At 39.1% G+C, this 268,382-nt stretch overlaps 6 protein-coding genes and 1 non-coding gene across 18 annotated transcripts; 5 read left to right on the top strand and 2 right to left on the bottom strand.

Moving 5' to 3' along the window:
* The first annotated feature begins 1,874 nt into the window (after window positions 1-1,874).
* On the top strand, window positions 1,875-33,596 carry LOC119744933 (GA-binding protein subunit beta-1-like). Of its 3 annotated transcripts, none has more exons than XM_038221148.1 (10): window positions 1,875-2,080; window positions 9,283-9,415; window positions 12,301-12,498; window positions 13,387-13,485; window positions 13,989-14,063; window positions 14,693-14,852; window positions 16,268-16,360; window positions 16,802-16,932; window positions 26,474-26,611; window positions 31,385-33,596. In XM_038221148.1, the coding sequence occupies exons 2-10, from the start codon at window positions 9,305-9,307 to the stop codon at window positions 31,553-31,555; spliced, it is 1,176 nt and encodes a 391-aa protein (XP_038077076.1). In that variant the 5' UTR covers window positions 1,875-2,080; window positions 9,283-9,304; the 3' UTR covers window positions 31,556-33,596. The 3 variants fall into 3 exon arrangements, with proteins under 3 accessions (XP_038077076.1, XP_038077078.1, XP_038077077.1); XM_038221150.1 differs by lacking the exon at window positions 31,385-33,596 and adding an exon at window positions 26,772-28,838; XM_038221149.1 differs by lacking the exon at window positions 1,875-2,080 and adding an exon at window positions 2,560-2,579.
* A 5,819-nt stretch (window positions 33,597-39,415) lies between these two features.
* LOC119745831 (carbohydrate sulfotransferase 1-like) lies at window positions 39,416-43,083 on the top strand. Its single transcript, XM_038222461.1, has 3 exons — window positions 39,416-39,730; window positions 41,047-41,269; window positions 41,958-43,083. The coding sequence occupies exons 2-3, from the start codon at window positions 41,107-41,109 to the stop codon at window positions 43,070-43,072; spliced, it is 1,278 nt and encodes a 425-aa protein (XP_038078389.1). The 5' UTR covers window positions 39,416-39,730; window positions 41,047-41,106; the 3' UTR covers window positions 43,073-43,083.
* Window positions 43,084-43,862: 779 nt separating this feature from the next.
* Window positions 43,863-82,945, bottom strand: LOC119745830 (histidine decarboxylase-like). The gene is made up of 13 exons (XM_038222460.1): window positions 82,596-82,945; window positions 74,321-74,493; window positions 68,273-68,386; window positions 66,914-66,965; window positions 65,859-65,929; window positions 61,764-61,907; window positions 59,393-59,536; window positions 55,872-55,938; window positions 54,366-54,528; window positions 52,239-52,329; window positions 47,305-47,403; window positions 46,990-47,091; window positions 43,863-46,854 (listed from the first exon to the last, which is right to left on the bottom strand). Exons 1-13 carry the CDS (start codon window positions 82,621-82,623, stop codon window positions 46,033-46,035), a joined length of 2,070 nt encoding a protein of 689 aa, XP_038078388.1. The 5' UTR covers window positions 82,624-82,945; the 3' UTR covers window positions 43,863-46,032.
* Window positions 82,946-85,528: 2,583 nt separating this feature from the next.
* Window positions 85,529-117,618, top strand: LOC119745341 (centrosomal protein POC5-like). 4 transcript variants are annotated; one of them, XM_038221633.1, is made up of 12 exons: window positions 85,529-85,633; window positions 94,346-94,435; window positions 96,148-96,289; window positions 99,088-99,207; window positions 100,844-101,037; window positions 105,109-105,179; window positions 107,957-108,155; window positions 109,274-109,453; window positions 109,961-110,108; window positions 114,139-114,329; window positions 114,735-114,896; window positions 115,894-117,618. In XM_038221633.1, exons 1-12 carry the CDS (start codon window positions 85,541-85,543, stop codon window positions 116,128-116,130), a joined length of 1,827 nt encoding a protein of 608 aa, XP_038077561.1. In that variant the 5' UTR covers window positions 85,529-85,540; the 3' UTR covers window positions 116,131-117,618. The 4 variants fall into 4 exon arrangements, with proteins under 4 accessions (XP_038077561.1, XP_038077562.1, XP_038077565.1 ...); XM_038221634.1 differs by having other exon boundaries at window positions 100,847-101,037; XM_038221637.1 differs by lacking the exon at window positions 85,529-85,633 and adding an exon at window positions 88,800-88,990 and having other exon boundaries at window positions 100,847-101,037.
* A 5,354-nt stretch (window positions 117,619-122,972) lies between these two features.
* LOC119746541 (echinoidin-like) lies at window positions 122,973-123,946 on the top strand. The gene has a single exon (XM_038223521.1). It carries the CDS (start codon window positions 123,085-123,087, stop codon window positions 123,592-123,594), a length of 510 nt encoding a protein of 169 aa, XP_038079449.1. The 5' UTR covers window positions 122,973-123,084; the 3' UTR covers window positions 123,595-123,946.
* Window positions 123,947-133,688: 9,742 nt separating this feature from the next.
* On the top strand, window positions 133,689-133,761 carry Trnai-gau. The gene has a single exon. It is a non-coding gene; the product is annotated as a tRNA-Ile (tRNA).
* A 785-nt stretch (window positions 133,762-134,546) lies between these two features.
* On the bottom strand, window positions 134,547-230,016 carry LOC119744406 (nuclear hormone receptor E75-like). Of its 7 annotated transcripts, none has more exons than XM_038220324.1 (8): window positions 229,962-230,016; window positions 198,923-199,122; window positions 181,951-182,504; window positions 167,089-167,228; window positions 139,500-139,632; window positions 138,859-138,969; window positions 137,402-137,524; window positions 134,547-136,934 (listed from the first exon to the last, which is right to left on the bottom strand). In XM_038220324.1, the coding sequence occupies exons 3-8, from the start codon at window positions 182,474-182,476 to the stop codon at window positions 136,711-136,713; spliced, it is 1,257 nt and encodes a 418-aa protein (XP_038076252.1). In that variant the 5' UTR covers window positions 182,477-182,504; window positions 198,923-199,122; window positions 229,962-230,016; the 3' UTR covers window positions 134,547-136,710. The 7 variants fall into 7 exon arrangements, with proteins under 7 accessions (XP_038076252.1, XP_038076253.1, XP_038076254.1 ...); XM_038220325.1 differs by lacking the exon at window positions 229,962-230,016 and adding an exon at window positions 206,949-206,967; XM_038220326.1 differs by lacking the exon at window positions 229,962-230,016 and having other exon boundaries at window positions 181,951-182,501; window positions 198,923-199,341.
* Window positions 230,017-268,382: the final 38,366 nt, after the last annotated feature.

Consider the following 268,382-nt stretch of genomic DNA (forward strand, 5'->3'; position numbering starts at 1 on the left):
TAGCTATCTCGATCGTCACAACTATGGTCGGACGATCTCTGCTCCAGATGAGCATCAGCTATTCAGCCAGCCACGTTCGGCGAACTTCCCGGCTGATGAGTGTCACTCGTCAGTCGGCCTGGACGTCTGTGTGGTGCGCTCGGCACCCCGACTATGTAGGTTTTATGGACCTGTCTTGTCTCATAAGCTAGTCGCTGGCCTCACATCAGCTCCGGTTTAAGTGCCGTCTACAAATAAATATTACACAATGCAACTTGCAACAATCTATCTCAAATTATCATAAATAAAACATGTCTTTTCAAGAAGACAAACGCTATATCAAAGCGATCACTCTCGATCTCATTCGTGAAGCAAATCCTCATAAAATCAATCTAGCATCACAAAATGCCTCAGAATAAATCACATCTTCTCCTGATTATCATTTTAAGAATTAAGGAGCAAACATTAAATTACAATCACACTTCTAATCTCTAGTGAAACGGATATCTCATCGTGATAAGCACAAATCAACTTAGTCACCAGACTATTCTTTTGTTCAAACCAGGTTTCCGACAATACATTTCAAAATAAATGCAATTTTTTCATAAAAATCAAAATACACCAAAATAATGAAATCAACCATACTTACAGTCAGATAGGGTCTTGGTGCCTTGGACATCTGGCCCTTCACGACCGATCCTGGTCTCAAATCAGCGAAAAAGCTGCTCAAATGTGCATCGCAATTGCGAACCAACCTCTCATTCTTTTTTCTTTCGCGGGGGTAACTCTCTCTTTCATCACATGACTACAACACTTATTTACATTACAAATAATTACAAAGACACGCACGCAAAAAACAAAAGTTTCCACGGCTTTATTCCATCAACTTATAAATATTCATATACATCGCGTACAGGCTATGGACAGTTGTGTGCGCACGTAGGTATTGTTCTTTACGTACGCCATTATACACAGACACTGAAAGTGAAAACACCAGAAAAATCAACGTAGCCGATAGCTATACTTACCTGAGGAAAGGAAAGTAAAAGAAAGAAAAGGAATTACTTGAAAATAAGGGGGAAAAGACAGAATTTGGCATCAACTGTGACACACTCTTTATCACTGACGCATTGGGCCAAGACTAGAAAAGTTGAAGCACGACGTTTATTGAAGTACGACGTTTGAAAAGTTGAAGCAATACGTTTGCTTGTCCGTTTTAGAACACCATTAGTTTATTTCGTATTACTAGCCCTGTACCAATTGTTTACTTCTTTAATAAATCCGGTTGAACAGTAAGTCATAAATAATTATACATGCACACATGACCAAATAATTTTAGTTTATTTCGTATTACTAGCCCTGTACCAATTGTTTTTGTTATTTTAACTCCTATCGTTGTACTTGTAATTGTAACTGTGTAATTGTTCTTTATTACAGTGGGGTCTCCACTCGAAAAGCTTATGCTTTTTAGAGACCTCCATCCATCCATACACAATAATTCAAATGTTAAGTAATATTATATGTACATGTGTTGGGAAAAATTAAAGATTTGATTGATTGATTGATTGATTGGATGAAAAGATTGATTGATTGGAGGAAATATTACCATCCACCCCGTGATCTCTCAATGCAGCATTTTGCAGACAGTTGGCTCAGCATATTTACAGTAATCTGTTTTGTTATGACATATTGGCATTTCTCCATGAAGCACATGAGCGGTGATATTAATTAGAGAATAAAAATGCTACATATCTGCATGATTTACCAAAAATAGTGGCTTTGACACTGACAAAGTGACCGGGTCAAAATTACTTTTTACCTATCCAACGCGTAGGGGCGCCTTTGCCCATGATCAACAATTTCTTGTTTCACTCTTTCATCGGACTGTCCGATCTTCCCATATATATCTTTGGTGTTTTATTTCTCCATGGAGTAAGCACAAAGAAAAGCTTCCGCTTGCCAGCTGCTATTGAAACAGTTTGTTGTGGTTTTTTTCGTACAAATTGAAAAGTTTAACATTTTCGTAATAATGCATATATATGAGTTGTATTGTTACTGACAGATTTATGACATGAGGCAACACCTTTCGAGTAGATAGGGGGTGAGTACCATTGTGAACTACCTAGCCGGCCCCATGCATCTTAAAGGGAATATACATCATTTGCTTTTGCTGTAATTTTCAGAAATGGATGGAATTGGGGGGTTGGAAATATAAAGCAAATATAGTTACACTGACTTTTTGGAGGTTTTGGGTTCGAAAATGCTATAAAAACCAAGAAAAACGATCATTTTCCTGTGGTCTGGTTCCCTGACTCCATATAAGAAGAAACAGAGCAGTTTACATACATTGGGGAATTGTCAGGTCAGGGAACCAGTCTAGCTGGCTCGTACCCGTTCATAGGTTTGTAATCAATTGCAGACAAGTGCAATGGTCAATTGGGGCCAGTATTTGAAAAAAAAGCTAGTTGTTTCCAACGCTGATCGGCCGATCAGCGTTGGAAATTGATACAAAAATACCACTTTTCTTGAAAATGACAGTATACCAGGTGCCATAATTTTACAGGATGCTTTAGACTGTCATTTACCAACATCCTATTAAGGTATTTCGCAAAAACTTGGTAGTTTTATTTTCCGATGTTTGCAAATGTTGTATATTCCCTTTAATTATCGATGTCTACTTGTACCTCAGGTGGCATATCTAGTAATTTGGAAGCCGTTTTGAAGGTGAAATCTGATGTTTTTTGTTGCAAAATGTTGGTTTTTGGGACAGTGACAGGATGATGTTGTCCAGGTCGCGGTATTAGCTTGGACCCCACTATCGCCAGACCATGTCCAAATGTTAAAAAAGGCGATAAGTTGGGTCCAAGTTACTTGGACTATGCATTACCCTAGTCCTAGCCCTGGTGGACTCCCTTTCCTCCCTACGTTACGGAGGGAGTCCTGGGTAAAAAGTGCTCAAAACCGAACGAAAACATTTCTGACCGATAATTTCAATATTTTTACCTTGTTGGAGAAGCTAATTTTTACGGCGTAGTATTCTATGTGTCCTTATCTGTTGGGCTGCTGGGTTCAGGAATTCCATATGCGATGCTGACCGACCTTAATCTGGAAAATAAACTCGAAAGCAACGTTAAACTTGTACGTGTTTTTAGACTCTTTTCATCAGTTTCTCACCGCCGAGTCTATTCTAGTCGTACATGATGTACGTCTGTGCAGCGTGTAGTCTGGTTCCCTAGACCGGACAATTATTCTCGACGCTCATATCACGTCTGGTCCGGGGGCCAGACTATGCAGCATGAATATGCAGTGCGCACGCACGATTTGCTTAGTAACCACCCTCATACGCACACGCACTTACTTGAAGGCGCGGTCGCTAATCCAATGACCGAGCGTGTTTTCGCGCCAGTTACCAGAAACACGTTTCGGCTTTGGTCATTGGTTGAGCGTTTTCGCGACATCGGTTGACTGGAGTGACGTCACGGTTCCAACCAAAACTAAACAAATGAGGGCGCTAGCGTGCGTACGCGCTTTCGTACGCACGTACATTGTACATGACGTACGACTCTGGGAATAAACTGATGAAAAGAGACTACAAACACGTACAAGTTTAACGCTGCTTTAGAGTTTATTTTCCTGATTAACGTCAGTCAGCATCGCATATGGAATTCCTGAACCCATCAGCCCAACAGATAAGGACACATAGAGTATGTAGGCGTGAAATAAGCTTCTATAACGAGGTAAAATATAACAAAACTCTGGTAAAAATGTTGGGTGGTTTCATGTAGAGAATTCTTGCCCTGGACGTTAGTCGTATTGCAATGAAGACTTCGTCCAACCTGGGCTACCCTAGTCCGAGCATGCCGAGTAAGTTGGACCCAACTTACATGACCTATCACCTTTTTAAAATTCGGACATGGTCTGGCGGCTATCGCCAGACCATGTCCAAATGTTAAAAAGGCGATAAGTTGGGTCCAAGTTACTCGGACTAGCATTACCCCTAGAACTATGGGTATTATGTTACTTGTAATATTACAAGTAACATAATACCCATAGTTCTAGGGGTACCCTAGCCCAGGTTGGACGAAGTCTTCATTGCATTACGACTAACGTCCAGGGTGAGAGTTCTCTACACAAGACCACTCAAAATTTGGACCAGATTTTTGTTACGTTTTACCTCGTTACAGAAGCTTATTTCACGCCTACATTTTCTCTGTGTCCTTACCTATTGGGCCGCTGGGTTCAGGAATTCCATATGTGATGCTGACCGACATTAATCAGGAAAATAAACTCTAAAGCAGCGTTAAACTTGTGCGTGTTTGTAGTCTCTTTTCATCAGTTTATTCCCAGAGTCGTACGTCATGTACAATGTACGTGCGTACGAAAGCGCGCACGCACACTAGCGCCCTCATTTGTTTAGTTTTGGTTGGAACCGTGACGTCACTCCAGCCAACCGATGTCACGAAAACGCTCAACCAATGACCAAAGCCGAAACGTGTTTCTGGTAACTGGCGCGAAAACACGCTCGGTCATTGGATTAGCGACCGCGCCTTCAAGTAAGTGCGCGTGCGTATGAGGGTGGTTACTAACAAAACCGCGCGTGCGCACTGCATATTCATGCTGCATAGTCTGGCCCCCGGACCAGACGTGATATGAGCGTCGAGAATAATTGTCAGGTCTAGGGAACCAGACTACATGCTGCACAGACGTACATCATGTACGACTAGAATAGACTCGGCGGTGAGAAACTGATGAAAAGAGTCTACAAACACATTCAAGTTTAACGTTGCTTTCGAGTTTATTTTCCAGATTAAGGTCGGTGAACATCGCATATGGAATTTCTGAACCCAGCAGCCCAATAGATAAGACTACATAGAATACTACGACGTAAAAATTAGCTTCTCCAACAAGGTAAAAATATTGAAAATACTGGTCATAAATTTTTTCGCCCGGTTTTGAGCACTTTATACCCTGGACTCCCTCTGTTACGTAGGGAGGAAAGGGAGTCCACCTTGGCTAGGGGTACCCATGCATGTGGCCTAGGGTAATGGTCTTACTAATTATCGCCTTTTTAACATTCGGACTAGGCCTATCGCCAGACCATGTCCGAATGTTAAAAAGGCAATAAGTTGGGTCCAAGTTTCTCGGACTATGGACTACCTCCGTAAAAAAAGGCCACACTTGGAACATGTATCCGAAAATGTAGAACTTTGTCAAATTTTTATTTTCACATTTAGGAAAGAATGTTGCAATCGGACGCAGCCTTTTTTTCCATATCATCTCAATGAAGGTCAGTCATTGCAAAAATAATTAAGACATGAATCTGGGACTATTTCCATTATTATGTTAGGAAATAGGCTAGCCCAGGTTGGACTCTGTTGCGTAACACGCAACGGAGTCCAGGGTATGAACGTGTGCTGCCATAGCGAAAAAAATTATAACACATTTTTTTCATATTTTTGCCTGATGGAGGAAGCTGAAATTTCGTTTACACATTCCTTGTGTCCAGAATTGTGCATGCGCTGGGTTTAGAAAAGGCAAATAAGTCCGCGGGCGACGTGTTTACTGAAAAATGAACCGCAGATCCACGCTTTCGTTGAAAACATTTTCAGTACAAACTCCCCGTGTGAAGACTTACGCGTGCGCTTGCATGCACACCCTGTCCGCAGCTGCATACGGCACGTGCGTGTACGCGTAAGTCTTCACGTGGGGAGTTCGTAATAAAAATGTTTTCAACAAAACCGTGGATCTGCGGTTTATTTTCGGTAAACACGTCGCCCGCGGACATATTTGCCTTTTCTAAACCCAGGGCATGCACAATTCTGGACACAAGGAATATGTAAATGAAATTTCAGCTTCCTCGTTCAGGTAAAAATATGTAAGAATATTTTTCGCTATGGTGGTAGAATTAATACCCTGGACGTCAGTCGTAATGTAATGAAGACGTCGTCCAACCTTGGCTTGGAAATTCTTGACTCTCCGTAGACTTTGCAGGTTGCAACATTCTTTCCCAGATGGGTCATTCCATGCCAATTCAACAGGACATGGCACCATATGTCACAGATTTTGTTCCAACTTGGTGGAAAGATTGTTCTATGGCCTAAAGCAATTTGAAGTTTTGCTTTCGACCTCGTCTTTCGAATAGCCCTAGTCTATGGCCCGCACTAGAGTAGACTCTGCAGTTTTGCTTTCGACCTCGTCTTTCGAATAGCCCTAGTCTATGGCCTGCACTGGAGTAGACTCTGCATGCAGAGTCTACTCCAGTGCGGGCCATAGACTAGGGCTATTCGAAAGACGAGGTCGAAAGCAAAACTTCAAATTGATTTCTGTTGAGGTGTTATGGTAGCATAAAGTTCAATGAACTTTGCCAAAAAAAAGGGGAAACTGACTGGCCCATAGAATGAATCGCTGTAAAGACCCATATCTGGAGAGTGAAATTGATTTGGAAGCTGAATTTGGATACATGGGTACAACTAATGTACATGTAGTAGAGCAGAAATATAGGAAAATAATACCCATCATGCCTCACACCTTAATATTATGATGCGTCACATGCATTTTTTTTCAAATTTTGAAGGCCCCTTTTCTTGGAACTTTGCATAAACTTTTTTTTAATTTCAATTTTAATGTTATCTCTGACTACTATTATTGATATTTTTGTGAAAGAAAGAGCAATTGTAAATGTCTTCCCTGATTTGGGTGACCCCCAATATGGCCCGAGCCAGAAATCCGCCTTAAAATTGGCCAAAAACAAGGGGGGAAATCCCCTGTGGCTCAGGTGATATAATTTTCTAGGTTTTTTTTTTAACTTATAGTCCATCATTTGTAATTTGTGCATTTTGTTCGTTTGAAGCAACACAAGTGCTCAAAATCTAAGGAAGGGTGCTGAACAGTTAACCTGATGAAGTTTCAGCTCAGCTTCAGCTGTATGTTTCGAGAAAAACAACATTCTAGGATCTCGATTTCAAATCAAAAGTTGCTGAATCATGTTTTGAATTGGGCCTGAATTCAGCGCCCGAGACACGTTCTCACTGAGCTGATTGCAGCTACGCAATGTCGCGCACCGATCCGACGAATTATAGCAACCGCGCATGCGTGTGCATCGTGCCAACGCTTGCGCGCGCTTCGCCGATTGAAAAAAACAACTACTAACGGAAATTTCCAACGGTGCTTCTTAAGACGCACCGTTGGAAAGGCCGCCTTTCATTGATTTCTTCATAATGACAGCTTGCCAGAAAGAATAATTTCACAGGGAGTTTAGTCCCCTTACTACATGTATCTTTCAACCAAGTATGTTTATCAACAATAAATACGCTAGTCACTTTTTGGATAGCTGCAAATGATGGACTCTGGCTTTAAGGAAAGAATGCATCTTTAAGATATATAAAAAAATTCATGTGCATCTGGCATTTTCATGAAAAATCAAATCTGCAAAAACAACCCCAAATTGGGCGACAATGTGTGTGTTAGACACACATTGTTCATGTGCAGGCAATTTTGACAGACCCCAATTCAGCTCAGAAGCATAAATGGAACTCTTTTTTTGGCTTATGTGTATCTCAGTATGCCTCTCTACCTAATGTTGGTCCAAAAACTACATGGACATCCACACAATATGTCCAAATTGTAGCCTTTATACATCCCCTTGTGTTACAAATATGTTATTTGTCAGCTTCTCAAGCCAAATTCAGCTTCCAACTCAATTTCAATCTCAAGATATGGGTCCTTAAAGTTAGCGATTTATTCTATGGGCCAGTCAGTTTCTCCTTTTTTGCACGGGTCTAATGCTGGCCTAGCCTATTTTTATGTTAGGCCAAAAAAGAAATGAAAATTCTGCTTCGGGATTCCCTACCTACCCTACATGTATTCTGACACTAGTGACAGTCCGTACTCTATTTTTTTTATTGGAAAACGAGGAAAAAAAATACCCAAAACCATCAAATTGTACCTTTTACCCTTGATTGCACGCAGATGCCTCCATATGATCGTACACAAAAAAAGTGGCCCAAAAAAAAAAAAGCATACACAAAAAAAAGTGGCCCAAAAAAACCCCTACCTACCGGTCCCTACCCTATTTTCAAATGACATGTAATTGGAAGCAGTTTTTTTCTTGGCCTTATCCTGGTTACACCCTAACTCGTACACAGTATTTAGGTCCCAAATTTACGAGCTAACCCCAACTGTGCCACTGCGCCAACTACATGTATGGCTCATCCACAGTTGGGTACTAGTCCTGACAATAGTTTGACCATACAGTTGGGCATGTTTAACAATAGCTACCCCCATGAAGTGAACGTGGCATTGCTCCATCCTCGCGTAAATACTCTAGAAATTGTCATGTGGCACATCATTTCACAAGTATAATAAGTACTTGCATACAAAGCTTTCTGTAAATTCACGCTAGTGTCGAATCTTGCATTGCCAAGAAATTTGAGGGGAAAAAATGACCTTAACAAATTAAGAAATGTATGAGCTTAACTTTTGATTTTCTGAGGTCATGCAGTGTACGTTGGTACTCCAAGTCATGCACGGCGAAATGGTAGGAGCCGTGCAGGTCCGGGTACTCGTACAATCTTGTGCGTTGCAGTGTTCTATGCAACAAATAAGTTTTGGATGCTGAAAAAAAAAAAAGACAAAAAAAGTGTTTTTGTAGTTTGGTTCCCTGACCCTAGCTACATGTACTTCAGATGAAACAGAGCAAATTTTAACCTAAGATGTCAGGGAATTGTCAGGTCAGCAAACCAGAATAGCTGGATTGCATCTGTTCACAGATGTGTAATCGATTGCAAACGAAACTATATTTGGTGAAAGGGGGTAGTACATGTATTTGAACAAAAGTCAAGTTTTTTTCCGATAGTCGACTGACCATGTGTCTGTTGTAGTTACAAGATTGTCATGTGTAATTAACTTGCTGGTGTATAAAAAACAAAAACAAAAAGGGGCATCTGACGCAGTGCAGCAGCTTTACAATTCAGAGTTGTAATGACTCGACAATGACTCGACTCGAGTCTGACTCGAGTCACAATCTCGACTCGAGTCCCTAAGAAATGACTCGACTCGAGTCACTGCGAGCAAATGACTCAACTCGACTCCAGTCTCTTATCAGAATGACTCGACTTGACTCGAGGAAGGCTAATAAGACTCTAGCAAACAAAAAGTATTCAATCAGTGTCACATTACCTTACTAAGATCTTAAAGTGATAACAGATTGTTTTCTTTTACATACCAGTACGTGTGTGAAAGCCACTAATTGAAGTGTCATGTGCTGCCTTTTTAAATAGCCATCCTGTTTTGAAATATTTGTAGTTGCCGGCCTGTAATCATACTCATGATGTCACTTGTTGATCTGGGAAAGAAGTTATTAGAGGCTTCTCGGCAGGGCCTGCAAGATGAAGTCAAGATTCTCATGGCCAATGGAGCACCATTTACAACTGATTGGGTAAGTCTTTGCCAACTTGCATTTTCCATTTAGATATTTTTAAATGCATTTTTTACAAGTACTATCAATTCATAAAATTCATACTGCAACAGTTTACATATTCCTATAGGTCAAGAGCTCTCAGCCTCTCAACTGGGTGGTCTTAAACTACCATTTAATACTGATCAGCAAAATTTAAGACTGGCTGAGAGTGCCTGCATACTGCGCTGCATACGCCAGCTACAATCAAGTGCTTGAGAACCACTGACATGATTCCATCAAAAATGTTGTGATGCATACTGCATGAAGTGTGCAACACGCACCATAGAAATGGTCTGAACATGGAGTGAAATGGTAGAACAAAATCATTGGAAGTTTAACTTTCCCACTTGGTATGGTTCCAACTTTTCCAACTTTATTTATCAAAAAAGTATTTATGAAAGGGGATAATAATGTACTGGAGTAGTTATAAAGGTGATGCTTAAATCCAATCAGGGGCCTGGCTACCGATGATACCCCCTTGTCTTTTGCTCGAGCCATTATCTGCAACCAGGCCCCACACTGCTCTTAAGCATCACGTTTATAACTACGCCATCCTACTATTATCCCCTTATAAATGCAAACCTAAGACAGTTTACCCATTCCTATTAGATGAGAGCCTGTCATGTAGGTGGTTTTAAAAGGTTGATAAAACACCAACTGGTTTTAAACACTTTTTCCCGGTGTCACATGAATTTGGACTACTATGAAATCTAGTCCATTTTAGCCTTTTATTAGTTGAATGTTCACAATCTTTAATTAAGCATGCGCAATACTACCAATGAATCTGTTAGTCCTAAATTTACACTACACCAGCACTACTGCTCTTAGCACCACATCGCACAGTACGCGTGCATGCACTTATCTCCATATAAAGAGATTTTTAGGACTAGTCACGAGTGGCACATGGAACAAACAGAGCTAGAGGGGTGTTTCACATAATGTGCAGTAAAATTTTTGAGCAAAAAGGTTCGAAAGTTATAATTTTTGACTTATTTTAACTTTTTGACTGAAATGTGTGGGAAAGAAACATTGCTGGCCGGTATTAAGCAGGTTTGTTTAAAACCGGCTGGGGGCCTGGTCGCTGATAATGGCGCATCCATTATTCTCTTTTAGGCCTCATTGTTTGAAACCAGCCAATAATAAAACAAATCACACGATGATACCGTCATCTCAATTAGAACGGATATAAAAACAAATCTCTGTCTATGTACATACAAAGTTTCAACCCAATCAAACTTGTAGTTCTCTAGATATAGGACTTTGAAAAATGTGATTGTCGATAGTTGATATCCAATCACAGCATATTATCATGGTCTAATTGTTTCATAAAATCAGCCTACACATACTTTTCCATGAGCTGATAGATACATGTACCGGTAGTTCTTTGGTTGCTGACTTCTTGTGACTGGTAATTTCTCTCTTGGTTTGGGTCGCAGGTGCATGGACTTTCATTGCGGTCATTCAATGCCAAATCAACCAATGGGTTGTCGTTAGTTGGTTCAGATGTTGTTAGAAATCAAGAATGTCATACTTCTAGGAGTCAAAAGAACAAAGTTCAAACCACAGCCCCCAGCTCCTTGCCATTTCTGAGAAATGGCCCCTTGAAGATTGGACCTTACCCCTCGGTTTTCCCCCTAGCAGGTTTATTTGTTTCGATTTGTAGTGCATTTTGTGTGTTCAAATCTTGATAAAAATGTGATACAGGGCTGCATAAGGCTACATTGGGTAAATTCAGCCCAAATCTTCAATGTCTGGCTTCAAAATCAGTGTAACCAATATCTGAAGATATGGGTCTCTCTAAATGCATGTTCATGCTGAAAGGTATGACTTTCAGATTTGTTGCTGCTATCCCCTCTGGTTCATACTACACATGCATGGATGTCAGAGATTTCATATGGACTCTGTGCACAAACGGTACATGGCCTTTATTTTTACCACATTCAAAAGCTTTACGGACACACCACATGCGTGCACTGGTTCATGTGCATACGGCGCACAGTACACAAGTTGTGAGTGTGCACAAACCTGTGTCGTCTTCGCGTGAGCATCATCATGCACTGATGGTTTTTGGAATGTTACTCACACTGGTCTCCTACAACTCTTCATTTGTAACAATTCACGGGGTACTTTTGCACAGAGCCCATATGGCACTTTGGATAATATTGATGTTTACCCCCAAAATATGGGTAAATCCCTGACAACCTCAATATAGGCCTAAATGTTAGAGTGGTCCAAATTGGTCATTGTTGGTGGCACCACGGGTTAAAAACCACCAAAGAGGTCCCCATGTCACCAGTATGGCAATCAAAATCACACTTTTAGTTTAAAGAAAATAAAAATAAGGGAATAAATGTGTGCTCCGGAGGTTTTTATCACTCTGTTTAAGACCGTTTAGGGCGAGGGTAATTATCAGTAATAAGTAGTTAAGTCTGTCACGAGCCAATATGGCCATCACGCCGGCATTTATCTCTGGTTTCAGTGGCATGAAACGACTGAGAATATTTCTAATGGATGGGATACTAGTCCATCGCAGGTTTCTCCCCAGCTAATGCCGGTACCCGTTTATACTCCTGGGTGGAGAGAGGCAAGTGGACGTGAAGAGGCTTGCCCAAGGACACAACATATGACCAGCAGCTGGAATTGAATCCCACCTCAGATTGTGGGTCACAGACCCTAAACCACTAGGCCACACTCCCCAAATGAGTGGTGTTTTGCCTAATTTCACTGAAAATGCATCAGCCATCAGCAGAATATAATGCAGAATTTATATGTAGTACTACATATGAAACTCATTTGTCTGGACTTTTTTGCCCATTGGTTACCACAGAGCTGTTGAAGGTTATGTTTTTTTTCATTTGCTACAGCTTGGCACATCCCCCCTTCACCTTGCTGCACATGCTGGTCATGTACCCACTGCTGAAGTCCTTCTTAAAGCTGGAGTTAGTCGTGATGCCAGGACAAAGGTTGACCGGACACCTCTACACTTGGCTTCCCAAGAAGGTCATAAAGAAATTGTTCAGTTACTGATTGAACATGGTGCTGATATCAATGCTAAAGACATGGTAAGTGTTTTCATTTTCATGAGATTAGGTACAGGTTAATACAAATCGGCAATTACGGACCATTAGAATTACAAATGTATGTAGACATTTAGAAGACACGTATCCTTATCTAACTTTGCATGGACAAAGACTATGAGCATACTAAATTTTGCATCTAAAATTGAAGTCGTGATGATGCCAAAAGTTAAAGGTGAAATCTAGAAAACAAGTTAAAACTTTTTATTATAGAAATTAATATAGAAAATAACTTTTAACATGAATATATAGACATTAAAGCGATAAAGAAATCATAAGTATTTTTTTAAGAGTTTGTTTGTATTGTTGAACTGTTGACAATCTTTCTATAAATCTTGTGGGAAAAAAATGCACAATTCTCAATGCCTGTTGGATGGCCCGGCTCCTCACCATTTTGAAATTGTTGGAATGATTTGCAAAGAATGATTACCCCTCCTCACCCTTATACTTACATGTACACTTATTAGTAGGTTCACCTATCTTAGCTTTATCTGAAGCCCATTTCAAATTGTCCCCTCCGTGATTATCATGGTCATGATTGATATGGCTGCTTCCATCAAACAGTCACAAATCAGCATTCTTGAGAACATTGAGATTTTCAGTTGACAAGTTTCAGGGTCCATGGTGTTAAACAGGCACATGCTACAGGTGTCCATAATCAAATGAGAGAACATGCATCTTCACATGTACCTTATGTTGTAATGGGTTGGATATCACTTTTACCTTGAAACCAATGCATTCAAATTTGCAGTTCTTTTTGTTTTGTGTGCATAATAAACTTTCGTTTGTCATATGCATGGAGCAAAGTTCTCTGTATGGATTTTTTTTAGTGAACTTAACAGGTGTGATGTTTTGAACTCTTCTCACATTTAGCTTAAAATGACACCACTGCACTGGGCAGTTGAGCGACTGCATGCTCCTGTCATCAAATTATTACTGGAAAATGGCGCAGGTTTGGACATTGTAAACAAGGTAAGTAGTGTTGACAAAGTGCTGGTTTTCAACTGACTCGATGCTTGAAAAAAGTTTTTCTTAAAATGAATTTACCGATGACTAACCGATCCAGTGACTGGTGAATCCAGGTTTTCCAGAGGGAGATGGTGTGTTGAAGTCCAAGAATGTTCAAAGGGGTAGATGAGGCCTTGCAGTCAACCTATCAAAAGTCAAAGGTCCAAAGGAATGAATCTACATTTTCAATGTTGAGTGATTATTCAGGAAAATTTGGATTTTTTTTCTGTAAATACATGTAATTAACATTGGTCAGTTGAAAGAAGAGATCCCACCCCCTCGTTAAAATAAAAGATACAGGTTCAAACTTTGTAAGTAGAAAAGAATAATAAGTTTGTTGTAGAGCACGGACAGTAAATCTTCAGTCACTCTTCAGTACAGTTAGTTGACCAACCATGCAAAGGCACAGTTACATAAAAGCATGGCAATTTATTACCTTTGATAGTTATTTTCATTTAATTATCTAGTTTGAGAAGACACCATTGGACATAGCTTCAGATCACCATCATCAAGAGGTCATCGCCTTATTACAATTGGCTCAGGTGAGATTGTTCATGAATTGAGAATATCCAAGTTTGAAATGACAACTGTCGGGTTCACTGTTAAAGGGTCACTACCAACACTTAAGTGTTTGTTAATATGCAAGAGTGTTCCACACCTCAGTACAGGTTTTGTTTGTCATGCATCAAAGAAAATCTGTGTCGAGTTTTAGGTTGAACACTTGGCAGACTAAAATGTATGCACATGATGAGTTGCTTCATTAAAGCATGAAAAACATTTAAAAATATTAAATGTTATATACATAAATAATAAAATTGAGAAGAAAAGTTTCACCAGCAGCCCGTACTGCATCAATCAGGGAGTGTGTCAAATTTTTAAAGTACGGGGCCCCTGCAGGAATGTAAACCCACAGATTTATCATGTTTTTGCACTCCGGTGCATCATTTTATTTTAAGGAGGGTGACTGGCTCTCCTCAGTAATTTTCTGTCAGTATTATACTTTTTATTGATTTTTCCAGCTATTTTCATTACGTGAGAGCCCAGTCACTATTGAACAGAATTTAGATGTGCAATAAAAGGTTTTTTAATTGACTCGTAATACCTTTACCACTAAAAAAATAGCTAATGTCCAGTCATATGAAATGTTTTCTGCAACTTTTTGTGTTGTCAGGGAGTGACTAGTGAGGTGACTATAGAGGAAGCGCCGTGTGTATACATCACAACAGCAGACTGTGATTCATCAATTACTAGCAGTTCCACTCCAGCATCTACTGCACTGCAGAACTTTGTCACGGCAGCAGCAAAGGCCAAGTCTAAGGCTAATTGCAAAGGTAGGAATTAACCTCTCACAAATGTTTTATACGTACATGTATTCTTGTTGCAATTTAAAAGTCGATGCTTTATTAATAATTTGGATCAAGAAGTTTATAGCTAATTAATATTTTATATTATTAGATTCATTTTGTCTGATGAACCAAATAAAACACTAGCGACGGTCTGAGGTAGACTTGTATTTGAGTCACCAAACATCAAGCCGAGTTCAAGTCACCCTTCCCAATGTCCGAGTCCAAGTACCAAGTCATACAGGTACAGTCTAAGTCCGAGTACGTGTCACAAAGGTTGAGTGCAAGTCACGAGTCACCTTAAATATACATGTACATTGGAAAACATTTTTGAGGTACTGTTAAAACCTCACAGTGTAAATGGTTCCATTTTTTCACAGCTTTTCTCTAATTTAATGAACTGGGAATCCATGTAAAACCATTTCTCAATTATTACTCGATTATTTGATATTATTTTGATATCGATATTGCCGATATTAATTTTGTAATCGTATCAAAATATCATAATTTTTGATATTGAGGATTAATATCGAAAATCTTCAAAATAAATCTCCCGTTTGTGTTTTTGCTTTGATTTTAACTCAGACAGAATCCCTGTGCTCGGACAGAAGCTCCGTTGATATCAGCATTTTTGATCTGTTAAACTCTATTTGTATCATTAGAAACACATTGAAATGATGTTCATGCTAGGCACGCAGATGGTGGTGGGCTGAAGTGCTTTGCAAACATCTTCACATGTGTATTCCAATTTTCCTAAAGCTTCAAGTTTTTTTTTAAATGAAAATTTGTAAGATTCTATATTATTGTCAGCAGTACATTTATTATGAAAAGTTATCATGAACATTTACGTACCTAATTCATTAACATGAGTGACGACGTAGACGGTAGAGTCATGTATTATTGCAGATTGAATGATAAAAATCGTTCAAAAATGGGTGAAAAGAGGATAAAAATACATGTTTTAATGAAACGTTGAAAAACGTTTGTTTCTTTTTTATTGAGAAATAAAACATGACATTTACACAGTGAGGTTTGATCACACCACAACATGTACAATCTACAATCATACTCCACCTAGGCCCATACTTGACAAGCTGTGCTTCTTATGGACCCCCTCCATTTCCAAACTTTATTGCCTTTCTAATTATTTTTTCTTTCCCACTGCAATATGTATAATGTTATCCATACTCTCTGTTTTGTTGTTTGGAATTGGAAATGAAGTTAATTTAAGTAAGTACATCATATACATCCTAGAGGCAAATGTTGAGTAAGAAGTACATACATGTATGTCCAATTTCTTTGAGGAAGTCTAATTTTAACCCTGTCAAATCATCTCCCATGATGATCGTTTGTTTGGTTCAGTAGATGATGTTGTATTTTTATTTCTTTTTCTCATTACACAGTGGTCACTAAAGTACCCACAACAGCAAGTTCTACATCAGTGCTAGCAACATTAGCAGCTTTAGCGGAGGCCTCTTCACCCCTCAACAAACCATGTAATTATTGCAATCATTAAAGCTGAATGTCCTATCAAATGCATACAGATGTGTAATAGGCAAGTCCAGTTCCTTTATTTGATGCAAAAATCCCCAAAACCTTTTGACAAAAATTATAGGGCAACAAGAAATGTTTTTGACTGCTACATGGCATGCAAAACAGTCATGTAAACCACAAAAGTTAATTGTCAGACATTAGCAAAATGGTAGCCTAGCTGGCAACATATAGGACGGAAACTGGAAAGCGCCAGTCAGTAGATATTGTGGAGGTTACAAACCAGTTTGAAATCAGATTGCTCCGCTTCAGCAATGTTCAATTAATCACTTTAAAATGGAGCCAGAAACCAACTCAGAAGAAATCAGTTCACATTTGTTTTCCACACAATAATATTGCATCAGAAATATGGCTCATTGTGTAGTTTTCTGGTTAATTATTCACAGCACCCACCAGCAGTAGGAGCAACTCTCTCTATGGTACAAGTAGTGAATCACTTCAGATGTACACACTAACAGAAGCTGGGAAGTTAGCCATGCAGTGGAAGAAATCAAGCAATGATGAGAACCAAAAGCAGGTAAAGAGAAATGAAAGAATAAAGCCAGTGGCGGCGCTACGGGGGGGCATGGGGTATCATTTGTTATACATCATTCTACGGTTGGATACATTACTCATGAGGCCAAAAAAAATAGTTTTGCTTCCGATTACATGGCATTTGCAAATAGGTTAAATAGGTAGGGATTTTTTTTTGCAAATTTGTTTTGTGTATTTTCATATGGAGGCTGCTGCGTGTAGTCAAAAAAGGTAGAAATTGGTGGTTTTGGGTGTTTTTTCTCATTTTACCAATAAAAAAATTAGGGTAGGGGCTGTCAGAATAGGGTAGGTAGGGAAACTGGAAATAGAAATGTTTTTTTTTGGTCTTAATAAAAACGACTGCACTTCTAAGTTTCCAGACCATTAGTGAGGTACCTTAGTAACAAAAATGCCAAGGATCGTTACACGGTGGACAAAAGCACCATTTTTTTCACCAAAGCATCTCCATGTATACCTTTTAAAGAAAAGGTAGGATACAAAAATTGGATGATGGGAAGGGCAATATATGACGTCATAAGTCATCAGCTAATTATTACATGAAAAAAATATGAATTGATATTTTCAGAACTGCAAGCATCACAACAAATATGGTATCAAATGAAAGGGGACAACAAGATCTTTCGTTTGAGTGGTATGTCAGTGGGATGGAATGTAGTGAAGGATGTTTTTTGGTCAAAACAAAACTTTTTCGGTCAAAAAAACTTTTTTTGGGTGCTAAAATCATGGATTTGGGGTAATAATTCTGGCACCTTGTCTTAACATGCAAACCGTAAGTGGTATCGTGGGTTGTTTTTTTTAAGTCTGAGAGAATGGTTCAAATTCTCTGCCCAAAAAAGTTTTTGTAATTTATTATTTATATCTTAAATGTTTAAACTTATTCCAAAGATAGGGGGACAAAAAAAACGTAACATAAGTTACAGTCGGGTGCCCATCCGAGTGTATCTCAGGTACAGATTCATCACGTGGTACGTTGTCGAGCTTGGCGGGGTTGGGCAATCTGCCGAGTGCATCTGAGATCACCATCATAGCACCAGGTTTGTAGACATCGTTGAAGTCGTATCCTTGTAGCTTAAGACGCTGCAAACGGGGTGGTGCACTGGCTAGGATTTTGCGCCAGATCGTAACCAATGGTTTTAATGGTCTGTGACGACAATGAAGTTGCAGCCGAATGAAGTTGCAGCAGTGCCACAGCTTCCTTTCGATATTCGAGAATATGCTCTGGGAAGAGGATCTATAGGCTCTTTGAGGAAAATGCAATGGGTTTAACTTCCTGGGTGATACCCAATCCTCTATGGTTTCTATACCTGTGGGTCGGAAAATCAGAGCCAGGACTGAGTGAAAGGGTTATAAAAGAAGCTTGATGGTCCTTTTGCCAGAGAAATTGTACATCTTTTCAAAGAAGATCTCTGAAGGGAGCAACTTTGTCTGCACAATTTGGAGTGCAGTGTGAGACAATGTTGACTATGCTAAGGAAGCAGTGGTTTCCATCAGGGCGATGAGACGTTCGGCCGCTCGTCATGCTCCCCAAGGGAGACTGAATACTGCAACGTCGTCTCGGTGATTGTTCCAATGCATCAAAGCATCTAGCTTATTTCACCATCAATATTTTGTTGGACTATTTTCCCGGCTTACTGATAAGGGTTGATGCTAAGGGTTGATGCTAAGGGGGTAAATCCAGGGGGTGCATCCCTTAATGTCAGTGTGTAATCGCTAACTCTAACAATTAGAGGCGCTAACATTCTGAAATTTTACGCAATGTTTGTATTAATTAATAATGGCTGTCGGACTTATGAGACGTCGGCCTTATGAGGTGTCATATGGACAGAAATAAAAGTAAATTTAATTGTCGGACCTACGAGGCGTCAGAGCTATGAGGCGTCGGACCTATGAGGTGTCGGACTTATGAGGCGTCGGACCTATGAGGCGTCGGACCTATGAGGCGTCGGACCTATGAGGCGTCGGACTTATGAGGCGTCGGACTTATGAGTCGTCGGACCTATGAGGCGTCGGAGCTATGAGGCGTCGGACTTATGAGGCGTCGGACTTATGAGGCGTCGGACCTATGAGGCATCGGACTTATGGGCCTTTATTTGTTTGGGGGATGCGATTTTGTCAGACTTATGAGGCGTCGAACCTATGAGGCGTCGAGACTTATGAGCGAACCCTGCTGTGATTGAGCTGCACCCGTCCATGTGATGGGAGACTTTTCGTATGACCCAGTCTTTCTCCATCTTTTTCAGCTTGGTCTGCGGTTTTGGTTTGACATGAACGCTGCACAATGATAGCTGGTCCTGGCACATTGACCACTTCGAACTTCTCACATTTCCAGTCATTCTGCTGGTATACACATAAGGTGTATCGAACCATGGCAGATGATTCTGGAAACGTTATGTATATATATATGCCTTCAGTCTGGTCTGGGTTGGGAGGGTTGGTTTCTCCACTTATCTCCATATATTTGGCGCATCCACTAAGTTCACTATGGTCTTTTGAACTGGTAAGCTATTTGCACTCCAGGCGCGATGTTAGAGCCAATATATGGGGGGGGGGGCTTGCAGGGTGGAACCAGAATTTTTTTCAGGGAGACGTGCTGAAATGTACAGCGGTATTTTATCCGGACACTTAGGCCTCCGAAAATCAATGGGGGGGGGGGAGCCTTGTGTCATATTTTCAATGGGGAGCGCTGATAAAATCCTACAGTCATGCACACTATATTAACTAAAAGTGTACAAAATGCACGTCACATTCTTAAATGTTGCTAGTGCAATTTTTTTTTCGTTGATTTTTTTTGGGGGGGGGGGGGGCTAGACAAACTTTTTGGGGGGCCAAAGCCCCCCCCCCTCTTTTTGTTAAGCTTGATGCAGAGGTGTTGCTAGAGATGATCTGGACAGATCACATCCAGTGTGGTGAGGGCCTCAACTGGTCCTCGGCAGTGCTCAGCTGTTGTGCACATCATGTCCAATGCTGATTATTGCTGATAAGGTAATGGAGTTGAATGTTTTGGATGACTTGGGGACATCCAATCTTCTGCAGTAGCCTGAAGAGGCCTTTTCTACTGACGAAGGTCGAAGGCCTTCATCGGCTAGGTCGGCGGTCAGTACATCAGTCGTCTCTGCTCTCGGCACTTCTCCTGGAGCTGCCGTAAGTCGAAGACAATGGAGAAGTCAATGTGGATCGTTGATCTTCAAGCTCTGAAACCGCCCTGCCTCTCAGGGGATATGCATTCAGCTAGCAGCTGCAATCTGTTCAGCACTACAAGGGCACTACAGGGCCTTCCTAGTTGTTGCACAAATCTCATTTAGCTTCCCAATGCCAAAGTGAGGGATGCAGCTGGGCCAGGAGTTGTGGTCAGATCCCACTCAGGCATTGAATTCGCCAAGTACCAGTAGGTACAGTTGTTTTATAACAGGGATACCTCTGATGGTGGTGTTGAGCAGTGTTGTAGGTCTCGAGACCGGTCTCGGTCTCGAGACCGGTCTCGAGACCACTTTTTGCTGGTCTCGGTCTCGGTCTCGGTCTCGGAAGCTGTGGTCTCGGTCTTGGTCTCGGTCTCGGTCCCCTTTGGTCTCGATATTTTGGCTGGTCTCGGGTCGAGACCGGCAATATGTAGCTTTTACAGCTCGATCGATTACTTTGTGTTCACTTCGTTCAGTGCCGTTGTTATTTAAAACATTTGCTAGCCCGTAGATCAAGCTTGTTATATATCGCGGTCGGTTTGGACTCGACTGCACGTTGGAAAGTCCCCAAAGTACATGTAAAACTGCAGCAGTACCAGTCACTGAACGATTTGGAACAAGTTCGGCATTTATCTGTTGAGTCGGCCACATAAAGCAAAGTATAAACTTGTAACAATTTATGCAATAAGGGTCAACCATTTTCGGGGACTGTGTAGTTTAGCCCACCCCTGTGGGCGTAATCACTTGCATTTTGTATTCTGATAATAAATGAGGTGCTTCAAATTAGTTATATTTTCGACCCCACACAATGTTTTCTTTAATTTGGGACAGTATTTTGAAGAAAAAGTAAATTTTTCTACCTGATTTTCCAGCTTTGAACTCACACACTCTTACCAGTTACCACTCACTGTTGCCATGAGAGTGTATGATGAGACCCAATTTTCTGGCTGCTCATTTTAAAGTACCCCATTATTCCTCAAAAATTAAAAATCCCGTTCAGAAAAAAATTAAAAATCAATATCTGGCACATTCTGGCTACCACCTCGCAACTTGTGGGTCTACATGTACAAGTCCACATTCTATGACAAAAATTTAAAAATTAATTCAACATTTTCTAGCTCCCATTTTTTAAAATCAAGTACACAAGTCCTGTTAGAAGTTAAGTCCTAAATTTATTTTAGGAAAAATAAGGCAATGTAAAATTAAAATTGCATCTTTAAATATCCGTTAGAAGTCATAGCTGAAACCAAGGGGGTGACTGTGGAGTTTAGGATCCGAGTTCCTATAACAGATGAAACATCTACCTTTAACTTTTTACTTTTGTCGCGATTGGGTGCAGACAACATGTCAAAGCCCATATTTCTTAAGTGTAACTACTTTTTGCTCAAGTAAGGTGTCATGTATCAATTTGTCAACATTGCCACTGGTCAAAATTTTGGTCTGTATTCTTTGTGAATAGAAAGGTTACATTTTTCAACTATAATAACGTGTCTTGTTTTTTTTATTTAGACTATTGTTATTTATTATCAGCGGTCTCGGTCTCGGTCTCGGTCTCGGACCATATTGGTCTCAGTCTCGGTCCGCCTTGAAGGGGCTGGTCTCGGTCTCGGTCTCGGTCTCGAATCTTCAGGTCTCGGTCTTGGTCTCGGTCTCGGACTATCCGGTCTCGACTACAACACTGGTGTTGAGTTCCTTGTAGAACTGGTCCTTAGAATTTTATTGGAAGAGGCTAATGTTGAGACGCTGTGCTATGCAATGGAGTACCTCAGTGAAGATGGGCTGCTCATTTCTCCATTTCACCCCAGCACATCCTAACCGATTTGACCCCATATGGATTAGGCTTACTCCCAACTAATTCTGATTGTTTATGGGCAATTCCACGACAACTTTTGTTACATTTTCAGGCACTTTGAGACGCAAAAAGGAGTCTCACAACTAATGCATTGGTTTCAACAGTCAAACTTTTCTTTGAACACTGTCACATAGTCAGTTTTATCATAATGAATACAAAGTGGAAAGCTTTTATTTGTGGGGTGAATTGCACAACAGTTTAAACTTTTTAAATTTTTGTTATATAAAAAGAACATGCATAATTTATTGGAGGTCTTGATTCAAAAGTCTCCTCAAACTGGACATGCATTGAAAAAGGTAATGTATACCATCTATTTGCTGATAACTAAAGTATGTATTATCAGGGTAATACAGGAAATCTTGGCCCATACCCTAAAGTGGTGGTAACTTTCCTTATGGTAACTTATGTCACTTATCTTTGGAACAAGTTTAAATATTTTAGATACTAATAATCAATTATAAATACTCTTTTGGCATAGAATTTGAACCTTTCTCTCTGACTTAAAACAAAATCTCACAATAACACATACGGTTTGCATGTTAAGCAAGGTGCCAAAATGACTACCAAAAATCCATGATTTTAGCCCCCATAAAAAAAGGTCTTTTGACCCAAAAAAATGTCTTTTTTGCCAAAAAAAACACCCTTTACTACATTCCATCACACTGACATACCACTCAAATGAAAGATCTTGTTGTCCCATTTAATTTGATACCACATTTATTGTTGTGATGTTTGTAGTTCTAAAGATATTATCAATTTATATTTATTTCTTGTAATAAATAGCTGATGACGTCATAATGACGTCATATATTGCCCTTCCCATAATCTAATTTGTTTGCATCCTACTTTTTTTTCGAAAAGGTATACTATGGAGATGCTTTGAAAAAATGGTGCTTTTGTCCACCATGTCATGATTTTTTCACTAAGGTACATGTACCTCACTACATTGACAATGGGCACGCATGCGCGTTCACAGGCTTTTAGTTGTTATTTAGTTATTGAGCTCTGTCTTACTTTCCCCTTAGATTTTTGATATCATATGATTATATTTTGACTACCCCCCCCCCCATAAAAAAAAATATTTTCTTGCCTTCCAAATGTCCCCCTCCCGTCCCCCTAAAAATTTGGAGTCTGGCGCCGCCACTGAATAAAGCCAAGATATTTATAGGACATTCTAAGATGCCATCCGGAGAGATACATGTACAAAATCTAAAATGAAGGCTGGTAAAAGATTCATGCCCATCAAATTTCCAGTACATGACTCCATGTGGAATAGTGTTGTTTGAGGGAATATACAACATTTGTTTTTGCTGTAATTTTCAGAAAAGGATGGATTTGGGGGTTAGTATTTTATATAAAAAATGTTGTTACACTGACTTGTTTGAAGTTTTGTGTCTGTAGATGGTGGAAAAACCAAGAAAAACAATCATATTGTTGTAGTCTGGTTCCCTGACCCCACCTAAGGAGCAGTATTGCAAACAAAATGCAGATTAACTTAAAGGCCAAAAAAAAAAGTTCTTGTGCTTCCGGTTTGCCTACCTACCCTATTCTGATAGCCCCTACCCTGATTTTTTTTATGGGAAAAATGAGAGAAAAAAAACACCCAAAACCATAAATTTTTACCTTTTACCGTTGATTACAATGTAGATGCCTCCATATGATCGTACACAAAAAAATTCCCAACCTACCTACCTTATTTTCAAATGCCATGTAATTGGAAGCAGAACTATTTTTTTTTTGGCCTGGATGTGGTAAATTGGGGGCAGTATTTGAAAAAAAAACAGTTTTCCAACGCTTTTCAAGTTTTGTGATCGTCGATGCTGGGAAAAACCAAGAAAAACAATCATGTTCTTGTAGTTTGGTTCCCTGACCCCACTTAAGATGAAACGAAGAAATTTAGAGATGTTTGGGAATTGTAAGGTCAGGTAACCAGTCTAAGTGGCTTGTACCTGTTCTGCTGTGTAATCGATTGCAAACAAAATTTGGACTAATTAAATATGGTAAATTGGGGGCAGTATTTGAAAAAAAAAAACATTTTGATTTCCAACGCTGGTCAGCTGACCAACATTGGAAATTGATACAAATTGTCCGCACACCAGGTGCCATGAGTTTACAGGATGCTTTACACTGTCATTCACTAACAGGCCAGTAAGGTATTCGTAATAATTTGGTAGTTTTGTTTTTTGATGTTTGCAAATGTTGTATACATTGTATATTCCTTTTAACCATAGTCAAATCCAATCTGTTTCGTAATTAACTGAAGGTACTGTTTGCATGTACATGTATATATTTCACTCACCAGATCTGTGTGTGTGCGTGCACATACACTTATATGTGAAACCTTTCAATGCAGTGTACTTTGGTAGAAACAAGACATGAAGGTCTATCATTTTATCAAGTCTCATTGTCTGTTTGTGTTCTTAAAACAAATTCAATGCTATGATCACACATTTTTGCAGCTGTCTGAATAAGCACAAAGACTGGATCAGACTTGGGAAGAGTCCCAAGTTCATGGACACTGGCCCCTTTCCACCATGTAAGATTGAAAAAAATGTGATGCATCGTTATAAATTCAATTTGACTACGGTACATGTTGGCAATTACTTTGTTTGACTGGTTGGAACTTGTACAATTCCATAGGTGGTAACTGGTTCCTTCAACTGGTGTGAACTGGTACCTGTTTATGACTCAATAAGAACTACCAGTGTGTGACTGGTTTGTTCATCTGGATTCAACTTGTTTCTGTTGATTCCATCAGAATTAAGTTAATTCAAGTTTAAGAAATCTGTTGAAACCAGTTGACATTTTAACTTGTTCCAACTTTAAGTTTCAACTAGGCTGGCATAGGTTCAAATTTTTTTGTTCAAATTATTTAAAATTTTGCAGAAATGATCTCGAGTTATTTCCAATCAGATAAGTTAAAATGCCACACTTTGGGGGGCACTAGACATTATACAGTTTTTACCGGCTGTGACAGGGTCCATGGTGTTTTGGACACCTGAGGGTGCCATTCGCACCTGAGTGTGTACAAAACCCATGGACCCCAATTACGGCAGGTAAAAATTGTTTTGCTATACCATGGTAATAGATTCCAAGCGTCTGAAATTGTGGATTTGCTCCAGTTGCCGTGCAGTATTATTTGGAAAAGATCCGCGATTACTGCACCGTGATATTTTTTCATTGCACAGGAACACAGATTAATTAACCTTTTCCCAGAATAGACCAGTCCATTAATCCCTGCCCCGTTACGTATCAATCACAGCTGCGACCATGGTCTATGTGCGTTCATCAGATAAAATGCGCCTACGTCCATCTGACTTGCGTGCATGCGTGTGCGCACTGTCTGAAGCCTCTTACCCTCAACACTTTCACCAGTGGGGACGATCAAGGTAATGTATCCTGTGGGGTACATCACTCATTTACCATGGGGTATACACCCCTGACACAGTACATGTGTGTTTGTGGCACATCATGCGCTCGGTTCTCGACCAAAAAATAACAATCTATAACCATGGTATATAGCAATGCTATTGGGGCCTTGGGGGCATGTCTCCTATGGCTCCTTTCAGATGAAGCATCAGTGGGCGACAGCTAGTGTCCCCTCCTGATATCTTTGTGCCTGACTTGACATCAGTCTTGTCGGTTTTTGATTGTAAACTTTGTTGCCTCATATATATGTTCTCTCTGCCGTAGCATTTATACAAAGTTCTGGAAGAATTACTGTTATGGCACTCAAGTATCCTTCATTGAAAGTAGTAATGTTTTACATTTTTAGAGCTGAGGGTGTACAACACATGTATTCATCCACAAAGCTTGCCTAACTCTGTTCTATCTACTGACACTTAAATTGGATGGCTCCTTTTGTGACTGCAAATTGATAAATGCAGAGTTAATAGAAAAATATATGTGACACCCCATGTGAAAACCAGGCATTTCCCACCGGAAGACTTAATGTGCTGTCATAAGGTTGAGAAATATGTAAACAGTGATAAAAGAAAATATGACAGTATTTTCCCTAGTCGAATGTCACTTACTTGAAACAGCCTGGTTTTTGTCATGGGCCATTACACATGAGATACATGCAGATGTCACTGATTGTGCATTCAATAGGGCTCGCTCAATGATGGCCATTTCTGTAGGAAAACTGCAATCAGTCAAGCAGTCAAGTTTACAGTTTACAGCAGTTTACGCAGTCAAGCACGCATTGTGAAGTGTGGAAAAATGTTCCAAACACGCCCTTGTTGCCCGAAATATTTCGAAATACGACGCAGCCAATGCGCGTTATGCAATTTGATGCTCAAAATGCCGATGCACGCGGTTGGTCTGTAGGAAATGACGTCATTTGAACGAGACCTATAGGACTGCAGTACCTTAGACAGTTGTCTAATTGCCAGCTTTCTATGTTGCATGTACTATAGGTATATAGTATAGTCAATCAGCTCTAATACCTTTCAAGTGTTTATTATAATACCCTACATGTTATTTTGTTTTTTCAGGACGTACATTCTTCAGAATCAACCCAGAAAGTTATTACTATTGTTCAAAACAGCGAGGAAGAACCAGAAATCATTTTAAATAAAAGCAGTTGTGATTCCACACCGGTGACAATTTCCTTCATCGGTGAAGATTTACAGGTGAGAATTTCAATATTTAGTTTGAGAATAATGGTTTCTACTTTATCTTTTGTGATGAAATACTGAGCGAATAAATTACAGGTCCTAGTCTGTGGCCAGGCATCAGCAGAACAGTGCATCCACACATTCACAGCACATCCTTCTCTTTTCTTTCCCTCAGTGATCCCATTCAATCCATGCATAGTGCAACGCAAGCAACCACTTTGGCTCATATGAAGAAAAACAAGCATTTACTTTTACTACAGTTTTTAAGCATTAATGAGGAGTCATCCCTAATTATCAACATTTTCAAAAGCGAACAAAACATACTCTTTTTGGCAGACCTCCTCCCGCTCTCTGAAAGAGTACTCTCCAAAATGTTGATTTTCAAAGATATCCTGGAATGAACAGTTCATTCATAGCGCCGCAATGAGTTATGGAATATTAGCGTCTTAAAGATATGCTAGTCTCACGAGGCTCTTGCCGTACGCGCGCAATTCATCGCTACAGAAAGTGGCGGATGAAAAGGGCTGCGTTGCGTATGTTTGTCACTAGGGTGTAGCTGAATGACAAATACAGCTGCACCCATGAATCGCGAGCTGGTCTGTAGTTCACTAAGTTGAGGTAATCAGGGTTTTTTTTATGAAAGATCTTCTGAAAGGCCAATACAAAACAATACTGAACCAAAAATATTGATCAACATTTTTACAACGTTTTGAAAGTGTACATTGGTCATTATCCCCCTCCCCAAAGTGTATGTTTGTACACTTTTGAAAATGTTGATAATTATATATGACCCCTTACATCTGAATGAATAGAAATGAAGCAAATGCTTTAACTGGAAAGTATTTGCATTTACTTGAGGGGGTAAATTGATTTATTTATATATAAATGTATATATGGGTCATTTAAAAAAGTTCCTGACTAATAAAAAAGAAAATGTACAGTAGTTTGAAAGTGATGAACGACCAGTTTTAATTTATTTAGACTTACTATACACAAAGATTCAGCTCCTGTGAGCCGAGACGATTTCCACAAACAGCGAGTGCCCTTTGAAAACTGTTACCTTCCAATTAAGTCAGCACAAATAGCAGTAGTCCAAAACGGCGTCCAACATGTAAACCCAAAGATAGTGGGCTCAGCATTACTCGAGATATAATTTGCCAATCCACAATAATGTATGACATTGCTCACTGTTCAGATGTTCACTTGCAAGACTCCTCATAAAGTGGTCATTTGCCCCAATCAAACTTAATTAAAAATCCAAGTTCTGGAATAAACCCTTTGGTCAAATGCAACTTATTTTATCGAAGGGTTCCATAGTCCTTAAAAATTTGTTTCATGTTTAGGTCATGTTGCATGTAAATTAATCAGAGATGTAGTAAAGTCCTCCAACTCAACGACCAAGACCGAGACTGAGATCTTCACTCTGAACCCAATACCTACACCTCTCAGACCAAGACCTTGTAATCCCCAAATCAAGACTGAGACTGACAATGCAAACTTGACATTAATTATCAAATAGAGATTAAGTACGTTTAGTTTTACTTGCTATATTTTACTTTAGTTGTGATGTATGCACAGATGAATTACTCATGCTGGATCCTAGACTAGTTGGTGATCCCTCCAATATTGCTCTGACTTCCGTGTCTAATGGGGCAGGGCAGGAAACAGTCTATGCCAAGTCTGTCATAGGGCCTTTACTACAAATTGGGGCTTCAGCACCAGCTTCACGTTTGTCTCTCTGTCAACCATATGGGCCTTATTCACGAGTCTGCCATATTGAATTGAAAGTGAGGTAAAATTTTAAGTTTTGGAACTTGGGAACAGAAATGAAAGCAAGTTTCAGTCTGCTTCAATGAATAATATTAAATTTGTAATTAAAAATTACCTAATGTTTAAAGCCAGATAAAAAAAAGACAGTAAAATAAGGCCGCATTGTGCCTGCATAAATAGTCTGGTGCCATCCCATTGAACAGTTAACACTTAATGACATACGTTTAGGGAACTCGACAAAAATTGCCAACTCGTGAATGATGCCCATACTATGACACGAGGGTACTGATGAAGAAAAACAACTAACAAAGGTTTTTTTTACTTGGATTGTTTGGTCTTGGGCGGAGACCGAAGTCTGAGACTGAAGTCTGAGTCTGAAACAAGTGTAGAGATGGTCTTTGAGACCAAGACTTGGTCTTGAGACCCTCATCACCATTGGCGGATCCAGGGGGGGTGCTACGGGGGCGTGCGCGCCCCCACCCCCCCCACCCCCCCCACCCCGGCAGTGACCAAAATTTTGTAAAATAAGGCCATTTTTCACTTGAATGAGCCGTTGCGCCCCCCCCCCCCCCCCCCGGCACAAACCTCTCTGGATCCGCCACTGATCACTATATAGTTAATGTTTGAAAATGAAATATAAGACATTAAATATGCATTCATTCCCAAAACTAGTTATTTAGGCATTCAACTATGTCTGTTGTGATGTATTCCATGGTGTTTGTATGTCCGAGGGTTGCACTTGAACCCTTTTCCAAAAGTTTGCTTCCCTCAGCAAGGTCATGTCTCTCTATGTCAGGCACACTGAACATTCTATTAAAAACTACTTCCTTCAACAACTATGAAAGTTTAACATCATAAATGTATAACCTAAGTTTAACAATAGCTTGTAATTCAATAAAGAAAAAGAGTCAGTGTGTGCAATCCTGGCTCATCTTGCTAACTTTGTTGTTCTGTTGAATACTTGCTATCAAAAGTACTTTAAGTAATAGAACTATGTAGAAACTGTCAATAAAAAGATCATCGTTCACACTGTGAGTTCACAAAGCCACATTGATTTGCATAACATCAAGTTGATCAACTGAAAGGCCGTGAGAAATTCACATTTTCTACCGAAAGATACTATTCCAAATTGCAAAAATGGGTTAATCAGAATTAAAGAAGAAAACCTACAACAATGTAAGGTTGCATTCAGGAGTCATTTTAGAATGATAAAAACACTGAAAGAGAAACCCATTACACAGTCGCTTGCTGTACTATACACAATAATGCGACACAGAACCTTTCTCATTTCCGCGCGTATGCTATCATTGTTCTCTGTGGAGTGACACATAACAGGAAGTGTAATTGGTTGCAAATAGTTATACAGCATAATAGTGGCGGTAGTTTTACAGCATGGGGCTGTTCCCATTGGACTTTCCAGCGTCATAGATAACTTACCATGGCTGCGTGGAAATCTTCCGCAACCACTTTCGGCCTGGTAGTTTACATCACGGTTGCGGTAAGTTGACAGGGATGTTAGTTTACCGTCTGTCCTCTTTGCACTAATAACTTTGTCATTCCACAGAAAAGTTGCAGTACGTTAACCAAAAAAGCTCAATGGGAACACGGGTTAAGTTGTAACATTCTGCTCTTATGTGTATTAATTTTGTTTCAACCATCAAACAGGAATGGCGTATAACACATGAATAAATACAAATTCCATTTTCTTTAGAAATCAAAACACTGAACCTGACTTGGACTGCTAGGTCTCATTATTAAATATGTTGAGATGGGTTCCCTCATAACAGACTTTTTTGATTGATCATGACTTTTTGTACATCTTAAGCCACACAAGCCACATTACCTCCATAGATTCATGTAAGTGTAGGACTGATATAGGTCTTGGTACTTGCCTCTTAGGTGTGGATACAGTTGTGTATTAGTGACAGCTCTAAGTGTACCTGTTAGCGCTACAGACTTCCTCCACTAAAGTAGGAGTCTGCTAGTCCATACCTCTTCAAAAATTCAAATGCTGTGTAAGGTTCCTATTACATTTGTAAGGCACCTGGTAAGGCACCTGAGAAAAGAAGAATATATTTCCTCTAGAGATTCTGTGAATGTTTTAACAATTCAGAGTCCATTAAAACAAATAATAAATACATAAATTGAAAACAAAATGGATTTTCAAAAGCACTTATTTTTTTAACAAGAGGAGGTTTGAAGAAACGTGAGGTTTGGGCATTTCTGCCACATGGTGCTGTGCTGTGTGTTTTCCTTCATATGAGTTAACCAGGTCTTTATCTTCTAGTCTCGAATGTCAGGTACACATAAATGTACAGAATGTATTTTAGATATATTCAGCAACTTCATGTTTTCTTTTAGTTTTTGGCCACATTCACAATTGTCACTAGAGGGCAGTGGCACCCCTTGCCCCGGTTTGCCCCCCCCCCCCAAGAAAATCAAACAAGAAAAAAAGGGGGAAATTTAGAGGGACAAAAAAGAAAAAGTAAAGAGAAAAATAGAGACTCAAAGTCAATACTGAACTGTACATTAAATGTATGTTTATGACTGGAAACCCTCAAAAATGGCACTAAAATGCAGCTGTAGGTACATAAATTTGTAGATGAATGATTTCAACAGCTTGCAAAGCATCAGATGACATCCAACCCCCCCCCCCCTCCCTGTTTGTTTTCCCACGGCTCGTGATTTTCTATGCCCCCCATTGTTTCTAAGCCCCTCCCTTGCCCCTTTTTCAAGAAGTATGACGCCGTCACTGGTTAAGGATGCATTTAATGAGTAATTATTTCACCAAAGTCCTTTGAGTGATATTTAAAGTTGAGTTACAATGTAGGCCCTATGCCTGTTATGTTTGCTCAATTTGTCATTTTCCAGGTTCTAGGTAATTTTGGTGAACAATTTCTATCCAGATCCACATATTTATAAAAGAATAAGTTCAAAAATCAGTCAGTTTGGATTGCTTGTCATTTTATTGATTCCATCATTGCCTAACCATGATATTTTTGTCTGTGTTGCTGATAGGATTTGAAGACGGGTAAGACCAATGAAGATTCATTGCATCGACAGTTACAAAAGGCTCAAAAACAAGCTGAAAAATATAAACAACAACTTGCAGCTAAAGAAAGAGAAGCTGAGGACTATCGCAAGAGGTTACAGGAGATATCAGGGAGTGATCAATCGCACAATACATAGTACATGCACATGTATTAGTAAACAACGTATACATTTGTGTCTGATGTTTCAGGTGTATAAATGCAGGTGTAAACAAGCCTGCAACTTTGCTTAATGTCTTAAGTATACTGTATGTTTGAGTGCTGTCAAACTTATAGTTGTAATTGGGCAGGTAACAATGAAGCAAAAATGAGGACAAGTTTTGGCAGAAAGCAAATGGGAATCTGAGTGATGTCTTCATAGTATGACAGTGACACAATTAGCAGACTAGCATTCACTCTCATATGCTCATATTTGCCATGAAATTAATATCATCCTGATGGGTGCAACCCATTAATGTTGAAAACTGTTTGAAGAGCTCAATCACATTTTCTGCAATTTGTTTTGCATCCATGCAGTAAAAGTATTTAAGGACTATGATTATATTTACATGACTTTAACATCCTGGCCAAAATGATCAGTCTTGGCCACGATGGAGGCTTTCCCATTTGTTGATATTGCCAGGACATTGCCATTTTATGCTCCTTTTTCTCATTTTAAGATTTTCCCATTTCTTGAAAATACCTTGTAAAAGGATTTTATACTTTATTTTTTACATATACATGTACCTGCATGAAAGTATCAAAAAGTCTGTCCATCTGTTTAAAAAGCAAGTGTTGTAGACTAAAGCATGCTTTTTTAATATGGAGGGTACATGTACATGCTGCTATATAACATGAGAACAGAATCGAGGATAATGCATAAGGGAAATATTGTATTCAGTTTGTAATTCTTTCAAAATGCTTGTTTTGTTTTGTACCATTTTAGAACTAAATAAGGGATGTGCTGGCAAGACTTATTAATTGTCGTAACTACGGATATTTAAAACAATTTCTGCACCCTCAGTTGTATGTTGCAAGAAAATGAACCCTAGTTATGCCAATTGGCTAATCATTTTTTAGTTCTTAAAATAAATTATTGTGTATTTCTTGCATTGTGAATGACATCGTGTGAAACTAGTAGCACCTTGTTTTTTCTCAGTAACATCAAGTGTCTACTTATCAAAATCCTCTTGACAGTGGTAACATGGGAAACACATTAAGTGTTAGAAATTTGCTTTATGGCTTGTGGAAATGTTTGTTTTAGTTTTGGATAAAGTTAGCTTTATACAATTTCATGGTGTTGATTGATGCCAAACCAGGCATGTTTTTGAATAACCTGTGAACACCCAAGTGCTGTCTTCCAGAGTGAGCACTGAGCAGACCTGAAGAGAAGGTCATGTGTCTGCTAACCAGCTTTGTAAATGGAAGTTCCCTGACAGATTTGCAGAGACATATTTTATGGTTCTGCTTGCTGTAAGTATGAAAAATATATACTAAATATAAGAGATTCGTGAAAAATGGTTAGCCTATTTCAGGGGTTTGAGAGGAAGTTGGCTTGCACATGCATGCATGCCATAACTGAGAATTGTGTGCTTCGTGTTAGTGCAGAATTTCCTTGGCAATGTCAGCACAGAATCATGACTATAAACAAATCATATGGACAGGAGAGTCGTAAAACAGAGCCCTATTTTACTTGTGCAATAAGTGCTGCAAATGTACTTGTTGATATGAGTTTCTACATTTGGACGCCCCCCCCCCCCCCCCCCACACACACACACAATAAGTTCTTTCCTTGATGAATATGGGGGTTACCTGAAAAGAAATTAAAAAAACAGAAACTTGTCCAATATATTTCGCATGTAGAAAAGTTCATATTTTCCATGATTACTAATGGAAATTGGGGCCATAACATGTAGCTTACAAACACATTTGTATTATCACGGACATAAAAATTGTCAGACATTTGTCTGAAATCATATTTGTTAAGTCCGAGAAAATTACATGATCAGTGTAGAAAGAGACGCACCTTTCAGACTCTTCATCCAATTTTCAAACTTTTTGTTAAATTGACGACCTTATCCCTGTCATCACGAATTATGTTAATGTAGAAAGCATTTTTAAAAGTCATCATTGTAAATGTTTATATTTGTAATAAAAAATAAATACTTTCCTTTTCTCTTTGATGATTCTATCAAATCAAATAACGACAAATTTTGTTCATTCGATAAAATATGCCTTCAACAAGTTGCATGTTTATTGAGCGAAGTAAGAAAAGCAACACGGATTTTAGTATTAAAAGGGTGCATACCTATGTTCCCCAGTGCCTATGTTTCCTAACCTCTAACCATAACCCTAAGGATTTTGGGAAAAACAGGTATTGGGAACATTGATATTGGGGAACATCAGGTAGACCCCGTATTTAAATGCTCTAAATCAATCTGTTTATATTCTGACTCGACGTGGGCGCTGTATTATGTTTGTTCTGTCGGTTTGAATTTGTTCACGTAATATTCTGTAAAAATTGCAGTAAAAATTTGCATAAAAGCCTCCTTCACGAGTTATTAATTGATAAATATCACCCTTTTTGCCGGCTTCCATTGGTCGATACCGAGACCCACGCCAAGTCACGCCGAGTGATGCTAATTAATATGCCCGTCTTCTTGTGTTCCCGGGCCGAAATCGGTCAACCGTAGCGCATACGGCGCTTTGCTGAACAATGCAATGCATTGGGTAGCAAAACAATCCTTGACGAAATTTTCTTTAGAGACGGTTCAAGGTGTAACGCAAGCGTTAGCAACAACACATTTAGCTACATTTCGTATCATACTTAGATGATATAAGTGTTCAACTACTCGTGAAATAACAACTTGAGTAGATTCTTAGAAATTGGTATAAATACATAGATTTGGGGTTTCGAACGATTTCTTCTAGATTTGAAGGTCAGCTTTACCAGGAACCAGTATTGACGTTTCGGCATCGATGACGGCGATTTTTTTCACTGACATGAAGTTTAGAATGATTTCTTCCGTTATAATTTAACATTTCATTCATACTGAGCATATTTTCTGAGAAACACAACGTTCAAAAAGGCTGTTTTGGGGGGTTTCACGAATTTCACGTTCTGTTACAGCGTCTAAGAACGTAATCGTATTCGCTTTGCCTGACAACTGGCACGCTTTCAACCATATGGCTGGGACTGCGGAGTATACCAGCTCATATTACAAGAGTATATAACATTGATCGTGGCGCACCCGGGATTTGATTGCGGGGGGGGGGGTCTTAATTTTGTTTTAATTAATAATCTTTTGGGGGGGATTGTAAAGCCGCCGCCGGCCCCCCCCCCCCCCCCCCCCCCCCGGGGAGCGATTTTTTTTTTCTCGGGGTCGTACCGTGTCCTTGAAAATTATGTATGTGTATATACATGTTGGCTATATAATAAAACGTAAATTACAAACGTAAATTACACATGATCTGTAATATTAGGGTTTGCCGATCTTTGTGAGATAGCAGCAGGCTGTGGATCTTCGGTGTGCTGTATAAAAAAAACTCGGATTCCATGCATGTCAGTGGAGGATGCGTTGAAAGTGGGGAGAGTACTACCAAGGGGAGGGTGCAGTGGCGGCGCCAGACTCTAAAGAAAATGTGGGGGGCAATTGGGAGAAATATTAAGGAAATATTTTTTGGGGCCAGTAAAAAAAATCTTAAGCCTGTGTACGCGTGTGCGTGTGTGCCCATTATCAGTGGTCCAGAAATAAGCCACTATAGTCCGTAGGACAAGGCATTTTCTTTCGCTCGCCACGCGGTCTGGTTCGCCGAATTTTATAAAACTTCACAGACATGTAGATTATGGTGTACCATATCGAAACAACTTTGTTCCCCGATCCACAGTTTGTTTGGTAATGAGAAAATCTGGGATAAAAACACCGACAATTCTACATGAGAAAAAAAACATAAGAAACAGCGCCCCCTATTGACAAAGTCAGAAACCTTTTCTCACGCAATGGCTGTCCGACTCCGAGAGTTCGGGCGGTCTGTTCTCAAGTTGACGGAGAATTTATTATTGTTCTCGCGCTCGAACGGCGGGAACACGACCCACGAACACTGCAATCGGAGCAGGATCACACACCATGCACCTATCCGTCGTTGTTTGCAATAATGATATACCTGTGTCAAGAACAAGACCCGCCCATACTCGGCCAATGAGTGCTTGCTAGATGACACTTCTTTCATATTAAGTTCTCATCGGGATACCAAAATATCTTCGTTACAGTTTTGTCCAACATGAAATGATCACGCTTTAAATTTATGATCGAATGTTTACATTGTTATGTATTAGCTGAACATCGATTGGTATGGTTAAACCACAGATCAAAATAAGTTTGTGAACTCTTATCTCAGGGTAACATGTTTTCAAAAATAATATAAGTGTGTGGCATCTGCTAGCTGGATGGAGCATCTGAACTTCTGAAACATCATTTATAAGAAATGCTATTCCTGAAATTTAAAAAAGTAATACAAATTTGATGCAGCTTCAAAAAGGAAGCGGGTGGGCCGTTGGGTTATTTGTGGTTTCACGGAATGGACAGATCAACAACAAAATAAGGAATCGGTTCTTAAAACAATATTCAAAATAACAAAATCGGTAAAACGGTTTCAGCTGAAACAAATTGCAGTGGTAATGCTGCCACTCACAGCTTCCAAATAGGGGAATATACATTAATTTTCTCTTCTTAAAAAAAGTTTACAAACAAAAAAGTGGGTCCTTCAATCATTGATGAGACTTTTGATATGTTATACAACAATTATCTAACCGGCCTGTAATGTGTACGTTTGCTCATAATCTCGTTTGGTTCGCTAAGAATTAACAAGTAAATGCTCATTCAGTACAAAGCTATGTAATCTAAATACCATTCTTCTTGTGTGGGTAACAACTGTGCAGGTTTAAATCCCCCCAAAAAGAATAAATAAATAAATAAATGGATTAAATTAGATTATATAGGTTTTCCAGGCTATTTTATAACGTTTATCATTCGAATTCACCGTTTCTAATATTCATATTCGTCCATCACCATCGATTTAGTGCACTTCCAACGTTTTATTTCCTCTTCGGTGTAACAATATAAAATTCAGTTCAAGCAATTCAAACAAGTACACGTTTTCGTACCGGAGTATCGATTTCGTCTAGTCTACGCCAAACCTTGCTAGTCAAGAAATTAAATTCATCTAATTGATTTATAAACAACGAATTCGATTTCTGAATGCTGCCATTCGGCAACAGCTTAGACGAATATGATCTGTACTGATCTTCAAAGGGAATTTGAAAGAAGTATTATCTGGCAAGCGCTCATTGCGTGCCAAAAGGTTTCTGACTGTGTCAATAGAGGGCGCTGTTTCTTTCTTTTTTTTCATGCAAAATGTTCAGCTTTTTTATCCCAGGTTTTCTCATTCCCAAACAAACTGTTGATATCGGGAAACAATGTTTTTTTTAGATATGGTACATCATAATCTGTATGTCTGGAAAGTTTTATAAATTCAGCGGACCAGATCGCGTATCTCGAAAACTAAAGCGTTTTCGGTCTCTCGTCCCACGGACTACTAGAGCAACTTAGAAGTGTAGGCCATATAGTCATTTTTATGGCGCATTATAGGTTGTCGTAGTGTTTTCCCTTCACTTAAACCCATCCCAACCAACAAATATATTTGATGAAAATGGGCGTGAACCACAGATCTTGCGATCCATAGTTCAACCATTATCCACTAGGCCACTGTGGCAGCTCGACGAAAGCCGTTCTTTGAAATGCTTTAATGTACGATGTACGACTGCATGACTGAGTTATAGAAATGGCGCGACTCATTGTTATTTTCTTATGAATAAACATCGACTAGCTGAATAATCATGACCATTGACGATTGTGCTGCAAAAAAAAACACCGCGTAGCGCCGCTACTGGGGAGGGAAGGGTGGTAGAACTAGTGGCCCTTTTGGCCTGGCTAGTATATACAAGCCAGCTCATATTACCGGAGTATAACATTTGAAAAGTGTTTTGAAGTGACAAAAGCAAAACAGATTTTTTTCAGGTAAAACCTTGTGCCACCTTGTGTTCACATCACATCACATGATGTGATGTAAGCCTAGCTCCTGGGAGAGGTCTTATACTGGTACATTCCAAAGTGCTTACAAGAGGGAATTAAATTTATTACATGTCATGTAGAACACCATTCTTCATTACCAAATTGAAATAGATGTATTCAAAAGGAATTGCAAAGAGTGCGAATCAATACCATATCAACTATTCTAGCTGCAAAATGGACTTACGTTTGTTTTCAGTAATTCCCTTCTAGACTCTATATAAACGGAGTATTTGTGTTAAAAAAAAGAACAATGTCTTGCGGTTTTCCAGTGAATTTTGTCCTTATAATTTATTTAAAGTTGCTTTCCCCGTGGTATTTACAGGTTTTACCTGAAAAAAATCTATTTTGCTTTTAATTTGCTATTTCTCTTGCAATAAAGCTTTTTCCTTTTGAATGAGACATCGGGCAACCAGCGAAGCGTATTTTAAGAGGGTTAAAACGCAGAGTTGTAATGACTCGAGTCAATGACTCGACTCGAGTCCGACTCGAGTCACATTTTTTGGCGACTCGACTCGACTCGAGTTCCGACGGGTAAATGACTCGACTCGACTCGAGTCACTGCGAGCAAATGACTCGACTCGACTCGAGTCCCTCATCAGAATGACTCGACTCGACTCGAGGAAGGCTAATAAGACTCGAGTCCCAAAATAAAAGCAAAACTTACTTTCGAAAAATATTTGCAATGACTTACGCTGCGCCGTTCGCGTTGCCAGTTTTTGTTCACGTCACGTTAATGTTCGCGAATACAGCGGCAGTCTGTTTCCTTCCTCCATAATGAAACAACAAACATACACCGTGTCGCGGACTCCCACCTTGTGGTTCTATAGCATGTAATGCTAAACCCGGAACCAGACTTAAAACGCATTTCTCAATCCGTGGTTTCATCATTGGTTTCGGGCGATTTTGAAGTTCTTGGTGGAACGCTGGCTAAATTCATGTCCCGATTTCACACCAAAAAAATGGATACGGACGGGCCCACCTTTAAATAATCAGAAACAGTTTTGTATAATGCAATTAGGTTTTAACGTTGTCAGCGATCAGCGAACAACAAAATCTAGACCCGAAGCCAAACCAGTTATAAGACCGAAGTTTCACATCTTCTTTTCTGTGACGTGAGCTAGCAATGGAAACTGTTGGTTGGGTACCATACAGCATACTTTATGTCTTTGGATTTCCGTAATAGACTGGTGCCTTGTATTCTTTCTCTCTTGTGTTTGTTGCTTTTTATTGTAATTTAGTGTTCAAATATTTGTGACTCGAATTGACTCGATCTAAATACTTGACTCGACTCGACTCAACTCGACCACACTCTGTGACTCGACTCGACTCGACTCGACCTTGTTGACCTAATGACTCGACTCGACTCGAGTCACTTCTTTAAAATGACTCGACTCGAGTCACAAAAATCAGTGACTCGTTACAACTCTGTTAAAACGTCATATTAATAGAAAAAGTAGATTCGTTTCCCTTCAAATAAAACGTACAAGTTGATAATTCGTCAGGAGAAGAAAAATTCGATGATGACCCCCCCCCCCCCCCGCCCTCACCGCGCTCGATTCCACGGCTGGTGGCATGGGCATCGCCAGGATTTTTTTCTAGAGGGGGGCAACACATTCTCGATTTATCAGTTTTAGAGGGGGGCAGGGACATTTTGCCCCCCCCCCCCCAATCATTAAATTTGCACCACTTTGTCTTCGCGCCTCTTTTTTTCTTCTTTTTTTTTTCTTCCTTTTTTTTTTTTGTGTGGCTTTTCTGGGGGGGGGGGGGGCAAGTGCCCCCCCTTGCCCCCCCCCCCCCCCCCCCCCCCCCCCTCGCGACGCCCATGGCTGGTGGTGCTACGCTACTGAGTGTTTTGCCATATCAACAGCAACAAACCTTGGCGACTCCGAACTCATCGCTCGGTCAAGCCCGACTTTTTTTCGTTGACCATTATTTTATCGCAAAGTCCAAAATAAAATTGCGGTGGTATGGCTGCGTTGTCACGGTTAGTTACTGGTATGCTATATCGATTTTAGGCCTTTTATCGGTTTTTATTACACAACGGTCTTTGTTACCAGAACCTACCCATTCCTCCTGAGAGTTATACCATTTACCATGTAGACATGCCTTCCAATCGATAGGTCGATAGTTGTTGGCATGAATAAGCGCTGCTATGTACAGCGTATTCTTCTGCTAACACTGCACCGACAAAAGACAACGTAAAGGTAAGTCAGAACGACAGATACAAATAATAATTCATCTACTCGAAGAAAATGTCGTACATTATGAAGAAATTATTAATTTATACTACATGTATATAGTCCAAGACAATTGGCCACTTATATGGGAGTGTCGAACGCTAGGTTGTATAATCCTTGGTTGCATCATGTAGGACAGCACAACCTTGTGTCAAAGCTATGAGTACATTACATGGCGAGTCAAAAACACGAAACATAAATGGGAGGACTTTTTAAAAATTAAGTTTTGCCTGTAGCACTTTCAAAATCTGGAATACGAAAGCCCATAATCAATGAGCTTTCTTTGAGAACAAGAATCATCCAAATCACTCATGCACTTTTCAAGTTACGGAATTTTGAATACAAACACAGTTTTAAAGTTCTGTCCACGGATCGCACATAAAGGACTTCTTTCAGCAAAACAAAAACAATTCTCACAGGGATGCATGTGAAGGCAAGACTGCATTCAGTAGTTGGTCCTGCCATTTGGGTTTAGTTTTTGTTTTTTACTCACCCTGTATTTGCCGATTTTTCGTCCGCCAAGTTCCACGCCAAATTTCAGGACACAACCTTTCTAAAGATGGAAAGAAATAGATTATCAGTTGGTTCCAAAGCTCATCAACAGAGACATTTTAGCACTAGATGAAGAAGTCCGACGGGCTAAAACAAGGAAGTGCGCAACGTTAGGGAAGCCACTGTGTATTTTTTTACAGCAAAACAACTCGACTTTCGGTTGCCATTATGCGCCTGACATGCAAAATAAAATTAAAACATTAAAACTTTGAATTTTGATTGGTGGTATAATTTGAAACGAACAAATGCATGAAGAGCAAATTACTGCCTTTAAACAAGCGCCCCATTCAGGTGATCGTTCGTCCGTCGTTGAGGTTGCAGAGTATATAATCTGCCATAGACCCCAGTGATAAATACGCCGACTTCCGAAATTTAGGAAAATACTCAAAGCTCTGCGAGATGCTTGAGACACGCATCGAAATTAAGCTTATTTCGTCATGTTCATGTTGTCATTTTTTTTTTGGGGGGGGGGGGATTAAGAGGCGCCCTTTATGACTTTATTGTGAAACAAATAAATATAGGACAAAACAAATTAATAAAGGACGAAACAAATATTTATAGGACTATACTAGCTTCGTTTCATAAACATGAATATTGCAAACGTCACCAGATGTAATTACTTCCTGATGTAGGGTTAAATGAATTAATTGCTAGTTATACAATACTTTTATATAGGTGGATAATAATGCATCTGTAGTCACTTTAGATTTTTGGAATGCTTGCATTTCCAGTATTATCTATTGGAGTTGATGTGCAATATAGGCCTACATTGAGGATCCTCAGCCTACCGTATGATGCCTAAGATGAACAACATGACGTCATCTGAACTTGTAACTACCGAAGATCAGCACCCTGCATGCCAACAGAAACCAGCTCATTGCGGATGCAAACTGCATCATGTCTACGTGGCCTTTCTTATTATTGGAAATGCGACCTTTTATTACGTTATAGTTAGTGAGTATGAACAAGCCATGTGAAATCCGCTCGCTATACATTGTACATTTCAGCATTGGTGCTGGCAGGCGCGATTCTAGAGCCAGTATTTTTGGGGGCTAGCAGGGTGGATCCAGATTTTTTTCAGGGAGGCGTGCTGAAATGTAGACCGGTTATTTTCTCCGAAATTAATAGGTGGCTGTGGGGGGGGGGGGAGGGGCTCGTGCCATATTTTCAGTGGATAGCGCTGATAAAATCCTACAATCAGGGCCATTATATTAACTAAAAGTGTACAAATGCACCCTTCTCACGACTATTTATTTAGGGGGAGACCGTTTGCATGTACGTCACATTCTTACATTTTGCTCGTGCAATTTTTTGTAATGGATTTTTTTTGGGGGGGGGGGGGCTAGACTAAATTTGGCTACCCCCCCCCCCCAGCCCCCCCCCCCCCCCCCCCCGTAGAAACGCCACTGGGTGCTGTTTTTTTAGGGGGTGGGGTGAGGGGTCCGAGGGCATTGTCTACCTCTGTGACACCCAAGCCTTTACTGTGGGATTTCAAATGTAATGCGGTCAAATTAGTAGGCATTTTAAGAGCTGTGATACATTTCTTGAATAGTTGTATTGACAAGACTTTATACTGTACAATGCTTTACAAATAGAAAATCGTGTATATAATTTTAGACCTGTTTACTTTATTGTACTATAGAGCCAAATATGATTGAACCAGAAACCAAGTTGGAGCCACACTTCGGCCCTTCAGTCGCAGTGATGCATCATAGCCTTCCATCTCAGTTGTCCGCTGCTCGTTCTGTGATTAACACGTCTTTACCATCGCTTGAAAGTCAGCATGTATATTCAGCTACAGAGAGATCACAGCTTGTCCTCATCTCCCAGAAAAGGTCCGGCTCATCTTTCGTTGGAGAAATCTTTAACCAAAACCCAAACGTCTTCTATATGTTAGAGCCACTTAAATCTTTGACCACATTATTTAAAAAAGACAAGAATTTGTTCAACAAAGCTGTACAAGATGTTCTGAATGCAACACTGCATTGTGACTTGCACCATATCCCCGTTGCTGGATGGTTCATTGAGAGATCATCTTCAAGCACATGTAGCAACGGTAGGGAAGATGCCGTAGCTTATAAACTGACATGCAAGAAATCTAAGAATAGATACAGTGATCAACAGTTTTTGAAGGTATCATCAGAATTATGCAGAGGCAGAAAACACGTAGCACTCAAAACTATCCGCGTTAACGATTTAGCCCAATTGAAAACATTCTTGATGTTAAGAACGTTGAACGTGAAGGTGCTTCATCTAGTGCGAGATCCAAGGGGTGTTATGAACTCAAGACACCTTGTGGGGGAAGAAAATGGGGATTTTATACGTCGGAAAGGTATCCATGGTGACGAAACACTGGACCTCTGCCAGCATATGAAACGCAACGTTGCATTTGCTCATCAAGGCCCTGATTGGTTTAAAGACAACTACATGCTCGTGCGCTATGAAGATATTGCGGAACAACCGTACAAAATCACGAATGAAATATATCGGTTTCTGGGTTGGGAAGTGTCCAAAGAAATCACGAACTGGCTGGAAGCAAACACTAACCACAATGCTGGAGATGCATTTTCAAGGACTCGAGATTCAAAAACTACTGCACAGGCTTGGCGAACACGAATGTCTTACTATGATGTTTCCCGAATTCAGAGTAAATGTAAAGACATTATGGAAAAACTTGGGTATATCAAATTTACATCCCTAAAAAAACTAAGAGATTTTTCAGTTTCCAGCACCAGACCAATCGTTTTTGAATCTTAAAACACACAATTTAAGAGTTTTCTTCTTCTTTTATTCAAATTCAGCTTTTACTTTCTGACAGCTGTCTTGAAATCATACATTACAGTGTATCGTCTTTGCAACATTACGTAGCTCGAATTATGGTTGTATATATTCACATTTGTATATAATTATTTGTCGTTAAAATATCCACATTGATAACATCAACCATCATCAAACTACTCTAATTTTAAAATCCTGTAAATAATAAAGCGCACATTCTCACTAAAATTGGTGCTCAAAGCACAACATCATTATTACCCCTGCTCATTATGACCAACATATTCCATTAGCTAAAGTCAATCACAGCAATCTCTGCTCTCCCATTACTCCTGGAAGTGCAATGGCTCCGAGGCCACGGCACTCACCATAGTGATTGCAATGGCTACGAGGCCACGGCACTCACCAGAGTGATTGCAATGGCTACCGTCGAGGCCACGGCACTCACCACAGTGGCTACGAGGCCACGGTACTCACCACAGTGATTGCAATGGCTACGAGGCCTCGGCACTCACCATAGTGATTGCAATGGCTACGAGGCCACGGCACTCACCATAGTGATTGCAATGGCTACGAGGCCACGGCACTCACCATAGTGATTGCAATGGCTACGAGGCCACGGCACTCACCATAGTGATTGCATGTTCTTGATATAAATTAGTGGCTTTTTAGTTACATAAAAAACAAACGACGCCAATATCTTTCTGGAGTTCAAATCACTTTTTTCGACCTGGCATGACTCCAGTTAGAGCAAAACATAAAACAACGGTCGTCAGGAAAAACAGGTCTCCTAATTTATTGCTCCCTCAGTAATAAGGGGTGCCACATTAATCAAATACACAATTCTCTAATAATAAGAAAATATGCTTTATATCATTACATATTTAATAACTCCTGTTTAACTCGCTTATTATGCTGAGGGAAGTGATATCAGATTGTTAATGGATGTTGTGTTTTTTTACCGATGGATACAAAGAGAGGGATTTTCTCGTCTTCTATAGGTTTTCCCAGCTGTTTTAAACAGTTTTCATTTGAATTCACCAACTCTAACATTCAATGTCGTCCGAGAAAACAATCAAACGCTTTTGTCAAACCAATTTAGTCATTTACCATTCAATTTCACAGTTTGACCACCCTTTTTAGTCACCGGGTCGAGAATATTCGTCATTACAGATTAAATTCGTCTAGGCTGTTGCGGAATAGCAGCATTCAGAGATCAAATTCGTCTTTTATCAATCAATTTGAAACTTGCATAAAGTAAATTAGTCCGGTGTTTTCTAAAGCATTTTCCTTGTGTCCCCAAGCACAATTGGGCACATTCGCTCGCATGACTTTTCGAACCAAAGCAGAGTACTGAACTCAATGAAGAGTTATCAAAAAGTAAAGATTAAGATCAACAGTACGATGTTATTTAAAATAAACAAAAGTTATTTTAGGAAGATAAAATCAAAAGAAATGACACATTTATGAAGAAAAAATGAAAGAAAAAAATTAAGACATTCTTATTAGAGGCCTATACAGCGTGTATCCAAAATAATGCAAACAAAATACAACATAATATCATACGTAGAATGTGTAGCCAACATAGATAATATAGGTATGGTTTGAAAGATACGTCTTTTCACTTTAAAATGAGACATCAAATCTGATAATTTTTGACGGAGTCTTCTTGCTATCAGTTTGTAAACATGTTCACATACTAAGCCTGTTTAGCATGAGGTGACAGTAAGAAAGTGTTTAGAATTTTGTTTACTCGCAAAATACATTTTTGTCGGCAAGGCAAATATCCAAACAGAGGCAATTAGGCTACCTTTGTCTAAATGCCTAAAATTGAAAACTATATTACCGCAGTCTAGATTTCTTCGTAATCCTTTACTTCAAGGTATACTGTAATTGTATTATTTAGAGGAAATTAGATGTACGTGCACATGTATGGTCAAAATGTAATTACTCTACTGTAGTAACCCTCGAACTTTATTCACAAAAACGCACGTTTTTGATTTCCACTGCGCATTTCCCCCACCTTTTTATGTTTGACTGTTTTAGTTAACTCTTCCCGTTTCTAATGTTATTAAACCTCGCAATAAAATTTGAGTATATATTTATTTCTATATAGTTAACTAAAATTCTTCAATGACATATTGAAATAGTTCATGTATTGATTATAGTTCATAAACAACACAGAGTAATTTTATCACAGCTCTCTATTGCACATTTTCTTATCTTATAACTTTTTCGCAACAAATTAACTGCAAAAAAAGACAATGGACAATTATTGATGGCGTTGACACGATTCTACAGCTACCATTAACAATGAGTATAAGCATCTTTATTATTCTACATAGTTTTAAAGCCCCTTTAGAACCCTATTAATTACTAATTATTATCCATTTAACAAGACGTGATACTTGGTTTTAATGACAACAAAACAATAAGTTTAATACATTATCATGATTTATTTTTAAAGTATCACTAACATGTTTCGCTTTAATGACCGCAAGTAGGGGCATATCCATCATAAATAAAGTGATCACATTCAGACGATGACTGTAAGCATTAGTACTTCCATCTAAGTCCACAACGAAACACAGCTTTATCATTACTGTATAAGTGAATGAATTTGAATTAATCCTTGATGAAAAATCCCACGACGTCTTTATTGTCGCTCAGTATTATAGGAGTTTCATGCGTCTTCGGTTATTTTAGTTACAATAGATAAGCCCGAATTTCATAATTTGACAAAACTCAAACAACTTTTGGTCATCATACAATTAAGATTAATTAGGATGTGAAAACTTGTAAACCCGGAAAGATAGTCCAAGGTACGAACGGATATACCGTTTAGGTTTATGCTTATGGTTATATAGGTTGTATAGTATTTTTGTCCAATTCCTTAATCATGATGATAAGATTCCTGATTAAATTAGCCTACTCGCTTTGGTCTACTGCTTTTGAGTAGCGGCCATATCTGCCTTGGTTGAGCAGTGACAGATATTCACTACCCCTGTGTATGTGCTTTCCTTAGCGACGCTGAGGGCGCCGAAACGTCCCCTGCTAGCAACAGATACTTCAGCCGGCTTCTCCTCTAAGCCATTCTGAACATCATGGTGACTGCCCTTCGTTACATTATTGTTATGGATGAACATATTTTTCGTAACCTCGACAGATAGCCCATTGAGATGTGGCATAGATCCACCTCGGGATTTTGAACCCTTGGTCATATGATGGCAAAACACGTCATCTTCACTTTTGTCGGCATCATTACAGAGACCATTAGAGTGACCATTTACCATCTCAATGCCCTTTTGACTGCCGTTGTTGAGCCTTTCATCCCCGGACTGCTCATCTGATTCCGGCGACATTTTGTCTGTCGGAATAAATGGCTTACGGGGATACAGATTTGGACTCTTTCGAAAATCTACCCCATCTGTGTCACTTGAGTAGCCATCGAGCTCATCAGGTATTGCTAATGCCGCCATCTTGGACTCGGTATACAGTGCCATGTAGACATCTGGTCGTGCCTCAAATGCTGCTGCTGCAGGCCAGGAGGCGATTCGACGTCTCAGAGGACTGAGACAACGCATGACCGCATTACCCATGCTGCAGATCAATCTCCAATCCTTCACGATATCATCTTCTGTAGTGTTTAGAGATGTTACCGTGAATCTGATAACATAAAGACCGTTGATTGCCGCAGGCACAACGTACAGTTTGCCGGTTGCATTGACTCGACGCAGCAACTCCTCAGTCAAAAAATTCTTTCCCTGAATTTAGAAAGATAATAAGTAATATGATAAAACCGTGAATCAGTCACACAAAAAGTAGTAAATTTTGAAAAACAAAGTTTTGTATCAGGGGAGTCTTACATTAATTAAGATGCCTAAAATCTCCCGACTTACCTTAAGTCGGAAAACAACCAGGCTCAGGTTGCATTCAACTGGAATCTCAAATATCGGTTCTGTCCGAAGCAAGGACTCGAAGTACTTTGCCAAGCGAACACCCTGGTTAAGACAGAAGTAGTTGATGTCATTTATGAATTCCTAAAATAACTTCTCGTTAAAACGAAATGTTCGGGCACCATTATATTTTCTTATGTGGCAAGTGGCAACATTAGGCTTCCGCCTGAGGAATACGTATGCGGCTCCGAAAACGTTTTCGATTACAGGTGAACTAACTGCGGGTTCTTGTATTTAAAAAGAAGAAGGTTGATTTACCTTGCGCACGTGCTCTTGTAGACCCTTGATTCCAAATGACCGGATGACAAACCACAGCTTAATGGCACGGAAGCGACGGCTAAGAGGAATTTGCCAATTCTGAGGATAGAACACCCAAAGGCGAATCGGTGTGTTACAAGTTATTTTTTTAGAACAAAATTAATATCATCTTCTGTAGTGTTTAGAGATGTTACCGTGAATCTGATAACGTAAAGACCGTTGATTGCCGCAGGCACAACGCACAGTTTGCCGGTTGCTACACATTGGTCGTGTAGCAGAACGTTTCCAGCTCACTGTTAAGCCCCTGTCACACCTTTGCGTATCCTAATTCCTTATGAGTTCCTTATCAAAAAATTTCAATACGCAGCCGTACGCTCAATTAACGCCGAAATGTTTTGATCACTTTGACTTATGTGCGACGCACATCTAGCGTACAAGTAACGAATTCAGCGCATCCATTGCGTATGAGATGCGTATGAGTTCCGTATGCAGTGCACAACATTATTTTTCGGGCTGCGAATAGACCGCTTGCAGACGCGTTCGATAATCGACGCGCGAAGGCGCGCGACGCCAACATGGCGTCGCGCACCTTCGCGCGTCAATTATCGAACGCGTCTGCAAGCGATCTATAGGTCAGTATGCAGTGCGCATGCCGAGCGTATTCCGGACGCACCCGACTTATGCCGACCGCATGCTTGACGCACTTCTGAGCGTATTCCCGCCGCATTTCCGCCGCTCGCCGTCCAGCGTGCGTTGCATCTGCGCTGCAAGTACGCTATGTATACGTCCAATACAGGCGGCTCATATGCTGACGGGGTGCGTCACGAACACATAGCGTACTCGAAACGCACTCGACCGATGCGGGACCGAGGCGCTGCGTACCACTGATCTCTATATAAAGACTGGATAGCTAATAAAGAGCCGCACAATGAACGAATTTGACGCCATATTGGTGAGACCGGCTGGTGATCTACAAAGGACAAGTTGCCGTTTTTATAGACAGCATGATTTCTTTTGTAACGTCGCGGTTCACTTGACTTATATTTTGACCACTACCACTGACCAAGGTTAACTACAATTTTTCTAACGTCGTGGTTACTAAAATGCCGCAAATATAACTTTTTCGGCGTTTTGAAATAATAATCACTACGGAAATGTGTCCCTTTTAGAACATCATAATATGTGTACGTGACCAAAATGCGCGTCAACTGTTGATACAACGCGCGTGTATTTACGCGTAGAACGTTCGTATTATACGCGGCCATCTTCGTGAGACCGGGGGCGAATTGGTCAATATGCAAAGTCTACTGTGTGAATGTTGTATGCATATCCGCTATCCAGTCTTTATATAGAGATCAGTGCTTATGACCTGCGTAACAGCGTACGCAGCGTAGTTTTGTGCATGCCCAAAACTATCCTGCGTACTGGGCCGTACCATGCGTATATCTGCGTACATAAAACCTACACAAAACGATAGAGATGCATATGAGGTGCGTATTGTGCGTACGACTGCGTATGAAAAAATTGTCAATGCGCAACTCATAAGGAATTAGGATACGCAGAAGTGTGACAGGGCCATTAGTGTTGGCATATTTTAGCACGGTGCGTACGGTACGGGTACGTGATGTGCATGCAGAGCTGTGAATTCAGTGTTAGCAGAGCCATCAAATTGAACCCAGATCATTCAATTAAACCATGATTACGAACGACTTCATAATGAGTCATTAATATCGCAACAGACTGCCTCAAGATTATAGCTTTTCCCGGCCAATTTCACCAACAATTCGTTCAATTTAACCCGAGGCTCATTCAAATTCCTTAAATGAGCATTCGAACGTCAAAAAGAGTCATACGATTTCGTTATTTTAGCAGTCTTTCGATGAAAAAGTTCATTCAAATAATATAGTTGTTTCGTTCATTCAAATTCGTCAAAGGCCTCAGACAGAGGCTGAAAGAGAATTCGATTTAAGGAACTGGCAAACAGTCTTCACATTATCTGCATTCAAATTCGTTTATGTGGTATATGCGTTTTCTGCTTATTCATATTTGCCTGTAATTATAATGGAAAGAAAAGCAAACTTATTCTGTTTTCGGGTTATAACGTTGACCCTACCCTTGTTTCTACAAACCTTTTTTAACTTTTAATTAGAAATGGTTCACATAATTATCAACAGAAATATAGAAAAATGAATAACACCAATCCTGTATACACAATTACCAGCAACCCCCCCCCCCAAAAAAAAACCACAATAATCCTGTCTGGATTTCATATAACTCAAGAGACAGGCTTAGACCAAGATAACAGAACATGGTTGACGATTTGGGGTTTGTTTAATTTAATTTTTTTTTTAAATCGGATTTTTAAACATTTATATCGGATTTTTTGGATTTAAATCAGATTCTTTTTATTTGTTTAACTTTAAAAATATTGATTTGTCAAAAAAATTGTGTAAATCTTCCCATGCACCCTTATTACACCCATCAGCAAGGAGTTTTCAGGTTCCAATAATACCCATCATCCACAAAACTCAGTATTCAGAAATTTGCAGACAAACATTCCCAATTAACATTCATAAATGCCTTTGAAAATAAGTGATTTTAACAAAAATCACTTGATTTAATCTACATGTAGGCAACCTCATTGGCACAAGGGTATAAATACTGAAGATACTTTAAAGGTACATAGCCTGATTGATTGTGTGTGGATATGAATGAAAACCGTGTTATGGTACATGTTAAACAAAAAAAATATGAGTACAATTCTCCCTGAGCATGTCTTCATGTCTTTCATAAAAATGCTTCTAATTTCAAAACGACAGTACTGATCCTTGTGAAACTTATAGAAAGAATGTTTGATTGACGGTCCTTCGGGAGATCAATCGGGTCTTTAACCTTTAAAGGCATTACATAAATCTAAATCTATTTTTTTTATGGAGAAAAGTTAGGAATATGCCTAAGACTATCAATGGGACTTTAATACACCTTTAGATGGTTTAGGTAACGCTACACCAGCAAAGTTGTTGCATATTCATATGCAAAAGTGAGTGTGCTGACTATCACTGAACAATTCATTAATACTGTACAAACTAGAATTTAAAATTCAACCTTCGAAGAAAAACATTTAGACTCACATCTTGACTTTAATCAAAACAATGATTTTAGGTAATTATGCAAAACCTACATTTACGTTGAGTCGATGCTGATGAAGTAGGGGTGTTTGAATGTGTTAAAATCTTACACTTTGTAATTAAGTGGAATCAGTTGATTTAAATGATTAAAATGGCCATCAATCAATATATTTTGCTAATCACCAAAGGGTGATTTAAATCAGCTATTTAAACCAGTGACCTAAATCAGTCGGATTTAAATCAGCCAACCCTGTAACAGAATAATGACACAAAGGAATTATTCAAATTAAGACAATGATTATGGTACAAAAATATCATTCAGAAAAACTTACAGTTAAAAAACTATATAGCAATACCTACTCCAACAATCCATAGCACATATAAATTGATCACTCAGAATTTGAAATAGATTTGGTCTAAATGAAAATGTAACACAGTGGCGGCGCTACGGGGGGCCCATAAAAAGTTCATGCCCACCCAGTCGTCCCCCCCCCCCCATTGAAAATTTGGCATCCGAAGAAAACCACAGCCATATAAGTAACCATTATTAGCTGGGAGAACATAAAGTCCCTTCTTTCCGCAATTTTGTGCGTATTTTTTACCAAAACTTTTTGTTTTCGCGAGTCACGGCTTTTTATTGTAACGTCGCTTGGAAAGTTAATGTGTAATGTAGCCATGATATACATTTTGAACAGCGCCCCCATGGGAAGATGGTGTCCAGCCCCCCCCCCCCCCCCCCCCCCCCCCCACCCCCACCCCACTAATTGATTTTACGGAGGGCGGGTGTCCGGTGAAAAAACCCTGTCTACCTTTCAGCGCAGATGAAATTTTTGGGCGCCTCATGCCCCACACGCCCCCCCCCCCCCCCCCCCCCCCCCCTAGAATGAGAACCCTGGCTACGCCGCTGATCTGAAAACGTGTTGATGAAAATTCACGTTTTGGGTGCTGAAATTGGCCGGGAAAACCTATAGTATATGGACTCCGTGCATATCATTAACATTAGACGGCCACAGGACACTATAATTATATAGGCCTAGGCCAGTTCCAAACGGCGTACCACTGCCGTGCCGAACTCAGTTGAATTCAGCTCTTTAGTACGGCAGTTGCTCTAAACACCGAGCTGAACACCGAGCTGAATTAGTTGAACTAACGATGTTGAATTATAATTGATCAGTTGCTTATATAGCCAGCAAACTGTCGTTGTAAGACAAACGACGCGACAGTTGTATTGATGCCAGACACTTGTGCTTATAATATAAGCACATGTAAATTTCTATTTTTGTAAAGCTTACTTTAAATTCAAATGTTTCGCTCTTTTCACGCTCCGCCATGTATTGGGCATGCACAGCCTCGATCTGGCAACTTTACACAATAAAAATAGCCGGTTCAGTGATCTGAACCCCAACATGGGAATCACTGAACCGGCTATATGTGTAAAGTTGCCAGATCGAGGCTCTGGGATTGGGAGCGAATGGGATTCACTTAAGGCTACGATGACTCGGTAATTTATACCTTTGCATGACTTTCAATAGTCTTACTAGCCAAAGAGATTTTTGTACGGCAGTTGCGACGACTATTAAAGTGAGCAAGAAAACCCAGTGATAAGCAGCTGCCAGATCGGTTGACCTGCAATAAACTTTCCCTCTAACACAATAAATGCAAAACATGGTCGTTGAATTATTTTTTTCAAATGAATTAACAGAGAGAGATGAATGGTCTGATTACTATCCCAAACCATAGCTCGATTGTATGTCAGATTTCAGTCCAAGGAGTTGGGGATTAAGAAATATATCAATCAAAGCTTACCATGAAATCAACAGCCATCCCTTGCTTCTCATGTTTGAGGTACAGTGGATTTACACAGAAGGTATTCTCCAATACCTCTCGATCTTTCACCCTGAATATAATTGAAATCGCTAATGTAAGGAAGTAAACGAGTTCTTTTCTCTTAATTTATAGCCAGCAAACGACAAACATACATGTAGTTACAATTCAATGCTATCTATATACCACCAGGTATTCCGTGCACATTGTGTATTTAATAGTGCGGTGCAAGTTGACTTTAAAAAGTTGCGAGAGTTTACTTAAATATATACGTGACTTCCAGTTTCGTGTTCCTCGTAGGCCCATAGGAGCTAGAACGCGATGTCCAATTTTATCTACATGAATTTTGTTTAAGTTTTGTTACAAAAACCGACAACATTACAATATATTATGATAAAAGCTTGAAAAATGTGAAACCTGATGACCACAATAATATGGACAATTAATGTGACCTTATAACTTCCGGTCAATCGATCATGCACATTACAGTTGGGAAAGACAAACATGGGAGTCTGCGACAAGACCAGCTCGAGTTTGGTATCAAAGCGTTCAAAAGTGGACATGGCGAGACTGGCACGCTCTATTATTCTAGTAAATGAAAACTCCAGTAGGTGTGGTAATACAGATTTTCCTAGATACTATAGGTTTCCCCGGCTATTTTAAAAGATTTTTCATTCAAATTCACCAACTCTTACATTCAATTTCGTCCACGAAAAATTTCACACGCTTTTACCAAAACCAATTTAGTCATTCACCATTCAATTTTAAAGTTTGGTCACCCTCTTAGTCACTAGGTCGAGAATATTCGCCATTACAGATCAAATTCGTCTAAGCTAAATGGCAGCATTCAGAGATCAAATTTGTCTTATATAAATCAATTGGACGAATTTGATTTCTGAATAACAATATAGCTAGACGAGACGAAATCGAATACTCCGCGATGAAAACGTGTGCTCATCGTTTGAATTTGCTTGAACTGAATTCGAAATTGTCTGACAAAAGACAAAATTTAACATTGGAAGTGCACTTAGCCTAATCGATGTTGATGGACGAATTTGAATATTAGAAACGGTGAATTTAAATGATAAACATTTTATAATAGCCGGGAAATCCTGTATTTTTATTTGATGAAAATATATAATTTAATTTCGTTCCACAACATCGTTTAACTTGATTGCTCAATTCAAATCTGCAACAACAGATTTCATGTTGACTGCAGTGTAATCCAGGAATAAAGCATTAGAATTCGTCCAAGTTCCAGTGAATTTGTCTCATGGGGAGTTTTGCGTTGAAAATTAAAAAGCTATGCACATTCAATCTACTTCTTCGCCATGCAAGCAATGCACGTAGGGCCTACTGAATAAATTAAAATAACCAATAACCCTCTTCACTCTCACACTCTTTTGTCCGTTCCCACTCCCTGTGACCTTTGATCCTTCCCCTTTCTGGTCCCTCCCTGCTTATACCAGACCCCTTGTGGTTTGCCATCTCCCTTTGTTTCTTTGTTCTCTCATCCACCCTCCCCTGCATCTTTCCACACCTTTCCCACCTATTCCTCCTGTTGTGTTTCTTCTCTCAGCCCTGCATGTTTGTGTGCACCCCCATGTTAATGTATGTACCTCTGTCATTTCTGTTTTAGCCTCTGAAGAAGAACTTGCTAAGTTCGCAACGTCAGGCCACATTAATTTTTAGATTTAAAATAACCAAAGCGCTAAAATCAATGACAAAAAACGAGTTATCTTTTCAATACATTGCCAATCTTCAACTTAGAATATAAATACCGGATTTGCAGTATGATGGAACAAATTTTCATTGTTTATAACATTACCCCAAATACGAAAAAATATACTGATGCAAATTTAAAATTTAAATTAGCAAAATCACCCAACGATATCAATATCAATAGCAAAGTGCTAGATTAACTGGGAAACCTATAAATTGATACTCAATATGCGAGCGCTCTCTATCAATAAAGCATCGCAAATGTTTTTTTTTTTAAACGTCTTTAACTTGTTTTTAATCATGTTGACGATACAATAATTGTTAATTTCAATCTAAAATTTGCACCAAAGCACCTATTTGTTACTTTGAAGGCGCTGGTTAGCTTACCACAAGGCGGTACAGTCAAAATGCACCATCATCCATTTACTGGGATTAAAGGCAAACGTGTCTGCTTTGTCAACTCCCTTCAAGTGAGGGCGGTACTCGGGACAAAGGAAAGCAGTGCCGGCATAAGCTGCATCCACGTGTAACCACAGCTTTTTCTCCTCACCTGTCCAAAAATCATAACAGAATGATTTAGTACTGGTATTTTTGAATCCGAAAAAGTTACAAACAAACATCCTGAAGACAAGGGTTTATGTTTTGCTAAACGTCTGTTTTGACAGAAAACGTTTAGACAATAAACCATGTAATGTCTATTTTATATATAGAAAAAGTCGAGTCTGAAAGATCACAGTTTCCGTTTATATGCAATCGGTTTAGCACTTTTTGCATTCAAAATAATTACATGCACATCAATGGACAAAAGGTAACCAAACGTAATGACAACAAAGCTTTCATTAGGACTGCTGGCTGCTGTATTTTTATCTTTAGTTTCTTTGCTATGTTTATTTTCTTCGACATCTATTTTTTCAACATTGTTCTATATTCCTTCTGACCTATACATATCAACTTCTTAAAAATAATTCTTATTTGCTTTATTCATATGCATATTTGGATAATGTATATATCTTCTTGGAATTATAGATATAGGCCTATATATATATTTTTTTAAATTTTCTGTGATTGTTCTCAAAAAAATGCTGTAAGTGCATGGTGTATTTGAACTCCAACGCCAAAATGCTTGTTCACTCATTTGACCACATTATTCATGTTCTTAAATGAACGAATTTGAATGATCTATACTGGTAATTTATATTTGAACGATTGCATACTTTTAAGTCCGCTTGCCGTGTATTTTCAGATCGCGTGCTCGAAAAACTAAACTGAATGTTCTTTTTAGTTAATTGAACGATGACCGTTCACTGAATTCAAACTCGCGCTAAAAGAATGACTCTGAGGATAATTTGAGTGATCATTTGTTTAAATTGAACAGGAAAACCTATAAAACTACGATCTTGAGCCGTATGTAATATACTCTTTTTGCTGAAAAGGATTCATTGCTCGTCGCAGATTGGAGCTAAAAATGTCTGCAATTTAAACACAATTATCTGTCAAGTGAAGTTTAAAATCAGATTTATGATTATTCAATGAACATAATTACAGGACAATTTTATTTTATCATCGTGTCGGACGTAAAGTCTCAAATCTATACAATTCATAATTGAACGATACTGACGAGGGTCATAACTGCTGAATCATAGCTGGTTAACGACAAACGAAGAATTGAAAACTCAGAATTGTAGTATTTGTGTGTGCAGCTACAAGTAATCCTAATCAATTATATTATTAATATAGGCCTAGATGGATTGTCATCCTGCACAATTCTAACCAGCCGGGATGTCTCATGTTGAAAACATTTACTTTACATTTCAAAAGTTGAAGACAGCAAATATAAAGATTTATTGCACTTGATGTTTTGAGTTGTCATATCGAGCATTATTGAATACTTACACACTTCACCGATTTCGTCCAGATTATCAAATGCACAGACTCCTGTGGTACCAAGAGTAGCACACACCTGTCATAGACAAAACAAGATATGCAATCAATTTCTCAAGTCACACACTTGGGTCGTCTTTTGGTTTGTCACATCATTTATTACGTTTACTCCAAAATATTATATCTTGTAAAGGACAGAAATGTTTAAGTATGTCGCATCACTTGCATGGTACATGTATTTGTACTTGAATTTATTTAATTCCATGTTAAATAAACACAATTAATTTAATTCCAAAATGAACAGCCCTGTTCATGTTTATCATTGCTTATCATTTTTAATCAATGCCTAAAAATGTCAAATAAATAAATACTATATATTACAAGTAATATAAATGTTATAACCAAACATTATTTTCCTGGCCAATTTCATGAAAAAAAATCGTTCAATTTAACAAGAGGCAAAGTCAAATTTGTTTTAAAACGAATGCTCCCTTATATGAGCATTCGAACATCAACAAGAGTCGTTCGATTTCGTTATTTGAGCTCTTTCGATAAATGAGCTCTTTCAAATTCAAACAGTCGTTTCGTTCATTCAAATTCGTCGAAGGCCCCAGGAAGAGTTTGATCAAGAATTCGTTTGAATGAATGGCAAAACTAAACTCAAGTGTGCACGAAAACGAAATTAAATGCGATAATAGGGGGAAAGAAACCCCAGTATGAACTAACTTGAAAACTCTGCACGAATTGAATGCGTAAAAAAAGGAACGGTTGTTTTTGCTGGGAATTGGCCGGGAAAGGGTTGCCCGTCCGATTTCACACCTTGCTCATTCGGTTATGCAAACTGTTTATTAAAATTCGCATAAAAATGGGCAAGCTTTTCACGCTTGGCTCAATTGCCAAACTTCAAAATATTTCTGGGTGCCTTCATTCACCTGTGAAAAGTATGCAGCAAATGTAACGTTTGCATTTAATTTCGTGACCTGTGGATTTTAGTCCCGCTTGGGTTTTCAATTCGTTACGTTTACAAAAGTAACACATGTTCAGGCGCGTACGCAGGGGGGGGGGGGGTGTTTTGGCTGTTAAACACCCCCCTTTGCCATGTAAAAATATGGAGGGAAAAGAGAGTTATGTGACCGAGCGCGGAACAATTACAAATTATGTGCATGTTCTCAACTTTAAGCTTTGAATACAGAAGACACTTTATAAGAGCAAGAATACATAGGCCTATATGTATTTGAAACAAATGAAACAAAATATCCCCTCAATTTTAAAAACTTCTGCTAAAAAAATCAGGGGAAAAGTGGCCAGGAAACGCCTCAGATTGCACCACAGAGCATCTACGATCCAAAATTTCCCGGGGCCCTTAACCCTAAAGGGGCCGGGGGCGGAAATCCGCCCGCCCCCCCCCCTCAACATTTTCCGTGATAGCCTCTAAAAAAAAAAATTCGCGACCCGAGCTGTTATGACTTTTTAGCCTCGAGCTTTGCGCATCTTTTGATACCAAATGCATAAAAATCGGACCACGGGTTGCCGCGTAGCGAAAAAATTTCCGGCGCTACGCGCCGTGAAAACTGAATTTTCGCATAAACGTCGTGTACACAGAGCAGAATTGCCATTCGTACATATGAATAATTAATTAGCCATAATTCCAAAACCCTTTGGCCTATAGTCATGAAATTTCTTGGGTATGTTTAGGAAGAGTTGCTCTATGCATGTGCCGAGTTTCAAAAAATTTCGTCACTCGATGGCCGAGATCTTAGGGGGGCGGAATCCGCCCCCCCCCCGGCTGAGAAATGGTCAACATAACCCGGCCCCTTTAGGGTTAAGCGGGCCCCGGACCCCACGCCGTAAGTGCTTCGCGCTCCGCGCTCCGCGCTCGCATTAGTCCTCCGGCCAAATTCCCTCTATGCTAATTTCACCCTAGCGGTGCCTCATATTTGTACCTCATTCAGCGAATGGCTGAGGCTCGGACTACAGGGGCCTAAATCCCTTTCCAAAATAGAAAATTGTGAAAAAATACGGAGATGGAACATGGTTCTCAACTTTGAGTACATAACAAACTTAATGAAGAACAAAAAAAAATAACAAATTTTAATGGAATTTTCGTTGTTTAAAACGTTTTCTAAACGGTGGAAGTGGCCAGGAATCGCCTCAGATTGCACCACAGAGCATCTAAAATCCAATTTTTTTCCGGGGCCCTTGAGCGGGCCCCGGACCCCACGCCGTAGGGGCTTCGCGCTGCGCGCTCGCAGGTCCTGGACCCTTCACTACAATTCTAGGGCCCCCCCCCCGGCAAATGGCAGTCTGAATCCGCCCCTGTGACCAGAGCGCGTTTGTATCCTGTATCTGGAGTTTGGCCTTAGGGGTGGGGCGGTTTACACAAAGAATTAGATTCCCAACGGATGAGAATCATGAGATCCAGGGGACGAAGCTGAGTAAATTTAGCCAATTACAAGAACAGATCCTAGCACTTCCGCAGCCTGTGTCACTTTTTTTCTTGAATTTCTTCTTTTTTTTGTTTAAATGCTGTTTGTTGAGGGAGGGGACTGCCCACATTGACCCCTTTACTCATATGTTCATCATAAGACACAGAACATGTTTTGTTTTTTTCGATTTACTATGTTTGGCGCCAACACAAACTCCCGACTTTTATTTTAGCGTTAAGTTTAGCCCACTGATACTATTTTTATTTCGGGCGCCAACACAATTTACCATCTTCATTTCTAGCGTCATAAATGATGACATCCAATTTTGAAACACCCCCCTTGAAAAAATCCTGCGTACGCCACTGCACATGTTCAATACATTTTGGCAAACTTGTTAGAAAACCTATATTTATTTTCAACGATAGGGCAATGGAATTGGGAGACAATTTGCTAAACGTCAATATTTGAGATAAAAATCTATTTCATTTCTAAATATTTTCATGACCTTCAATATCTTTTCCCTTCTCTGTTGTTTCCAAAAACTTACTTTCCCTTCTCTTACCTACTTTCCCTTCTCTGTTACTTCCATACTTTTGTAAACGTATGCACCGTATATTTTTGTTTATAGATACCGTGAAATATTTCGAACTTTCACTAAAATGATCCGGGTGTGAAAACGCTTGATTACAGTGGGGGGGGGGGGGGGGGGGGCAGTGAGTCGGGGATGCCGCCCGGATCCGCCTTTGACATTCAATTTCGAGCACACATTATTTAGTTCTTAGTTAATTTTGGTCATTAGTTTATTATTCCCATGAAATGTCTAATTACATACATTGTAAATGCGCAAATGCGAATCTTAAAACACATAGGCCTACCACGTCAACGAATTCTAATGCACCAGTGTGACAATTGATGAAACTGAATTCTGGAACATCCTCTTGCTAATTGCTTCGACGAAACTGAATGAACTAAACCGTCTGACTTCCATTGCAATTATTTGTAGAAAGAGTGTCCACCAATACATTCGAGAGACTCCTTTTAACGATTGCAGCTTTCAATTTAAAAAAATGAATGGGCCAGTTCTTCTTTAGAACGCATTTTACTTACAAAGAATGGAATGAGACCATTTTTCTCATCTTCATCAATAGCCTTCCTCAGAGCGTTCCCCCGCATACTGTAACGCTCATCAGATTGGAGACGTCTTAGTTTGACAAGTGCAATCAGAGCGTTTTTTTCGATGGAAGAATGGGCCTGTGTGTATAAAGACAAATAAAGACACGTTACCGTCAAAATCTGACCAGGCAGTTTGAAATATTTCAGTAAATATAGTACGGCAGATAGGTGCGAGGATTGTTTCTTTGATGATACAAGCATAGCACTTGGCACACAAATGTCAGAGTATGTCCTAAGACAGATATTTGGCCATGGACATCGCAGATTTGTCCTTTGAAAAAAATATAGGTAGAATAACAAGGTATTGTGGCCTTTCAAAATCTACCTGCATGCAAGAATGCAACATTTTGTGTTGAAGGTAAATGTAACCCGATACGTAAATGTAGCCGGACCTAACTGTACAGCCGTAACCCTGAACCAGAGTGGTGTATCCAGACCCCGAACTCTGTATTTATAGAGGTTCATGGACATGATGGACTTCATAAGATAAACAAGTGAGTGTTTCGCAACACTTAGTTCCAGGTTATAGTGTTTGGTCTACATTCAGGGCACCTGGTTTTTTTTAAATGACCATAACTCAATAACTATACATGTGTTCTCTCGATTAGAAAGAATTGGTTGTTGTTTTTTCGTTTTTGAAAAGCTAATGAACTAAATGTGTCAAAAACATGTATGCATCAACATTTGCGACGTATTTTTTTTAAGAAGCTGTGAAAAAGAGGGCGCCTTGAGGGTTTGGTTTCGAGGACACCCTGTGTAAACAGGTCAGCCCAACAACATTTAACCTTTAGTGAGCAATTTTTGTAAACTGCGTTCACTTTTAAAGGTCAGTCAACTAAGACCACTCCCACGTCTATTATGGGTGTGGTCCCACCCGCTTACGGGAGTGTTAAAGGCCGTGTATATACATGTATCACGCAGTGTAGTGACAATCTTCTGGTGTCAATGTACTGTTCGCTACACTAGACGTTGGGACAGTCTGAGTCAATATATAATATTTGTTAGTATAGGTTTTCCTGGCCAATTTTCGAATTTTTCTGATCATTTTCAGTATTGGTCATTCCATTTCGCGTGGTTTTGAAATCGGATCAAATTTGGGTTTCTTTTTCATTGTTGGGGCATTCAATTTCGTTTCGGTGCACTCAAGACTTAATTTGCAGCATTCTTACTTTAAGTTTTTGACATCTTTTGACGGTTGACGCATTCAAATTAGCGAACGTCGCTGGGCATATGACGTATGACCACGTTTTTCTATTCTTACTCGTTTATGGGCAGTTATTTTCATCGTTTGGTCATTCAAAATTAATAAGATGTTTTAATTGATATTCTTGCTATTTTCTTCTGAGGTCTATTTTACCAAAATCTCTGTGTCTGTAAGATTTATAATGTAGCAAGTTAACTGATAGGCCTATGAGGGATGATGTAACGAAGTAATGAAACGAAAAGGAATAAGGAATTTCTTTTTTTCACTGTTGATCTTTTCTATACTTGTTTAAAAATTTCAACAAATCTTGTAACTTTGTTTACTGTTCTTTTTCGTTCTGTTTTGTAATTGCTTTTTTTTTTATTTATCGCTGATTCACCATCGATCTCTTAACGTGCAAGAGACTGGCGTAATCAGGGGTTGGGGAGTGCACAGTGGCAGATTGCAACGGGCTAGACTTTGTAAAAGCGTAATCGGGACGCTGCATATAGGAGCAAAATCGTGATGGCTAAATCGGCCGGTCGGAAAAATCGTTCGTCCTTCGGGAAATTTGCAGGGATGAAGAGCGAAAATGTTCATGATTATTCCCTTTTAACAGTGCCCTCTATCTGAAGATGGCACGAACCACTTGCAGGAATTTCTTAAAAGATGCTTGAACAAAATAATGTGGAATTATGTTTGCCCATTAATGAAAATGAATGCCCCGATCAACCCCTTACTGCTGTTTCAGACGAAATTAAATGAAAATTCGACACTTTTAATTTGAATGCAGCTTTTACAGGGACAAGCGAAGCTAAAAGACGATAGATTGTTCGGAAAGTGAAATTTAATGATTCTTTTTTATTGTCGAATGACGATCTGCGTGATCTCAGATCTTTCAATTTCAATCTAAATTGAATGAGCCAGGGGTTAAATTTAATGAAAACTTGGTGAAATTGGCCGGGAAAACCTATCACCGCACATTGGCATTAATATCAGGGTCAGCTCATCAAATCTAGAGTAGGTTTCGTAGTCGGTGAAAAAATAGCACCGATTTATAAACATCGTGTTACGTGAGATATTAATTCAAAGTGACCTGTTAACAAAGGGATTGATACATGCCTGATCTGAACAATAGACAACGAGGCGGGAACAGATAGCACCATCACTGACGTCATCAGATAGGTTCCCTCGTTCTCTCTCCCTGCGAATAGCACGATAGCGGGCAGCAAACATTGCAACTAAGGTTGCTTCACTCAATGTGCCCTGTGATAGAGGAAGATGAAAGAATACGTCAGGATTTTTGATATGGCTAAAAAAGAGGAAAAAAAATCCTTAGCTTTCTACACCGGAAAACTTTTTAAGAAGTTAAAGCTATAGTCCATCATTTGTAATTTGTGCATTTTGTTCGTTTGAAGCAACAAAAGAGTTCAAAATCTAATGAAGGATACTGAACAACTAACCTGATGAAGTTTCAGCTAAGTTTCAGCTGTACATTCCGAGAAAAACAGCATTCTAAGATCTCAATTTCAAATCAAAAGTTACTGAATCATGTTTTGAATTGTTTTGAATTGCAGCTATACGCGACGTAGCGCACTGATCCGACGAATTATAACAACCGCGCGCGCGTGTGCGTCGTTTCAATACTTGTGCGCGCTGCGCTGAATAACAAACGAACTACTAATTTAAATTTTCCTACGGTGCTTCTTAAGAATCACCGTTGGAAATGCCTTCTTTCGTTGATTACTTCAAAATGACAGCTTCCCAGAAAGAATAATTTCACAGGGAGTTTAGTTCCCTTACTATCTTTCAACCAAGTTTGTTTTTCAACAATAATTACGCCAGTTACTTTTCGGATGGCTGCAAATGATGGACTATAGCTTTAATTAAACAATCATGCAGAGAGCCTATAACTTCCCATCAGAGCCTATAACTTTCCATTCACCCTTGATGCCCCCCTCATAACATGCCTATCACCACCACAAAATTATTTCATTAATGTTCATCTTTGTACCAGTACACCGAGTTCCACTAGTCCATATGTATATTAGGTCTATAGGTTTTTGGAAGTGAGAGGTACATTTTTGCCACGAGATTTCACTTTCACGTGAGGCAATTTTTTTCAGTTTCCATATTAAATTGAGATGCAATTTGTAACAATTTTACAAAGGCCTTTTTAATTTTGCTATTTAAGGGTTCCGGAAGCGCGCTACCTGAGGTGGACTTTCAGGCTCTAGGCCTGCTGCCAACCTCGTGCCCCATGGGTACGATCTTGCAGTGTCATGTTGTTTCCCATCATGCCTTGCGCGATCGTAACCCCTGGAATTGTGTAATTCAAATATACCAAAATACGGTACATTATAATTAGGGCTGCAGTTTATCCGTTTTACGTGCCGACGCCATCTTTAAAATGTTAAAAGTTGTGATTTTGAAGAACGTTGTGTTAAGTAGCAAAGATTTGTATTAAATGTACGTGCCTTTACAACCACAGATACAGGGGTTTTTTTTTGCAAAAAACGTGGCTGACATAATCCATATCGTACAGGCTTCGCGACTTTTGAATCATTTTTTTTCGTACGTGACGTTACGTGCAAAGCTAAGCACGCGAGCGCGAGCGCATTATGGGCGCGCCCGGCGTGTAATCTTCGAAATGCCCGCGCAGTACGCTGTGAATAGCCATTCAGTGTCATTTACGTCATCATCACAGCCAGGGGTTAGTGTAAGGAACGAGCACGCGCCCCTGGAGTCGAGGCTGGCCTGCTGCATTCGTAATGACGCCATACTGAATGCCACTACCTGCTGTATTCAAACAAGTTGTCGAATCGAATCCGCGTCACAAAGACGCATGTTAAAGAGAATAACAAAACATTTCTTTGAACTATATCTTATATTTTTTAAGCATACGCAAGAGCTAGACTTAGTTCCGTCAGTTCAGCGTTCTCTTCAACAAATTCGACACTTTTTTCTATTAATACATTTTCTACTTGTATGTTGTATTCCAAACAAAACATTTTTTGGTTTTTTTGTCCTTTTTGTTTTGGGAACAAACAGATCCACTTTGCGAGCAGACTGGCTTCCGGTCTGTACATTATCATTACTGATTGTGGGGCGGGAACCATCCTACCCCAAGGACAGAGTTATTGTCTGGCAGCCTATATAATTCGAAATAAAGTAATAATTCAATTAATGAAAATGGCGCGAAAAAGTGAATTTTTAAAGTTTTGTATTACTAGGAAAAGGAATGTATTTTGGGATGAAACTCGAAAATAGCACGGGAATGCATCTTTAACATGTTTACCGTCAAAATTACATCATACAAACGTGTCCATTGATTTATTTTCTTATTTCCTGCAGCTACATATGCACCTGCCAATTTCCAGTTGTCCATGAAGGATAGATACTTTGCAGCATGCCGTCTGATTGCCAGATATCACTCAAACAGTTTCATTTCCACAACTTGACAAGCTTATTGATCAGTGCGTATTTTTAGATGGCAGTTAATCATCGCTTTAAAAAGGGCGATTGTAAACTAGCCTTGTGGTATTACGTCGACACCTTGAGCACTGTGTTGGGTGGCGCGGCAGCGAAGGCGTAGTCTACGTAGACAGAAAGGAAGGCAGGAGTGTCCGTACAAAACAAGATTATGTTGAATGAAATGTTATTTCCATTCGATTAAGCAGGAAGGAGGACCAGGTGCAAGACGGGATATTAAGCGTGATGAGTTGATTATTTCGGCACGATCGGAGGGCCTACCGTTGGCTGTTGTTATTTCCGTTATGTGGAACAACGCTAAGTGCATGAACACCTCTGAGGGAATTGTTGGGCTATGGTAATACGCCTTTAGCCGAGTGACGTAATTCTGGCTTTTTTATCATCATGAAGATATTTTTTTTCTTTCTTTCAAAACATTCTTTGAAAAACGCAACGAAGAGATCTTGATCTCGAAATAAATTATGACTCCACGTGGGAACAGCAGAGGGCGCTGTGGTTATTATCAACTCGTATTGGCCGCCTCTAGTGAAGGACATAATCTTTGTTCGAACTTTCGATTTTGACCAACACATCCGTGATATTTCAAATTTTGAAAAACATTTTCAAATTTATAAATGCTTAGCGAATAAATTATGTTTTACTCGAAGGTACTATACCGTATATTGCGCTACAGGGTCGCGCCTCTGACAAGAACGTTTTCTAAAAACTTGTACAAAAAAATTTAAAAAGACTATTTGTTCAGATCTGTGACATTTTCCGGCGCCGTTTATCTACGTATACAATTACCAAACTGCAGAGAAAGTAAATGTAAATCAAAAAGCATTACAAAAACATGTATTACAAATATTATTAAAAAGTCATCACTCAATTTTGCCAATCTTAATTTGCCGTTGCTTCAGTTCTTTTTTTATGTACTTAACCATAATGCAACGCCTCATCCATGCATCTTATGAAGTCTTTGCTTCCGCCACTGACTTGATCTATTGAACATGATTTTTTTTTATTAAATCATTCTGATATACCTCAATGACCAATTTCAGTATGTTGACCGAGAACAAAAATTACCTTCAGTGGTTAGTGGTCAGTCGGGCCAATATGGTAACCTACACAATTTTTGAAACTCAGGATCACCTATATTGGTATACCTCAACAAGTTCAAAACCACTTGACGCTATTTTCCTTACGCCATTTTTCATTTCATTGCAACATTTCTCATTTTTAGACTCTTTCTTTGGACATATTCCTCTAGCTTTTTAAAACAAACTCCCCGCCTGTGAAAAAGGTAATATAATTAGACATTCAAATCAAACTCCCCAAAACATTCTTCTGGAATCGGAAAATGGCATCGGGTTGATTTGTGTCCTCTAGTGTTTATTTAATTAGTTTTCAAAGCACGTATCCGAATACCCACATGGGGATGATATTTTCCTATATAGACCATAAGCCCCCTGACTATATAGAGAATAAAACATTACTCATTCAACAACGAGACGTATAGAAATCGTTTCAGTTGCGCCACAATAATTAAAGAAGAAAATTTAACGTAAGAAGAATGCCCATCGGAATTATCAAAATAGACTCCGAATGGGAGAATTTAATAGCAAAATAAGTTATAACAATTTTATAAGATTTTGCGGTTGGATTTTTCTCCCTTTTATTGTGTTATCTGTAGAGGCCTGTTTTCCCAATTTAAAACTCTAGTCTTGCATAAATTTAACAACTGACCTGGAGAACGCCACCTCCCTTGCCATTTTCATTCCGATGCATGAAACTTGCTGGAAGACCAATCATTGCACCTGTAGAGCAAAGTCAACAAAACAGGTTAGTATTGCGTAACCACGTCAGGTAAAGCTGTGACATTTCAAGTGACTCACTAAACCTGTTTCTTTTTCTTTCAATTCCTCCAAGGTAAACATAGCGTCCCTCTTAAATGTTTGCCAGATATCTCCATATACACCCATACCTAACCCAGCGATGCAATACCATTGCCATTGGACTCCGCCTTAACGCATTAGGTCTATCAATGCCAGAGGGCGGTACATTATGCCGATGATGCGCGACGGACAGTTACGGACTTGAATCCAAGTCTTGTACAAAGCCCAAAGCTTTGATTTCAAGATCAACCCGGGCACGTCAATTCTATCATGAAGGCCCCCTTCAATGGCGAAAGCACTATGCTAGCCATTGTTCAGATAATCCGTCACGGGGCAATTGCTTTGGACAATAGTGTGCATTATGCACGCTTCACGCTACCTCCAGCGAACGTATGTGTCTCCATTTGAAAACTTGAATTGAAAAATATATACACATATACTGAAACGTTGAAATGGTATCTCATTTGCCTTTAGTGCCCCTCCCCCATTCCCCCAGAAGTTTGACCTTGTAACAATACCAACTTTATTTATTGACGTTATTCCAGGTCACGTCGAGGATGATTTTCAATGGGCCATCATTAAAAAACATAAGATGAAAAAGTATTTTAAAAATACATTGAGGAAATGACATAATTGTGAAAATAGAATTCATTAAAATAAAAAAAGCCAAAGAACATGTTATAAGCAATGATTTTTTTTAAGACCTAGTTACGCTGCTGCCTCTTCACGGCCTTTTAAAAGATGAAAATGAGAGAAGAAAATGACGACAATTGTGACGAGAACGATTTAACGAAGAGAATTTTAAATGTTAAGCTTTGCATATTAATACGGGCAGGATTTACAGTGCATGTATTAAAGGTCTTTTTTTTAGTAAAGTATAAGCTGCATTACGTTGTATAACCTTACCGAGCCAGTCCATCACAATGATTTCCAGTTCAGTACATGCTGGACTCGATGCCTATGTGGAAAGTACAAATATATGCAATGATGAAAACGAGCAAAACCAAACAAAACCGCTGGTTCGTAATTTTCTTTGCCTTACAAATTTCAAATAACCATTTGTTGTTTTAAATAAATGGAACCATTATTATATAGTCACCGTAACCACGAAGTATATGTTTTCCCGGCCAATTTCCTAAAACGTTCATTCACTTCTGAAAATCGGTCATTCATTTTCGTCTGAATTTGAGAATCGCTCTGAACACGCGTTTCATTTTCGCTACCAGAGCATTCGATTACATTTCAGTTCAATCAATTAAGTGATTGAGCAGCACCTTTCGTTTATGCTCATTCAGATTCGTTTACAAGACTTCCTTTTCGCTTTTAGAGGGCGATTTCAAACATTGGCCATTCTATTTCAATTTTAGTTTAATGTTATGTGATGCGATCTGCTATTTTGAATGACAAAAATGTACTTCTGATTGCACATTCACGAAATTGTATTCCAGAACTCTGCGCGAAAAGGTGTGTTTGCGTAAATGAATGCACAGGTAACGGAATTGGCCGTCTGTTTCTCAAAACCGAATGCACGGACAATGAAAACGATTTAACTTTCGTTGAATTGAAAAAGGATTAAAGAAGTGCATTCATATTCAGACAAAAATGAAAGACTTGTTTTTATAAGTGAATGAACATTTTAGGAAATTGGCCGGGAACCCTATATTAAACACCCAAGTCCACTCCAGAGTTTCTTCATGAAAACTGCTAAATGACAAATGTTGATTTCACGAAGTACCCCTGAAGTGTGCGCGCGCACATCGGACACTGGCGCGAACGATTTTCGTTTTCACAAAGTTACAACACTGTTACGAAAATACGATTTGGATAAAAACGTTTTAAACGTTTGACAGAAATGTGATTAATCCGTATTTTTGTAGGATTACAGAAAATTGTATTATAAAGCTTTCAAACCGGTGAAATAAAGATGAGTGTTACCGGTACTCCATGAAAACGAAATGACCGATTCAGCGCACAGTGTGTAGGCCTACATGAGTATTACTTCTTGAAAATGAAAATCACTCGGTTCTGTGAAAGGCGCGCGTAACGCGAACTCAAGTCCACTTGGTGTTACTTCGTGGTGTCGCTGACGATATGGGACCCAGAGTAATTCTTGTAATTGGAGTTTAAAGTGCTCTGATACGTATATCGTCTTGTTATAAATTTAATTTAAAAAATAGCACGTTCATCCGTGGGAAGCATCAAAGGCTTTAAGATTATCTACACAACGGCTGACGCGAACCAATGACAGTATCAATCCACACTTACCCAGGTGAAGCCCAAACAACTGATTGCATCTGCCACCATATCTCCAAGCAAGGAAGGGAAACTATTCAATGCAGGGAAGTAAGCATGCATGTGAGGGCTTTGCCAATGGGTTACCTGGGGGAAAACAAGAGTTATTTATTGTGTAATTCTTTAATTATACTGCGTAGCACGGCGACTCAGTGGCTTGGATTCAATTGACAGAATTTGGTGTTTTCTTGTCTCTATTTTAAAGTTGGTGTGTTCGTGCTGTTTGGGTGTGGGACCTTGAAAAATCGATTTTCAAATTGAATTGATAATTTTCTAGCATTACATTAGTTATGAGCTTTCCAATAAGATATCGCACGAAAAAAATCTGCTCATGACAAGTAATCAAATAATTTATTTCAACCTTTGAATTAAGAGCGGGACGCTCCTTTTTCGTTCTGAATATTGAGTGTGCGCAATTTCTGAACTGCTTGGAACAGGCCATTTAAAACCAATTTTTAAAACTATAGACAGGCCTGCAAAAATAAAGCAGCAAAATTATTTGTTATAGGACATTACTTTCGTTATAATGTCGTTCGGAAAAGAAAATCGAAATTTTGAAAGCACGCATATATCAACTTTAAGCCTTGTATGATAAATAGCCCTGTTCCCCTACTCCATATTATCTGCCTACACATTATCTGCGCTTATATTGTAAGACGGTTAATTAAACTGAAATCGACAGAAAAGCCTACTCTGTGGAGGTGTGAAACATCTGTCCAGATGCCTCCGTTTAATCAGTTTCACGCAAAATGTCTTGTACCGCATACACACAAATGACATTGTGTGAAATTCATTAGTGAAGCCCATGTTCTCGAAATTTCCGCGTAATTACAGTGCCAAAAGCAAAGTACATGTAATGCAAATCACTGCACTACAGGAGTGCCAAGTCTTTCAGTGTCCAAATAAATATAATACGGGAGATGCTTAAATTAAGGGGTCATGTGATGACTTTTCTTAGGAACACATGTCATGTTGTGCATCTGTCTACTCCTCTTAAGTATATGAAAACTATTTGACATCCCTTCTTATCATTAGGAAGACACCGTTCAGTTTGGGGGTTTTCTGTTCAAATTGTGAACCCAAAATTTGCTCATTGAAAACGTTTGTGAGAAAGGTTTGCTCATTGGCTTACTGCGATATATTGATACAACAACGAATCACCAAAGCAAAGAAAATTTACGACTGCAAAATATTCAAAATTCTAGCAACTTCGTGTTCTGAAATAGCTGTAACATTGAGGTTTATGCCCCGGGAATGACATCACAATTTTGCTTAAGAAGATGGAAATTTGTATCAGCATAAAACCATAATGAGGCACCAAAATATCCTTGAAAATGGCAAACCGAAAATTGAAAATCAGGTTAGGCCCTATGGACACAAAGGCGCATTGTCAAGGATTGCAATACAAAAAAATTACATTGCATGGGACAAGAAGTGCCACGAATAACCTCGTTGGGTACCGCATCGTATTGAGACTTATAAACTTATAAGAAGACCGTAGAGAAGTGTGGGTTTAGCCACGGATCCTAGACACCAGGATAAACGACTGTTCTGAGCTCTAGTACAAAATGCACTCAGTGGACTTGCCTTAAAGAGGTTGTGGAATGCTCGAAGACATTTCCGTCATTTTTCGAGTATAAGTAGCCTAAGGTGTGATGAAATAACAACAACTATTGTGTCTGTCATGAAATGGGTACAAAGGTACTTTTGAGAGCTGTTTTTCATGCAGGTCCTGTTTCGACCCGAACGTGCAATTTGTGTAAAAGTCGTCGTTGGGGCAGCAAACAAAACACAGTAAATCGTGACGTAATAAACAGGACTCCCGATGCAGCTTAGTATAAACGAGTCCTGTTTATTACGTCACGATTTACTATGTTTTGTTTGCTGCCCCCAACGACGAATTTACACAAATTGCACGTTCGGGTCGAAACAGGACCTGAAAACAGCTCTCAAAAGTACCTTTTGTACTCATTTCATGACAGACACAATAGTCGTTTTTATTTCATCACACCTTAGGCTACATATACCCGAAAAAATGACGGAAATGTCTTCGAGCATTCCACAACCTCTTTAATACCCGTTGGCTTGTAATCGCGAATTTTCCAGGTGTACCATTGTGTTGGGTTTTCACATGACATCTAAAACGGAAATATTCATAAAACTGTAAGCAAAACTACTCCTTATTTAAGATGTTTTGCAGGGCGGGGGTACGAGCGAAATCAGAGTATCCCAGCGTCCTGTTTGCAGGGCGGGGGTACGAGCGAACTTGCACTCGTGTCTTTGGCGACTTCAGTATATTAAAACAGAACGTTAAATACGGTACAGACAGTCAGTGAGTGACAGTGAAACTTTTGATCCCTCAACTGTCATGTAAAAGAGATCAGTGGATCCCAAACGCGCGAAAAATCCTTCGGTACCCGACTACTCTCCTATATGCATGTAGTAATGACATGAAGGCTGGAAACCAAACATGACCATTGTGTCAGACCCCGTAGCTTAGTAAAAAAAAATATCCAGGTACAAATAAATAAGTACGGAAGCGTAGAAGGGCCAAAAGAAATTAAGAAAAAAATAGCTCCTATCTCGCCGCGGCGAATTACTATCTCGCCGCGGCGAGTTACTATCTCGCCGCGGCGAGTTACTATGTCGCCGCGGCAAATTACTATTTTGTATAGGTGAGCGTCGGGCACAACTATATGGGGTCCTATGGAACGCCAAAGAGGCATCGGCGTAGCCAGGGTTTTCATCCTAGGGGACTTGGAGGGGGGGGGGGCTTGAGGTTACAATGGAGGGGCGCCCCAAAATTTCATCCGAGCTGAAAGGCCGTGAGACAGGGTTCCTTCACCGGATATCCGCCCAATACCCGCCCTAGTCTAGTGTCCCACATACCACTCGGCCGGGCCACTATAGATGCACTACATTAATCAGTGTTCCACTCGCGCTCGCGGGATAACTAACTACCACTATTCAATTTCCAAGGGACCGTAATAAACAGCCACTCGCGAAAAAAAAACCGCAGAAAATCGCTGGAAAAAAATTGACCTAGGCCTATATTCTTCCAGGTAGCCATGGTAACTCATATTGAGGTGTTTTTCTACGGATGCCAAATTTTCAGTGGGGGGGGGGGGCGACTGGGCGTGCGAACTTTTTATGGGGCGGGGCGTGATAGACTTTTGAAATCGGTGTTGAAATAAGGTAATTCCCCAATCTTTTTTTTTTTTAGGAATCCTCACAAGTTGTTATTTTACGAGTAGTTGAACACTTATAATATTCCGAATTTAAGCTTAATATGTTGCAGACGCTTGTGTTACATCTCCTATCACCGAGGTCCAGCTCGGATTTTGCCGAGCAAAAAAACATGGTCAGTGGCCGATTTTGCCGCTACGTTGACGTGTATATGACATGCGCATTATTAGCATATTAATTAGCGTGACTCTGCGTGACTTCGCGTGGGCCTCTGTATAGACCAATGTAAACCAACCAAAAAAATTTAATATTGTATTGGTAGAGAACTCGTGAAGGAGGGAGTCGTAAACTTTGTAACTGCATTCCATATGGATAGAACCTTATTAATATTCGTGACGCTTAAAAATATTGAAAAATGACGAACTCAAAGCCTATTTTTCTATTGTAATGAAAAACACTGAATAGTAGGATCATGATAGGGAAAGAAACTCCAAAAGTGTCTCTGAGATACGGCCTTCGAAACGGGAGAAATTGATGTTAAAAGATTTTAGCCCGCGAACATCAAAATGTCTGTGTAACGGTAATTTGAGCTTGTTTCATTCAAAATCGGTCGTAACAATCGCAAGGCCGAACATTACAGTAATTACTTTTCTGCCCTCTGAGAGATGCAATTATAATATTGAATAGTTGGCTGGGTCATCCTCATCCCGTACGCTAATGGACCTGGCATTGCAAGTGGATAAATCACCTGTTGCCGCCCACTGAACTTCGTTTTCTTTCTTAATTTATTCTTAACAAACAAGAAAGGACAACTTTATTATTACAATTCATTTATCGGACGTACTAGAGGAGTTATTATAGAATCCAGCCCTGTATGGGTGATTAGGGTGTTAGTTTTGCCAATGTTGATCAAAGATCGCAAAAATCCATCACCACTCGCAAAAATCCTTCACCGATTGTGACAGTCAATCATCGATTGCAAAACCCCACTGCCTATCGATAAAGTGCATCGCCGATTCGTTGATCACATTAAATGCCTCTTTGGCGTTCCATAGAACCCAAGGAGTATCGCTATTCGTCGTGCCTGACGCTTGCCGATGCAAGATAGTAAGTCGCCGCGGCGAGATAGAAAGTCATTGAGCGAGATAGTAACTTGCCGCGGCGAGATAGTAACTCGCCGCGGCGAGATAGTTACTCGCCGCGGCGAGATAGTAACTCGCCGCGGCGAGATAGTAACTCGAGGAGCTAATTTTTTCTTAATTTCTTTTGGCCCTTCTACGCTTCCGTAAATAAGAGCGTGTTAAAGCATGGAGGTAGATTATACCTGCATGGTTAAAGCCCGGTTCATACTTCACTCTAATGCGAATGCGAAACGAATTTGACGTCATGAAGCATTCGCTGCGAAATTCGCCCGAGTTGAAATATATTCAACTTTTACGAATTCGCAGCGCGAATACTTGCCACGACGTCACAAATTCGCGTTCGCTTTCGCTTTCGCGCCGAGTATGAACCGGGCTTAAGGCAAAGAAATGCCACACAATCGGCGCAGAAATATGCGATAAATTAATGTGCGACATCGCAGAAATCTGCGCACGTGCTGAATCATAGACTGGCCCCCAGTCATTTGCTTTTCAAACCGCGCCGAATTTGCTTTTGCCGTGGTGAATTTGCTTTTGCCGCGGCGAATTTTGTTTTGCCGCGGCGAATTTTGTTTTGCCGTGGGGAATTTTGCTTTTGCCGCCAAGAATTTGCTTTTGCCGTGGGGAATTTGTTTTTGCCGCGGAGAATTTGCTTTTGCCGCGAAGAATTTGTTTTTGTCGTGACTGTTGTAAGCCACCGTAGAAGAGAGTATTACATCTACTGCGGAATATTCTAACTTTAATTCCCCCAAACAAACGCATATACAAGCCCAGACCTGTTCAGTATAGTTGTGGGAATCATATACCTAATGAATGATAGTTATTGTGGGGACCAAAGACGTTGTGGGGACAGACGGAAGTCCCCACAACTTGGTCGAAATTTTCTTAGCAACTGAACATTTTCCCACACCTTCCATCGCTGGCACCCATAATGCTTTTAATATGTCACTAGAATGTCTTTCTTTTCTTTTCTTTTTTAGCCAAACGATATTTTAAGTGATAGTAATGGCGTCCGGGAGTTTTTCTTTTTACTTTGTAATATATTTAAACAAAAACAAATAGACGCAATTTTTTGTACTCGCTGTGTAAGATCCAGCCCTCACTTTAAAAACAATTTCGGTAAAACACCGTTCGGTATTGTTATTTGCCCAATATTAGCCTGAAATACCTCAAATGTGGGGTAATTTGTATTATTGACCAAATTAGGGGACGCCATTTGCCAAAAACTGTTGGTCTTTGATATGTTCACCAACACTCGACAAACTATCAAACTATTTGCCCAACTTTTTTAGTGATTTTAATAAAACGTATTTAAGACGTTTAATGGTAAGCACTCAAAAACGTAAAACTTGCAGACAACATCTCATTTCTCATAAACTTCATTTACCTGTCTTTAATAATAGACATATTAACCAGCGCCCTGAGTACCTAATTGTTGGTAGATACGTGCGCTATAAAAGACTTCGATATTATTATTATAGTGCGACTCAGATGCCAATCATAATTACTTAACATCACAACTCCAAGGTAATACAATGCTTACATCAACAAAAAAATTAAAAGAAAAGCCTGGAAATTAAAACTAGTTAATATTTCAGTTCATTAAACAAAGAATAAACACAAGTAAAAACTCCATGTCTCGAAAACAAATTATGTGAATGTTACAGAAACGTTTATTATATGAGTACAAACTCACCCCCGGGAGGATAACTCGCTCCACGTCTTTGAAAATATCCTCCCACTTTTCACCTTCCTCTGGTGCCTCATCTGGTACTAGACTCTTCATGTAGCCTGGTTGGACATCGGGGAATGTACGTCGTGTCCTTATGGTGGTTAAATACTCCACAATGAAATCCACAACTTCTTTACCTGAAAAATTGATATATTAAAGTAATATTTTGACATGGAAACAACGAAAACCGAGGATTTTATCATATCCAAGTGGCCACCCAAACTGTAGCTATACGCACTAGAATGTCAAGTACATTGGATATAGTTTCCACCGCAATGCCCCCATTCACGAGTATATCATCCCTGCACGCATCTTCGATGTTTATAATTATGGCAGATCCTATAGCCTTAGTTTTTGGTACACTGTATCGAGAAATATTGAGGTTCAATAACAATAACCCATATACTAAGGTTCAATAACAATTACCCATATACTACTCGGTCATTTTTCGGTACTTTGGTACTTGGAAGCTTCAAAAGTGAGAAATATATACAAGCCTAATTATATTGTGTCTGTTATAAGATTTGAGGCTTTGCACGGTGGAGTATCGGTATCGTTTCGGTTAGCGCCGTAATGATGTGCAAACCCGACCCGAAACCGAAACCGACTCGAAACCGACTTCGGGTCGGGTCGGGTCGGTTTGTCTATCTTTTAAGTCGGGTCGGGTCGGTTTCGGTTTTGCATTTTCATTCTCAGGTCGGGTCGGGTCGGTTCAGCCATCTATTGAAAAAACCGAAATAAACCAAAATAAACCGAAATAAACCGAAACAGTTGAGAAATTTAGGTGATGCAATATTATTGACAGTCACTGTGACCGCAGCCCTAGTGTGATGTGGCCACCGAGCGCGCTATCAAGTTCCCACGGTATTAATTTCGCCAGTCGGATTGCACTGACAGTGAAATAGATACATTGTAACAGTTTTCATGATACCGCGTGATGATACAATGCGTTTGTTCAATAAGCGGAGTTACTCTCGATCAACCCACTGAGTATAGTGGAGCTGCTTAGGTCCATTTTTGGCCCAAATCGTGCACTTTGTGGTAAAAGCATGAAATTTGGCAGGTGGGGTCAAAATGGGCTAGAAATCATTTTAAGATCAGGACCCATCCTGGATCTTGCCCATTTTGGGGGCGGAGCTTGATTTTTTTTAAAGGGGGTGCAAACAATACAAACTCATGAAAACTGTATTTAACATCCATTTTCCTTGTTTTTCTATGGTTTGAAATAAACTTAAACATAAAATATAACATTCTAGCATTCTAACACCAGTTAATTTCCACCCATTTTGTGGGCGTGGCCTAAATGTACAAAAGAGGCGGTATATATTAGCAATTTGGTTCTAAATGGAAAACATCATTCAGTTTGGTGGTAAAATTCTGAAAATTGGCATGTCCAATTGAAATGGGCTAAACATAATTTTAAGAGGTGAACACATCTTGGATCTTGCACATTTGGGGGGCGGAGCTTGATTTTTCAAAAAGGGGAGTGCAAAAAATAAAAAACTCAGAAAAACTGTATTTTACATCCATTTTCCTTTGTTCTTCATGCTTGAAATAAACTTAGACATGAGAAATAACTTTATAAGAAATAACACGTAAAAATTGTGCAGCAGCAGGATTCCAGTCGAACCAGTGAGTTTGGTGGTTTGAGACATTATCTTATGTTGAAAGACATCATCTTACATTGCCGTCGCGCATGGCTATGGCAACGCGCGCATACCAGAAACCAGAGTCTTTTTTGGCCAATAATCGTTCACTTCGTTTCGTATGAATAAAAAGGAGGAAATGCTTCAGATTTCAAATATGCACTTGTCATTTACAAGGCTGGGTTGGGGCAACCTTGAAATTATAAAGCAAAATAATTCTGCGTACAAATGATACCATATGTTTGTATGAATAAAGCATGGCATTTGCTTTTTCTACCACTTTCGAAGCATTTACTCGCATCTGAATGAATGAAAATTAAGCAAAGGCTTTTACTAAAAACCATTTGCTCTTGAGTAAATGGCCTGCAAAATGTTAAGCTTCACACGTTTATAAGTTTGCAGAAACTATCGTAACCGAAACGGAAAGCGGCACCGGGGAGGGTCACGTGCTGGAGGACAGATACAAAAAAAAAGCGCATCACACGTGACGAACGCAATGCCGTTTACGTGCACAATGCGCAGTGCATCGGCACCCATGGTCTACATGTGGATTGGGTTTTCAGTCCCTACCTGATTCCGTGGGTTTTCCCCAGAATATTCTTCTGGGGTTTTCCTCCCACCTCTAAAACTGTAATTTCTTCTCATTGTCTTCTCTCTACGGTTTGGTCGGGGTTTGCGAGCTACAGTAAAACGTAAGCTTTACCATTTATAGGTTTGCAGAAAATAAAGTTATCGTAACCGAAACGGAAAGCGGCACTGGGGAGGGTCACGTGCTGGAGGACAGATAAAAAAAAGCGCCAAACGTGACGAACGCAATGCCGTTTACGCGCACAATGCGCTGTGCATCGGCACCCATGGTTTACATGTGGATTGGGTTTTCAGTCCCTACCCGATTCCGTGGGTTTTCCCCAGACTATTCTTCTGGGATTTTCCTCCCACCTCTAAAACTGTTATTTCTTCTCATTGTCTTCTCTATACTTTTTTTTCGGGGTTTGCGAGCTACAGTGCCTGGGGCATGCACTTTTGAGGAATCCTTGGTTTCATTACCAGAAAAAAATATTTATCGTTTATACTTCGTTTCGTATGAATAAAAAGTTACAGCATTTATTATATGTTAATCGCGAAAAATTAATATTAACAAAGTTCATAGAGTACAAATGATACCATGTTCGTATGAATAAAACATGGCATTTGCTTTGACTTCCAATTTTAAAGCATTTACTCGCATCTGTATTAATGAAAATTAAGCAAACACTTTTACTAAAAACCATTTGCTGAAATCTGAAAATAATTAGTTTTTACCTTTTAGGTTTGGCTACACTATAAGCGTTTACTAGTATGAATATAATAGAAGTAAATGCTTCAGATTTCAAATATTTACTTGTCATATTTCTGAAGTCCTTTATCTACAGAACTGTTAGTCCGATTGGGTTGAAACTTGGTATGTGGCCAGACCGGGATGTGTTATAGGTAAAAAAAAAATGAAGTGGCGTCATGATGACGACATCCTGAGATTTTATATGAATATTTGAATTTTTGGACCGTTTAGCCATATCTCACGAACGCAACATGCAAAGTTAAAAATTCTTTTTGTATTTGGTTTGTTAGGTAATAGGTATTTGCACAACATTTTTCTAAAAACTTGGGTAGGTAGATAATGGTACTAGTATGCAAAGTCCGAATTGACGTCACGATGACGTAAAATAAAATACAGTTTTCTGAGTTTTCTTTTTTTTTTGCACTCCCCTTTTTGAAAAATCAAGCTCCGTCCGCCAAATGGGCAAGATCCAAGATGCGTTCACCTCTAAAAATTATGTTTAGCCCATTTCAATTGGACATGCCAATTTTCAGAATTTTACCACAAAACTGAATGATGTTTTCCATATTAGAACCAAACTGCTAATATATACCGCCTCTTTTACCATTTAGACCACGCCCACAAAATGGAAGGAAAATAACAGGTGTTAGAATGCTAGAATTCATGTTTAAGTTTATTTCAAAGTGTAAAAAAGCAAGGAAATTTGATGTTAAATACAGTTTTCATGAGTTTGTATTGTTTGCACCCCCTTTTTTGAAAAATCAAGCTCCGCCTCCAAAATGGGCAAGATCCAGGATGGGTCCCGATCTTAACATGATTTTTAGCCCATTTTGACCCCACATGCCAAATTTCATGCTTTTACCACAAAGTGCACGATTTTTCGCTTAGCAGCTCCACTAGTATGACAGAAAGAGAGACGAAGGTTTTGCAAAAGAATCCATCATAAAGTGATCACTTTGTCCAAGCAAGGTATTCGGGGGTTTTTTCGGGTCGGGTCGGTTCGGTTTTACCTTATTTTTTGTCGGGTCGGGTCGGATCGGTTTGAGGGAGTTAAGATCGGTTTCGGTTCGGATTCGGTTTATATCTCTAATGTTTCGGGTCGGTTTGGCCTGGTCAACCCGACCCGATGCACATCATACTGCTTAGAAGATATTTAGTTCTGAAAAGAACTTGTTCTGCTTATTATCAACGTTCGCTAAGTAGTTTTTGTTCTGATAAGAACAGTCCTGCTTTAAGTTCTAAAAGAACTTGTCTTTGGTCTCAACGTTTCGACTAGCCTGCTCTAGTCATCGTCAGGAGACTGTTCTGTTCTACATTGCGTCTGTTCTGCCGTACATCGACAAAGCAGGAGAGTTTAAGAGGCCTTTGAAATTTAAAAACAAAATGCTACCACATTTTTGGCGTGAATGACAATTATTATAGCGATCAAATTGTTGAGGAATTTGCTGTGTAATTGTTTTTTCTTTATTATTATCAGCAGAAAATGAAGCTAGTACAGGGAGGAGTATTATGAAATTCAGGAGTCCAAAACGTTCGATTTTCTATGCGTGACTGAAGTGCCTTAATACCCATATGAATTTGTTACCCCCACTTTTGTTCACTTAATTTTACAGTTTAAATCTGGCGCGCAGAGTACCACACAGAGGTCCAGGGCTACATAATCGGATTAACGCTGGCCCTGTGTGGCTGTGCGTTCAACCCTAAAATGTGGCCCGGCACATTCCATTCATAAAATGGTTAAAACAAACCTATACATGACAATGTACATATAGGATTTGTGCACATATCGATGTGAAGGTATGCCTAATAGTACAACTTCTTGTCCGATTTTGTCAAACTTGATATAAACATCTTATTTCATTTTTTGAATTCTTCAAGAAATCTGACGTATACACTAACGTGTATATGCATATAGATATCCTCCCCACAAACAAAATGGTACAGCCCAATAAACAAGTGCGCGAACTTTCCATCACAAATTTCTATAACTGCCTTGAAGTGAACAGTATTCAGATCCAAAATTACATTATTTTAAAATGAAATTAACTCCTAAAAAGACCACAGTTTAATGCCAGATAACTGATTTACAAATGGATAGTTTTTAAATGTCTTATCTAAAGTAGAATTGGAGAAAACGTGTCTTGAAAAACAGGTGATGAGCAGAGTCCAAGATCACGAAACACGTGGTAAGCAATGGTACATCGATGTAAGTCTCCAACGATGCCTTATCGATCGAAAGTTGTCATTGGCCACTTTTTTTCTTTGTGAAAAGTACGGTGGTTTTTTTCAACCAATCATAACAAGTTTAACATATAAGGAAAGAGGAGGAGCTAAGCTATTCGATTCCGTTTACCCCCACACAATTCGATACTCTAGTCAGGAGTTACAGTCAAAAGAGTCGACGCGAGGGCGCTCAATCGGTGCGTTTACACAGGAATATGATGAAAAGTTCACATTTTCAAAGCCGAAAGTACGGTGGATTTTTTCAAGATAAAAAAAATAACATATACCATGAGAAAGAGAAAGAGTTAAATTGTACAGAACCGTTTACCCCCATTGAAAAAGACCGCATGGTTATCAAACTATGACTCGAAACATCGAAAAAAGGGGCCTTTTTTACCGGGATTCTCGCCCGGAAACGGGCCCGCACAGAGGTTTGAGCTTAAGTGAACACAACAAATTCATATGAATTATGGCTTTGCGTTCATGTTCCAGTTACAAACGTAGAGTGGGTCAGGCGCTGTCATATGCGTTGCCTTGTTGAAATATGAATACGTCATTGTTAGAAAAAAAAACTTAAAACAAAACAGTTTTACTTTTTCCATTACAACATCAGATTAAGTCATTTGGATTGGATAGAGTTTTGGAAAACACACAACTCCCGGTCTGGTAACATCGTTGATTTAGAATTTGCGGAATGAATATATATTTGGAACACTAGGCCTACGCAGAGATAAACGGAAAAACTCAATACAAATACAAAATTCCAATGTGAGGATGTGATTGGATGCTTATTGAACCACGATACTCCAGACAAGAAACATATATGAGCGATATTATTTTTTTTTAGCGGTTTTTTTTTAATCTGACATTGACTCTAAGTGTAACTGGGATTAAAGATCGTATTATAGCTATGATGTATTCTTTGTGAAGGGGGTAGACCTACAGTACAAGCTTCGGCTTCTTGTCTGACCTGCCCACAATTAAATTTCAAGTTCCGTTGTAGTTTTGTCCTTGTATTTTACTGGCCTTATCAAATTAATAGTATGGAAATAATCCTGAAACCTGAATCGTATACTGGTGCTTAAACACCCCGAGAAATTATTATGCGATTTCCAACGATCAGTCAATTGACTGATTTTTGGAGTAGACGAAATCGTGTTTCGTGAACAAAAGGTTGTGCATGGTTTTTCACTGTTATCTTGAAAAGGCTGATCTGACACTTCAACTGGTTAGGTTTTGAACATATTTTTTTGGATTTTGAATGGTTTTATTTTTGGAAACGAACAAAATGCACGAAAAGCAAATGATTTTGTTTGCCTTTAAAAACAGGTTGGAAAGATTCCAATATCTGGCAATCACTTGTCAACCCGTGCACAAACCGTATGAGACTGGTCTGGAAATTTCTCAGTAAATATATCAATATTTTCCATACTAAATTTGACCTTTTTTATGCCTAATTATCCATTTCTGATGGCTGATAGGTCACTGAAGGGAAAAATTAGTTAAGGCCATGCAGATATGGGAATCTTTCCAACAGGTTCACGCCCTGCCTCAAGGAAATTCTATTCACCCCTTTATATCCCATTGTACCATCCCGGCTTCCACATAGACCTACGGTATGCCTGCTGGTTACGCTGAATAACAACTAAACACAGGCACAATGTACCCATACCTAAACCCAAGATGTTCACTAAATACCAACCGGTTCCAAACAGGTAGGCCTATACATTTTCTAAAACGATAGACTGAGTGGAAAATTGGTAGAGATTTTGAGAATCAGCCGCATGGCGTCACACTTGTCCATTGGTCCAATTACACTGTAAATGGTAAGATATGATTCAGGGCGTTGTATCTTTGGAAATGTTCAAAGGAAAATTTAAACGTTCAACCAACAGGCTGCAGGGAACCAAAAAAACTAGAAAACAAACCGCATGACACAACCTCTTTCTAAGACATCAGAAAAGTGTGAAAAGTAGGCATGAAAATAAGTTACTCTATGCAGTGAGCGGTCTGTCCCCGTAAATGTGGCCAATTTACTGGACTACGGTACCTCCGTAAATAAAGGCCACACTTGGACCATGTACCCGAATATGTAGAACGTTGTCAAGTTTTTATTTTCACATTAGACTTTATCTGTAGTTTATTTACGCTTGAGAAGCACACTCACCCTCTTTAAAGCGATAGAAAATTAGTCCCCCTTTTTCAGACGTTTATTTTTCCGAATTTCGTGTTGGAATTTAGATAGGCCATACCAACGTGTGCACACGAACCTGGAAATTACATAGTCTGAAAAAGGGGGGACTAATTTTCTATTGCTTTAAAGAGGGTGTGCTTCTCAAGCGTAATTAAATAAACTACAAATAAAGTCTGAATGTGAAAATAAAAACTTGACAAAGTTCTACATGTTCGAGTACATGGTCCAAGTGTGGCCTTTATATTTACGGAGCCTAGTCTATCCCCATAAATGTGGCCAATTTACTGGACTACCTCCGTAAATAAAGGCCACACTTGGAACATGTACAAAAACAAAGGCTTAGGCTTACTTTGTAGTTTATTTTTGCTTTAGAAGCATACTCACCCTCTTTATAGGCTAATCAGAAGGTGCTGCCTTGTTCAGATGTCTATTTTTCGTGAAATTTCCAGAATTGTTTGCACACGTTTGCGTATCAAAATTTCAACATGAAATTTCACGAGAAATAGACATCTGAAAAAGGCAGCACTTTCTGACATGTTTTTGTACATCAAGTGTGGCCTTTATTTACGGAGGTAGTCCAGTAAACTGTTGGCCACATTTATGAAGCTAAGCCTAGTCCAGTAAATTAGCCACATTTATGGGGCTATGAACGCTCATGCATACTGCACACGACACACCCGCTGGTTTCTTACCTATCTTTTCAATGAATAACGTCACAAAGTGTTCTATCTATGAACCATAATGTCATTTTACCGAGAATCGCATTGTATGTTATTAATGATGAACACACGAAAATAGAAAAAAAGGCCATAGGTACAGATACAACAGTCGAGGCCAACATAAGTTGAATTTGCTTACCCCTTTGTTGATACTCCTGCACATCCATGGCTACAGATAGCTCAGGTTAGCTTTCTGTATTGACAGTGGTCCAGGTTTCCAGTGAAAGACAAACAACGATCCAAAGTTTAACACTGAAGAAAAGGCGTGGTTTGCTGCTTGTTCACAGCCAAACAACAGCACTGTTTGCAGTGGTATTCCCATTCAATTTGGCTGATAAAAACTGACCCATGATATCCAATGTAGCTATAACTACCACATTTACCGCAGGGAGCAAGCAAGCCGTCGTAGCATGTATTCGACCCACAAGGTTTGACTCGTTACACACACCGCCACTGGTTGCAAGCAAATTTAAACGTGATGTCCGTATGTACATCACGTACAGTAGTAATAATAGGCATACATCGCGGCACTAACCACGCCTCTGGAATTTCTGTGACGAATATAATAGAGCTGTCACAGGCGGCGATACCAATGCCATATAAAAGTGACATTCTTGTGTTTAACACAGATACAGTAGTTGCAAATACTCGGATAAGACCTATAGTGAAAAGCTAAAACATATAGGCCTACCTCAACTCTGCAGGTTCATTTTTTGCCGGTTCAGTGGTATTTTTTTTTATATATCAGATCATATTTTATATATCATTACATTTGTAACCAGTGCTAGCAACTATCCCGATGTTATTAAAAAAAGACAATTTTTTTATATTTTTTTGACTAAAGACTGAATTTTTGTGAACTTTTAGATAGATTTGAAGTTCCTAGGCAGGAATTCCATTGTAACATTTGAATGTAGACCTTCTGTGTGGAGGCCATCTTGGATTTAAAAATGGCAGCCATTTTATACCTATTTTGCTCAATAAGTAATCCTTATAATCCTTTTATCTCGCCACTACACTGCAAAAGTCGAAGTAAAGTCCGACTGAAGTCCGAGTCTGAGTCCGAGCCCGACCATTGGAGTACTCGGACCCGTACTCGTACTCGAGTACCAGTGAGTATTTGGCCTGAACTCGATTTTCAGTACTCGAATAAACACACAAGTGTGTATTTGCTTGCAATCGGGGACCCCCTACTGTCCCTCTTTTGTTTGTACTTAAAACTTTTTAGGAAGACCTCCCATATGTTTTGTACACATTGCCAAATTGGGGGACCCTTTGGGAATTGGGGACCCTATTGTCTTCTATTGTTCAACGACCCCTATTGAATGCAGAATCGAACTCACCCGACCCCCCACCCACCAACCATGAACATGATGAAAAGACAATGCAAACTGCTGGGTGATTTAATAATAACAAGTATCACGTATACGCTCATCAATAATTGTCCCTATAGGTGCCTGTGACTATCCTCGCGAAATCTCCTCGGGCTGGGTTGGGCAAGGGTGGGTTTTGGGATAGGTTGGGGTAGGGTACGGGTCGTGTAGGGTTGGTTGAGTTGACTTCATGTGAGTAGGGTTGGGTTGGATTGGCTTGGGGTGGTGGGGTGGGGTGGGTTGGGTGGTTTAGGTTGGATTGGGTTGTGTTGGGTTGGGTGTGGTTCTCTTATGTATTCGAGTGAAAATTCAATACTTGATTGAAATTTATTCACTCAGTTTGATTGAGTTTTCACTCGAATCTCAAGTGAAGTATTTTAATCTGAAATGATTTTCACTCTAGATCGTCTGGTTCCTAGAGGGTTAGGTTAGGTTGGGCTGGGCTGGACTTGGCTGGGCTGGGCTGGGCTGGATTGAGCTAGGCTATAGAGCTATAATTTAATATAGCTCTATGGCTGGGCTGGACTTACTGGGCTGGGAGTTGGTCTGGGCTGGGGGCGGGGCGGGGTTGGCTGGGTTGGTTGGGTTCGGGGCGTTGCTCCGGTCTGCCTAGTCTGAGTATCACCCGTTATCCACGGAGCCAAACCCTGTATAACGTCTGACATCTCCTGACATGCAAATGTATGCAAGCCGCGCGCCAGCCAATCGGAGTCGACTTTACTAAATCGTGACGTCATTTCATTCCCAAATCAGGACTAAATGGTTTGATTGGTCAATTCGAATGCAGTGTTTTGTAATACAACAACAACCAGCCCCCGCCATATCGCGTAACATGATACAGAGCGCGTGACACTTTTTTATCCATTGTCTATGTGACGCGCAACGGTTGAATGACCGAAGACTCGATATATAAAGCGCCCGCTGATTGGTCAAAATCTCGGAGGTCAAGAGGCGGGGTCTTGCCTAATTAATCAGCAAATCTGTTCACGTGTAAGGCCAAAAAAAAAAAATATTCGGTCTCTGGTCAGACCAAAGTTCCGGAATTGACGCGGGGACGCGGCTTTTTTTTTTTTTTTTGGCTTTTTTTTCTTTCTTCAAGCTTGGATTGTACAGACAAGGTGGGGTACTATTTTGCTACTTGGTGTCCTCATGTACATTGGTGTCCTCCATAATTTGCCTTGGTGCTCCCGATCATTTGCCTTGGTGCAATTTCCCATTCCTTGGTGCTCTTTAGTAAACAAAATTGAGGAGGTGCGGCAATAGAGGGCGCTGTTGGAGCTACCGCGGAACATTTTGGAAGAAAAAAAAGATTGACGCGCATGATTAAAATCGACGCGCGCGCTGACCAGAGACCGACTTATTTTTTTTTTGGCCTAATAGACCACGGCATTCGCCGTGGTCTATTGGTCTATTACATAGAGTAGTCCCTAATATAAGGAAACACAAAATTGCCAGTGACATTTAATCAGGCCGATAGGGCTCGTATAGGTATACGAGCCCTATCGTACTTCGGCCGTTGGTCGATCGATCCTTTGCTCGATACAAAGTTCATGAAACAGATTCTCTCTAATTTCCACAGGCTGGAACTAAGGACTAGATGCTTTTGAGTGAAAATCACTCTAAGTTTAGATTTATTCGGTCTAATGGAAACTAGAGTGACAACTCGATCTGCGTCGGTGGAGGGCAAAACTGAATTTACATCGGCCGTACCATGATGCAACTTCCATCTTATGAATTGTTCGTTTCGGTACCCGATGCTACATCAGATTCTAACCAACCCGGCCAACCGACCCATATGCGATTGGTAAGCGTCTGAACCAGACAGCGGGAGGTCGTGGGTTCGTGCCCCACCATATGTAGCGCGATACGGGACGGAGAGAGCCCCCCCCCCCCCCTTCTTTGTATTGGTCATTGTGTTACCAGAATCTCAGGAATTCTTTTGAGATATCTAAGGAGATGTGTTAGGTAACAGTAGTCCAGATTTTCGTATGTATACTAGGGCAAAATCTTATACTGAATTTACATCACCCGACTCAATATCCATCTTTTGAATTGATCTATTCGATTGAATGAATTTCACACTAAAACTTCTAGTTTCAGTCAGGGAGTGAATTTTCACTCGAAAAGAGTTATTTTGTACTCTGTTTCCGACTATGTTGGCAATAACGGAGTATATTATAGGAGTAATATGGGAGGCTGAATAACTTTGAAGCACTTTTGGTATGCAGTACGACCACAATAGGTGGACGTCAGTAAGTCTCCCCCCCCCCCCCCCCCCAAAAAGGCCTCTGGACACATTTCGATAGACCGCAACACCTGCTCATAAGATTGTCATCAATAGAAATCATTGTAGCAGACGGGATATTTTCGCCCGCACAGCTAGCTCGTCATCGAGCAAGCATGAAAATCCCATCGATAAAATACAATGACCACGATGGTATAGACGAAGCGACGTGCAAATAATACCCGTACACGTCCGGAAATTACATGAGGCTGCGGTCTGTAGAAGGGTAGCTCTTCTGCCATGGGTGAAGCTATCAATGAGCATCGAGTAGGCGTTCTTATTATTTGCGGTAATTTCTTAAGATTGGGGAGTTGGGTGGTCAAGATGCACATTAACTACATGTATAAAGTTTGAGAAAAATTAACAAGAAGACGTTTCAGAATTTCATTAAAAGAAACGAAAATGCAACATTCCCGATTAAATTATTATGGAAAAAAGTACGCAAAAACAAAATTCCAGATTCCTCCGCGACCCTTCTATGGGCATTTTACACGGGGTTGCCATTTCTCTTGCTATAATGTTCGACACAATAATTCCAAAAGGTAATCACCCCCATGATATTACATTCACGTTGGAAGGCATTCCACAACCCTCGGAGTTTGGGTCGTGGAAGGTGTTCCTTCGCCAGGAATTGGTTTTCTGCATTTCTAATCAAAGAGAAGTGTTAGAAACAGCCAGCGGCGGCGACTGGGGGGCATCACTTGCTAAGTTTTTTTTTTGCACATCCGTGCTGAAAAGGTCGACACGTATTTTCAACCGGACACTTGGCCCCCGTAAGATCAAATGGGGGGGGGGGGGGATCTTTCAAATAGAGGGCGCTCTTCAAAACCGGCCATTATGCAGCAAACTACGCATTATCTGCCCATTTTTAGGGCACATTGTGACGCTTTTGGGGCTTGGTTTTTCATACTCGTCGTTCATGTCAAAACTTAACTATCTATACCATTTTGGGAAATGGTTACTTCAAACAAATTGTCAGAAACTTTTAGGGCATGTTTTTTTTTCATCTCGAGGGGGCACATCTTATGCTCGAGGGGGCACATTTATGTCCGCAAAAGGGGCACTTGGGTAAATCGGGGGGGGGGGGCGGTTCCGCCGCCCCTGGAAACAGCAGTCGGCATATGCATAATCGAAAAAGAAATGTTCCTCCAATTTGGTTCATTGTGTGAGCCGACTTTTTTTCTGCCGAGTTCCGTATCCCAGGCTAGAATGGTGTCAATCACCAGTGTGAAGCGTGTGAAGTTTTCATTCTTGCCTGGCTACGCTAGAAAATGGTATATTGATTGGACAGAGATTCGGGTAAAAGCTGTGATGACGTAAGGACGGAGGCGGAGTCACTTGGAGCCGTCCTTTTTTTGGTGGGTATAGGCCTAATTGTACTGGAGAGGCTTATATTCGGAAACGTTCAATCTGCTCAGTTTCTGTAGTAGATAAGCAGATGTCCACTTTTGAACCACCGTGACAAAACGTTCAATCTGCTTTTCTGGTAGCAGAAAAGCAGATGTCCCTTTTCGAACCGTCAGTGAAGGGCAAGAAGTAAAACCTCCTTTTCTGGTAGCAGAAAATAAGAAAAGTAGACAAATGCATTTAAGCAAAACGTTCAATCTGCTTCTGGTAGCAGAAAAGCAGAAAAGTAGAAAAATGCATTTGAACAAAACGTTCAATCTGCTTTTCTGCTTATATTCTGTTAGCAGAAAAGCAGATGTCCCCTTTTGAACCTCCATAGATGGGTCAAAACGAATTTTACTTCTAACCTTTCACGTCCGGTTTTTTGTAACATGGTCTTCTTGTTCGATCGCGTTTGTTTTCACATCGCGTACTTGCGTTAGAACGAAACTGATAACGACGCGAATATTTGCCTACCTGCATCCGACTAATTCCAGATTTAGTCGGGCTTGCTTGAATACAGTTCTTATTAACGGTCATTTTAGATTTGTTTGTAAATGAACACTAGTCTTCAAGTTTATTCAAAAACATTGTCTGTCACGTCCCAAAAACATTTTAGAGTTCAAGTTTCATTTTTTACCGAATGACCGCACAAAATTATTTCTTAAATTTTCATCTTAAGCTTTGTACGAGTGTTCCTATTTCCACTAGTCCACATGTAGATTTTTCAATTATTTTAGATTTTCCAATTTTTGGCACGATTTTTTTTTTCACGTCATGCGATTTTTCAGTTTCCATAAATTGCTAGTAAGTTTAAAAACTCCGACTTTTACACACTAATTTTCCTATTCGAGGAATTCCGAAGCGCGCCACCAGGGGTCAACTTTCAGGCTGAATATACATGTATATTGATGAATAAATGAAGGGACGAACGCGCACGATAGCGTATATAGCCAGGGAATCGGGAGTCGAGGCTGCTGAGCTGAGCTGAGATCTCGCCCTGTAAATTGCGCCCTCTGTTGATAAATTATTTGTTAACGTTCATGCGTAACAAGCACCAGATAGTAACGTCTTGGACCAAGACTAATAAAAAGCGGCTGCTGAGCCTTTTTTCGGGTGTTCATTTTTAGATGTTTTGTTATTGTTTCATATTGCTCAAAGCATGTTTATAACACACAACAAAATAAAGAAGCATATGCATTTTTATGTATGTTAACGTTCACTATTCACCTACTTTGTAACAATAATTCTTATTTTTGCAGAAATCATTAATATAAAACGGCTGGAAATCAGTTATGGTGATTAACCAATAATATGAGGGTTTCATAAAATCGTAACCAATCAAAAACGTCGTTTCATTGTACTCCTAACTTGGCAGGTAAAATAAATCGAACGAATGCTGATTTGACGTTGTCAATGTCAGGTCGTGTTTGGTACTCCTTCACTCCTTTGGCGTTGCTAATTCTGTTCACTATTTTCAAGACTTAATGGGTGAGCGTATTGTTTTTGTTTTGTTTTTAAAGATAATTGGGAATTTACTTCAAAATAGGGGATGGGATAGCAAGGAGGAATTTTATAAAGGGGATAGCAACGGTAGGTAGAATTTAGGGAAATTCAACTAGAACTAGGGCTTAGCCTTAGGCCTACCTCCGTAAATTAAAGGCCACACTTTCACCATGTACAAAAACATGTCGAAATCGAATCGAACTTTGTCAAATTTTGATTTTCACATTTAGGCTTAGTTTGTAGGGTTTTTTGGCTTTAGAAGCATACTCACCCTCTTTATAATATCGAAGTGGCTATCGTTACGGCACTCGTTGTTTAGCGCCCTCTACGATATTTTTTTGATACGCACGCAGGTATATAATTATTGTTTCCACACGTTTTATCGAGCAGTGCGCCAGCTCAGCCGATAGAGGGTAGGATTTTGCACCGCGAGGTTGCGGGTTCGAATCTCAGTTTTGCACTCAAATTTTTTTCCTTTTCTAACCTGAGGCTTTGGAGGATTTTTTTTAAAAGGGAAATAAAGTCCGAATTTCATAAAGTTCAAATTCACTTTTTTCCTTCTAATTTTATATTTTCTTGTCATGTTTTTTTATAAAAGTTGCCAGGTTGCAGTCTACCGTAACGATAGAAAATGGGAAATGCGTTACGGCTGCCGTAACAATAGCCACTGCGTTATAATATAGGTTAATCAGAAAGTGCTGCCTTTTTCAGATGTCAAATTTTCGTGAAATTTCATGTTGAAATTTTGATACGCAAACGGCAAAGGTGTGCAAACGAATCTGGAAATTTCACGAAAAATAGACATCTGAAAAAGGCAGCACTTTCTGATTAGCCTATAAAGAGGGTGAGTATGCTTCTAAAGCAAAAATAAACTACAAACTAGGCCTATAGGCCTATGCCTAAATGTGAAAATCAAAATTTGACAAAGTTCGACATGTTTTTGTACATGGTGGACGTGTGGCCTTTATTTACGGCGCAGTGGCTATCGTTACGGCAGCCGTAACGCATTTCCCATTTTCTATCGTTACGGTACTGCAACTTTTATAAAAACATGAGAAGAAAATATAAAATTAGAAGGAAAAAAAGTGAATTTGAACGTTATGAAATTCCGACTTTATTTCCCTTTTAAAAAAAATCCTCCAAAGCCTCAGGTTAGAAAAGGAAAAAAATTTGAGTGCAAAACTGAGATGCGAACCCGCAACCTCGCGGTGCAAAATTCTACCCGCTATCGACTGAGCTGTCGCACTGCTCGCTAAAACGTGGGGAAACAAATAATTATATACCTGCGTGCGTATCAAAAAAGTATCGTAGAGGGCGCTAAACAACGGCTGCCGTAACGATAGCCACTTCGTATTTACGGAGGTAGTCCAGTAAATTGGCCACATTTATGGGGCTACGCTTCAACATATTCAATCGGCATGATCGGGTGGCGGCATAGAGCTATCGTGCGGTGCCCCAAATTCGCGCTGCCCATATTCACGCTGCCCAATATTCGCGCAACCAACTTTCTCGGTACTCCTAGTCGACCTAGAACTATGATGCTTGGCGGAGCAGGGCCTCATATCATAGACAGCTTACCCCGCAAAATTATTTGCTTCTACAAATCACGAACTAAGTATAGTCAGACTCCCTATTATCGCTGCATCCCTATTAATCGCGGCATGAGAAATTTCTCTTTTTGCGTTGCCAAAACTACTTCAAGTGGCGATTTTTATCCAGTTCACCAGTCATTTAAGGACTTTTTGCCGAGTTGTATAAAAAGGACGATTAAAAAATGTTGTGTCTTTCGGGACTTTTAATGATTTTCAATAAATATTAACGTTTTCCAAAACTTGCAAATTTTCCCTCACCGTGTCTGCTAAAAGGTACCGTCTATATTTTAACATAAATCTTTAATGGTGCTCTGTCCATTAAAGTTCCATTGTCTGGTTCCCATTCTTCAGCTGCAAATGTAAAATGAAGTCGAAGGACGATATTTGCACCGCGAAATCGTAAAAACTTTAACGGGATCAAAATAAGCACAAGGCGTTTTAACAAAAATAAAACGGCCCACCGTGTAAAGTGAGAGTTCTTGCGAGAGGGCGTAACACTGACAGCCCGTCTCTGAGTTTAGACTTGTTGACAAAATGGCGGCGCCCAGAAAACGAGCTCGCGTGTTATCTCCAGAGGAAAGCAATGATTCGGACAGCGAAAGGGATTACTTTTCTGATTCAGAATCATCTATGGATATTTCAGAACAGGATGGTGAGTCAGAAGACGAAAATGGGGATACCGATACAAATGATAATGATGGTGCTTACGTTAGTGTCAATAGTGACAATCAAGACGATATTGATGCTAATGAACAGAGTTTGTATGAGGAGGGGTATCAGACGCGACACACGTATATTCTACAAAAAGTGCGGAATTCCCCTGTGTTCAGGAGAGTGTTTCAGGGTATATCACTAGGTGCGTGACTACTATTGACTTTTGAAGGTAACAAGAATATACCAGAGAGCAAGATACAACAAGTTTGGTGATTACAACTTATTTACTCTTTTTTTTACAGAATTTTGAATAATTAGAAAAAAAGCTCGAAGTCGGGCACTTTAGGGTTAAACTTTTGAAATGTCGCGGGCACTGAAAGAGTTAATCAACTCGAACGTTACAGGGAAAATATTACTCCTAGAACTATGAGGCTCGCGGAGCGCTCTTTGAGCCTCATAGTTCTAGGAGTAGGAAAATATCAGACTTTATTCAGGGGATGTTTTGGTCAAACATTAACTATGAATAAAAAAGTTGAGATCATCATAAAAACCACTTTCTGCATACCGCGATAATAGGGAGTCCACCTCCGTTCGCACACTCCGAGCATGTCTATTTTCACAGGCATCGTACACGGAACAAACCACACAATTGTTGGATGTTTGTTGGGTGCACTTAACGTGAGTATGTCAAGAGTTATAGTACGGAGTTTAGGAGCAAACTGTGCAGTGGTTCTGTGGGAAATTGCTTGGTTTGATGGACATTTTTGTACTTAGTTGGTGTTGAAGCAAACAATTTTGCGGGGTAAGCTGTCTATGAGGCTCCGCTCATAGTTCTAGCAGTACTTTCTCGGCTCGTATCTTTTTTTACACAACCATGACAACACGGACCGACGTCAAATCACCGTCGATGATCCATCGTCACTACTTCTTAGAATTAGAAGGCTTCTCTCCGTCAGCTGATGGAGAGAAACCTTCTAATTCTAGAAGTACATCGTCACATCGCCTTTCTTCTTAATGTAGTTATGCGAGAATCAAACGCTTTTCTGAGAAGTACATTGAAAGAAATAAAAGAGAGAGTAAATTATTGCCGTAATGACTAGATACCAAAACGTTAGTCCGAGTAACTTGGACCCAACTTAATCGCCATTTAAACATTCGGACATGGTCTGGCGGTAGTAGGGTCCAAGCTAATCCGTATATATGCCGAGCAACACAATTTTGTCCTTGACCCAAAAACCCAACATTGCCCAACAAAAACATCAGATTTCACCCTCAAAACGGCCTCCAAATTACTAGATACGCCACCTGAGGTACAAGTAGACATCGATAATTAAGATGGTTGTACTGAAGTTTACTTACGATCCGGATGAAAAGTGAAATTTCCCGTTCAATTCCGAGAGCTCCCCTCGCGATTATGAACACGTTAAATTTCCGACTCGTGTTAATGTTTGAACGATGCGATGTGGTCTTCATGCCCAGCGTACATTCGATGGTCCCTGTATCCCGAGTGCGATTCCATTACTGAGCGCGCGCGATGCATCGATTATGATAATGAGTAGACTGGATCACGTTTGTAAACACAAGTACATTTCGAACGATATCAGGGAGTCGGGAACTAGGGCAGCTTTTGTGGGTGGAAACCAGTTCAAGCTAGTTCCCGACTCCCTTTTATTGTTCGAAATGCACTTGTGTTTACAAACGTGACCAGGGAGTTATCATTGGGTCTATTTACACAATTCCACCGTTTTTAAGGCCAAACGGTCTCCGTTTTCAAAAGAAATTGTGGGGGGGGGGGGGGGGGGGAGCACTTTCTATGCTAATGACTCATGTAGAAATTCTCCAGCACTTGAATTAGTTCAGTGCACCCATGTACGTACATACGAACAAGGGGGTGGGCGAAGTGGTAAATTGGCAAAGTGGTAAATGGGTAAACTGGTAATAGCCGCCAGGAAGGCCCGTGGCGTTGTATACAATGCCACGTTCACGGCCACGGGTCTACATGTACGCCTACATGTGGATTCCTGATGAGCACGTCAGCTAGCTGGATGTTACTCAAGCTACGTATGCGAACGTGCAAGGCGTGAATCGCACGGCACCAACAGTAAACCGCATAGGAAAATTGTGATTTCTACCACAAGAAACTGTTCAAAATTACAGAAAAGGTGTCATCTGTATCTTGCCATTAGGTTGAAAAGGTCATTTTTTGAGTATTAAAAAACACTCTTGACATGGTCCGAGTAACTAAGTCTGTACCCAACTTACCGCCTTTTTAAAGGGAATATTTGGTTTCGCTGCAATTTTCTGAAATAAATGGATTTGGAGGATTAGTGTGCTATAGAAAATATTGATAAACTAGCTTGTTTCATGTTTTGGGTTCTAATCTAAGAAACCCCAACAATGTTCTTGTAGTCTGGTACCCTGACCCCACTTAAGATGACGTTGCATTTTATAGACTTTGGGGATTGTAAGGTAAGAAAATCAGTCTAGCAGGCTTGAACCCCTTCAAAGATGTGTAATCAATTGCAAAGAAAATGCTTAATGACTAAATATGAAAAACTAGAAGCAGTTTTTGAAAAAAGCCAGTTTTCTCCAACGATGGTCGGCGGACCAGTGTCAAACTGTAAAGATTGCCAAAACAATCGTCAAGATGGTGGCCATCCGAAACAAATAGGAAGAGACAAACAAATAATCACTGTGCATCACTTCGCACAACTTTCATAGTTTCTAAGTCTAGTTCTTTCATAATCAATTTAATCATTGAAGTACAGAACTTCATAATTTGAAAAACATTCATTTTGGACTAAGAAACTTTTCCAGTTTTGTTGTTCAATGTACATTTCATGACTCTGTTTACATGTAGACTTAGTACACAACCACTAAAGTGGCATTGGGAAACTACATCCTTTCTGAGTATAAAATGAAGATATCATGTCAAAGTGTAGCCTTGCATGAAACATGGTAAATTTCAGATTTGCTTATCGCTCTCACCCCAATAGATTTGTATACTTATGATCCCTGAAGTGTTTATTCTCAGTGTTTTTCAGACCATGTATGTATAATGAATATCTTTAAATACCACCCTTTTCCCACACAGTGTTGTATAATGTCTTCAACTGAAGATGACAGTAGTGTGCCCATTCTGCCATCTGACTCACCAGGGAGTTCTGTCTCAACAACGTTGCAGGTGAGTAAGTGGGTATGTCCATAAATAAGGGGTCCAAAAGTGTGACATTTTTGGTGTTACACCGGACTTGTTAATTTGCCATTCAAGTGTCAATAAAAATGACTTCACACTATTTTTCATTTGTTTACCAGGTAGTTTGCTTTACATAATCACTCTTAGAATCAGAGACATGTGTCCTGAATTACAAAATCTTACACAAGTCAGATGTAACTCGGACACCAAAATTGGACCCTAAATTTATGGAATCACCCAAGTACTACTATACACACACACTGACTGGCAATTGAGGTCACTTGTGCAGTTTAGAAGACACCTCTTGCTGGTTCTTTATTCTAGTTGGCTGAAACACGGTCACGTGGGGTTCACTAATGTAGGCTAGAGCATGAAATTTGCATCAGCGTAAACAAGACGCGCGTCAAGACGTGCATGTGATTTCTGGCATAAAGTGCCTGATCGGGCAGTACTCAACAACAAAAAACAAGTCTCAAAAACTCAACTCTAAAACTGAATCTAGGGAAACTAAGATTGTTCCTGTAGGCCTAATTGTTGAATTGCCTGTAGTTGAATAGCTTATGACTTAATTGTTGAATTAAAACAGTCCATTAAAACCCTGAAAAGTTTCTATTATGATATTGGATATTATTTTGGATAGAGGTGTGTTATTCAACATATGAACTTGCCTGATTTGGTCACTAGTGCACATCTATGCCCCCCTCGGGCCTGTGAGTGACCAGAACAGGGTCCTGTTTCCCGAGGCCAAAAGGACCCTCTTCTGGTCACTCACAGGCCATGCACTAGTGACCTCATTGCCAGTCTGTGTGTGTATACTACGAACATTGAGGGACTCTGGTTAGCCAATGTACATGTAGGACCCTCTTGTAGTCGGTCACAGGCCAAAGGTGGGCATTGACATATGCACTAGTGCCAACATGGACTCAGTATACAAGTACCCCCTCAATGGTTACAAAAGGAGAGTTGGGGAGACAACTGGGAGGATCACTTGAATGCATTGCTGACGACACCTGATGCTCAATCAAATCAATTGTATGTACTTCACATCATAGTCCCCGCTGGAGCTTTAGAAAGTGGTAAAAAGTGCCATGTACTATTCCTGCACAGAGTCAGTAATGCCAGTCATTGTTCAATAACACACCACACAATCCAAGAATCTGCCATGTTCATGTTATGATGAGCCTTAATAACCTCCGCAGGGTGTTGTTACAAGTCGAAAATGGAGTACACATGTCTACACTGTACCTGAGAAATAGCGTGCACGCAATGCAGGCATGATAGTTTTCCTATTTTATAGGAGTTCCCATTTTTTTTCTGCTTTCATTTCCTATTATTTCCTCATTTTCAACATTCTGTACTGTAGACATCACATTTTGGGGATAACCTTGATTACTTTTTCATGGTGTGGATACGCTAAAGGTTGCATGCATGGAAATTCCTAATGTTACTTTACCGATTTGAACAACTTTTTTCTGTGGGGTTAAGCATGCTTTTGCTGTGCTTACTGCTTATGGTTTCAAATTATGGCAGCTCAGCACCGTGAAATTGGGCACAGGTCTTCTTGAATTGACATGGAGTGATCCAAATTCTACCTAACTACTGAACGAACTCGTTGAAATTATGAAATGTACATGTGTGTTTTTCAGTTTTATGGAATACTACATGTACATGTCTGTGTACAAATTTTGTTTTCTTGTCAGGATGAGTACCAGGAGTTGCTGAAATATGCAGTGGTAGCACCAAATTATGACCCCACTAACTTGCCACAGTCTCTGGCTCAAGCTGTCCATGCCTTCTCCAACAGACCTAGGAGGGATGAGCTCATATTTGAAGACTCCTCAGGTTTGTAATAAAAATATAGGTGTAGGCAAGAATGGTAAATGAAGGAAACAATGTTATATAAAGAAAACAACGTTTGGGAAGACTGAATAGATTACACAGTGAAACGAGTGCATTTTCTGTCAAAAACAATATTTCACAATTTACCTTTGGCAAGAAATCATGCAAATGAATATTTCTGCATAATTATACTGTTTGAGCACATATGTGATGCGATCAAGCTAAATGAGTTGTTTGTCAACCCTGGTCAAAACAATTTATTACAGATTTGAAAAGAGCACAATCTCAGTATTATTGCTGTAAGCACCGTTGATATATCGATTTTATCGATATTAGTTTGATATCGATATCGCCGATGTTAGTTATTTGGTAATATCGAAATATCGAAAAAATCGGATTTGGGAGAAATATCGAAAATATCGATATTGAAAAAATATCAAAAATATCGCTACTGAGAACAAACTTTATTAAAAAATACGAAAGTGCATCGGTCACATTACCCTAATTTTCGATAAGCCACGGCTTACGTTGGTTCTCACGCTGAGTGAAAAATGTCCCAGTAGCTTATATTCCGGGCGGCGTATACGGCGACATTTGAAGAATAAATTCAGTCACTTATCTCAAATTGTGAAGTTGTTATACACATGTATTTTTCTGTTTTCTCATGTCAGTAATTTTTGGCTGTTGAAACTAAAAGCGGGTCAAGAAAAATACAGAGACTGGCATGGGAATTGCTTGGCCTAGATAATTTTCGGTGTTTGTCTTAAGCCCTGTCCGCACTGGACTTTTTTTGGTCAAACTAACCGAGACTATGGGTACTTTTCCCATTTTAAGTCCAGTGCGGACAGCCTGGGACGTTTTCCTCTCAGTTACTTTTCCTGAGTCCAGCGGTTACTTTTACTGGCCAACTGCTGCCCAGGAAAACTGACCGGGTGCCCAGGAAAACTGACCAGGTCACTTTTCCCGAGATGATAAGTCCAGTGCGGACAGTGCGAGTCGGTAAAAGCAGCTCAGGAAAGCGTTCATCCGGCCCTAGCGCCCTGTTATGCATACAAAGACCGCACGAACCTGCACGTGCAGTGGCCAAAAATTTTGTAGAAACACGCTGCGGTGTATCATCAAGTCCGAGCGGTAAAATCTCGTTACAAATATATTTCAACGGAGAAATACATACACAAAAAAGAGAGATCACATTGTGGGCATTAATTTGCAGAAATTCTCTTTCTCCACCGATGTTTGTTAGGTATTTTCTACGATCCAAATTCTTCCTGTTAGGCTGTTACGCTACTGTAGTCATGCACGGCGCATCATGGTCCGGTACCATACGTAGGCCGTATTCACTGGTTCCGGTCCTACATCATAGCTTTGATTCTGTTAGCATGCGATGGGAACCAACGAATACCGATGGCACTGCTGCCGCACGGAACATCGTACAGCGGCATGGCTTCGATGTCGTGCATCACAATGCGTCAGAAATACTAGGGTTTTCCGTCAAGATTTAGCGTGTGAAGATGAAATAATATCGTATTAACGATTATGTTGTGCATGCAAATGGCGTGTGGGTATATGAATGTGCGTATCGGCGGCTGAAAATGTGATCGGCAGTTTGTTTTCTGCGTATGGTGAGTCATTATACTGACACAGTGACAGCTCGGTTAAATTCTCCCACGCGGTCTGGGTAAAATTTCCCGTGTCGAAAGTCCAAGTGCGGACAGTGGTCACATTTGACCATTTCTCATTTTACCATCGTCTTGGTAAAACCTTCCAAAAAAAAAAGTCCAGTGCGGACACGGCTTTACTCGCCGCTTTTTCCCAGTGCTGTGATTGGTTGAAATAAAAGAAATCCAAAATTGGAATTAAAGAGTTAGAAAATTAATTGGTTTTCTTTGAGTTGTTTGTTTGACATTTCCCCAACATTCTCATCAGCAACACAAGGTGATAATAGTTGGACAATATGGAAACATGATCCTTTATTGTGAGGTTGGACTTCCCGAAAGACGTGAAATTTGGTTTACTAATATTCACTAATAATTTTATTTTTATTTATTCAATCTTTTTTTTTTTTTTTTTTTTGGAATTGCCGATAAAATGTTTAGGGTCGCAGCCTAAAAATAGGGTCGGTCGGGTAACCGGAAGCAGAACTATTCTTTTTTTTGGCCTTATCCTGGACATTTTGGTGCAATAAATGAATTTCACTTTGTGTTACTGTGATTGGAAATGTGTACTGTATGATATAGATTCCGAAATCACTCTCAGATGCCATGAGATCTGTAAGTTAAGGGTCTGGTGTTGTCATTGACCACATCACCCGTCGTGTTTGGGGTTCACGACTTAATACCTCCCCACGCAGATTCGGTGTCAAGCTATGTTTTTTAAGCGAACGAAAGAGTAGATCCCATGCAATTCACGCCTGTTATAATACCTTGAAACTTAAAATGAATAAAATATCGATATATCGATAATATCGATATAAAAAAACCGATCGGTATCGGCCAAAGTACGATATCGACGGTGCCTATACTGCTGTGGAAACCGCATGCTGGTACCATTTTTAGTTGAAAAATTATGGAAGTCGGAACACCAACAGATGTGATGAAGTGATGTGATGAAGTGGCCCTATTTTGGCTTTGAATCTCCAAATAAATATTCCTGACAAACTACCCATTTAGCTTGATTGCATCACATCAAGTTGTTTGAATGTCATTCTACTTCATGATACCCATCACAAATATGAAGACAGAAGCTCTCATTATACATTGTACACATGTAGATCTATCATTTCTTCCTTTTGATTTACACAGTTACCTCAACACCAGAGAAGAGTGCTAGTGCAGACACATCGAGAGACAAGGAGAGTGAGCAGGCATTACAAGGATCAAACTCAGAGGTTGAGTCAGACTATAGGCTGGAACAGACTGGAGGTGAGACAGCTTTCACAACAACAGGGGTGTGAAATATCTCATTTTTAGCGGATTTCTGCTTTTTTGTTGAGCGTACCAGATTTTGTTTTCCGCTTTTTTTTCTACCGATGGTCCAGATTTTCCCCCTCTTTTTCTACCACGCGTAATAATCAAAGAGCTTTGGTGCAAGTATTTAAGCGAATACAATCACTCATGTACATGTACTGTACATGTGCCGTATACGATATGCATGCAATGTAAACAGCATCCGGGGAACCAACAGTCATTGCGCTGTGATTGGCTGCAGATAAATATCAATATTCACAAATGCGCCATGAAGTGCGTTGGGACTCTTTGCAGCCGTTCCTGTGTCTGTGTAATTAGTGACACACAATGATTTCCACAATAACTTGCTGTAAACCTCGAAAAGATCACTTTGCACACGTCTCATTGCAAATATAAAGCCTTGAAATAAGACTAGTAAATTGTCGCCGCGCCGATAGAGGGCTTCATGATGCGGGGCATCATTCATGCATGCATTGCATCATGCATTCCGCACTATTGCTGCTAACGTTAGTGTGTCGTTTTGTATGTATTTTCAAACTACTTTTGATATTAATTCTGCAAGATGTCAGTGCAACACAAGTGCATAATTGCCCATAGAGATTCATAATTTGATACGGACATTGACAAGACAAATCCGTGGAAATGGACGTGGATGGAACACACCAGTCATGGGCAGAAATTAGGCGACATGATCAGAAAAATCCAAAAGCCTGGACATGCGATGTGCATTCTTTGCAGCAAGGAATTGAAATATGGGACACGTGGTCCAAATTTGCAATGGCTGACTCACACTTCAAACCTCAATTTTAACACAGTTTTCATATACAAGTTGTTTATTTAGGCAGTTTCAAGCCAATATGAAGGGAAAGAACTTAAAAACGTGCATAATTGCAAAATATTTTTGACTTAATAGTTTAACCAGGAGGCTGTAAAATGCACCACAGAGCATCTACATTCCAAAATGACTACCTAAAATCCATACTTTTAGCCCCCAAACCAGTTTTTGACCCCAAAACACCACATTTTACCACATTCCATCTCAGTGGCACTCCACTCAAATAAAAGGTCTTGTTGTCCCGGCCCTTTTCATTTGAGGTTGTGATGCTCGTAGTTCTAAAGATTTCATAAATTTTCTTCTTTTTTCAGCCATGTCCACTTTCATGTAGAAGTGTCCATATGCACACTTACATGTGTAATCAATCAAATCATACCTTAATTAAAACCCTAACCCTGCCAGACGCAACGCAGTGCAGGTGGAAAAGTCTGATGCACTTTGATGCATTCAGCTGTCAACATCAGTGCATATCAACGGCCAGTTCTGAAACAAATTAAACAATGAGAGCTAATCCCATTAAACAATGCCACAGTTGTATCCTGCTGCATTCGGTGATCACAGACTCTGAGGCAGTGTGGCCTAGAGACTTTTTACCTGATGGATCTTGCTACACTGGGCTGGATTGTCATTTTATAGACAAAAGTTGCATGTTGCTGAGTTTGGCAGGGTTTCTTGCCAAAAATACCCTGGAGGGTTAGGGTTAAAAGTCTTTATTTTAATCCACATAAAGTCTATTGTTTTTGTTTTGTTTGAAAGCAGATGAAATTACTCCAGTTCGACCCAGTTTGCTTGCAGCAGCAACTCCTGAGACACCTGAAACGGATGAATCATCAGTATCAGACACATATACGTCTAGGAGCAGTGTCATGTCACCTTCCATTGACCAGGACTTAGCAAAGATGGAGGCAAACCTAGACAATTGGTGCTTGGATATGAAACGCAATATCCTGGTAAGGAACAGTACATACAAAAACCCCTGAATTACAACAGATTTGTTTTTTTATTATTTTTACAACATTTGAGAAGCCAATTTCATGTCAGTTACTCTTTGTGTTGTCTTTGGGACTGGATGGTTAAGATATATTCCACATGCTCCGTTAAACATCACAATTCAGGATAACAAACTCAAAAGCAATGTTGGGTTGTAGACTTTTTTCATCTTAACAAAGATCGTATATAGTGCACACAACCTGTAGTACAATTTGTGCAGTAACCATATCTCTCACTTGGATGGGCACAATCTTGTTGGCTAGGCCGTTGCATGCTGGACATTCATGACATTTACTGGCTAAATTATTTTCGAATATCTTTGCTATTTGTTGGTCTTTCATGCTGCAATTATGTCTATAGCCTGTGCAACTTTTGTCAATTGCCAGAGTACCTCGCTTGAGGAGTCAGGGAGAGGTTATTTATTAAAACTCTGTGAAATTTTGCTGAGCCCAGCACCCGATTTCATGAAACAGACAAACGACTCATTTAGCTTGATCGCATCACAAATATTCAAGTCAGTAATAGGAGTCGACGTACACGCATATTTGGGTCAAGGATGTACAAACCATCCCTTCATGTAAGTGCTATGCTACACTGTAACACATACCATCGGACGGTGTGCGGTATCTGACATATATCGTGGTGCAGTGAGCGGCGAGCAATCAAAACCTAGCCATTTTAAACTCACTATAAAAAGTATTTTCAAAAGGAAAAGAAGTCAACCATCCATCCTTACAGTGAATCCATTTATTATCTTTTTTCCTTCCCTTCTGGGGGAGTGGTCGTGGGTCTTTTAGATTTTTGGACATTTAAAAGGTTCCACATCGTTACAATAATAATGGAAACAGACCCATGCAATGTTATCAGCGGTATGAGAAAATGTGGCGTGTAGAACAAGGCCTATTTTGAAAGCTCTAGGTGGGCAGCCTTGGCCAGTTCTGTTTTTTGTTTTAAGCTGACAGTCAGCCCGTAGCCTTCAGCTGACCTCGCAAAGCTGTCCATCAGAGGCTGGGCATCCTCTTCCACATGGGCCTCTAGAGTGCAGTTGTCTGCAAACAGCAGTTCTCTGCTCAGCATGGGCAATACCTTGGGCTTGGCTTACTGCGACGCTGGTTGAATATTCCGCCCTTGCACCGGAACTTGATGGAAATTCGGCTGTTGCAGTTGTACCTGTCATGGATCATGGCTGTGATGACAATTCCAAACAGCATCGGCACAAAGATACAGCCTGACTTTACTCCATTCTCTGCACAGATGAGTTCCAACTCCCCATAAGCGTCTGTGATAGCCTACATGTAGTAGTAGCTTGCACAAGCCCTTTCGGCTGACAGAGTTGAATGTAGGGCTGAAACGATACACCTGGGTCACGATACGATACGTATCACGATACATGCCAAACAATACGATACATATCACGATATATATTACAACAAAAATCAAAAGATGATTTTCAAAATATGGTTAAATAAAACAATATACCAAGTGAAGTCTTATCCTCTCTGTCAATCGCCTGACAGCATTTATTTACTTTAGTGTCAGTAGGAAACCTGAACTGAAAACCCTCAACTTCAAGACACATGTGCAAACCAGTCCAAAAAAAATAATAGAACATTATTTTTAAAGCAAATTTTTCACCATTTTTTTTCATACCCAGAAGTCATTGGAACCGGGGCCGTGCAAGGAATGAACCCACGTCCCACTTCAATTCATGACGGGCATGTAACGACATGAGTGGGTCATGACAGAATTGTCTCATGATGGACACGTACCACTAAAAATCTCACCGATTTTCGTAGTAAAAGAATTGGTACATAGAACAGTGATCATTTTATAGACAGAAACGAACCTGTAACGTTATTTGCATATAGGCCTAGGCTATTTGTATTACCACGAAGCAGCAATCAGGCATGTCAGGTAAGACCTACGCTTGATGTATTTTATCGATTGTGTTCCGATGTCAGGAAAACGGCCAAGTTCCCTTTACTATTGCATGCAAATATCATTTACCAAAGATCGGTACCCATCGGTGCAGTGAAAATTGACAGACGCCCTCAGTTGGCATCTGGGTATTTACATGAAGCATGCACATTAAAAGTGCAGCGTGATCCCCTTTTTAATTTTTGTTTCTATTGATTGACAATTAAAAAACTAATAGGAATTCACTTATGTATTATTAAAATCCTAATGCGTGTTCCGTTTTGTAATAGACGTACTTGAATAATCAGGGTGCCACACGGCCCGGTATACCAGTCTTTTGGGTTTGGCTACGACGTGCATGGGGGGTGTGGAGGCAGTGAAAACACGATGGGGACTTTGAACATGGGAATAAAAAGTAGCGGCCAGGCCAGCACCAGCAAACATGATGTGTACGACCCGGCTGGGGAATTAAACCATAATGTAGTACAGACTGCATGTACTATGCATAACGTACGTACGTACGTACGTGCACAATGCAGCACTTGGATTGGGACGGTCTGAGTTCGAGTTCGAGTACAATACCAAAAAAGTACAAAAATTAATTTAAAAAATAAATAAATAAAATAAATGAAACAAAAAACTAACACAACATGCATTCCACTCTTCTTTACCAACTGGTTAACACTAAACAACTTTTATTTGTGTAAACAATGTAAAAATGAAACAAACTTCTTCAAGTTGGTGAATGCACTGGCACTTTTCATCATTTCTGAAAACAAAAAAGAAGAGAAATCATGGATAGTTGGGTAGACACCTGAAGTATTGGAAACCCTTTCCAGACAACAAACTCAATTAAGTACACAAGAAAATTTTGTTAATAAAAATTTAACAAAACCAACCAAAAAGCGAGATTTTAATTGCTGGTTGTTTGTATTGAAACATATTGAAAAACCATGAAGCCACGAGCGAACATATGAAGCGTGAGCTTGGCTGGCTCCTGATTCACGAATCCTCAGTGTAAGTAACATTGGGGAGGCGGGAACTGGATTAAGCCGTAATACAGACTGCAATGGCGCCATTATGCGCCAGGTTGAGCAATGGCATCGATTTAAAAGAAATGTACTCGATGTGTACTCCCGAGTACTGGGGTCGAGTACCGAGTACCAAACCGTCGAGTCCATGCAAAATTTGAGTACGAAGAATCGAGTACAGGCCAAGTCCAAACGTTTTTCCAGTACTGATAGTCGAGTACGGGCCGAGTACTTGTGTGTACTCTAGTTGTACAGGAGTACGAGTACTCCAACACTGGTGTTGGAGGTTGTTTCAAACCCCCAAAAACAGAATTTTCCCTCCTGTTTCCTTTTCTTGTCTGTCCTAGTTTTTTCACTAACTTTTCACACAATACATGTATTTCAGACATAGCACAAAAGACGAACATCTGTCCATGATTGGTTAGAGCCATCCATATCAATCACAATCATCAATCACAATATTGCATGCACACAGCAAGGATACTCTGGATACGCACAGTGTATGAAATCTTTGAGTGTATGATAAGCATTCTCAACTCAACATTGTTTTTGAGTTTATTTATTGAATTGTGTTGTCCAAACTGCCATGTGGAATTTCTTCATCCCTCGTTCCCAGATATGGACACAGAAAAAAATTAACTTGAATTTGCTTCTCCAACAAGGTACCGGTACTGAATGAAAACTAAAATATTTTAAGTTTTTTTATGTTATCGCTAAGAGAAGGGGTTTGCCCCGGTGTTTCTGGTATGGTGACTGGGTCTCATATTTCTCATAAAATACATTTACCTGTCTTTAAAAATAGACACAATTACCAGTGCCTTGAGTACCTACTTGTTGGTAGATACGTGCGCTATCTAAGACTCCAGTATTATTATTACACAGAGGTCCAAGAAGGCAGCATCCCACTTTTAATAGCTAACCAGCAGGTATTGAAACCAGGTTTATCATTGCCAGACGGTAGCATTTGTTGCCGTAACGCTGATATTTTTCAACCCACAAACGTATATGCAGCAAAGGAATAGAAGTGATAACAACGTTTCTTGAATTTGCCTTGGCAATAATTTATGACATTTTTACTTATAGGCTGAAATGAGTCAATCAAAGATATCTTTGATTGAACGTCATCGCCAAGAGATCAGGGCAATCAAAGACAGGTAGGGAAATACTTGACGATTATGACTCATTTGATTGCACCATTTGGCATAATCGCATATCCACAGACAAGCAGGTTCTTGCTGGACCAGTGTATTTTCCACTGACTGACTAAGTCATGGACTATAAGTACTGCCCTTAACTAATATTTGTAATATACACCTGCACACAGCAGATTGAGTCTAGAGGTGTGCGTTCAATGGAACGTTCCATGTTTCAAAATTGGGAATAAATACGTTTCTTTTATAAATGCAAGTATGGTTTTATGTTTTAAATTTTTTTTTTTTTTTATTATGTATGCTTCAAAAAGATTTTTTTTTCAATGAATGATGAGTAAGACCCCCTTTACACAGGGCTGCAACCTTTGGGCCTCCCTTGTGCGACCATAAAACTGGCCATGTCGCCGTTGGAGGCTCAAAGGAGGCCGAATGGTTGCTTACATCATTACATGTATGTCGTTCAAAGGTGATACACAGGATGTTCAGACGTCGCCATGGACACCATGGTTGCCGTACATTTTTGAACATGTTCAAAACAATCACACAAAGGTCACCGAGGAGGTTAGTTGCTCAAAGTTGGCTCAAATGAGGCAGAACTTTAAGGGAGGCACAAGCATTGCTGTGGTTGCAGAATGGATGCACAATGGTCGCCACATAATAGATCCGTTCTTTTGCAAATTTTACCGTCAATCTGGGCAATGCTTCTACCTCCCTTGTGCCTCCTTTGGCCGACCAATAGCGTGCATTGAACGATGACTGTGGCGACCGCTGTGCCTCCATTCGGCGACCACGGCAACCCTCAGTTGAGCCACCATGGCCGTAGGTTGCACAGGGGAAGCACAGGGGAGGCAGGCAATTGGCTCAGTGGATGCACAGGTCGCTCGTAGCTCGACATGAAAATGCCCGAAAGGGAGGCCAGGGATCGCTGGAGCAGTTACATAGAAACATGACTTTTCTGGGTTTAGGCAACCATTGAGTGTCCTGGCCATTTTTTGGTCGCTCATAGGTGGTACAAAGGTCGCAGCCCTGTGTAAAGGGGGCCCAACCGAATGTTTAGACATGAAAAGTACATGTCGAGAATAAAATAAAGGTATTTTGACATAGTGATTTGTTGCACAATGTTAGACCTGCTTGGTCCTGAAAAGGGAACTGGTTTGTATCACAATCAGAACTAACCAATGATTGTGGAAGATTTCTACGATTGACATAAAGCCTTGATATTGCTTCCAAAATATGTCCCATGCAGGGATTTTTTGCCTGAATAAGGCCAAATTAAAAAAGGGGGTTTTACAAGAATAAATAAACACTGCAATAGATTTCTCTATTTTGCGTTAATGGTACATGTTGAAGGAACACAAATTAAACCACTATTGGTGACCCTGATTGATATCGTGTCATGAATGCATCGATTAAAGATTTCGTGGAATAGTACTGAATTTTAAACTTAAATGTCCATAATACAAGTTTGGAATGATCTTTTACTATACCTCATACATATTCATGATCGAGAGCCGAACGTTCACTGGTCAATTCACCATCACGTGCCAGATGTTATTCTTGCTGTTTACCAAACGCGCGCGCGAGGATTCACACACATTGTAAATACGCATGCGTAGTAGACTGTCGCATGGGTTACCCGTGCGACAGTCTACTACGCATGCGCTTTACAGAGCAATCGAGGAACTGTCGCACGGGTGCAGTACGCACGCGCGAACATCGCACAGGAGAGATGCATGGTTGCACGGTTCGCGTAAATGTTAATTTACAGAGCTCAATGATGCCGTACTGGAGAAAATGTATAGACCGTGTAAAGATGTCTCCTGTACAAAAGAAAGTTGTACACATTGCAAACAACTGTATTTACAACTGTAGTAACTGTATTATATTGCAAACGAACCGAACTAGTAATTGAAGTTGAATCTTTTGGTGAGCTTTACAAGTTTCCCCAAATTTTGTTTTAGGTGCATAATAATAAAACAAAATTCGGCAACTGAATATGTATGAGGTATAGTAAAACAAATATAACATGGTTTATTTCGGGTGGACAGTCGATATTAGCTCCCCTCGGTAGTGGAAGTTGACAAACTAGTTCCCTCGGCTTCCCCTCGGGAACTAGTTTGTCAACTTCCACTACCTCGGGGAGCGAATATCGACTGTCCACCCTCAAACCATGTTATTTTTGTATATTATGTGCTCAGCTAGTTGGGGAGAGTTGTGCTTAAAACTGTCAATACTAACTGAATAGGGTAAAAATGGTGTCCATGTTACGTGGTTCAATTGTTTTAGTTTGAAATATCATGCTGAATAGCATCCCAAAGCTGAGAAACTGTCTTGAACAACTAGAGGAGTCAAAACAAATGTTATTTGTAACTTTTGTTTTACTTCGAGCGACCCTTTATAATTAATCTACAAATTATATCCGAATGTCACAAACCATTCCCCATGGGCAGATCTACGTAGTATGTACATGTATAAAGCTGTTTACTGTTCATAGAGGTGCATGTACATGTTTGCATAAGTACATAAAAAAATGTGCAAGTGAGCGTGCACAGTTCAAGGTCAATTTGTGGTACCACTTCGCACTCACACAAAAAACAGAGGCAAACCTGTCTGATGTGTGATTGATATATACTAGTTTAGTATTTGGCATATGAGCTGGTCAGATGGCTATGGCATATTGTAGGTAATTAAACAACATTGGTCAAAGCCATCTGAAATCTTGACAAATAAAGTATGAACTAGAATGTTAAAATCTCTCTTAAACATGTTCTTTTTAACAGGCATAACAAAGAAGTCAATCAACTCCAGAATGAGATTGAGAACCTGAAAGAGCTTTTGCACACTTACGAGGTTTCCATTGAGCGTAAGGATGGTGTAGTTTCTAACCTGACAAGGGCACTTCAGAGACAAAAGGAGCGTTTTGAAATGTTGAAGCGATTTCAGGCGTGGAAGCTCCGGCATACAGAGGATCGTAGAGAGGTATAGAAATTAAAACAGGGCTGGCTTAAGAAATTCATCTTATGATCAAAACTGACGAAATCCAAAATCATTACATGAAAAAAAAATGTTCTTCTGAATTTAATTTGGGTTCCCTTTGATTTTATCCCAAGATATGGATTCTTTTTCTAAATTGCTACTTTCTAGCAATTTACAAAAGTTATTCGCTTGTGAATGATACATCTACCAAAACAATTGGCCCATGTTTAGTTATGGAATTATAACTTTACAATTTTGAATTATTGGATGCCAGACAATAATTCCTCGCAAAGCAGATCTGCTCGCAAAGCGGATCCATTTATGCCCAAACAAAAACCTTTTTTCAGAGGGTTGCAGTTGTCCAGAAATGGAAAAAGGAAGGTTTTTTTTGTTGCAATAAAAAAATGCAATTTAAGAATTGATTAATAGAAAGGAAAAAATGAACTTGCATGAAAGGCACAGGAAACACAACTTTAACCTCACCTGTGACATCATGCTGTTGTTCCACTACTCCATTATTTTACATGAATGGAGCAATGGAGACGGCAATTCTCCATTATTTCACCCCATTCCTACTGAATAATTCAGTGGGACACTATAAAAAACAATAGTGTAAACACATGATTAATAAAAAATTCTATCTCTTCTAGACCAGTTATTTACAAAATTCAAGTTGTGAAAAGAATCAACCAATCAACTTGTGTCTCTCTATGTAGTACTATATTTACATGCTTAAAAACGCTTTTTTTTTTTGCTCTACAAACATTTTACACTACAAACAACTAATTTAGATTTAATACAAATATAGATTAAATACCAATTCATGTATTTGCTTTAAATTTTAAACAAAAAAAATCAATTTCAAATCAGATTTTTTTTTTCAAACATTTTTTTATTTAATGAACTAACCAAACAACCCTGCTCTCATCTTTATTTGACCAATTATTGGAGGAATATAGAAAGTTATATGTCTGACAAACAGTTCTTTCTGGCAAGAAAAGATGCATTGTAATCTACTCAATTTAATTGCTAAATGAGGAATAATTCTATCAGATATTTCTCATATTTGTAACAGGAAAAATTGAAACAAATTACTTTTCTCTTGTTATGCTATGTACTAGGCCTTCACCAGCAAGTTAGCAGTAAGACAGCGAGAACGCCATTTAATGACTAAAGTGTGGGGTGCCTGGCACAGTGTAATTGAAGCTAAATGGAAACAGCGTGTGGAGAAAGCCTGCCAGTCCAAAGCACAAGAAGTGTGCATGTCACTCACCAATGACTATGAGACCAGACTTGCCTCGGTTAGTACGCATGCAAAAGCCACATTAGGTATTGCGACCCCTAATGTTATCAACCCGTCATGTATGTGTGATATCCAGCTGAAATGCAATAATTATTCAATAAATATTTAAATAATTTTGAGCTGTTCTGTGATAACTATAAACCAACCAGTTTTGCAATAATGAAGAGGCTCACAATGAAATAGATATGCATTTGCCAGTATTTTATGGAACCCTTGGAAAATTTAAGGTTTTCTCAATATTAGGAAACATAACTTACATGTTCTTGTGTGTTTCAGATGTTCTGGGTCATTTAAACCACCTGCAGTGGAAACGAGAAGTCTGCTCATATTTCCCAAAAGTTATAAACAACACTTAACCTGTATACATGTATTTGTAGCCACAGTTTATCGTGACTTTTTCGTTCATTTCAAACTTGTTGTTATAAGGGTGGGAACAGTCATGGTTGAGGGCCATTTAAGTTTATATAACACAACTTTTCTTGGTTTTTTTTCCTTTTCATATCAGTTGAATGAAGCCTTAGAGTCCTCAAGGGCTGAAGTTACACGTCTACATTCTGAACGTGAAATGTATGAAGAAACAATGAAAAAGGCATTCATGCGAGGAGTTTGTGCCCTCAATCTGGAGGCTATGACCATGTTTCATGAAAATGAAGGTAGGTGTCTACAAAATAAACAGTTCAGCAGGTTTGTGAATGAATTGTGCCTAAAGTTTGATGATAGAAGCAAGAAATTTGGCATGTTGCTAGAATCAGAGATGTCAGCATACATGATTTGGGCTAGGATATGTGAATTTGAACCGTGAATACGACTACACTAAATACTAGTTGCCCCAGTATAAGTCGCCCCAGTATAATTGTATAATTGTTACAAACGAACAATCTTATCTATGAACTCCCGGTATGAAGTGGATATTAAAATGATAAGAAATAAAAAATAAAATTGTATAAATGTAGACCACCGTGGTAGTTAAATGTGATGATAGCAGTGAATTAACACACGTACACTTAAGCGCTTGTTTGGGAATGCACACCCATGCTGCTACAAATGCCTGAAGCTAGCTTCACGCTAGACTTGATTTCAAATCTGAGATCGCGGTTATTTTGTCTGCATCAGCCGCACAAAATTAGCCACACAACATTTTCCAAAACTTCACTTGCTTCTATTTGCTATCACGTCGTAGTACCACAACAGGGCGCTATGTCAGGCTATTCTATGTAGGAAAAAAAATGATCACAGACTTTTATTATTATTTTTTTATTTCATTGTAATCTTTACCGAGGGTTGTCCATTTCAGTTTAAAAAAAGTGCTTTCCAAAGGAGCCCTCACAAAAACTAAGTCTAGTTTCAAGCGTGCGCAGTACAGTGGCGTATGAGTTGGAAACAAGGTTGCCACACAGCTGCTCTGAGCTCACAGCCTGAATCAATGAAGCTAGCTAGCTTGTGGGTACATATGAGCTTAAAGAAGGCCGGAATAATAGAGACTCCTGAGAAAAGCAGGAGACTTTCTGAACAGAATACCTTCCGGAGTTTACAGCTGAGTAGCCTGTTATTGTGTGATCTAAGTTTGACAGTTTCCATGCATTCTGCGTTCTTTGCAAGTTTGACTTCAGCATCAGGCATGCAGGGAGGAACGATGTCGCCAAGCATATAAACACTGCAAAACACAAATCCCTCCACTTAAGTACCAGACATTTACTACACATGGGTGGAGAAAGGCAATCGTAGTAAAGTGCCTTGCCCAAGCGCACAAGCACCATGTTCCCCGTCAGGATATGAACCAATGTACAACGGCACACGAGTGGAACACCGTAACCATTGGACCACAGCACCCCACGCCCTTGATTTGACACGCCAAGCTGTTTAAAAACACAGCGTGGGTTGAATCTCCAGTGTAAATGACCAGTGACACTGTGACCCTTTAGGCTGTCACTCAATCCATGAATGTTGTTTACGATGATTGTGTAAGCAAGTTTGCACCCAGATCTAACTATTGCACTCATCTCTTTCTATGTATTTGCAAACTTCTCTCTCTCTCTATTTTTCCCTCTTTGTATTTGCACACGTTCCCAGCCTCTTTGCACAAGGAACTCTCATTCAGTCATGTGACAAGTCATGTGACCCTTCGACAAGGAGGTTTACTGTTGGTTCATTCCTGAATCAACACTCATATTCTATTAACCCCAAACCTTCAGCTCCCTCGTGTTTGGCAGTGCGGCGAGATAATAAACCAATGTTGTGCGGCAAACTTGAATGTGTGCGGCAAACTTGAATGTGTGCGGCAAACTCGAATGTGAGCGGCAAACTCCAATGTGAGCGGCAAACTCCAATGTGTGCGGCAAACTCCAATGTGTGCGGCAAACTCCAATGTGTGCGGCAAACTCCAATGTGTGCGGCAAACTCCAATGATGTGCAACGAATCCAAATGTGTTACTGAGGACCAATTGTTGTGCGAGTCGACCCCCTAAGTGCATTGCTAATATGACGCTGCACTCCCTCCAAGGAGGTTGTAGGCCCGGGGAAGTAGAATACACTCACTTGGTCTTTCTAATGGTGCGGTGCAGCCTCAATTGACAATTGAATTTCCTGCTTGTCTTAGCCTGAATCTGTAGTGCGGTTGCCTGGTGTGCTAGCCCCGTTCAGAGTTAGTACCCCGCAACGGCCTGCCTGGCACCCGATAACCATAACCCGTATCGGTTCAGCTAAGCTAGCAGCCACAGTCCTGCCACGGTCGCTCACCACGGGGGGCCTGTCGTAAAAATAAAACTACCGAGTGTCCAGACATCGTTTTAAGTATAGGAAGTTCAACTCGAAGCAGTTTATCTCAGTTTCTAAGGTCACGTAGAACAGCCGCCTCCGTAAAAACTGCTCGCTAAAAAGAGCCTTCACTCTTCCATTTTTACAGTTCGCTGCACGTGGTCTGAGCCCCTCTGTGTTGCCATCATGCCGTGTTTGACATCGCAGCCTCGGCCAGTCATGTAGCGTGGCACGCCGGTAAACATGACGACAGTCACTTGTCCACTGCGGCAATTTCCCCATTTTTTGGAAGTATCGTACATCGGCTTTACATATATACCAATTGTGTTTACATTTTAGGGGCTATTTTCAGGCTGTACCTTTCGTGGTGCAAAAAGACATAAAAATGTTCTGAAAAGTTGTTCGAGAAACCAGTGTTCGAAACAAGACGTCATTGAATAGATTTCACTCAAGGTTTATAATACATCAAATTGCCCGCGCAACATGTCAGTCACGTGAAAATACACGTTATATTAACGTTGCAATATTGACCAATCAACGCCAAGATTTTCCTGGTAGTTGAATATATTAGTGTATTATGATAATTATGCTCCGGTTAGCGGTTGTTGCGTTGGCATCTACATGTTTGTCATCACATCGTGTTACTCGGACCATGTGGTCAGAAAACTTGTGGAAATTGGACTTGAAGTTGGATTTTTTTAACGGTAGGAGAATTAGGACATTGTTTGCTTAATACAAAAGTGCACCACGGAGAAGGCGTTACGTAACTCCGGGTCACTGCGCTGGCTAAAACGGGGAGCGTTTTAGCTAAAACCGTTCAGACATCGTACTAGGAGATAAACTCGTTCTGGTTATTCGCTAAACCCTCCCTTCGAGGGGGTTTAAGTTGCCGTTTTATCTTCAAGTTCAACTCGATTCGGTCTAAATAAAAAGCGTTCAGACATCGTTTTAGCAAGAAAGTTACACTGAATCGAGTTCAACCGGTGTTTTAAGGGAATTTAAAACGGTGTCTGAACGACCCCATTTATCCATGGGTGCACAGTGCCCCGGTTGACCTTGGTTACGCGACATGCACACCCTGGCTCGAACTGCAATGTGGTTTGGTACACTCGCTGGCCCCGTCTAGCTGTTGTCTCCCCGTCACCATAGCGGTCTGCTCCTGCTTGGGTCCAGAAATCTCTTCGGGGGCCAAAAAAAAATGTGTGTCTCCCAAAAAGTGGGTCAAAACATTACGGCGTGGGGTTCGGGGTCCCTCTTAAGGACCCCTAAAACTGTTTGGATTCTCGATGCTCTGTGGTGCGATCTGAGGCAATTTCTGACCACTTTAGCCAATGTTTTTGGAGGAAAAGATGGTGGTGTACTCATTGCCTGCCTTTATTGCAACGTCACATAAAAAAAAACCAATTGGTTTCGTTTTTTTGGGGGGGGGGCCATGGCCCCCTTTGGCCCCCCCCCCCTGGATCCGCCCTTGCTGTGAAATGATAGCCCACACTGTCCCCACTAAAGCTAGTGCTATTTGTTGATTTAGTTCCTCCGGTTACTTTAGTGTAGTGACTAGTATAAGACGTTGTGAAACATGACCAACCTGATTAAATTAAGCCCACATGAATACTACAAAAGAAAAGACTCGGGTTGAAAGAACCCCCACAAAGTTGCCGTGAAGCGAAGAAGAGATTAAATAAACCAGTATTGTGACTGTGTGACAGTCACCCCAATTCCTGTTTCCTGCCAACTTAATTAAAAAATAATTGTTAACTCTGATATGAAACATGAAATAAATATTAGGGAACGCAACAATATGTATCTTTTGCTTCAGTCAATTTATAATCAACCTGCACTCTCAATACACTATATATATTGGGAGTCAATGTTGTCCTTTGCATTATCGCCCTTAAAAAAAAAATAATGGAATACTTATCTATTTTTTAGAAAATGACGGTGGTAGGTGTGACTCCGATAATGCTGCTACCCACCAGCCTTCCTCAGCCACCTTGAGCATACCAACACCTACCCAGACAGTGACAAATACCAAGACAACATCCCAGCCACGCACAGTGACAAGTCAAAGTGCAACAACTCCAGGCACACTCACTCAAAGTGTTGGAGGATCAATGAACAGGGTAACAGACTTGATACATAATGGCATCACACTTTATTTACATGTGCCCAATGAGAGCTGATGGCTCTCATCCTAACCTGGCTCCCACAGGAAAGCACAAACCAGAAATTACATGTACGTGTACATAAAAATGTGTACTGAAATTTATCATTACCTTTTTTAAACAAAATAATAATTGGTTATACTGGAAGGCTAAATTTTGTGATCCTTTGTTCTGACGTAAAAATATTTATAACTTAAAAAGTACTGGGCTGTGTTCAGTGACATAGTTGTCTGCCCGACCACTCTGCGTTTGTAACTCAAGAACACGAACCTCAAGTTTTATGATAAAATTGATAAGATTGGATGGTTTGCCAAGTTTGTTTCTTTTTTAAGCGAATTAATTTGTCTGTTGTTTATAATATAGGTTACTACCACAAGGACAACCCATAGGTACAAACCCCCCAAGACCATCACAGCCAGGATCTCAACACGCCCAGACAGTGGTAAGATGGGACAGCAGACTGAAGCTACCTTAGCCCCGCCTATGAGTTCTGTCATGGTAGAACGACATCATCCTATTATACAGGTCAGTCCTTGCTTCCTCCCAATAAGTAATGCAAATGACTATTTTGTACTTGATTCTAATCCCCTTAAATCCCTTAACCCTGCGGCTTTAATACATTTGCCTGCATTTAATATCATAATATTTAATTCACTTGAGTAAACTTGAGGGAGTGCACTGTTAAGGGGAAATCAAAGAGAAAGCTTTGGAAAGAAGAATTTCAGTTTTTGTTTTGCTTTTTTGTTTCACAGTTATTTGGTCACATGTCCTATGAACTCTATGCAACAATGGTAACAAAGGAGAGTCTGGGAAGACGCAACCTCATCCCCAGAGCTTACTTTATTTTCAACCTCGTTTCACATAGTAAGCCCTGGGATGGGAACTTGCTTCTTATCCTGATTCAACACAGCAACTAGCAAGAAATGCAAATATATTGTGTACTCGGTGTTGTTATTTCCAACATGTATTATGTGTTTTCACGTTCATTGTAATTATTACGTCCATGTCACACCTCAAAATTAATCCTTTCCTTTCCAATTTGCTCATATTAATATGAAATGTGATACTGCATATTTACTGCATAAGATTGTAACATTTTAACGTTTTTTTCATAAGTCACACCGGGAAGAATTGATTCCGTTTTACCCCAGATACCACGTACAAAAACAAATGCTGATGTAAAGCACAGGACGGCACCAGGCTATTCCTCATTTGCATACATATCCAAATAGTTTTTGGATAAGCAAATGAGAGCAGGTAGTGTTGGGAGCATATTGCTCGACACCCTGGGAACGAGGTTGGGGAAGATGGCACTGGGAGGGACATTCAAATGGCATGACAGATGGTGCCCGATGCTCACATCAAGATGTTACATGGTTTGTGCACATTCAGTATACAGAGTGTCCCTCCCAATGATGGAACTCTCCAAAGTGGTCACTTTTAAAGCACCATCTACTGTGCATGGTCTCCATTGCACACCAGTTATTTACTTTATTCATTCCATAAATATAATTTTTTACAGCAAACCATTGGCCATGCATTAGCATCCAAGTACCCCCAAGCAACAGGAGAAACATCCCATGGAAGTACTGGTGCTCGTCAGCCCCTCCTAGGTAATTCCCACTCTAATAAGCAGCAGCTTTCTGGACAAATAAGTCAACAATCAGCGGGTGTGGCCAAGAGAAAGATACCAGGGCAAAGTGGACGTGCAATGTTGGCTGAATCACCCAACATCCACACAGTCAAAGTGGTTCACTAGTTGGATGTGAAACAAGAATGACATGTTACATGTAATATCCGTGATGGAAAAGATTACATTTCAGATTGTGGAATTAACGTTAAAAGTTTGTTCCATTGTAGCTGCCTCTATCCTGGATCGTCAGGGATTAATAACCCAGACAACTAGATAGTGCAAATATGCACACATGTATTATTCCTGTCTGACTTTTTGTTGCCTCTGCTTAGCTTGACTGCAGATACTCAGGATTTAAAAGATATTTAGGAATTACATGTACATGTATGAAGCATCATAATTAAACTCCCAGAAGCATTTAGAGTTTCATCAACTATCCAGTTCTTTTCTGAGCTTCCAAATATACTGAGATTTGATGTGTTACATAGGGATGAAGCTTACCAAAACTGCTTTCACACACTGCCCCGAAAGGTAAGCAATAAGATCACTGCAATGTTTCAAGTCCGATTCCTTTTGCAAATACTGGGCTATGTTTTTTTAAATAGTTTTATTTCCATAAACATGTACTTGAATTCCTATCCTTCAGTTCTTATTCCTGGGTAATACCTAAAAGCCCATGTTGTCAGATCAAACCATCTAATTCTGCAGTCACAATTCCCTCTAGTTACGTTATATTCCAGGATACTTGTGGGACTTAAAAACGTATTAGATTGTAACACTGTATAAAGAATGTTAATTCTGAGGACCAAATAAAACGTGAAAAAAAAATTAAGAAGGGTTCGTTTTCCCTTTTAAATTTTATTTTTCGCTTTTGAATTTATTTCTGTGAACTATGGAGTAAGAATCTGGAATATCAATCAAGAGTTTTAATGCTACTTGGCAAACTGATTACACATTTTGAATTCCATGTGATCTAGGAAATGCTATAAATTGAATGCAGTTTTTATAATATTCGCGACATTTCATTTAGCCTCAGCAAAGTGCTTAAAATATCTAAAGAAGAAGAGCAAAGGAACCAATTCCCAAAGGTTATCCACATGAGGCTACCACCTTCTCCCCATTATTTAATACCTCATTTATTCTGACTATGACAAGACTGGGCCAGACTGAATGTTCTGTAGTAAGCTAAGTTGACTCTGGTTTATTAAGTTTTTAAGAACCATAATAATTTAAGAATGATGGGTTTTTTTATTAAATTTCTGTTGTGTTTGTTTGGTATTTTGCTTTTTAAAACTGTTTTTGTTTTGTGTGCGTTAGGCATGTTATATATTTTGACTTTTCGTTAAGCAATGTTTAAATATATACATTTTGTAAAGACAGTTGCGCTCGGTTGTGTGTAATTTAGATTGTAATTAACACCAACGTACTTTGAGTGCTGAAACTGTGAAGTCCGTGTAGAAGTTTGTAAAGTATGGTTTAGGGTTAAATTTATTCGGTTGGATTATTATAATATTTTTTTTGTCATTTTATTTAGAATTTAGAGGTACATGTAAATGAAAGATTAAACTTTCTCGAGGATGACGATTTGAATGCGAAGATCCCGAGACAGTGCTACTCGGTGTTTGTAGTGACTAGCCATGTACATGTACATGTATTGGTCATGTTGGTTTCCGTACGTACGGCGTAGCCGATATCCTTTTTGAATCCTAACAGGAATGATCATCCAAGTTACCGCGTTACTGAGAGAATTTATTGTGGAAACACATAAACGCACATCTGATAACACGGATTTCAAAAATAATTGATTGTTTGAAATATAGAATTCAATGTTACCTGATAGTTATCTCGGAAATATGGGCACACGTGTAATCTCTCCAATTTACTCAATCCGAATGGCACTCTCCTATTCTCCTATTAGATGTTATGTCTGTCAAAAGAACAAGTAAAAAAAATTGTTTCTTGTTATGCCAAAAAAAATAAGTCTCCGGTTTCTGGTATGCGCGCGCGTCGCCGTAGCCATGCGCGTCGGCAAAATGAAAAAGTTTTTTTTTCAATAAAAGATGATGTCTCAAAACTGCCAAACTCACTGGTTTGACTGGAATTCTGCTGCTGCACAATTTTAACGTGTTTTTAGATGGGGTTATGATCGAGAGTAAGCTTTATGTGGCCTCTCTGGACTCCCATATATTTCTACTAAGTTTAGTCGGGCACCAATTGCAGTCCTCAGCCGACATTTGAAGCAAAAAAAAACAGGTAAAAAAAAAAAAAAAAGCCGCGTCGCCGCACCACTTTTTGGGCAAGCTCCATACCAGAAACCGGAGACTTTTTTTTTTTTGGCCTTGGGGCTTTTTTTTTTTTTTTTAATTGAGGCGGTGGCCTTTTTTTCCTTAAGATGGCGAGTTTTGAGTTTTCCCAAGATTACAGTGCGTAGCAGAGTGCAACGGACTAGAGATTTTAAAAGCAAAATCGGGACGAAACATAAACAGGGCAAAACTTACAGGAGTAAATTCTACGGCAAACAAAAACTGTAAACATGGCTTCGCACGCGCCTGCAAGATGGCGGACGGATTCTTCCATTTTTTTTATTCTTGCTGAATTCCTGTTGTGAATCAAGGGAAGGCTGGAGGGTAGTCCCCAACCGCTCCGCGATCAAAGAGTCGACCAGGTTTGGGTTCGCCATTAGTTACCTCAAACGGTGATGCCATGTAATGGTGGTCGATATTTGAAAGCACTGTAGGCTTACTTCCATTTGGTCTTTCATCAGCGCCGCCATAAATGTTTATGCCCCGCGGCGAAGCCGAAGGGGCATACTGTTTCCGCCTTGTCCTTCCGTGGGTGGGTGTGGGGGGGGGGGGGGGGTGGGGGGGGGGGGTCCGGACAAATCTTGTCAGCGCGATAACTTGAGAAATACTTAAGATATGAACTTCAAATTTGGTTTGTGTATTGTTCTTGGTAATCCTAACAACCCTTTTGCATTTGGGGCCGAAAGGTCAAAGGCCAAGGTCACAGTGACTAAAACAAAAGAAATTTTGTCAGCACGATAACTTGAGAAATACTTTACATATGAACTTCAAATTTGGTTTGTGTATTGTTCTTGGTAATCCTAACAACCCTTTTGCATTTGGGGCCGAAAGGTCAAGCGTCAAGGTCACAGTGACTAAAACAAAAGAAATTTTGTCAGCGCGATAACTTGAGAAATACTTTACATATGAACTTCAAATTTGGTTTGTGTATTGTTCTTGGTAATCCTAAGAACCCTTTTGCATTTGGGGCCGAAGGGTCAAGGTCACAGTGACTAAAACAAAAGAAATTTTGTCAGCGCGATAACTTGAGAAATACTTTACATATGAACTTCAAATTTGGTTTGTGTATTGTTCTTGGTAATCCTAAGAAGCCTATTGCATTTGGGGCTGAAAGGTCAAGGGTCAAGGTCACAGTGGCTGAAACAATAGAAATTTTGTCAGCGCGATTAACTTGAGAAATACTTTACATATGAACTTCAAATTTGGTTTGTCCTTGGCAATCCTAAGAAGCCTTTTGCATTTGGGGCCAAAAGGTCAAGGGTCAAGGTCATAGTGGCTAAAACAAAAGAAATTTTGTCGGCGCGATAACTTGAGAAATTCTTCACATGTGAACTTCAGATTTGGTTTGTGGATCGTTCTTGGTAATCCAAATAGGCCTATCGCATTGGGGGTCGAAAGGTCAAGGGTCAAGGTCACAGTGGCTAAAACAATAAAAATCTTGTATTTATTCTGAGATCATAGGGATTAGGGATTAATTCATATAAAACCTACAGAAGACACTAATGCTGTCAATGAACGTTCCATGTGACCAAGGTACGGTACGTGTAAGTTGATGTTAAAAGAGTGGTGTTATGTCATGGGAACAGTCACGGTTGCGGGGCATTTGTGTTTGTAAACACACCTGACTTGTTTTTTATGTTGCCGATTTTTTTTTGTTTTATACAACCAAGAATCATTGTTAGAGTAGCTGATATACGGCCTACTCAGGCCCGTCGCCAGCCGGCCCTGAGCATCAATGGGGCCATAGTATCAACTAGGGCTGCCCACTACCATAAAATATACCACATACATATGTATGGCTTTTGCCGTTTGGGGCCAAGTGCTCGCCAAGGGGGGCCAGAAGGGGAGAAAGAGCGGGGGGGGGGTAGGGGGCTCATGAAAACACCACGTCGCAGTCTCCATGAGCGCCAGCATGTTTGTTTGGCCACCCCACTGGTACAACCCGCGTGTATCAGTTCGTTTAATACATACCGTTAGCGTGTTTCCAACCTTTTTGGAGAGGCGGTCAGCAACGCAAGACGCGACGGAGACGTTGATCCGTCCAAAGCCATCATCGCCGACACGATGAAGTTGCTAGGCAACTCAGCTTACGGAAAAACGGTAACGAATCTAGAAAAACATCTCAAGGTTGAAATATACCACGGCAGCGTAGAAGCAGCAAGCCTCATCAACCACCCTAACTTCCGGGCGTTGCACACTCTCGATGAAGAGCTCGATGAGGCGGAGATGACCAAACGGACTGTCAAGCTCGGCCTTCCTCTAAAGATAGGCTTTTTCGTGCATCAGTATGCAAAAATGTGCAGGCTGCAATTCTGCTACGATTTTTATTGAGATTTATCGACCCATCGGATTTCCAACTATGCAAGATGGATACGTACTCTGCGTACTTGGCCATATCTGCAGGGAGTCTGTACGACCTCGTTAAACCACATGTCTGAGAGGCGTACCAACGAGCAAAGTCGTCCTGGTTCCTGCGCGAAGACACTCCAGCCCCCGCGCCTTCGACAAGCGCACGCCGGCCTCTTCAAGGTTGAGTGCGAGGGGGATGGTATCGTATCCTAGTAGCAAAACGTACAACTGCTTCGGGGCCAAAGACAAGGTTAGCTGCAAGGGACTAAACCAACGGACGAATGAGATAACCAAGAGGCACTACCTCGATACTTCGGAAACGCAGAGAGCCGGAAGTGGGTGTCAACCGTGCCTTCAGAATGCGGGAGTATGGTCATGCCAAACAGAAGGGGGAAGGGGGAAAAGGAAAAGGAAAAAGAATAGGAGAGATTCGAAGTAGATATGTTACTGTTAATTCAATGTATATTTAGCACTAGGAACTGGCGAAAGGACCCTAAAACGCGTTTTTTTCATAAATACGTTTATAAACGTTTATATGAACAGCGCCTCAAATGTCAAATCATGCCCCCCCCCCGCGCTTTTCGATTTTTCCGCAATCGGTGACTTTTTTAACGCCTCTGATGAGTGCTTTGCCGCCTCCAGAAAATAAAATCCTGGCGAAGCCGGTTTCTGAGTGATCATTGACGCGTTGATTGGCGTCATTACTTTCTTTGAAACATTTTATGAGTCGGCTTTATTTTGTCTTTTGATTAAAGAAAGGGTGATCGCAAACAGACTAGCCCTCCAGTCGTTTGTTATTGTTGGGAGCCGATTGGGTTGAAGCATTATAATTATTCTTGGATAAGCAGCACAACATAATAAACGTAATGTACAGCTCTGCTACAAACAAATGTAGTTTGTGTATTTTCATCCTGCTTTTACAGCTAAAAACAACCCCTAAGCGGGACTGGCCTATACATTTATTTGTTTAAAAGTTCGTGTCACAATAGATCTGTATGCATGCAGCATGAAGGTAGGGCTAAGTCCACAGGGTTGGGTTGGCCAGTTGGTTACCTTCAAGTGCCTCGAGCAGGGTGATGACAATAGCGAGACACAAACAGTCTGAAAACGATTGACGTCGTGTTATATTCTACGACACCTTACTTGATTCATGCTTGATTCAACAACCGAGCTCTGAATACTTTAAAAGACTCCTCCACAAGACTGTTATACGAACCACCCCCCCCCCCCCCCCCCCAATCAAGCTATGGGAGAACGAACTGCCCCACAGTATCTGTACGCGTCGTACGAGCTTTGGTATAGCATCAAGGTCTTACATAAATGAACAGCTACATCTGAAACCGTATAGTCACATGATGTAAAATAAGACGAGTGAGTCCTGTAACATGGTTGCATTTAGAAACAGTCTCCTGAACCTGCATGTCCCATGATAAATTACTTTGAAAAATTGCCTACGGTACCGGTATAAACATAATAAAACCGCGGTTACTGGCTCCACGCACGCCCTATATCGCTGCAATGTGCGTAAATTGGTTACCAGACCAAATAATGCTGACTATGATGTTGTTAGATATGTCGCAACCCGGCCGATTGCTGCGTACAAGTCTTAAACCAGCCGCGCCGATGGAGTTCGACTGAAGTTCACGGACAAAATACGAAAATCTAACGACTTGTCATCAAGTCTAAGAGGTTGTTGGCAAAATCTTACACACAATAGAGATCAAGGAAACTGGCCGATTGTTCACTAAGTTCAGTACATTAGTCTTCTGAACAGGCATAACATTAGCGTGTGTTTATCGAAGGGATTGATTAAAACACTTTGGTAGAGGAGGCACACCCCCCCCCCCCCCCATAAAATCGTTCCCCCCTCCAGTCAAGTGACCACAGTTAACGGGTTTACAGAAACTACCCCCCCCCTCCCACTTAAACATCCAACCTCCCCCCAATCTCGCCATATAAGAACCATACGCCGCTGGCAGGGGGATTTGAAGCAAAATATTGTCCATTTTTATTAACAGTGTGAATTTGAAGATATGAATATTTGTAATTTTTGTTCGGCTTGAAATGAAAACGTGGAATGCATGTTTAAGTACTTTTAGTTCCAGTAAACTTCAAAAAGTCGGTCTCTTTGCAGCTCTGAAGAAGCTAGGCTTGAACACTTGAACGTTGCTATTTGCGCTTAGGTTGGGTTGTATAGACGCCATTATTTTGAAAATAGGTCCCCAAAAAAGTCACTATGTACTTGACTCGAATTATATTAGCTTTGCCGCACCCAATAGTGATTCGTTGAAAATGTGCAAACATTGAATAGTTCGACACTGGCGGTACATATCCTATTCATAAGTCGTGAACTTCAAAAAGGATCGCCAGACACACTTTTCGTCTTTCTGAAGTCAGCACTGTATTTTTTGCGGTTCCTGCCTTTAAAATGGGACGTTGGCTGTTGGTGCTGATTCTTTGTTCAGCTGTGAGTCTGTCGCTGATAGAGGCAGCTCCCCCCAGAAAGCCACTGAATCGGTACTGCTGTCCACATTTCTGGACCCTACGAGGTAACCGCTGCTACCGATTCATTGGCAAGACCCTGGATTGGCACGGCGCTCAAAGTTACTGCAATGGTTTGGATCACAAGGCCAACTTGGTGTCACTCAATACAGAAGGAGAGGCAGAGTTCGTTCATCATCTGTTCAAAGAGAAAGGAGGAGGCCTGTACACTCATTACTGGACGGGCCTGAGCGACATCGACTCGGAGGGTAACTACAAATGGGTCGGTATCAACAAACCGATGACCTACAGCAATTGGAATACCAGGCAGCCAGACAACGCCGGGCACAACGAAGATTGCATTGAAGTAGTCACTCACTCTGGCTACTGGAATGACATCCACTGCACCGATAGACAGCCCTTCATCTGTGAGCGACCACAGCCAGTCTCTTACTAGAACAGTAACCATGGTGACGATTTCGATTCCTAAGATGTGCTCACAATTACCCTCGGCGTGGACTTCACCGTTTTGTAAACGTCATCGCTTTCCAACGCCGTAAAACCAGTAACATTTAGCTCCCAAGAAAATAATGAACAGAACAACAACAAGTTCTCCTGACGAGAACTTAAAAACGAAGCCGTTTACCGGTAACTTTTGTGATTTGAGTTTTTGACTCGGAACTAATTAACATGTCAATCATCTCAAGAACATTTTTCCAGGAAGAAAATATTTCCTCTTAAAAAAGGCCTCCGTAGTTTAATCCAATGATTACAGTAGTAAGCGATTTGCTGTTAAAATGTTAATAATGAAGACGTTTCTCTGCCGAATAATTATATCGAGTACAATAGATAAAGCAAGGGATGTTGGCAACCCTTGGTTGACCTTGAAAAACGTTAATTGACCCAAGTATGAACTACACGTTGTACGTGAAATGCACTTTCAGTCTTTGTGTTACAAATCTACTTTCTCACAGATTTTATTCGAATTTCCATATAAATGTTCTAAACTAGTTACTAGATTATTTTTAGTTGGATTTGTAACTCATCATTCTTACATGTTATAGATATTCGTTGAAGTTTATTAAAATGATGCACCATGACGAATGATCGAAGCCCACTTGATCAGGAAAACGAATCAAATCGTGAGATGTACGGTTTTCTGAGGTCCTAGGTGTTTTCCCAGTGTTGATTGTGTCAGGTGTATACAACGAAGACGAAAACATGCAACCAAGACGAATGGTGTTTGGAAAAACAGCATCACCGAACTCCATCGTAACGTACACTTTGTCCGGAGATCGCCCACAGTGTTTCACACCATTAAGCCATAATTATTTCAAAGGTCTGGTCACAGAAAACCCACAAAATGTCATACACTGACCGAGAAAATGTTGAAAAACCCCGTGTGTTTGCTCCTGACGCGGCAGTGATTTTTTCGCCTTGCTGTGAATAAACCCATCGAATTGTGTCAGCATAAAAATTGTCGCCGCATTAATTCGTACCACCTTGGCAACCATTCGCTATATGAAGAATGCAGGTCGCACGCTTGTTTTCAAACTATTACATAATCTGGCGATCCTAGCACACGCGTGTGAAATAATTCACGTTTTGAAAAGCAACAGTATGACTGGAACGACATCTAAAGCTCCAAGGCGGCCCAATTTTTAAGACAAATGTTTTGTTCCTCTTTCTTTTAATGATCATTCCCACTACATTGTATAACAATTCCGTGGAAAACGTGTTAGCCCAAAAATGGGCACATTCCGCACGACCGATCCTTTAAATTCTAAAGATTGGGTTTTTTTTGTCTGTTTTAAAATACTTGTAGTTGCTTTAATGTTGCTAATTTGTAATGTTTGCCAGACTTGATCAGCAAAATCCAAGCAATACCAAAATGATTAGATTGAATGTCCGGCCAACTCCTATACAGAATCCATAGCCGGGTCAAACGAAGGCGAAATTGAAGTTTACACTACCATGCAAAATACATATTTGACTGAACAGTCGATATGTTCAAACATTCAATCTGAAGGAACAATTCAAATGATATTCGTAGGATACTGAGGATTAGGTGATTCACGAAATTCACGATACTGAAGACCTCACAAGGGCCAGCATCCCAAGCATCTACACATCGCTGCAAAGGCTCAGGTCAGATGGGCAGGACACATCGTCCGCATGGATGAAAAACGCCTGCAGAAGCAACTGCTTAATGGTGAGCTATGTGAGGGCAAGCGCAAGCGTTCTGTGTATAGGACAGGAGAAAAACGCTTTTATAGTTCAACCACTCACTAACAGTCACCGTGAAATGCCTCAACATCGATGTAGCCTCGTCGTCATCGTCACGATGGATGAGCATTATTATATTGAGAGAACAGCGCCCACATCCGTCAAACGTGTTCACAAACGTGTAGAAAGCGACAAATTGTGTACGGCATAACAGCCATGTGGTTGCGAAGGGCGATTTATAAAGTTACGATACGTAACACTTCATTTTGAATGAAACTACACGTGCACAGACATGTTCACGTTGGCGGGCGAAATCTTTGAAACTTAATTTCTCCCGTTTGGAAGACCGTATCTTCATGCAACTTTCAGGGTTTACTTCTCTCATAATGATCCAAGTATGTGCTAAAAATCGTTGTGATGTGTTCATTACTTTTCGTTGAAATTGGAAAAAAGGCCTGGCTACGTGAACTTTTGAAAGTTGGAACACCAACTATCTGTCAATCTGTTCAAAACTCACAAATATTAATAAGGTTCCTATTCATTGTGGTATGCAGTATAAATTTGGAGAAACACCTCCTTCACGAGTTATTAATTGATCAAATTAATATCACCCTTTTTGCCGGCTTCCATTGGTCGATACCGAGACCCATGCCAAAACACGCCGAGTGACGCTAATGAATATGAGTCTATATTATACGTTATTGTGTCGCTTGGCCGGAATCGGTCAACCGTAGCGCGGCACAAGCGCCTACGGCGCTTTTTTTTTGCTGAACAATGCACGTCGGTTGTGTCAGCGGAAAATCCTCGTCTAAATTTTCCATGGAGATAGTTCTAGTTGGAACACTAGCGTTTGCAACAACAGATTAGAAATTCGGAATATTCTTAGAAGGTATAAAACTACTCGTGAATTAACAACTTGGAGAGATTCCTAATAATTGAGGTTCAAAAGGCCATGTTTTTTGGGTGCATGGATTTCACTGCTCTATTATAGCGTCAAAGCACGTAATCGGATTAGCTTTGCCTAACAACACCAGACGCTTTGCCTTAGCAACCACTATATTTAGTATTTCCGCGTTCGTCTCGAAACTGGTGTGTACATGTATTCCATACCATAGATATCAGAGGACAATGTTAATTCATTGTTACGGAAGCTAGAGGGCCACATCTTATAAAATATACACCGCGCTGAGTTATAATATAGGTTTTCCCGGCCACGTTAGCAGATTTGGCGGCCAAATTGGCGACCAATAACCCATTTTTGCACGAAATTGAATGCACGTTGAGATCAACATTCAATTACCTGAAAATACCAATCAATTTTACATTAGAAGCAGGCGATTTCACATTGTAATCATGCAATTTTAACAACAAGGCATTCAAATTAAAATTGCACAAACGAGCATCCAAATTCGCCGGAGCTTCCAGCTGTGTAAGTTTGGTCATTCGAATTCACCATCAAGCAGTAAGGTCCATGTCGTCCCGTTGTTTGTTAGAATAAGATGATGTGCTTTTGTTCCAATTTGGGAATATGGATAAAACCTGTCTCCCACAGACTCTGCCACTACTCTGATCACCATGCAAACTGTTAGATTGAAGCACTAGAAATATGACTGCTGCTCATGGGCGTTACATAAGAATTTCAAATGTAGACAGTGGTCGTTTGATCGAAGCTTTCGATGGCAATGCCCAAGTCTATCTTGAACTTGCAGACAGTCTTGGCATAAACAGATCAACTGCCAGGTCATTATTGTGACCATGGGCGTTAATCCTGGGGGGACAGGGGCACATGTCCCCCCCCCCCCCCCCCCTTTTTGAAGGGTGGGGGACAAATATCAAATGTCCCCCCCCCCCCCAGATTTTTGAACTCGTGCCTCATTTACAGGGCCCTATTATGTACTACAATGTATCTTTTGCTAAGAAAATATTGGTTAAAGTGGTCAGATATTGCCTCAGATCGCACCACAGAGCATTTAATATCCAACATTTTTCGGGGCCCTCAGGCCCCGAACCCCACGCCTTTAGCTTAGAATATAATAGCTTATTCAATGATTTCAACCTCGAAAATGATTTTCAACTTATTAGCTTTTGCTGGGAAAATATTGGTTAAAGTGGTCAGAAATTGCCCCAGATCGCACCACAGAGCATGTAGAATCAATTTTTTTCAGGGCCCTTAAGTGGGCCCCGAACCCCACGCCTTTAGCCGAGAATATAATAGCTTTATTTTATATTTAATGACTTCAACCTCGAAAATGATGTTTAAATCATTATCTTTTGCTCAGAAAATATTGGTTAAAGTGGTCCGAAATTGCCTCAGAACACACCACATGAGCATCTAGAAGCGGGCCCCGAACCCCACGCTGTAAGGGCTTCGCTCTTCGCGCTTGCATTATTTCTGATCAAGGTATGCCCCCCCCCCCCACTTTTGAAAAGCGATTGACGCCCCTGATTGTGACAACGTATCTCAGATGACAGACGGAAAAACCTGCCAAGAGGAAGGCCCAGAAACACACACAGAATGGACGACGACAAGAAGCAGAAATTACGAAAAGGTGAAAGAAATGAAAAGACTCGCATCGTATACCTTCGTTTTCTTTTATTTTGAATGCAAAAAGTGCTAAATAGAATGCGCGGAAATGAAAACGAAAACAAGAATCTCATGCAAATAACCCTCAACCAAACCGACTGCTAAATTGAATGATCACTAAAACCGAATGACATAACTTCAATTTAGGATGTGTTTAACATGAAAATGTCCAGTCTTAAAACGAATTTGAACGCCTGAAATCTGATACGAACCGCGGCAATGACACCAGGGCGCTACTTCGCATCAAATTGGCCACTATCAGGATGAATTCGAATGCTATTTTTGCAAAATTGGCCGGGAAAACCTATATTGCCTTTTACTTGCGAACTAGTCTGTAAATACATGTACAGTTTGTACACAGGCCTATACAACCACTAACACCGTGCCGCAGTTTCCGAGAATATAGGTTTTCCCAGTCAATTTCCTGAAATGTTCATTCACTTCTGAAAATCGGTTAGGCCTACTCCTTCTTGTCTGAATGTGAATGCACGTCTTTAATCCCATTTCAATTCAACGGAAGTTCAATAGTTTTCATTGTCTGTGGCCCTGCGCACTCGGTTTTGAGATAGAACAGACGGCCAATTACATGTGCATTTATTTACGCAAGCATACCTTTTCTAAATTAATTTCAGGTACAGCTAATTTGATTGACGGTTAATGAAAAAGAAACCCCTAATTGTATCTGGTGCCTATTGCATTAAACGTATAGTGAAATAGAATGGTGAATGGTTGAAATCGCCCTCTAAAAGCGAAAAAGAAGTCTTGAAAACGAATCTGAATGGACATAAACGAAACTGCTGCTCAATCACTTAATTGAAAATGGGCAAACCTGGTCAAAAATGGGCGTGTAATTATAACCACCCACCGCCTGGGATTTACGCCCATGATATTAATGTTCAAGCAACTACCCTTTTAATCCTCAGAAATCGTGCTTTTTCGGCGCTAGTCGTAGTCAAGGGGCTGGTCGTTGTTTGTTTGATAACCCCCCCCCCCCCCCCACACACCTATTGATTTTACGGAGACCAAGGGTTGTTCAGCGATGTTTTGCTGATGAAATTCCCCTTTGCAAAAATCCCTGGATCCACAACTAATATCGCCCACGAACCCGTAAGCTTTGATAGACAACGTCTAGATTCGCTCGTCCTGTTTGCAGGGCGGGGGGTACGAGCGAAACGTCTAGGCCGATTCGTATGGCTTGTGTAATGCGCGCGCACCTGTTTGGCCTAATATATGCGGCGCGCATTCAAAACATTTCATAGTTATTCTGAACCAAACTAATTTCCTCCAGTAGCACACCAGATGCAGCAAGACTTTTGTGCAACTTCACTGGTCAGCTCTTTTGTGGTGTGAAGTCTGCGTGAGACTGAGAATGGACCGTAATTGTCTGCAGAAGTAGCGCATGCGCATTAGTTTCCCCATTTTTCGGAGGGAAATGCCAAGACGTTGTTTCTCAGGTTCCTGGGCGATATGTTGGTCGTGATAACGCCCTCTCGCGGCGGCGGGTAATCGCGGCCGCGGGTTATCGAGTCTTAATTTCAAACCAACAACGTCCAGCCCCTAGACCACGCTAGTAGCCATTCCTGGCCCACGTTTCTTTTAAACATATACCCCGTGCTTTTAAAAAATATTGATTTTGTTTTTCTCGTAAGGAATTCAAAACTGTATGCTTTGTTGTAACGAAAAAACCTCGAAATCGTTCGATGTCTCATATTCTCAATTCAATTAGACAGTGAATCATTTTTATATTGCTAGGAAAATACCAATTGAAACAAAAAACAAAAGTCAATTTTTTCGAGGTGAAACTCTAAAATAGTGCTGGGAACACATCTATAAAAACAAAATTGCTTTATACAAATGTGCTAGTGCATGGCGAGTCACACAAGTCATTTCTTTGTTCTCGTGATCTGGTACACGGTACCTTGTTTACGTCTTCACATAGCAATTTCTATAGGTGAATACGTCTCCACAAGGAGATAGATATATGGATTTTACTCAAAACTAGGAATTTTAAAGACTTGTTGATCCGTCGCAAATTGATGTATATTTTATGTAAGGGATATTAAGTCCGAATTTCAGCCCAGGAAATTAATTCTGGTTGAAATAGGAGCATTTTCAATTTGAAAGAACACTTTCAAACTCGGAAATTTTGGTACACGAGAAGAAAGGAAATGACTGGTGTGGTCGCCATGTGTGTTGTAAGACTGAAGGAGCATGAAACCTGAAAACAGTGATTTGTAAAATTACATCCGTGATAATGCATTTTATTATGCGACGCCAATCTCGTGACCATATTGACTCAAAAAATCGATGGCTTTATTCACAGACGGAAAACGTATGAACAAGGCAAGAAATCGCTACCGCTCCAGATCTAAACACCTTCAACATTTTCTCGGTAAATGTAAGACTTTAGTGGCTTTATTGTGACCCCAACCTTTGAAATATGACGGGAAAAAGTACACCTTTAAAATTGGCAAAGCGGAAAAGTGAAATAAAGTAAATAGAGGGCAGTTTTCTGAATACTGTTTCTGATTAATGACGGGAGATGGATTCTGACGTGAACTGGCTGAAATTGAACTGGGTATCTAATAGGCTCTACGGTACCCCTTGAGCTTAACATCAAACAACAAGAAAGACAATTCCCCAAACAAACAAAAACAGAATAATCAAACTTGACAATGCTATAACGGAATCTCATACACCAGAATGTGCTCAAAAACAATGCTGATTTCTTCAATATTTATTAAAACTGAAAAGGGATTTTGTTTTCTCTCTAAATATCACGCCCAACAATATCAGCACAATATGTGCTCAGTGACAAGAGCCTCTTTATATGAAGTCACAAAGTAGCCGCTCACCCCTTTAGTTTACCCTGTTTACGCCTTCTATCTCGCACTTTGGATTATTTTTTACTGCCAAGCAACACAATCTTTCACAAGTAAATAAACAAAATACTCAAGTCAAATCAAAGCAAATCATCACCAAAAAAACACCAAAAGCTGATACCTGCCTGTAAATATTTCCCGGCATTGTCATTTGTCGTAATAAATTCATTAAACTAAAAAGACTGTCTCCATTTTAGTATCAAACACCGTATCATTTACGATTCGGGTTTGGTTTGGCAAACCAACAAATCTTATGTGAAACAAAACAAAATCATGGTTTCTCTATTAAAACAATATCTATTTGAATTTAATAGAAGTTGATAAGAAAAACTTGCGCAGAAGTATTAGAATAGAACTGACTGTGGAGAGTGTTTGTCATAAGGTTTCTCGGGAAATATTTGAAAATCATTGCTCTCATTGTCATTAACACTTTTGCGTATACTACTGAAAAAAAGATAGTTGGAAAAAAATCAATGCATAAATTTATGCAGCTTTTGACTTTTCCTTGGTATAAAAGTGCTCTTTACAACTTGTATATAGCTTTGAATTCACATATTTATAGCTACAAAAATTATGCAAAACGTATATGGAGAGTCCTACGAATGGCCCAATTCAGAATTTCATATAATTAGGTTGTCCAATATTGGGTTTTTTTTTTCAATTCATTTTCTAATGATATTGTTTTTTTTCCAACTGATACACTACCCACACTGAAACGAAATATAGAAAATAAAACTGGAATTTTACAGCATACAAAACAGTTCACAATTAACAATGCAACGCACCAGCATATGGCTTACAAGGGTTTCTTGAATGAATTTTCAAATTATTTGGGGCGAAGATAAATCCCATGCATGGGCTTGTCTTTATATTTACTCTGCAACTTTTTTCAACTTAAGGGCAGTCAGCAAACGGTTCTATACTGTATAACAATATTTCCTTACACAACTATTCAGTCCATTTAGAAAGTAAAAATTAAAACCATAATTTGCTTTCCGTTATCACCATGAAACAATCAAATGGTGCTGATTAACAAGAGCTATTGAATAATTCAATGTAATGAATGTAAAATCATAATAGTCACGCGGCCTTTGTTTAAAAAACACATTGCGAAGACAATAGCCTCTAACACAAGATGAACGTAAACTAACAATAACAGCTGTGCAATAGTCCAAGTTGTGGGCTGAATATAATAGCAAACTTTGTCCAATCAGGCAACAGTTTTTTAATCTGAACAATTTGGTTGCTTACTTTTTTTTGGTTATATACATTGTCCGTGCATTTTTATTTAATAAAATATTCTAATGAAATCCATCATGGTATTTATCCAGCAATTGTATTGATGGTTAATTGTTTTTTAATAAATAAAAGGAAAGGCTTTGAACTTAAAGAAAATAAAATTAAAAATAAAGCTGAAAACATAATGGCAACACTTCTTTTTTTCTTCTTCAAAGTTGCTCTACCCGTGCTCTTCAACATAAATCTTTTTTTTTGGTATCTAACGAATGTTCAATTTGTATGTTTTACTGAAGTAAAATGAAACATTAAAACCCCTTTTTAAACCCTCTGAAATAATGTTTTTACTTTGGCTTGGTTTTGTGCTCAATAACACACAAAAGATAAAATATAGGTGTTTTTTTTACATGAAGTCTCCTTAGAAAGTGAATAACTTGCAATTTAAAAACAAAAGTTATTTTTTTGAGGTGAAACTAAGAAATAAAAGCAGGGGGAGAGCAACTGTAACAAAACTTAAAACCAAAAAATCAAAGTCAACAAATAAACCTCGTGTCTATGGCACAATTTGCCACAGGTGGAGACCTTGTATCTTACATCCTTCATCACCTGGATCCTGAAACCATCTTGAAGGTATGTAACTTAACAGACAGTCTACGAGTGATCACCTCTTTAGATGATTGTAGATCATTACAATGAATGTAAGTAAAGCAAACGCAACAAAGATCACATCCAAAACAAAGGTTGACAGGCTGAACAAGGGTAACCGATAAACAATCACTAATAAACAAAAGGAGACACATAAAGAAACGGGCTTTGCCTTCAATGCACAACAAAATTCAGCATATTTATCCCAAATTCTTATCCTAAATGTAGAAGCTAGAATGTATCCATGTCTTCTACTTTCCCATACATTTAGGAAGGCAGAGGCCACAAATCAAACCAGCATATTCTCTGTAACATTTCACAGTGGCATTTAATTAGTCATGAACAGTTGTTTCTAAAAGCAGTCTTTCGAGAGATTTTTGTGAAGTTTTTAGAATCTCTGACAGTCTGATCATAGAGAAAGGAACACAGAGACCTTACAATGTGTACAGTCAAATGACTATTTTCAACACATTCCATAGCAATGCTTTTTGGTAGATTTGGCGAGAAAAATAGTTTCAAATAGGACAACATTTAAGTACCAAAGTGTTAATGATAAAAACAGCATTAACACATATTTCAGATAAGCTGTATCAATGTTATGTGCAGGCCGAGTCTTTTGTCACTAAATTCCAAACTTCTTAACTTGTTTTTGTAATAAAATTAAACATTTCCAATAGATTTATTCAGCTCGATGATCGCTTACTAAGAGTTGTCTTTCCACAGCAAAAGGTACAGGCGTAAAAAAAAATCCCACAAACGAACACAAAATGTCAACATAACCAATTATATATATTAAAAAAAGCTGTATCCTCTCTGACTGATCCCTGTTTGCTATTACCTGGGTTTGCAGCATTGCTAATGTTGCTAGCATTGTGACTTTGGGTGTGATCCCTGGCTACATGGCATATACGGGTTTATGGCTTCTGACTAGAGACACTTGAACAAGGATATTGACAAATTGGGGAACTGCCAACATAGGGCTGGATAGCTCAGTTGGTAGAGCACAGGAATGATAATCCCGAGGTCGGAGGTTCAAGCCCTGCTGCAGTCAATTTCTTTGGTCAACCTTGAAAAAAAAACCTAATTAAGTTAACAAGCTGGCATGTGTAAGTTGGGCTTGTAATAATTGAAAACTTGATGTATTACAGAATTAAGACATGAAACATGGCTGTCTACCAACTTGCATATTAGAATGATCAACATGTGAAGAGCCTATATTTGAGCATATCTCTCGGATCTGTCTTTGCATGTAGCATTTCCATCATGTGATACAACAATAAAAAAAAAAACCAAATCAAAGCATACTATTCGCATCTCCTAAGATAAAAGCCAGCCAAAACTAAAACAGATATGCTTTAACATGCCTTATACTAGTTTTATAATATTTAATGCTTATGTGGTTGACTCTGATAAAGCGGAAGGAATTTAGAGGACAGATCAGACTGCCTCTTTTCTCCGTGCGAAAAATCCTGATTCAGTTTGTCAAAGAATGCAAAAATGTAAGAAATATGAAATTTACATTATCAAAATGGCAAATGCAAGCTTGAGCACTCCACACTGAAAGCCACTAGGTACAACATGAAAACAGGACAAATACTTCTACATTTATCTGATGAAGAAGTTATCTTTGACATTTATGCATTTCTGTATGGTATTGTGTTTTGTTTTTAAAGGTCTGCAAGCTCTTGTGTGTTATGGATGATGTGTTTGTTATATCAGCTACCCAGGCGCGGATCAACCCCCCCCCCAGCTCTGTCCCCCCAAAATATTATCATACAAATTCCAAAAAAATAAGTCGAACCCCCCCCCCCCCCCCCCCCGGGACACCCCCCAAAAAATTATACTGGTATAATGTTCAAAATACGGTACACCATTTAGTAATCTAGTGTTAATAATCGTAGAATTGGAACAGCACCCCCTATTGAAATATAGTTATGAAAGTAGGTCACCCCCTGCCAATCAAAACAGTTCAATTGAAAACATGACAACTTACATACACGCAGGGCAGTCGCTGGAGGGGGGGGGGGGTGTGACGCTCCCCATTCAAAATTTCTGTCGGCAAATCAATAATTGTTGTCGGCAAATCTGTAAAAATTGAGGGTTTTTTTTATATTATTTTACTATGGTTGGCAAATTTTGAAATCTGAGGATCTTTTTTTTTTGCTTGTCCAATATTTTGTTGCAAGGTTGTCGGCAAATTTTACTTTTCACACCTCCCATTAATATTTCTGTCAGCAAATTTGAGGACCTCCTTTTTCCAGATTTTTTCTACGCAAAGTTGTCGGAAAATTTGGTCCAACAACCCCCCCCCCCCCCATTGAAAATGTTCTAGCGACGCTCCTGCATACATGCTGAAGACAAGTGTATACAATATTCCACACTAGAGACCTCTAGGTATCACAGTAATGCATGACGCCGTTCAGCAAGATGGAAACAAAAACCTGCTTTTTTCATGAGAACTTTACAAACAACTCAAAACATGCTTTGGAAATTTATAGAGCTCAAGTTAACATTAACTTCTATTAAATGAATGAATTTTAACATTGTCTTTGGTTGTGTTAGCTTGTAAGTTAAGACCAGGCAGAGCTTCCTGCCTCATTATAAATGAAATTGACATTCTTCAAAGGCAAGAAGTTTATCACAATAAACATACTATTGTTTCTTTTGGTAAGCATAAATTCCCTCTCAATTTCAGCGCATACTCAGAAAATAAAAAAACCACTGTTTTTATTACAATGTACATCATTATTAAACACAAAATCTAGACTTAGCAGTGAATGAGCAAAAACAAATTACCTTTACATATCATTTTTTTGTAAACCTTTGTACAAATGTGAGGAGGGGTAGCGTTTTCTTAATGCAACATTTTTAGCGCATGTGCCAAATACAACAGCTCATGCGACATGCGATCATAATGTTTAAAGTTATCTTTGTTTCATTTTTGCACATTTGTATTTCACAGTATCACACAAGCACTTCACTGGTTGAATGTGCAAACAAGCGACGGCTAAGATTGAAATCATCTTTTGAAAAGTTGTTTGCATATGTTGGCAGCCTCTTTTTTTCATTATGTTTATGCACAGTTTGCGTATTGCTGCATACAGTTGTAACTGGACACATACATACATGTAGTCTCCCGATGTTACTCCATTTTTGCTGGAATTAATTTGAGGAAGTTCAGTCCATACATCGGTCGCACCACAAAGTGACACATCATGGATAGTTGCACCACGAAGTGACGTATTGTAGGCACAAAGTCCATAGATGATCCGTCACTTCTTGGTGCACTCAACGCAGTAATTTACAGGCCACAATGCAGAGTTCAGTGGTCAACTTATTGCCTGGTACATGTATCTGCACTGCACATGGCTTTCCTCTCCTCTCCATATTTTGTGCCTTCTTTCATCTTTCTCAGGTTTCCAATTTCTTGAATTACCTAAGATCTTCCATATGTACAAAGTACAAGATTAAAACTTGCATCTGTTCTCAAAGGGACTGATGACATTGTGAAGGTTTGTGTTAGAGCGTTTTAAGACTGATAGTCAGGAACAATACAGCCTGCTGCATGTGCAGACAAGAGATGACTGTCAACTTTGCACATATACTGTACACTGGATTTGTTTGTAGTGATGAACCATCCTGGATTAACCTAAATGAATTGCCTTTCTGCAAGCTTGAGCCATGTAACAGCCACACTGCCATTACAGGAGTTGACTACATTCAATCATCCACAATCCAGGAAGGCGTATACTACATGCAGCCTTTCCTCAAATGCTCTTCTTTCCCTGTGTGCTGTTTTTCAAACCAATTCCAGAAGTACTGAGCAATTAGCAGGAGCAGCACGCACTGCGTCTATTTGAGTCTCCTCACATATCATGGTAGAGTCTGATGCCAGACATGCTGCTTGAGTAGGATGGGATGGGGAAGTTGACCGAGGAACAGTGGCTGTCATGGCATGATTCACCATTGAATCCATTGAGTCTCGGCCATGAACATCTAGTCACAATTCTACAGGCCAGTTACTCCACTGTTGTGTTGGTGTAGAGACTGATGTCAGTTCCAGATAGCTTGTGCTAATGGTACGTAGTGTGGGCATGCACATTAGCACCTGGGCTAAGAGTCCTGGTTCTTGTAGGTGATTCTGTGCTAGGATGTAAGCAAAGCAGTTTAACACCTTTTCCTGTACCTCTTCAACCTGTCTCTTATGCCTTAAACCTTGGTGATCTGAGGAAGAAAAGTCAACACGTAATTGAAACATAGCATAAATAAGTTTCTAAAATGTTCTGAAAGAGTTAAATCAGTGCTTCCAGTTTAAAATTATGTGGACTTATAAATACAGGCAGAAATTAAAAGACCAACCCTCCAGACACAAATGTAAGACCAATCCTCCACGCATGAACACAACCATTATGCCTTAACTGACTTCTTTCACCTTTTTGGTATTACATCTTTTTAAGTATCACAGTTTTTTTCAAAGTTTCTACCAAATGCAAATCAAAATACTATATCCTTCTGTCTTTAAAGATCAGTCATATTAATGTAGCGAACATTGACTAGTTTTATTTTAAACGAATGTACATAACATTTGGGAGGCAGATGGTAATGTTAAGTATATAGCTAACTATTCTGTACAGTGGTTGTCATTATAGCTGTGTTCTACTGGACTATGCAAACTGTGAAAAGCCTTTTACCAGATGCCAACAGAAGAAGTGCTGAAAACAGTGCCAAGTCATCCTCTCTCAGATGCATGCTTCTCAGACTCTCAGCTAGTCCAAATAACAACTCAAAAAATACAGTCAGGTTGAAGTCAGTTGCTGAAAGCAAAAATAGACAGGAATAAGTTAGTCACGAAATGCACCTTATTATTGTATTGTGCACACCTCAACAACATACATGATGGTTTAAATTAAAATACAGATATATTTATAACTTAATTTGTGAAGTTAGAGGGACATTTAGTTTGATCTGCAGATATCTTCCAGGGAAATGCTTATCAATAAACTCTTCAAATTAATTTGTTATATGTCTTCATTGCTTTACATGTAATTATCAGTAGATTGTGCTGTGAAATGCCCAAAAACTAGGACCCTTGCACACCAATGAAAACAAGTGTTGTACATATTTTTGTCGCTGAATTTTAGTTTTTGAAGTAGTTCTGCCATGACCCAGACAAGGGCCCACACTTGGCACTTAACATTTTAGTCCATATAATGATCAAAGTTACAGTTAAAGGGAAAATACAATATTTGCAAACATCAAAAAACGAAATGATCAAATTATCATGAAATACCTAATTGGATTGTAAGGGAATGACAGTCTAAAGCACCCTGTAAAATCATGTCTCCTGGTGTGCTGACATTGTCAAGAAAATTTGTATTTTTCCAACGCTGGTCGGCCGACCAGCATTGGAGAAAACTGGCTTTTTTCAAAAACCGCTTCGAATTTTTCAAAACAGTTGTTCCGCATTTTCTTTGCAATTGATTAAACACCTGTGAAGGGGTACAAGCCTGCCAGACTGATGCTCTGACCTCACAATTCTCTAAAGGCTATATATTGTTCTGTTTCATCTTAAGTGGGGTCAGGGAACCAGACTACAAGAACATGATTGTTTTTTTTTTGGTCTTTCCAGAATCTACAAGCCCAAAACGTGAAACAAGTCAGTTTAACAATATTTGCTATTACATACTAATCCTCCAAAGTTATTTATTTCTGAAAATTGCAGCAAAAGCAAATGTTGTAAATTCCCTTTAACTTGTGATACCGCTAAGTTGAATGATATTCAATAAATCTGGAAATCCGACCTATTCTTCTGAGCCACCACGTGAAGCTTGGAGGAATATTCGAGATAAAACATAGGTTGGTTTTTTTAACAGTCTGTTAAATAGGATGACACTTAAAGTCTTGAACTACAATTGGTGTACAACTGCAAAATCTGAATAAACGTTGTTGCCCATAGCTTCCCTATGACTTTTCACCTTCGAAATGACTGAACTTCCTTTGTAAACAGAGTCTCAATGTAGGACCCAGGTAGGATCACGGTAACATGATGTAGGATCAATGTAGTGTACATGTGAGGGATAATTTGTGCAGTTACCCCTCTTTGGTTGCCTTGCTAGAATCCAGTGTGAATGTGGTGGTCATATCTTACTTAGTTTACAGGCCTGCTCTGATGATAACCACTCATTCTCCCACATCTGCAATAGGTGTGTCCGATGATCATACATCTGAGCCAACTGCAACAGTATCACCTCCAAACCCCCTGAATCAAATTAAAGATAAGAACAGAAAGAACTTTAGAAATTTGAAATTATGCATGATTACTACACATACGTAGGACAAAACAGTTTGTAAAAAAAAACATTGAATAACGAGTTCTCCAGGTCAAAGGCAGACCAAAGCAAACAGTGTAATTAGCTGCATATAACTTCTTAAACAGATGGTGGCCTAAAACTGGAACTTATTACAAATTAGTGTTAGCTTAAATCTAAATATTAATTATATTTGAAGAAACAAAAGGACTCAATTTGCACTTCAGCAAACATGCAACTCATGATTCTGCCCCCTCAAAAGAAATATAACATAAAAAGACCAAAAAAACCCAAAAGTAAAAAATCAACTTCATCTGATAGCCATGTCATCTATCGCTTTGATTTCAGTTGATGTTGAGTTGATGTATGATGAGAAAATGGCACAGACCCACACGCAAAAACATAAAATATGACATCAATAACAACATCATGTCAAATTTTGTTTTAAAATATGTCTGATTATCAAATTGTGGCCACTTACCCACTTGCAGAAGAATCTCCTGATCTTCTTTGCTGAAGCCAGTAAAGCCTGGGATGCATTCAGCAAACTGAGCTATCTTGTCCCATTGGTCTGCCATATGCTTGGCTAGTCTCTCCTTGATCTCATCCTTAGACTAGTGGGGTGTGGGGCAAAAAAAATAGGCACAGATGGATCAGTCACTTGATAATAATCAAAGTGATACATGTACATAGCAATGGACAATGTCAATCAGCAGATGCTACATGTGTACCACATGTAGTAAGCTTTCTTTTGTTGTTATAAAACAATGCAATTTGCCCCACAAACACTCTAAAAAGTGGATTTCCCTTGAGAAAACAGACTTCTTGTTGAGAACCCTGGTGCAGACACTAGTAATTCTACACATTGTATATTGTGTGGACCTCTTTTTTCCTTCATAGTTTCTATTAAAACAGACATTTGTTCGTAGTACTGGTACATTTTCTTTTGGACGTTTTGATCAGCCTAGACTCATAGATATCTTAATAAACCTAGACCTGATACAAGGCTGAAACTTTCTGACCACATGCTGCTTATGTTACTTAAATAATACATGTAGTGTGACAATCTCATAAAATGGCAGCCACAATTAAGATACAGGGTTTTGGGCAGTGTTGCAGTCGAGTACTTTTTTCCGAGTACTGCCGACTGCCGAGTACTTAGGTTTGCCGAGTACGACTACTTTCGAGTACAAATACAGGTCTCCGAGTACCAGTACTTGTACTCTGAGTAAGAGTACTTCTGAGCACGAGTACGAGTACTTGTATTTCGAGTATGAGTACGAGTACTTATATTTAATAGTGTGACGATCTCACAACATGGCAACCACAAGATACAGGGTTTTGGGCAGTGTTGTAGTCTAGTACTTTTTTCCAAGTACCCAGTATTGGCAAGTACTTAGGTTGCTGTAGTACAAGTACTTGTACATGTACTTTTGAGTACAAGTATAGGTCTCCAAGCACGAGTACTTGTACTTTCGAGTACAAGTATAGGTCTCCGAGTACGAGTACTTGTACTTCCGAGTACAAGTAGGAGTACTTCCGAGTACGATTACTTGTATTCCGAGTACGAGTACGAGCACTTATATTTCCGAATACGGGTACGAGTACAAGTACATTGTGCTTGAAGCCGAAAATTATGTGCACTGTTAATCACTTGGTGAAGACAACATATTTTGTGATTTTCGACATGAACAAATTACAATTTGGGCACGAGTGCCACATATTCTTCACAGGCCAACAATTTTTGACAAGTGAATGTGGCCGGTACAATATGCAGCGTGGCAGATTCGTGGTAACGTACGTGTACTATGCATATAGTCTGCTTCCTGCCTGTGTTTATGTTTGTGCGCCTGACGCAGGAACCAGACTAGGGGCTGTTTTCCAAACCCCGGCATCAGCTCCGTCTCTTTCTCCATTCATGCAGGTTGGCAATGGGGCTGGGCCTGGATAGGGAGCTTAAACCAGGGTTCAGAAAACAGCCTTGCTCCAATCACCCAAGTTAATCGAACGACCATTTTGAGGAACACCTCATTTTGAGGAACACCACATACGGCAAATGGGTCATTGTGCATAATTGGCCCAAGTCCAGTCAGACCAATATGATCATGGCTAGCTGTTAATTGTGTTTGTCCAGACGCTGCGATTAGTCCGCAAGCCAATCAACCATTCCAACTGAAAGTATCGATAAAATAAGGCCATGGTAAGTCAAGCTATAACATTCTCCCCCCCCCCCCCACCAAGTAATGCAATTCGAGTATGAGTACCTCGATGATTGAGTACAATTTTAACATGTTGAGTACGAGTACTTATTATTTCTCATCAGGGTGTCACAAAAGTCAAATACCTCATGGAACTTTGTTTTAAGACGTTTTCCTTTAAAAAAAACCCAACATTTTTATAACAAGGAATTAATGTTTTTGCCTTTCAAAAAGGTCCTGCTTAGGACAGAAATGTTAGGCCGGCTTATTTGGTTGATTTGTATACTTCAGACCAATACAGTCTGTTAGCAGTTTGAAGCAGTTTAAATTATTTTCAAGGAATTCATATCATTAAGCAATTCTGTTTTGAAAATGTGAATGACGAAGATTTTTTTTCTCTCTGGGAGAGAAACATGAAAGTTGATGTTGAAATCATGGTTATGAAAAGAAAAGCACAACATAACACGTTGAGCTCTTTTCACTCTGAGACTGACACTCTGCACAGTCCCACCTTTCCCTTGTTGGATTTCTATGATATGTGGTCTGTTGGAGCAGAGAAAGTAGGCCATATTGCCCATGGCAGGATTAGGAGTACAACATGCCAGCCACAAGGTTAGACATTACCATCAACAACCACTGTTCCAGAAAACACAGTGGATGAATGTATGGACGTGGCTTGATTTCTTTATATACATGTTGCTCAGTCTTGTTTCCTGCTGCACCTCCTATGCGTAATTCACCCTTGGGGCCCTTTTTCTTCTTCAGTTTTTTATTGTGTCAAGCTGTTGCCTGGCTCCCCTAACTCAGGAGACCACTGAATGAAACCAGTCCCAATGCTAAGTGGGCCAATCACAACACATCACAAGACAACGCAACCAAGTCAATGACCTTGCACTCTCCAAAAGAAGGTCGGCTGCCATTTTGTGGGCGGGTCTTGGCATTACAGATTCCGGGATTCTATGCCACTGCTGTTAACACACTTTTGCCAGCGGGATGTGACACATAAATGTGCCTAGTTGAAGTGGAAGCGGGACACCGGTCACATTGAATGTATACGTGGTCCCTAAGGGGCCCTGGGGATTACTACAATCCAATTGATGATGACAGTAGGGAAGGGAGGAGGGAAAAGGGAGGGTTTGGATATTGCCTAAAATGTCAACAAGGACTACTTCTCCTGCTTTGATTTACAGCCTACGTGCCCAAGCTGTAGTTCTCACAAACCAAGTCAACAAAGCTTCGTCGTCTCAAAAGAAACAACGCACACTCTTTACTTTTAATCAATTATATTTCATTTATTTTCCCCCCAGACATTCCTATCGAAAAGAACTTAAATGGTTCACATACGTCTCTGTCTTGACTTTGGAATATACAAATGTATGTTAAAGCAAAATCATCCCATCCTTCTCTTATGACATCTTGTTTCTAATTTATAATTCTGTTCCATATTAATCAATGCTACTTTTTTCAATGTATTCACAAACTTAAACATTTCAATTTACACACGCATACAAACTTGGGTAAGGTGCTTTCAATTGTTACATCCCCCTCCAAAAATTGAACAATGTGCTAGTTGGGACCATTGCTGTAAATCTTTGTCACTGTTTAAACATGCATTCCCTGTGCTATTGTCATTATCAAGTTTCACCTCAAAGAATTGATTTGTTTTTTTCAATTGCTATTTCCCTAGCAATATAAAAGGTACTCACTTTGAATGAGGCCATGAACAAACAAATCCAAAAATCTTAATTTGAATAATTGGCTGCCAGACAATAATTTGAAGAACATGGGGTGTAAATCTTTAAAATGTCATTAATCTTTTTGATCCATGTTGGAACCTACATGTACCTGAGGTGCAGGGTAGCTAGGCCTCAACAATGCAAAACGACCTCTCATCGAAAGATTCATCTAGATGCAACAGGTCTCACCTGCTTGCATCCTTTCAATTTTATGCAAAGGAAACCTGATATACCAGAAAGCCTGACCTATAATCATAGAGGGAAAGATGTAGCCCAAGAAAGGATTGTCTTACATGTACATATAATGTACTCTTATAGCTAAGAAGGAGAGACTTTCTGCCATTCAACAAATTGGCAGTCAAAGTCTCTAGGTGCTTATTAGTCAGCTGCTAATGCGCCCACGGCACTTTGAATTCCGCCTTTCAATGAAGTCAGCGAAAAAGAGAAGCCCAACAAACGTTGCTTGTTCAATGTGCACGTGCAGATTTCTTTCTGACCAAAGTGCAAGGGCCACATTTTCTTATGTAAGAAGCACCTGTTTTGACTTTAAGTTGACAGGTAGCAGTATTCATGTCAACAGAGGTGTCCAAACTCTTCCAGTATGTTATTGTGAGAGACATTATGAAATGAGGGGACTACACCAGACGTGTGTATACTGGCCAGCTCCCATTCATGCACCTGCCCTGAGCAAGGTTGAATGCAAATGATAACATCCTGGGAAATGAACATGAAATGAATGGACTATTATACATTTCTTTCGGACACACTCAATCTAAAAATAATACACACAGACCTCGAGGAACTCTGCTGGTCACAGCACTTTCACAGTCAACCGTAATCAATACATCTATGATTTACAACATTTGGTATATCAATCAAATATTGGTGCAGGCTTGCACCAGAATTGTCTAGGGAACCACTAATTTAGAAGTTGGCTATTAAGAAGTACTAAAGATCATTTAGGGTTCTGAAGTAAAAAAATTCTTAATTTCACTTGCAGATTTGTTTTTGAAACAAAACAAACCAAACCCAAACCAACCCAAACCAAAAAAATCAGCATGATATTTGAGAAATGAACCCTAACCCCCTACACTGTGCCAAAAAGTAGTATTGAAATTGAAGGATTCAAGATCTAGTTTGACAAAATAACAACAGACATTATGTCTTCAAACTGCACACTTATTTAAAGATGCAACCTTCCAAGTTTATATGCCCACATTAATTAAGGACTCTCTATGTGGTTTCCATAATGTGATGCTATGCTGAATTGTTTCAGTGTCTTATGGTTTAGACAGAAAAAAGGGGTAGGGCCTATTTCTCACGTAACTGGATTTGAAAAGGAGCATGTGGTTAGAAAGGCTAAGGGCTTCCTTTAGAACTTCTTCAGATGGCAATTATAGCAACCTAAATACATGCACATGCCAAGGTTCATACCAGGTAAGTCCAGTTCAAACTTCCACCAGCAAATTTCATTGATGAGAATAGAAAATCAGGTCAAGCGTCAACTTGGCACTCAAATTTATGCATGATACCGGTGCATACATGTAAAAGAACCAGCAAAACTAATTAATGTCAAACACAAGCTAATTATCAAACGTATGACATGAATATATGAGATCTATGTACCAGTATATTTCAAAGACTCCCCAATATACTGTATATACAGGCATGATTAAAAAGTGATACATTGTGGGGCCAAAACTATCAATCATTGGTCATTTGAATATTACTATTAGAACAGAGATACAGTGTGGTCAGACAAAAGTTTACACATTTTCAGATGCAGATTTCTCAGAATTGGGGAGCTATGTTAACATTGTTTGTAGAAATTAATAAACTACATAATCTTTGTGGTATAGGGGAAAACAGCACTGAAAATAAAGCCTAAATTAAAGAAATGGCAATGGATTAGAGAAAGTTGAAAATAAAGCTCAAGTAAAAAAATAGTAGCCATTTACAGAAAAAGGATCAAAACCAGTTTGTCCACACGCAAGTCTATGGGATATGGTCAACACAATAGTATCCCATAGACTGCACTGACCAACGTGCAGTGTTGTGGTCGAGTACTTTTTTTCCAAGTACCGCCGAGTACTTAGGTTGCTGAGTACGAATACGAGTACGAGTACTTCTGAGTACGAATGCGAGTACTTGTATTCAGACGTCATATTTCGTGATTTTCGTCACGAACAAGTTACAACATGGGCACAAAAGTGCCACAAATTCTTCACAGGCTGACAGGTTTTGACAAGCGAACACGTGGACGGTACAACGTGCAGTGGCAGATTTGTGGTACGGTAACATACGTGTACTACGCATATAGTCTGCTCCCCTGACATGACAATCCTAGGCCTGTGTTTATGTCTGTGGGCTTGACGCCGGAACCAGACTAGAGGCCGTTTTCCAAACCCTGGCATCAGCTGTGTCTCTTTCTTCATTCACGCAGGTTGGCAATGGGGCTGCACCCAGATAGGGAGCTTAAACCGGGGTTTGGAAAACAGCCTTGCTCAAATCACCCAAGTTAATCAAACGACCATTTTGAGGAATACCTCGGCGTATCACGTACATAATTGACCATTGTGCACACATACGGCAAATGGGTCATTGTGCGTAATTGGCCCAGGCCCAGTCAGACCAATATACAGACCAACTTACAGCTAGCTGTTAATTGTGTTTATCCGGAAGTGCGGAGAGGGAAGTCAGGAAACTTTGATTTCTCTGCAAGCCAATCAACCATTTCAAACTGAAAGTATCGATTCAACCTTTTTCGAGTACTGCTATTCGAGTACAAGTACCTTGCTGCCCGAGTACGAGTACTTTGACATTAGAGTACGAGTATGAGTACTCTAAAAACGTGTACCAATCTATGAAACATGCATGACTGCCATAGATTTACGGTATGTGTGGACAAACTAGTTTCTGACCATGTTTTTCCGTAACTGGCTTCTATTTCTTAACTTCAGCTTTATTGTAAAAGCTATTTTTAAACAGATACCACAAAGAGCTTGTAGTTTAGGACTATTTGAAAACAATTTCAAAATGTCTCCTCAATTTGGAGAAATCTGCCTCTGAAAAAGCAAAAACTTTTTTTGAACCATTTTGTACAGGCAGATTGTTCTCTATAACCTGTACTGATTTCCAATTGCTTTCTTCAAAATGCCAACAAAACTAGAGGTTTGGCCTGTGTTTTCTGTTTCAAGACAAATGCAGGGGGATTGGGTATGAAACTATTTAATTTGGAATTGTCTAGTTCAGTTGTAAATATGTTTATTAAAAAACCGAAAAGGTATGAATTTCAAGATTTTCAATTTAACCCTTCATTTGTTTAAAAAAATGTATCCTTTTGGGGTCAAAACAATTCATAATATTTTATTTACAAGTTACTACTGGTTTGTACAGTAACGTAAAGTTACTGGCTCCATGCACGAAAAAATATCACTGCAATGCACGTAGTCTGGTTCCCAGACCAAATGCTGCTGACTATTTCTGATAAAATTACCGACTTGAAAACTGTCGCCAGATCTGCAAACATGTCCCGGTGTATTGAGAAGAACTCCCCATGTAACGGAATGAACGAGTCCTCATTTGCATAGCGGTGCGCGATTGGATCTCACCGCAAAAAGCACTGCATATGTGTTGCGCTGCTTGCATAAATGAAAAACGGTGCGTGAACGTAATCGTCCAGTTTTTAGATTTGTTGCAACCCGGCCAATTACGTACTAGTCTTATACCAGCCGCGCGGATTTAGTTCAACTGAAGTTCATGGACAAAATGCAACTACATGTATATCTAACAACTTGTCATCAAGTCTAATAAAACAGCTGTTACAAGCCGAGCTAGCTCCACAACAGTGTTTTGGGGGATTGAAAATGAAGAAGGCCCGACAATAAGATCCTGTTCAACCACTTTACATACATTGTAGCTTATACAGGCATAAGATCGCAACATTCAGTACATGTTAAACAGTATGACAGGATGGCGAAATGCACTGGTTTAAAAATACTGAACTCGGGCAAAAATCAAGATACATTTACAGTGGAGCTTACACATGATCTACTGCACTCGGCCAATTATTAGCCGTCTGTGCCTTCAAGACAATTGTTTGTGAATTGCGCACCCACTTTGCATATCGATGTCACATGACAAGTTTCTTATAGTCTGGGATGTCTTAAATCCGATAGGCCAGCTAGCATCCAGTCTTACTCATCTGATTGCGGTGTCCAGTGTGGCAAGAACGTGGCCTGTGGCTGCTCTGCAGGTTGTTGACTTGATTGACGTACACAGAGTGGTAAAAGCCTGAGCTTTCTAACTTCACACCTATCGGTACCGGCTTGCCATTCAACTCTCTCGTTAAGGGAGCTAGGGTGAACGTCCGCAAGATACCTACGGATCCCCGGAACAGCATATACACTAGAGAATGACACACTATATCGGTTGCATTACTGTATTACTCGAGAGCCCTGCACGAAAAACAGGAATGAGCGATAGACTGACATTCTCTCTGTTTCTGTCTGCAGGCTCTAAGGAATGATCAACCAAGCTCTGCTGATGATGAGTGATCAAACGACTACAGTGAGACTCCTTTTGAAGTGGTATCATTCAAAAAATGTTCCAAGGAACAACATCAATTTATGTCTTCAGGTGCACCCTAAACCTAGTTACAAATATTCAAAATGATTCAGTTTGAAATAATTTCCTACATTTCTTGTAACCATGTTAAATTTTGGGGAAAAAATACAACACAATACATTTCTCGCAACCCACTTTAACCAAGACTGAAGGAATTGATTTGAAGGAAAAGGGGAGGCAGATAGTCATGTGGGTGCTTTCCTGAAGCACATTTGTTGTTTAAAAAAGCAAATATGGAGTGGAGGGTCACAGATCAGCTCTGAGTTTCTTTTGTTTTGGCCGGGGAGGGGAGGGGGGCTACTTTGTTTTGTTTAATTTTTTATGTTGTTATATTTCTTTATTTCTTTATTTTTTTATTTTTTATTTTTGTGATCACTCCCATGACCAGCCTCATGATACACAAAGCCAGAGCTAGATATATGGTGTGCATGACAAACATCTCTCAGTGTGATTTACAAGATAACACACATGATGCAATACATATTGCATCTAGTATGTGATAGTGTGCATGAATACATGGAGTCAAAAGTTGGGGACAATAAGTTGCACTTCGGGGCTTGATGGATCCCTGTCTTCAATGTCAAATGAGGGAATGGGCAAGTGTCATGACACAAGATTAAATGCAAGTCCCATTTAGTTTACATCATATGTGCAGTGCTTGCTTGGTAGTGCTCATTGGGAAGGTCACACAGTACAAGGCTTGGCTGACTCCAACATTTTTGGAATCGATTCCAATTTCGTCCAGCAATTGTGATTCCATTTGTTATTGATTCCAACTTTCCCTGGCGAAAAATAACATTTGAAAAACCCCATCTATGTATAAAAGGTCTCATGAACAGTGGTAAGTAGTTAGCGGTAGTTAAGACATGTAATCTCTCTGTAGAACATGATTATCTACATGTACCGTACTTAAACATGATTATCTGCCTAAAAAGAAAGGTTTTGAAATTTAGCACATAATTTGAGACAATCAAAAGTATTTGCAACTGTGAGTTTGACACGATAAACATGAAAAGTGAAAACCTTCCAGATATTCAAGGTGCCGTAAACTTCATTGTTCATTCATTTAAAATCAAACATACATTTCACTCCACAAAGATCCAGCAACTGTTTTCAATGAACATGCATTTGTATTCTTTCAGAAAGGATTTCATCCACCATGTAATCTTTATAAACAACTACTACATGTAATTTGTTCCTCAAAAATATGGAATCTCGATTCTGATTCCTCGTTCAGAATAATGCAATTAAATGTAAGCCTTACAGCCAAGTCACATTTCTCATAAAAGACAAAGTTACCACAGCTTTATGATTTTTTCCCGCATGTACAAATGGACATGGGAATGTTACCAATACACACTGAACTGCCATCTCATTCGGGTGCTTCTGGTAGAAATGCATTAGCCTCCATCAGGAAATTTATGAGTTAACGCCGTGCTTTATTCCTGATAGGAGAACACATAAAAATGATCAAGACCCAAATAGGTGAAATACATGTCACATGTGACATTTGGATTTTCAGTGTAAGGGGACCTTGGTGTTATGGTATTATGATGCTACATACAAAGTCTGACAAGACCAATATGTTATTTCCAGACGAAGAGATTTATAAGCGGATACATTCATTTGAGCATTCAGAGAGAGTGATTAAACAGAATGAATGGCTTGTATTTAAAGTGGAATGTTATGAATGATTCAAAACACCTGCCAAAGTGAAATGATGATGGTGGCCCTAACATTAAATGCAAAAACATGGTATGGAATGGTTACCACTAATTGGGGGGAAAGTCACGAAGTGGCTCTCCCCCCCCCCCCCCCCCCCGCCCTTTCAATGATGTGTCACACACTGCTTGTTATTTCAGTCAACAGAAAATACAAATTGTGAGTGACTTGTTTCTAAAAAAAAAGTCAAAGTCAGACAAATTTGAATAAACAAAAGAAACATGGCAGACTTTTTGTCTTGATAAAGTTTTTGCCTTGGACATACCTGCAGTTTGCCTCAATAGACCTATCTCAATAGATCTATCTAAAGTGAAAATAGAAAGTCTTGACGTTTCTCTGACGGCGGTGAATACTGCCATGTTTATGGGTCTATGTGCAAACTAACACGGAAACTTCAGTTCGGCCACTGGTGTTGGAATGAGACATGACCTACAATGTACATGTACCTAGAATTTAGATGATGTTTCAGGGAAACTTAGCTATCCATCCATTTATAAGATTGTCAATCTGCTGTCACTTTGAGAGAGTCACTTGTTCACTGCACACACTATTTACGCCGCCATGTTTGTTTGCATTACATGCCTCGCTCTGATTTCCAAGATGGCGTCGCATGAGATACTCTGCAATCACGAGTGGGGAGGTGATGGCATGCTTGAAATCTACATAACCAATAAACATACGAATGACCACTGATGCGATGATGCCCTGGGTATGAACTTGCCCCACCACATAAAGGCGTGTACAAACGATTACATTCCTAATAAGTAACAACCCAACATCTGCATTTATCAAAGAGTAGGAGGAATTGAATTTAACAGTGTCTGAAATGTGACAGTATATAACATGAGATGGAGACATAGGCAGCTTTGTTTCCTAACACCTACATGTATTGAAACTATTAAGTTCAACAAAGACAAACTCAGCCACCATACTAGCCAATAGGCAGATCACTCTCATTACATGCAACCTTTTATGCATCCTATAACCATGAACAAAAGACTGGGAACTTCAAACAGGGTATTCTGATGGCCACTGATAAATATCCTAAACTCATTCATTTCAAATCCAGCTGCTAAAGACCGACCGGACTGACATACTGTAGCTAGTGTCAATTCATTAATCTCATGATGTCTCCCCCACAATGAGTGGCATGACTGACAAATCTAGACTAATGCATGTATGCTGAAACCAGTCATGTCTGCCCCTAAGGCGTGAATCTATTACACCCAATAACTTGCAAAGGAGAGTGCCAAAGACGCAAGGCTCTTAATTATACTAGACGCCACTATTTCAGGGTATTAACAAGCAGGGAAAATGGTGCCTGTTAAAAAATTTATCAAATGCTATTATAACTCAATCTCTTAAATTGGCCCATGGGGAGATTTTAAATGGGTCAAGCACTTCTGTTGATGGTGCAGAAATGCTCTAGTGATGCAGATTATTTCCATCTCATCCAATCGCCTGCTTTTGGATGGGTTTAGGAGTCTACTACAGGAGGACTGCAGAGCAAAATCCTTGGGAATATTGCTGGATTAACATGCCTTAAAGGGAATATACAACATTTGCAAACAGAAAAAAAACCAAAATTATTATTTACCTTACTGGACTGTTAGTGAATGACATTCTAAAGCACCCTGTAAAATCGTGGCACCTGGTGTGCTGTCATTTTTTTTCAAGAAAAGTAGTATTTTAGTATCAATATGCAGAAACAAACCTGCGTAGACCACTGAAGCTCATTGCAAAGCAACTTGGAAACGGTGGAGATTTGCAAATACAATATGCTTGATCGAGAAAGACTTGCTCGTTTGTCCTCTTTTTAAAAACATATCGCTTTAAAAATCAATTACTTAATCTGAAAGAAAGTTATGTAGAATAGTAATGTTTCGTTAAAAAAAAAGCAATCTATCACAATTAAAATATCAAGGTCAACATCTGCACCATCAAATTGTCCCAGAAGATTGTACAGAACAAAACGGCATCAATGATTGCAACAAACTCTAATAAAACCTTTTCACAAGGCTTACCATGGCACCAATAAGTCTGGCCAAAATATATACTCCAACACTTGAAAGGCTATGGCATATTTAACACATAGTCAAAGATGCTGGCAGATGTCAGCAAAACATTTAAGTATCATACAAGTACTTCAATTGTAAAAAGCTGGCATTATACATAACATACCAAGTTGAGACAAATACACCTGGTGACGTGTTGTACTTCAAGTTCTATGGCGAGGCCCACACTGCTATGCAACTTCATTACTGGAACCAGACTAAACATGGGGTCTTCAAGGGCAATCTGGAAGTACAGTGAACTTGCTCCATGTAAACTTGGGGCAACAAATATCAGCAGCCAAGGGAATCATCCTGGATCAACACAGCCCGTGGCCCTCTATGGGAATTAGTCTTTCACTACTACCACTGACCAAACCCTAACAGAACACCCCCAATACTATCTGGCCATCACCCCCTGACCAATTACATCCACAGCCTGCAAAACCCATCAAGTAGGGGTTTGGAACAACACAATGTTAGTTGGTGGTGCAATTGCGCTGTGATGACAGGATGGTAATCTCCTAGCCTAGTGGGAAAGGCCTGAGTTCATTCATCTTTTGCAAGATTCTATGACCAATCTTACTTAAGGTGTGGAGGTCAAAAGGATTTACATGAGAAATAAGTAAAATAGACCCAAATATTTCAGCTATGGTCAAGTTAAGCCAAAGCAGTCAGAATATACATGTATGCAAGCCGCAATGGGTAGGGTGAACCTTATTCCACCATGGGTGAACTAGGATCACTACATGTATACTCCAACCATACAAATTAAAGGTGAAGATGTGTTCTGACCCTAGAGCTGTTTCCCCCACCACTGGTCACTGAATTGCAGAGAGCCTCCTAAAATGTATGTCCCTTGTACAAATCCAGATTCCAGGCCTTAACATCTCCTCAGTATTGTACCCATCCATCTCCATCTAAATGTACAGAGTAATAAGAAGATGAAATTTTAACAAGTATTTGTCCTACAGGAAGGGCTAGATTATAAACCTGAGAAGCTAAGTATGGTTCCATTTTAAAGGCAAACACTTGTTTGCACACGCTACCCAGAGCTTACAGGCACGTAGGAACATTTGCAACTGTCCAGAAATGTACCTACCGATTTAATGGGTAAAAAAATGCTTTCTCAAAGTGAAGATAGGACTGGTACCAAATATCCTGTGAATTTATTCTGCCTGAAATGGTATCATTTGGAAGAAAACAATAATTGAAGGTGGTTTAAGAAAGTGTGCCTGCTGGCACATTAAAAAAAATTTTTTTTACATGCGTTAGCAAGATAATCCAGTTATGAGACCCTAAAAATTTTGCATATGTTTTCTCTGTTTTCTCAAAATGTATAGTATCCACTGAGCAGAAACTTCAACAAGTTATTTGTTCTTAGGCCTAAACACTTTTTAACAGTTTGAGCAATTTTGTGCTTCAACGAAAAAAATGTATTTAGTTTTATATCCTATTCTGGACACTACTTCAGGATGATAGTGTTAACTCTTGAAGACTGAACATGTACATGTAAACTTAGATTATTACTGAACTTGTCACTATTTATGTACATGTACACGTAGATGACCAGGAACATTCATGAGCTTTGGATGTCAACAATTCTAACCCATTCATGTTTAAAACATGATGTATCATGCGTGGTATTCAATAGAAGAAATACAATTTAATTCATTCAGATTAAAGAAGTCAAAACATGTTTTCAATGTTGACATCACCAAATATTTGTTTTACATGTAAATGATTGTGAAGTATGCACAATTCCTTTTCATCTGTGTGTGTGTGTACAAAGCTGTAAGCTTGTTGCCTGAGTACCAGGCATACAGCAGCAATATTCTAGAGTCTCACATAACTCTCTGTTTGTAACTGTTGAGGGGGTACTTGAGAATAGCCAATGGAAACTTCAAATGTAAGTCTTAATGCCCATGTATAATTTGTGGTGCATTGTTCGATTAAACACACCAATTAACACAATAAAGGGGCAGACAATTTTATTAGGCTGAATAGATGTACATCCGGCAGAGATGTTCTTTCAGGATTTCATTAGTGGAGTATCTTAATTCAATTCTGTACTGAAAACAAGGTCACGAACATTCAAGACCTGTGTCGTGTAATGAGGCATTAAAACTCAAACACTGTGGAATTCATATTGACTTTACATATCAAAATGAAAAATGCTTAGATTAATTTAACGTTCGTTGTTCATTTGATAAAACATGAGGGGTCACAGTTTCTGAAAACATTTGCTCCTATACAGGTTTAGCGGTAGTCTTGAAAGAAACAACTAGAAAAATCATTTTGCCTGAAATTTGAGTTATAAAGGAAAAGAACACACATGTGTATGATGCAAATGGCAATTCCATCGTTATGGACATTACATTCAGAGCCTAAAACCAATTTAAAATAAGGTGGTAAAATACTTACAGTGAAAGAACATTTTAAGAAAATTAGGCAACTGCAGGAGGATAAATACATCCCTGATCAGGACTCCATTTGACTCCATGAGTTCCTAAACTAATTCAATAACCTACATGTAAATGTCTTTGGTTTTCAACTTTCAGTCTCAGTTGTGCATTTTCTATCCAGGTACATGTATATAATGATACATGTACATAGTTTCAATTACTTTCATGAAGGTTACCACTGTCATTTTTAATTAAAAATAAAATCTAATTTGCAATGATTGATAGATATCAGTTGATAAACATCTGCTGGTCAGACATCTGTTTATTTTGAAAGGGAGGAGTTAATTTTAAGCTGATTTTTTGTTATAATGATAAGAGGTAATCGTGTGTTTTTTTCCAATGAGTAAACCCGAGAACTGAAAACTTTTTGGAAGTTCATTTTGGGAAGCTCTAGATCTGATTCCTGAGACCCTTGTCCTCAATTTCCTTCAGGAAACAAAAGTGGATCATCATACGTTGTTTTTCTCAAACGTGTTCATATCCCTGTCAGCCTTTCAATGTGTGACCTAAAAACCTGGTTCTGAACCCGGAAACTAAAATTGAGAAAATAGAGACAAAGGCCATCAGGGGGTTGGACTGTAGGAAACAAAGGATATCTGGCTGTGTTGGATAAACAGACAGATAGGCAGGGAATGACACGCAACCAGGCTTCCTCTGTCCTATGAGTGACTCCACACGTACACGCTTATCTCTTCATTGCATAGTGGCCTCACAGTCATTAATTGATACATCTTGTGTTTAATGTAGGTCAATGGCTGACCTACATTAAACAAGTCCACATGTCTGCTTTACATGGTAGTGAGGCTCAACTAAACATAATTTGCAACAAATTCTCATCAAGTGTCCAAAACTATTGGATTATTTATCTTAAACCTTTGCAAAATCTATTAAAAAAATCAATTGTTTTTGTGATAATTAAATGATTGAAAAGGTTAGAGCCACCAAACTTATTCCTGCATATTATGTCTTCCGAGTTGAAGTTTGGGTATTTTTTTCTTTTCTGACATACATGTATGGGTTATTCTATAAATTTAGGATCCAAAGTGTGATATTTTTTTCTGTCCCTGTTACTGCTGGACTTTATAATTTGTCTTTTAGGTCTTACTAAAAAAATGACACCAAATTTTTTTTGGTGGGTAGTTTGCTTTACATCACTCTTGGAGGAGTCATTAAGGAATGCATTCAGAATTTATAAAATCCTAAATGTCAGATGTAACGGGGACAGGAAAAACAGTCCACCCCAAATGTATCGAATGACCTATATATACAGGACAGCAAGATTGGTTATTTTAATTGAGCTAAATGCTTTAATGCTAAGATGTGATACAAGGACAGTGAGGGAATTTATGCTGCTGTGCCATCATCTGTGTTAAAAAGCAACTAGCTATGGACACTACCGGTACTACTACTAATAAACATGTAATCATCATGGTGCATGTACTTCAGCTTAAAATCAACACAAATTATCAAAATATATATTATTTGGTAAACTGCATGAGAAAAAAGGGGTTCATTCACTTAAATTGTATAAAAAAATAAACATGCAAACTACATGTACGCAATCTTTGATTAAATTGACATGGATTAGTTTGACCAATAGTAGTGGTCAGATTTCATCCAAGCTGAAATATTAACCTGCCCCACATATTGAGGCTTCACGCCTGTAGCCTCCTTCTAGCTTTTTTGTAAGTCGATATGACCTACTGGCATTTTTTGTTCACAGTTTCTCAGAGGATCAGCTATCAGTAGTGGTGCCAGGATGGCGGGTGCTGGGCACAATAGTGCAGTGACGCTCATACATAATGACCAGATTTGGATGCGTTTGATAGACTAGACTTACAGGAATCGGATTCATCATAGTCATCATCATCATCATCAGCATCATCTCTTTATTCCATCCTCTTGGAAGTAGCCAAGGATGCAAGAAGGTACAGGAGGAGCAAGAAGAGGTTGTAAAACCAGCAAATCTACTTGAATAATTGATCACTATTAGATAGCTTACATTGTATCATATTATTGCTGTTGAAGGGGATCAAACAGACCTTAATGGGTCTTTTGTGTCCCTAGAACTCATTTGAGGGAAGGAGGAATAAAAATACTAAATAAAAAAACTTGTCAATCAAAACAACCTGGGCTGTCTGGGTATGTGTTAACTCATAAATGATCTGAATTAAAAAAAGGAAGGAAAAAATGGTTGAGCCACCCCAACTGGTGCATGTTCGTACATAGACCCAAGTACTTAACTTCTTGCTTGGTAAGAATAGAGACTCAATGCCTAAGGGCTGGCTTCGTGACCATGACTAAGGCTTGCAGTATTCAACTCAGTCAAAGGCTATTTACGTCTGTGGAATGGAGACCCATAAAGGAAAGAAAAGAAAGAACCACAAAACTAGCGGTCGATCTAAGCCGAGGGATAAAACTGGAGCACACACGCACAGAAGAAAAGGTCCTGTGTTACTGCCTTCACATCTACTGCAGCCGCTGTACTTAAGATGGTTCTCATTAACCTTAAAATGCCCAATGTTCTGCATGTCTGCACAAGTTGACCTATATTTTATTGCTGCTATTTGACAATGAATAGTCTTGCACCGCTGAAAAGTGATACATGACCCAGTTTGACATCAATTCTTGAAAGAGGTTGTCAGCAAGTGGCGCCATGGCATCTGACATAATGACCTGGTCTTGCCACATCTGATAAGTCTTACACAGCACCATGCCACCACTAAGTCTTGACCAATAATAGCCAGCACTGCAAACCATTTCATTCACAATGTGTATGACACCTTGCTGTGAAATAATACCTCACAAATAAATGTCAGCTGGGGTTGGAAAAGCCTGCAGTGCATGGCTGATACGTCTTGGGAATATGATTTGATAGAAACAAATTAAAATCAAAATCAAATACAGCTGATACCTTTGTATTGATGGACCTTCTCAAGTAATTAACAGCATGGGATATTTTTTTTTAAAAAGGGACAGGGAAGGGATGAAGGGATGAAGAACAAAATTGAAATAGAAGTAGAGATATGAAAAAAGGAGGGGTGCAGATGTGGGAAAGGAGAAAGGAAGGAGAGGATGTGCCACTCAAGGCTACCAGAATAGAACGTTCTAGTTTTGGAGGTATATTCAATATGATGCATGCTGGATATCCTGGTAATCCACAATGGAACTCACAGTTTTGCCCTGGATTCGTTTATAAGCAAATTATGCAAATGCAAATTTGCATGAGTTGAACAAATTTCAACTCCAGTCCGGCAAATTGCGCAAAGAATGTATCATGCCTTCAAATTTGCTTCTTATTTGCGTTCGCATGAAGTATGAACTGGACTTATCATCATATCACTTAAAAACAAAAACAAAGACAAAAACTGAAAGCTGGTACATGTACATACATGCTTTTTGGGTGTGGCACCCCGAAAAATAGATTTTCAAATTGAATTGATAATTTTCTAGCATTACAAGTTAATGAGCTTTTGAATGAGAGATCGAACGAACAAAAATTGGCCCACGACAAGTAATCAATTAATTAATTTCAACTTTTGAATTAGGAGCGTCCCACCCCTAATTCAGTTCTGAAGCCAGCGGCACCTAGTGTGCGCATGCGCTTTGCGACAGTGCAGTTTATGAATAACTCAACAGCACATATTTATACGTACGTATGTACACTGTATAGTGTATTATCGTATTGCGACCACATAACCATGGAAGGACCACGTAAAACAAGAATTGGAAAACCATGGGTTCTGCAATCCAGTGAGAGGAAAAGATGCAAAAGTAGCAGAGATTTTGAAAGAACGTAGGAGTGTGGCGCAGCATACATGTAGGCCTACCAATGATTGCAGAGCTTTGTTGCAGACCGGCCATGATCATCCTGTAGCTAGGATCGCATCGGACCAGGCCAAAACAAATCGCTTGATCACCATTAACATACATGTATGAGAGCTGATACGTCACTGGATATGAATATTTAAAGCATTTTGCTCAAAACTTTCTGAACTGCCGCACGCTATTTAAAACCACTTTTTAAAACTGAATAAAGGCCTGCAAATGCAAACAAGCAAATTTGAAAGTTTCAAAAAGCACGTACCGGTAAATACCAGCTTTAATAAAATAAAAAAGAAAATCCAAACTCAAATTTTGAGTAGGACCAAAAAAATCGAACAAACAAACAACCCTACAAACAGAAAAATCAAAAATAAATAAATGAATACAACAAACCAACAAAGAAAACTCCAGAACAAACATGAAAATGATCAAAATACTATCAAACTAAACCCATAATATTTATATAAAATACATTGTTTATGAAATTTGTGCAAACTTAAATTAAATGTTACAATATGAGATAATCTATTCAACCCAGCCATGATCAAATTAAAATTCTGAGAAATTTAATAAGCCTAGATATTTTCCACTCAATGTAGGTTAATCGTTTTACCATCTCCATAAGTATGTTTTGGTAGTAACGTCTAGCTACACGCACAGGCGCGCAACACTGATCGGTTTGGATTGCACATTGCGTGACTAGAAACCAGGTCAGACTCATGCTGAGCTTTGCGCGATTGAATACCACAACATGATCTATTTAGGCGTCAGGATGCACCTAAGGCTATCCTTGTATGTGTGTCTGATGGCTGTGGCTCATTGGATAACAGAGTAGCAAGACCTTTAGCTCACTAAGGAGGCTTAGAAAAAGTGGGGATGTGGCCTACTTCTTACAGCAGAAGGAATGAAAGTGGATTGGACAATGGCTGCACTTTGCTGGCTTTTGTGTCTGGTCTTAACACTGGCTAATCACAGACTGTACTTTGACTGAGAAGTCACGGCCACACTGGAAGATTGAAAATAGGTCAGGTACAATGAACAGACGTTCAGGTAATAATACGTCCATGGCTGCCGAATTAGACTTCGCAGCTGGATTATATCACGCCTCCCAATTATGAAGGATGGTCACGAGGGGGGATAATCATCTGCCAAAAGGGGAGCTAGACTTGTTACATGATTGGGAAACAGTTCAGGGGTAAACTGCTTCCATGCTCCAATTAGTACTGCTCTATTTATAAAAAAGCCGCCATCCAGTAGAGTATTAATCAGGATGCACTCTCAAGATCATCAAAGCATGCTGATTAATAGGTCAAGCATGGTAACACCATCCATGCTCTATTTAAGATGGGGTCTATATATTCATATTTCATTGCATCCATTGGACTACCACCATAGTGTAATTGTTACATGTACGACCCATCACCAGTACATGATACACTATTTCCTCCAACCAGGTTTTTGATAATAACCAGATACAAATGCTTGCATAAAATTATTTGACATCAATGAAGTCAGGTCAAAGTAAAGCATTTGGGAAACTCACTATTCTACCGTACATGTATTCCATCCTTAATAATGTAAAAGAAAAAAATGTTGCCAGTTAACAATTATAAGTGACTGCTTTTTATGACTTTCTGTACATGCACATGGACACTAGTCATGAAGTTGTATCAGATCGCAATGTTTAAATAATTTTTTTAGAACATTAGCCTACTCAGGAAAGGGCAAAATGAACAAGAACATCTGAACAAAATACATGGCTTCTTTGTCGGTATGTTTAGAAGGATTAAATTATTTAAGTAAGTGGGAGCACTGGGTTTGTCAGTATAAATGTACCAAATGTGTAATGCAAAGAGACAAATACAGTTCCATTTGCGTGTTTGTCCAGATGTGCATGGTGTAGTTAGTAATCCATTAGTGGAAAAGGTAACATCCACGAAATAATCGGCAGAGAATCTGGGGGCTGCCAAGGGCTTCGAAGCAACATATTATGGTGTACATTGTATGTTACATGTCTGCATGAAGCTACCCTATAAAAGACCAATTTCTTTTGTTCTATATATTATAAACCTTTTAATTAATGACACCTGTATATGGTAAAATCTCAGGAATTTCAGATTTCAAAGGGATCATTTTTAGAAATCCTGAAATCTGGATTACTCATGACAAATCTCAATCCTGCATTAAGAAAGAAGCAACCCAGAAAAAAACCCCAAGTAATTTGTCACAAAACAAATCATTCATAAAAGATTAAGAATTTATTTGATGTTGACCACAATGACTTGTTAAGATTATTTTTAAAAAATAGTCTTGTTAAATAACTCTTTGACAAAAAGAACTTCATTTCCTAATTGATGCATTTAAATCAATGCCCAATGCCATCAAGCTGATAGATAAGCTCATTGTCTCTAGTAGGCCTGCTTCATTGTGAGCCAATTGCTGTTCATGTAATGTCTTAAGGTTTACGATTGGAACATGTTATTGTTTATCGTTAGTAGCATAGTTCAATCCAAACAGCCTGTACTTTCTCTTTGACAAAGCAAGACCTACATGTCCATGCAGTGTCACACTGCATGTATCTTTCCCCTTACTGACATACGGTAGGTATGTATTGTTCTGGTTTCCATCTATCATTGCATCTGTCCTTTCAAATATTTTGATTGCCAGGACTGGAGACTATGATTCAATTTCTAAGAGTTCGATGTTGACTGATATGAACCACTGTGAGCTTGAATAGATGACAATATGGCCGTGCGAATGTGACATTAAACAGTAGAGATTACTGCTGAGTGAAACATGTCTTTTATTTCATTTAATGAGCATTAAAGAGCCTGCATTGAGGATGCACAATTATCATTTGAATACTCAACTATACAAATGTACTAATTAGAAATGAGATGAATGTTTTTCATTGACAGTATACGTGGCAAAGAATGTGTACATGCTGCCTAATGGGAGACTTTGGAGACATTGGCCGCAGCAAACACACTGGTCCTTTACCCATTGTTTGCATCATATTGAGCATGCATGCTTTAGCTAAAAAAATTACGTAAACAATTGAAAAGGACCTGTTTGTTTGCTGCCACCAATGTCTCAAAAGTCTCCCGTTACTGCACTGTGTACAGCATGCCTTGTCAATGTGTTCATCAGCTAAGAAATAAGCCTGTTTTTGGATGGAAAGCCAACAATACTTAATGTATTCATTTGATGTATTCATGTCCTTTTCTTCATATCATTTTTAAATTAAATCAAGAAAGGACTTGCAAAGAAAGTATATTTGAATTCGGTTTCATACCTCTCATTCTTTCAAAGATATGGCCCACTGCTATGACAATCAGGCCTTGGGTAGTGGGTTGGGGAGATGGGGTTAGGGGTGGTGGGATGGGGGCGTTGGTGCTTCAAGTAAAGAATTACAATGTCACCCTTCCAAATCCAATCCTCTTCCTCCAACACAACTTGATCCATAGCATGGTGATCAATGCAGAAAGATACTGAACAATAGTGCTGATAAATCCAGCCAGACTTTGACTAAAAAGAGCAAATGCCCCTGCGGTTGTTCTTGTTTTGTGTAAAGGGACCAAGCAAGTGCTGGCTCACAAGAAGGCACAAGTAAATGAGAGCGTATGATGCATTAGCAGAGAGCCCGAGTGTGACAGTAACTCCTGGCGCTTGAGTCTGAGTTGCCTCAATGAGCTGTGACAGCCTAATGACGCTGCCCTACTTACTGCAGGATGCAGATCTTAATGGAGCTAACACACTGGTACATTGTCTGGGGCTGTGGGTAATTCTAGCTGTGGTGGTAGAGGAGGGGGAGGGAAAAGGTGTTGATGAGAAAGGGAAGGGGGTTGAATATGCTGTGCAGTACATCTTTTGTGTATTTGTTGCTTGATAAGATGACAAATGAAATAACATGATAATTGGTGAAGGAGAGACAGAATCAAGGTATTAAATTGAAATCATTATGGGGTAAGGAACTAAGGTTCTATCAAATCCAAATAAAATGCATTTTTTGCCTCAAATTTTGTTTATGTAGGCCCTACGGTGTTCTTACTATACAATGTAGTACATGGAGAATTGAAATTCACAATAAAGTACTGGATACTGTTCGTGAACAAATATTGAAGGTATCTTCTTACTGATTGACCCGATATTGTGGCATATTTCCTAATGGTTGCAGGGCCCTGTGATTTTCCTCAAGTAGCTAAATAATCCATGGCACTCAGGTGAGTGGTTGCACTGTTGTGACCAGCCAACTATAGACAATAACTTGCCGTGGGTGATGAAGCAGACACGAAATGATTCATCATTCTTTTTTCTTCAATATAACATTACGGATACTTCACTGAAAATTACTTACGGAAGGTAGCCCTGCTGACATATTGAGGCTAATGCATTACATCTTTTTTCAATGTTTATTGTAAGATGGTGACAGAAGACTCGAGATTTGTTCCCCACTCTGTTTCACTTATTCTGCATATCTTTTGTTTTACTGTGAATACATAATATTGAAGATCACAGCCATTTATAAATGCTTGTGTCACTATCAGCAATGAAATTAATATGTTCAAGAAGCCAGTACTGATGAAAATACAAACTCTTCCCTCGTGTGATGCAACAATACCACTAGTGTCGTTTCTCAGTAAGACCATGGAGGAGACCCTGCCAACATTGATCTAGTCAGTTTTGATTGGTTGGCATGGGCAGGCCAAAACCTGAGGGATGGGGGATTGCTGAGGAGGATTGCTGGGTGTTTGCTCCGACAAGGTGCACATTTGTTAAGTATTTTTTTTAATTGAGTAAATAGGCTAATCTATTTACCTTCTCAACTACCTATTAAAAGATGGCATTTCTCCCTCAACCAATCCCCAAAAAACACTTTTTAGAAACTGAAAAGTAGGAATGAACCATTTAAACAACGTGTTCAGTAAGTGTGTGTTCGTACACATTTGACTTATCAGAGTTGTGTGTACGAGTTCAAGTGAGGTGCACCCTGAACTTGAAATCCTGCATACAGGCCTGCACCCGATTTCATCAAACTCTTTGTAACTTACGTTGCATCGCAGTGTTGCGACGCTTCGTATCCCTACGATGCGTCGCAGCTGCGACGCGTCCTGCGATCCATTTCACAAAACACGTCGTAGTGCGATGCGTCGTATGTGTATTTATAGCACAACTCGGTGACTGTTTTATGTATTTAGTCAGCGTACAGAAAAAAGTTGTCTGATATTCAACAAAGAGTCGTCGGATCTCAGCTTGAAATTTGTTAAAACGTAAAACAAAATGGTGGTCGTGCGATGCAATTTTGAAGGAAAACAAGCTCTCAGTGGACTGTATAGCTACTTTGAAATTTCAACTGCAATATTCCAGTCTAATTCATAATTATTCAATGAATTTTCTATTTACAACTTTACACACATTGTCTCGGTATTATATTCTCGTTTATGTAATGTTTATGGCATTAAACTGGCTAAGAAAGGGACTCTTCTTATTTTGCGGGGACCACTAGACACATCGTAACTTGCGACGTGTTTTAAGCCGTTGTCAAGGAACTTACGACGCGTTCAACACATCGCAACCTTCGTAAAAAGGATGATACGATGCGTCGCGTCGCGACGCGTCACAGCGCTTCATGAAATCGGGTGCTGGTGGGCTTTGTATAAATTAGCATGCACATCAGGCGTTGCCAGGACGGGGAATCAAGCAAAGGAATCTTGCCCACATTGTAATCATATTTGGCTGTTATGCCACATTCTGAACCAACAGCTATGTCGTAGACAGATTACAAGCTTTGTTTGAGAGAAATATGGGGTTAACTAGTCAAAAAATATGAGATTGCGCAATACCCCTTGATACACGTCAATGCGCCTGGCGGCGGGATAGGGGTTGGGGTAGTTTTGACCCAGGAAAAACGTGACCCGCGTAAGAAAATATCTTATAAATAAAAAAAAATGATGTCATGATGACGTCATCACGTGACACATGACGTCATAGTCAATAAACATATTTTGAAGGCATATATCTCCTGAACTACATGACTGATTGGGCTAAAAGTCTGTATGTACCTAGACCGGGATGCGTTATAGATGAACATTGTAGTGGCGTCATGATGACGTCATCATGTGACATATGACGTCAAAGTAAAGTTGCATATTTTGGAGGCTAAATACTTATGATTGGAAAAATGGTTTCGCAAAATTGTGCACAATTTCTGTTGATATGACTACATGCGACATGCGACAAGTTCCATTCGGTTGACAAACATAGTTTCTACCTAAACCTCAATATGATATTGATCACAATATCAGTCATGTCATGATGACGTCATCAGATAAGAATTAATAGACATTCAATCCAATCTGCATTTTTACACATGTCTTTGAACCATTTGATTTGGCAACTTTCGACTTCACATCTATTATCTCCCGTTAGTGTATAACATGACATAAAAAACACAATAGCGAGCCAGCCATAATTATGTTTGTCAACAAACATACATCTAGTCTTTTTGGCTTTTCCGCTTTTCCGCATAGTTGCCGAAAAGCCTTTCTTTTTGCACTGGTTTTTCTTTCTTCTTCTTCTTGTCGCCTAAACCCCATAGACTTTGTACACGTCTTTTCTCAACGCCACTTTTTGCATGAATCTTTGTCATACATCATTCAAAGTCAGCATAGGCATAGTCCTTATAGCATAGTTGTCTCCCGAAGAGTGACGTCATCATGACGTCATCATTTAATCTGTGAAAATCAGTGTAAAATTAGCTGTGAGAGACCCGTGTAAAATCAGCCGTGAGAGATCCGAACTTGACGTTTGCGGGAATTGATAGAATAATCCAGGATCTTCATTTTATCTCGTTTGAGCAAAATCACGTGACCCTTCCTTCCTTAACTGGAAGTAATTCGAAGTGCCTTATACTTTTTGCCTTATACTGTGGCTAGGTTGTTCTTTACAAAAAAAATTCTGGTGACGTCATAACATGTTAGAGCGCCCTCTAGCGGCAGGTTTACACCGTCTGCAAATGGTGCCTGACTGACTATTCCGTGCAAAATATGGGAGCCCAGAAAGGCCACATAAAAAAAGCTTATCCTCGATCGTAACCCCATCTAGAAACACGTTAAAATTGTGCAGCAGCAGGATTCCAGTCGAACCAGTGAGTTTGGTGGTTTTGAGACATCATCTTACATTGAAAAAAAAAACTTTTTAATTTTGCCGACGCGCATGGCTATGGCGACGCGCGCGCATACCAGAAACAGAGCCTTTTTTGGCCTAATAATCGTTTACTTCGTTTCGTGTGAATAAAAAGGAGTAAATGCTTCAGATTTCAAACATGCACTTGTCATTTACAAGGCTGGGTTGGGGCAACCTTGAAATGATAAAGCAAAATAATTCTGCGCAAAAATTATTGCATTTATTAAAGTTCATAAAGTACAAATGATACCATGTTGGTATGAATAAAACATGGCATTTGCTTTTACTACCACTTTTGAAGCATTTACTCGCATCTGTATGAATGAAAATTAAGCAAACACTTTTACTAAAAACCAGTTGCTCTCGAGTAAATGGCCTGCAAAATGTAAAGCTTTACACGTTTATAAGTTTGGAGAAAATAAAACTATCGTAACCGAAACGGAAAGCGGCACCGAGAGGGGTCACGTGCTGGAGGACAGATAAAAAAAAAGTGCACCAAACGTGACGAACGCAATGCCGTTTAAGCGCACAATGCGCTGTGCATCGGCACCCATGGTCTACATGTGGATTGGGTTTTCAGTCCCTACCTGATTCCATGGGTTTTCCCCGGACTATTCTTCTGGGGTTTTCCTCCCACCTCTAAAACTGTAATTTCTTCTCATTGTCTTCTCTCTACAGGTTTTTTTTTTGAGGGTTTGCGAGCTACAGTGCCTGGAGCATGCACATTTGAGGAATCCATGGTTTCATTACCAGAAATAAGAAAAACTTATTTATCGTTTACTTTGTTTTGTATGAATATAAAGGAGTAAATGCTTCAGATTTCAAATATGCACTTGTCATTCACAAGGCTGGGTTGGGGCAACCTTGAAATTATAAAGCAAAATAATTTTGCGCAAAAATTACTGCATTTATTAAAGTTCATAAAGTACACAAATGATACCATGTTGGTATGAATAAAACACGGCATTTGCTTTTTCTACCAATTTTGAAGCATTTACTCGCATCTGTATGAATGAAAATTAAGCAAACACTTTTACTAAAAACCATTTGCTGAAATCTGAAAATAATTACTTTTCACCTTTAAGCTTTTGCTACACTATAAGCGTTTACTTCATTTCTTATGAATAAAAAGGAGTAAATACTTCAGATTTCAAATATTTACTTGTCATATTTCAAGGTTGGGTTGGGGCTACCTTGAAAATATAAAATCACATAATTCTGCGCAAAAATTACTGCATTAATTATTGTTAATCGCGTAAAAGTACAAATAATACCATACGGTAGTTCGTATGAATATAAACTGGCATTTGCAATACTCCCAACTGTATGAATAAAAATTAATCAAAGGCTTTTACTGAAAACCATTTGTTCTTGAGTAAATGGCCTGCAAAATGTAAAGCTTTACGCGTTAATAAGTTTGCAGAAAATAAAACTATCGTAACCGAAACGGAAAGCGGCACCGGGGAGGGTCGAGTGCTGGAGGACAGATACAAAAAAGCGCACCAAACAACTCTAAAACTGTAATTTCTTCTCACTGTCTTCTCTCTACAAGTTTTTTTTGGGGGTTTGCGAGCTACAGTGCCTGGGGCATGCACTTTTGAGGAATCCTTGGTTTCATTACCAGAAAAAAAATATTTATCGTTTACTTCGTTTCGTATGAATAAAAAGGAGTAAATGCTTCAGATTTCAAATATGCACTTGTCATTCACAAGGCTGGGTTGGGGCAACCTTGAAATTATAAAGCAAATAATTCTGCGCAAAAACTACAGCATCTATTATACCTTAATCGCGAAAAATTAATATTAACAAAGTTCATAAAGTACAAATGATACCATGTTCGTATGAATAAAACATGGCATTTGCTTTTACTTCCAATTTTGAAGCATTTACTCGCATCTGTATAAATGAAAATTAAGCAAACACTTTTACTAAAAACCATTTGCTAATATCTGAAAATAATGAGTTTTTTACATTTTAGCTTTTGCTACACTATAAGCCTTTACTTCGTTTCATATGAATATAAAAGGAGTAAATGCTTCAGATTTCAAATATGTACTTGTCATATTTCTGAAGTCATTTATCTACAGAACTGTAAGTCCGATTGGGTTGAAACTTGGTATGTGGCTAGACCGGGATGTGTTATAGGTAAGCCATATCTCACGAACACAACATGCAAAGTTAACAATTCTTTTTGTATTTGGTTTGTAAGGTAATAGTGGGGGGGGGGGGGGGCGTGATATTTCTATATTGCGAGATACATACATGTCTTACCATGCTGGTGTCATTGTCTATGCTGGGAGTTCTCCCTCTATCTCTGGAGGAGCTCTGAGCTGCTGCAACCTTTCTGCTTATTGAATGACATGTTTTGCTGTGACCTAATGTAATTGCTTGGCACATTTGATCTGAAAGACAACCACAAGAGAGATAATTATCAAATATAGTTGAACTAACAAGAGGACTTTGAAAGATTCAGTTCACAACGTCCAGTATGTACACAATCACGGTTGCTTTTTTATTGAAAGTACTCATCATATATTACTATGACAGAAGAGGTTGTGGTTAAGGTTTGACTGACAGATCAAACTGTGACAGAAAAATAGCTATGTATCAGAATTGGCATCATCAGTTAAAAACATAAAACTAATTCCAAAGCAAGGAAACAAACGAACACTCTGAACACTGTAAAAGAGCATCAAACCAAACATTCATTGAAAGAATGCTGGAATGCTCTGTAATTTGTCAGTGTTAATATTAAATAGGAAAATGTGGCCCAAAGATTGTATCTTGTACATGAACCTTTGCTTGCATTGGAAATGCTTTTACTAATCCTACTCTGTTTCAATCTGCCAGTCAGGATGTTAAGTTTTGCAACATGAATGGATACACAATGTCCTCTATCTATCAGAGGCTTCCTCCCTCATTAGGAAACGCTGCGGTGTAAATCAGGGTTATTAGGTCTACAGGTCCCTAGGTCATGATGCTAGTGGCCGGTACCCATATCTCACCCATATAATGGACAAGCTGATTTACCCGATCATAGATCGGGTAGGGCGTATTTGTGTTGGGGTTGAAAGTGTGGGGAGTTAAATGTAAATGGGGGATTTAGTTGAGACGACATGTAGCTATAGAAAAGCAATTTACGGTGACGCGATCTGAGGCAATTTCTGACCACGTACGATATAGTAAAACAAAAGATCATCTTTTAAACATCATTTTCGAGTTTGGAGTCATTGAATCAGCTGTTCTGAGCAAAAGAATATTATAGTAGGCTACAATTTTTATTCGGGGAAGAAAAAGTGGGGGTAGGAAACCAAACGATATTGCCCGCTTTAAAATGTTGGGGTGGGGGTCCCCCGTCCTCCACCGATTGACGCCGCGCCCATGATAATTATGTACCATGGCATGTATAACTGTCTGTAAATTTTCCCGTTGGTCTGTTGCATTTTGTGAGGCAGTCGCGTTTGTTAATGTGGGAAAACTGAGTTGAAAGACTTACCGTTTAGTACACAGGCGAAGGCTGATTGTACTGTTTTGACAATAAATCATAATGCCTTAATGGAATAAAACGTGAAGGTGGCATTTGCAATAGAAATGTTGAGTGTGTTACCATAAAATTACATAGTCTGAATCATGGAGGAAGGTCATTATGAAGGTACAGTATTGGACTCTTCAACAAACGTAAACTTGAACTTCTTACAATTTGCGAGACCTGCGAGGAAAAAGTCGATTTAACTATTTTATTCAAGTTGGCATGGTTCAACCATAATATAAGCAAGGCCAACTTAAACAGCCAACAACCGCCAATATTATTATTTATGCACTCTTCGTTATTCCAACCCAACATAGTTCAAAGATCACAATATTTGAAGCAATGCATCGATCCCTCGTTGATTTACCCGATCATAGATCGGGTAGGGCGTAGAGTTGGGGATGAAAATGTGGGGAGATGAATGTAATTGGGGGATTTAGTTGAGAAGACATGCAGTTATAGAAAAGCAATTTCTGTGGTGCGATCTGAGGCAATTTCTGACCACTAAAACAATTTTTTTTTTTAGCAAAAGATCATCTTTTAAACATCATTTTCGAGTTTGGTGTCATTGAATCAGCTATTCTGAGTAATAGAATCATTATACATGTAGTAGCTACAATTTTTATTCGGGGAAGAAAAGTGGGGGGGGGGGGAGGGGACCAAAAAAGTCTCCACCGCTTTAAAATGGGGGTGGGGGGGGGGGGTGGGGGGGTGGAGGGGTTCCCCGTCCCCCACCGATTGACGCCCATGATAATTATGTACCATGGCAACAGTCTGTAAATGTTCCTGTTGGTCTGTTAAATTGGCATTTTGTGAGGCAGTGGCATTTGTGAGAAAACGTACTTGAAAGGCTTGCCGTAGTACACAGGCGAAGGCTGATTAGGAAGGTCATAATTAAGTTTCAGTATATTGGACTCTTCAACAAACGTAAACTTGAACGTCTTACAATTTGCGAGACTGTCTGCGAGGAACTTGTCGAGTCAACTGTTATTCAACTTGGGTCAACCATCTATATAAGAGCACATTTTACTCGGCCTCCGAGAAATGTTTGCTCCTGAAACGATCTGAGACCGCGGTCTTTCGCGACGCCAAAATCGCTCCACGTCCGTGGAAAAATGTGGAGGGTGTCTTCCGCCGGATCGGACATATTTTCGTTGATTTTTTGTGTGACTGCGTTTAAGATCGCGATGTTTGAAGCAATGCATCGATCCTTCGTTGATCCCAGACAGGCCCCCGAAATTATAACGCAACACTGTGGCGGGCAGCGAACTCACAACGCTCAGCCTTGGTGGAAGCATGGAGCTGTGTTAACACACGATGGAAGCAACAGAGCACTATACACGTCACTCACATGCTTGTGCTTCAAATCATGCAAATAGCGAGCACCGTAGACCCAACCTCGTTTCCAGGGTGTGGAGCAGGCTGCAGTACGCGTTGCCATCGACAGTTTTGCATAGCCCGGAAATACTACGCAGTGTAGACTTTCGATTGGTCAGACCGCGCAAGGCATACTTAATGTGTAGTCCTTCTGAGTATTCGTTGCACTCGGCGCAGGGGCGGCAAGCGAAGCATATGAAAGAATAGGGGTACTCGGTGGCCACGCACCATGGAGAAAAAATATTTTACCAAGGTCACCCCATCCACAATTTGGTGAACGCTTTTGCAGAACGGCTGAGTAGAACCGTAAACGAAACCCCTACGTTGACCTCGCTGACCTCGCACAGTCTAGACTCGCAGAAAAGCCAGCACAGGGGGCGGCCAGGCAGTCAACGTGAAAGCGCACATGACGGCAAATTCCTGTGCAAAATGCAGTCACGAAAAATAGACGAAAAGGATCGCCGGTCCGTACGGGAAAATCAGGACGACCCGAAGTGTCCGACCCGGTGGAAGACACCCTCCGTATTTTTCCACGGACGTGGAGCGATTTTGGCGCAGCGGGAGCCCGCGGTCTCGGATCCTTTGATGAGCAAACATCGTCTCGGAGGCCGAGTTAAACTCTCTCTTATATATATAGATGACCTACATGTAATTCATCAGGTCATGGCTACCAGTAATATACCTAACTGACTAGTCAAAACCTACATGTACAATGTAGTGAGTGGCTTAAATTGGCAGATTGCTCCTCATACAGCTGTTAAAAAAAAGTGAAGTGACTGATAGTGTGACAAGTTTGAAAATACCAGTACCGGTACACCATCATTATGTGGATGAATCTATATGCTACACATGAAAAAGTGGAAATCCACCTTGAAAACTACATGTACCATTTTCCTTATTGAGTAGTTATGGTTATGAGTGAATAGTCTCTTTTTACTACGTACACATAACTTGTAAATAATGGACCACTCTAAGCACTACTCATTTTCAGTTGAGCACATGAGTCTCAGTTAGGAGAACCCACACCTCATTGAATCATCAAAAGTCACATCACATTTGGCTTGACCCATTCACAGCAACTAGGCCCCTAACCTGTTTTTAGTCTGGAGTCTGTTCGATCACACGTTATCCCTACAATAGGCAGAAAACAGGCCAATCAATCAATATTGGAGAAAAATCTCCAATATTGATTGATGCGGTTGAGTAACTGTACTTACAATGTAAACTATCTAAAAAATTTGAGATTTAATTTTGTAATTCTGGAGCTACATGTATAGCAATATCTAAACTTACGCAAATAACCTTGGATTCACGTCTGTTTAAATATCCCCAATACGGCGTCATTACACCGCCCTTGATTGTTTATAAATACAGCGTATTTAGGATTTTCAAAATTAATTGGGCCTTAATTATGATAGTTAAGTGCTTTGAACTGACAAGCTGCCTGCATGTACATGTATTTGCCAAGTTGCAATTTTCCATTTATAATTAAAAAAAGGGCCAGGAATGCACACGTGCATGTACAGTTTTTAATAAAACATCCCAAATGTAAGGACATTGAAACTACCGGTAGTACTTAAAAAATGAATTGATCCATTGAAATGACTCTTTTTGGATCACCACTATTCATGTAATGAACACTTCCATATTCAGTGATGTCATGTTAGCAAGAGTTTCAGTGTGAAAACCCTGGACATTCCCCCCCCCCCCTTTTTTTGGGAGAGGACAGTAGACAATTATTTTTGAAGAACAGTACGTATCAGCAAACCAGGGAGAAACTTCAACTCTTACCATTGTGGAATTGTGGGGTCATGGCTTGTAAACAAATCCCTTAACAAAAAGATGAGTGCCATGAGGGAAGGCACAGCTATGCTGCCTTCAGGTATGTTTGGACAACAGCATGCACAATGAAAATAACAGGGGAAAATACAATAAATTAGTTTGTGCGAGAATTTCTCCAATTAATTTTAACAGGTTTTTCTTTTTTTAAGATTTCTTTTAAAAATATTAATAATAATTATAATTTAAACATGTATATTGCGCCCTTTATATTATAATGATCAAAAACACATACAAGTGACTACTTTTCATATAGAGCAGACAAGAAAAGACAAGACAAGACACGAGCAAGAGGTAATGAGAAGAGGCATGGATAGTTGCACAACAAAACATTCAATGGAACGTGACAGACTGCATTTATATGAATAGACAGCCACTTATTTCCTTGATTGAAAATGTGCTTTATCCTTAATGAACTACATTCAAATGATGGTCAACAAGGGTGAAGTTTGGCAAACCATGACACAATACATCTGGCACTCATTCAACGAATGCTCCCAACAATAAAATGCTGATGTAACATTTTACAAGACAGAGAAAAGAAACCGTATTGTGCTATAGCTGCAAGCATATTATAAGTGAAGTCACTTTGTGTGGTTTCTTTGACTACAACTCTCTACATCCATAAATCACTTCTTCCTCTGGGAACGATGCCTTGGTAATCATTTCAGCATACTCATTGGCAGAATAACTGCCGATCAAATGTCATTTCAGGTTTTAGGGGACAGCTTAACTTTTGCCACTCTATTCAGGTCTCAGAAGAAAAACGTTCAAATTGCAGCAAAATTGGTTAATAATGTAATGCTAACTTATAAATGTTTGTCAATGTTATAAAACATTGATAAATATCCAGTCTTTGTCACAGTCAGTCAAGTCAGAAAAGAAAAGAAGTTTTCCAGGGAAGACAAAATATATTACCAAGTCAAATCCAATCATGATCTTTCTGTGACAAACTCTCACAGAGTTTCTAGTTTCTGTATGATGCTTGCTTTGAAGCACTATCTTTGATAACACCATGGAGTTATTAAACCAAGCAGATTGGCGGCATAATTTTCCTCACATGTAGAAGAGTGCATGACCTACATGTACCGTACATGTTTTCTCTGGGTTCTTTTCCAATGAACTTTGTAAAAGTAAAAGGGGATTTGTTTCCTGTGCTTTCTTTGTCTGGTCTGTTTAATGTTTCAGCAAAACAGCACTTACAGATGAGTAACAATAGTAAGAATGCCAATTTTAAGACAAGGGTTTTTGAGATATACAATAAATGTACAAGTACATCTACAATGCATTGGTCCACATCACTGCTATACTATAAAGTGTGTGTGTTCACAAGTTTCTCAAGAGTTGATTGCACACAAAGCCACCTCCCCAGCAGAGCAGGCGGGGCAAAGCCAGTCAGTTGCCGTGTCACGCGTTGCTGGTCGCATTTCTCATCCACACTGCTACGCGAGGCTAGCGAACGATGGCCATAAATGGGTAAGGCTTCAGAAAATTTGTGATTTTCATGCCAATCCGCAACAGATCCATACAAACAAAGCTGTGTTAGGTAGTAAAAGACCTACCTCATATATCTATCAAGGTATTGTTTTCACACAAAAAAAAAAGGATTTCGATGCATTTTGACGATATTCTTTCGCGGACAAATCAACGATGAAAGTCTCTCAAATGTTGAAGTAATCAAAGGGAAGAATGAACCTTTATCTACAAGAAATCTTGTGAACGTCATGTTGTAAATATCTTAAGAAAGCCGTGTACACCTGATGTTTCCAACAACCTCCATTATTACAACTCGAAAAGATGGTCGCCATTGTTTAACAAGCCAGAAACTTGTGACCCCAATAGAAATGAACGCCCACTGATTAGTCGAGCATTCAGATGGCCTGCTTAATATTCATAAGTCATTCATTGCACATTCGCGTGTGATATTCACAATTTTGTTTTGGCCTACGTACGTACGTGAGCATTACAGTAACACGCGATAAGATTGCAAATCGATGAAATCTTGCAAGTCTTCATTTTTCTACCGGCGAGTTGGACCAAAAATATAAATGGCTCATGCACGTGTTTCACTTGTAAAGGAAGCGTACACTATCCTCTACCTACTGAAACTTGCCATTTCTTTCGGCCTTTTTTAAGAATTGAATGTACACCTAAAAACAATCGGCCCTAGCTTTTGTGGCTATAAAGTATGATTTTTGTTTGACGTGCCATAACAACACTTTCGTCAACAATTTCGTCAAAAGCGGTAATATTTGGTATCAAAATAAAGCACACGATTCCATGCGTGCGTGACCCCGGGACAAGAAACTGAGGTCAAACAGGGCTCTGCGAGTGACATGGCCACCGACTGAAGCCTCATAGCCAATATTGGTATCCTGATGGGCATACAAGTGTCACACACATAGAGCACCATCTACGCAGGTACTCAGCAAAGTCCACTTCTGGATGGACCATATCCTCAATGACCACCGCTCCGAACATTTCTTTTGCATCAACAGCAGAAGACATCATAGGGGCAGGACAGTAGTGTGAGCAGACACTCTTTTAAACTGGACACTTGTTGGCATCACACGTAATTTGCCATTCTAGACAAGGTTATGATAGCAAATTAATTAATAAATGTACAAGCAAAAGCAAACTTGCAGTCATTTATTCAATTAAGATATCCCACTATACTTTGTATTTCCTGGCAAGACTTTGTGATAGCCAATCACCAACCACTATCAGCATTGACTAGTCTTAGTTCAGACATGATGGGCATGACATGTGAGCTCAAGAAACAGTTCTATTCTTAGACCTTTCTCATAATCCACTTAACAAGATATCCCACTACAAATGGACCAGATGTACTTTTCTACAGCGGCCTGAACACTTAAAACTTGGCTGGAAATAAAATCAGAGATTTTCAAAATATACTAAACAGAAGGCTCCTCAATAAAGACAGCACCTTGTTTGGCTCTGCAACAGGATTTGTAGAGTCAGAATAAAGGAAGCTACAGGCAGAGCTGACACATCCCCAGACTCCCTGAGGAACCAGGAGAAAAGTCAGACGATTTATAATAGAACAGTGATGCCATGCTCTACAAAGTACAACCACGACCCCATACATAATCACAGTAGAGGCCGCAGGGGTTAAGGCTACATGAATGTGTACATGTAGGTTACAACATGGCGTAAATAGTTCATGAAAATGCTGATGGATACAACAGGCACACAATGACACCTGACAAAGTACGACCCAGTCACTTGTTTTCCCTTCAATTTGTCGCCCTAGGGATTTGAATGGGAGCTTTGCCCCATAATATTGTTTTGATTCTGAAAAAATCATAAATGTTTTAATTTGTAGAATAAAATGTATTTGAGGATTCCACTTGAGTTGTACATTACTGACCCTAGACAGCATTGATTTGTCCTGTAAAGAAAATGCATGCTGACCACAATACAAACTCCCATGGTTGCCTAATAGTCATTGTGACAACCATCCCTGAATGCCCTATGGCAGGCCCCCAATTCCACCTCTGAACATCTTATTTGTTGCTACTGAACAATGCTCTATTGAGAAAGCCTCCCACCTCTTGTGCCTGCATAAACGTTAACACCAAGTTTCCCTTTAGTTGAAAAAAAGATTGGTGCCCGAGAGTATGAACATATAGGTCAGGTCAGTTGTGAAGAAGGAAATAAGTGAAGGTACAGTGGGAGTGCAGGTGTGCTCCCTCCCCCTTTCACTCTGATGTTTGGCCAGGGAATCAGGGCTCTGCTTTGACAGTTCATTGCTTTTCAATTGAAAGAAAGAAACAAGACTGTTGTGGTTTGGTAGCAGAACCAGGAAGATCAAGTTACAGGATAAGAAAAATCTGCTCTGGGTCCAAACTCCATGTGGAGGGAGGTACTTTTCTGTACATAAACAGGGCCCTTTGTCAGAAATTCAGAATGGTGTGTTTTCTGTTTGTTTGGTGGGTTTTTTTTGGGGGGGGGGGGGTGGTTAATTTCATACATTTACAACAGAAATACACATAGATTGAAAACCTGCAAGTTGATGAAGGGATGACACAAGGTCTAAACTGTTCTGTGCTGGTAGTCTTGTTTACCTAAATGTAACATCATTTAAAGAAGTATGAAAAGGGAATTAAAACACTGAAACAAATCTAATGTGATAAACATAAATAATATAAACATTTCAAAAGACACAGCTGAAGATCCTTGCAACTACAGGAGCCCTGTTTATAACTGTGGCCAATGATAATGGGTAAAGCTTTAAAATAAAATAATTTTACCGTCAAAACACTAACTTCATCCATCATTACTTGTGGTTTAAATCACAACAGAAAAACAATGTGTACATTTTTCCAAAATCTCATGGGAAATTTTCATGTCTCGAAAGATTATTGGGCAATCCCATAAATCACAAGGGAAACTGAATTTCTGTTGAACACTGTGGTAAACAGGGTGTACATCATACTGTTAGTGCACACCTGGGAAAATGCAGCATAATGACAGATTATAAAACTTCCTTCTGGCTTTATATGTAGACCTACTGTAAATGTTTCATTTTGAAAGGCTGAAAACCTATGATCATTTTTGTCCTCAAAGTTATGAGGTACCGGTACATGTAACTGAGTGAGAAGGTTTGCAGAGTTGTAATGACTCGAATCAATGATTCGACTCGAGTCCGACTCGAGTCACAATTTTTGGTGACTCAACTCGAGTCCTTAAGGGCAAATGACTCGACTCGAATCGAGTCACTGCGAGCAAATGACTCGACTCGACTCGAGTCCCTCATCAGAATGACTCGACTCGACTCGAGGAAGGCTAATAAGACTCGAGTCCCAAAAATAAAAGCAAAACCTTGCGAAAAATATTTGCAATGACTTATGCAGGTGCCGGTTTTTGTTCAAGTCACATTAGAATGTTCGCAAATAATGTATACATATACATACGCGGTTTGATGTGTCCCCATTAGTTGAATGGCAATCAGCTGGCACCCCCTTTTTATTTTCATTAAGAGTCAAATGTGGTGTCACCACATGAAGTAGCCCAAATGTAAAATTAAAAAGCCAAAAAAGTGACTTTCTCTCTTGTGTTTATTTATTGTATAGTGTTCAAATATTTGTGACTTGAATTGACTCGAGCTAAATACTTGACTCGACTCGACTACACACTGTGACTCGACTCGACTCGACCTTCCTGACCTTATGACTCTATTCGACTCAAGTCACTTCTTTAAAACGGCTCGACTCGACTTGAGTCACAAAAATCAGTGACTCGTTACAACTCTGAAGGTTTGTGGCACTCTGGCATAAACAGTTTATGAAATTCTCTTTCCAGTAGTGAAAGATTCTTTTGAAAGGATCTTTTCGTGTCTTTTGATTGAGTAGAAATCTTTAAAGTTTTCTTCCAAAATCATGTTTTACAATGTGACCTTGGTAGTGTAAAGTGCTGTTATGCCTGACCGCATATTCTCACTGAAATCTTTAGCATGTTTCAGGCCATATGTTTTCATAAAGAACAAATAAATGAAGACCATCAGGAATTAGGATGTGCAACAAAAACGAGTGAGTCTACGTGCTGTGACTTTTAGGAAATTATAATATTTTGAAGTCTTCTATCTGTTTTGTTTTCCAATAAAAAAGTCATGATCACATGTAAATGACAACAATTTAAACAACTAAACAACCTTGAGAATTGCTTTGTTGAAACAATGATGTTAGTATCACACGTAAAGGAGTATCACCTACATGTACATGTATCAACACGTTTACTTGCTCTATTATGGGCAGAAGAAATTACATTTAACAAGTCCGGATTCCTATAAACCCAGTACCCGGTATGTACAGTTTGTATACTGTATTTATTTTTATGCACATGCACATGTATTACTCTCACAAAACAAGTACTGATAGTACATGTACTTGTTACTCAAAACATTTAAAGAATTAAAAAAAAAAAAAAAAAATACTTTGCATTTTGCAACTCTGCATGAAGCAACTGTACGATAAAAAAGAAAACAAAACCACTGTGAATGTGTTTCCTATGTCTGATTTGTTTCCCTAGGCAGTCTTTCTTGCTGTTTCCCTCTTGAGGACCTATACCTTTTACGGTGGACTCATCATTATACAGTTGGCCACCACATGGGGGATGGTGGCTTAAGTCCATCTTCTAGCTTTCTGCGGGCATCCCCCATGAGTAAGCCAGCCAGAGCTTGAGTAATGGAGCACTGTGACTTCACAGACCTGTGTGAGTGCCACTGTCTAGCGTCCTATATAGATTGTCTACAGGCCACACTGGTACAGTTTCTGGACAGAAATGAGGCTAGGTAATTGCTGGCACCGATTCCCACTCATGAGGATGATTTGGGGCAACTGCTCTGGATTTGGAAAGGGAGGGGGAGAGGGAAGGAGACTGTTGCTGAATAAAGGCCACTGACCAAGATGACATGCACATCCAGACTGTCCCAGTTGTCCTGTGTAGTGCTGTATAGATAGACACTGATAAATTTCAATACATAAACCTACCTGTATTTATTAAAGAGTGCATTCTTTACATGAGGTGTCTAATACTCCTTCCTCCAAACCAATTCATAAATGCCTGGTTCATACCCGGTACTTCATCGAAATGTGATTGTGAGGCAAATTTGACATCAAATATCTACGCCCATTAAAATAAATTCACAGTGCCGGACGTACATTTTGGACAATTCAACAGTCTGCATAATTATAATTTTCATAAAGTGGATTTTACTTCTGATAAAATGTATCAGTTGGTTACTTCAATGATTTAAACAAAAATGAATCTTCAACTTATTGGCTGTAGTAGAAATCACCTCGAAACACCATGGTGTCGGACGTTCTCAGACATACTTTTTTTGTAGTATACCCATTTTCAGTTGCAAGTATCAGCTGAATTTTTGAACATTGCTACAAATACAATATCTTTCAATAAAATACCACACTAATGGGCCCAAAAGTGTGACATTTGAGAAGACCTTTTGAGTTTTGATAATAAAACTAGGATCTTGGTCTCTCAATTTTTGCTGTAAACATTGCAAGCTTTGAACAAATATCCTCACCAGCAAAGGATATAACTGGCTGGTATTTTAGAAAATACGGTGAATATTGTATTTAAAAGTGTTACGTACATAACGAAGGACAGACGTTTTAGATAAAAGTCACAAAGTAGGCCTACCGTAAGCATTACATTTAATGATCCCCTAATGTTGTCTGATTTACCCTGGAGGAATGCCATCAGTCAAAACCTAGAAAACTCAGAGTCAATGTGAAGAATTATTTCAAATTTTATAATCAGGATTTATACATGTTCGTATGAACAGACTGGACATTTGTCACAAAATGTCTGTCCCTGTTCGTACATAGCCCTAAGTATAACTTTGAAGCCAGTGCAAAAACTGTTGCATTTTCGCTTGATAATAATGTAAATGGGTTGATACTGTCAAATGAAAGTGCCTATTAGAAACCCTTTTCCTTGCAGTGTGTCTGTCCATGCTACGTACGTATAACACAGAAAAAGATCTGTTATTTTCTCAAATATAAAAGATATCATCTCTTGTATTTTCTTGTTGTAGTCGATTTCAACTTAGCAAGGTATAGGAAAAAACTAAAGAAACACTAGCTCATCTTTTACCCTTTATATATGCAACATCCATAAACTTACATGTATCTAATTGGCCCATTAGCATGGAATTGCCCATATTTCATTTGTGGCAGCTGGACCATTTTGAAATGTTGGCATTGAGGTTTATAATTCTAGGGAATTGCCATTGAGTTATGTGTTATCAATTTGAGTGACTTTGTTGAGTGAGTATTGGTAGTGACAGAACATGCAAAGTCATAATTCACATGACAGATGTACATGTACGGTACCGGTACTCTTTCTCTGACGTCCTTTATTGACAGATACAAATCTTTAGTTTGCACTGAATGAATACAAGTTAGGAATTGTGCCTAATTGACGCCTAGCTTGCTACATGTCTTTGGCTTTCTGTTAACCAAATTTTGCATAAGTTGTGTTTATTTTAACAAAAGTGTTAATGTCTGCAAGGCAAATTTATTCAAGTCATGTCAAGTAGCTATTCATTTCTTTTAAAAGTCAAGTCAAGTCTCAAGTAAAACAAAATTAGAAATTTGAGTTGGACTCGAGTCCGAGTCAGTGACTCGAGTCAACAACACTGACAAATACTGATTCTACTATATGTACACATGGGGGATGTCTCTATAGTCCGAAGTACCATTGGTCCAACATCCCATTGGGCCGACGTCCCATTGGTCCGAAGTCCCATTGGTCCGATGGCCAATTGCTCTATACGTTCCATTGGTATAAATGTCCAATTGGTCCGAAGTCCCATTGGTCCGAAGTCCCATTGGTTAGACGCCCCATAGGATTAGGGTCAGGGTTAGGGGTAGGGGTAGGGGTAGGGTCAGTCAACCTGAACCAGTGGTTACACAGTATTATGTTTCATCGGACCAATGGTACTTCGGACTATTGAGAGGTAACCGTACACGTGTATGAAACAAGGTTGTAATTATACTAACAACCTTAACAGATGACAGCTACAAAACATATATCATTCAATACCAGAATTTGTTGTCAGACACACCTATAGACCAAATTTCAACTAGACCATTGCAAATGATCAACAAAGGCCAAGTCAAGTTACATACATATACAGGTATGTACCATTTACATGTAATTTGGTACGGAAATCAACTCTGCCTCTGGAACATTGTAGTAAGGCCAAAAAAGATTCTGCTTCCAATTACTGGTAGAGGGCCATTCAGAATAGTCAATGTCGTCAACAACTCCTTATATGGAGATTGGCGCACCTCGCCCGTACTGCGCGATGTGGCGCTGAATTCAGCTGTGCCGGTGCGTTGTGAATTTAGGACTATGAAATACTGACTTACTGGCAGTATTACGCACACCTACCGGTACATGAGGATTGTGAACGTTTGACCAATAAAATGGTAAAAGTCATTGGACTTCATAGGAGTTCAAATTTCATATGACAATGGAAAAGTGCTTAAGACCAGCCAGCCGATCTTTATCAACCGTTTAAAACCGACCATGTGACTGTCTCTCAACCAATAGGAATGGGTAAACTGTCTTAGGTATTTATGAATGATCATTAAAAAGGTCAAACAATTATTTTCTTTGATCATTCATTTTTAAGCAGAGACCTGTATATGTACATGTATGTATTTCTTCGATTTTATTTCACTTCACTAAAAGGAAAAAAAAAACGTCTGCAGTTTCCTATTACAACCAAAATATAGTACGGTAGCTGCCAGCTTTACCACAAGTGATCTTGCTCCAAAGTCCTACACCAATTGTCCGGATTTCAAGTAAATAAGACGGCAATATTGTATTTCCACTGACTCTTATCGGTTTGATATCTAAACCTGAAAGGGTCACATCACGTTATCTGGTCAGACATTTCTTCTGTTTGCAAAGGTTTGTGTGCTCTTTGATTGGGTACACATGTTTTGTGTAGACAGTGTTTACTGTAACTACCGACTTCAATGTGAACTGATTTTAATAAACTGAGTGAGTAAATTATAAAAGTTTTATAGCTTTGCGTACTGTCACACTGTCTTTATTATGTAGTGCCTGGGCCTTCATGTAAAAACATTCAATAACAGACAATAAATGTAAGGAATAAAGTAACTCTTTTATTGAGTTAAAGAGTACGACACTACTACTAGTGCTATAGTCTGAGTCCTCGTGTCCAAGTTCTAGTATTCAAATCCGGGTCAGAGTGACAGAGTCCTAACATGTTTGACAGATTTTATCAAAAATGGACTAATTGTAAAGAGTAAAGTATGGTACTGTCACATTCTCTGCCATGATGTCCATCCAGTGCCAAACTTAGTATCTACATTGTACATGTTCACAACTCTTTTAATTTTTTTTTTAAATTTAGATTCACCTGAAAATGGTACTGAATTCTTGAACTTCATAATGGGCATATTTTAAGCACATTGTTCTCAAAATAACTGTATATAAAGTGAACTTAATTCAAACTAGTAATATTAGTTCAAAGTCAAAGCATTTGGTATGACACAATGGTTCTGAATGATGGTTTTCTCAATTGGCCACCATTGGTTTGAGTTTGCGTCAAGTTAAAATCTGATTGAGTGTGTCAATTACAGAATTTGCCTCATAGTGTTATTTTCACTAAGTTTATTACTGACTGTATCATGACAATCAATAGAATGTGTTTTTGGAAAATTTGGTGAACTCAAAATGTTTGATTTTATGATTTTTTTTGCCTTAAAAAGGAGTTTGAAAAATTCCGCCAGATCCCCCACAGAATAATCCATAAATAAAAAAAGACTCTGAGGTCAAACAGTCCAATGTCTACTCACCTATTTCTACACGCTTGTGTGATTTTGGCCATCTTGGTTGTCGATTCCGCTCAGCATCTAAACATCTCTCACTACAGGGTCTGGGCACTTTGGCCTCTATTCTAGAGTCCATTTGAATCATGGCGCTACCCTTCTTGGGTGAATCAACAGCTGGGGGCCGAGGCACGGCCATTTCTGTTGATGAGGAAAGCAGCGAGTACTGTTGTCTCGCTCTGACTACTGGGAGTTCGTCTTCTTGTTGCTGTTGAGACAGAATTGAGTCAGTGGTTGGTCTGATGACCGGCTGGCTACAGCTGACTTCCGGTACACTTTTGGTGCTCCATGTTGACGGTGTAGGCCTATGTACTATGGCTTTATTATCCAAAGACATGAGCCCGTTGTCCCTTTGGTATTGTCTGGGTGGGGTGAAACAACGCTCCCTTGGGAACCTGTCACTTTTCTCCCTGTGGTCCTCAGTGCTTGACAGCTGCCGGGCCTTCTTCCCAGGAGAGGGTTCGTGCACTTCTGCACTTTGGCGCTTGGACATCCTATCGCCTCAGTGCCGTGGGGCCCTGCTGATGAAAAACAAGAAAAAGAAACCCCGTTTGTGAAATGCCTGGGCTGAAACACTATCCAGCCTTCTTACTGAGATTGACGTGCATCCAAACACTTACCAAGGAAACTTAATCCTTGGGGCATATGGAACCCAATTAATACACAGGTCACCCATGCAGTCTTAATATCTGGGTTGGAACTTTTCAGTTTCACCCTACATTCAATAACGAGAACAACAACACAACAGGGAACCTAAATCTCTCATTCAATAGCACACAATCAAACCAACCCCTACATACTTACGTACACGTCCAGTCTAAATGACACTCCGTGGGTCATGCACTAAATCCCTACATTTTTCGGTTGGCTGCTATACAGAAATCCATATCTCTCATCACTGTTGGAGTTGATTGGGAGGCTTTCTGCTGATACAGAGAACCAGCAATTGCCCCTCCATCCCCTGCAGTCCTGCCTTCTCCTTGTATTACCTATGGGATCTATTAGTCTTAATATGCTTTCCCTCCCCGTAGCATCATGTAGATTACTGTACCACTCTATACCTGATGCCACTCCAACTTTTCCACCTCTCCTGGTTGCTTTAAATTGAAATTCTATAGATCCAACTTTCATAATCTGACGATGGACGAAGACTTACCAAAGTTAAAGAACGGCCCCAAATGGCAACCTGTCTGTCTGGATGGTTCACAAGCTTCACCTCTTCTTAACGCTTGCTTTCCACACAAACAAGTACTAATCACAGAGACACTAGATTCTGACCCATTTCAGAGTAAGACAAATAGGGGAGACTGTAACTCTATGTTGGCTCAGAATGGCTGGCCTGTGTTTACAGCAGTTAGCCCCAAAGGCTTTGGTGACTTGGTCAAAACCATCTGCCTGTGCTATCCCCCTAAAACTCTTCCTTCGACACAGCAGCACGTGCTCAACACAAATGCAGAGGGTAAAAAAATCAACACAGCAACCGTAGTCCAAGGAAAAGAACTGCACAAAAGGCACATTACAACCCACTTATGCAAATGGTTTCAAAATATCCACGACCAATCAATAACTGTCAGACTGGACGATGAAATTAACATAGCCAGAGCCTACATGTATACATACACAGGCTTTCTTTCAGCATGCATAAAAGCGTGATTAAATCAAGATCAAGGCCTCTCGCATATTTATAGTGCACAATTAAATACAAAGTCGGTCAACCCTACTACATCTAGGTCCGAGTTGTTATATTCAGCAGTAGCCTAAAAACACAACGGCTACATGTATATGTACATGTGCTGTGCTATTTATCAACAAGCACCTGATCTGAATGGAACAACCTTTCTGAAGTGATTCTACATGGGATGCTCCATTGGGTGTAATGGGGGTGGTTGATGTTTACTGGTTATGTGCTGGCTGTCAATCATCCAAGTGGTGATGTTGTATGCTGTATTGTGGGAGGTAACAACCTTCCCCTTGACGTAATTCAATTTGTTCACAAGTGCCATGTAGTCACGTGTGGACCATTTCAGAACCACAGTCAAAGTGTCTACTACCTGTGTATTGGATGCATGGTACAGACAAATCATACATGTACATGGACACAGGCAATTTATTTTATAGAAATAAAACATATTTTCTAACTCTCTACAATCAAACACGTGAAGTATTTCATGTAGACAATACAGAGGAAGTTGGACACAACCAATTTAAAGTGAAACAACACAACTGTTTGTGAGGGAGACTGTCTGGTCTTTGATACATGTACAGTACAATTAGGTGTCAGATCTAGCCAAAGAATGTATCAAGTCACACAAAAATAGCACGTATGATACATGATACAACAGATTCTAACAATCATACACTCAAGCAGATTTCAACAATGCCACACATTTCATTCTACAGCATCACTCATCAATGCAAAATATGTACACAGGTTCCAAACAACAAGGGGTGGCCAAGAGATTGTGGGAGGCTTAATCCAGCACCCCTACAACCTTCATAGAGAACACTGTGTTATCACACAAACAGACCAGAGAGAATGCTAGCCTTCATTTGGATGGTGAAATCATCACCGTATTAAGTTCTCTAGCTGTGTCACACTGCCGCCACACAACGCTCCCGGGAACTCCTTAGCTGCCACACTTCACTCACCACACGCAGCCTATTAAGTATAGGATTTCATGTTTTGGAGTGGTCATTAATTCTGCAGGGCAACACCTTGACCTAGGGTGTGCAAGTGCCCTACATTACCATGTGTGCATTTGTTTCTCCTCAGAGACAGGGGGAAAATGACTCAATAAATCATGTGATATGAAAAAATGACTTCAACTTGATGAATGTGCATTTGGTTTGACCTTACAGCAGGTAATGCAAGACCTTTCAGTTTACCAGTCTCCAGATACAAGTATTTTTGGTTATACCCGTATTTTGTCCCATGGTGTATTGTGCTAACAACAAAAGGAAGAAAGTTAACATATAATGTACATGTACATGTACATCTAGAAAATTAAAAGTTAATGTAGATCAGTGCTCACCAGATTAGCTGTTGTACCCGAGCTAATCCGGTGAGCACCGATCTACATTAACTTTTAATTTTCTATGCTCTATACACAGTTCTACGCAGCATTCCTACATTTCGTTCTACATGTACATCTATAAAATGTACAGTATAAAAATGAATTGAGTATACATTGTTTCAAGAGAAAAACTATGACATTTAAGACAATGGATGTACCAGTACCATAATATGTAGTGATACTCAAAAACTGACTTGTGTATGAACTACGTTGAAAGTAGTCCTTGTCAACAACTGGCATGTAGCGTTTCAGAAAACAAAACAATATTGATGACTTACATGTAAGGTGATTTAATTTTGTCCTTTCAATTAGATTTGTTTAAGAATCATTTAATAATTTAGATTTAATGCATAACATCACATCATATATTTGGATATGACACTGTTCCACAGACCTACATATGATGCAACCCCCAAAACAAAATAACGATTATTGTTTTCAAACTTTTCCAAAATGAAGAACCATACTGCTAAAACAGCGCCCTCTTGTGATACAGAATTTCAGAATGATTGAAAAAGCATTTGACTGCCTTCACTAATCCTTCCATTGATTGCATTGGTATAAACTACATACACTGTACATACATACATGTACATTGTGATGATTGTGTAAGCAATGAACAAAACTTGCAGATGACACATTCTCATCAACAAACCTCATACCTACCGGTATTATTGTAGTCTGCTTCCAGTGTCTGAGACTAGACCAATAGTCTGATGACAGGTTCACTGGAAAATGATATTAGGAATCCCAATGACCAAAATAAATATTTATGAGTAATATACATGTATTTCCCTGGCAATATAAGTTGACTGATAAAACTGGGGCAACTAAAAAGAAACACAATTATCATGTGCAAGTCATATTTGTCAATTTCTGTCGTTATTATATCATGTTTTTATGTAATCCAGGGCCCCTAGGGAGAACGGTTCATTGACAACTGATGGGACTACCCTGGTAAAATAACACAAAATAAATGAATAAATAAATAAATAAAATATTTGTTCACTTTTGAAAGCACATGTATAGGATCATTTGCTTTTCATGGATTTTGTTCATGTCCAATACTAACACCGCTCAAAATTCAAAGAAGAATGTTCTAAATCTAACCTGTTGAAGCTTTAGCTCACTGGATATTGCACTTTTTGAGAAGATAGTGAAAAACTATGCACAAGTTTTCGTCGACAGCACCTTTTATTTCTAAACCTCAGTCCACTGACTGATCATTGGAAATCACCAACATTTCTTGATTTCTTTGAAATGACAGCAAGCCAGATGGAATATTTTCATGGGGTGTTTAGTACCAGTACTATGTTAAATTCAAGTACAGCCTTTCAGCAATAATTCAGTCCGTACTAGGATACTTTTGGGATAAATGCATATGATCCTATTTTCCTTCATATGAGCTTGAATCTTAGGCCATCAATATTTCTGAGACTTCTTAGATTTACACGTAATCAGCAAAAAACGTAGCGTTCAAAGTGACAATTTAACCTGTCCATGTACATGTACACACTGTACAATCCTTCCTTGTTTGAAGACGTGTACCGGTATCATTTACAAACTGCACTTACAATCCAATCAGAATGAAGCTAGATGTACATGTATTTAAGCACAAGACTGACAGACCATTACAACCAATTAAATTAATTTGTGTTGGCATGTTCAATTCAACTTGAGCAGGATGAAAATAAAGCTGGCCCCAGCAAGAGGAGCGAAGCGTGGACTCCAATTGACAGTGAGAAGACACTGGCAACAGGCATAGCTTAGTAAGAACCCTATTTTTTTAAATGTTGGATTATATTTGGGAATACATGTATGTACTTCATTTGCAATAATCACTTAATTCAGCAGATCACACTGAACATCGCTGAGCCACTGAGTATTCAAATTAAAATTTCAAAAACCCCAACTATAGGCCTACTCTCCTACAGACGTGTTTAACAAACCACATAGAAGATGCACATGTAGTATTATTTTTGGGGAAACATATCATGCTGACATAATCCCAACACAGACTCACAGAGTCACACAATGTTTTAAGATTGTTGGTTGGTTCTGAAACAAGAAGATAATGAAGTATACTGGTACTTTTCTATGAATCGTGTACAAATTAATGTCACAGACCATAAAACGTTTACTGTTATTTCTAGTAACAATGAACCTCGAAGCCATGAAGTAAGTCCAAACCAAACCCTCCCCTCCAACCCCTCTCTACATAGCTCATTAAGCCTAGCCCTTCCCTTCCTCCTGCCTTCTATTACCAGATCCCGTATGGTACATCCTGTGGAGAGAGACTGGCTCTAGCCCAGAGAGTTTGTCATTAGGAGCCTTGATGAGAGCTTTACCGCTCAGCTTGTCAGCGCCACTATGCATCTGTCTGCAATACCCATGGCTCAACCTTTATGCTGGCCACAGTCAAGCTACAGGGGCACATTACTAGGTCTTGCCAACTTCTTGTTCTGCTTTATGCATGTGCTGGCAGGTTGCCTGCTGTGACAGTGAATTCTGTCATTTTAATGTGATGCAATAATTTAGATTAACATACATGTACCTCTGATGAAAAATGTATAGCAAACTTGTGTTGTTCTTGACTGAAGCAGAATAACAGACCCCTAGACAATGTAAACAGTTAAAAGAGTCGTCAAAGCAGCTTTTTTTCTCAGTTGTGAGAGTGAATATATAATTATTCACACAGTATCATAGTATAGTCGTGTTCCCTAACGTGGCGCACTTCGAAGCTTACCTAACTTTCCTCGTGTAGTGTTGCCAAACCTCTTTGTTGATAAACCTCAAATTCATGCAGTGAAATGCTGGTACTTTTACCTTTTTAATGCTTGCTATTTAACCTCTGTGAACAATTTCGGTTTCATAAAATTTAATCCGAAATGCAAAAACGGTCGCGTCCGGAAATTGGGCACAAATTAGCGGAGTGTTCCCTAATGTGGCGCACTTGAATAAATCTCAGAAAATTCCAAATTAACATTTAAGAATTTCTGTAAACTTGATAAATTCTGATAAATCATTACTATCTTTACTTACAAACCCAGCCAGATGTTTGTCAGAAAATTATTTTCTTATTTTTCGGGGCATTTTCAAAGGGTTCACTTTGCACTTGAAAATAAAATCGGAAAATCACGCCAAAATAATTTTTTCTTTTAACTTTGTACCGGGTAAATAAACTCGCGATTTATGAACGGGAGTGTTTAGAACTTGATGAAATTTCACTTTCTGTGAAATTTCAGTTAAAACTTTTGCTCTAGCTAGGCGCTACAGGCGAAAAATAAAAGTGCGCCACGTTAGGGGCCGCGCCACGTTAGGGTGCATCAACAATATTATAGGATCAACTCATCAGTCACACAAATACAAAATGAAATGGTTCTTGCAACCTACTCTCCATGAGATACATGTACACTTGCACGAATTTAGTAAGGAACAAGCACATAATTGTGCTAGAAGCATTAACCGGTACATGTATAGAAATTCTACAAGATTGAGATGAAGCTCTGCTATTCACAACTCATTACAAAGCACTAAACAGTGATGGTATTTTGATGAATCTACAACAAAACACTACACGTATCTCACATCTGCAATGACAAATGCTATAATGCTAAGGTGATTGACAAGTTAGAGGAAAAAATGAATGCTAAAACTTATTAGGACTACATGTACAATGTACCATAGTTCATATCACATGTATTTTCTTTACAAAAAAGGGCAACATACATGTATGTAAGCAAAGAGGAAAGCAGAGACAGGAGCAAAGGGGGATTATGGGCCACACACCTCATTTCTATGCCTAGGATGAAAAGAGATCAAGTCACAGTAACCCAATAGCTACTATAATCAACCGGTCAGGCTGTCTGCCAATGCAAACACATTCACCTCTTTCTCCTTTCTACATACATCTTTCTTCTGTTTTTTTTTCTTCAGTTCAACAGGATATGCAGACAAGACATCAGCTTGTTTTTGTGGGTCGTGGCCAGACGACCTGGGAAGAGTCTTGTAGCAAATAGATCAGTACATGGGCAGACAATTAAATCCGGTCTTGGCAGGGCGCTAAAGTAAGCTGTGCTAACAATCTTGTATTATAGTTGCAGAGGGGAAACAAAGAATTCAATACCACTACCACGTGCACTGACTCAGGATAGAACATTCAACATCAAAATGTTGTCATGTGACTCAGACTTGGACATCAGTTGGTTTAAAACTTCCACTTTAATTCAACCTCTCAACTCTTTCTGAGATAATGCAGGGGTAGTTCCATGCCAAAGTAGACATGGCCACTAAAATTTCAAATGAAATTTCTGTGAACCTTTCTCACTTTTATTTGTGAGGTACATCATGTGTACAGTAGATACATGTACCTGAAGTTCATGAACATGTACATACCAGTGTTGACATTATCTGGATTCATTCATTATAATTATTTTTAAAGCTTTTGAATAAATACCGGCATGTCATTAAATCCTTCTATCAAAAATTATAGAGAGGCTGGACCTCACTTCAAGTGAGGGGGCACTCCTTCCCCCCCCCCCTTTTTCATTCTTTCTATTAATATTTCAAGAATCCGTAGTGTGAAGGGGATGAGTACCGTATCTTTGGTTTAAAAGCAATCATCTTTATTGCTCTTTTGGTTAAATTATTAAACAAATAGCCACCCCCCCCCAAAAAAAAACCCCCAAAAAAACCACACGATCAACCTAGGGCACAAAGAAAGCAAGCAAATTTTAATTTGGAGCTCTAAAAATACACACACAAAAATACCATGATTAAAGGTCTGTTATCTTGATAACACACGCGTAACGTCCGTACTGCTGATCTTCAAAATTATGAACATTGTCCATTAATTTTCATAGGATGGTATTTGAAAAAAATACCTTTTTTTCAATACAAGTCTGAACAATTTCCTTCAAAGGAAAGTTGTTTTTTTCACAGATGTGATAGTGGATCTCAAAAACTTATTTAAAATATTGGAATTGTTGTACATGTACATGCACGATATGCCTACATGCATTATATTTATAAGCAACTGTGGGATCTGAGCTTCAATGTACATGTACAATGTATATTAGCCAGCAGCAGTACATGAACATGAATGCAATTGCATGTAAAGGAGTCACATGTTGGTCTTCATTCCCTATATGGCTATGGTTATTTGCATATTTTAAATAATCACAGCAATTTAAGTGAAACACTTGGGCAGAAAAAACAACAACTTTCACTAAAACAATAATTGTATTACATCACTATTGCCAAGGACAACATAGCACTTTTTTAGAATATGAGGAACATACTTAATTGAACATGTATTGCATGAACTTGAAACTATACTGCACGACGATTACACTCTCTCACTCAAATATTCAGAATGTCCCCACCAATAGCAAGCAGTTTATGAAACTGTAGTCTAAAGCTACCGGTACATGTCTCTGTACACATACATTTTACTCAAGAATGAACATGAGGCCAACATTCTTGTGAATTGAAGCAATTAAGATGAAATGTTGTTTTCTCCCCTGTAGGAGAGAAAGACTTCAGGATAGCATCCTCACCTACTATGACTTATTGATTACAAAATGTGCATCAAATTTCACAAAAGCTCAACTCAAGCTGCAATGGGCATCAGTCCAATTTTATAATCAGGCAATTCGGGGAAACCAAATGCTTGGAAAAACATCCCGGTAAAAAAAGGCTGGCATTTGGTGGCCTATGCAACAGCCCTATGCCATAATACATTGCACGCTGTTGTAACTTGAGATGCAAGTCGCGACATAGTCTAGAGCGCATAGCACGCTTGTTATCGACTGTTGGGTATATGGACCAGTGAAATGTGAGCAAGAAGTGTGTACTGGAGCTGTCCAATTTGTAGGATAAACATGGAGGAATTATTATGACTTGGGAAAGACAATCCCAGAATTCCGTACCCAGGGAGGTAATTTAAAATTTCCCAGCCTTTCGATAAACATGGGATCAGACGGGTGGAAAAAATCAAAACATGCTGCCTGATGAAACTGGGGGAAACAGAAAACCTTACTTTACTGCAGCAACATCTACCAAAACATGAATTCTGTGAGGTGTACAAAACCTGATTTTAAAAAATGCTTGCAGATACTCATTAAAAAAATCTCACTAAAACGAAGCAGAATGAGTGTAAACAATATTGACAGTTCTATTTTTTCATCAAAACAAAAGAAATAGGGCCTAGTTTTCCTTTAATTGCAATTTTTCTAGCAATGCAAAACATGTTCACTTTTGAATGAGACAATAAACAAACAAAATCTGTCCAATTTTGAATTATTTGCAGCCTAATAATAAATCCACAATTGTCATGTGCTACTATTAAGCACTGAGGTGTAATTGTTATTACTGAACTATAAATTAAACACTGAGATTGACCAGACTAAATGGACATATTTATGTACTGCATGTTATGTATTAAAAAAAAACCAGACATCCTTTTGCATCATTGGCCCTGTTCTTGTCTTGTCCCATGTGATTAGAAGGCAATTTACACATACACATTTCCATCCTTTCTTTCTTGCTCAGGGGAATTTGTATTAAAGTATGCTCTCAAACTGCTGGCAGTGAATGAAAAACAATGATTGAATGTGGCAGCAAAGTCAAATGATATGATATCTTTTAGCTCCTGTCACATCAGCCTCTATTGCAGCACCACGGTAGTTCACTGACCGTATGACCACTAATATTGATTAATAATCCAAGAAACCTAATAGCACACTGTTTGGAGACAGAATGGGGCTTACATGTATGGACAATCCAATATGCAAATGAAAGAAACTATCTGGCTGCAGGATGCTTTGAAGACAGAGACAGGCTGTACACATCCAGTACAGCCTTAAGGAAACAAGCCACACATGTAAATCTGAGATCCATGCAATACTCTTATCAGCCTCCAAATAAGCTTCAGCAGGACAAATTACTCCAAAAAACTACTCTTTTGCCTCTTAAATATGAAAAAAATCCATCCAGACCATAAAATCAATTTTTTTTTCATGTTCTATTTTTTATGTTCATTCATCTGACAGTTTTATCAACAAAATTTCATATTTGTGAGTTGATAGGCCTAGTCTTTTAAGAATATTAAGAATTGCATATTGTTTTTTAAATCTACAATTTACAACTCAATTCTTGTTGGCCAATGTTTAACTTATGGTGCTGTTAAGTTAGAGTAAAGTACTCATTACTAATTAATATCTATGATCTACACGCAGCCTTTCACAGACATGAATGGAGCTATAGGCCTACTAACTTCTTCGGAATGACAGATACCAGTACATGCCAAACCTTACAGTCCTCTTCAAATAAAAAATTAAAAAACCCAAAACCCAGAAAACACAAGCAATCATCACTTCTTCAGTGCATGTTTGTTTATTTCTTTATGAATCTAATTAGTGGTGGGAACACAATCCCGATTTTTTACAATTCAGAATTTTGGAAACAGGATATTCAGTTTGTTTTTTTGGGAAAAGTATATTCGAAAACCAACCTTTAAAAAAAATACGCCTTCTATTTTTTGTTGCACAAGTTTAAGAAAACAACTGGCAATTTGCTCCATAGTATATGGTTGTAACTGTATTCACTCGCTACCCAATCATTGTGTAGGGCATTGCATGCGGCACCTCACTCGTCACTTATTGTTGGCATTACTGGTGAAACAGATCACCGTTATTCGGTTCGAAAAAAAAAAAGGATTTATGGATTTTGAAATCTTTGATTTCTCCCATCACTAAATCTAATGCAAAAACGGGAATGAGACAATTTAAAAGCTACAAAATTAATCATAATGTTTACAGTTACACAAATAGAAAAGATTGCACAATCCAGACTGTATTCTGTGGTCAGTTACTAATAAAAAAAAACCCAATGCAGTGTTCATGTTTACATGTGCTGATTTATATTTGGAAATAGACTAGGCCAAAAAAAAAAAGTCTCCGGTTTCTGGTATGGAGCTTGCCCAAAAAGTGGTGCGGCGACGCGGCTTTTTTTTTTTTTTTTACCTGACTTTTTTGCTTCAAATGTCGGCTGATGACTGCAAATGGTGCCCAACTAAACTTAGTGCAAATATATGGGAGTCCAGAGAGGCCACATAAAGCTTATTCTCGACCATAACCCAATCTAAAAACACGTTAAAATTGTGCAGTAGCAGGATTCTAGTCAAACCAGTGAGTTTGGCGGTTTTGAGACATCATCTTTCATTGAAAAAAAAACTGTTTCATTTTGCCGACGCGCATGGCTACGGCGACGCGCGCGCATACCAGAAACCGGAGACTTTTTTTTTTTTGGCCCTATCCACATTGCCCTCAACTAAAAACCGGTGTGTCCAAATTTATGACATGTGTCAAAGGCACACATATTGGAGAGTATAATTACATTCACTTTGGATATTATTGTGTCATTTGGATATATTAGGCTTTTTTCTAGCAGGTCATTATTGCTGCACCTACTGTTAAAATCAGTGCTTGAGAGATTAAGACCTCTGCACTAGTACATGCAAACAGGAGGTCATGGGTTCGAGTCTCACCAGAGAAGCCAGCAATGCAGCATTGAGCTCCAGTGCTTCTAAAATCACATTGGTATGGTGAAACCTTGTATGAAACAAGAAAGCAAAGCCCAAACTGCATCCCAGAAGCTTTTATGAAAAAAAAAACCTCTGAATGTTTACACTCCCCTTATTACATTGTTCAGCCTTGCTTGTCCCATATTGAGGAAACACATACGAGAAAAAAATAAACTCACAGTCTATGGATGCATATTAAAATCTTTGGCAACTAGAACATTGAAGTCACACTTCACAATCGAAACAATTGCGAACCAAAAGGTTTCAATTTAATTAACATTGATAATTTGTAAGGTACCGGTTGTGACTTTATTCACCCTTTGAGGAAAGCTGTTACTAATAAAATGTGCCTGGGATGTTAGTGACATAAGGATCCTTTTGTCACAAAGAGAAATCAAAATCGAAGTGCATTAATTATTATTATTATCTTTGTAATAGTACCCTTGGGAAGACGCGTTATCAAAAGTTATACATGTATCTTAGGGAGACAAGTATCGTAAAAAAGTGTCACATGCTCATGTTCATGTATACATGTACCTAGTGCCTACATGTTCTTGTATCGACAGTACATGCATACATGTACAAGGCAAGATAGTACAGCAGATTGGTGATAAGATTGTTCATTTGATGATAAAAGTATGAAATTTGGCACACAGTCAGAGTATGTCATGGGAAAGATATCTGGCTATAGGGCCATCGCAGATTTGTCCTAGAATAACAAGCAATTTTCCAAATTTTCCAAATGTCGAATTTCTATCCCAAAAATATGGTGAATAAAATAAAAATAAACTCATTTAATTTCATCCGGTGGCATGTGCCTGTATTTCACTTAATCTAGCAAAATTAACAGATTGGTGTGTCTTTCCTCTCTGCGGCGCTGCCATTTCGACAGTCCCTGGCATTAGCCGAGATTTTGGCGCATGCGCACAAACTAGTGAGAGGTGTGAACATACGTGATGTCGGCAACAAGAACGGCCACTCGTGTGTGACTGTGAGTTCATGACTGCGTATCATGTTCACATTGTACAGACAAAATGTTGTAAGTTGACACAATTTTACTCAGTTACTACACCTCTTTATTAAACTATGTTTTCTTCCGCTAAGACAAATTTCAGTAAATACAATTAAAAATATTTGCTATAATTGGTATTTTTAATTGAACTTCAACACCTACAAACTTTGAAGAATACATTTTTAAAAGTAGAAATTATTGTTCTGATTCAATGGCTACCTTTTTTATTACTGGCTGGTCTTACACACTTCTCGGTGGTGTTTAAACAACAGTTTAAAACCACCCTTGTAATGGCACTCGACCAATACAATAGGTAAACTGTTTCAGGTATCTATGAATGGCTGGTAACAAAATAAGTCAGATCAAACCTATCGCTTATAAAAGTGAATCACAGGAATAAATCATTACAGTATCTGCCACAAAAAGTAAAAACAATTCCTCTGTTATCCCAACAGAGCAAGAATGAAAAGCCACATACCCAGTATGCCACAATTACAGTAACACTAAGCTACAAACTATGTGTACACATAATGTGATTCAATCACGAGTCATGTCATTTTTAACATTTCATTTACACCAGGAAAGGAAGAAGCAAATGCAATTGTCTTGGATTATAGATTTTGTTTTAGCAACTAGAAACACCATACTGATGGCTGAAACACCATACCAATGCTTGCCTAAAAGCATTTCAAAATCATGTTTGGATGCGGTACACATCAATTTATTCTGAAAGCCTTTTCCAAACAGAGAGAAAAGGCATGCGCACCAGACAAGGGAGCCAATGGTACTATACCAATTGCCAGCACGATACTACTAGCCACATCGATTTTTCCACTCAAGACAAAGACTCAGTAGCGTTCCTTTTGGCCAGGGAATTCTACTTTACCAATACTTTCACATCATTTCAGCATGAGAACGCAAGAAGAAAGAGCGCTCCTGGCCAATATGGCGCCCGCCCCCAATCATGCGCACACACAAAATATGTGCCATCTCAGCTCAAAGGTAGGCCTACACACAATTGTTTGGTCAAACTGGTGTTTTGTTGTTCCTGTTCAGTTTCCTCTTTTACAGTCACGAAATTTGCAACAGTCGACTTAGTTAGAAGGGAAGGGGCCCCCTAGGCTAACCAACATTTCCGATTGCCAAGAAAGGAATGAATTTATGAAGCAATATGCTGGACAAGTCAGAACTGTTCAACTTCAAACATGTCCTAAAGTTGATAAATGACACAACTGACAAATTGATTGATTCATCTAATTTCACCCAGTTAAACAGTTCAGTTAACTTGTACAAATTTCAACAATGAATTACAATGCCTATTGAAGTCGGGGTACTGGGACGATTTAATAATACAGTATAACCCCAAAGTACATCAGGCACGCAAGGTCACAACATCAATGGAACTGGCAACTGTATAGCAGAATTGTAATGAATATTTTGAAAAACTAAGAACCTTGCTTGAACAAGCAATGATTGAAAGCAGAATACATTGTGCTTTTTTTCTAGAAACATGTGCATGGAATATGAAGAGAAAGTGAAACTAATGACTCAACAATTGTTTATAAAAGATAATTTGTTCAAGTTCAGACCGTGTCAGATGGACTCAAATGAAATGAAAGGAATAATGAAGAAAAAAAGTACTGTAGCTGTTCAATGTGTCTTCCAGTATTTTATTAGTTTATGCACGGAGCTAGCTCCATGGTTTATGTGAGGACAGTGCAGAAATGTTACATGTATGTGTAAATGTACAATTTAATGTTGTGAAGGAAATGTTATGTGTAAATGTTCATGTGTGTATTAAATCAGTAAGGTGGGTTCGGCTTACAGTTAAACTTACATGTAAAAGGCCTCGGTCTTTAACCCATATTGGCCCAATCTGACCACAAGTTCAAAGCCTTCCATGGTAAAGCACTGAAATAATCAGCCAGCCATTCAACAACAAATTCCCTATGTGGAGTTAGTCACATTATAATACAAGCACGCACAACTAGGATTGAGCAATACAAATAAGGCCATTAGGTCAGTGGCTATATGTGCATCATGCTGGCATTCAGTGCGCTGGGCTCATCTCGGCCTGACTAGACCGTCTAGACTTTCATGCTAAGGAGAGAACTCTAACCTGCCACATTAGGGGGACTTGGCAAAGGGGAGATAGGAAGGAGACTTGTGGTATGCAGCAGTATTCCACTGGCAGTACCTCCTAAATGTTGTTAACTACACACTGACGATAGCCAGCCGGTAGTACACGTAACTGACTAAATACTCAGTTGGCTTATGGTCAAAAAATCATATCCAATATATTTCAGGTACATTCTTTGAAAATTTCAGGGATTATAAACAAAACACTACAAAACCCAAATCCACTTGATGTCATTTTTCCCACCCCTAAAACAGTGTTTTCGGGGCAATTTTGGACAAACTGTCTATTTTTTGGAGCGGGAACACATTTCATAATTTGAGGGGGGGGGGAAATTACAAAGATACTATGCCATTTATCCAAACTCATGTCAATTTCTTTCTGAATTTGGCCTTAGCAGTCTAGGTGGTACCGGTAAATTAAAAAGCAAATTCCAAATTGTATTATATATCTTTCCTCTTTAAGATGGAAGATGAACTATACCAGTATTTTTGATAAAAATTGGGAATTATAAAAAGTGCACAATCTTGTCCTTAAAATCCATTTTATTTCACTTAAATTAGAAAACAGAGTTGGAAGGTCTATTCTTTGAAGAAAAAAATATCAAAGGGAAGGGACAGAAAACAAAGATATGTTTACAGATTTATTGTAACATAAACAAATTTTGCCTTTTTAGTGAAATTAATCTGAACTTCCCGCTTTTAGAAATGTTAGTTTTTATGCCTAAAAACAATGAAATATCAGTCATTGATGATGATTTTGATGACATAATGTCATCAAAATTCAAAATTTGGGTTAGATCGTTTGTCTTTTGTTCTTGCCAGATGTGTCCACATTTTGGTGAAAAAAATGTGAAACGTCCCCAAAGGGGAAGAATAAGTTTTGATATGACATGTAAACATTCTGCCTACCCCTCGTCACACACATTTGTATGTTGGATGGAATGAACCGAGATTGCTTTTACAGCTAGAATTTTTTGTTTACGCTTTTTGCCCCACTTTTGCCCCACATCCAAAAGAAGCAACATCAGGCGCGGTTCTACGGGGGGGGGGCTAGGGGGGGCTGTAGCCCCCCAAAATTTTGTCTAGCCCCCCAAAAATAAATTCCGTAAAAAAAAAATTGCATTAGCCAAAAGAAGGATTCTGATGTGAATGCGAACGGTCTCCCCCTAAAGAAGAAATAGCCGTGACAAGGGTGCATTAGTTAATATAGTGTGAATGATTTTAGGATTTTATTGGCGCTCCCCATTGAAAGTACGGCATGAGCCCCCCCCCCCCCCCCCCCCCCCCCCCCCCCCCCCCCCCCCCCCCCCACCACCACCCACCCACCCACCTATTGATTTTCGGGGGCCTAAGTGTCTGGAAATAAAAAAACGGTCAACATTTTCAGTACGCCTCCTGAAAAAATTCTGGATCCACCCTGCTAGCCCCCCCAAAATATTGGTTCTAGAACCGCGCCTGAGCAACATTCTAGGATTTTGTTTTCTCACATTGTAGCTCTTTGGTCATCTGTCCAAATGCGAAGTAGAAAGTGATATGATTAAAATAGTTTGGTTTTTTTTGGCGCTATGCCCCCACTTTTTAATGTCATGGCTCTGCCCTTAAAAGGGTCAGAAAAAATGGCATCAAGTGGTTTTGAACTTGTTGAGGTAGCCATAGAATTTCAAATTTTGTACCCCAAAATGCATATGAAGGTTTATAAATTCATGTTTTATTCATCAACACCGTTGTAAATTGGTTGTGACCTCCCCTCCCCCCCCCCAAAAAAAGAAGAAAAACAACAGTGTATATTTCTTATAATCCATACCAATATTTTTTTATATTGGGATGCATAAGATTGTGTCCAAAATGGTCATGAGTTTCATCTATTTTGTGAAATTTTGTGTGTTTCTCTCTTTACTCCCTCCCCCGAGTTTCAGCAAAATTGTAAAACAAGATACCCAACTTTCCAATTGCAATTAAATGGAGTGATCTGAGTATTTGTTTAATTAAGGTTTTTCTCTCGCCAGGAAAGTGAACAAGACAATTTTCAGGGGAATACATCATTTTGGCTGGAAAACAATTTCAATGACAAAGCTACAGGAAAATACATCATAACCTCTATTCCTATAATAAGCTTGATCAAGTCTTTACCTGTTTTATGTTTAGTGAAAACACTCTTGTGGCTGTTGTGTCTTTTTAATGCTGGAGTTGCCTGGAATCCTCTTGGCTATACTGGCTTGACTGATCACCCCTGTTGTTAGTCACTTCTATCCTGCTGTGCTCAGAATGTACTCCTTGTACAGCAGCTCTGGTGTACAGTCAGTCAGCCATCAACAGTCAGCATGGGGGAACTGTGTACAGTTGGTGGAAGAAAACACAAGCATAATGAATGTTTGAATTGCAGCTGGCAGTCAAGACAACACAAACGACAGGCAGCTACAAAATGTTGTGATGCTGACACTGAGTAACACAGAATGTCTGATGAGAAGGTCCCACAGGCATGCAATCAAAGAACAAAAGCTGGAGAGGGAAAATGCATGCTCTCAACAACTAGGCGGTGGGCCATACTACATCATGTTCAGCCTGAGCTCCAAGTTTATATTCATGGCATGTAAGCATGGGATGCCAGCACGGTGCCCTGTATGGCACTAGCTGCATTAATAAAGGGCTTTGAGTGCCTGGTGCTGAAGGATGGCATGCACAGCCAAAATACTGTCAACATTGGTTGGGTAAGGGGGGGGGGGGGTTTACACACTACTCAAATGAGGAAATATTCAAGTAGTGCCATCTTGACAGAAGCTACCTCTTTTTCTTTTGGCCTGAATTACAGAGGCCCATATGAAGGTATTGATTCTAGACAGAGCCTTGGGATGGAGGCAGGAGAAATCTGGGGGATTGGAGGCTTGGAAATGACTGGGTCAGGTGAAACTGTCGGAGGTGGTTAGGGAATCTATCTAGGAGACTAGGCCCGCTCTGGGGAGTGCTTAGGATTACAATATTACAGGTGCTGATAAGTCCGACTGTCAGTAGGTAAGGAGGCCAGCCCATGTTTACAACCTGGGCAAGGCCAGCTGGTGTAGTGACAACATATACTAGCTGTTGACAAGTCATCATGAGAGACCCACAAAAAACCCTGAAATTTTTCTACACCCAGGAACAAGCCAAGTTATATTCAAAAATGAAACTGAATTATTAAAGAGCAACTGGACTCAGGACTGTCAAAGTACAAGTACAAATAAAAGATAACATTTGAGTCCTTTTCACGCTAAAGAAAAAGCTTTGTGAGATGAGTGAACAAGAGGTTTGACAATTAGAACTGGGCAATCTCTTGCCAACTGCACGTTATTCCTGAGATTTCAAACTACTTAAGTTTAACACTCCTGCTCAGGAGCAGGGTTGAAATATTTCAACCCTATCAGAAAAAGAGAAAGATTCTTTGTAAAAAGTGTAGAATTCCATGTCAATTTTGATGTAATACATGTATGTATACAGCTCAACACAAACAGGACAATTTAAATTTGCCTTCATCAAATACTATTGATCCAATCTGTAGTCCATCCATACCAGTACATTGCTTAGAACCCTTGTCCTCTTTTTCCCACGGCGGGTGTGAAAAACGCGGTGGGCTAGAGCAGCTTACATGTATGTTGGTTCGTTGGTGGGTGAGGGTGTGGGTGGGTGTGGGTGTGGGTGGGTGTGTGTGTGGGTGGGTGGGTTGGGACAGTTTACTCGGCCATATATTGTATTCATGCAACTCCAGTATTACAGTATTGCTCTGAAGGCCGGTTTTGATAACACCGATATTTTTTAATATTAGATCACGCCCCATTCGTTTTCTGTACTCTCAAGGTACCGGTACGGCCCGGGTGCACGGATGGTGCCGTATAGCCGTCTTCACACGTCACCCGGCCGCCGTGGGTTGTACCACTTGGTACTTGTTTCAGTGGAAATAGTTATGGTTTGGGTATTCCTGATATAAGTAAGACTAATAAGCAGCCATACTGGTGAAAATCACACCAGCAATTAGGTTTTGACAAAAGTTTCTTGAAGAGTGTGATGAATTAAAAAAAAAACACCAATCTCTACAAGGGGTTTTCAGTGTACTGCATGTTTAAAACGTTCGACCTAAAAGGTTAGTTTTATATCTGCACAGAGAATAATACCAGGCTCCACTTTTTAAAAGTGAATTTTATTTAAAACTTAAGAGGAAAATCAAATACAGTTCTCAGAGATAATGTGATAGCCCATGCCAAACCAGGCACTTCTTGCCAAAGAAATAAATACATGTAAATAAATAAATTGACACTTCCTTGGTTGTAAATTAATGTTACGGCATAAATTTGATTACAAAATCATTCAGAAAAGAATGAAGCAGCAAATTCTGACATTTTAACACATTGGGAATCAGTTCTTCAAAGTTGAGGGGCTTCAGTTGAATTTTATTTTAATGATACCAGGAAAAGTCTGTTTTGGTCTTTAGTCATCACAAATAATTAACCCAATGTAGGGGTATAGGCCATGTTACACACCCGGTTTTCGTGTCAACTCGTAGTACCTGACGGGCAATTGAATACAAGTTTCATATATACAGATAGTTTAAATCACTACGAATCTTATGATCAACTTTGTTAATGCGATCGAATGGAATGGGGGGGGGGTGAAATCAGGCCTTGAAATTCCCCTCTTCGGCCCTTGAATTTACTTACCCCAATCAATTATGACAATGAGTCTTTTAAATTAACAACACATAAACTTCATAAAAAATATGAAATCCCACAATTTTATGTTCTAAAAAGGGTACGGTACCGGTACATGAAGAAATGAGTAATAGACCTACATAGTTAGTTAGGTTTCTCTATTATAAGCCAGTCCACCGCTTTACATGTACTTCTGGAAAATGCGGATTTTCATAAAATATAAATGTAAAAACAGCGATTGGTGATGCTAGCATGAAACAATATAGTGGCCCCTGGATCTTCATCATGGACGTCATGTGGGTGCAGGCCAGTAAATTGGCCAAAAATTGCCTATGCAGGCCAAATCAAGATTGTACGCCCTCTTTTTTTAAAAATATTTTTGTGGGCCACAAGCTTGAACAAATTACGATTTCCTACCACAATCGCATAAGTAACACTGCGAAGATCATGACACAGTGTGCAGCGTTTGACTGTACTATTTGGTAACGCTGCTAGAAAAGGCGCGCGCCCTACATATCTGAATGGAATGGACCAATTGCCCCTAAAAGTAGGTCATGTTCTTTTGTGTTCCATTGACAACATTAATTTTTTGATTCAAGACTTCATACAAAGTTTACCTAATTTTCCAACCGGTACTACGGAACTCATTTTCTGAACATTTCTTAGGGGAGTGTAACATTGGCCTAGTAGGACAAAAAGAACAAATTTGGGATTATGTGATGTTGAATGATTCTACAGTTTTGGGAGCTAATGAAACCTATGTAAAGAAGCTATCAGTCAGCACCTGAGCTCATGCAAGCAATGACTTATAAACCGCCATATGGACAAAGGAAACCAGACTTCCTGCTTGCCCCACCCCCTTTTTTTTCATGGCTGATATTTTTTAGTTTGGGCACCAAAGGTGACACGTGTTGATACACAATATGAACTACATGTATTCTTGGTTTCTTATTATTTTGAGGAGCTATTACTAGCTCATGCAGGAATGTTATTATCAATAGAGCAATTGTAAAGATTCCTAAAAAAAAAAATTCTCCAAACTCAATTTACAATTTGTATGTTTTGTTTGAATACCAACCCTGCTCTATCTCCTTATGTTCACCATTTGTATTGATATCATTTCTTGTTCATGTCAAGAGAGTAAATGTAAAATAATATAATTGTGTAACATGTTTCAAGTTGTGGGTAGAACTTGAAGGGCAAGTATGTTTTACAGGTAAAATTAAAAAGACTTCATAAAAATTCAAAAGTATAATGAACAAAAAGGAAGGACAGACGCTAAGAAATTGATATCAAAAGTTTGTGACTGCTGATGTTGCATGATTTAATAACAGGCTTTTTTTTTCTCTTTCGAATACAGTGGACAGTGATTTAGAATCTTAACAACTCTGGCAAATCATACACACATTCTGGAAAGGGTTTGAATGTATTCAGTTTCTTGTTGCAAATGCAGTCCAGTACCCAGTGGTACTTCTGCTTATCACGTGCAGGAGACTGAAGCATTAGCAAATGGAAATCAACAATGCGCAGATGCTAGAAAGATACAATTATCACTTTCATTTTGGGACAAGCAACCTGAAAAATGAGACCCAGAACTGGGGCAGCAGGTTGATGGGTTCATTCAGGATATAGATGCAGTCTGCATTTTACACAATGAGAAGAATGCAAGAGACATTGCTGTACGCATGTGGCCAGGAAAGGCCCAATGAAAAATAAGAATCCCTTAGGATTATGCAAGTCTGGCGCAGCAATTTGCCTGAGATCATGTCACTATTCCTGTCTGCTGATAGGAATTCCGCAGGGACAACATTTCACCTGACATTCCCTGCTGGTTCAGGAAAACAAGCATTCATTTCTTTTCCTTTGCACGTGCCTACGAGCGCGTCATAAAGGGACTTTTATATCAAAAGCTCAAAAGTACTCTGCATGCAAAGATAATGACTAGAACCTCCTACTTTGTGATGGAATTGGAACTTCTCCTTGCTTTAGGGAAGGATCTGTAAGATTCAAACTCTCCATCTGTTCCTTATGATATTGAAATGTAATGTGCAAGTTCAAATGTAGGTGTACACGTTGAGCAGACTGGAATTAAAATAAAAGTACATTGTACATCTGCACATGTTTATGTAGCTAGACATGTGCATTATATTATACGGTTAAGAATCTTCCATCAGCACTTGCAGGTGGCCATTAGTTTGTCAATGGGGAGGGCGTTACAATTCACTCCTGTGATCCTTAGCGCTAGAAACCCTCCCACGCTTTTACTGGTAATGAGGGATATCAGAGATCCATCAATGATTCTTGTACCATACAGTATTACTTGAACTGGTTGTAAATGACAATCCAGAGCATTTGTGGTTTACATCCATGCTTTAAAACCCATCTGTTATATTTCTCGGGCTTTTCCATCTGATACAGTAATCAAGGCAAAGGAGGGGGCGGTAGTGATTGGTGTTGTATTGCAGATAGAACTCTCTCCTACTATGTACCCGGAGGAGACAACGATAATATGCCAGACAGCACCTGTCTGTACTGCAGACAAAATGAAAAACATTACTTTCTTCCATTCAAGAGTCCAGCTGCAAACTATTGACTTTTGACAATTGTTTATTAACACACTAAATCCATTTTCTGTTACTTTTCACTGTATGCATGTAACTGACTGCAAGTTAAAAAAGTGCAAATGAAAAAGATTCTGATAGGATCGAAATGTTGGACTGTCTGATTTTGTATGATTTGTACATTTCAGGTCAATCCAGTCACCAAGCAGTTTGCAGCAGGTTTATTCAGTTTCATAAATGAAAAAAAATGATTGTGAAATGCTATTTTGCAATATACAATGTATGGGTCCTGTTATAAGTCAGATTTTTAAATATCTCAATTTTTAAATTGAGATATTTATATATCTGGATTCCGCAGAACAAGAGCTTTCCAATACAGGGTACTGACTTCAGTAATGGAAATATAGACCACCAACTTACTTGAAGTTGTAAAACTGATTCTCGAGAAAATCATAAAAACAAAATTTGCAAGCTCTACGACACTATTGTGTATACAGTGCTCATACAATTATGGCTGTGGAGGGCAAAAACTAGTTGTTACATTTTGTAAATCACTGAGTAATGACTCTATGCATATTGACAAGAACACACTGAAATGTTACAAAAATAGATCAATAGGCTAATTGTCAACTATGGTTTAGCTAATAACCTTGACGCATGACGTACACGTATATGTATGTATGTAGTCTCAAAAAGTCCTAATGAACTGGGAATCAGTATTTAGAAAAAGTTTTTTAAAAAAGGGGTTGATTCTGAACCAGATGGATACCTGAATTTTAAATTACATTTATATCTTAAATATTTTGATCAGTGAAACTCCAATAAAAGCAAAGATTTCTGAATATACGACATTTAAAGTTGGTAATACAAAAATGACTCCAAACAATAGACTAACAATATTTGTATTTACATTTTTGTTTCATATCTACACCTGGAAGAAATACACGTCTCGGTCAGTAATGGTATTAAGCCAATTTTGGTATATCTTTTCACTTTACTTTAATTTGACTTTTTTATAGCAATGTGCTCTTTACAAAACAAGCACCTGTACCTCTTGGATGACAAGAACAAGAAAATGTACCCCTCCCCCCCCCAAAAAAAGTCCATGATTCTGTGAATTTTCTATCGTATATCTTTCAAGTAAGTGAAATTTTGAGTGCCAGTGAGTAAAAATGCATACATGTATTCAATTCAATTCCATAGGCCCTACAAGATACATTTTCCATATATTCAAAATGTATTTCACTCCAAAAAAAAAAACACTAGTAAAATGGTATGCAACACTAATAAATTGACATTGACCAACAACAAACAGAAACCATTAGACTAGCAAACATTTATAACTCAGTTCTAATACCACAACTTACAGGTCACTTACTGTCAGTCAATGCTCAGAGGTCCACATACAAAAACAAAAAATGAATCCAACGCAAAACACCTTGACAGAGAGCAAGAGAGAGAGAGAGAGTCACTCAAAAGTTGTCTAATTTGTCAGGAAAAGGCATACATGTCCAAGTCTGAGTCATACATACAGTTTCCTCTATTTGATTAACCTGTGTTCAAGTTACACAAGTATCTAGAAAGCCGGGATGGCAGTTTACAAGAAGTGCAGTTAGGATTTCAGTCATCAACAAGTCGAGTATCAGTCAGTCAGGTTTAGTTGTGCAGCATACTATACAGTGTAATTGCACATCTGAATGTCATACACATGAAGAGAGTGGAATAGGAACTACATGTAAAATTGTACATCATACCGGTACATGAACGTGGATGAAACCACTGACTTTATCTTCATCATTAACTCTTTCTAAATCCCAATGCAATTGACCAGCAAGCAAACTGACTGAGATGCATGACAAACCAACCTAAGTGCACCTTATGTGCAATGAGAGGTGATCAAGTCTACATGTAAACATGATACAATGTATTAAAGCAATGATTCCAGCAAGTAAAGGTACATGTACAACAAAGTCATCAAGCACCATGAATCTGCCCACCCAGTGTAACAGCACAGACAACAAATTTCAAAAAGCAGAGACAGATGAAAAATTGAGATTAAAAAAGCAGAGACAGATGAAAAATTGAGATTAGAAAAGCAAATCATCATAAAAATGAATACTTTTTCAATTTTTAGGTTCAAGCTTACAATAAGAATGAGGTTGCTGAATGGGGTGGATGGGTGGGGGGTGTGTTAAAAAAATGGAATAAAAATCCTTTGATCCAGTTTGGCAGCTAGGAATCTACAGGTAGGTCTTTGCTCTTTGTTCAGCGTATTTACATCTAAGTGCAAATAGGGTTCATAGCTTTTGGGTGCCCTGCATTTCCAATTCAATAATCCTGGGCGGCTACAGGGAGGAGACCGAGATTAGACGGGCTTAACTGGATTTCCGAAAACCTCACATGCTCCGAACATTTGATTTGCCTCGCGGCAGGGAAAATAGGATACCTTGATGACAGAAGCGTACCACCACACGCACAGGTCAACATGATGAAGGAGGAGGGGAGAAAATAAAAAAGTTTGCCCCAAGGAATTTAAGAGTAACACATGGAAACATGAACAGTTGTTACAGGTGATGTTTTCACCGACTCATGATGAATTAACACTCTCCTTATCTTCTTATATAGGAATTGATGTAAACAGGGTTTACTGTGTGTGTTGGAGTCACTGGGTAATTAGTGGCAAACTTTAATAGTTAGTTATGGCAGTTCATGCAGAAATAAAGAGAGTTGAAAATTGAAAAAGCCTTCTTACATGTAAATACACCATTTCAGCTTTCTGCTGAGAATCTGACGAATATTCAAATTTAACTACTTTACTGTATACTAGGAGTCATACCTGTACAGTTACGTACAATATTTTTCGTCCAAATGTTGGCTCATCGTTTTGCTACAAGAAACTGGAATGAACACAATTCTTACCCTTGGCTTGCTTGCCAAGATTTACCCTTCAAGAAAGGGCTCCTTTACCTGCCTAATGAGCTGTGATGCACTTCTGAAAATGTAATTATATACGTGTATAAGATTCAAACTTTATTTAAAACAGACATGCTGAAATGACAATTTTCTAGCATTTTAAGCCAAGAACTACATGTACAACATAGCAATCACCTTTCCTGCAAAGTTCAATACAAATGAGTTATATTCGGATATGATAGGAAGTGATAGGTACAGAGATTCTGCAAGTAGTGTTTGAAATCTATTCACATCGCAATTGCTAGAAATGTAAGTGATTTTGTTGGCACTACCCGTGATAATCTATGAAGCTTTATTCAATTGCTAGAGTTCTAACTCACCAGGTGAGCGTTACTTTGTCTTGCATGTATGGTATTGGGCTAACGAAACAGTTGGAGTTTACTGGACATGCAAAGTTCCTGCCAATATTGAGAGAAAATAGCCAAAGAATATGGAAACTTGAATGGAATGAAAGCCCCAATGAACTAAGCTGAGATAGGATGTTGTCTTTCAGTAAGACACAATTCGGTAAAGTCAACAGAGCATGAACAGCAGGATTCTGAATGATTGCTTTCTACAATGGAGTATCTACAAATGTACGTACATTGTACGTAACACTGAACAGTGTGTTACAACTCATTCTTACAATGTACATACATGTACATGTACAAGAAAGTATCAAATTTGATTAAAACCACTCTGGTAACTCTTCCTTTTCAAAATGCTACACAGGTACCGGTAAGTGTCAAAGCCCTTTGCCTTTCTAATCCGTATTTGAGCAAAGATTTGCCCCGAAACCAGTACAAGTGTTAAATTCAGCCCAGGCTATCAAATTACCTCAAAATTCCTTAAAACATTTACTCTTAATCATGGCAGAGACTTTCAACATCGATCCCAATCTGAATTTGGAGGGGAGAGAGGGTGCTCGATGTAATTTGATGCTTCGGACGCTGTTCAAAAGTGTGTTTTCTATTGTTAAATATAGACAAATCCAGGCACATTATCAATTCTAACACGAAGACCCCCGTCAATGGTGAAATCATTGTGCTAGCTATTGTTCAGATAATCAATGACGGAGCATTTGCTCTGTACATTACTAGCATGTACATGTACAATGCTTTCTCAACTGAAGGGGGCCTCGTGATTGTACAGTGATCATGTGTCTGCATTCGTCTATGTGTTAAAATAGCAGACAAATATCAACTTCACCCTCCTGTGTTCTTTTTCCCTATTCTTTACTCTTTTTTGAGGGGGGGGGAGGGGCTCTTCCAAGAAGGGTGAAAAGTGCCCCACCCCCCAACCTTAGCAACACCAATACTAAATCAACCCCTCCCCTACCACAAATACACATACACTGTACATATACATGTAGAAGGCTCCATCAGTCATCTGACCCTTGGCCCATTGAAATGAAGCTACCATAGGGGAGGAAACACAAATGGTCATGTGATGACTGAATAGTGCAATCCTCTGTATGACTTAGGGTCACATGGGTGTCAGACAAGAAATGTAGGGAGGGGTACCATCCCATTTCAAACATATCAATTTGTACATGTGATCCACCTGTACATGTACCTCAGCTTTTTCATGCTTATTGCAAATCAATGACTTTGTACATTTTATTTCTTTATTTATATATGAATGTCTTTCATACTGTAAATTCATTTGTCTACATGATGGCAATCGGGAAAAACAAATGTGACATCATACACACAACTACTGTCAGGAATATCATCTGCATCACAGCATGGAGTGGCACATGGTGTAGCTCATGCCAGGCATGCAACAGCCAATTTATTGTCCAAAGCTTAAGATAATTACAGATAATACACTTCACAGATTGCATTTACTTCTTGCAATGTAAGTAATAACTGTTATTGTTTTTGTTTTAAGTATTGGTGTAGTAAACATGTAACAAACCAAATGTCAGCTGTGATGTGGGGATTTGTTAGCATCCTCAAGAACACATGGCACTCTCAACCTTGCCTCAGGTATTAAACAACTCTGCATCCCACATCACACCTGTCAACAATTGGTATGTCTCCTAGACATCACCTGTACTTAATAAAAGCACTGTTGTTTAAAGTTGCAACTAGAGAGAAAGAAGTTTCCATGTTTTAATGTCCCAAGCACATTCACATGTGACATTGAAAACAATAACAGTCGGTATCGGACAAAAGCTCTTGATAAAATAGAATGTACAGTGCTAAAATTTGGCAATGCAGCTAAATTAGGTATTTTTCCTATACAAAGAGGATACCCGTAAGCGGCTGACCACAATAAAACAAAATTAATAATCAGGAATATGCTATCTTTTGTGGAAAAGAAATCCCAACTCCTGCCAACTTTTACTTCAACTGTCTTCAACTGTCTAGATTGTAATTTTTTTTCTATTCCGCGTTAGAAAAAAAATCTAAAACGTGTCACTGAAAACTATTTCAGTTGTACAGTATGTGGGGCATCAAATTAAGTCAGATGACACACTTTCACAGGACACAAAAAATATAAATTCAAATTAAGAAATTGAATCACACTTTCATCAAGTGTTCCAGGAAGTGTTCTTGATCTGAATGTACACACATTTCACGCATTTGTGAACTTGATTTTTGAAATGACCCATTTACATATGTAATTCAGTGATTCTCTCTTGCTGCTGCCTCAGAAAGTTATCAACATTATGAATGATCAATTGGGTCAGTCAAAAGTCACTCTACACAGCAAGAATCTACATGTACTTCACCATTCCTGATTTGGTCTATAAATCAAATATTTCTTTTCCCTCGGATGCTTCAGCAGAGTATATACTTGCATCGTTCAGTGGTCTGCTAACAGTAGATGTATGTGTAGGAGAGCTTGATAAGTGCAAGGCGTCCAAAAAAAACAGTCCCTCTGGAGGGTGTACCGAATTCTCATAATTTATGGGGGGAAAAAAATCAAGTTTAATTATAGCATTAATGAGCCCAAACATTTTCCTTTCTTTTGTGAAGTTTTTGTTGGACAGTGGTTTTGAAACAAAGGCCATTAATGTACATGTAACACCAGTCCATTTTGCTCCATTCCAAGTTTGACAATACATACATTGAGAGCGTACACAATGTGTTTCTGTTTACTCAGGCCCGCCTACTGCCTGAATGTCCTGAATCAATTTGAACTGTTATAACAGGTGTTTGAGACACTCCTTTGTTAATGAAGAAGATATTATATGTACATAACAAATAACCACAGTCAACAATGAGAAATGTCAACAATAGTATTCCTCCTGTTTACTTTAGTAATCTAATCAAAAAGCCAATTTAAGCTAAATGTTACACTTTGAATGATGCAAAATGCAAAAAGTTACATAATAGCCTTTATTTGGAAAACCGGTGAACCGAATCCTATGGAAATTTTAACGAAAATAGTACAATAAATATGCTTCACTATTTTGTAAGAAATGTTGAAATAACATAACAAACGAAGACCATTGTATTGTCAAACTTGGAATGGAGCAAAATGGACAGGTGTTTCATTAATGGTCTTCGTTTCAAAACCACAAATCAAACAAAAATTCAGACAAGAAAGAAAAAAGTTTGGCTCATTAATTCTATACTTGAATTAGGAATGTATTTTCTCATTAATTACAAGAACTCTGTACACCCTCCAGAGGGACATATTTTATGGGACACCCTGTACATGTATGTAACTTGAACTTCTGTAGATAATTAAAATTAATCAAGCCAACATTTCCTGCTACTAATGAAAGATCTAAAAGAATCTTTAATTTTACTTTCACAACAATAACACTAGACACGATCTTTTCTCCTGGACAAATATGACAGGTACTTGTGTGTTGATGACTTGAGTATGCATCGGTGCTGTAGTCCACCACAATCCATTTGACTCAAATCCAAGTCCAAGTCCAGCAGTCAATTTCATGAAGATTTGCACAACTGCATAATAATACTTGCACGACTTGACACTAAATACTCCTGTGCAATGAGAATGTGATTATTCAAGAACATTACGAAGAACATAATTCAAAGCACATTTGACTCAGCCTAGATGACACAGTATTATTGGGAAGTGTTCTCACGGAAGACAAATGTTCCTTTTGTCAAGTAGACACTGTATCCAATCCATCCTGGGCCCCCTCTGGGTCACCATTGTAAACAAAATCCCTCCTGACCTTAAGTGTCCTCAGCAATGGCCCAATAAATAATCCCTCTAATTGGATTATCTGTCCAGTTATGTGGTCCAACTGTTTGTTGACATAATGGGAACAAAACACACACAGAGAATAGTTGGCAGCTGGATGGCAAATTGAAGTGTCCTTACAAGGACACAGCCTTGACTACAGGTTATCTTAAGGGTCACTTGGCTTCAATTGTCAGTCTCTTGCAATCTAGTTGGGGATGGGCAACACATTTGTGTTTGTTACACCATGGTTACACTAGTATGGAACATCACAGAATTGTAAATTGGTGAAAAAGTTTAGTTGCTTCAAGTTATGAAAAATGAAAGTGACAAATTTAGATTTTTACCCTTTCCAAAAGTTACCCCCGGGATAAAATTTAATCCACATCAACAAGACATTTTCAGCTTAAAGGGTGGCCACTTTTCATGAGAAAACACTGCTCTGTACATTGTACGTGTGCATGTCCAATATTCACTACAGGCTCTCATGTTGGTTGTAGACATGTTTATAATGCCTAAAAAACTCTGTCTCTTGATTGGCCGACAGCATGTCACAAGACATTTGGTATTTTAACAAAGGTTTTTTTACCATGCCTGGCCAAAAAGACTGCACTAGTAAGAACAACGCTGTAATGAAAATGATTGGATCCACAAAAACTGTTCGGTATAGCAGTCCTTCGTTATATGCATCCACACATGTTGGGAAAACAGAATGCTCCAACACATGGATCACCACTCGCAACAGTCAATATTGGTCTACTGTCTCACCTGTGTACAGTGTTTTAACAGAATTACCTCCTGCAGAACTTATATTAATATAGACAGTTTACCCAAAATGAATCATTACATGTAAACAGAAGCTGAATCATCCCCAACCTTACATCAGCAATACAGAACACCCTTTGATGCTGAGATGTACTGACAGAAAGTCTGTCAACTTTTGAAGGCCTTTCCCTTGCACATGGTTTTAATGAAGCAACAAGGGGCCACGTCCTTGTCACAAGGAAACTGTCAGATCCGCCCAGCCCCCTCAGTGAAATCAGATGGAAATCGGTTCAAAATGTGTACAGTCAAACCCCCTTCCCCATGGGAAGCAGAATAACATTTACAATCTCTGATTGATCAGACAGGGACATGGGAGTAAATTGTGTTTGTCAGAGTGGTCAATTACATCGTTTTTGTACTGGGAATGAATGTCATACCATGCATTACAAATGTAACTTTTCGTTGAGCAAGCCATCTCACAATGACCTAGAGTAGAGCAGCAACCAATGTGCAGGGAATTCAGTTATATTTAATTCAGTTTACTGGCTTTTTCAGTTTTCTCAATCCATTGGCACTTGAATCTTACTGTTGTATTTCCTCCAAGATGAATCCATAAAACAGAACAGTACTAGGGCAGTATATGACGTAATGGACTAATTAGAATATGCAATACCACTGTCCGTTACAGTATTCCAAACTTTACAATGTTTGGTGCTGTACCGGTCAGTCATGCAACTCTACATGTATGAACATGTACCGGTAGCTGTTAATCTTAATAAAGTTACATGATCTACATGTACATGTAGATTGTACACCTAATGAGGGTTCACATGGCGGAGAGCTCTGTATTATACATTTATATAAAAAAAAAAAAGGAATCTGGATATCTGTTTCCTCCTATTTTCTACGTAGTCTGTCACAAGTTTGCTTAGCATGGACTTCCGAAATTCAATGGTTGATTCTAAAAGTGGAAATCTTGCTACGGTACATGTACTACTACATGTACAAGTACAATGTACATGTACCTTCTAAAGACATTCCTATGCTCAGACATGAAATCGAATTAGGTGATATCCCTCCCAAATGACAAACATCATGTGTCTCCATGCAGCATAAATTGATTGTGACAATGTATGAGGGTGCTTGTAAAAATGAAGTTGTAACCGGGGAGGAGGGGATGAAGAATGTTTCTCAAGACAGGATCAGCTTAAACAAGTTCTTTTTATCCAAACTCCTACATTTCTCTTCAACCCTACCACTCCCAGATCCTTCCAAATTTAAAAGAGATTTTGGAGGACTTCAAGGATTTTGAAAGTACAGGTGCAGTTCAGAAACCACACTTGCAAATAGAATTACAAAGAACGTGTCACTGAGTTTCTTTATATTTATTTCTTGTAAAAAATAGTGTGCATATGTACTGGTGGAAAATAATCATTGAGGAAGTTTTCAGCAAATTGGTATGTACCCAGAAATTACTCAATGCGTACATTAGACGTGTAACATATTATATACATACACGTACCCACACATTATACTGCTCCAAATTGTTTGCACCCATACATAGTTTTCAACGACAGTGTACATGTATGTCATGTCCTAAACCATGCCTAAACCCAATAACATGTACCATCCACTAAACATACATGTACAACAGAGTAAGCTAGGCTGAAAGACTAGTTAAGGATCTCTAAAAAAAAACTGAGTTTGGGTACCGGTACATCACATCACTGTTCCTTGCTCTATGATCACATCAACAGATTATGTATGACATAAAGCTCGTTCCGGTATATACCCAAATACACAAATACATTATTTACACTGCTTGAACTGTATGCTGTAGGCACACAAAATGTAAGATACCCATACATGTTTTAGATTTGTGGTGCTTTTCACTTTTTTAACCCCAGCACCAGTTCCATAAACAAAATATCAATATATCATCTTCGCTTGGAGAGACACAAATGAGGTGCCAAATAAAAGTCCTTTGTGGCTGTGATTTAGTGGCCATTCAAGGTGTCATTTCCTGAATGATGTGTCTACACACTGTGACACACCAATTCTATGGGTTTACTATTTGTATAGTACACCTTTATTACTGATTGGTCTGTCGAGAGCCCAGGACAACACTGTGCAATTTGTTCAACTTAAACACAACCAATTCCTCTAAAGCTTGCAACAACATTCCCAATTGTCCACGTTCAGTCATTTCAAGTGCTTGACTTTATCTATACTCTATCACCACTCAAGCACAATCACAGTACAGTTACCCTGTAACAACCAATCTACACACATTGTATGCATGGACCAATTTTCTGGAAATTTCATCATTCATAAACTGGCTAATTATTTGTAATTTTGTATTACAATGTCAACTGAGCATCAAACTGACACTGTAGGTCTCCTGCAAGTTGTGTAGTCGTTTGTTGCATCAAGGAGAGTGTAAAAGTGTCAAGTAAACCAAAATGTTTGAAGTCTAAATGCTGCACTCTAAACCCCCCCTTATCCATATTTGTATCTCTTTCTCCCATTTAAAGAAAAATGACAACATCAAATCAAAGCCTAACTCACAATATCCCACTTATTCTTCATGTAGCCAGTGTTGGGCCTACATGAAGCATGTAAATGTACATGTAGGTTAGGAATCAGGCTATTTCCAAGCTTGCAGTCATTCAAAACTCCTTCTTTCCATTAATTACTTTGTCACTAAAAAAAACCAGTAAATAAGTGGCATTTTAAAATGGGTCAACTACAGTCAAAAAAATAGTTGATGTCCAAAACAGTATGTAAAAAAGGAACTAAACTGTAGTTTTACAACAATTTTCAGGTTTACACATACAAACTGGACAAATGTGTCTCTAGTGACCCAAAATGATGTCATCAAAATGTCATTTTTTCTGTATATCTTCATTACATGGTCTGTGCAGGCGCCCAAAGTGGGGGTGTTGAAGGAAAAGGGTATGTAACTTATGGAAGAAGTCTGAAGATGAATACAAATTGGGAAACCTTGAACCAGGTTGTCAAAAAAGCAAAAACAGGGAACAATTGTGGAGGAAAAGAGTGGCTATTTTGGCCAGGTCACCAGAACAGCCTGTTAAAAACACCAGAACAGCATGTTACAATGTACATATACATACATGTAAAGCTAATATCACAAAACCAATGATATTCACCCACACATACGGTACATTGTAATGCTTACACACATAAAGCTTTCATAAACTATCCAATGTTTATTTATTTGAACCAACATACCACCACTGCACTGCAATAAATTTTATTCAGTTTGTCGGCGGTTTTCTTAAGGGTTTCAGAACGAAAAGGGGTCCCAATAAAAAGGTGATCTGAATGTTTTCACCATGTTTTCAGTTCGACACATGGACTGACAGTCTAGATCAAGTCAATGATGTCTATTTTATCATCAGCTTTGAACTTGTCCATTTAATGAAACTTTCTAATAAGAAAATAGTTGTTAATGATCAGAATGTACATGTGTAGCAAGACAAAAATAAATGTTCATAAACTTTAAAACTTCAAAACATATATGTATGGGCTCCATGAACCAACAAAAGAGGGCGCGTTTTTACCACTTTTGAGAGCCCCTTGGACGGGACACCGCATGTGCGTACTGTACTGGTTTGTGCGCAAATTACGCACAACTTTTTTATCCTGAATGTGCACAAAGCTAAGCCGTAGCGTCTTCGCGCTTGAGCGTCAGGCGTCGTCGGCGCGCGAATATGTTTGAATTTAACTTGCGATGGTCTCCCAGACTAATCCCCGCCCCCAATTACTTCGGATCATTCGAAATAGTCGCAGTGGATGAACTGGGAACCAGACTTGGTCTCCCCCTACTCTCCTTTTCTGGCCATTGAAGAGGTACTTGTGCATGGAGCCCATACTGTACTGTGGCTACCAACACAAAACATTAGCATCGACATTTTCCCTTATACAATATTTGCAAACATCAAGAAGTAAAACTAACAAAGTATTATGAAAAACCTTACTTGACTTTATAACTAGTGAATAACAGTCTTAAGCATCCTTTGAAATAATGGCACCTGGCTTGCTGTCATTTTCAAGAAAAGTGAATTTTTTTATCAATTTCCAACGATGGTCAGCCAACCATCAACGGAAAAAAACTGACGTTTTTCAAAAATTGCCCCCAATTTTACCACATTTAGTTAGTCCACATTTTGTTTGCAATCAGTTTTACATCCGTGGACGGCTACAAGCCAGCTAGTCTGGTTCCCTGACCTGACCTAATATAAATTGCTCCATTTTGTCTAAAGTAGGGTCAGGGAACCAGACTTCAAGAACACTATTTTGTCTTGGTGTTTCCAGCATATATGAACACAAAACTTTAAACATGTTGGTGTAACAATATTTGCTTTAATAACCCCTTAATCCAGTCATTTCTGAATATTAAAGCAAAGGCAAATATTGTTTATTACCGGAATACCTTCAAGATACCTCCTGGTAGCAGCTACACCATGGATGCAAACAGGTTTTGAAACCAAATGTCCATGGCATCAAAAAGAAAATAAAAGAACCAATGTCCAGAACCATTGCTACCGGTACATGTACATGTATAGTTGGAATTGGACAATCACAAATTTCACTTTTTAATACGAGAGATTTTGAGTCATTTTGATGTACATGTATAGTACTTGACCTGACTCGTTTTATGGAATAATTACATTATAAACTGAGAATTATTTGCGGCCCGACAATAATTTAGGTGGATATGGGGGGCAAAAGTAAACAAAACAAATGGTTGCAGATACTGAAGTACAAGTACCTATTGTTCTCATTAAAATAAAGCATTACAATTGAAAACACATTTAGGAGAAAAAGCACACAAGGACAGCAACTTCATGTTGTGTAAGTGTACAGTACATGTAACGGTGCCTCCAAATGCAAACAAAACTAATAATTTCACCCTGTACCTTTTTGGGTTTATATTTATTTCTTGTGAAAAAGTGTGCATATGTACTGCATCATAATAGACAACATTACATTGCTTAGTACATGTATGTGAATAATACCAGTTTTTGTGTGTGATCTGAATGCACGTTACACACACAGAAGTACTGAACTTCACAGGTTAAACGGAGCCGTATCATAAGTCCGACGCCTCATAGGTCCGACGCCTCATAAGTCCGACGCCTCATAAGTCCGACAACGGAAAAACGAGGCATTTAATTTGTCGGATTTACGAGGCGTCGGAGCTATGAGGCGTCGGACCTATGAGGCGTCGGACTTATGAGGCATCGGACCTATGAGGCGTCGGACTTATGGGCCTTTATTTGGTTAGGGGATACGATTTTGTCGGACTTATGAGGCGTCGGACCTATGAGGCGTCGGACTTATGAGCGGACCCCGGTTAAACTTGGTAGTGGTGTAAAAATGAAGGGAAAAACCCTTAAAAAAAAAAAATTCTAAATGATGATTGGGACTCTCTACCTACTTCATTCTTGGAGTATTCCTTGACGTGATACATGCACCATTAAAGTTAGCATGACAATTTTTCTGATGAACAAAGTAACAATACATGTTTATAGTGAAAAGTATATGATACATGTATGATAAGTGAAAGGGTTCAAAATGTCAGAAAGTCAAAATCTTAAAATGTCAGAGATTCTCAAAGCTGGTGAGAATTCCCATCTTAGTCTTGAAAAACTTTGTCTTAGAGAGGGTTACAAACAAGGCACAAGAATCAGTGTTACATGAACCTACACATTATAAAGCAACACAATGGTCAGGAATCCTATACACCCCCCCCCCCCCCCCCAATATTCTACCATAGCTTGAAGACTTGGATTCCTGCATTACACATGTGTTCCAGATTCGGTAGATACTACAAGTACTGTACATGTCACATGTACGTACAGTGTACTTGTCAATAACATTTGATCAACACAAGAGGGCAGCATACAGCTTAGACAGAAGCCTTATTTTCATTTAAAAAAGGAAACCCAAATGTCAGGACCACTTTGTTAATGAAGTTCTGCATGTAGCACTTTCAAAATCTAGGATATGAAAGCCCAATTAATAAGCTTTCTTTTACAAGAATCATTCAAGTCACTCATGTACTTTTCAAGTTACAGAATTTTGAACACAAACACCGTTTTAACTTTCTGTCCATGGATCACAAAAAAAGTAAGTGTTCTTTCAGCAAAACAAAAACATTTCACATATAAACATCCCTATGTGAATTGCACAAGAGTGATTTGAATGATTCTTATACTAAAAGAAAGCTTTTTAATTGGGCTTTGATATCCTAGATTTTGAAAATGCTACATGTAGAACTTCATTAAAAAAAATGCTGACATTTGGGTTTCTTTTTTTTACTCACCCTGTACAGTGTACATGAGTTTGTTTCTGCATTTAATAGGGGACATTGAAAAAAGGAGGACAATTAGGGTCCCCAATTTCCTGAAGGTCCCCAATTTACGATCGTGTACAAAACACACGGGAGGTCTTCCTAAAAAGTACAAACAAAAGAGGGACAATTTAGGGGTCCCCGATTGAATACACACTTGTATGTACATGTATGCATGCATTTGTCTTGGGTTATAAATGCATTGATGAAAACTTAAGACAAAATTTAGTACCATCTATAGGCACTCAGTTTACCAAGTACCAAATTGTAGAAAGTTACAATGTCATGTTTATATACGTACAAGTATGTACATTGTACATATAAAAAAAGTCAAACAGATGGCCAAAAATTATTGTTTTTTTATTTTTATTTAAAAGCTGCATACTCTGTGCTCTTCCAAAGACAAAGTTTTCCTTCTAGCGAGTTTTCACTTTGTACTTTTTTTTTTAATGGAAAAACCCTATTGATTCCATGTAGAAGGAGGAAATCATGAAAAATTTTGCAGAAATGAACCTACATGTACATTGTACCCTAAGAGAGCCGAATTGTTGTCTGGCATTTCATAATTCAAATATTGCGAAAAAATAATTCAAGAACTAACATCAGTGGATTTTTTTGTTTGATGAGTTAAAAAACCAACGATCCTGCATTTATCAAATACTAGATCATAAAGATGCTTTTAAAGGGACATTACAACCTACAAAACATGTTTAAAACAAAATAATATTAATTGGAAAGGACATAGGATGTAAACGTCCACACAACCATCCTTTAAAAACTGGGCGTTTTTGTTATTCCTGCGAGAACCATGCATGAACAAATTTCAGGGGTCACAATTTTGTCCCAGAAATGTTGAGCTGTGATTGCTAGTTGTGAATCCTGTCGCACACTTTGGTTCGCATTCTGCGGAGTGCGGACGTGTAAGAAACAACAGTGTGTATGGGCACTGTGTATATTATGTGACACACACACACACACAGCGTTTATAGTTCATTGAATAGAGTACGTACGCGTATAGATGCCATAAAATGTCCGATGCAAACAACGGGGGGTTTTCGTCTTTACTCAAGAATGGTTAGACATTGGGTTAGTTTCCTTTCAACCAGACCTTTGCAATAGGATAGTAAACAATCCAAAACATGAAATATTTGGGGATGCCAGGCCGTATTGCCCCTTTAAGCTCCTGAACATGTCTATATTTGGTCAAACTACATACATTGTACAATTAATAAATCAAGATGCTTGAAAACATACATGTATTTTTTTTTTTTTTCAAATGAATTTGCAGCGAAATATTGAAAATTGTAAACAATTACCCACAGCAATCACTTACATGCACAAACGCATGTTTAAAAATGAGCGAGTTTTTCACAATGGGAAAAAATGATTATAGAACTGGATAATAGTTACGAATTTTCGATGTACATTTTCTACCTGTCAATCAGTTTTTCTTAGAAAGTAGACAAACCAGCTTTCAGAAACAGTTTTTTTTTTCTTCTACTGCACTTGGATTTATTTTTATCAAGGATTGAAGTTTCAAGAAACAGAAGTAGCATTTCCCCCTATTTTGTGATGGAAATTTGAGTTCCCCTCTGTTACAGTTCTTATGCTTCAACGATTTTATTATTGGTTGATATGAAGTCTGATATCGTCCCTATCCGCCACTATAGAATTTTAAACCAAAAGATGAAACATGACAGTCTTGAACCATTTTGAAAAAAATTATGTTGCAATGTCCCGTCTGTCACAAAAAAAACATGAAAAGTTGTGTAGTTTTTACATGAAAAGGCATTTTTGGCTTCAAACTTGAATTCCTATCTTCTATCAAGGTGACATCACCTAGAAAGTAAAATAAAAATATCCTTTGAGGTACCGTATAGTTGATCTGATATTTCATCTCAAAATCTGTCCCGTCTGTCACAATTTACTCCTTTGTTCTATATTGTCCCATCTGTCACACTTTTTTCAATCACCTCTAGGTTAAAAAAAAAAGGTTAAACATACATTTCAGACTTCTGGTTTTTAACATGTCTTTTTTAAATATAATAAGCGATTGTGCCTACATTTATTCAGCATATAAAAATGTCCCATCTGTCACGTTCCGTCTGTCACAACATTAATGAGCCTGGTGTTTCCAGGTCCATGTTTTGAATGACTAAGTCAAGTGTTCACTGATTATTGGCATAAAAGTGATTAACTTTAGAAGAAAAAAACCATGAAATTTCCCAGGGGAACAGATAGCTTTTTCCAATGAAAAGTCGTTTTCAAAATATGGAATGTAATTTCCGTCCTGTCTGTCACGCTGATTTCACTTTGTCACTATACAGCCACTGAATCCTCTAGTTTCATGGATTGTTTTTTTAATATGAAATATAGAGTGTTTACTTTGATCGTATACATAACTTAGTTGGTTAAACCTTAAATTTTAGTTGTGGCAGGCCTTTGAAAAAAAAGGCAGTGTAAATCTGTCCCGTCGGAATTAGTCCCTGGAAAACTGTACAAATCTCTATTCCTCTGAAATGTATTCATAAATTATGAAACATTCCTTTTTGGTTAAAACATTTGTTGAGTGCACTCTTTTTAACATTTAAAATATTCCAATCTTTTTTTGGACAACTGAGGCACATTGTGCATTAAAGTTTGCTTGTTGACTTCCATGTACATGTGAAGAGTTTATTTCCAATATACTGAGAAAAAGTGAAAAAGTTTTGAGATATGAATTTTATAGAACATTCACTGTATAACAGCTGTTTTAAACTACCGGTACCATACATTTTTGTGTGTGATTTATTGTACATGCACCGGTATTGTCGATTTGTGTTTAAATATAGCAGTCCTCAAAAGTGAATTTGGGCAACCAGGAGAGGGAAGGATTCTAATAGGTAACAAAATGGTGTTTATTGCATTTTGGGAAAAACTCTTTGTATTCTATCCTGTACTGTTTAAAACAATAATGAGTTACCAACAACAAATAGTGACCACAGCAAAAAACAAATCCAAAACACCCTTGAAAATGGGGGCAAATGTACCCCCCCCCCCTATTTAAACTTGCTTAATAAAACCTAATTTACAATACACCATTTCAAAAGTCATGCTTACAATAACCATACTTCCACAGGATGTCAAACACTGAAGAGGTGTTTGCAATCTCTTTGAGTAGTCTGGTAGCAAGAAAATTGACAAAATAAAGCACAAGTAACATTAATGTATATCCCTGGCTCCAAGGGCTTTCAGCTGTCAGACTGAGTGATAAAGCTACATGTATGTGAGGACTACAAATTGGAATCAGGCCAATAGGTACCCCATGTGTACTGTACAAGGACAGTACCGGTATGTGCATGCTACATGTATGGCTAACTTCTCATTATACAGTGTCTAGACTATCATTTCACTCTCCACAATAAAATCTGATGTATAAAAATCAGGAAAGACTTCAACCATTAATTAGGTCATGCGTTATCTGAAATGATAAACTGGCCAGTGTAAATAATAAATTTGATGATAGACATAAATGTTCTTTACTGTTCTAAGCTCTTTGTGTGCCAAGGTAAATTGACAAAGAAATGCATCTTTTGTGTGTAATTTGCTGACCTGTTTCAGAGGTTTTTATTTTTATTTAGGAACAAAATTTGCAAATACTTTGTCTGATTGGCATTATATTTTTATTTTATTTATTTCATACATCATCCAACAGCGCAAGCACCACAGACAGGTGGATACATTGATTAATAACAGTAACAAATTAAACAATTAAAAATTGGTTATGCATGGTGACATTGTACTTTTTATAATAAACACAAACATTAAAGAGTGTCAATGTTTTTACGCTTCAGTCTCAGATTACTCTCCATAGCTGGAACTCACCTTTCTCTTGGGTAACACTCTTGATGTAACTACCGTATTATGACCGTCCTAGTGAGGATACTACATACTGCAAAGGCCATATTATCTCATTTGAATAGTGAATACATACACGTAATATCTATTTTTTGAAAATGAACCCACCAAGACAAAGTGGGGTAAAAATCTTAAATATCATTATTCTATTTTGAACAAAAAAGATGTCTTGTAATAAAAGACAAATGGTGGCTAAACATGAGGTGATTCACAAACACAATTCCACTCATTTTCACAATTGCTTGCAGCTGACTTGCATTCACACTCACAAGAAAAAGTGAATACATGTAGGCCTTGTCTAGCATGATGCATTACAAATGCGTTAATCAGAAATAATGTAAAGCTATAAGATTCACGATGGAAAAAAACCTCAAAACACATGTGCCAGAACATTATTTGAACTAACAGTAACACATTGTAGAGCAAAACTTTGTGATGACAGTACTGTATTACAAATAATGAACCTCACAATTGACATCTCAATGAAATGTCTCCAAACAAAATATAAATTGTTTCATGTACATGTATACATAAATTGTTTCATGTACCGGTATATCCCCTGCCTATACACGTACATGCACAACTGACACTTCAAACGCATTCTAAGAAAACAAACTGGTGCGGTTCACTGTAGAGTTCATTCAGTGGTCATTCTGCCCAAGGCTGTATTCATGCAATAAAAAGTACACAGGAATGACACATACCTATATCAAGCATCACTCTAATGCATTTCACTAATCATGCTCCATGCATGTCCCTAAGAGGTGAGGCATACGCACATGCTGTGTGTACTGTCCTCCAAATAAACCTGTATCAGCAATTCTTAGAAGACATATACCCTACATGTAGCTGCCCGAACCCTGGTTATATTGATGCTTGATTAAAGACAAGCCAAGCAAATTAAACTGGGAGGGAACTACTTCTGTACGGTTCATGTACCACTGGTAAACAAGTGTTCGCATGATAAATTTGACATTAATTTTGACAGTTTATTTACAATGGAATGGGACAATGTACTGAATCGGTATAGCTATTTGAGGTAACTATATCTTGCTTCATTTCCTTGGGGCTGCTGATTAATTTGTGCAGGGAAAAAAAATGAATTAAACAGGGGAAAAGTAATTACATATGGGTCTCTATTACTGAGTGAATTTTAGCAGACCTTGTGGAAGAATTTACAATGGATCAAGGATCAGAAGGAATGATTCACTTTAATACAAGAAATGCAACTTAAAAATATGTAATAAAATATAATCTTTAACAATGTGCACTGAATTTGATCAACTTTGCTACAATAATTTTGCTTAATATTCACAATCTGTTGGAAAGAAATTCTGGGTATTTTTTAAGCACTGAGAAATTCAGCAACGTATGCATGATGTCTACGGACCCGTACAAACTTGTTTCTTTCAAGTACTGGTGCATGCATGTGTAAATTACCGGTATGTTACCGGTATGTTAAATTATGTTATGTTCATGATATATCTTTAGACAAATAATTTTGCCACACACATCCCAACTCATGTAGTTTTCTTTTGTCCAAACCTGTATTTTAATTCAAAACACAAGGCACTGTGGTACAAGAAAATATGTTACTACACAAGAAAGAAACAAAGAGGTAGATTCTGTAGGCTGTACCACAGCTCAATCTTGTAGACCTTAGTACTAGTGACCTAGAATGACCCCCACAAGAGTTCACTGACCAGCAGTGGGTAAATGGAATGGCTGCTAGAAATGAGAGCCCATCCTGTGTACAGGTCAGCGTCAGCCCCTGGTTACACCCCTAGGGAATGTCCAACTCCAAATGATTTTCAACTTCTGATTTTACCATCAGCCGGCTAGCCAGAGAGGAAGCAAGTGTAGTACCACCGGTGCCTCTTATACCAGAAGCAGCTTGTAAGTTCACATGGATTGCAGGTCAAAGACGGCTTGACCTTCAGCGCTCCCATGACCTTCCCAAGGGTCAGAAGGAATCCTTTCATTAAACGGGAAGGCATGCTACCATCAATTATGGCCACTAGTCTGCATGACAGATTTCTTCTCATTTTCTTATTCCACTAGTATCTGCACATGTACCCATGTACCGGTAGGCTACATACAGACATAATACAGGACACGATTACTACATTCTTTAATGTCACATTAAAAGATCTAGTAATACAGACACATGCCCATCAGGGGTCTTGCAAATGTTCTTAACAAAAGTTAGCTTTAGAGTAGACATGACTACATTTATGTTTCTTGCTGAACTCAGTGTGCAAGCTACATGTACATACTCAAAGTAGTAAATTGAACCTAAACCTTGCTGATATGATTTCCTCCTTCATTTCCCCTACTTCACCTTGATACACCAGCCATAGTCAGCTTGAACACATCAACCAAAGGGCACACATGTACACACTGGTTTGCTAACCTGAACCAGTCTTGGTGTATCTGCCTGCCCATCAGTAAGGATTCATTTCCAGCTGGAATTGCGATACAAACCACTTTCTGGAGATGACATTTAAGACAGTCACAAGAGGAGGTTGTTATACTTTCAGATGATTGGTTTTAAAGAAATGAACAAAGTCTTGTTAAGATACAGCGAAATGTTAATTAAGAAGCAGAGTCATTATTGAATGAACATTTTCATGTAAGAGATGCATGAAAAAAACAAAGACAAACACATTTATTATCATTTACATGTAGTCTACACTTGCTACACAGGAATAAACTTTGCACATACCGGTACCAAAGTTAATTTTGACATTGTTTAATTCAAATGAATATGCATATTTTCCATATGAAATTTAAAAATCAGAAGAAACCCAATTTTTAAGTGAAACAAATTCCCAAATGTCGCTGACTAATTCGCACAGGTTTTCTTCTTTTTTTGTGGTCAAGCAGAAGGGTACAGGGAATTGATAATACGCAGACACAGTGGCGCTTCATTACTGCCAAATGGTAACACAATCTCCGTCCCGTACAAAGGGACCAGTGCTGCTACATGCACAAGTAGTACATGTAAGAGGAACACAGCTCACTGAGACAGTGACACACTTCTTCATTATCATCTTAAAGGTAGCCAGCCGGCCGGCCTGCTGGCCAGCCAGCAAACCTACATGCTGTCTATTACGCAGGCACAGGTTCACTGAGGTAAATGACTGAAAATAACCCCGATCTGGAAATTCATGGATGCTGGATCGAAGAGCCCAAGCTTGGTGAGGATGGATGGTCGGGTGGTCGCTGGAGCCAGGGCTGTAATATTCTCTTGCCCGTCTTCAGTTCAATGGCCTCTCCAGTGTGTGTGCTTAAACAGTAGCTGAATACATTACTCTGTCAGAAGGGATTCCTTAAGGTTTCCTGATATTACTAAGGGGGTATAGAGGAGACTATCTGCATCTATGCATCATGTAAGATCTGGGAGGAGGTTGATCCAAAAACAATCACTCTGATCAAACATCAGCAGTTCTTAGAAGACGGCAAGACAGGATCAAACTAATTACTTGTACCTTAAAAAAAAAAGATCTTTCATGTTCAAATGTCCCTGCACATGTGCATGCTCATGTACAAGTTGGACATGATTAGTGAGATGCAGGAACTATCCAGATATTTTAGAAAATGTTCACGGACAATTTTGAGAATTTTCTACAGGTTGAAATGAATTTTTAGGTAATCTTATAAAGTATGATTATTATAATAAGATGCCGGTATTCTTTTAACAACAGATGTTCCATCTAACTGTAGAGAGAGTTAAAGAGTTTTATATGTTCTTTTTACTGCATTTTTATTTTCGAAAAAAAAAGAAGCGATATTCCTGCAGAACTCCCACAATTTCTTCTGGAAATTTATTGCATTGAAAATTCCCAGGAATTTCACAACACTGAACCATGATTCAGGGCACAGTTGCCTCTAATCAATGTAATCATTGATGAAATGCATGTGACTTTTATTATAGTTAGGGAGAGGCATTACAAGCTAACAGAAAGTTTGGCTGTAAGATCTTGATTTCATAAATTTATTTTTTTCACTCATACAGTAACTACGGTACAGTAGTAGTATCGCTGGTACATGTACTGTACATTTGTAGGTTAATGATTCAACAAGTGCAGACAAGTGTCTATGATACATAGTCGAGCTCTCTGAAGACTTAATTTAGACAATATCAGAATAGCAATACATGTCATACTGCAACAGATATTATGCTCATGATAAACAAAACTTTCACTTAGATTTATGGTGTACTATTACATGTACATAAAGGTCTGCCATTGTCTTTTGTATGGCTTATTTTGTTCATACCTGTTCATCAACTTATTAGCATTACTCGCCTTACAAAGGTTTCCAACTGGGTAGGGGGTTTGTCGTATTTTGAAATACCTTTTGTTCTGTTTCTTTTAACACTATACACGTGCACGTGTGTGTCTGAAAAATAACAGTCTACATTCAAAAATAGAGGACTTGGAACCACTGACTGAAAAGGCCGTTAGAATTTTCTTAAGGGCCACACCAAATGGTGAACATGTTATTTCAGTAAATATGGTTAAGTGGGGGCCGGTCGTTTATAGAGCAGGAAGAGGAAAGAGATGCAGTGCATGGGTCATTGCAAGTGTTTCCATTACGACTGTAACAAAACAAACACTCCTGGACTCTTCAACAGCCATGGTGCCCTTTCAAATTATCAGCCACCATAACAACATTCACATCAGCAGGTGATGAACACAAACCCTGCCTAGACTACACCTCGTCACAAACAAGAAGCACATATTTACTGGTAAACTCATTTACCGTACATTTCAATATTACTGTGAAAAGAATGGATGCTGACAAAATAATCAGATAAACAAAAATGCACGCATACACGCAGGTCTGTCCATAAACAGCCGATTGTCTTACAATGCAGTGAATTTCACCACTCATTTGCTAGGACCAGTCTTTTTAAAACAACAGTTAGACATGAAGGTCCCAAGCTATGGAGTTCACTACATTATTCCTTAAAAACCTTTTTAGCTTTTCATTATTTAGACATAAACGTAAGAGAAAGTTATTGCCTAACTATTTGCATCTAGCAGCATGAATACTGATGATGGATTCCATCACGTTGATAAGAAATATTTAGATACCTTTTTGGAATCAGAAATATTGCAGCGACGTAGCTTTCGATGTCATCGCGACATCTTCATTCAGCGTGGTGAATTAAACCACTCCGGTCACATGACCACCTTTTGGCCAATCACAAACCAGCAGGTCAATCCAGTGTCTCTATTAAGGGATGGCTTTTGTGTCCTGATTTTTTTGTTTTCTGATTTTGATTGCTTCGCGTATCTTCCTTTTTCAGAACTGGTCCTCCCTGGTAATGACTTGGACATTTTCCAAGCTGATGGAGTGTTGGTGATCTTTGATATGTTCACCAACGGCTGTTAAAGGGGCTAGCTTCAGGTTGGAATGTTCTTTGAACCTGGTGCCCAGCAATCTGCTCGTCTCGCCCACATATGTTTTAGGGCAATCAGGACATTGCATCTTGTAGATAACATTGCATTTGTTTTGATGAGGGGTCTTATCTTTGGGGTGTACCAAAAACGATCTGATGGTGTTGATCGGGTTATGGTATGTTCTGACGCCATGATCTCAGAAAATTTTGGTGAGTTTTTCCGAAAGCCCCTTGATGTAGGGTAAGGGAATACTGATGTTTCTTCGGTCTTTGAAATTGAAACACCAATTTTAAACAGCGATTGGTGAACACATCAAAGATCATCAACACTCCATCAGCTTGTAAAAGGTCCAAGTCATTACCAGGGAGGACCAGTTCTGAAAAAGGAAGATACGCGAAGCAATCGAAATCAGGACACAAAAGCCATCCCTTAATAGAGACACTGGATTGACCTGCTGGTTTGTGATCGCCCAAAAGGTGGCCACATGACCGGAGAGGTTTAATCACAATGCTGAATGAAGATGTCGCGATGACATCGAAAGCTACGTCACTGCAATATTTCTGATTCCAAAAAGGTATCTAAATATTTCTTACAATTTGCATCCAGATAATTGAATTTCTCAGTGGGTTACTTACCTGTGTTTTTACTAATGTGGCATATTGACCCTCCTACTGTTTTCACAGTCACAGACAGTCAAACAGTCCATCCACTTCCCCTGCCAGGCCTTTTCTTTTACACAGGCTTGTCACAACCAGTCAGATCATATTTCAATCAAACACTCTCTGACCAGACAAATTCAGTCAACAGACAAAAGCAGGAAAATGATAGCACAGCTGTCTTATCAATCACCTTCAGTCAAAGCATAGGTATTTTAAGTTACATAAACAGTCACAGCCACTCAATCCTGCTTTATGTACTGTAGGCTGGGAGCTCTTAACTGTTGAAAACAGTCACAAGATTGATTTTGACGGAAAGGAGGCATAGAATGTATGTTTGCATAGGAGGTTAAATTTGATTTTAAATATTCATCCTTGTCCTATAAATGTACATGAGTGTGTCATGTATTTTCAAAATTATAAAAAAAGAACTGTACATATAGGCCTACATGTATGTCATTTTGTGTAAATTAATGGGGATTCCTACTTGACAAGCTCTGCTTCGGGAGATACTCTTGCATGAGTATGTACCGTATGTTTAAAAGAACGAATCTAAAAGAGTCCAAGTTTTCCCCTACTTTACATGCTTACTGTATTGATGGCTCTCAAATAATAATTGTTGTGTAGCAGCTCAGCCCATTGTTACAGTCCTGTGTGCTACAATGGCAAGATCAAGGGTATCGGTACCTGCAGTAACTGCTGATGGCACAGAATGTTTGAGTGCCAGAAAGGCGAAGGTTTGAACATCATGAACAACATCCTTACATGTCATTTGAGTACCACACCTTTTGACTTCCAAATGTTGGAAAGCCATGGATCTGCAGAATATTCTCATGACTCCATCAATCAAACACAAAATATCTTTTGTTCTTGTGTTATTCAGTATCTGCTATTGGCAAGCCTAGGCTTGTTTCTCCTATTAGTTTATTTCTAAGATCTCTGGCTATTCTTTGACATCTTCTTTTGCATACGGGTATACATGTATGCATTCCAGTGAGTTATCAACAGTGACTATCATCACAGTAACATACCAATGAATTAATCCATGCAGGACTTTAAACACAGCCCCATATCAGAATAGGTTAATATCAGATTTTTTTATACATTGTATGTCTTACTGCTTGCTTACACCACTTTGGCTCATTGCAGACAATTTTTTTTTTTATGAAATAGGACATGATTCATCCCAAAACACTCACATTAAAAACATGCATTTTTATTTCTAATGTGACTATTCTTAATTACTTAACGTAATTCATAAGATTTTGAAAGGGTGGTAATTATTTTTTGTCTTAATATTTGAAGAGTTTATTTCCAAAAGGCAATATATCCATTTACAAAAAGTGAAAAATTTGCACATTTACCAAAGTTTTAAGAATAGAAACAGTATAACAGCTGTTTTTAAACTTCATTTTTCATTTTATTGTCTTCTTAAAGTGTGTTTACCTGTATAAATCTCGTCGAAACTGACTTTGTGGAGCAAGGAGATAGCGGAATTCTAAAGATAACAAAATGGCAGTTATCGTATTTTGGAGACAAACTCTTCATTTGCAGAGAGATTGGACTTTTAAGTGATTTTATTCTTCGAAAATGAGATCAAATGTTTCATACAAAATAATTCAGAAACTAAACAAGGTAACAAGCATGCATACAACTGTCATATCAACTAAAAGACATCATTAAATAAACTCCTACTTACCAAATGGACAGGTAATCTGAGAGCTGCTTTCACCACTGCCTTTATACTTGCATTCCTGTGTGTGATCAATAGTCAGTAACACAATTCAATTACAAAAGAATTTACTCTCAACCTTAGGGCAACTTTCAGACAAAAGAATTTCTTTTTAAATCAGTTCAAAGGTGTGTTTCTCTTGTGCGTTAGGTAGGAAACCTACAAAGAAAGTTTTGGATAATAATACCCGGATATCAATTGGAAGTCTATCACTGACATACATTTTACTGAACCATACCGGTATGTAACCCATTTAAAGTACACTGTACCGGTATGTGTACAAACTATTTAAATGTACAATGTACCCATGTATGTAAATCAGACTTTACTGCATTTAGGGAGGGTATAAAGACCATGAGTTTTATTTTCAAACAGTTGAAGATTGAAATAAAATCTGCATGGATGAGCACAAGGGGGCTTGTATCCTTCCACATACAGAGTACAAACAACAATTTTCACGGAGTTACTGTACTTTTACAAGTGTATTACAATTTGACTATTCCTTTTTAAACGAATGTTTTGCAATTTTTTGGCCATTAAACCATATTGCGTCCTTGCATGTGTACCGGTAGTAATAAAATTCATTAACTAAAAGTTAAAAGCACAATTGCTTTTATAGTATGTACCGGTACTACTGTACTTTTTCAAGGTTTTAAACTTTGCCATACATCATGGATCCTCTACACAAGGATAAACGACTTCCCCAAATTTCTGGTTACATGTACATGACCCGCCCTTGCGCGTCGTGCATGCATGTGCGCGAGACTTGGCGCGCGACTGCAGTCAAATTTCTGACGGGTTTCAACGAGATTTCATGTAGCCCACCTGCAGCTGTCGGGGATTCATAGCGAGTGCGCATTGTTCTACATGTTCTATGCATTGTTCTATGCCCGGACATGGCAAGTTACGCATGTAGACAATCTGTTCCGCGCATTTTGTACACAAGCTCAGATGAGTCGTTTATCCTTGTGTAGAGGATTCGTGCATACAAAGTGGAAGCAAAAGTTAGGCTCTTAGGTCAGCAGTATTATACTATTAATGTTAAGTCAGACAATGTATACATGCATTTTTGTCAACCACCCAAGCTTATACTAGAACTTATATAGCTAAAGACATTTTTACTGACTGTTGTACAAAATGAACAGCACATACATGTATTTTGTTTGTTGTTAAGCCAGTTTTTTTCTGTGGGATAGCCGTTTCCAAAAATGAAACAGAAGCAGCACTGTTTCATTTGATTACCATCTGCCGCAAATGTAAAATCACTGCTATACTCTATACATGTACATAAAGCACAGGCAGCAAAGCTGCCTCCCCTGCTAATTCAAAACCAAGTTCATTCAGCTAAACTGTTCATAAGTGTACTGGTACACGTGTATGAATGAGGTAAAGCCCAGAGAGACAGATTTCATACCAGTACACACTACTACCCGGTACTATCTTCTGGAGTTTATGGAGGCAGACAAAAGCAACCACACTGCTTAGTATAGGGGCAATTCCATCGTTATGGATGTTACATGCAAAGCCTACTCACCAGTTTGAAACAACGAAATAAAATACTTGCAGTGAAAGCAAATTTTATATATTTTGCATAATCCTTGCTTAGACCTTGGTTAATGTAGTGTTAGCTGAATCAAATAATTAAAGAGATATTAACACTGTAAATGACTGTTATGGACGTTACGCATTTGGACATTACCAATTTGACTTTCTTGCAATAATTTAATGAAATATTGAAATATTTAATTGTATGTTGTGGTAGATAAAGAATCACTCTACAAAAACACCAATGACATTTAACAAAAAGCTACTTTGATGTTATGGAAATATGGTTTTGTTGTTACAGACGTTACATTATAACGTTACAGACATCACATGTCTGAATTCAACTTCACAAACGTGATAAAAAAATACTGAATCATAATTCTAAGTTCTGTGTTATTTTTTGTTATAAAATGTGAACCTTTCTCTCTGCATTGAAAACAAAAACTTACAATGACACTTGCATTTTGCATGTGAAAACAAGATGTCAAAATGATTACCTAATATCCATAATTGTGGCCCAAAACCCATTCTTTTTTGCCACACAAAAATAAGAAAGTTGACCACATGCCATATCACTGGCACACCACTCAAATGAACGGTCTTGTTGTCACCTTTCATTTGATAGGCCTACCACATTTGAGGTCATGATGCTTACAAGATTTCATCAATTGTCCCTTTCAGCCTTGTCTACTTTCGTGTGGAATTGTCCATAGGTCAACTTAAAGTCCAGCTGATCAGATCACTCATCTTGACCAAAAAAAATCATTTAAAATATTGTGTTGTTGAGCCAGGGCACCAAACTAAACACCGTCTGGTCTGGACTGTCTTCCTGCCTTCAGCACATGACCTGTATTTCAAACTGACCAGTAGTGACAGGTGTTTCCTGGGGGAGATTTCCTTAGGAAATTGATTGTAAGCCACACAATTTGTAGGCTTTTTGTGTAAATTGATTGGTGATACAGGAAACTCATAATATGCCTAATAGGATGGATTCATGTCTTTTTCAATGTTCGTGTGGACAGTGAAGGGAGGATTCCTCACACGCACACACAGGCTACCTGCCATGTATGATGCACCAATCACCTCAGTAATTACAATAGGCATACTTCTTCTCTTGACTAAACTCCACAATTAATACTGTTAGGCAGTGACCTTACACATTTCATCACTTGTTTTTCAGTACTACATTTATTACTTTTCATTATAATCAAGTATTCAGGCTGCAAAATCGGACTGTGTAATGTAAATGGCAGCACTGCCTTGCCTACAATGACTTCACATTACCAAAATTACCTAATACACCGTACATGTAATGTTCATTTGCTTTTGCCTTAATTTTTCAGATATAGATAGATTTGGGAGTTAGTATTTTATAGCAAATATTGTCACAGTGACCTGTTTAAAGCTTTGTGTTCATACATGTAGATACTGGAAAAACCAAGAAAAAATGCTGTTCTTGTAGTCTGCTTCCCTGACCCTAGTTCAGACAAGCAGAGCAATTTATAGACGTCGGGGAATTGTCAGGTCATGGACCCAGACTGGCTGGCTTCCACCCATTCATGTATCACAGTTGTGTAACCAATTGCAAACAAAATTTGGACTAACTAAATTTGGTAAATTGGTGGCAGTCTTTGAAAAAAAGTCTGTTTTTGTCCAATGATGGTCAACCGACCATCGTTGGAAATTGATACAAAAATTTCACTTTTCTTTTGAAAATGACAGCACCAATGCCATGATTTTACAGGATGCTTGAGACTATTATTCACTTAAGAAATCAAGTAAGATACATGTATTCCATAATACATTGGTAGTTTTGTTCTTGATGTTTGCAAATGTTGTCTGTTGAAGGTAGAGTAGATCATTTGCAGTTACAATCCAAAAAGTAACTGACAAAATTATTGTTGAAAAGCTTACTTGGTTCAAAGGTAGTAATGGCAATAAATTATTCTTTCTGGCATGCTGTCATTTAAAGAAAACAATAATGAATGCTATTTCCAAATTTACGCCAAGAGACGCATTTTTGGAAATTTCCATTAGTAGTTGGTTTGTAATTCAGCGAATCTATAAATGGGTGTGCGCAAGCGTTGACATGACGCAAGACGTTGTTATTTTTCATCAGTTCAGTGCGTGATATCGCGTAGCTGCAATCGGCAATTTAAAACATGACTAGGCAACGTTTTAGTTGAAATCAATACTAGAATATTATTTTTCTTGAAATATTCGGCCTACAGCATTCACAGAACTAAAACTTCCTCAGGTTAGTTGTTAAGCAGTGAGCACCCGTCTTTTGATATTTCAAGGTATATGTGTGTTTGAGCAAAATTTGACACGCACTGCAATCAACTACAAGATGTTTCTGACCACTAACATGATGATGTACCAAGACTAAGTTCTAATCAGGTACAGTAATTCACCATACAGTGCCTCATCAAGTGGCTGCTTCAGAACCATATTCCAATTTTGCAATCAACACTTGGACCGTAAATTATCCTCATCTAATATTTATTTATTGATTTTTTTTGTTGTTGATAATTCAGTTTTTCAGCATTTTTTGGCGTGAAAAGCTTTCAGAAAGCTTCACAGTTCAAACACCTTATCCACAAAGATAACTGCCAATCTTCCATGCCCAACATGAAACTACCGGTACATGTACATGTAGCACAAAGTGATGCATACCATTTTCAAACAAACTCTGAATTGTTCCATGACACAGCCGAGGCACAAGTCACCAAGGCTCTAACTATTATTGTTAATAATTCCTGTCTTAAAGGTACATGTATACACGATCTAACATCAGCAATAGGACTAATGAGTAATGTACTCAATGTGCTTGTTCAACTGTAAAATAATAAAGATGTTCTTTGAATGTACATGTACGGTAGGCCTACTTTCTTGATCTCCATAAGTCTGGCTGTTTCATTCCATCCTATCAACTCCATACAGTACAATGTACCTACCGGTAGAGTAGGCCATCTTGTCCACAGTCTCCATATATATACACTGCACCTGTATTTGCTTTGCATGCCTGGTTCAATGACCAGCATCATATCACAACAGAGTTTATACTTTAAAGAGAAAGAACAGAAGCCACATACATCATACAGTAAAAGTAGACTGGATGTATGTAAGCATACATCCATAAAGACACTGCATGTACTACATGTAGTAGCTGTCATGGCCAAGATGATTTATAGCCAAACACTTATTGCCCTTACAGTAATAACCCCTCACAGAGAGGCTTGTTCTTGTTGATCAAGTAAGCAGAAACAAGCTTGCAAATTTACAAATTAAATGCCGGTTCATTTCCTTTTATAAAAAAAGGTGCTGATTGGAGCCTGGATGCTGATGATTACCCGAGCCGAATGAGAGGGTAATTATCAGCATCCAGACTCCAAGCGAAATACCTCATTGGTAAAAAAATCAAAACTTGTTGGTACAAAATCAAAACAAGTCAAAAATTATAAATGTTCAATGATTTCGATCCTCAAACCACCCCTCCAGCTATACAATGGTAAGGCCCTCTGGTAAACAACTCCTTATACAGAGATTGACGCGCGCATCGTGCGTACTGCATGATGTGGCACACAACGCAGAAGCACTGGTGTAGTGTGAATTAAGACTAAGAAATACTGACTAGTATTGTGCATGCCTACGTGACAACTGTGAACGTTCAACCAATAAAATGGTGCTGGCACCGGAATTCATAGGATCAAAATTTCATGTGACACTGGAAAAGTGTTTAAGACCAGCCAGCCATGTCTCTATCAACTGTTTAAAAACGGCCACATGACGGGCTCTCGACCAATAGGAATGGGTAAACTGTCTTACATGTATATGTATTTTATGAATGTCATATCTTACGCTTTATTTACAACTTGTGTTATAATGTTTTAGCATTTTAATATTTTCAATTACATGTAATTTACAATTTGGTTGCTTTGTGTGATTTTACACACAAAAACTGTCCTGAATTCTAGGCATTTAAACTGATATCGGAACATGTGTATTTGCAATCCACAGACACGGATAATGGTTGTCACACTCTCAGGGTACAGCTCACCAAGGGGCATTACATTGCATCAAACAATATGCACATCAGTACATTGTACCGGTAATTGATGTTCAATAAATCATGTCTGTGCTATTGGATAGACTTGGTGGTTCTGGTTCAATGAATACTAGAGTGAAGGATCACTCTATATAGTAGCATGCATTTAAATGTGCCACTACCTGTATATGAATTTCTACGTCTAATTAAGAATACACCTGGATTAGGCTGGAAGTCTAAATCGTCCCAAGCATATTTTGGAGATCCCCCAAGAACCGATCACCAACTTGTGTCACGTTCCACATAATCGTGATCTTGGGTGCACTGGCCAGAAGATATTTCACAATCAAAAACCACTTGAGACATGTAAACCATTAGGAACAGACAAGCACACCTCAAGCAAGTATGGAAATATGATCAATTCGAAAAAACAATTTACAAGTTATACACCCATGTCTGATGTACGGTATATGTACAATACGGTACCATGAGCAGTTCATACTTTGCTCGCATTTAGAGACATGTTCTGGTTATCAGAGATGGACTACCGGTACGTGTAAACATAGCACTGAACAATGTTAACTTACCTTTTGTTTTTCCATCACTGTTGTAAATGTTCAAATGCACTTGCATTTTTTGGAAATAAAGTGGAGTCACTATTTTGTCTATAAACCTACCGGTACATGTTATCTTTTCCAACCCAATAGACCAACAGCAAGGTTACTGCATGCACATGATGTACACATTAGGCTCTGACTACTGCAAAGGCATTCCAACCGATTTTTGTTCAGCTGGCTGCGCACTTGTATTTGTTCAGTATTATTAAGGTTTGGGGTCAAATGTGTAATCGTGTAACAGGGTTAGCTAGCTGGCTGCCAGTATGGCATGGATCATTCCACGCATAACCCAAGGGATATGTAAGTCTAGGCACCAACTTGAACAAGGCTCTTATACTGAGGCTTCAAATAACCTCAGGTGCTATACAGTCATAGTTAATCACTGCTTTAGTTTCATATTGACAAGAATTGTTTGGAATCTTACTGGAAGCATTCAAATCTTAATTTCAAATCATTCATCTTAATTTTGTCATGTCCTTCACTCTTACATTTAACAGTTCCTGTATCCAGTAGGTAACTAGGGGGTGGGTTTGTTGAACCCCCCCCCCCTCCTCCCCATCCACTCCCCCCCCCCCCCCCCAATTTAAAATCATGAATTGCACAAAACATTATATATCAGTTGCTTTCAGTGACCCCCTTGAAAAATTGGTGCACCCACTTTATTCGGAAACATGTTCATTTTTTTTCTAACCTTGACCTACTGAACCAAGTTAAATACCAACCATAAATAAATAACAATACAATAAATCTGAAGCAGGGTATTAACAAACTCACCCTTCCAAATTGAAAATGACAGCATATGTACATGTAGGCGCAACGATTTCACAGGATGCATCCTATTACGGTAATTACTTACAATCAAGTAGGATATTTTATATTTTGATTTCAGTTTTAAACATTTGCAAATGTTGCATGATCATAAGGGCAACCCTTTTCCCAAGGTATCAGCAAAAAGTGCTACTTGTTAATATCTGGAAGACATTGTGACTATGTTCAATTCACCTGTCTTGACCTGAGGGTAAACCATCTATCAATGATAAAATCCATTGGGGGGGGGGACAAAGAGTAAAATAATGACATTAAAATGAGTAAAATGTACAACTAATGCTGTACATGTAGTCAAATCCTTTTCCCAGTCCTCAAATAATTATTTTGAAATGTATATCTACCGGTAGGCCATCAGCCTCGGTCCAAAATTTTGGCCACCGGTATCAAATGAGGGGAATAATCGTCATAGCGATTTTTGTCAAGGTATACACCTCCAGAATTGGAAAATATGTGATAGCATTGCAGCGGTGGCAGTTTTTGTGGGTGTAATCACCCTTTTTTTCAAAATGTCCATCAAAATGCTTGTTACCACTCTAGGGGCGGTATACCTTGCGCATGCGCACTATAATCATTTATGCCCTGATTTGATACTGGCCAAACCCCCAGGCTGATGGCCTAATCCATGTGAAGGGCTGTTCAATAGAAATCAAGCCACATGTATGTTACTGACACCTAGCGGGTGGCGACACTTGCAAACTACACAAAATACAAATACAATAAATGTAGTAAGATTTTTGGGTTCCGAAATTACACTGCAAACCCCCCCCCCCCCCCCAAGCGAGTGAAGGCATGATCTGCATTCAGTCATTTTATAATGAGGGTCATGGCCACTGTACATGTAAATGGACCTTGCCCCTCAAGCACCATATAGATCTACGTGTAACAAAAGCCAAATCCCATCTCAGTTATTAACGACAACCTGAAGATTAGTTGGAAAGGCTTGGGCGTATCAGTCCCCTGACGACGGGCAGAGCATACTGTCCAAAACGTTGAGTTTCCCCTGGTTCTTTTCAGAACCTCACAAACTCACAAAAGAGATGTCACATGGTGCTACCGTAAATCTTTATTGTAAACTGAAGGTTCCTCCATGGTTGGATCATCACGGGTTAAACCCTTCTTACAGAAAATCAAGATTATTGCAATCACCAAACATGACTCTTAAACATGTACTATGTACATGAACGTGTGCAAAGGGTGACTTTTGATATATGCATGTATTTTGCTGAATCGGATACAATACAACAGATGCACATATACTTTAAATAAATGTAGATCTGTGGTTCTATGCCAGTACACAATACATGTAGGCTAAATGTACCATGCGGCAAAACATCCACATGAGTTTAGTTTCTATGAAATAAACATATATTTCAGTTATTAATTGACAGCCAAACATTCAGTGGACAAGTGGGTCGAGTAAATAACCCTGTATAATCACTGAGTCTATTGGTTTTGACTGGGGTCAAGTGCCTTGGTAATGGATTTCAATAAATGTATACATCATTTCACAAACTAATATTGATCCTCTTATCAGTTGCAACAAAGTCAAGGGACAAACAGTTTGAGAACCCAAGTATACTATTATATCTTAAAAAAATATTTTGCTTCATTGTTGGAAGTTGCTTGCCGTAACTTCTGATACATACACGTTATACATGTAAATAGGTAAAAGTTATGCCATAAGTTGCTGTTCATTTAAATCAAGGACACAGTGCTATACTTCTGTGAAATGTGTCATACTGGAATGTTGTGCAATGTGAAATTTTGAACAGCTTCTGCAATTAAAGTGGTGTCATCAGTGGAGTTACACCATGTCTTAAAGTTTTCTGAAAACACAGCTGGTCTTTGAAATATCGACCTCCCAGTAACTGCTGATCATACCAATCTAATTTCAAACTTGCACAAAATATACATGTATATCTACCAGTACCACTATCATTCCATACATGCACATGTACTTTGGTTTTAAAATAACTTACATACAATGTATGAATCCCTTTCTATTTTAAAATGAAATTGCATGGGACTTTGTTTTCCTATTGGTCTTTGATTGGTTGCGTAAGGAATGGTATAATTCCTTTTAAAAGCCATGGATGTATGCAAGGGTCATTCAACAGTGAGCTTATAGTACACACACTGTCTACTACAGCAACATGATTTATCTCAACATTTTGGATTGCTATTCTGCATAGTGAATTACATGGTGGTTTAAATTCCCAGGTTAATTTATTGTGAACACACTCAATTTAGAAACAAAACTCTTGAACTATTGGCCTCCCTTCCAAATTGTTATTGACCACTCTGGATGAAGCAGCCATGGGCTATAAATAACTAGAGATTTTATCTAGTAAATCCTTCAGCTGGGATGAAAATGAAGGGCAGATGCCTGAAATTCTCCTAAGCAAATATGATACAGGTGCATGGATGAGGTTGCATATCAAGGACAGGTACTGTATTACTTGATGCAATGCCAGGCAGGCATGTTGTAAATGATGGAATACAACAAATAGGTTGGAAATAAATCAGTCAGACAGATTGGGATGTGTGTTCAGGATATCCAGGGTAGGACTCGGGCTGTGTAAGTTGTTAATCTGCACACAGGCATAGGGTAGGCCTACAATCATGTATGTGTGTATGTGGGTTGCAAGCATGGAGCCTCAAACTGGATTTTATTATAGGAAGGAGTGTACAAAGTACTTTCCTCTTATTTGAAAATAGGAATACAAATGAATGGTCCAAATGTCAAAAAAAATTACAAAGAAAAAGCTGATTACAACACTGTTCAGACAATGATTACATACCGGTACTGTCATGATGCTCCTTTGTCATTAAACGTCCATTACTTTTGTGTACAAAGTGGATAGCTACCGGTATGTACATGTACACTGAAATGTGTAAATGATTTAAAGTCTGGGCACAAATGAAATTATACAACACCTGAATAAATCCCCGTTATCTGATTGGTGGATCATTGATCACATGTTATTGAATTATTCGTCCCAACGCACGGCACGCGCCAATAATTGGCTATTAAAAGTCAACCAATCAGATGACAAGGATTTATTCAAGTATTATATAAAACAAATAATGAATGTTTCACGTTCCATTCCACTCGGCTTCGCCTCGTGGAATGGAACATTTCATCTGTCACCTCATGAAATTATTGTTACCATTGCACTCACAAACATTCATTAATTGTGTATTGATAAAAATAAAAACGTTGTTTGTATGAGTTGGGCAGGATAAATCTCATTTTGATGCCATTTATTAACACCTCAAGGAGTCTGTACATGGAAGAAGTATAAAGGAAGAACCGTTTAAGATCAGTGATTAAGACCAGCCTGCTAAACACTGAGTCAGAATATGCAACCCAATTTCCCCTTCCCTCTGCAGATACATTACAAACCATGTGCATTCCCTTTTACAACATATAAACATGGGAATGTAGGGATCTCTTTGCAAGGTCAATTTGTCTTTGTGTACTGGTACTGGATGCAGCAGACCTTGGGTTTGCAATGGTCCATATCATGTACAGTATGTATCTGGTTTTCTGTTAATAAATAGGCAAGGTTGAAAAAATATGTTTCTAAACTTCTGCTACAAACACGCAAATTGCACATTAATGCATTTGTTATTGTAATGCCTTTCTGTGAACACTTGCCAAGACCCATAGTTACACTTGTTAGGACATGCAATAATATTAACAAAGGAGTGTTCATCCCCCCTGCCAAGTGCCTCTGATAATATATCACACACAACCCGGCCCATCTCTGCTTTGTTTATCCCTCCTAGTCCTACAGCTGTTTTCCTTCCATCCTTGCATGCAGTTGTAGAGCTGTCCTGTAGTTTGTTTGTTTCTGCTACCCCTGTCATTTTACCTTTGACGAAGACACTGCTAGGATCAAAACATTCTAAAAGGCATTTTTTTTTTATATTTGCACATTTCAGGTCAAACAATCCAGTCAGTATAATGTAAACAGATTATTTAATTTTTCACGTTTCTTTTTTTTTCCCCCCAAGAGTGTACATCCTGGAGAGAAACAAAACTGCACAAAATTAACCAGACATAAAAGCTCAAAAGCAATAATGTACTGCATTCTCCATCAAACTAGTTGTAGGCCCATAATAAGCATTTATTATGGAATTATACGCACTGCAGTCTATTGTTAAATTGAAGAGGCTTTTTTCAAGGAGAGTGCAGAAAACTAATGGACTGTGTAATAGCCTGTAGCCTAGACATGCATCAGTGATTTTCTACAGAATACAGGCCATAATGTTTACAGCTTATAAGCTGTACACATGTACAGTACATGTACCGGTAGTAGTAGTGCAGTATTCTGAAAAGATGAAAACTACCAACAAAATAAAAGTCCACTTTTACACCAAGTACATAAAGACGTTCTGTTGCATGTTCTACACAGGACATACAAGTGTACCGTATGGATACATGTTTGGGATTCCAATCAAACAAAGTTCATGCACAAACTTGTGAACATCCAGGTTCAATAGTTTAAAACCTTAACTAGTATTCGGATAAAGCAATATGTAACATATACTCAGATGTTCATGTACATGTACATAGGTAATAATAACTTCAACTATATCTCGCAATGCAAACGAACAGGAAAATCATAAACTCCATCTTTTAACCTCAATTGTCAAATGTTACAGAAACTGTCAAGTCAGCTTTTAATGGCACCACTCTTTTGTTCCCAAACTATTATTCAACCTTTTTATACTCAATGCAAGATGACTCCTTGTAGTACATGTAATTACATTTACAAAGAAGTACCTAACAGAAAAAGTGGGTGAAATTTAACCTTCAATGCACATGGTAAAAGGACTATTCTATAGTGGTCCTTTTAGGATAACTGCTACACTACTTGTATCCAAATTAAATTGCACTCACAACTCTTTCTCTTTGTGTATTCTACCAACAAACTTGATTTTCATGCCAGACCTGAATATTTGGAAACTCCTGTTTCTGCGTATTATGTAGACGTACCGAGCAGGATGATTTCTCATTGATTAGTCTGTTCCTATCAGCAGCGTCCTTTATACTGGTACATGTAATTGCAAATTAACTTGAAAGTGAAGGTTACGCTTGATGCCTGAAACTGGGGCTTTGTGAATGAGTTCACCCAATTATGATTTGGTATAGTACTTTGCCCAGGGATAATAAAAATGAATTTGATATTGATTGTACCAGCATCATTCTTGGGGACAAAAAAAAGTTCATGCCCATTAGGCCAAAAAAAAAAAGTCTCCGGTTTCTGGTATGCGCGCGCGTCGCCGTAGCCATGCGCGTCGGCAAAATGAAAAAGTTTTTTTTTCAATAAAAGATGATGTCTCAAAACCGCCAAACTCACTGGTTTGACTGGAATTCTGCTGCTGCACAATTTTAACGTGTTTTTAGATGGGGTTATGATCGAGAATAAGCTTTATGTGGCCTCTCTGGACTCCCATATATTTGCACTAAGTTTAGTCGGGCACCATTTGCAGTCATCAGCCGACATTTGAAGCCAAAAAAAAAAAAAAAAAACAGGTAAAAAAAAAAAAAAAGCCGCGTCGCCACACCACTTTTGGGGCAAGCTCCATACCAGAAACCGGAGACTTTTTTTTTTGGCCTTACAGTTGTTTTCTATTCTGCAATATGTATCCACTCACCAAAAAGAATGTAATACACCGGGACTCGTCTTTGTAGTTGAAAGAATACCGGTACCCATACAGGCATTATGTCAAAGTACATTCTTTTGTACATGTATATAAGTGGATATTAATTTACTTAGTTTCAAATATAAATTTGCAGTATTCAGAAAAGCATGTTGTGTTGGTAAGTGTACATAATGTACACATTTTGCAACCTTTTTTTTGTCAATGCAATTTTTGTTTAGTTTTTTTTCCCCAGGGACAGTTGTACTTTCATTCCTTCCCTTTGTCAAATTATTTGTGAGTGCCTGCAATGAACTGACCTGTGGTGGAACTAGAAGTACTCCATCTACAGCCACATACCGGTATTTATTTGGCTAATAATCATAGATAAAGTACGGTAGATGCAATCATTGGTTGGTCGAGGGTAAGCATCGCTAACATCTAATTAGTGTTATTCAGGAGACTGAATGTAAGGTCACATAAAACTAGTAATATCATACTACAAGTTATGTTGTTGTACAGACAGATAAAAGTCCTAAATTGTATTGGTAGAAGAAATGTCAGCTTTATTTGTTTTACACATGTATGTGCATGCAAATTAGTTACATGTACTGTATACGTACTAAGAGACTTATTTTACAAACAGTTTCCCCCCAAGAAAAAGTAAACATTGGGTTAGAGTATCCATGATGAAAACTGATCACCTACCGTATGCAGTCTTGAGCTACAAGTTTGAGATATGTTTCTGGTTCCTGCACCGGTCCCAAAGCCGCTGAGCCAGTGGAGTAAGCAATCAACAGACATGTAATGCTCTCATATTACAGACAATGATAAGCAGCAAACTAAGGTGTCCTAACATTTGGTATCTCTGTCAGGTCAATGTTGTAGAACATTGACCTGGCAGAGATACCAAATGCTTAAATGCAATGAGGTACATGTACATGTATGTTTGTATGTGTCTACTTGTGGATGAATGTAGTATGTTTACATACAAGACTTGACAAAACCAGCAAAAATGAGATAATTTAAAATTATTGTAAATGTTTAAATTTTTCATTTAATAAAAAAGATTTATAATGAATTCTTGCACACACAAATTTACAGACTCAAGAAAAAGAACATTTCAGAATATAGGTCGTAGGTAAGACATGATGGGAATTTATCTCACACTATTTTGGGAATAAATAACAAATCCACACCAAAAAAATAAGACAGTATCTTAATGTGCATTCCAGCCAACAGAATGTTTACATGCAGGGGGGAGAAGCTCAACCACTGTTTACACAAAAAAGGAAAGACAATCTCCAAAATAAAGCACTTACAGCCATCAAATACTGATGTTAAGAGGTCTCCAGTGGTATTCTACCAATGATAAATAAGACTCAGGATACAGTTAACCTGATACGAGTGCCAACACAGTGAACTTTCAAAAAGAATGTCCCACATTTCTCTCAACTGTTTGTTGTGAAATCGATCAACCTCCATCGCCAAATCTGGAGGACAAACAGTCACCTAACCTTTGTATGGAAACAATCGGAACTCCTGCAATCAATTCTTGGAAATGATAAACAAATTTGGCATGAACTAAAGCATAATTGCGAGGTAAATAATGATTGATTTTATTTGGAGGCAATTTCTTTGGCAGGGCTTTCATGGGAAAACCAAGTATTGACTTTTGGTGGAATACAAGTGCATTTAAAGGTGCACTTTCATCTAAAGATTGCCAACATTGAGTGTTTTGTAGTTTATTAGCCATAGGCCCCCTATATCTTCAAGTCCTTCAAGTCTTTGTATTTCCAGCAACAAAAAGCCATCAAATTTGTAGCCTAACTGTACTCTACTGGTAAAGAATGAAACTTCATAAAATCCATAAATCACATAATTGACAATTCACTGTGATATATAAAGCCCCACACTAATTTCAGACACACAGTACATGTACACGTACACACATTGCAATCCTGGCGCACATGCATTGGAAGCAACTTTTTGAAAAAGAAACATACATATACAGTGTACCCCGAAATCTATTCCCTTTTACATGCACCTTCATGTATTTAAAGTGGCTTTCAACTACCGGTAAGGTCACGATCACGGGAACATCAATCCTCGATCTGCTCTCACTCAACTAGTTTTGTTGCTTTTTCTGATTTTTTGCTGTTTTCGATGTTGCTACCCAGTGTTGTTCAATGCAACAACACTGTAGAATCCAATCATATCAAAACACTTTCTTCCCAAGCGTCATGGATGCTTGTTGAACATACTACCAGACTTAAACCTGGTTCATACTTCACGCGAAAGCGAAAGGGAAGCGAAATTCATGACGTCAACAATACGTTCAAAGCGCGTCCACCATTGTTGTTGACATGAATTTCGCTTCGCACTTGCTTTCGCGTGAGGTATGAACCGGGCGTAAGTTGTGTCCGTCCCATCACTGGAGGTTTTCCGGAACCGGATGAGTCCATATTGTCTGTACATTAATTCTGTGATCGTCCCCTTTTTACTTGCCCTTGATCAGTACTTTTTTTGGCACTCATGTTTTCGTGAATTTTTGTTCCCACATCGCACTTTGCACCCTATACGGTATGATAATCCCAGGGAGCTATTTAGGTCCTAAGAGGGATGTACTTTATGGAAAAAGAAGGTGAGACTACTTCATTCCCTTTGTGGATAGAAGCGTGCACACATTACAGGCGAGCAAACCAAATATACTGTACGTAAACCGCTGTGTACAAGATTGAAGAACGTGTACATTTGTGCGTTCACACAGACATAGAGAAAGGACATACACACACATACAGCACGACGCGATGATCGATCAACGGTTGACTACACAATGTGGCCGCGCCATGCTAGCCCATCCAGTTCCTAGTTACTAACAACATTACAGCCCACTCTTTGAGCCAGGTACCAGACTAGTATGATACAATGAAAATACAGTATTGTTCATAAATCTGGCCCAAAAATGGTCATGAATAGCCGAGGGATTTCCTTTAAATGACTACAGAGAAAAGATGAGACCTCTGACGATACTCTCAAGGAATAAAAACGAGATTTTAAAAAAGCATTTTCATCATTTTTGTGTGTGAATTATAGCCGGGGCATCATTGAAGATACAACTACAAGTAAAAGGCACCGGTAAGTGCATGCCGGCACTTGGTCACATGCAGGATTCACTGCATGATAGAACGAAGCGAATACAGATTCTTTTCTAGAATTAATATTTCGATACTGGACTAATGCACACATTTGGGATAGAACAAAAGCTTTAATAACATTTGTAGAAACAAGACAGTGTCAAGATTTTTATTTTAGAACGGATATTTCTTTATTCACAATTTTGCACACCCCTTTTTCAAGAGTAGAAAAGGCACATAGACTATCGTTGACACTTGGCTCACTCCCCCCCCCCCCCCCCCCTACATGTACAAGGGCACATGGGTGCATGTTGGGAAAATGTGCAGCTGGATACAAAAAGGCAACTGTGTCATGGTAACATTATGAAGATGGCAAGCATTATAAGCAAGAATTAGTTTTATAACATTTCAATCCTCAAGCAGCTTCAAGTTCTGGCCTTGGTCTTAGACACCTAAGTCTTGGTCTCAGTCTGGACATCATTCTTGGATTTCCAGGTCCTCGTGTGTGTGTCATGATCTGTTAGAGAGTTCTGTTTGTATTTACACCACTCACATTCCTGTGAACTTGTTGACTTGTAAATACTGTGGATCTAGTGGCATCATGTAGGTAACCATCTCCATGGTTCCTTCCACATCATTAGACAGAGACAAGGACAAGTTGATTGCCTAGATGGCAACTGACTGCACCTGTCTCTCATATACAGATAGACTAGACTGGGGGCTTATGAAAACCCTTCAGAGTCAACAGCAGCATCAAAATGGGTGAAGAGCAGGACAACAAATTTAAATGGCGGATGTTTTATTTCTTTATTACTGAAGGTCTTGCGACTGATGCAATGCATTCGTAGAGGTGAACATGCTGTAGCGATTATCTCACCATGTTGAGTTACAACTACAGGTACATGTATCCAGTGTGAATTGTTGTGTCTGGGCGAGATATCTCTAGCTCTACTTCCATGCGCCTATAAATTCCATGCAATGTAGGTAGATCCCAAGGCCAAAAACCAAACAAAATAGTTCTACTTCCGGTTACATGGCATTTGAAACTAGGGTAGGTAGGTAGGGAAATTATTTTTTTTGGGGGGGGGGGATTTTTTGTGTATGATCATATGGAGGTGTCTGCATGTAGTCAAGGGCAAAAGGTACCGGTAGTACATGTAATTGATGATTTTCAGGGTTCTTTTCCCCTCATTTTCTCCCCCCCCCCCCCCAAAAAAAAATATTAGGGTAGGGGCTGTCAAAATAGAGTAGGTAGGGTAACCAGAAATTTTTTTTTGGCCTAAACAAATGAACATGAGTATATTTCCATCTTCAATATGTCCCTTTCTTCGCCAGTTTTGGCTGTTATGTAGAACTCTGTATCTGTTCCTTATGAAGATTTTCCGCCATTCAAACAGCAAAAACACCAACAGAATTGGAAACAAATGTCCAAAATGTTTGTGCTCCCATTAACTTGTAATTGGTGTATGAAAGCATGCTACTTGGCACTTGGTGGATTTCCCCCTGAAGTTTGACAAGGTGTTTCCTTATTTTAAATAGCCCCAGTAACATGTTCATGTAGCTTGGTTCATACTTTGCAAAGAAAATCAAAAGAGAATCTGGAAACAGCATGACCTGTTGTAAATTGTAGAAATCGCATATTTGTACAATCATAACCCACAAAGGTATCCCATTTAATTGAGTTGCCCATAACAAGGCCCTGATAAAGGCCACTTGAGGAGAGGGCTAAACAAAGAGGGACAATTAAGGAAAGACCATCTCGGAAAAAAACCCGAAAAGGATTAACAGAGTAGATAATACATGTACAGTGTACATGTAAATCATATTTGTAATATTATACCTAGTTAGACCTAAATCAACTTTCACACAATGTACATGTAGATTCATTTAGCAACAATGGCCTACATACATGTAATAACAACACAAAAAGTGTTAAAAATGTATGTATCCAACAGGCAATTTCAGGGGTGTGAGTGACCACTGATAAAAAGAGCTGAAAACAGCTGGAAAAGGTGTAAAAAAGCTGAACTTTGGGAATCTCCGATACTTTTGTACACAGCAAGTGAGGGAAAAAAGCTGAAATCCAAAACAAAAAACTGAAATCAGCTTTAAAGCTGAGATTTCACACCCCTGCAATTTGGAGTGTCTTCTGCACAGTCATGCGAAACCCTAATGCATAACTTTGGGCACATCACCCAATTATTACTTTTGTACAAGCACAAAGGTAATGTCAAGAGACCAAGCCTGAACAAAAAGAATACCTAGATCCATACTACACACATACATACACATTGTAACTGACAACCATATTACAATACAAATCCACCTACCCAATAAAGACCTCAGATTCCTCTATGCTCAGACTGACAAACAAGAGCGTAATAAGCAGACAACTACATGTAGCTTGATGTGTATGGACCTAATGAAGCAATAATCACAGCCTGAACCTGGAACTACCTACTTTTTTTCCCCAGGTACCGGTACAAGTTCACATACCGTACTTGTACTAGTGATGATTTGTCAGTACAAAATGCTTACCATTGAAGGCCAGTTTTTTTGTTGGAGTGTAACACCTCATATAAAAGTGCCTACTTCTCAAGGACAACCAACAATAGTGGCTGCAATTCAATATCTGAAGCCACGCTAGATGTGAAAGCTTTCCAAAAAATACAACAAGTTTATGAATAAAAGAAAGTATCACATACATATAATAAATGCTCTATAAAATATCTTCAGTTGAAAATGTGTGTCTTTTGTTTTTAGAAAATAGTTATTGTATGTACCTACATGCACCACATGAAATACACACAAAATGCATTAATAAACAATGTAGGAGTGCATTTGAGCCTCTTTCACTTGAACTGTCACTTTGGCACGTACTAGTGCTTTTCCCTATGTAGTTTGGGGTTACATGAGTAGATTTCCATCCCTTTAAAGCATTTTGATTGGGGGGAATAATAGTTACAAAATGCCTCAACATACCCTAGGCCAAAACAAATTGATAGCTCTGCTTCCGGTTACCATACTACCCTATTTGGCAGCCCCTACCCTAATTTTGTTTTGGGGAAACTTGAGGGGAAAAAAACAGAAAACTACCTTTTACCCTTGACTACACGCAGACACCTCCATATGATCGTACACACATAAATTGCCCCCCCCAAAAAACAAAAATTCCCTACCTACCTACATGTACCTTATTTTCAAATGCCATGAAATCGGAAGCAGAAATATTTTTGGTGTGGCCCTATCAGTAGGCGAGGGCACATTAATGTGCCCCCTTAAGAAGCTTCTTATAATACTTAATAGCTCTGGAATGCTCAACCTCGTCTCCAGGGCCTAATTTATTTCCAGCCTTATTTCTAATAGTAGGCAATGGGATGGCAACTCCTTATCCATGCTCTGATTGGACGTAACAATACAGTGACAATACACTATTAGCAATTTATTTTTTCTATTTACAGTTGTCAAGAGAAGTATCTAGACACAATCTCAATAGTTTCACCATGTTCCGGTATAACATAAGGCCCCTGTAATATTTTTTTTAATCAATTTCGAATCCATTGCCTGAATCCATCTACATTCACAACCAAATATTCTGTCTGTTACACTGCAATATAATTTCACTAATGAATATTCAAACAAAGCAAGTACCGGTAACTACATGCAAGTCACATAATAATATTTATGAAATACATGATGTACAGTATTACTTGCCTGCATCTCCTGGGAGTCTGCGGCAACACCACGCGCGGTATGGAGCTCTATCATCACCAACATTCCTCTCTCTTGGATTTGGAGCATGCTCATGTTTCATCCACATACACCTACCATCTACAATATTCCTTTGGGTTGAGAATGTAGCCAACTTGTGTTCCACATCATGCAGATATGTCAGTCAAAAATACAAAACCCTTTTGCCTTTACCCCCAGCAGTATGAGGCTGTTTGTGCCATTTGGCCATGAACTCATGACCTGTAAAAGATAACCCAATGACCCCACTCCAAGACCCCATGCCAAAGCCATACATGAGGTACCCAGGGGCTTACCGCATCAAGCACTAGGGGGAAGATCACAATTTTAAAAGGAACCAATCTGACATTTGTGATGGATGCAACTGGCATACATGTAAACCCAAAGCTACTTTCCTTTTCAATGACGATGATGAACACATGAGCTAACATGTACATCTAGGCACCGATTTTCTTCACCCAACTTTCAGTGATTTCTTGCAAAACTACCCACAATTAATGCTTGCACATACACTTTTTGTACATGTACATGTACATGTATATATACCGGTGTGTAGTTATATGTACAAATCAATTAAAATTTAATCGAGTGACATTAAATTTCCTGGGATTACTAAGCTTTGGCAAACAAGCTACGTGTATTTGCCTACTCTACAAAAGAAACGGGGGAAAAAATCACTAGGAATACTGTTTTAAAGCTATAGTCCATCATTTGCAGCCATCCGAAAAGTAACTGGCGTAATTACTGTTGAAAAACAAACTTGGTTGAAAGATAGTAAGGGAACTAAACTCCCTGTGAAATTATTCTTTCTGGGAAGCTGTCATTTTGAAGTAATCAACGAAAGAAGGCATTTCCAACGGTGATTCTTAAGAAGCACCGTAGGAAAATTTAAATTAGTAGTTCGTTTTGTTATTCAGCGCAGCGCGCACAAGTATTGGAACGACGCACACGCGCGCGCGGTTGTTATAATTCGTCGGATCAGTGAGCGACGCCGCGTATAGCTGCAATTACAAAACAATTCAAAACATGATTCAGTAACTTTTGATTTGAAATTGAGATCTTAGAATGCTGTTTTTCTCGGAATGTACAGCTGAAGCTTAGCTGAAACTTCATCAGATTAGTTGCTCAGTATCCTTTATTAGATTTTGAACACTTTTGTTGCTTCAAACGAACAAAATGCACTAATTACAAATGATGGACTATAGCTTTAAGGCCGGCCCGGTTTGCAAAAGTGAAAGCGGGGCAAATTTCACGCATGAAGTTGAACAATTAAAATTACATTGTGACATTCTCCATTGAATTTGATTCATACTGAAATTGGTGTGAAATGAACTGACCCTTATACTGCTTAGTGGCGTAAACTTGTGTCCACAACTTGAGGGATGATCCTGGAAAACATCCTGGAAATTTTTTGGGGGGAGGGGCTTGACACCATTTGACACTACAGTGTGTCCCAAAAAAGTGTCCGTCTGACTATTTTTGAAATACATGTAATGTCTAGGTACAAAACTATGACGTCAATTTTGAAATTTGTTGGTTGTGCAGATACTCCTAAGCCTTGGCCTCAACCCCTATGATTTTTAACTACAATTTTGTCAATTGATCACAACAACACTTTTGGACACTGTGACAAAATTCCTTGCCTTATTCAATTTCAGTACTGTGTAAAAGTAAGCTGTGTAAAATCCTTCATGTTGTGAAAAGGGCTGCAGTTGGGATTGGAATCATTTGCCTGGCTTTCAGTCATCACGGCAAGACCTCAGTTTAATGCTCAAGAGCAAATGATTCCAATCCCACCACATCAGCGTTTTTTCCTCAACATGCAGCATTTTACACAGCTTACATAACACAACAGCGTCCAAAAATGTTGATGTGCTCAATTGACAATTGTGCATTGATGCATGACTGAAATTAAATGAAACTCGAAGGGGTTGAGGCCAAGGCTCAGGAGTATCTGCACAAACAAACATTTTCAAAATAGACGTCATGGTTTTGTAGTTATTTATAGAAAAAAAAAATCAGACGGACAATTTTTGGGGGGAAATTCTGTTTAAGTGGCACTGTTTGTAATACAGTATTGTATGCATTGCATTCATACATAAAGTGTGACATGCCTACTTTACATCCATTAATGGCAGTTTGCATTGTTAACTTTTAAAAAAAACTGTTTTGCACTTTTAACTTAAAAAACATTTAAATACGTGTATGTAATAACCAAAAAACTAGTGGCATGCTCAATTAAGCATTGGAGCAGTAAACTGAGGTCAGCACAGTCATAGAGAAAGGACCACAGATACAGTGAGGAGGAAAAAAAGAACCCTTTTCCAACTACAGTGTAGTTACCAATTCAGTTTAGTAGGTACAGGATGGTTTTGGGTTTCAGCCCCACAGCCAGCCAGGCAGATGCCCTTTCATCAGGAATTCACAATCAATACAAGAGATTCTTTCGGCCGGAGACTGCATGCCGCCATCTTGTCTCATGACCCCATTCACAGTCATGGACAGAGCTTTGTAGTACTCCTAGGCTTTTATTTTTAGTCCAGCAACCTTATCCTGGTGCAAAGCTTGCTCTACGTTACGCTGTACTCCCTCAGGAGCAGATCTGTGGCTGCCAGGACCGCTGCCAATGAAATTATAACTGTTTTGAAGATGAGGGATGGCCAAGATATTAACATGCACATGCACGCATTACAAAAAGGCTTATTAGATCGTCAGCATTTGAGGCTTCACAACCACCAGTAATTGGTAAATAATTCAGGCAAATCTGTCAAGGAAGCCACGAATATGAAGAGCTCTCCTCTACAATCATGATTTATCTCCGGGAATTGGAAGGCTTCACAGTATGTTTAAATGAAACACTTGTGGTGGTTTTCATACTGTGTATGATATACATGAAGAACCCAGCCAAAAACCAGAGAGTCGGACAGGACAATGTGTATGCATGGAGGTACATACACATGTACTACCTCCATGGTGTATGGCAATGAAATCATTTTAAAGTGTGTCACACTGTCATGGTATTGTCATGGCTAGTGCCTCAGGCATGCCTCATGTATCATGTGATATCAAGCATGTTGAAAACCTGACAGATATTGGACAAGGCTCAATTACATTTACAAGAGTTCATATTACTGTGGCATCCTTTGAAGCAGACCGCCATTACATGTACAGTGTATTATGGTAATTTCCCATGCTGCTTTTTTTTTGTCACAAACTAAAGGTGGAGGGTACAAATGTACATGTGACTGCTGTGTGATTTATAATTTTGCTACAGTAGGACATTCTTGCATCCTCAGAAATCTTACAACTTGTATAGGAAATCAATGGCCCATTATACCGGTACATACACATGTACCGGTACTTTAACTTGTTAATAAGTGGCCTCTATTTTTCGTGATCCTGCAAATTTCTTCTAAACCTCCAGGCAAGTTTTGCAGGTTTCTGTGTGGGTAAGGTTTAAAATCTACAGATGAACAAAATACGTGTACTGTCAATACTTTCCCTACATGTATCACACTGTACATAAAATACAGCAGCCCACTGACATCCAACTTAAGAAGAACTTAAAGTTCTTCAAATTTCGAATTTATTTTTAATATTTTTCTTTAATCGTTGGAGTAGGTCTTACTCAACAAAGTGAATTTACTATCCGGCAAGCCCAAAACATCCCCAAAATGTTCACGGGCACATTGTTCAAAATGCCAACTTGATATCATAGCATGCAGTGTTTCAAGTCATACCCAAGCATTATAATGCACAATTCCTCACATTACAATGCACAAGAAATTAAAAATCCAATGCTGACATTAATGCTGTCACTCTTGTTAAAATGGACTCATGAATTCTGCCTCTCCATGTCTGGCATAGATCCCAGACACTGAGACACCCAGGGGATACTAGTCAGCATCTAAGGGTCTGTATGCACGCTGCTTAGTGCCCTACTCAACTAAGGCGGCAAATAATGCTGAATGGGATACTTGAGTATGCTTGGTAAGACACAGGGCTGGGGCTAGTCAATACACTGGAGCACTTTGCATAACATCCCAACATCCGTTGCCAGCTCCTTCCGGCTCTCTCTGGCCATTTATTCAAGAGTGCATTTGGAATACAAATGAGGGTACAGGGTTGCACCCCCCCCCCCCCCAGTATAATATGGGTTACAGCTGCACTTTGTTGGAGAAGGCTGGTATTGGTGGAGCAAAACAGAAGTAACTTTATGATTTACATGTTATTCCTAATCCTGCCCAGCATTCTCCTTTATAATTCGACATACATGTAATTGAACAATCAAAATACATGTGTTGTGCATATTTTTCAAGTGAATCTTGCTCAATCCTTTAATATTCAAAGTTGAAACAGAAACTGTCCAGTAGATTCTACTGTTTGGAAGTTAGGGCTGATAATGAGGAGGTACCGGTATGTACATGTATCACACCATCACAACATTACACATTCATGTAACCACATGTTCATCCTTCCTCATCTATGGACACATAACATCATCAAAACCATCTCTACGCCCTTAAGAGAATGTGTGGTCTTATTGGCTTGAATTCAAAGACAACCATTACAAACACTCACTTATCCTGCATGGAAAAAGGAAGAAACTTTAGAAAGACATACGGGTACATATTGTATAAATGTTCATGCGCACATAACCCCACTGGAACAACCCCAATGTTTAAGTCATCTGGTATGTGCAATTTCAATACACACAGAGACCCCAAAGGATTATTTTTTAATACGTTGTATACCCATGTGTAACTTTAACACACACAAAACTAATTATAAGAAAACCTGGCACTTCACTTAGAACTCACTTGAATTGTAAAATATACCATATTGGTTTACACTTCCATAATAGAATTTCCTCATGCAACAGCTGTTAAACATTTGTTCCTCATTTACACTGACAACAATGCAAGTTGTCATACATGTGAACACCTCTCCTTTTTGAAGTGGTCACAGTAAACACACAATTTGTTAACTGCAGGAAACTTGTGAGAATGGGTGTCAGTGCAGTGTTAATAGACCACACACAATTTAATTTAACAGTGCAGTTGAAAACTGAGCAAATACATGTACTTCAACTCTGTGATAAATTGATTTCCACCTATAGAGTTTACAACACATTAATTGACTTGACAGCTTCCCTCCCCTCTCCAAATCTGGTCACTTCAAGCTACATGTGGTGTAGCACCAAGGCAAATACTCCTCCCTACTCTGTAGCCTCACTCTCAGATGAAGATGCTAGGCTAGAATTAGTCTGACACTCTTTAATGTATTGCTATGCTTCACTTCATCTCCTCATTTGGGATGCATGAGATATGGTCCCACTAATGCAGTGGCACGTGAGGAGAAAGCACTGATACAAGCAAGCAAGGTCCTTCAAAATCATAATAATAGCCAGCGCCACTGACAAATACAACCCCAGACAATCTCCATTAACAGACCGAAAAAAAGAGACATGTGTTATATCAGTCCATGGCTGGTTAGGCTCCAGATGATTGCACCAAGGTATTAGTGCTTTGACTCCCTGGTCTAGTTTCATGTTTGCAATTTAAAACACTCAGGCACAATACAGGTTATCAGTTGAATGCAACACCCACATGTATGATCTCTAATAGTTTCTGTACCTACTCAACTTTTCCCTTAAAAACTTTCATACATGTAAGTCCATTGACCAAATTTTAAGTAAATAGGAGACTTTTCATGTAAAAGTTTTTTAATCCTTTCTTTGTCTTTATAAATAGAAAATGCAACCATATGTAATCTGCATTACTGTTTCAAATGTCTTTTCCAGCAAAGACCTGAGGCTTACAAGTGCATGTACAGGCAGACAGCTACCAGTACGTGGCACGTGCCAAGTTACAGGTGTGGTCTGGCCATTGAGTACAAAAAGAAAGAAACAGAATAGGGAACCCTACAAAACTTTAGAAACTACCACCGGTACTATCTGAAAACTGCGACACTTAAATCAAAATGGACTTATTGTTCAATTGCTGTTTCTTGAACACAAACTTGTGTTGACTGACTATTGAAGTAAACTAAATACATGAAATTGTGTTTCAACAATTTGTTTTTTTTATAATAACCAAACAAGTAAAAAGGAGAAATGTTTTCTATGTCACTGGTTCATTAATTTATGATTTAGAAAGCAAACTTGTATAAAACTGCTGCACACTGCTTTTGCCTTAAATACAGAAAGATCTTGCTAGGATCAAAATATCAGGCCCTCTAATGTTTTTTAAAATTTATTTTACGAATGTGTGCATTTTTTTATGTTTCAACTGTTTTTTTCAAGTTATCAAAACTATTCATATTAAAATCTTCTTTATCCACATAAAATACTAAATTTTTCATCCTGTCTACAGACAGATGCCATTGTACAACATGTACATGTAATGGATTGCTATGAATCTGCTACAGAAAATGTACACTTCATAATCTATACAAACAAAAACTGACTTCAGCAAAATATACACTGTGTTTTAAATTTGATGACATCAGTGCTAGCTGCACTGACATTTTTGAAAATCAATTAGCACTAAAATTTAACATTGAAGGAAATTAAGTCGGCAATATCCAAAGTTCAAAAGTGATTGTAAAACTGTTATACAGTATAATCCAATTGCATGGGTATTTGACTACTTGGCAGCCAATAGTAGAAACTAATTTATTCATTCATACAGCAGGCATATTGCATTTTCCAGTTGCTGGATTTTCTTGGATTTGGCAAGGCCTTGTAATGTGATTGAAGGTATTAACGTTAATATGGGAGACTCACAGACTTTGTTCTGCATTTACAGTGTACAATTTATGTAACTTGGGCAGAGTAGACATTTTTGTTCTGCATTTACAAAAAAACATTTAAGATCTGCCTGACTTTCATCACTATACATACGGTCAAAAAGCTTTACTCCTCTCACAAATTTTCTGCCTTTTGAATTATGCAATGGTACTTATACTTCAAAACAATGAGCTGGGCGATTCCACGGTTACTCGCATTACACTTTTTTGCACCCTTTCATGTTCCGATTGCTGTGGTTTTAGCAGTAGTCGGACTATCTTTCTCTTATGCTGCATAAATATACCCTATATTCAAGGCTTCACCCTGATGGTAAAAAAAATATTTTTTTTCATACCATGAAAAGATCGTAGCACTCTTTGAAAAAATGGTTACTCGCATTACACAAAAAGGACATGCCAAAAATTGGCTCTGTTTTGATTCCCGTCTGCTTAAACTGAAAGTGCAATGACCAAATTAATATATTTACAGGACACCTACCATAGTACTTAACTTAAAGGGTTAATAAAAAATGAAGACCCAAATCAGATATAATTTACAGCGAAAAAGGTTGGTTACTCGCATTACGGTTTCTCGCATTACAGTTTGTTCGACACTTTGGCTGGGGTCAAATACAAATTTTACCCCCACCATTTTGATCAGATTTTAACTGCATGGAGTTGCACAACCCTAAGTGTATGGACTAAAACCAAAATAAATCCAAAAATAACAGCATTGCTGTTGAAACCCCTCAGCCAAAGTCAAGTTATCATCCGGAAACCATTAACCTTTAACTCAACGTGGTGACCTTGACCTTTGGCCTTTGACCCCAGAACCAGTCCCAACATGCCTGTACCAATGGGAAACCCCCTACCGAAGTTAGACACCAACATTTCATTTCTAACTCAAGTTATCATTCGGAACCATTTACATTGAACTCACCACGGTGACCTTGACCTTTGACCTTTTGACCCCAAAACCAATCCCAACTTGCCTGTACCCAAGGGCAAACCCCTACCTCAGTCAGACACCAAAATCTCATTTCTAACTCAAGTTATCATCCGGAAACCATTTACCTTTAACTCACCATGCTGACTTTGACCTTTGACCTTTTGACCCCAAAACCAATCCCAACTTGCCTACTCCCAAGGGCAACCCTCTACCAAAGTTAGACACCAAAATCTCATTTCTAACTCAAGTTATCATCCGGAAACCATTTACATTTAACTCACCACGGTGACCTTGACCTTTGACCTTTTGACCCCAAACCCAATCCCAACTTGCCTGTACCCAAGGGCAAACCCCTATCAAAGTTAGACACCAAAATCTCATTTCTAACTCAAGTTATCATCCGGAAACCATTTACCTTTATCTCACCATGCTGACCTTGACCTTTGACCTTTTGACCCCAAAACCAATCCCAACTTGCCTTCTCCCAAGGGCAACCCTCTTCCAAAGTTAGACACCAAAATCTCATTTCTAACTCAAGTTATCATCCGGAAACCATTTACATTTAACTCAACACGGTGACCTTGACCTTTGACCTTTTGACCCCAAAACCAATCCCAACTTGCCTGTACCCAAGGGCAAACCCCTATCAAAGTTAGACACCAAAATCTCATTTCTAACTCAAGTTATCATCCGGAAACCATTTACCTTTATCTCACCATGCTGACCTTGACCTTTGACCTTTTGACCCCAAAACCAATCCCAACTTGCCTTCTCCCAAGGGCAACCCTCTTCCAAAGTTAGACACCAAAATCTCATTTCTAACTCAAGTTATCATCCGGAAACCATTTACATTTAACTCACCACGGTGACCTTGACCTTTGACCTTTTGACCTCAAAACCAATCCCAACTTGCCTACTCCCAAGGGCAACCCCCTACCGAAGTTACAACCCCAAACAACATTTCTAACTCAAGTTATCATCCGGAAACTAAGCTGCCCGGACGGACGGACGGACACACACACATCCGGACGGACGGACGCCCTAGGCGATGACAATACCCCTCGAGCCTCTCGGCTGAGGGGTAACAAAAAAGTAAAGGAATAAAAGATAACCAAAGAAGGATTTTGGTTACTCGCATTACAGTTACTCGCATTACAATTTGGTTCATTTGGTTGGGGAAAAAAAATCAAATCTTAATCAGGGCAGGTCTAATTCAACCTAAATCATTTTATCAAACAAAACAAATGGCTAGGCTATACAATTAAATCAATTAATCATTCTTTAAGTATCAGTAAACATGTAATTAAAAGATTACCAATCAATCTTAATTTGTCTTTTAGGAAAGTTTGATGGTGCCCAGCACAGGCCTATTGAACATGCTGAATGATACATGTACATGTACATGACAATATAATTACTCTAAATATGTCATTTATGCATATTTACTGATAACATTCCCTAATCAACTCTCAAATTTGCTATATAACTGTTTGTACATCAACATTAGATTGATTGTACACAATGTGATTTTATGCAAATTATTTGCTCTTTTCACGCTCCGCCATTGGGCATGCAGAGCCTCGATCTGGCAACTTTACACAATAAAAATAGTCGCTTCAGTGATCTGAACCCCGACACAGGAATCACTGAACCGGCTATATTTGTTGTGTAAAGTTGCCAGATCGAGGCTCTGCATGCCCATGGTGGAAGTGTGAAAAGAGCGAATGAATTCTAATACTGTTCAGATATGTACCACAAATCCTAGTCCACATCAATTTAAATGTTCAAGGGCTTACATTATTTCTTCTTCTCAAAAAACAGTAAATCAGAAATCAAAGTCATCATTTTTATTCATTATCATCATGGAAAGTTATATGGTTACTCGCATTACAGTGGTTACTCGCATTACTGGTTACTCGCATTTCAATTTTTGACACCTCCTGATGACATCATGCTTTGTATCATTTTCATTTCTTTTATCAATTCAATAGTTGTTACTAAGGGAAGAAGCAAAATATGAAATGGCAAAGACAAAATCAATTTCAGTCAGCTGCAGTATCAAAAACTTGATCTTTTGGTTACTCGCATTACATAACCAAACCAATGCAACAAAATTACATCCACACTGCTATACAAGGAGCCATGGTCCAAAATTTGTTAATGCTTTGAGAAGATCTGAAGTCATCAAACTAACATAAAGCTTTAATAAGGCTAGTTCTGTGTGAAAATAACCTACCATTTGAAATTTGAATATTAAAAGGCTGATTTTTTTTTCCAGCCAAAGAAAACCTTTAATAGTAATCTGATTTTTTGTTCACAGAAAATGATGAAGGATTGGCAAAGTTTAACGTTAGTTACGGCGTCCACTTTACGTTAGTTACAGTGTCTACTTATTAGTGAAAAACCTACTTCTCAAGCTTTTTTCCACAATTTGATTTTAATAAGAAATGGATACCTTGACAAGAATAAAAGAAGCCCACAATTGCCCTGTTTGATACTTGCAGAAGAATACACAAGGGGAAAGTGGACACCATGCAACTAACAGTAACTGTCCAAAAATACCATCTGCCTTGCAGTGAAAAATACTTGGCCTATTATCTGTTCAATGTTGTTTTCCACTTAAAAGGATGTTTCTCCCAACAATTTAAGAGAAAACTAACAGCAATTACACAGCATGCAGCTTGCATCTTGCTTCACATCCCTAATGTCCCACTTTTGGTTGCAAGTATTGTGTCCTTACACAAATAGGAACTTTTGGAAGATTCAGGACTGCTAGAGTTACGCTTTGAATGCACTTTATTTATGTGGCTTAATTCACTGGTGCAAAAGACTGGGAAAAAATCCAGCACAGTAGTTTGACGATAAAATTAATCATTCCCCTACATGCACTTATTGATTTCAACAATTCAAATACACCAGTTTGGCAATTATTGGGTAAATTTTGCCAAAGATCGTATAGGCCCTATATAGAGGAAGATAGGACAGTCCGCTGAAACGAAGTGAAACAGCAATACTTGCTCAGAGGTCAGGATGTGGAAGAGTGCCTTGCACAGCAGGTAGGTAAAAAGCAGATCTGCTCCATGCATTCAACGCAATAACTTAGTTGTGCAAAGCCACTAAACTATTTTTAGGTAAAATCCTGCAGATGTAACTGACTGTTTACAGTATTATGCTAATGAGCTTACTCTACAGGAACACTTGAGTACGGCTTCGGCTGCCATTCTACCGCAGCCGTGATGCGAGTGACACAAACCTCAGTCATATTTAGTGCAGCAGTGGTACATCAAACCGTCGTCGGGTGTGCGCTTCAGCGCCTGTTGGCAAGTTTGACTGGTGCGTGCGCTGTGCTTGGTAATCGACCGCGCATTGCCATTCCTTTGTACACGAATTTTGTTTGTGCACAAACCAATCACCACTCTGGCCAGCGAACCAAACTTGATTGGCTGTCAGTAATGCCTCCTTTTTCACTGCAATTGTAGGCTGAATCTTCCATCGTGGATAGTTATTTTCTTCAAGGACCCACAGGTGCAGTGGTTATGCCGGCAAGGTTTGGGTGAGTCCCAGGGGGAATTAGTGTTACAGGGACAAAATGGCACATTTTCAAATTCAATGGCACATTTTCGAATTCAATTTTTTAGACATGCTAGTCCATGTTGACGATTTCCTCCAGCCCTAATACAACAACCCAATGATGAAATATAGGGCTGAGGTAACTCCAGCTACACTTTTACAAGCCTGTTTTCCTAGTTCTGAATAGATTGAATTTATTTAAGGAAAAAACAAATAATACTTTTTTTTTAAATTTCACACGCACATGAATACCAGGTAGTCTACACAAGAAATGGGAATACCTACCAACAAACTTGGCATTCTACCATGTCTACATTGTAAGTTCTTTAGTGATTTCAGCACATTACACTAAAATGTCTTCACTGACTTGGTTATTCCTCCATGTTTGAACTTACTTAAGTAATTTTTTTTCAAAATTCATTCACTTTTTCTGTCCACAGGAAAAAAATAGAAAACATAATGGCTGCGAAACATTCAACATAAAATACCTTAGGTTTATATAGCAGGCCTGTCCACAACACAAGCACAAGCAGCAAAATGTAAAAAGTCTTTTGAAATCAATCGTAGTACGCCGACGCCTTTCATTTTGCAACCTATTTTATTTACCATTACCAACGACCGTGTATTTTATTCAAAATGTAGGTCGGTCAGCATGCCCTTTTGTACAGCCCCAACGTAATGATTTGTACCTGCATTAAAAAAAGGTTGTATGATTGTAATCACGGTCATGGTCGCATTGTAATGTAACTCAAGTTCACCGCGCAACCCTCAATAGAAAAGAATGCCAAAACAGAACGCCAAAACACAAGCAACACCGTTTTTGTTTACATGTACTACCATGCACATTCAATACACACAAAGTGCAAAGATGAAGAAAACACTTACGTATCACAGTAAAATCGGTCAGTGTCTCTGGTGAGCTTTGTTTGGCAGAGCAGATTTCACATGTGGTGAATTTTAAGTAATTGTGCAGCATAGGCAGACTCAGACATCATCTCGTGCAACATTGTTGTACAGAAGCTGTATGCATGCAGATAGCTCGCGCCGAGCGCTAGCTATAGCCTAGCCGCGGCGGTACCGTACTCACGTACCCCGTACGTACCGTGTATTAGTTTATACGTGCCCTTGTGTACTGTGTGCACGAAGGGTCGAACGTACACACGGCTGCGTCAGGCATTCTCTGCCTCGAGCCTCATCGGCCTGTACCATTAATCTCCGGGGGACCTATATGCCCACAGTACTGCTCCTATCATGCCTCCTCGCGTGGAGAAGGGAGGAATGTAGGCCCACATGCCGCTACAGTATAGATGATGAATACAAATTATGTCAAACTATAGAAAAAAGGTTCACTTCCAATGCCTAAACGTCGAACTGAACAAACAATAAACCAGAGCACTTCTTGTATCACAAACCATAGCTAGGACCCAAACCAAAAACACGAGGAGCTCGACTATAGACGATGTTCACAAGTTTCATCAATGATGCACGCACATTGTATATATGCACGCCGCACAGATGCAGGTCATTTTACAAATAGATCACGATGTTATTTTACGTTTAACAGCCAAAAATGTTTTTGTACACATTCGCTCGAATTTTGGCGATTCTCCAAAATGCAGCGTGCATAATTTTATCAAGGAACAGCAAATGAAACTATGATTTCAACAGTGAAGAATAATTTTGTCAATTCAGGATTTTTTTTTACTGGGGGACCCTGGGGCACGGACATCTGCTGCTGGGGGGGGGGGGTGTCGTGCAACCCCCTCTCACCCGTGGTTACCCCAGCAGCGTAGAGCCAGGGTTGTCACCATAGGGGGGGGCTGGATGTTACAGTGTGTGCGGGGGGGGGGGGGGCGGCGGGGGCCCAATTTCTGTTAAACCGGTAACCGTGGTCACTTGTAGGACTACCGAATGTCAAGTAGGGGGAACTGAAGGGGGTGGGGCGACGATTTTTCTATTTCCCCCTCCCAGCCCCCCCCCCCCCCCCCCCTTGACTTCGCCGCCGGGTTACCCAGTCACACATTCACGGTATACGGATCCGCTCCACGGTATGAAATTCGTAATAAACCGTGGGAGTACCGTATGCATCCTTAGTACCTCCGTGGCTATCCGTCGTTGAGGGGCTACGGAAGTTTGAAGCTGTTCATAACTTCCGTCTAGTCATGAAAATTAATCCGTAGCAACCGTGGTACATCCGCAAGACAACCGAACTTATTCGTAGTATTATTACGTGGCTATTTTTGCATATTCTTTGAGATTCGTAGCTCATTCGTGGTAGAAATCTCTACGAATTCCGAATATATGTGGTTCTGCTTAGGTTGTACATGTATCCACGCTTTATTTTGTAGGAGAACCTTGGTCATCCGTGACAACCGTGGCGTTAACGTCATTATTCTTAGTAACTATTTCTTGACAAACCGCGGTGTGTTCGTAAAGAAACCTTAGGACAGTCGTGGCTATCCGTCCTAAAACTGTAGTGCATTTTTAGAAAGTAGATTTCTCCACGAACCTCGACGGACGGTTCATCGTGATCAATTCATTCTTGGTAAACCGTGGATATTCGTAGCTCCAACCGTGAATGTGTGACTGGGGCTTTTCACCACTGTATAAAAAGTTTATTGATGGAAATATAAATTAGTTGCTTTGTAATAAGGAAGCGAAGATAGGTCACGCTCACGCCAAAATTTTCCTGCGGTGAGATAACTAAATTCTCGTAAAGCAACAGCATAACTCCGCACGCGACGAGTTATTATCATGCCGGCGAGCTTCTTATTATTATTGTGTCCTCTTTATACTTCCGTAATTACAGATGTCGTAAGTTTACTTGTTGATTATACGGGATTTTTATCGTTCAATACGATATGCATTTTTTTAGTGTGTCCACTTTCAGTCCACGACCAAATCGACACCGGAGCTAGGTATGAGACTTTGGCCGTCGTGGGGGGGGGGGGGGGGGGGGGGAGCAAGAGGGGCGCTTGCCACCTCCCCTGGAAAAGCAAAATCCACTTCATTGTACATGTAATAATATGTGCAGTGAACGTGAATGAGTACGCATACTGCAAAGGCTATCAACGCCGACACCCGACTCGACTCAAGTCTAAATTCAAGCATTAAAAAAAACGCAACATAAAAGCATAACAAAGCTCTTTTTAGTATAGGAATCGCTGACTCTAAATGCTAAGAAAAATAACTTATTCGTTCATGAACATTATTGTTTGAACATTTTGTTCCCCCCCAAAAAAAAAACCCCCGAAAATTGGAACAATCACGGGTATGCTAACTTAAAGACCAAAAACAAATTGAATAGGATAATCATCCGCTTTGAAGAGCGCCCCAAAAGTCAGATGGTGAACATTTTTGTCAGCTCCTGATTTAGTCCCCCTTTCACTCTAAAAACAACATTGGTTCAAATAACCAACAATTGGTTGATATGTGTCCAGCATCCAATTGTTGGTTATTTCAACCAATGATTGTTATGTTAAGTTTGTTAACCAATCTGTTTTAGACTGAATTGTAGAAAAGAAAACATCATGGCGACGCCCAACCCATATCCCTGCTAGTGCACGGGAGCTTCACAAAATGTTTAGTTGTACATAGATCTTCTTTTGGGTACCGTGAGAGTCGTCGAAACAAAATCAGTGCTAGCAGATAGTAAAAATGAGTGGCGCAACTTCAAAAAATCTGAAATTCTGCTGGCAAAAAAATGGGAAAATTATTTTGGTTGTCCACGTTTGAGGCTTCATCGTGAGGTTCAAACTCAGTAGGAAAACAAGACAAAGTAAAAGAAAACAAAAGTTCAATGTTTGCTGCCGTTTTGTGTCAATATGAGTAAACAGAAAAAGAAAAAAGGAAGCTTGCCTAACCTATCTTGTTATTGGCAGGAATGATTGGTACGCGGTTTTCATGACTTTGTATCTCTGCTTTAACACCCGCGGATCCATAACCAAACTAGGGGGGGGGGGGGGCACGAAGAATAGAATATTTCTTTTTGAAAGGCGTCATGTTGGTCGCCTATATAGGTTGATTAGGCAATGAGTAGACTATTACTACCACATCGATTTTAAAATAGACGTCTTGTTTTCATCCCTCTAGTCGATGGGGGGGGGGGAGTTAGAGGGGTTGCATTATGGAGGCTAGGCCTGTATTATTCCCCCAGATCCTCAAATGACCCATGCGTTGAAGTAGGATGTGTTGTATATATACGCAATTTGGGTTTTATGTATATCGACCTACTTTCATAGCAGTGACAAATAACGTTCTTTCTTCTCAAGTCCATGTCCGGTTTAAAAAAGGGCAAACAGTTGCAGAGATGTCTGGGCGCAGAGTGAACAATAAACACGCCTGCATATTCTTTGCCTTGTACTACTCTGGCAGGGGATAAAATTTCAATGCAGCGTGGGTCTTGTTAACAGGCAGTGGCGTCATCTGAAATGGAAGAGTGGTTCACGTTGCACTTGTAGCATCTATTCCGGACCATTGAAGTAGGACTTGAAGGAAGCACTAACGGCTGTTGACCACAAGATTGGGTTACAGTGACCGCTTGCCCGACACGGACACATCTTCACCACTCGTCTCTTCAGTCATGTTGCAACTGGAATGGGGTTGAGGTTAACGCCCGCTACAGTAAAGCACCTCAAGAATGAGCAGCCCCCCCCCCCCGCCCCAACCTAAAAAGGGGGGGGGGGGGTCCTTAGCATTAGGAATAGTCTGCTGCCTGGCATGACAGTGCTTTAAATCAGTGTTTGTTCTGGTGTGCAGTGTCCGGGGCCGGGGGTAAAAACAGAATCTATTCATCGCAGCGAAAATCTTATCCAGCCAATACGCAGTATCACATTACGTAAAATTGGGGAAAGGGGGGTCGTTGTTTTGAGGTGAAGTGGACGTAATAATTCACATTGAACGTTAAAATGTTTTTTTTTTAATATACGTAATACGCGTTAACAATACCAAGTACACACTACCACTACTTGCCAATGCTGCATCGAAATCAGGACGCAGGAAGCAAGATTCACACCCAGGGGTTACTATTAGAAACGAGGTTGAAAATAAAGTAACCCCTGGGACGAGGTGTGCCGGAGGGGGGGGGGTGGTGATGTCCCCAACACGCCTTTGTCACTTCGGTGATTGACATTAAAACCTGCACTGTCAGTGCTATTTCCGAGTTTAAATTTTGAATTCAACATCAAACTATGTAGAGACTGATTTTCGGAACTATACTTACAGTGCGGATGACGTTCGTAGTCGTACCCATACTCGTGGGCAAAAGCAATCCTAATAAAAGCTCATTTTCAGAGGACTGCATAAGCTGAAATAGGAGATTGTTTTATATTAAAATGAAACACACATATCGAAAATTCCCTGAAAAGATAAATAAAATGAAATTTGTTGAAAAGCATGGACAGTACAGGCCTTTGTTTTGTTTAAAAACAACATGGGTGCCAAAGGTGATTACTTTATCTCCAACCTCGTTCCCATGGTGTACAGCAAGCGGTACGCTCTCACCACTAACCAGTGGCGTAGCAAGGTCATGGGGGGGGGGGTTAGACGTTAAAAAAAGGCACTCGCCTCATCTGTGATAAAGGGCCTCCGTAAACAAAAGTCACGAACGCCCTTTTTTTTCACGAGTTTCCCCTTTTTTCACGAATGCCCTTGTAAAAAAGGCACTCTTTACAAAATAATGTGTGTGTGTGTGGGGGGGGGGGGGGGGAGTAATACATCCCTTACCCCCTCACCCTGGTATTGGATCATTTGCATGTTCAAAACAATTGCACATGTACAAAAATGTATGTAAATTTGGAATAGTCTGGTATCTGGCTGTGCCTTAAATTAGTGTTTGTTTTTGTATGCGGTGTCTGGGGTGATATCCGAAAACACGATTTTCTTCCAAGTTAAAATGTTACAATCTTATCCAGCCAATACATGCAGTATCACATTACATAGTATTATAAGCAAAATGAAAAAGAGGGGTTGTTTTTGCGGTGGAGTGGCCGTAATAATTTACATTGAACGTTAAAAATACGATACACGTTGGAAATGAGCACACCAAGTACACGATATCAATATATTGCTGTAATCGAATAAGGATAAAGGAAGTAAGTTTCCCTCCCAGAGGTTACTATTGGAAACGAGGTTGAGAATATAGTAACCCCTGGGGACGAGGTTGCTTATCTGAGAGCTTGCACAGAGCGCCCTCAATGTGGACAGGTTTTGTCACTTTAGATGTATAGGATCATTTGCATTTATCCCAAAATAATTGATATACTCTGAACTGTGACGCTGCTGCATCTTCTTTCTCCTAGGCCTTATGAGCCTTGAAATCCTATATCTGCCTTGGCTGATTTCAGCCAAATTTGGACAGATTTTTCCTTGACCAGAGTACTTAAGGTTACGAGCATGTGTGGTCAAAGGTCACCTAGTGGTCATTTTCTTTGAAGTTACAAAATGCTTCTCCCGCAGTCTTGATTCAATTAATGTCATACTTGGTCAGTTACCAAGTCTCATATAATATAGGTTGTGCGCAGAATTTGGCCAATGGTCACCTAATGGTAAAGGGGGAGGGAGGGGGGGGGGAGGAAACATTTCTTGGGGGCAGTCAAAACAAAATCTTAAGCCTGTGTACGCGCACGCGCGCGCGTGCCCATTGTCAATGGTCCGGAAATATGCCACTAGAGCAATTAGAAGTGTAGTCATTTTTTATGAATGAGAAAATGCATCAAACCGCAGAATGGTGTGTATAATGTATAAACAAGCTCGAAATGATCTCGGAAGCTGCGGCCCAACTCGTGTAGACGTGTTGTAGCCTATAAGTCATGTACATGATGTAAACAGTCTGTTTTAATAATGCACTTCTACTCACGTGGTTGTGACTGTCAATTGAAATAAAGGATTCGTATTTGTTGAATGTCAGTTGGTGCAATGGAGCGTTTTACATGTGGAACACCAAATTTGTGTGCAGTACAGTGCAAGTCCGAATACGAAGTGTCTATAGTCACATCTGGTTTTTGACTCTAGTGACCAGGGGCGCGTGTTGTTCAAGTGCAAGCCTAAGGGACAAGGTGATTGATGGCCAAAAACGGCCATTTCGTGAAGTTTGTTACCAACCAACCAACCAACCGACAGAGAGACATGACTACTTGTACTTGTAGAGCTGCTGATCAGCCGCAGCTTAAAAATGTGCACACCAATTTGTATCAAGCTTTCATTTGCCCCAAATGTGTCCATTTCAGGGTGACTATAAGGTCATGGCTCAATTCTGCTCAATGCACTTCAAAAATCTGTCAGATTTATCAAAAATCTGCCAAATAGTCCCCCAAATTACTCGAAATACACTATAACCACTTAAAAGCACATGCAGATGTTGCAGTTTTGCCTGAAAGCTATAGTCCATCATTTGCAGCTATCCGAAAAGTAACTGGCGTAATTATTGTTGAAAAACATACTTGGTTGAAAGATAGTAAGGGGACTAAACTCCCTGCGAAACGCTGAATTCAGGCCCAATTCAAA

Source organism: Patiria miniata, unplaced genomic scaffold (genome assembly GCF_015706575.1).
Source record: "Patiria miniata isolate m_02_andy unplaced genomic scaffold, ASM1570657v1 HiC_scaffold_7, whole genome shotgun sequence".
Lineage (NCBI taxonomy): Eukaryota > Metazoa > Echinodermata > Asteroidea > Valvatida > Asterinidae > Patiria > Patiria miniata.

Bases quoted from the DNA above. Each gene is read 5' to 3' on its own strand.
- LOC119744933 (XM_038221148.1), top strand. From the start codon at position 9,305: ATGATGTCACTTGTTGATCTGGGAAAGAAGTTATTAGAGGCTTCTCGG. The intron at 16,361-16,801 runs GTAATTATTGCA...AATTATTCACAG, and splicing joins TTCACCCCTCAACAAACCAT to CACCCACCAGCAGTAGGAGC. The intron at 26,612-31,384 runs GTGAGAATTTCA...TGTTGCTGATAG, and splicing joins TCATCGGTGAAGATTTACAG to GATTTGAAGACGGGTAAGAC.
- LOC119745831 (XM_038222461.1), top strand. From the start codon at position 41,107: ATGATGCCTAAGATGAACAACATGACGTCATCTGAACTTGTAACTACC. The intron at 41,270-41,957 runs GTGAGTATGAAC...ATTGTACTATAG, and splicing joins CTTTTATTACGTTATAGTTA to AGCCAAATATGATTGAACCA.
- LOC119745830 (XM_038222460.1), bottom strand. From the start codon at position 82,623: ATGGATGTGCAGGAGTATCAACAAAGGG. The intron at 68,387-74,320 runs GTGAGTTTGTAC...GTTTTCCCCCAG, and splicing joins AGCGAGTTATCCTCCCGGGG to GTAACCCATTGGCAAAGCCC. The intron at 47,092-47,304 runs GTAAATCAACCT...TGTCTTAACCAG, and splicing joins TACAAGAGCACGTGCGCAAG to GGTGTTCGCTTGGCAAAGTA.
- LOC119745341 (XM_038221633.1), top strand. From the start codon at position 85,541: ATGATGCAACTTCCATCTTATGAATTGTTCGTTTCGGTACCCGATGCT. The intron at 96,290-99,087 runs GTTTGTAATAAA...TGATTTACACAG, and splicing joins CATATTTGAAGACTCCTCAG to TTACCTCAACACCAGAGAAG. The intron at 114,897-115,893 runs GTCAGTCCTTGC...AATTTTTTACAG, and splicing joins GACATCATCCTATTATACAG to CAAACCATTGGCCATGCATT.
- LOC119746541 (XM_038223521.1), top strand. From the start codon at position 123,085: ATGGGACGTTGGCTGTTGGTGCTGATTCTTTGTTCAGCTGTGAGTCTG.
- LOC119744406 (XM_038220324.1), bottom strand. From the start codon at position 182,476: ATGTCCAAGCGCCAAAGTGCAGAAGTGCACGAACCCTCTCCTGGGAAG. The intron at 138,970-139,499 runs GTAAGTGGCCAC...AATTTGATTCAG, and splicing joins GGAGATTCTTCTGCAAGTGG to GGGGTTTGGAGGTGATACTG. The intron at 137,525-138,858 runs GTAAGATATGAC...TTTTGCTTTCAG, and splicing joins AGAGCAGGCCTGTAAACTAA to CAACTGACTTCAACCTGACT.